The sequence below is a fragment of the Anolis carolinensis genome, chromosome 3 (genome assembly GCF_035594765.1).
Source record: "Anolis carolinensis isolate JA03-04 chromosome 3, rAnoCar3.1.pri, whole genome shotgun sequence".
In the NCBI taxonomy this organism is placed as follows: Eukaryota; Metazoa; Chordata; class Lepidosauria; order Squamata; family Dactyloidae; genus Anolis; species Anolis carolinensis.
The window spans coordinates 98,134,932-98,357,068 of record NC_085843.1 but is presented as its reverse complement, the minus strand read 5'-3'; the positions used below and the strand labels follow the sequence as shown (position 1 = coordinate 98,357,068).

The following is a 222,137-nucleotide window of genomic DNA, read 5'->3' as shown; positions in this document are numbered from 1 at the left end:
CCTGAGTTGGATCCTCAAGCAATGCTAGCCCAGCATACTCCACTCCACTCCACTCAGTAACATCTCAGTTTCTGGCTTTTCGAAATGCACCGTAGGGATGTGCACCACTGAAGTTATTCTATAGAATGTACCTACAAGAGGACATAAAATTAAGTTGGTTATATCCCACTTCTTTCAGTGGTTTATGAGCAATTACCAGAGGAATGTGCCATTCAGGTGCACATCAGGTCAATACTAGGTTAACTTCAATAATAGGTATTCAAGATCCTTCATTAGGGTGATTCCATTTTTTTTCATGACAGTGATGAGAATATAAGCTGAAAATTGCAGTTCTGTACACAACCAAGAGATTTTTAAAGAACTGTATTGCATCTTGTTGAGCAGTGAAAACCAGATCAGTATTCCCAAGAAATTTATTTTCACTTAAGCAGATTGCAGCCTGAAGCCTATCTTCCTGTCCTTAATAGCTGTGTAGATTTAGGGACGTTTTAAGAAGTAGCAGTCTGAGAAGGGTGGGTTCAAATTTATTACTCCCAGTGGATTACAAGGATACTAATTGAGTTTTCTGTACTGAAGCTCATATTGATGTATCTGATGTAGATTTGCACAAAAAGAAACAAAGATGAAACAAAGAAACAAAGGCTTCATAGCAGACGAGTGTGAGTATTATCATTTCAGGGCTTCTTTCCCCTGTGCTGCTGCTCTTCTTCCTCTCTCAGCTTAATTTACAGTATTTCTGCAAAATCTGAGACACAGTGGCAATAATTCTTTTGCCTGATCAATGCATTAAAAAAATAGCTCCTCTATGTAGACAACCAGAGTTGGCAAACAGCCAGAGGACCATTTAGTATCACAGAAACAAGGCACTTCATCAAGAAGCCTCTGGGACAGAGAAGAGAAACAGGTGCTACCATCTTTAGCCTGGATGTAAATTACTCTTTTATTTAGTAAATGGTGTCCAGAGTCTAAAACTAATTCACACAGGAAAACAAAACTAAAGCACTCTTTGGTTGTGTATCTTGTTTCTTTCCTTAGGGATAATGCAGCAGGTTTATATATGGGATATTAGGAAGTAATAAGACCAAGCAGTATCCCAAGTTTTTTTTTGTTTTTTTGTTTTGTTTTGTTTTGTTTTGTTTTGTTTTTTTTGTTTTGTTTTGTTGTTGTTTTTTTGCTATCTGAGGTGGAGATCTGCCCTTGCTCCATCCTTGTGCATTGACATTAAATGTGGGCAAAAAGCAGACCTTAGGAAAAAGGGGACATTTTGTCTGGGGGGTTTGAAGGGATTCTGATCTGAAAAGTAACTTTTCAAAGCATTTCCAAATTGCCAGTTGAAACATCCACACCTCACTTTGAGGAATGTTAAAATTATTCCTAAAATTCATATGAATCAGAATGATGATTATCCCATGAAGGCCCAGATAATCTCAGGGAAGATGTAGTGAGGTAAAGTGCCAGTCAACCCATTCCTAGGACTTTTTCACATGAATCCGTTATTTTACTACAGCCGCATTTTTGTTGATAGTGGATACATACTTCACTGAGTACTCTCAATACAGAATACTCTGCACCTCTCTTTGGACTTCATCAGATGGAGTGGGGAAAAGCAGGGGGAAGCAGAGGGAACCATCTTACCCTTTTTCCTACCATCTTTCCTTATACTCTGGGATGGCCTTTTTAGACCTTTCCCTGTCTTCTTCCCCTCCAGTTTCTCTGAAGACAAGCTTCGGGTTCCATTTCCATGGGCATAGAGAACAGAGTGCCATGGGATCCTTACGTCATAAGCCTCTGTGGGATTCCTGTAGGGCTCCATTTCCAAAGACCATCTGATATAGTCCTTCATTAGAATGATTGAGATGATTCACTAATTTGTGGTCCTGTGATTGTACATGCTCATGTAATCCCATCTTTCTACTACATAATTTTACTCTTAGTAAAATTGTGCAATTACAACCTTTAAAAGAAAAAAAGTAGGGCAAATAGAAACATTTAAAAGGAAAATAGCTATCTTGGGAATATCAAGAGGGAGAGGAAGATAATCCCACTTCTGAAGTCACTTTACTGCCAGCACAGAAGCACAAGGGTCCCATCACTTCAAGGCAGATGACAGGTCTATTTGCTTTGGCAATAGAACCTTTAGCAAATTTTATCAGGAATAATGAAAAAAATTAAAGGCTTCAAAATTGCGAGAGAATTAATCAAAATTAACTTATTTGCAGATGATGCCATGGTTCTAATGGGATCACCAGTGGACCCTATAAAAGAAGTTATTCATACCATAAAAAAAATTGAGAATCTATCAGGGTTGGCCATTACCATTCAAAAATCAGAAATTCTACATAAAAATCTGACTTTGAAAGAGTTAAAAGAAATACAGACCATCTCTGGGATAAAATTAGGTGAAAAGAAGTTAAAATATGTAAGTGTTTATATTCCCAAAAATTTAAACAATATAATTCAATTAAGTTATAACTATTTATGGAAAAAAGTAAACAATCAAATTCGTAATTAGAATAATCGGAACTGGGATATGTCAAACAAAATTAAGATAGTCAAAATGATGGTTCTCCCCAAATTTTTATTCCTGTTCCAAGTCCTTCCATATAGTATCCCCAGCAAAATAATTAAGAAATGGGACAATTCAATAAAAACTTGGATAGCAGGAGGAAATAAAAACAGAATTCCCAATTCAATATTTTACTCCTCAGAACAAAACGGAGGATGGGGGGCACCAAGACTGTTATGAAGCCTGTCAATTAACAAGACTGTTAGAATTAGATTTTGATGACTCAAGAAGATGAGTCAGAAATGAAAAAACAATTAATGGATGGCACAATTGCCTGTGTTTAAAAGAATGGGTGGACAATAAAACTCTAAAAGAAATCGAAGGAAGGCCAATGATCTCATCCATGGAGTGCTGGAAAAAATGGCAAGGAAAATTACCAATAAATAAAGTAGATATACTCCCAATAGGATTTTTAGACAATAAAAAGGAACAAATATTTGGTAAAGTGATAACAAATTTAAAACAAATGGAAATGAAATTGATAAGAGATCTCCCAAACCCAAATGGGACAACTAAAGATTGGGAAATGATAAAAGACATTTGTGGTTGAACTGGCTTCTTTGGAAACAAAGGATTATGAACTGGAAGAAAAAGAAAGGTCCAGAAACCGATTTTGACCAAATTTTAAAGTGGAAATTAGAAAAGGAGAAAGGCCTGATGGGTTTTATATATAAGAAATAAATTGGAAAACAATATAAATTGAAACCAATATTGGCTGAGATATGAAAAGAGGACTTGAATATCAATGATTCAGACATCGAACACTGGATCAATTCAATTTAAAAAATCAAGCAGATAAGCACAAAGGAAAATACTGACTAAATGGTACAGAACCCAATCCAATTAGCTTATATAACTAAAACAACCACAAAATTGTGTTGGCACAGATGCAGAAAAATTGGCTCATATATTCATATGTGGTGGGAATGTGATAAAGTACAAAAATTTATAACAAGGTAAAGAAGGAAATGGAAGACTTAACAGGATATAAATTGGTTTTGAAAAATAAAGAATTCTTCACCCACAAATTACACAAGAATGAAAATACTAAGGACTGGGGGGAAATTATAAAATACATGATAGTTGCCACTCAAGCAACAGTTGCCTTGGGTTGGAAAGAGCAAACAAAGTGGGAAGTTACGTTTCAAGATTACATCCTTGAAAGGAGAACTAAATATTTATCAGGTCGAATTAAAAAAAACTGGGATCTGAAATGGGGAAGATTGATAGATAAAGTCAAAGGACAAAGAAAATATAAAGAATTGAATCATTCTCTATTTACAATTGATCAATTAAAATAATATCTGAATGAAAGAAAGTACTGTTCCCAGAGGGTGGGGGAGGAGTGAAAAACCAATAGACATAAGTGGAAGATAAAGGTGGAATTAGCAAAGATAATGTTACTAAGAATATATAATTTGATACGTATATTGAAATGGTGATGGATTTTGATATTATTCAACCGGTGTTTACAATAAAACATATTTTTAAAAAAGATAATAGAAAAAAAGGCAGATGACAGGGAATGTGGCTGGATAGGGCGCTACTGACAGGTTTTACCCATTAATAGGTAAGGATGTGAGAATCGTGATGAGGGGAGGAGACTGACAGCAAAATACACAGCATTGTGTGATAGGAACATTTATTATTTATTTACTATATTTATACCCCACTCTTCTCACCCCAAAGGAGACTCAGAGCGGAACTGTCACCAAAAATGACATTTCAGCTGCAATTCCAGTTTGCCTGCTTCATGCGATAAAGTCCCTAATCAGTATCATAAACTCAATACGCTTCTGACATGATAAATAAACAAATAAATAATATTATAAAAAGACTATTCTTCTTTTCATATTAATTATAAGTGCATCTCATTAATGTCCATTCAGAAGTAAATCTAGGAATGTGGCTAAAGGACTAAATCCTCATTTATGTGCATCGTTCTCCAAACATAAAGTAACATATTTTAAAAAATAAATAAGGTTCATAAAGTTGCAAGTGTGAATGGAGAAATGATATGGAAGTTGCTGAAAGCTTTCCCTTTCAGCCATTTTACGATTCACAATCCCACTCTTGCTCCCAAGGCAATTTTTCCAATCAGATTCAAGAACTCAAAAGTAAATGCATGACTGCTTTCCGCAGAGAAAATCCCACAATTCTTTTAACATTTCTCAAGCTTACCTGAAATACAAAGTTATTGATGCAATTGATTTTTTAATGAATGGATATGTAAAGGAACTCTTATATATTTACAAAGATCTTATTACAAAAGTAAAAATGAGGAAATATTACATGCCTTGTTAATATCTGGTTTCACAAATTGATATTTGCACTCCCCGCCAATCCAAGGAAAAAAGGGATTATTTAAAAGCAAAGTGGTGTTTTCAAATACATTATTCAACCAGGAGACATAAAGAGCTCTCAAGGTTCCGTAGCTCCTTAAATTAAAAAAAAATGGTTTCCAAAGAATATAAGGTGTTTAAGATTGTAACCACATATCAATTGATTCATCTAAGAGCAAAATGAAAGAGCTGCACTTAACCTCTGGACATTTCCAAGGTTTTTAAAAGGGTCTAGCTTCACTGTTGAACAACAGTATTAAAATGCAGTTTTCCTTATCAAATGAATTTAATTCTGAATATATTTTTTTACCACATGACATCAGTCTCGCTACTGTTAGATTGAGGCTTAAAGGAAGCATTTTTCCTTGTGAACTGCTAGATAATCCTTATCAATGATCAGTAAATGAATAGTGAAAATCAAATAAATTAAATATACAGCATTGCATCCTTTCCTTAAGCTCATGTGTCTGGCAAAGGGTGAATGGCTTTCTTATATTAACTATTGCTTCCATAGTGGCACTGAATAGTTCACAGTTCATAACAGTTCATAATGTAGTTCATAACAGGATGACACAGACATACATTCCTTTCCTTCAATAACAATTTTTCCCCTAAAGAACAATTTCCCCCTAACTCTGATGCATCTATTTTTACATTTATATACTGTGTAATGTATGTCTTAACACCTTAGGCAAAAATAGAAATAGAAAACAAATCAAAATGAATCACACTGAATATTAAAGCTATATCATTAAATTGTTGTAGATGTACATTCAAATCAGACTCTAAACACAATTTTCAAACTGAACAGCAATCAGGAAGATCAATGGGTGAAAAAGTTATATCCTACTAAATACTGTGAAAACAGGATGATTTTCCATTTTTAAAAAACTCTACATCAGTTTTACTCTTGCTAACATTGAGTAATTATGTTTTTGTGGTAACCATAACATCACAAGCATTAGCATTAAAGTTGATTTGAGCCCTACAACTACTTTGTATAAGAGAAGGTTGTTGTGTTTGATGGGTAATTTTGAGTACAGTGGGCCCTTAGTATCCACTTTGGATTTGTTCCAGCCTCTCCCTGGGTACCAAAATCCATTGATGTCTAAGTCCCATTAAATAAATAAAATGGCTAAGTAAATTGTGTTGCTTATATAAAATAGCAAAATTCAAGGTTTGCTTTGGGGTTGGCGGGGCGTATTTTCAAGCTGTAATGGTTGAATCCATGTATACAAAATCTGTGGATATTAAGGAGTATTAAATCTAGCCCTGCCCTACTTTCCTCCACAATTATCTATCTATCATCTATTATTATATCAATATATCATCTTGTGTATATTAAACATCTGCTTGGATCATGTGGAATGACTGGAAACAAAAAAGGACACCAACCCCACCTTAGCCCATTGTTAAGGAATTGCTATGATGTGAGGGCTGTGGAATCCAGTTGGGCAGTATACTACTAGGTGGATCTCAGCGTCCTGGTAGTGAGACTGGTTCAGCAGCTGAGCCTGAGCCTGATCATGCCAAAGCCCCTAAAGAGACCTCCAACATAGAAGAAATTCCAAAGCTAGATTAAGTCCCATCTCACACATCTTTTGAGAATTTATAAATTACCAAAAAATGAACACATATACAATAGCAAAACATTCTTAATAAACAAAGAGTGGCAAAGAAACATGAGCACAAATACATGGGGAGCACTTCGGAAATGACTCTAACTTGCTATGGATAAACCTAAGTAAGCCTGTTTACTCTTTCACACCTAGTTAAGCCTTCCAAGAACTAACATCACTTTTTATCATGTCAGAAGTGACTTGAGAACATACTACAAGTTGCTTCCGGTGTGAGAGAATTGGCCGTGTACAGAGACGTTGTCCAGGGGACGCCTGGATGTGTTAACTGGGAGGCTTCTCTCATGTCTCTGCAAGCTAGAGCTGAGAGACAGGAGCTCACCCCATCTCACGGATTTGAACTGGCAACCTTCAGGTCAGCAACCCAATCTTCAGGTCAGCAGTTCAGCCAGCACAAGGGTCTAACCCATTGTGCCACTGCAGCTCTAACATCACTGAAATGCAAGCGCAGCTACAGCCATTTTTCTGAGTACCATAAAAGTAGTTTTCAAGTGGAATGACTAAAAAAAAAACCTGATTACTGAGATAACCATGCTTATTCCCCTTTCCATCTTAGTAACTCCTCCCTCAACTCTCAGTTTAATCATGAACTCTAGGTAAAGGTAAAGGTTTTCCCCTGACGTTAAGTCCAGTCGTGACCGACTCTGGGCGTTGGTGATCATATTCATTTCTAAGCCGAAGAGCCAGCGTTGTCCGTAGACACCTCCAGGGTCATGAGGCCGGCATGACTGCATGGAGCGTCGTTACCTTCCTGCCGGAGCAGTGCCTATTGATCTACTCACATTTGCATGTTTTCGAACTGCTAGGTTGGCAGGAAGTGGGGCTAACAGCGGGCGCTCATTCTGCTACCGGGATTTGAACCTTGCACCTTTTGGTCCGCAAGTTCAGCAGCTCAGCGTTTTAACGCACTGTGCCACCAGGGGCCCCCTAGCATTCACCATTTTCAGCAGTCTGATGGATGACTCTTATGTCCAGCTGTTTCTTAAAACAATGAATGCATTTTGAAAACAGAACCATGCAAAAGATCATACAAACCACTCTATGTCCTTCTTGTTCAATGTCCTCCTTTAAAGAGACAAGACTTCCATCAGTTTTGATAGAGGAAGTATTGTGATACAATCCCCTTTTCCAAGTTTTAGTATATACTAGTCTTTTTGCTTTTCAATAGAATTACCGTATATATTCATTTAAGTCTAGAATTTTTAGTGGAAAACGTGACACCCCCCCCCCCCCCCAAAAAAAACTTGAGTCAACTTATCCATGGATCAGTGTGTGTACTGTACCTTAATTCAAAAAAAAAAAAAAGCAACGATCTCTGAGTAGTGGCAGAAGGTGAGAGCTTAGCCTTTCCTGAGAGAACCCAAAAGAAGCACTGAATTCATCTATTTTTCTCTATTGCAAGGCTGTTTCTGGACCTTTTGAAGGTCTTCATGGGAAAATGGCCATAGCAGCTAGAAGTGCCTGGCCTCTTGAGGCAGTGCTGAAGAATAGCCCCCAATTTATACACAAATCATATCAAAATCCATAAATTTGTCCCCAAATGCTGCCTTTGACTTAGGCCCCATCTACACTGCCATATAAAATCCAGGGCTCTTCTACACTAATAGAAAATTGTGTGAGGAACTGGGTTATATTAACCCAGTTTTTCCTGAGATTTTGTCCCCACACCCTCTAACAATCCTGGGCTTTCCCTCAGGGGATGGTATCTAATTCCCATTCCACCAAAAATAATTCATAATTATTTTTAATAACTGGTATATTTTTGATGTTATTATTATTCCTAAGTATCAACTTTTCTGTATCAACTGCTAAAAAGGCCATTTCTTTCTGGTTGTGTGTCTCATAAAATTCAATAGTGTCTATAATAGTTCGTACATTATTCCTCATCTGTCTATTCAGGAGAAATCCTGTTTGTTCATCCTGGATCCAATCATTTAGTAATTCTTTTAGTCTTTCAGCCAATATATTTGTAAATAATTTATAATCCACATTTAATAAAGAGATTGGTTTATAGTTCTGGACGTCCCAGAGACCAGAGTTTCCGTTGTGTATCATAGTAATGTTAGCTGATTTCCAAAAGTTTGGTATTTTTCTTGATTTAAAATTAAATTCATCAGTCTTTTAAAATGTTTTATAGTAAACCATGATTTATAGCAAATCAGCAATTTATTGAGAATTACTTATTAATTACCTGCATACAGGTAATGGCAGTCCATGCAGTCATGCCAGCCACATGAACTTGGAGACATCTACGGACAACACCGGCTCTTCGTCTTAGAAATTGAGATGAGCACCACCCCCCAGAGTCAAACACCACTAGACTTAATGTCAAGGGCAAACCTTTACCTGCATATTCCACCTTTTGTCCAGTGAGCCGAAGGATGCATACTTCCTTCCCAATTAATATTCATAATTACTCTGTAAGGCAGGTCAGGCAGAAAGTGTGTAACTATATCAAGGTCAGCCAATATGTTTGGTGCGGAGTACCAGAATCTCCCAAATCCCAGACCAATACTCCAACCACTAACTCTTCACTCAGGCAAAAAGTTCTGATAGGTAGTGTAACTGACACTAAAAGACACTGAACGCTAGTAAATTAGAATGTGGGGAACAAGGGTAGAAATGATTAATCTGGTCCTGTAGTGTAGACCAAATCACAAAGTTAGACAATGTGGGTGACATTCATTCATCACTGATACATATTGTATGTGATCGTATATAAAAGCTCTAAGATTATTGTGAAATTTCTAGTAACCACCTATGTGGTATCAATTCCATAGTTTATAAGAAACTATTCACTATGTGATATGTTCAAGGCAAATTTAATTTCCCTCTGTGGAATAAAATATTGTTAAACTCCTTTTCAAATTGTGTTAATTCTTAAATTATGGCAGTACTAAGAAGATCTCATCGTGGCATTATCTTGGCAAGATTTCTTCAAAGGGGAACGTCTTCCACTGAAGCTGACAGGCCGGGGGGGGGGGGGGGACTTGCCCAGTGTCACGTGGTGGGTTTCTGTGTCCAAGCAGTTTGAAATCCAACATCATAGAGTCCTAATACAATGTTAAACCACTATACTATTCTGGTCTTTCTTAATCATATAGTCTAGCCCTACTATGCAGTGTAAAAATAGTAACTGATATATGGAACATTGATTCACCATTTATCAAAGACTCATTGTGTGTAGGCTTTGACAGGTAAAGTAATACTTCTATGAATGTTGAGCATGGTATTTTGCAAGTCACTGTTTATTCCTGGCAGACAGATCCTAGAATTATTATAGAACGTGATGGGGTTTCTCTGTCTAACATTGATGTATCTCTTTAAAATAATCCATAGCAAATTAGTCCTTGATTTATAAATCCTTCTGTCAGCACAAAACATGTCAACTAAAATTGGTTGTCATGGAAATAGTCATGCCATTACAGGTGTGTAAAGAAACTTAACCAAACTAAGAAAATGCACACATTCTTCTCTTTTTTCATATCTTGGAGAGAATTCCCTAGAAATATATCAGAGATCTAAACAATGCTTCCATCTAAACAGATCAAACCCCATTGCCATCTTGGTTCTTTGGGGTCTAAGAGCATGAAGGAGTAGGATAGCATCCCCCCACCCTCCCCTCCCAGCCCAGTCCCCTATTTTCCCTAATAACTTACCAGAGGGGCCTGGCTGCATGTACAGGCCCCTTGAAGACTGCTTCTGACATGTCCAAATGATGTGTTGGGTGGTTGGGGGTGGGAAGGAGGGACAACATCTGGTTGACCCATGACTGCATGTAACCACCCCCTCCACCCAGAGAAAGCACTGCATTTGGTCCACCTCTGGGGATTCAATCCTGGGAGGAACTGGGATTAAATATCCCAATTTCTCCTTGGATTTGGCCCTATCTGAAAGGGCCCCAGTCTAAGTTTAAAAACCTCCAAAGAAACGGATGCAACCACACTCAAGGCAGTGCATTCCACTCTCAAACAGTTTAAAACAAATGTACTAAATCCAATTGCTAGTTTAGAGCAGATTGACTGAGTGAAAGGGAATATTTAGTTAGTCAATACTTAGGGTTGACTTAAGATCCACTAATGACTGGGAGTTTACTAGTTGGAACTAACCATTTGATTTAGCCTGTTGGAGCTAGATCACCTACTGATTCCTTGGACTGTAGGACTAAATCTGGAACAAACAAACAAACAAAACTATATAACTAAATAAAATTATATAAACTAAAGCTTGATCCTGGGTCTCAATGTGCTATTTATTGGTTGCATTTTTTCTGTAATATTTTAATATTTTATTACATATACATTCAATTATTTTGCTGATTTTGTGGTTCTCTTAGAATAGGCAGAGACACAAGGAAGTGGCTATTCCGGGTTTCTGGGCATTTTCATTGTGTGTAATCAATCTATTAGGAACACCTACAAGTACCTAAACAAGGCTAAACATCTTACTAAAACTGGCATAGATGTCTATGTTACTCTGTTGGATGACTACTTATGATTAATAACCAATGTCCTTCCCTGCAGCTTGTCAGGAAAAGTCTGATTTTATGGAATGCAGGTTTCCTTTAAATTTAGGACGGTTTCATATTTGAAACTGCTGCTGGTAAAACCTTGACCCTATAGAACCATAGCTTTGGCTTCAAAGGCACAGGAGCAAGTAGAATCATTATGCAAGGAAAGTATGTTTGCTTAGCACTGGAGAGATTGAAAATAAATGTTTATTTTTTGAATGGGATCTGATGTGATCTACAGCCCTCTAGTTTTACACATCTGCCTTTATAATACAGGCAATGATTCAAAAGCAACTGGCAATAGTTACGTTGGCAGATTTACCATGCAAACTACAGGTCAAAGATCAATAGGTCAGTTTGCAAATATCCTTTTCAGGTGTCTTGGAAAGCCTATCAAAGTGCACATAAATGTACAGGGAAAAATTCTGAAGAAAGCTCTTTTTTATGACCTGCCTGGCTCAAAGCACAATTTAAAGGCTGATAAACAATCCCCTACCAGGTATAATTTAAACCTTCAATGCAGACACACAGTTAAATATCCTAGCAATTTCTGAAGGTAGAAACAAAGGCTGCATTGGATTATCAATTCTGCCAGCACTCCCAAAACATTAAGTTGGTAGCTTCAATGCAGTGAGGAATGCTGGTGAATGGCTTGTCTAGAGCTATGGCCAGTTCTACGCTGACAAATGCTAATTCTGGTCTGCTTTGTGGCCCAAGAGGGCCTCTCTGAGACATCTAGGCAGTGGGATATCCTCACTGCTGAGTCTCGCCAAACCCTGTTTGACACTCCTGAGCAAGTGCCCAACTATCACTTCTCCCCCATTTTGCTTCTGGCTACAGCAGTGACAGGGCAACCTACCTATTGCTGGAGCTTACGTCGACTTCCTTCCATGTCTTGTGACGCACAAAGAAGGATGGGAGTGTCCTGCATAGGAACCAGCTGTGGATGCCTGGACTGCCATAACTTGGTGGAAAAACCTGAATCTCATGCAAGAGCCAGGTTTCCCCTCAGTTATTTTAACCTGGGGTGCAGCCACACTAAGCAGCTTTTCCCGAGTTAAACTGGATAAACCTTTGTGCATTTTGTGCCCTCTGTGGACTGATCTGTCATCACATTGACCTAAGTGGTAAGTCTAGATGTGCCTCCTTTTCAGCCAATCAGGGGAGGGAGTGGGAAGTCTGAATAGACAGAGGTTGCACAGCTCATTAAAGTCCATCAGCATAGACCAGGCATGGGCAAGCTTTGGCCTCCAGGTGTTTGGGACTTCAACTTCCACAAATTCCTAACAGCCAAATTGTAAGAGTTGAAGTCCAAAATACCTGGAGGGCCAAAGTTTGCCCATGCCTGGCACAGACAGTGTAATGGTTCATAGAACTGAGCTGTCTATGATACCCCTTCCAGTCAACAATACTAGCAGCTGCTAATAATAGATAATCATGTTTTTCAGTATGTAGAAGTTTGCATATATTAGACATATCCAAGTATAAACAATTCTCAGAGGGAAAAATTACATTAGACTTTTGATGTTGGCCTTTTACACTCTTGTAAGCAATCGAATTCTTTTTCACATAAACATTGGGGGAAATCCTAACTTTTGAGAAGCTGAAATTAAGATGATCACTAAAAACAGCCATTAAGGAAATGGGAAACAGATCTGCAATGGGCTGTTTTAGACACTCACAACCAGTCAGCACATTTTCAGTAAGAAATATATGTGTGGAGGGTGAACATGAGGTTTCAACAAGAGATTGAAGTATTACACATGGTTTAAAAATCTTCTCATGACAAATATTTGAAGAAATTGGGATATGGTCTTGCAACTTTTACAAGCAATAAGAAGAAACTCAGAACTGTCATTACATTATCTGGTGTGAATGATCCTATCATAACTAATCAAAGAATGATTCCAGTCAGAAATGTAGTTCTGCTTCTAATTTGATGAAGGAATGAACAAGGCAAAGCAATTTCTTTCAGTAAAAACTAATTTCCACATTACATCTCTCTTACATATTAATTATTAGAATTTAAATTGCTGCTGTATGATTAGGGTTCCCCATAGTTGTGAGGAAGTTCAGTTACACTTTATACATTATACAGGGACAGGGAAGCACCTTCCTTTGTGCTGTAATTACCTTGTAGTTCAACTGTGTGATGGGCTGATTACTTTTCATACCATCCAGCCCGAGGCTGAATGGCCTTAAAAGTTCAAGGTCCTTCAGTTTGTTCCTAAGTAAATCAATGTAACAGAATATAAACAGTCAATGATAGAACCAGAAAAAAGTGATGTTCAATTGGTTAGCAGGAATGATTAAAGGTCTGAGCTTAACTTTGGGGGGGGGGCTCCTGAATCCAAAACATTTGCCAGAAGAACAGCTGGCTTTGGTGGCTTGCACTTTTATCACCTTATGCTGATATTCTAGCTTGGAAACACTTGATCATGCTCTGGAACACACAGCTACTAGGGGTGTGCAATTTTTTAGTTAGTCATCCCAAGTTGTATCAAATTCGTTAAATTCGTCCTTATGACACAATAAGTGATGCGTTGGCGTGGCTCGCACCAAAAACTTAAGAATCAAATTTTATCCAATACTTTTTTGTTTGCATTTTGTAAATTTTGGAAGTCTCCCAAAGTCAGTTTCATTTTTAGAACAAGGGAACAAAGCAAAGCCACAAAGGCTGCAATTCCTCTTTAAATCAATGGCCTCTCACCATTAAGAGAGGAAAGCAACAGGGAGAAAGCAGAGTTTGCTGGGGGGAGCACAGAATTCTTGGAAATGTAGTTTGGGAAGGCGAGGAGCCCTATGCCAGAGAATTCAAATGGCCCTGCCCTAAATTACATTTTCCAAAATTCTGCTCAGCATCAGAAATCCCCAATCAGGACAGGGGAGAGCTATTTTTCCTCTGTAGCAGCAACCAGTCAGAGTTCCTGTAAACTGTTGAATCTGCAAAAAGGAGGACTGATTGATACTTCTAGTAAGTAAATCTCTGTGCTGGGCTAAGAAATCCCCAAATGGAAGTTCTATTGGTTAATATGAAAGACATTAAATGGAATAGCTGATTTGGCTTCTTTTTTTTAAAAAAACTTTTTTGTCAAAACTTAAAAAAAATCCCTAAGATGAGTAGATGTATGAATATATCTGAACCTTGGGGGGAATGATCCCCTGTTATCTTGTGTCATTGTATAGAAAATTTAAGGAGTTTGCTCTTGTAGCTTTTTTCAAAAAAATGTTGTTTATAAAAACCGAAAAGTCCACAAAAACCCGTGGATAAGTGAAACGTTCTGAAACTTAATGGCAAACAGTGGCAAATGTATTATATAAATGTAGCAAGCTTTAATAATAATAAGCTTTATTTATATCCCGCTCCCTCTCCAAAAGGACTCGGGCTGGCTTTATGCCAATAGCTCTAACAATGAGGTAGAAAAGATCCCCTGAAGTTTCCCCACTTGCACAATTACTATAACAAAAAAGTAACAAAATGTCATTACTCTCGTAACAAAAATTTCACTAACTATGCTTTAGAGACACTTTAGAAACGAAACACCAGAACCCCTTAATTTTGTAATGACTTTTGAAACATTTGTTTTATCAATCACACATACCTAATAGCTACATATAACCTAGCTAAACACATCAATACTCTGGTACCCTCTGCTTTGTGTTATCCATGGGATTCCTTTGAAAGCAACCCAGAAGATTTCAGATGATTCACAATGGGGCAACAAGATCAAGGGGGCTGGCTGAAAGGACTTCATCCTCTGCACTAGCTTTCCAGTATAATTAGGAACTTAGTTGAAAGTGGTAACATCAAAAGGGGAATGTGACCACATCACAGTCACCTCCAATTCACCACGGATCGTAGCAAATCAGGCGGGGCCCAGCAGGTGGCGGGAAAAGCCATCACCCCATGCCCTGCATCACCCACTTTGCCACTCACCCCATCTCACTTGGTGGAAGCATCACTATCTGCCCCCCCCCCATTCCCATTCTTTATTATGCCTCCTGTGTTGCTGCCACTGCCTCCTGGACGTCAGTTGAGACATGGAGCCCCGGTGGAAGTTGATTTACATCATGTGATGGGAGCTGGTGGCCTCCGTGCCTCAACCAAAGTCCAAGCATCCTAGGATGGACAATTTGATGAGGTCCATATTGTGCCTTCTTCTTTTTGGGGGGATTGAGCTGACGAATTCCACATTACAATTGTTATTTATCTTCTTAGGGTGTATCTCCACAGAGCAAGTTATCCCAGTGTCAATCCGCCTTTGGGGTAGCCCCAGATTCAACACTTATGTCCATGCAGCCTAGCTTTCAATCAAATTTCAGAATATAACCAACTTCCCAAAAGCCAAATGATAATGGCTACTGATCATGATGATGATGATAATTTTACTATATATATATATATATATATATATATATATTCCAATCATAAATGATTGAATCCATAGCTGCATAATCTATGCATATGGAAGGCCATGCATATGAATGAAAATAAATAAATGTTAGAAATAAGCACATAAGATGTAAAGCTTATTTTTTTGATTCATTTCATTTATTCAATTGATTATTTTTTAAAAGCATAATCAAGGGAATGTCCACCAGAAAACATATTGAATTATGTTATACATAATATGAAAGGAAGAGATGGAGAGAGGGAGGAGAATAAGTACAAGCGGGGGTTCATAAAGAAAGTAAAAAGTTAACAGCTGGGAATGGAATTTGCTATTCACTTTCATTGTGGCTGGCCAATTCATTTCAGAAAGAACAATCCAACTGTGTCCCCTGGTACTTCTCCAAAGTGAAAAATATGGTGTGTTAGAACTAATGCAAGAAAAACAACCCATTTCATCATAATACCCCTTCCCTTCTCCTTCCACACAAAAAGCATGAGAAGTCTGGCCTAAATCACATGCTTTTTGACAGATCGAGGGATGTCATTGTACTTTTGTATTCTGCTTTGGTTAGGCCTCTCCTGGAATACTGTGTCCAATTCTGAGGACTACAGTTCATAAGAGATCTTGACAAGTTGGAAGGTGTCCAGAGGAGAGCGACTAAAATGATCAAAGGTCTGGGGACCATGCCCTATGAGGAATGTTTTAAAGAGCTGGGTATGTTTAGCCTGCAGAAGAGAAGGTTAAGAGAAGACATGATAGCCATGTATAAATATGTGAAAGAGTGTCATAAGGAAGAGGGGAACTGACTTGATTTCTGCTGCCCTTGAAAATAGGACTCAGAGCAATGGGTTCAATTTACAGGAAAGGAGATTCCACCTGAAGATTAGGAAGAACTTCCTGACCGTACGAGCTGTTCAACAGTGGAACTCTCTGCCTAGGAGGGTGGTGGAAGCTCCTTCCTTGGAAACTTTTAAATAAAGGCTATGTGGCCATCTGTCAGGGATACTTTGTGCTTTTCCTGCATGGCAGGGGGTTGGACTAGATGGCCCATGTGGTCTCTTTCAACTCTATTATTCTATGATTCTACGTCCACAGTTTGGTACTACTTTGACTGCCATGGCACAATGCTATGGAAGCGTGAGAGTTGCAGTTTTACAAGGTCTTTAGCCATCTTTTCCAAAGAGTTGCTGGTGCCTCACCAAACTACAAACCCCAGGACTCATAGCACTGAATCATGGCAGTTAAACTGATGTTGAACGATTTTTGTTTCAGTGCCAGGTCAAAACTCTTTCATTCATCAAAATTATCTGACTCTTCATATTCTATTTTTTTCCTGCTTTTCTTTGTCTTGATGTCATATTTGGGCTTTTACTGTTTTATTTTAACTCTTTCTACCCTGATATCATACATGCAGAGCCGGTCCAACAATGAGGCGAATTAAGCGGTTGCTTGGGGCGCAAAACATATGGGGGCCCAATCGAGACTGCTGTTTCTGTTGATTTGTTGTAAAACATGATGTTTTGGTGCTAAATTTGTAAAATTTTAATGTAATTTGATGTTTAATAGGCTTTTCCTTAATCCCTCCTTATTATCCAACATTTTCACTTATCAAACGCTTTTATTTTTCAGTGATTGGTTGGGGGGGGGGGGGCGCCAAAATTCTGTTCGCCTACACTTGAAAAATACCTAGGGCCGGCTCTGCATACATGTAAGATGTAGTTTTGACTGATTTAAATCAATATGCAACAATATCTAAATGACATCTTGATGTTCAGATGAAAAATATTAATTTTGGGTGTGTTTGTTTTTTACTGCTCAGTTCTTTGGCTGACTAGAGGATATGGAGACTTACAATCCAAAAGAGGAACCTTTACCAAGCCCTTATGCGGAAACAAAATGCTACCGATTAATAGCTGCAAGGAAGCAGAGGAAGGAAGGGTTGCTGTCTTTCTTCCCTCTCATGGGTTTCCAAAAAGCATCTTGTTGGCCACAATGAGAAAACAGGATGCGGGACCAGACAGGCTTTTGATCTGATCAGCAGGGCTTTTCTTTTGTTCTTATCAAACATAAATGAAAGAGGCAAATATAAATAGTAATTTAATCATAAGATAAATAAGGTGAGCCTCAGAATTCAAGAAAGGGATCAGCGGCTGAGATATGAAAATAGAAGACCCGGGGGGGGGGGGGGTGAATTGCAATAATAAGGATTAAGGAGTGATTTAAAGCTGAATGAGGGTTCTTCCAATGCAAACAGAAAAGGATGGATTTTTGAGAAGAGTGGGGATAAGATTAGGCAATATAGTTCCAATACGGGGGAAATGAAAATAAATGAATAATGTGAACATTTCGCACAGATGAGCAAAGAAATATTAAATGTATATGAACACACATGTATGTTTATTTCTCTGCTTTAGAATGACAAGTTTCAATTTTTCAGTAACAGTTTACAGCTGCAACATATATGTGTGGATGCCTTAGAAATATTACCTTAACAACCTTGCAATTAATGTCAGTTTTAAGGCACTTATGAAACTGAAATCAAGCCATGCGACTATGGCACCAGCGGCCCCCCACCACCCATTTTGCCTTTAGAGGAAAAATCCCAGTCCAGATCTCACAGGTAGATCATTAATCAAAAACACAGCAGGTATCCTAATGTAGTTCCTGCAGCAGGAAACTGTTAGAATATAATGTACAGTGAGTCTATTATTTTTCTCCATATCCAGTCAAACCAAGTAAGGGCAGAGAGCAGGACTCTTTAAATTACCACCCAGAGTTACTGACTATGTTTACCTGATCTTATATGTTAAATTGTAATTGTTATTTATTTTTCTGTAATGAGTGGGATAAAAATCATTTCTTGCCACATATTGTTTAGGTCATATCTTAATGGGTACACCTTGCTATCCTATTGTACTCTGAAAAGAAAACCCAAGAGAAAAAAGGCAACACAGTTGGGCATAATTTGAGCAAAGAGCTGTGGTACAGAGCCCACTAGAAAGCTCCAGTTGAAATCATACCTTCCCCAAGAGTGGAATATTGACTGGCTGGAAATTATCTAATTCTGTGTGGATGTCGCATAGCACAATTTATGCATAATAATTTTTGGATTACAGCTCCCAAAATTTCCCCACTAGCATGGCTGGTAGTTAGCGTAATTCAAATATTCATAGTCTCAAAGCAAGTTTTCCAAGTGCTTTCCATACGTCAATCCATGGCTTCTTGTACAAACAACTGTTCTCTGGTTATAGACAAAATGTTTTCCTGTTTGGGTGAATTGTTTTCCTGTTCATGGCACAATCTGCCTGTATACCTCTTGGTAAATGCAGAGGTTTTTTCAGAAAAACTTGCTTCCATGAAACATCTGTAAGCGCATCAGAACATCCACAGAATTGTGAATTGCCAACACTGATTTTAACACAATTCACAATCACTGTGCTGGCTGGGACTGTACCTGTTCCCATTATTTAATAATCATTGGACTAAATTATATGTTACAGTTTTGGCATTTTCTTGAAACTGGGTAATAAAAGAAACCATGAAAACAGTTCTTCTTCCTCCCTCCATTCTGCAACCTTTAGCCTCTGATTTTTAATGCTCAGTTCCTGAGCTTTGGATATTACAGAGAGATAAGTGTTCGCTAATAACACAAGAAACTCGGTGGGCTTAAAATCAATTTGAGAATCACTTTCAGCAGATTAATACTAAGGTCCATTTTGTCTTAAACTCTAGCCAGGCCCCCTTTAAAGATGCACTGAAAAGGCTCCCCCCCCCCCCCCCCCCCGCTTCCTCTAAGTAATCTTTTTATTTTAAAAACAGACTTGGAGTGTTATTGTATGATTCACTTTGATCATTTGATATTAATGAATGAACCATTGATTCACTTGACTCATCTGACTGCAGTGAAACACCCACAAGCAGCTTTTCACATAAATTGTGCTGTGACTGTGAATTGCTGTTCCAATGACATTTTTATGTTGACTTCTGCTGTGAAGCTGTTAGATTCTGATATGACAAGGAAAGGGGGAGGAAGGCCCCACATCCGTCTCTCAGTCATTAATTGGTATTCACGATGCCCTTTAATTAGTATGCACAATGAATGCAATCCCAGAAGACTTCCTACTGGGTAATGTCATTTCTGTATTAACCCCATTTACATCCAATGTATTCAATTATATGGCCATTAAGGCTTGCAGTAGTTCACCTACCAATGCCTGTGTGTGTTTATGTGATTTTAAGTCACCTCTCGACTTAAGGAAACCTCATGGATTTCATAAGGTTCTCTTTGGCAAGGAATACTTAAAAGTGGTTTGGCCAATTCCTTCCTTTGAAATATAGCACCACGATTGCAACATCATCATCATCATCATCATCATCATCATCATCGCACCCTAAAACTGTTTTCCCACTCTTTATTGGTCACTCAGCATCCAAATAATCTGGTGTCTCAATATTGAGGTGTTATCAGTAAGTACTGAATTCTAGCTGGTGTTCTATTCAATAGTTGTGAGTCATAACTTTTTTTCACCACCCCTTGGGTCAATCATTTAAATTTTTAGCAGGTTTGTGGCCTGTGTAGAAGGTCCCTCAATGAGGTGTGTTGATATGTTATCAATGTTTTCAAATTCTGTTTGGCATTTTGTTCAGTAGCTGTGAGACCATAATGATGAAATGTGACCCCCTTCAACCCACAAATTTTGCCTTCAATACTCATTTTAAGGAACTCCCATCCGTCATGAAATCTCAACTCTTTTAATATTATTGACAGTGAGATCACCCTCAGTATTTCCTCAAGTTTACTGAAATCGGGTTTCTTACAAGTCTAGAATGTGTGTCTCTTTCCATTAAGTAGGTGCTGAAACAGAATTGCGGTTCTCCTCCTCAAAAGTCCCAACAAAATACTTTTCTGCCTTGTCGCCTGTTTGCTGATCTCGCATTTGCTTGACTCCTATTTGACAAGCTCCTGGGACTGGGGTGGCCTATAGAGAGAACTGTTGGCTGCTAAATACCTTATTTCTCAGTACTATGTTTCACAACTCCCAAGAAAGTATGGTATCCTGCATTTCACACATTTTCACTCAATGAAATGAAAATAACCTCTGGAGAACAAATATAATTTCACTATGTATTAAATACATGGCAATAGCATTGGCAAAAATGTGTCTGCATTATTGATGCAATGCTAGAAAGGCCCCCACCCGTGGAAGATAGAGATAACTATGCTGCCTTCATTATTATTCAATTAATATTTTAACATTCGAGATAGGGAGCTGCAAACTATATCCTGTACTTACTGCTGGTGTACGTAGGCTATGCCAATTTATTATCTTTGCATTTTATAATCAAGGAGCTAAAGCTATAAAAATTATCTATTGGTAATAACCAGCGATGAGTCTCTACAGAGTAGCACATTTGCATTTAGTAATTTACATTCTTTGTGATCTAACCGGAAGAAAGGCCCTGAATCTATTTCCTCACTTGCTGCTTAGTTGTAACAGCAGAGTGTGCGCGCGGGGGGGGGGGGGGGGGTACTGTTGTGTCAAGGCAATATTGCCATTGCTATGGAAACAGAGAGACATGACTCTGCCTTCTCACTTTTATCCCTCCCTCTCCGTTTACATCTCCAAGGCTCCCATTCTATGTCCTGTTGTTGTTACTGCTGAGTTCCTCCAACCTATGGGGAACCCATCATAGGGTTTCCTTGCCAAGATCTGTTCAGAAGGGTTTTACAAAAATAAATTTAAATGCAGTATTCTATTAATGCCGTTTTCACATGCAGCGACTTCTTCTGCCCATGTTTGATTATGATTAAAGCTATTAAAATTATCATCATCATAGACATTATAAGCAAGTTTTTAAGCATGAATTTTAAATGTGTGTCCCTTGTTTAATCTCTATTTGTGTATTTTAATATTATTTTATGGAAATATGTTTTAATATTTAGCTTTTATAGGAATACATTTTAATATCTGTATTTGTAGTGTTTTTTTACAATATTTATATATTTTAATTATTCTGGAACCCACCTCAAACCATGAGGAGAGGCGGGTAAGAAATGAAATTTTTATTTTGTTGTTGAAGGCTTTCATGGCTGGAATCACTGTGTTGCTGTGAGTTTTCCGGGCTGTATGGCCATATTCCAGAAGCAGTCTCTCCTGACATTTCACCCACATCTATGGCAGGCATTCTCAGAGGTTGTGAGGTCTGTTGGAAACTAGGCAAGTTGGTTTATATATCTGTGGAATCCATGGTGGGAGAAACAAATCTTGTCTGTTTGAGGCAAGTATGAATGTTGCAGTTGGCAAGCTTGATTAGCATTTAACGGCCTTGCAGCCTCAAAGCCTGGCTGCTTCCTGCCTGGGAGAATCCTTTGTTGGGAGGTGTTAGCTGCCCTTGATTGTTTAATGTCTGGAATTCCCATTTTCAGAGTGTTGTTCTTTATTTACTTTTAGAGGGTTTTTTTTAAAAAAAAATACTAGTATCCAGATTTTGTCCATTTTAATGGTTTCCCCCTTTCTATTCTTTCTCCCACCCTGGAGATCCCACAGATATATAAATCCCACTTGCCTACTTTCCAACAGACCTCACAACCTCTGAGGATGCTTGCCACAGATGTGGGTGAAACATCAGGAGAGAATGCTTCTGGAACATGGCCATACAGCCTAGAAAGTAATGATGATGATGGTGATGATGATGATGATAATAATAATAATAACACTCATAGAGTTGGAAGAGAACACAAGAGACATCAGTCCAACCTCCTGACATTCAGGAACAAATGTTTTATATCACATTGGACTCCTTATACTGCTTTGACTATTTATACAGATAAATAAGTTATTATTCTTATGTGCCAGATTCTTGCTGGATTCAAATGTACACACTGATGCAGAGGATTTAAAAGTGTATCTTTCAGTTAAGACCGGAAAGTTTTCTTTTGGAAAAGAGTTATGGAAAATTGCTTCAACATATGAACACAATAGCAAAACCACTGAACATACAAAGATGGAAAAATTCAACACACATATTACCAAGGCATGGTTGTTGAAATGAATGGACTTAGCAGAAATGAATAAATCATCTGGTTAGAAAAAGATAACATTTCTGAAGACTGGAAACTTCTTATACACATTTTCCAAAAAGAGAGGAAGTCCTGGTAAATTTTGGTTTTTGATTATTAGAAAGACGATCTTTGAAAGAAGGAGATATGTTGTAGTGTTGAAGACTATCCATATTCATGTATGTACTAAAATTAAGATCAAAAGTCACCTCTCTCTCTCTCTTTCTCTCTCTTCTTACATTTTTGATTGGTACTTTTTATTTTTAACCATATTATAGATTCCTAATTTTTCTTCTTTATTTTTAAAAACAAATATATGCATTTAATTTTTTAAAAATTGTATTGTGAGTTTATCATATGGTGCTCTTGGCATAATTTGTTCTGACGAGGTTTGTCATGGGTTTCCCCTTCTGCTGAGAGATGTGACTTGCTAAGGTTTTCCATTGGGTCCCAATGGCTAAGGAAGGATTCAAAATCTGGAGACCTAACTCAGCAAACAACTACACCACACTGGCCTATAAACATTATAGGATGTATTGTACATTTATATAAACCATGGCTTGAATTTTGGACAGCAGTTGTAGCTTTGTGAATGGTCTTACACGTACAGGAATTAGAACTGTGAAGATATACAACATCTATATCCAATAGAGCAGTGGTTCCCAACACTTTTTTGACCAGGGACCACTTTGGCCAGGGACCACCCTCCAACTATGGTACCAAAACGGCTACGAATCAGTTTTTGGTCAACTTTAGATTCAGTTTGGTTATTTGGGGTGCTGATTTAGAAAATTGCATTGAGTAAACCGCATGAGCTCTAGTTTCTGATACAGAACATAAGCCACCCAGTAGTCACCATCTGTTTAGCCATATTTAATTATCTAGAGCTGATGTGGTCTATCCGATGCAATTTTCTGAATCAGCACTCCAAATAACCCCAGGAACAGGCCTAAAAACAAAGACACCAAGGTGCCCATGCTTTCAGGTGCCACATGGAACAGCTCCACTCAGGGGGAGGGAGGAGGAGGAGAAGCAGCAGTCAGGAGGTTTGTTGTCACGCCTTTCATGGGTAGTCAGCTTCTCCCCTCCCAACATCACCATTGCCTCAGCACTTTAAGACCAGTCGCTCTCGTTGCAGTGGTATAGTAACGGTGAAGCTGTGGACCATATTTTAGTTCTTGGGAACCACTGGTGGTCCATGGTTTGAAACCACTGCAATAGAAGATTCCTGTTATGTATCTACACACACTGTGGGCAATGGGACTTATGCACAATAAGACCAGTGAACATTGGACCAGTCCCAATGTGCATGTGGCACCAGTGCACATCAGGTATTCTTGTTGGTGTCAGGCAACTTATCTTGGCAAGTCACTATTTTATTTATTTATTTTATTTATTTATTTCTCACATTTATATCCTGCCCTTCTCACCTGAAGGGACTTAGGGCGGCTTACAACAGTGGCAACAATTAGATGCCCATACAAACCAATATAAAACAGCACATAAAACAGTTAAAACTATTAAAATACATTATGAATTAAAAATATACATTTCAAACAAAAAATCAGATCAGTTCTTCCTCATGCTTTGTCTATAGTTCAGTCCGTGTCACTAACAGAATTAGTTAAGTGTACATAAATTCACATTGTGTGAAAGCTTACATAGGATTCTTGTATGAATAATCACATATAACAAAATCCAACAATATGAATTGTTTGTATAGAACATTTAAGAGGCAATTACAGATAGGGAGTTCATCTTTTTTTGTTAAGGATATAATGATTTATTAATATTTACAGAAATCTAGTTTCATGCCTCTCTGAAATCCCCGTCCCTGATCTGTATAATGAATGTACTTTACATCAAAAAATAATGGAGGGGGAATATGGCTAGCTGGAATTCCAATCATTAACATTCTTTATACAGGAACTATTAGATAGAACTAATCTTATTTCCGGAATCAATTATTAGTCCAGTACAATTGGTGCAAAGAGAAGCTAATGCAATTAGTTTTGCCAAATTTGTTTTGTTTTAGTTTTCACCCCTTTTGTTCTGCTTTGGATTTTATTGAGTGACACAGGCTCCTAAGGAGTAATGTGTCCTCCAGGGTCGTCTCCAAGTGGGACAGAACGTAATGTTTTTTCCAGGCTGCTCTCTGCCTTTGATTACAAAAGATAGGAAAAGGACTGTCTTATGGGTTTTTCCTGACTGCTTTCAGGATATCTTCTTGTGAGTGACTGGATTTTACTATAAGAATAACATTAATTTTTAAACCCCGAACTGTGAAGTTTGATTGTACTAATAGTCAAACCTATAGTAACAATAAATATCACCTTAGATCCTATTTTAGTTCTACACAATTCAGGGCTCACATTGTCTACACATTAATGAATGGGCACTTTATTATTCCAAACAGACTTGAAGGAGCATTATATCCTTTATAGGAAAAAGTCCATTGGTGTTTAATTCAGTGGTAGGATGCAAATTCAAATTCCCATTAGGGGAAAGATTTTAATGCCATTTAAATTGGCTGTAAATTGCAGATAATACACTTGGGATCCAAACACAGATTGGTGAAGTGCTGGTTTATGATTGTATTCTTTGAACATTACTGTATATTGAACTGTGAATGATAAGAGAATGGAGGTTGCCATAGATCGGGTCTCCAGTACTTCTTTTGTACTTTAATGGGGGATTTTTCACATTTTCCTTGTGGGAAATATAGATGGTAATTCCAGCTTACTATAGTGTTTTCGTAAAACTCATTGGATCTCCAATTTTTTCTGTGTCACTCCATAGGCATAACAAAAAGTAAAAAAAGCAGACCTTCCAATTTCTCGTTGTGCTATTTATCAGTTACACTTACATGCTCTTTCCTACAAAGAGCCGAAAGTGGCATGGCACAGCTCTCTTTCATCCCTCTTTATGCACACAAAAACCTGTGAGGCAGATCAGACAAAGACAGAGTGTTTGGCCAAGGTTGCCTAGTGAGTTTTATACCTCATTGCTCAGTGAATTTCATGGCCAAGTGGAGACTTGAACCTGTATCTCCGGGGTCATAGCAGGCCAAAATATCCTTAAGGAAACAGATCTGGACTGATTTTGAAATTTAAGTAGGATCAGCTCTGGTTAGCACTCCCATGAGAGACTGCCAAGAAGTGCCAGGCAAGCTATACTTCAGAGAAAAAAACTAGCAAAACCACCTCCGAACCACAAGTCTCAGCTGCAACAGCTCTAAACAGAAAACAATGAACTAGACAGAGCAGTTATGTCATTTGTTTGTTTGTTTGTTTGTTCAGATTCCATCCGATATCTAAAACTGTCAGGGCGTTGTACATAAAAAATCAATATAAACTATTTAAAATTATTTACATGCTTTACATTGTAAGAGATATGTAACTACGTAATAAATTAAAACAGTTGGACAGAGAGAAATTAGGCAGAAATGGAATTGGAAATTGAAAATGACACACAGTTCTTCTCTGGACTCAGCTATAACCCTGGCATCAAGTTCTTTCTCCATCCCCAGAAAGTTATACAGTTGGTCCTCCACACTTGTGGTTTTCACTTTTGTAGATTCGACTTGTGCCGTCCGCCGGACAATAAAAAACTATAAAACTGAAACGTGCTGTCCTTTATCCGGGCGAACTGCAAATCCCTATAAGCTGTCCTATAGATATTGAACGACTGAGTCTGGATAACTTCAAAAAGGATGTTTATTCATACAAGGTTGTAAACCTGGCACAGATCTTAAAGTTGCAGAAAATGAAACAAATTTCTATAGGTTTTAGGTACAGAATTATCCCTGGTTCCAGAAAGCAAAGGTGATTATAAAACCACTATACCCTAATCACGCTGCCTATATTAGAAGGAGAAACTCTTTCCTTCCCTATCTTTACAGCAAAGATTAGTTCTAGAAGCGACAGAATAACCCTGCTCCTCCAACTAGATTTCCTATTCCAGATCAATATAATTCAATACTTATCTAATTTGGATAGGCTTAGATTGGCCTGGTTTTGAGGATGATTTGTCCCAGTTAGCCTTGCACAGCTCCAGCACGTTGGAAGACTATAGCCAGAATGAAGCTCCAAAATGGAGACTAGACCCTGGTAAAAAGGGCGGTCCTAAGATGTTGCATTCTTTGACCAATCACTGCAAAGAAAACTGCAGCCAGCTCTTGCAGATTCCAAGCCACTTTTCCTAGGCTTTTGCAGCCAGAGGCTCAAACAAAATGTAAAGGAGGGAAAACAAACAAACGACCAATAGGTAAGGCAAACCATCGTCCTGGGGGACGGAACACTCCCCGCTAAATTCCCAGGATGTGGGAATTTACCAATCAAAAACATACAAACACCTTTGTATACACAACAATACAAACACTAGAACTTTAAACATCTCCAATAAGCAACACGAGGTCACTAATTGGTCTGTCCAAAATGGACACTTTGCCTCTGTTGCAAGTCTTTAATTGAACTTTCCTGACCTTACCGTCCGGGCAAGGAAAGGTCTTTAATACAATGCCCATGGGCCACGCATGGCGGGGCAAGTCTTTGTCCTTTAACAACACAACGTTGTTAACCTCAGTGTTGTCCTGTGGGCTTTGCCAGATTCTTCTAGCTTGAAGCTGGCTTAAGTACTCAGCTTTCCACCTTTTCCAAAAGTGGTTGGCCAAGGACTGCACCTGTTTCCACAGGGCACGGTGAGTTCCGTCCGGAACTGGCAACATGACGTCCTTCCATCCTGGCACCTTTTGTGTCAAAATAAGTGCAGGAGTCAGTGGTTGTAAGTTCTCAGGGTCACTGGTAAGGGGAACCAGCGGCCGGTTGTTGATAATTGCGGTAACTTCCGCCATAAGTGTCACCAAAACATCATGCGTCAATGACCTATGACTCAAAAGCATGGCATTAAGGATTTTGCGACTAATAGCAATCATCCTCTCCCAAACACCACCCATGTGGGAGGCTTGAGGAACATTGAAAGTCCACATAATTTGTTCAGTATTCGTAAAGTTCTGAACCTTTGGGTCTCTCCCAAACCTAGACACACAATTGAGTTCTTTGGTCGCACCTACAAAATTGGTGCCACAGTCCGACCGAATTGACTTAATTGGCCCTCTGAGGGCTATGAACCTTTTCAATGCGTTTAAAAATGATGAAGTGTCCATCCCTTCTATGACTTCTATATGGACAGCTCGTATTACTAAACAAGTAAACAAAACTGCCCACCTCTTGTTATTTACAACACCACCCCTGGTTTTCCTAGTGACAACCTCCCAAGGACCAAACACATCGATTCCCACATGGGAAAAGGGTGGGTCTGTCAAAGTCCTATCCTGAGGTAGTTCTGCCATCAACTGACTTTGACAGTTTCGCCTAAGGCGCCTGCATTTAACACATTTGAAAATACAACTGTTGACCAACCTTTTGGCATTAACTACCCACAGACCTTCATTTCTAAGGGCTGCCTCAGTTAGAGTTCTACCCTGATGATGGATCCTTTCATGGTGATGCCGAACGAGCAGCAATGCAGTGTGACTATTAGGGGGTATGATGATGGGGTTTTTTATGCACGCCTTGAGTTTAGCTTTGGCTAACCTTCCTCCAACTCTCAAAATACCCTCCTTGTCTAGAAATGGGTTTAACTCATTTAGAAGACTTTGATTAGGGATGTTGAGCCCTTGCTCTAGCCTAGCTATTTCCTGCTTGAAAGCAGATCTCTGTACTGACTTGAATATGACGCTCTTAGCCTTTATCATATCCTGGACCTGTAAAGGCTCACTATCTTTGCAAGCTAAACGATGTATAAGCCTAGCAACTGCTCTAAGAAGACTGTGCCACTCCGAAAAACATTCAAAACGGTGTGGTTCCAGGCAAGATCTTTGGCCCATCTTGATTTCTGTGGTTGATTTGCAGGCTTTCACCTCTGCACTTCGTGAGACTTGAGCATTCATAATGTCCGAAAACCTTTGCTCATCTTTCGAGAGCGCTGTGGCTTCGTCTCTCTCAGAGACTTTGAAGATGGAGGAATACTCTGGAGTTATTGCTTGGCAGTAGACTGAGATGTGACTTAGGCAACTGCGCACAAGTGTAGGACGTCCACCTTTAAGCACCTGTGCTTGATTGGAGTCCAACGACGATGGTGGGTGCATCTTGTTTATGCACACTGGGCCTGTAACTGTCCAGCCTAGTGGTAGCAGCTGAGCAATGGGCGCCCCTGGAGGTCCCTTAACTTGGTCGTTCACATAGAACAAGTTCGGACAGTCCGCACCAAGCAGAAGGGCAATGTCCACATCTGGACGGAAAGCAGGTAAGGCGTTCTTCAGCTTTCGCAAGTGAGGATGGGCTTCCACGACTTCTCTGGTGACAATCTGCCTTTTGTTCCGGGGAATAGAGGAACACTCAATGAGGTCTGGTAACTCGAACAGTCTCTTCTGGTCACAAGAGGAGACAACAAAGCCGGATGCTATGCGACCCTGCAACTTCTTCTTCCCTACACAGGTGGACATGGTGTAGTCGACCGTCTGGGTTTTTATGTCAAACAGTTGGAAAAACTCTGGAGTCGCCAGGGAGGCGTCGCTTTGTGAATCCAAAGCCACGTAAAGTCTCTTTTTAAGCCAAGGTCTTCTGGCTGGATATACATCTGCTAGGCAGATGGGATGGCAGACTCTGAACTGGTGCACGTCAGAGCATAGTTCAGTACAGGCGACCGATGGGGCATCCTCCTGCATCCGTGACGCGGTCTGCATGTTGGTGGCTTCAGTAGATGACCCTTCTTTGGAAGACGTGTCCCCTTTGGCGCGGGAGACAGCGTCAGAGTTGTGCATCGCGGTGCAATGCTTAAGGCTGTTACACCTTGCGCATTTGATGTCCTCTTTGCAGTTGGATGCAAAGTGAGGAGTTGCTCCACAGCACCTAAAACATATGCCCAGCTTCTGTACAATCTGTTGTCTTTCTTTATAAGGCTTCTTGCCAAATTCCCGGCAGTTGGCCAAACTGTGAGGCTTTTGGTGAATGGGGCAGAGCACCTCCTTCACCTCTGACTTGGATTCGTTGGCCCTGTGCTGAGTTTCAACAGCCTTAACACTAACCGGTCTTTTGGCCTCTCTGGATGGTTTTTTCTCCACTTTAGGTGCCTTCTCTGGCTGGGTCCCTTGGTATAAGGTGGGGAGGCCCGTCTGCGGATCATTCCTTTCTCTGGCCGCCCTGGTGATGAACTGGACCAAATGAGAAAATGGAGGGTATGCCTGGGAGTGGGCCTCCTTGTAGTTGAAGACCTCCTGTCCCCAGCGTTCTTGCAAAGTGAAGGGCAGCTTGGTCAAGATCTGCCTCTGGGACAGGTGCTGATCGAGGCACTTCAAACCGGGCAGTTCTGGATTCTCCTTGGCCGACTCTAATTCCGTAAGGAGATCGCTGAGGTCCCACAAGAGTTTGAAGTCTTTGAGTTTCAAAGCTGGGAACCTTTGGAGCTTGTCCATAAGAGATGCTTCAATCTCTGTGCTGGCCCCATACCTCTGCTGCAACCTGGCCCAGGCCTTTTCCAGGGCTTTGTCGGGATCGGCTACGTGGGCTGCGTAGATCTTCTTAACTTGTGAGGATGAGGCTGGGCCCAACCATGCAGCCAGAAGAGTCAGTTCTTCCTCAGGCAATAACTTTAAGTCTCTGATTGCTCTCTGGAAGGTGGCCTTCCAGAGAAGAAATTCCTCAGGCTTGTCCGAAAACTTTTCGACACCCTTGTCCTTAAGATCTCTTCTGGGGCTTCTGATGATGGAGACAAGCTGGGACTCTGGCGTCGAAGGGAACAATTGAGGAGTTTGCTGTTGTGGAGTGGACTCCCACCGTGCACCTTGCGTCAACCTTTGGCCTCTTGGAGGGATGACATCGACCACTGACGAATCGGTGGCTCCCTGTGCAGCTGTCTGTAAGGGCCAACTAGCACTTGGCCTTGAGGCCCTGATTGACTGACCTAGGGATTTAGCAGGAGGCACAGGTAGCTCGGGCAAGGGTGAGCTCCCCGCTATGACGCTCTGCTCTGCAGGAAACTCAAAAGTGACTTTGGGGCCCTGCTCTGGGTAAGGAGAGAAGTCTTCCTGTTCCTCATCCGAAAACTGGCTGTTTAAGCTATTAAGATGCACAAGCACCTTGGAAGAAGGGTCCTGCTTCGGCAACTGACTTACATTTTCTTCTGTGAGTGGCTCAATTAGGGCCTTGGCCAAAGTCTCAGCCCTTACCCTTTTGGCTGCGGCATCCATCTTTATTCTAAGCATTTCTATTTCACATTGCCTTTGGGCCTGTTCTATTTGCATTTTGCTTTGCAGTCGTTGCTCTTCTTCTTTAAAGGGAAGGGTGAGATCAGCTGCCTTAGCATCAGCCTCCGCCCCCGCTACCTTGCTCTTTAGCTCCAGACGTGCAGCCTCCTTAATGTGCAAGGCAGCTAGGGAAGAGATGGCACTCCCAGCAGCAGAAGACTTGCTAGAGTGGCTATGTTTAGATGATGCACACTCCCTTAGTTTAGATACCTGGCTAGAGCGGTTGGACTTAAGACTAAGTGCCACAGCAGGTGATTTTAAAAGATTGGTCTCATGGCTGCATAAGGAAGACTGATTTCCTTTTGGCTCAGACCTTAGATTAACAGGTGGAGAACTAAATTCCAAGGCATCTAGAATTGCCCTCACCTTATTTTCTTTCTCATTAGTGTCAGCTAAGACACTCACTATTTCTAACTCTGAATCCTTGGCGTTAATGCGCTCGAGGACCTGGACTATCTTAGACACCAAACCCCTCCAGAGACCGAAGGTCTCTTCAAGGTCGGTCTGTAATATGGATGGCACCCTTGTAATACCCAAGCTCTCAATTCTGTCCATCAATGTTACAATTCGCTCCCATGCCGAACCTAACCTCACATGGAGGAGCTCCTTTTCATCTATTAGATGGGCTAGCATCTTGGCTGAAGGGTGCTTTATCCTTTGGGGCCTTTCATTCCTACTTTCAGCCTCAGAAGGAGGTATACCATCTGTATCATCTTGAAATTGCATAGACATTATGTATTCTTAATAGCAAGTAAATTTACAACAAAAGCAAATACAACATACCAGCAAGTAAATTTACAATAAAAGCAAATGCAATATATAATACAATGCACAACACTTAACCATAGCAATATATATCACTAAGTAACTATACTTTACAAAGATTGTGACCTTTGGCGCCAGATTTTAGTGGGCAAGCTGCAAAATGCCAACTGACAGCAACTTGCCACTTGATACCTCCCTTGCCTGAGTGACGTAAACTGCCAAAATGGCGACTTCGCCAAATTTTCAAGCACCTCGTGCTCTGCGGCTCGAGGCCTGCCGCCGAAGGAGCACCGAGGCTGGCTTTGGAAAGGAGGAGAGAAAAGACGCCTCCTCCCCGCTGTGAAGGGAGGTCACCACCGCAGGACGATGAAGCAGGTCACCACCGCAGGACGATGAGGCAGGTCACCACCGCAGGACGATGAGGCAGGTCACCACCGCCAGGCGATGAGGCAGGTCACCACCGCAGGACGATGAGGCAGGTCACCACCGCCAGGCGATGAGGCAGGTCGAAGCCGGCCGAGTGCTCCGGCCGAACTCGCAGCAGCGTTGCCAGGCCTGTCCAGGTTCTAGCCTGGTTCTGGTGGGCTTCACGCCTCAGAGCCAGCCAAAGAACTGTCGCTGGTGCTCCGCGGCTCGAGGTCTACCGCCGAGGGAGCCCTGGACGTTGCTGGGAACTGCACAGCCTGTGCAAACCCAGAAAGCCACTGGGCCACGTGCGCACACGCGAGCCAAATAGCAAGGAAATAGAGCCCCACTATTTGACTCCTTCAGGTCTGAGAGCGGACTCCACTGCCTCAGACGCTGGTAGAGTCTTTAGGTATGCAGACTGAGCTCAGGCGGAAAAGCCGCGGCCTAAACTAAACTTCCTAAACTATAAAAAACTATAAGCCGTGCAAGCTAGCTCAAGCGGAAAAACCGCTGATCTACCTCAAAACTGTGCCGTCCGCCGGACAATAAAAAACTATAAAACTGAAACGTGCTGTCCTTTATCCGGGCGAACTGCAAATCCCTATAAGCTGTCCTATAGATATTGAACGACTGAGTCTGGATAACTTCAAAAAGGATGTTTATTCATACAAGGTTGTAAACCTGGCACAGATCTTAAAGTTGCAGAAAATGAAACAAATTTCTATAGGTTTTAGGTACAGAATTATCCCTGGTTCCAGAAAGCAAAGGTGATTATAAAACCACTATACCCTAATCACGCTGCCTATATTAGAAGGAGAAACTCTTTCCTTCCCTATCTTTACAGCAAAGATTAGTTCTAGAAGCGACAGAATAACCCTGCTCCTCCAACTAGATTTCCTATTCCAGATCAATATAATTCAATACTTATCTAATTTGGATAGGCTTAGATTGGCCTGGTTTTGAGGATGATTTGTCCCAGTTAGCCTTGCACAGCTCCAGCACGTTGGAAGACTATAGCCAGAATGAAGCTCCAAAATGGAGACTACACCCTGGTAAAAAGGGCGGTCCTAAGATGTTGCATTCTTTGACCAATCACTGCAAAGAAAACTGCAGCCAGCTCTTGCAGATTCCAAGCCACTTTTCCTAGGCTTTTGCAGCCAGAGGCTCAAACAAAATGTAAAGGAGGGAAAACAAACAAACGACCAATAGGTAAGGCAAACCATCGTCCTGGGGGACGGAACACGACTGTACCTAGATTTTATTAGTTTGTTCTCTCTATGAATCTCTAGGTCCTCCAGGGCAACTCTTTTGTCAACATATGCCACTGGTTGACTGTAGAGTTGTATTGAAAGGACTTAGGGATTCCTAAAGTGAACACTTACCTTGGCCCTCGTAAGTCCTCCAATGCGATTCTATAGTCAACATCCAGAAAATGGGATTTCTAGAGACTCTCTAGTTTTTTAAAAAGTGTTTTTATTAGTGGTGTTTTTTTCACATTCATGGAGTTTGTTACGTCTAACAGTGCATGTGGAGGTCTGATTGTTTAGCAGCTAGCTCTTAAAGATATTTATGATATGTAAGAGTTGTAAGTGTGACAGAAGTATCTGTCCTATCTTCTCCACTTTCAATCCATTGATTCTGCTTTCCAGTAGTAATAATTCTTTTTTTTTCTTTGCAAGGATCAATAAGTCAAACTGCATTTTCAAGTATCACCAAAACTGTAAGTGGAAGAAGGACACATGATTACACCAGGAAACTTTTTTTTACTTCAGTATCCAGCATTCACCTGCTGCCAGTGGAAAAGTGAAAATTGTACTCCTAAAAGTATTGAAATTCACTCTAGGCACAATTAAAACTAAACTGGACTCAACTTGGTCAGTATGTGCAAAGGAATAGGGTGTGTGTGACCCATGGAAGCCAACAACAACAACACCACAAATAGAATTGTACCCATCAAGAAAAGGACACCAGAGATGTCTTCACGCTCACCATCTTAATGACACTTATAAAATCACAAAAGGATCTGAAAGTACCTGGTGAGTTAAAGCCTTTGTACTGAGTTATCCAGGCATCACAAGTTAACTATCAGTAGGAAGAGTTGCATCCAGCTTGCCGATTTCCGCAGCATCTTCTTTGCTCTACAAGAAAATGGGGTATATAAGGAAGCAGTTAATGTCAAAAGACTCTGGGCTATATTCACCATCGCTTCAGTGAATTGGAAAAGACACTGTACTTTATTGCTTCAGAACTTTTTCATTTGGACTGCTTCAGGCAAATGGGGGGAAGGGAAGACAATCCAATTTCTTCCTCAAATGCCAGGAATACTGAACATAAGAAACCGCCCACTAAAGAGAAGTAAAACATCAACAACTGCCCTCTTTCCCAGCAACTCTAACATGAGCTAAAAGGGGCTGTAACTGAAAGCACTGTATATTAGTTGGAATTCTTAATACAGGCTACATCCTTTATCTAGAATTATGAAATTTGAAATAATCCAAAGTCTGAAATTCTCTACTTGTGTGGCTGAGATAGCAATAGCTTTGTTTTCTGGTGATTTGATGTATGCAAACATTTTATGCACAGTATTATGACAAAGCTTATCTATAGAATTGCCTACAGGATATGTAATTAAGGGATATATGAACCATCAATAAATTGCATTGTTAGATTGGATCCCATATCCTATATATCTCATGTATGATGCATAAATACAAACATTCCAAAATCCCAAACATTTCTGGTAAGATAAAGGATGTTCAATTTGTACTTGGATTCTACAAATGAATTTCAAATTAGTTTCTTGTATGGGCAGCAGATAAAACATGCTCCTACTGCAGAACGAAGAAACTGGGTCTAAGGATTTCCATATCCCTCCGAATCACAAATTGGGGGACATTATTTGCTCCATCGTAGTCAATAATTCCCCGAGTCTTGAGGAGTACTAGTGATCACTTCACCATTTAAAAATATTTGGGGGTCTGTAGGGCTTTTTTTTTTTAGCACTCAAATGATCTTGAATTACTTTAAGAAATAAGTTGCCCAGGAATCTACTGATTGTTAAGGTGGGTTGGTGCAGAGGATTTGCAATTGTGACCATATAAACTTGGACTTGGTTGTGGGGAAATCAAGATAGTGCCTGGGTAGAGATAGGTCCAAGACCAATTACAACAACAACATTTATTACGGTCCATAGACCCATAAGAAAAGACCAATTAATAAATTGTTACAGTTTCTCTAAAGCAATAGCGTGGACATTGATTCTGTGGGGTTCCTTGCTCAAACAGGAAGGCAAACTAGCATCCCCCAAGCTGATAGAACATTAAGACACGTTAGCACTAAAGACATTTATAGCAGCTTGGGTGCGACAGCACACACACACACACACACATATATATAGATATATATTCCACTCTATCTCCCTGAGGGGACTCAGTGAGGATTACAGGTACATATATGGCAAACATTCAATGCCATTAAACAATTGACAAAGATAGACAGTACATAAACAGAGGCAAGGCTTTCCTCTTTTCATCTCCGGCATCCGGCTGTGCTCAACACGGCCATGGGGAGGTGCTGTTGTTTCATTTTCTATCGTCCATGGACACCTTTCCTGGTCGGATTTTCCCAGCATGTTTTTCAGGGCACCTTTTACTTCCCTGCCAAAATGGTACCTATTTATCTACTTACATTGTTTTTCTCGAACTGCTAGGTGAGCAGAAGCTGGGCTGACGGTGGGAACTCATCCCGATCCAGGTTTGAACTGCCAACCTTCCAATTGACAGGATCTTCTATAGCTGGCGGTTTACTCACTGTACTAGCCTGGCCCACTTAATGCTGCAATAAATAAATGTGTCCATCTACATTTCCATACTATTCTTTGTTGGTTTTACATGTTATTTTGATGGAATTTTAAAACACATTCTCTCTTTTGTATCAAGGCTGGCTGGTTTTTTTCTTGGGAATAACACAAAATTGTGCAAGGAGACTATATATTCCTACCATGTTCCAAGATCTTCCATTAAGCACTCCACTGCCAGGACTAGTCTTACAGAAAAGCTCATTATCTCAGAAGAACTAATGTATTGGCTTGCTGGACTAGACCAACTATACCTAGATGTGCCATTAATGCCAAGTATTTATCATATTTATTAAGCCAACATTCAAATATGGGCAAACTCTTATTTCTACTTCTATAGTGAATAGTAGGAAAATAAGATATTTTTGCTTAAGAAAAGCTGGCTCCCTCCAACCCGTCTTTATTTGCCTGGGGAAAACTTGTTTTAGTCCTGCCTTGTTTATTTCATCATACATAACCGTATGCTGACTGCTTTAATGCCAGCTGGTTTCTACTATAATGTGAGCGGACAGAGATGTCTCTGCAACTATATCTTTATGCAGATTTCAGATTCATTAATAATAGAAGTGTTATTACTATCTATCTATCTATATATATATAATTTTATATATATTTATATAAACGACTAACTTGCTGCTTTTAATGTGCAGTTGTCCTATGGGGTTTTTGCCCATTAAAATAGATTAAGTGACTGTTTCTAATGTACAATAACAGATTTTGCTGCCCTGTGGTTCAGCAGCTGACTGTGACTGACTGATACTCAACCCTGTGAATCCCCACTGAGAATCTAAGCTCTAGGAGCTGTGGTGAATGCATTTAATCTACATAAAAAGAACGCAAATTGCATGTTAGCCTTTTTTGAGCCTTGTAATCAGTGCAGTTTACTTCATACATTTAACTGCACTTTGAAGAGGTTGCAAAGAGGTTCCCTTCAAGCCCACCTCTCTGCCTCCCTCCCTCCCTCCCTCCACTATATCAGACAGAGTCTTTTGCTTTTTGCCTGAGCATTTCTGAAAAGGCCCCTGTAACTTGCCCATTGTTCATATTTAATGCCAACTGGCATCCTGCTGAGCCACTGATAACAATAATATATAATAAGGCACACACTGCTCTATCTTATTCTGGCATTGGATAATAATTTGAAATTAAATTTGTTAATTAAAACAGGAGCTGTTACTAGGCCCCAAAACTGGAAGGTTATCCATAGCCTCTTTGGCTCAATATCAAGATAAAATGGAGTTATTTATATAAGCAGCAATGCACAGACCACTGTTGTCAAAATTAATCATTCATTCCTGTTAAAACATGCATATATATTTGCATATTAAGTATTATATAAATAAATATATAAATGTGCAGGCACATGAAAGAGAACAAAAGGTATTGTGTCAGTTTCTTCAGACATAGCTTTAAAAAAAGAAGTCCACATCCTGATTTTATCTATGTTTATTCTGGAGATGCATAAACAGAATGGAACTTGGAAAGCATCATTTCTTTGATTTTAGCTATGTAGGAGCTCTCCACAACTGCAACTCTTTTTTATTTATGATGATGATACAAAAAAGCTTATTCTTATTAGATTCAATAGTTAGAATGACACATGCATTACTCAGCGGACTGCATCAGTCAGCCTAATTTATTTTTAAAATCCGTACTATTGTGCTTAGTAATTTTTGTTGTTTTTGTATCTTAAATGCAAACATAAGACTTTTGAGAAAAGTCACTGTTGTTATTTCCAAGCATTTTGTCTAGTAAATGTAAAGGTTTTCCCCTGACATAAAGTCTAGTCGTGTCCGACTCTGGGGCTTGGTGCTCATCTCCATTTCTAAGCCAAAGAGCCGGCATTGTCCGTAGACACCTCCAAGTTCATGTGGCTGGCATGAATGCATGGAGAGCCGGTATGTTCCCACTGGAGCAGTACCTATTGATCTACTCACATTTGCATGTTTTCGAACTCCTAGGTTAGCAGAAGCTGGGTCTATCAGCAAGAGCTCACCCCGCTCCACGGATTCGAATCACCAACCTTGGGTCACGAAGTTCAGCAGCTCAGCAGTTTGCCATGCGATTAGGACCATTCTTAACAGCTGCAGTAGCCTCTAAATTTATGATCAGTCATTTATAGGACAACATCATAGCAGCCATTTAACAAAATGGTTTCCTCCCAAATTTCAAACATATATTGTCTACCAAAATTTTTGTATCATTCTTTCACATTCATTGTACATAGTACAGATGATTTCATCACATCAGAACCTTCAATCATTTGCTACCTTTATGGTTTACAATCAGTGCAAAGAATAACTGAGCATTTGTTAATCAGTAACAACAACAAATCTGGTTCTGTAAGAACCTGAATCAATAAGAAGCAGCTGGGCAGAAGATCTTAGGCATGAGCCTTCCAGAAATGGAGGAGAAAGTCAATTGTACAAAGCTCTTACCAATTACATATTTTGCTGAAGATGTGTAATAATGCAATACAATTCCTTCCGTTTAACATTTTCAAACATTCCTTCTTAAGGAAATATTCCATCAGTTTGCCATTTACAGTAGCATACCTTCCAATATTTCGCAGATGAAAAATAAGATATGTGGCCAAGGAATATCACAGTGTAGACAAGATGGCAAAAGTTATTAATGAAGAAAAGCATACACTTGTAGAGGTAGGAGCAGTTTGCATTTGCCTGAGCCTATGGTGAAGAGCAAATTTCTACTCCTCTCCTTTTCTGTCCTCTCCTCTCTTCCATTGAGTTAACTGACGCAAATGAGCTGCAGATAAAGAGGGAAGGTGGGAAGAAGAGGGAGAAACTAGGACACTTTAAAAACAGCTGGGAAAAATGTGTGATGACAGGTTATTAATTAAAGCTGTCTTTAGTTGGAAGGTATACAATAGCTAGTACAATCCCAACTTCTGAGTAATTAAGATGATTTCTCTGGTGAGATCAGGCCTTAGCTTCGAACATTCTGTGAGCAACCAAGGCTACCAAGTGGAACCTGCTTTGCTTCTCCTTTTCATTCTTTGAATTTTAATATTGCATCTTTGCTACACAGCTTTTTTTTTTTTAAAGAAAAGCATAATCCTTAATCAAACTTGGTAATAGCTGTCATTACTGCCATGGGATGACAGTAATGATTCCATTACAGCCATAGGATGACAGTAAAAGCCTGATGGAGGGTGGGGAGTGGATCATGATGCCTTCTGTTACTTTGATTGTTTCTCCCTCCTAGTGAGCCCCTCAATTAAATTATCCAGGATATCTTCATACGTGTCTATCTACTGAACTATTTGATCCAAGTATTACAGGAATGATGGGAATTTCAGCAAATTGGTTCATGTTTGTTCAGCCACTGACTTCATAGTTCTGGCTAAGCATGACACATTTGGGTCACCAAGAAATATGCCAAAATTTAGAGGATTTATATGTCCCGTGAGTAGCCCCGGTGGTGAACTGTGTTAAAGCACTGAGCTGCTGAACTTGCAGACTAAAAGGTCCCAGGTTCAAATCCCGGGAGCGGAGTGAGCGCCCGCTCTTAGCTCCAGCTTCTGCCAACCTAGCAGTTCGAAAACATGCCAATGTGAGTAGATCAATAGGTACCGCTCCGGCGGGAAGGTAACGGCGCTCCATGCAGTCATACCTGCCACATGACCTTGGAGGTGTCTATGGACAACGCTGGCTCTTCGGCTTAGAAATGGAGATGAGCACTAACCCCCAGAGTCAGACATGACTGGACTTAACGTCAGAGGAAACCTTTACCTTTTTATATGTCCTGTGGAAAGCAAGGGATGCTTGGCAAGCTTCGCTAACCACAGATGAGAGTGAATCAGGAATGGAGAGACTCACCAAGATGAAGGCAAACAACACAGGCTTTATTCAATTTGTGCAAAAAAAGACACTCATACAGCACAGATGCTCCAAAGTACAAAGTGTAAAGCATGTTATCAAAACAGACATTTTTATAAACATAGAATCCCATTCATTGCCACGGTCCAATTTCAATTTTTCCCTCCCTCTCTCCTGATTGGTCAGCTGCAACAAGCCAGCTGCTATCCCCTCAGTCTCTGATTGGATGGGAGGCGGGACCAAGCTGACTCCTACACCGATTGGTGTGAGCACGAATGACGCAACCGAGGATCTCCTCCCATCTGGGCAGGGAAGCCCCAAAGCGGCAATGATCTCAGAGGCGGTCCAAGGGAGGGAGGAGGCTCCAGGGGCTGCGCCCGCCCCGGGTGTGCAATGGTGGAATGTGGCAAACAAGGGAATGTCCAGGAGCCTACCTGATAGGATTATACAGATGTTATTGTCCACAATGGGAGTAGTTGTCCCAGAAATCGCCCCATATCAAGAGACAAAGAAAGAGTCCTCAAGATGTATTTTTGGTGATGGGATCACAGTCTTGGACCTTTTTCTAGCGGGGTGGCAGGAAGCGCCAAAGAAGAACTGACAGGTAGATGGTATTGGGAACCTTCTGAGGCCCAGGAAGATCTTTTGTCACAGAGATTATGTCCCATCTCAGGTTCTGAAGCTGGCACTGAAGGTGGAATCTGCAGTGACTCAGAAGAGGTTACTAGAGTTCATGCGTTCATGTACATTTGCCTTTGTTTTAATAAAATTCAGTAAAGCAAGAATAAAATAATGAAATACAATATTAAAAGTAGGAGAAAGACAATCTTGGTATGGTTCTGGGCTTTGGTGAGAGGGAGGGCGCAAGAGAGAGGGGGAGAATGATGGGAGTCTCATCAGGGCTGGGCGGCAGCTGGTGTGGTTATTTGCAGTTTATTATATTTTCGCTGAACCAATGATGTGCATGTTCGCAGAGTGGCTGGAGTTAAACAGAGGTGTTTTGAATACATTGTGGCCATCAGGCCAGCTTGAGTGATCAGCCGGTGAGTCCCCTCCGCAGCAGCGAAGGCTCATATTAGTCTTTTATTGGGGGGGCGAGGCGGGGGGCGGTCTGGGGTCTTCAATAGCGGTAGTACCAGAATGTAATAATATGTAACACAATTTTTGTTCCTGGATTATAAATGTCCAAATTGGTTCTGTCATACAAACACGAAAAAAAGGTTTATTAAATTTCAAAAACCTTGTTTTGTGGTACATCCTGCAGCAGATTTTACTATAGTTGTTCAATGAATATCTCCTCGAGTCTCAACCAACTCAACATAGTTTGTGGCTGCCACAAAAATGAAGTTTCTGAAGTATAACAACTACTTTCAAAGTACATAAAACACATTTAAACAGAAATAACACTTTCAAACCAGGAATAGAAGATTTTTCAAATTTTGTTACTTAGTGCAATCACTGAATTGAACTCTGTTTACATTGGCTTCCATTTAAGGGCCCTTCCTCACAGCCATATAACGCAGAATATCAAGGCAGATAATCCACAATATCTGCTTTGAACTGGAATATCTGAGTCCACACTGCCATATAATCCAGTTCAATGTGGATTTTACACAGCTGTGTGGAAGGGGCCTAAGATGGCCTTTACTGGAACTAAAAAGTCAACAAGGATCCATTGCCAATCATAATGTTCAGGAAGTGGCTGAAGAAGACATTGGTGTAGCATTAAAAGGCTATTTATTCATAGATCCTAGTTATCAAAACTAGAAAACAAAAGAACAAATGACTTTCTCAGGACAATGAAAGAAGAAAACTGAAGAAAACTAGTCCATAGTTTTATTAAGTTCAAATAATATTTACAAGTGTGACAAACGTACTATACTTACATATTTATATCCTTCTATTCTCCCAAAATTAAGCCAGGATTCAGCAGGGTACCACTTACATTCTAATGAGTTTCCACAGGACCTACTACTTTCACAAAAGTTGGTCATTTCATTCCTCAACACCACCACTCTATACATTCTCAAAACCTACTCCAATGCGGTGCATCTGTACACTATAGAATTAAGGCAATCTGGCACCAATTTAACTGCTATCACTCAATGCTGTGAGATCATGAAAACTGTAGTTTGGTGAGGCATCAGAAAAATTTTTGCAGAGGTTTTTTCTTGGTCATTTTGAAACTGCACTGATTTTCTTATTATCAGTATCAATGTCTTGGCTTCAGTGCAAAATCCTGCTGCTGGATTTCATTGAGATATATGCACCAAGTTGTTCATATGATGGTTAAACCTCATGCCTGTATCATTTGGTATGATTAAACTAGATTTGGTATGATTAAACATGATTCATTTGTAAAATATTCACTGCATGTTCTGAATAGATTTGTTGTTAATTTGGACAAATTATGAATAAGTTGTCTACATCCTGTTGTAGTCCTGATCAGTACTGTGAAGGGACCTAGGAACATCCCTGCAGATACCCGTCTGTGATCCTCCATCTGCCCTTTCTTAAATTTCCCAAGATGAGTTGTAGTATGGAGGATTGTGGCTACTGCGTGATATCAGGCATCTGGTCCTACACATTTTTTTTTTTTTGCTACAAGAAGGTCAAGCTTTTTCCAGAAACACTAAAAATCAGGGGTATTGCTTGTTCTTCATTTGGGAGCTGGTGTCCCTGAAATGGGAGGTGCAAGAAACCTTATGGCATCTGAATGCATGCCAGATCATCCCAAACTCCCAGAGAAAGATTCATTCTCTATCAAAACAAAACAGACACTCCAATTTCCAATGTTTCTGCTTCAATCCAATTGCTACATATACAAGTAGGGTGGAAATTGTCTCTCTCTCCCTTTATGTTTATGTGTGTTTCTTTAAAGAAAGAAAAAAGGAAATTGTTCAATAAACTTATCTCAGTTCCTCTCTTCACAATTTCCCAATAACAGAAACTGGCCCTGGCTGTAATTCTAAATATGCTTACCCAGGAGAGTAAGTCCTGTTGGTCACAGTGTAAACATGCATAGGATTGGGCTCTAAATTCTGTTTAGAAGGCAGGATTGCCAAGACAAACTGTGTTAAAAATTACTAAGGTTTGAAAACTAACATTCACATCTTATTATGCAAATGTAATTTCACAGCATCACATATCCATGGGCTGTCTTTCCTCTCTTCCCTCTGGCACAGAATGCATCTGCTGCTTTAATACATTTGAAATATTGCATTTGATGTGTTTTCAAATGATTTTTTTTGTAATTTTTTATAATGCCATTAACTGTCATGAGCTGATCCACTGGTATTTGTTATTATTTTTTGCCATGTACTTTGAAGAACCAGTAGCAGAATTTAATTGCAAAGTAGCCTGGCTGTAACTTCTCCTTTTCCAAACCAGATTTTTTTTCCATCTGACTACTGTTCACTAGGTTTGCTCAATTAATTCGATTTCCCCGTTTGTCGTTAGTAATTCGTTAGTTTTGTAACTTGTGAAGCAATATTCGACCTAGATTGTCCACTCGTGTGGCTCCCGCGGTTTTGAACCGCGATAGGCCCTTTTTCTAATGTCGTCGTTTTTTTTCGTTAGGAAAACAAGCTTTTGCAAATCACCCAAACTTGTTTAATTGCACTGGGGCAACCTAGATATTGTTTCCACCTTGTGGCCAATCAGAGAGCACGTTTAACCCAGGGGAGGGGCTTGTACGTCCTGAATGAAAAGAGCATGCAAGGGAGCCTCGTGGCTCATTTGGCTCGGGATCTGCAGAGAGAGGGTGGTTGGGACTGAGATTCCAGGCAGGCAGGCAAGATTGCTTCCTTCCTTGGCTGAGCTAAAGAAGACCGGGAGAAAGGGTGGGTGGGTGAGGAGGGAAACGGGTGGGTGGGTGTTTGGGTTAGGGTGTTTTTTCAAAGGGTCGGTGGGCTTTTTTTCCCCACCAGCTTGGCATTTGCCATTTGCCCACCAGCCCTGCAATTTTTCTGCTGCGCCATATTGCCTGGTGTGGGGTGGGCTTTCGTTTGATTAGGAAACTTTTCTTTGCATAGGTATTAAAGTGAGTTGCAAATAGAAGAAATCAAATATTCCAATTTTCATTTTGCAAACTCTGGCAAAACTCCCCATAATCCACCGAAAAACAACTTGGGGAAAAGGGAGGGTGTATTGTTTTTCCCTCTTTCCTTTCAGTGCGCTGCAAATCTCTTTCTCCTATCAACGCTAGCAAAGTCTGGCAAAAGGTTGCAAGTCCCATAATCCTCCGCAATACCACTTGGTTTGGGCAAAAGGGAGCGTGTATTTGTTTTCCCCTCTTTCCTTTCTACTCAGAGCTGCTCATAGGGCTGGCAGCAGTGACTCTCTTTCCCTATCAACGCTAGCAAAGTCTGGCAAAAGGTTGCAAGTCCCATAATCCTCCGCAATACCACTTGGTTTGGGCAAAAGGGAGGGTGTATTTGTTTTCCCCTCTTTCCTTTCTTCTCAGAGCTGCTCATAGGGCTGGCAGCAGTGACTCTCTTTCCCTATCAATGCTAGCAAAGTCTGGCAAAATGTTGCAAGTCCCATAATCCTCCGCAATACCACTTGGTTTGGGCAAAAGGGAGGGTGTATTTGTTTTCCCCTCTTTCCTTTCTTCTCAGAGCTGCTCATAGGGCTGGCAGCAGTGACTCTCTTTCCCATAAAAGGGCCCCCCCCTTGGGCTGTTTTGGGCCACTGCGCATGCGCGTCCGCCATTAACAAATTACTTTTGAAACTAACAAATTTTTTGAGGGCAAAATTCGGAAATGACATCAGAAACGAAACGCTACCCCCCCTACTTTTGAAACGAGTTTAGAATCAATTTTTTCGTGGATCGCTCAAGCCTACTGTTCACTATTAGAGGAAGAAGAGGAACTGGAAGAGGAGGAGGAGGAGGTCCTCATTTTAGTCGTATTGTCACCAGACTCTAATGGCATTTTTGCATGTGCGTTTCTAGAAGAAATTATTGAAAAATATGATGATCCCTGCAGGAGGCTCACATCTTCTAGACCAAGTTCATCAGAAAGTTTGGCAATCTAAATGCTTTTTGATCTTTGTGTGTGTGTGTGTAGCCCCATGCAGCTTTCTCCTGGAAGACAGCAGGCACCCTGATATTTCACTAGTGTGTGTGTGTGTGTATGTATCAGCCTTTGGTTCAATGTGGCACAACGGGTTAAATCTTTGTGCCAGCAGGACTGCTAACTGAAAGGTTGGCGATTCAAATCCTGGGAGTGGGGCGAGCTCTTGTCTGTCAGCTCCAGCTTCCCATACATGAAAGAAGCCTCTCACAAGGATGGTAAAACATCAAAACACCCGGGCGCTCCCTGGGCAACATCCTTATAGACAGCCAATTCCCTCACACCAGAAGCAACTTGCAGTTTCTCAAGTTGCTCCTGGCACGGAAAAAGCCTCTTATTCATAGATCCCAGCCCTTTCACACTACAATAATAATAGCGCTATTTACATGCAAAGAATTTTTTAAAAATGCAATAGTATGAAAGTACTACATAAAATAACTGGCTTATAGACCTTATACGGTATATTAAAAATGCCACTTTAAGCACATTGGAGGAAGCGATTTTTTTTTAAAAAAAGAAAGAATATGAAGTCATTCATTTACTCCCAATGAATTCCAGGGGTTAAGTCCCAAACAAGTGTGTAAGAATTGTAAAACACACACACACACACACACATTTATAAAAACTTCCATTTAACCCCACTCAGTTATTTTTAGCGAGATGTTTCAAACACCCTAATACAAGAACTGCATTTCAGCTTTGAAGTGCATGGTGATTTCCTTCCTTACAGCTTGTTTCTTTTGCGCATGCGCACACAGAGACACGCACCAAACAATGCCCAGGGCAAGACAAGCTTTGCAGTATTTCTTTGATCGGAGAGGGCCAATGTACTGTGACCTTGCTCTCTCCTTATTGGCCTGTAGCACACGGGGACCCAGTCCCCGGAAATCAGACAGCAGGTGCAACTTAATTAAATAAAAAGCCCCATGCTGCTTCCTCCTGGAAGACAGCAGGCACCCTGCTCAGCTCCCACTGTTACGTTCACACTTCCTTGTGTAATGTTAAAGTCTCTTACGTGGGAGATGTTGCATTCGTAGGAGAAGGGAGAGGAAGGAGGGGGGAGCCCCCTTGGATCTAAGCCAAGGAATGCTCACTTAGCTAGACAGCCAAATAACTGCAGTGCATGGGTTGTGGACAGGGAGGGAACAGGAGAGAAACTCCAGGCAGCATCTCAAGTTGGTTCTGTGAATCATTATAAAAAAGATTTTTCAAGTCTCAATAAAAACAAGCAAGAATAAAAACAAGCAATTGAGAGAGAATTAAAACCAGTGTCTACGTTCAGGTCTAGTGCAAATTGTATATTCAGGAAAGAAAACTTCAAGAAAAGATTATAATGTATTCCCTTCTCACTCTAAAAACCAGCACAAAATTTAGCAAAATAAAATATTACTTCTGAACAGTCAGCCCTTCACATTTGCAGGTTTAATTTTTGCAGATTTGATTACTCTCAGATTTGATTAATATGTTACCGTTAAGCATCTCTAGGTCCACTATCGTGACTCTGTGGTCAACTTCTACTGAAGCACTTAAAGTTTCCTAAAGAAGACCCTTCTCAAGGGATCTGGAGGTTCTACAGTGTGATTCTGTGGTCATTCTCCAGCAGACATTGGCCACAGAGTTGCACTGGATGACCTAGAAATGTCTAGAGACATGTTCTCTCAGGTAAAAAAGTATTTTTTGAATTTGTTCTGTTCCCACTTTCATGGAAGTCCTGTACCCCTAGCTCCCGAGAAAGGACAGGCCCTAGCAGGCCTGTAGCAAGGGGGGGGGGGGGGTTAGGGGTTCAACCCCCCCCCCCCCGAAATTTTTCAGTTATTAAAAAAAAACCTGGTTTTTTAAATGAATTTTAACTGGTTAACCAAATCCCCATACTAAATCTATGAGACGCAAAACATTAAGAGTCCCTCCAGGCACTATCTCAAGCAGATATTGACAGGTTTGTAGAGGGGGTGGGGGGTGCTAGCGGTTCAACCCCCCCCCCTGAAATTTTCAAACACCCCCCCCCCCCGAAAAAAAAATTCTAGCTACGGCCCTGGGCCCTAGTATAGTAAAGGTAAAGTCTAGTCGGGTCCGACTCTGGGGGTTGACGCTCCTCTCCTCTCCACTTCTAAGGTGAAGAGCTGGCGTTGTCTGTCGATGGCTCCTAGGTCATGTGGCCACCATGACTGCATGGAGTGCCATTACCTTTCCGCCGGAGCAGTACCTATTGATCTACTCATATTTGTATGTTTTCAAACTGCTAGGTTGGCAGAAGCTGGGGCTAGTAGCAGGAGCTCACCCTGCTCCCCAAATTTGAACTACCGACCTTTTGATCACCAAGTTCAGCAGCTCATGTGATGACCCATGGGCCTTGTAGTCCTGCTCAGGACATTGTAATTCCTGATGAAGATGAAAACTTGGGTTTTTTACCTTCCCAGTCTGAACTGGATTCCTCTCAGCCAGATCTTTCCCAGGCAGATCTGGGAACCTTGCACCTGCAAGAAAGTTGTCTCCCAGAAGTATGTCAAACAAGCCCAGAGCCTACTTCTCCCGTATTCTTGCGCCGGGAGTTTTGTAAACAACAGAGAAGTTTGGATTCAGCTTCGCGCAGGAGTGCGAGGATTGCAGCTAAGAATGTGGCCAATTAAGACTGCTTCTCGTGAGAATCTTTGGGGAGTCTCACATCTGGTCTCAGAGTTAGCTTTCGGTTCTGATTCCCAGAGAACTGCTTCGGCGGGAAGCTAGACTCTATTTAGGTGTTTTACCCGCGTAGTAACTTCGCGGAGTCAATTCGTCAGCCTACGGAGCGAGTTGTGTCTGGACAGCGCGCTCCGGTTCAAGCCTCGCTCCTGCTCAAGCCTTGCCTTGCTATCCAGCCTTCGCCTTGCTTCCCAGCCTTTGTTTATCTACAGACTTTGCCTTGTTTCCCAGGATCAATCCTTGCCTTGTTCCACGGATTTATCAAGTTATTCCACGGACCTTGTTCTTGTTCTTAGTTACCTTGTTCCACGTTCAAGCCTTGTTTCAAGTATCAAGTTATTTCCTAGCCTCGCTCAAGTTTCATGGACTAAAGGACCTTGTCATCTCCCCTCACTTTGCTTGGCAAAGTGAGTGTTTCGGTTATTGGATTACAACTTTGGACCTTAATATTTCTTATTGGACATTGCTTTTTTGGACTAATTCTGACCTTTCCTGGAAGGTCTAATTCTGGACTATTTTCTACACTTGTTTTTATTAACTTTATATATTCCTACAATAAAGATATTAGATAGATTCTGGCCTCTGTGTATGGTTATTGGTGCTCTGCAGCCTGGGTCGTGACAGTTTGACTCCGCCTCCCTAAGCACCAATTAACCTCGGCCAGAATGTCTACCGGAACCGTACCTGGGCCGAGCGGCCAGCCGATTACCTACACCATCGACAAGGAAGAGGTGGACCGAATCCGTGATAAGCTCAATGCACAGGATGGAGAAATAAGGGGTTTGAAGGAACGCGGAGTTCGTCTTCCGGCCATGGCGTTGCCAACCAAGTTTACGGGAGAAGCTTCTAAGGTTCATGTCTTCCGTCGCCAATGTCAAGCTTATCTGGAGGCCCGTGCTGCCGAGTTTCCCCAAGAAGACATCAAAGTGGCATGGGTTTACAGTCTTCTAGACGGGCCAGCGGCCAGCTGGGCGACGGCACTGTTCGACCAAGCCTCTCCACACCTAAGATCAGCGCAACACTTCTTGGACCACCTCAAGGAGACTTGGGGAATCGAGGACAATTTGGAGGCAGCCGGTCACAAACTCCGTCGCCTTTTCCAAGGAGACAGACCTATGTCTCAGTATATAGCCGAGTTCCGAGTGCTGGCCCACAACACCGGCTGGAACGATGTAGCCCTCAGGGGACAATTCCGGGAGGGTCTCAACATTGAAATGCTGGAAGAAATCTCCAAGGTGGATCCTCCCCAGACCCTCGAGGCACTCATTGATCAATGTTTACGGGCTGAAGTCATGATTGCCAACAGGAAACAGTGGGTTCGAGGCCAGGGCAGTAGAGCCGGGGCAAAACCCCCCGCTCCCGCCAGCGTTCAGCCACGTCCGGTGTGGAGACCCCCACCGCCAACCCCATACCCCAGAGGAGGCGAGGAGGTGCCGATGCAGTTGGGCAATGTGCGTCCCAGACTAGATGCCGCCGAGAAGGCCCGTCGTCAACGCTTAAACCTCTGCTGGTACTGCGGGAACGGGGGCCACTTCGCCAGAGAGTGCCCAGCCAAAGGGAAGCCTGCCGCCCGTCTTGCGGCGGCGTCCTCCACGGAGACGAAGGCGTCTGAGCCGACTGGCACACAGCCGGCGGGGGAAGCCAACGACCGGGTGTAGAGGGGCTCGCCAACCCGGTCAAAAAATCCATCCAAGAGCCGCCAACCGGGGTCCTGTTCCTTCTCGTGGTCACATTATGGTCAGCAAAAAGGGGACCCGTCATGATCCACGCCATGATAGACTCTGGAGCTACCAACAATTTCATCGATAGAGAGTATGCCGACTCTCTGGGATTACAATATCATGATTTCAAGAATGCCCGTGTGGTGCAAGCCATAGACGGCCGTCCCCTCAAGACGGGCCCCGTAAGTCAGTGGTCGGAACCCACCAGGATGTGGATAAGGGAACATATGGAAGAGATTTCCTTCTTTGTTACCGAGGTCCCCCATTTCCCTGTGATTTTGGGAATTCCATGGCTGACTCTCCACGACCCTAACATCTCCTGGTCCAACAGAGAACTGCAGTTTGCTTCACCGTACTGCCAAAACCATTGCCTCGTAGCCAAGGTATGCCATGCCACAGACACCGAGCCCATCATCACCTTGCCAAAGAAGTACTCCGAGTATTGGGATGTATTCAATGAGAAAGAAGCCGAAAAATTACCCCCACATAGACCTTATGACTGTGCCATTGACTTGGTGGAGGGGGCCCCGATCCCGCGAGGGCATCTCTACTCCCTGACTGAACCAGAGCAAGAAGCTCTCAGGGAATTCCTAGAGACAAACCTTCGCAAGGGATTCATCAGACCCTCTCAATCCCCAGCCGCCTCCCCAGTGATGTTTGTGAAGAAGAAGTCAGGGGAACTACGCTTGGTGGTGGACTACAGAGCATTGAACAATATCACCAAGCGGAACAGCTATCCCCTGCCTTTAATCTCGGATCTACTGGATCGGCTTCGAGGAGCCAAGGTTTACACCAAGCTGGATCTTCGGGGGGCTTACAACTTAGTTCGCATCAGGGAAGGGGACGAGTGGAAGACCGCCTTCCAGACCAAATTCGGATTATTTGAGTCCCGAGTTATGAATTTCGGTTTATGCGGAGCCCCCGCAACGTTCCAGCATTTTGTCAATGACATTTTTCAGGACTATCTAGACAGGTTCTTGATAATCTACCTGGACGATTTTTTGGTGTTTTCCAGATCACAATCAGAACATGAGAACCACGTCAAAATGGTGTTACAACGATTGCGGGATCATGGACTTTATGCCAAGCTGGAAAAATGCGCTTTTGATCTACAAGAGGTAGATTTCCTTGGTTACCGCATCTCGCCTCTAGGGCTTTCCATGGATCCAGCCAAAGTTTCAGCAGTATTGGAATGGCGGGCGCCAACTAACAAGAAAGAGGTGCAGCGTTTCTTGGGGTTCGCGAACTACTACCGCAAGTTCATTCCAGATTTTGCCCGCTGGTCCGACCCCATCACTAGCTGCATCCGTGGAAAGCAGCCTTTCCGCTGGACTGATCAAGCAGAGAAAGGGTTCCAGCAACTAAAGAAACTATTCACCTCCCAGCCAATTCTACAGCACCCAAATCCTGGAACCCCTTTTGTGGTGCAAGCGGACGCCTCTGATGTGGCAATTGGGGCTGTACTCTTACAACCGGTGGGAGATCACCTCCACCCCTGTGCCTTTTATTCTCGTCAACTAACCACACCAGAGAGGAATTACACCATTTGGGAAAAAGAACTACTGGCCATAAAGGCAGCCTTTGAAACTTGGAGACATTGGCTAGAAGGGGCCAAATTTCCCATTGAAGTCCACACTGATCATCGTAATCTAGAACATCTAAGAACTGCCCGCAAACTAAATCAGAGGCAGCAACGTTGGGCTTTATTCTTTGAACGTTTCAACTTCCAGATCCATTATGTGACCCCAGCCCAAACCAAGCAAGCAGACGCCCTGTCACGTAAACCGGAATACGCTGCAGGACGCAAGGAGACCTTTGAATCCCAACTGCTACAACCTGAGAACTTTGCCACGCTCACGGTGGGGAACACCAAATCCATTCCCATTGGTTCAACTTCCCCTACTCCAGGACCCATCTGTGCTCAAGAAATCAGGGCTAGTCAGCAAGCAGATGCCTGGGCGCAGGACCAACTTCGCCAAGGTCTGCATTTCCCCTTTTCGCTTAAAGATGGGCTGCTCTGCTATAGAAATCATGTCTATATCCCACCCGGACCGGGCAGGGAAAAAGCGCTTCGTCTGTGTCATGACTGCAAACCAGCAGGACACTTCGGACTATTTAAAACTATGCATTTGATCCTAAGGGATTTTTGGTGGCCCAAGATCCGCAAGGATGTGGAAAAATATGTCAACACCTGCCCAGTATGCCAGCGCTCCAAGATACGAAGGGAGAAGCCCTCAGGGCTTTTACACCCCCTTCCTACCCCATCTCGCCCATGGGAAATAATTTCCGCGGATTTCATCACTGACCTACCACCTTCCTGTGGATTCACCACGATCTTAGTGGTGGTGGACCTATTCACCAAGTTAGCCCATTTCATTCCCTGCGAAGGCCTCCCCACGGCCAAGGAAACTGCGGATCTATTTCTTCAACATGTCTTCAGACTACATGGATTGCCCAAGAGTTTAGTCACAGACCGTGGATCTCAATTCACCTCTCGTTTTTGGAAGGCACTACAAAAACTATTGGGCATAGACTCTCGCTTATCTTCAGCTCATCATCCCCAAACAGATGGGCAAACGGAGCGCACCAATGCCACTTTGGAGCAGTATCTTCGCTGTTATGTAAACTATCAACAGGACAATTGGGCTTCTCTGTTACCACTGTCTGAGTTTGCCTACAACAATGGAGTTCAAGCTTCTACAAAAGAAACGCCGTTCTTTGCAAACTACGGCTTCCATCCACGTTTCTTTCCCCCTGTCATTGAAACTTCAGAGGTTCCCGCAGCAGAGGATTGGCTGCAGGAACTCACAGCGGTGCAACAACTTTTGCTCCAGCAACTGGACCAAGCCAAGGAGGACTATAAACGCCACGCTGACAAACATCGCCAGCCGGGCCCCGAAATCAAGGTAGGAGATCGGGTTTTCCTGTCCACTCGCTTTCTGCCCTCCCACCGCCCTTGCCGGAAGTTAGATGCCCGTTTCATTGGCCCCTATCCAGTGGTGGCGCAATTAAACCCCGTGACTTTCAAACTCCAACTTCCGCGTTCAATGCGCATTCACCCAGTGTTTCACCGTTCCCTGCTCCTTCCGGCGGATGGTGTGCGTCCTGATACAGACCAACCGGCCCCCCCTCCTGTTTTGATGAATGGGGAGGAGGAGTTCGAGGTTGAGGACATTTTGGATTCTCGCTTTCACCGCCGCCGCCTACAATATCTCATTGACTGGGTGGGTTTTGGCCCTGAGGAACGCTCTTGGGAAGACGCCTCCACAGTCCATGCTCCTGATCTAACCCGTCGCTTTCATCAGACCTATCCCACCAAACCGCGACCTCGCGCCTCGGGGAGAGGGCCCCAGTTTGGGAGGGGCCTTGAGGAGGGGGATAGTGTGATGACCCATGGGCCTTGTAGTCCTGCTCAGGACATTGTAATTCCTGATGAAGATGAAAACTTGGGTTTTTTACCTTCCCAGTCTGAACTGGATTCCTCTCAGCCAGATCTTTCCCAGGCAGATCTGGGAACCTTGCACCTGCAAGAAAGTTGTCTCCCAGAAGTATGTCAAACAAGCCCAGAGCCTACTTCTCCCGTATTCTTGCGCCGGGAGTTTTGTAAACAACAGAGAAGTTTGGATTCAGCTTCGCGCAGGAGTGCGAGGATTGCAGCTAAGAATGTGGCCAATTAAGACTGCTTCTCGTGAGAATCTTTGGGGAGTCTCACATCTGGTCTCAGAGTTAGCTTTCGGTTCTGATTCCCAGAGAACTGCTTCGGCGGGAAGCTAGACTCTATTTAGGTGTTTTACCCGCGTAGTAACTTCGCGGAGTCAATTCGTCAGCCTACGGAGCGAGTTGTGTCTGGACAGCGCGCTCCGGTTCAAGCCTCGCTCCTGCTCAAGCCTTGCCTTGCTATCCAGCCTTCGCCTTGCTTCCCAGCCTTTGTTTATCTACAGACTTTGCCTTGTTTCCCAGGATCAATCCTTGCCTTGTTCCACGGATTTATCAAGTTATTCCACGGACCTTGTTCTTGTTCTTAGTTACCTTGTTCCACGTTCAAGCCTTGTTTCAAGTATCAAGTTATTTCCTAGCCTCGCTCAAGTTTCATGGACTAAAGGACCTTGTCATCTCCCCTCACTTTGCTTGGCAAAGTGAGTGTTTCGGTTATTGGATTACAACTTTGGACCTTAATATTTCTTATTGGACATTGCTTTTTTGGACTAATTCTGACCTTTCCTGGAAGGTCTAATTCTGGACTATTTTCTACACTTGTTTTTATTAACTTTATATATTCCTACAATAAAGATATTAGATAGATTCTGGCCTCTGTGTATGGTTATTGGTGCTCTGCAGCCTGGGTCGTGACAGCTCAATGGTTTAACCCGCTGCACCATCGGGGTTAAATTGGTGGCTTAAATAGCCGAATCATATGTATTGCTTAAATAGCCAAATCATATGCAGAATTAGTTGCATATGTCAATTAAAACTGATGGAGTTGGTTATATATATCTAATTCTATCTAGGTTCAAATTGATTTGAAATGAGATCCATTTGGAGACATTTAACACTATATCATAGCTTTAGTACTGTATGTACAAAGACATTTGACTGTTTCTCACAAACTTATCGATTCCCACTTGGACAAAACACAATACATAGAAACATTGCTAATAAAATGAATGTTTCATAATATACATGTATATATAACTATGTAAGAGATTACATGTGGGTATAAGTAGGTGCATTGATTATGGATATCTTATCAATAATAATAGTAATAGCAACAGCAATAGCATAATAATAATAATAATAATAATAATAATAATAATAATAATAATAATAATAATAGGCATGGGGGAGAAATGCTTCAAATTAAATGAAGGAACAGGAAGAGCTGTTTAATAGTTATAGAAGACACACACAAACCCTAAACTCAAAATACTTTATATTTTAGAATAAATTATTAACCTGATATGTATCTAGGGAAAAAACTACCTACCAATAGGAGTAACTATGGATTCATTAAGAATAAATAATGCCAGCTGACTCACACTCTTTTTTTATAGTTTCTAGTCAGTAGATCAGGGGTCTCCAAACTAAGGCCTGTGGGCCAGATGCGGCCCAGGATCATTTACCCGCCACCTGCCCTAAACTTTAGACTTAGGGTTGCCCTAAGTCTGAAACAATTTGAAGGCACACTACAACAACAACAATCCTAATTGACTATCTCATCGGCCAAAAGCAGGCCCCAAATTTCCCGTTGAAATACTGGTATGTTCATGTTGGTTAACATTGTTCTTCATTTTAAATATTGTATTGTTCTTTCATGTTTTGTTTTGTTTTTGTTTTTTTGCACTACAAATAAGGTATGTGCAGTGTGCATAGAAATTCATCCATTTTTTCCAAACTATAATCCAGCCCTCCAACAGTCTGAGGGCCACCTGCTTAAAAAGTTTGAGGACTCCTGCAGTAGATTTTAGACAGTTGTTGATATATCTTGATTTCAAGGAAGCATCTGACCAATCTTTCATGATGTAATATTTGAGCTGGATCATACCATTCTGTGATGGGTCTACAGCTGGTTGAATAACAGTATGAATGCTTATTAACCTGCAGAGAAATCGCAAATGAAGCGCTGCAGAATTCGGTCATAGTCAAGATTTGTATAATTACTTCAAGGAACATGTAAATTGGATGTTAATTCTAAACAGGCAGATGAGAGATTAGGAAAGAGAACTAAAACTGTGAAATAAAGACAAAATAAAGTTTCGAAATTATCTTGACAGGCTGGACTGAAGCCAGCAGAAGGAGATTCAGCAGGGACAAATGTAAATCCTGTTCAGGTACAAAATATATCTGTGGTATAAATACAGAATGGGGTCAACTTGGCTTGGAAGCAATACATGTGGAAAGGATCTAGGTGTTTTTGTTAATGGAAAGTGGAACATGCGCCAGATGTGTGAGGCAGCTGCTAAAAAATAGACAATGCGATCTCAGAGAAACATGATTGTGTAAATGAATAATTCCATTATTCTCTGTACAGATCAACTAAATGTGAAATACTGTGTCCAGCTGCACAGCATGGCAATACAAGAAGGATTGTACTCCATTGTACAAAATGACATTGGCAAACTGGACTGCGTCCAAAATTTGGGGAGGGAAAGACCACAGCAGTGAGGGGCCTGGAGTATGGAAATTTAAATTGCATGTTCAGCATGGAAAAGAAAAGGTTAAGGGGAGACAAGATGGAAGCATCCAAATATATGGGGTAACATACTGTGGAAGATAGATTGGATTAGTTCTCTTCTACTCTAGAGGGTAGGACTAATATGAATGAATGGAAATTGCAAAGAAGCACATCAAGGCTAAACATTAGAATGTTTTTTCTTACCAAGAGTAGCTTAAAATTGAACAGAGAGTTCTCATGAGTTGGTAGGTTCACCTTCTCTGGAGCTATTCAAGCTCAATGATCTTATGTAAGGGATGCTGTATCTTGCAGTCTGTACTGCAGGTCCCTTTACTGAGCAGGGGTATGATTCAGGTAATATCCAAACTTTCTTTCAGTGTCTGTTTCTGTTTACGCAGAATAAGCCTTATAAAAATAATGCCATGTAGTTACTTCAGCTTTTAAAAATCAGATCAGTTCACATATAATGCCTTGTGATTCCTGTTCTTTTTAGTAAAGTACTAGTTTGGTTACCTGGCAGTGCCTGGGTTATTTGAAAAGGGTCTTGTTTCAGTTTGGTCATATGTTACACGAACCTGTTTGTGGAGTACATGGAATACAGGTGAACTATAACTCCCAGAGTCACCTCCCAAGTCTACCAGTATTCCCAGTTGGCCATGTCAAATTTGTGTGCCAAGTTTGCTACAGACATCATCAAATGGGTTCAGTGTTCTCTGAATACGGGTGAACTATAACTCTTGGATGTCAAGGTCAATCACCCCCAAACCCTGCCAGTATGCAAATTTGGCCATGTTGGGTCTGTGTGCCAAGTTAGTTCCAGGTCCATCATTGGTGCGGTTCAAAGTGCTCTTGGATTGTAGGTAAACTATACATCCCAGTCCCTACAACTCCTATAAATCATGGTGAATTCTCCAGTATGCTCAGTCGCTGATCAATTCCCATTTGCTGTGTGCCCTAGGAAAGGGTTAAGAGAGAGGTAGTGGGCACAGTCATGCAAATGGTGAGAGAAAGGAACACGGGTGTGCTTGCTGTAACCTGCAATGTCCTGGGAGGGAGAGACTTGGTGGCTCCACAGCACTGGGAACTATATAGCCTGTTTGTGAAGGCCGGAGGCTGTCTGTGTGAGAGGACACCTGTGCCACATACACACATACAGATTTTCACTTTTATTATGTGGATAGATGATAGATTATAGATAGATAGATAGATAGATAGATAGATAGATAGATAGATAGATAGATAGATAGATAGCAGGATAACATTTGCTAATTTACAGCCTGGAAAACTACATCAAGATTTGAGAATTTAGGTGGGACTCTGTAGGAGTGGAAGGTAGAACGCATGACCCTCAGTTCTCCTAATTTGACATAGACAGTCTTGATTAATTATCTTTCAGTGCACTTTTTCAGTTACTTTTCAGATGTCCTGGTTTTTCCGGCTTACTAATATTTTTCCCTTTCCCTTTGCTTATTTCAATGGCTACAAATGGGGTTTAAAGTGCAAAAGCAGATTGCTCTCAGTTAAGCATAGCAGGGGCGACTAAGAGCTATAACCTTTCCCTTACCAGTAGACTCGGGGCGGGGGAGGGAGGGGGAAGTAAACTTCTCCATTCATAAGCTGGCTACATGTGTCTTAATTTTCATGTGTCAGATGTTGGCGGCTGTGAGAATGAAGTAAAAAGTGAAAATGAAGACAAAATAAAGATAATTTTGCATATACTGTAGAGTCTCACTTATCCAACATAAACGGGCTGGCAGAACGTTGGATAATAAGGAGAGATTAAGAAAACGCCTATTAAACATCAAAATAGGTTATGATTTTACAAATTAAGCACCAAAACATCATGTTATACAACAAATTTGACAGAAAAAGTAGTTCATTACACATTAATACTATGTAGTAATTACTGTATTTACGAATTTAGCACCAAAATATCACAATGCATTGAAAACATTGACTACAAAAATGCATTGGATAATCCAGAACGTTGGATAAGTGAGCGCTGGATAAGTGAGCTACTGTAGTAGGCGAGTCTTAATGACGTATAATGTTCTCTGAGAAATACTGTACTAGATTCTTTTTTAATGGCGAATAGGACAGGCCCAAAGCTATCTTGTCTCTTTAAATGTAAAGGAACACACAACCATGTTTCATAGAGCAAATTATGAACACTCTAGTCACTTCGCCACATTAACAAGGCAAACATTTGTGCACACCAAGGGGCTTATCGTGACGGAGTATATTCATGAGTATCTAACAATGATTTATTGTAATTATTAAATATGCAGTGGAAAACAAGTCATTACTGCCTAATGATCATGCTGCAGCACCTTATTATCTCTTGTTAATTTCAGTTTCCAGAATGGGGAGGGCCTGTAGCTCAATGGCCGAGCATAGGCTTTGCAAGCGGAGAGCTCCCCATTCAGTCCCTGGCATCTCCTGGATGAGGCTGGGAAAATAGAACACTCAGTGTAGTAGACCAGTCTTCTCCAGTTCAGCACATTTCATAACTGGCCCTACACTACTTGGGGGATGATGGGTGCTGTAGTAGAACATGTTGGCAAAAGCTGGCAGAAACAGTATTGTAGGTCTGAATTTTATGCTTTATGTGATCCAGAGAACCAAAGAGCCATTACTACGCAACACAATACATTAAGAAAAAACTACAAAGATGAGTAGCCATAATGATGATTGAACAACACCTGTCACCATAATAAAATCCACTTCAATACATATCAAGAGCTACCATGCATATAAAACTACATTTATCCAGTGTATTTTGGCACATCTCATCTGTTAAAGAACCTTTTGGTACTAGATTTGACTGTATAACCTTCAATGACTTGGGATCATTGTATCCCATCAGGATATCTTTGTGATGTGGCATTTATTATAACTTCTGTAGTACTTTTTCCAACAAGGACACACACAGTTGAGTGCCCATGGTGGCTATATTACTATTGCACCAGTGTCATAGATTTTGCCCACCCTATTTTTCATGTTAACATTTATTTTGCTTATATGTTTTTATTGCTGAGTTCTTAGAAAACACAAATGTAATGTACTTAATTGTTGTTGTGTTTGTTCTTTTATTTTAAATAGACCATTGGCTATATGATCAGATTTATGCTCCATTTACAACAGAATAAACACACCAGCAATGCAAACAAAAGCTGTGCTGTTTTCCTCTGGCTATTTCAATTGTTTGCCTCCAAAGGATTTGAGTTCCCAGTTGTTGTTGTTGGTAAGCACCAATTCCCCCTTTTAACCACCATATTTCTGATTGGTTTAAGTGATGAACAAAGAGCGTGTGTGTTGCATGGAACATACTATGTCCCTTGTGAAAGGGCTCACATTCAAGAGACTAAAAGCAACTAAAAATGTGCAAGGCTACCCTATACCTTTTGGCAATATACAGTGAGAACCATTATTTTAAAAGGCCTTCCAAATGTCTCTTAGATTTCTAAGATGCATAGTGAAGGCAAATAGGTCACGAAAAAATAACAAGATATGGCTTTTTCTTGTTTTCAAAAGTTCTAGTAATGTCGGACAAAAGCTACATTCTTTAAACTGCAAAGCCACAAAAGAGCAACTCATGCTATTTATTTTACTAACCCAAAGCTGCCACAACCTACTTTGAGAGGTTTGGGGAACTCACATACACCTTATCTATATGTGCAGCACAATCCTATTCATGCTTTCTCAAACATATATTCCATGGTTTTGTTATGTTGATTTCCAAATATGCAGGGCTTCTATTTCCATATTCCCAATCTGGTGACTAGTCTGTTGCATCCTGTGGGGTGAGGATGCCTATGATGTTCCCATATCGTGATTTAACTAGGACTGTGGTTAACAAGTCTGTGCCTGGCCAGGACAGAAAAACCAACTCACCAGGCTGAAGACAAGCCACAGAGGTTTTTTACAATTTGGCCAAAAAAGATGCAAGTGCAGCAATTTGCTTCAAAATGAACAAGCATAAAGACATGGAGAAATGCAAGACATCTTATACAGTTCTGACAGCCATTCAAATCTCCTGCTCCCTTCCCAGATTACCCAGAAAAGAGACTGGTTAGGATCTGTGATGGGACTGACTAAAAGATTTGGTGATGTCATGGCTTCCAGGCAGGGATTCCCTTGGCGGGAAGAATGGTGGCTGCAGATTGGTCAGGGTAAATGACCAATACCTGCAGAGATGCCTGGGCGAGCACAATCTGAGGGGAAACAACACCAATGATATATTGATGAGTTTTTGATTAGCTCAGATTTACAGTTCTGTGCTAAACAAAGATATCGAGCTTGGGAAACAAAGCGTCAAGACTCAAAGGACAAAGGTGCCAATCCTGGGCAATCAAGAGCTTGGCTGTCAATAAAAGACTTAACAAAGCACATACTCTAAGCCGCTTTTTCAATAATTATTATTATTATTATTATTATTATTTCTATCCTACCACATCTCCCCGAAAGGGGGAGCAGTAGGCATTCAGCCTGAGGTGAATTGCACAGACATTTTGAGCTAATCTGGCTGGTGAGGGAGATCACATTTCTTTCCATACACACAATAAATCTGAAGATTATCTGTCTTGGGAAATAGCCAGAGGGATTTGCCCAATTTTTCCATTCTCAGTGGATTATTTCAGCAGGGTCATGGAGGGGTGGCTGCTTGTAAACTACATTTTGATACATTTCTATAAAGCAGTTCATATGCATTTCATACAAGAATAGATACAATACAAAGTTGAAACATTGCTTTCAACTGGATTATATGAATCCACACTGCCAGATAATCTGGGAAAAACAGAAAACCTGTGGTGTGATGCCTCATGGGCCTTGTAGTCCTGTTCCTAGTACTATTGTGGCAGATGAAGATGAAAACATGGGGTTTTCGCCGGTTCAACAAGAGCTGGAGTCTCTTCACCTGCCGGATGTTGATGTTTGCCCTCAAGAATTCAGTAAAACAGGCCTTGGGCAGAACTCCCCTCCGTTTCCCAGGAAGGAATCTTATTCTAGAGACAGAGGAGTTAGAGAGGCCCAACGGAGGAGTTTACGGATCGCTGCCAAACAACAGACTGATTAGGCCTGCTTCCCTTGGGAAATTAAGGAGTCTTGCATCTGGACAGAGTTGGGTTTCGCTTCTTGTTCTCTAGGAAAAGAGACTTGTTGGCGGGAAAACGAGACCCAATATAGGTGTTTGGCGCGGGAGATTCTTTGCGGAGTCAATTGATCAGCTTCAGGAGAGAGATCGTGTGTGGACTTCGTAACCCCAGTTCCTTGCTTCCCGGATCAAGCTTTCAAGCCTTTGCCTTGCCTTGCTGTTTAACCACGGACCCTGCTCCATGCTTCACGTTTTGCCTTGTTTCTAGTCACGGACCTAGCCAAGAACCAAGTTTATTTCCAGCCTTGTTGTCAAGCTTCATTGGACTCTAAGACTCTGACATTTCCCCACACTATTGCTTGGCAAAAGTGTGTGTTTCGGTCAAGTGGATTAAAACTTTGAACTCTAATATCATTTATTGGACAATACATTTTTGGACTATATTTGACCTCATTTGAAAGGTCTGCTCCTGAACTATATTCTTCACTTGTTTTTATTGCTTTTTAATATTTCCTTAATAAAGATATTAGATAGAGATTGGCCTCCGTGTACGGTTATTGGTGCCCAGCAGCCAGGGGTCTGACATGTGGTCAGATCCTGGGATATAGGGCCTGTCTGGAAGGGCCCTTAGAAGCTGTATCTAACTGCTGCAGTCCAATCAGAAACAGGTGGCCAACATTACGTGATTCCGGTTGTTTCCTATCACAGTAACAGTACCAATGGCTAAATGTGCTGTACTGTGTTTGCCTACTGCTATGGAAGCGAGTGAGAAATGGAAACCATAAATTCTGTCTATCAAGTTGCCATCACTAACTTTCCTCCTGCAGCACTCACAGGCTTTTTAACCTACCACTATGCAAACATTTATCCAAGCTGAAAAGATGGTGCTACATCATTTAATGCATATGCATAACCACACAGATTTTACACATTCTAGCCATATTAATTTCCCTCCCCACTTCCTTCCAGATTACCTAGTATTTTGTATCAGCGGAAACTGCAGCAGTAATTATTACAGTATGGATGAAGTTGATAGGTTTTATGATTATCCAGGGAACATTCCATCTGACACGATAAATGATGTGACACTAACATCACTATACCACCCATCATGGTCATATCATTTTCCAAACGCCTTTGTTTTATTGTTAGTGGGACCCCTGTGCTTCCTACTGTGTCTTCTTATGTAAGCAGATGTCAGTAATAAACATGTACTATATAAGTGGAACACAATATAATTTATAAAAGAAAGAGTTCACTTTCAGCCTTTTTCTTGTTTGTTGTCAAAGTCTTCCTTGATTAGATCCAATCCATCATGTTGGTAAATGGCATTTGTAATTACAAAGATTAGAATCCACATATTGATTAATCATGCAGGACTGAATGAGAATTTAGAATAAGTTGTAGGTGGATTGCCATCATAATGTCAATGCAATAAATACTCTTTCTTTTTTTGGGGGGGGGGGGGTTGGCTATGTATTATAATGCAACATTGTAATAAATTCACATATATACAAAATGGTTGGGGAAATTCAGAACACCACTCAAAAGATCGCCATCTTCTAACCTCAGTTTTTCAGGAATCTGACATTTAAATTGTATATCATTTTGGTCATAACAAATTTATTTATATCATGTGCCACTGGGAGGATTTTTACATACATTATGAGTTTGATATATTATAGGCTATTTGGATCACTCTGTATTTGCATCATAATATAATGTCATGTGCCATCACCATGACATTAGCTGCCAGGCGCAAATAATATTACTCATCGGGAGACAGGACTGATTGTGGGAGCTGTCAGATATGTAGACTAGTGCCAGCATACTCTGAGATTTCAAGCATTAGTTTAGAATGATTTATATATATATAGGAATGGAAAAATGATAAACTGACGGGTTAATACAAATATAGAGTGTGAAATGAAACTTACATTAAATTACATGGATAATTTGAATATTTGACTCATTTATTCCAATAAAGCACCAAGTACAAAAACATTGTTAGAAAAAATGATTACCAAGAAATAACTATCCTAAACATAAAGCAGAGACAGTTTCAGTTCTGAGTCTTCTCATGGGCACTTTTCATCACAAGTAAGTCACACTCCGTTCAATAGGCCAGAAGTACTGTTATACTGGAAATTAACATGGGTACAATCCATATCCACCTTTCAATAACAGAATTCTCACTGGATTTAACAATCTGGATAATACCAACTGGATCACGATTTAGGATTTCACAACTGGCCGACAAAAGGGGGATATCCTGCCCCTTTTCCCCATAGCAGCTCCTTCATTTCTCTGAAACGGCTATAAAGAAAGAAGAGGCAATCTCCTGAATAGGGCGAAAGGAGGCTGAGTTGTTTTATATCATGCAGAGGCACTTTTGCTGAGCAAAACACTTCCACCTATGGAAAACAGAACCTGGGTTCAACTCATAGATTTCAATAGCATTCTGTTTCCTTTCTTTCTGAATTTCCATGGCTTTCTTTTAGTCTATGCCCCTGACTAAGGCTGAATTATAATTAGCTTAATCTCTTACATGGCTGTTTGATTTTAGAAGTAGAAAACATTGTAATTAAAGAAATTATTCTAAAGATAGTTATAGGTGCATCTTAATTATTAATACACATTACCCTAAAGTCACAGTTATCTGAAAGCTCAGGAAGAGATCCCAAATGCTAAACAAGGATCAAGAATTCTCTTCATGCAAGATGACACATCCAAGACAGACACCATCAACGTGGATTGCCTAGTTTTTGATGTTGACTGGATTTCAGTTTGTGAAGAATGACATGTATGCTAAAATACCATTCTCAAATACTTTTCTCCAATATACTGCATATTTATATTGAAAGGATACACTCTGGTTCCACTTATCATGTTTTTCTGTTGTTTCAATAAGAAAAAAGGTCAAAGTCCATGTTTTGCTAATTTGACAACACTGTTTTATGTTATTATGTTATGGTTGTCCTCTTTCAGATTTTAAATATGGTTGAATAAACAAGATTTGGATCAAGAAATTAGATGTTGAACTGAAATTCCCAACAAGACTAGCTAGCAAAGCCAGTGGTCAGGAATACTGAAAGTCCAACAACATCTGGAAGGCTGTACAATTTTCACTCCTACTTTAAATACAAATATCCTGCAATTGTATACATTGGTGTTAGAGGCCAAATGCAATCAGACAAAGCAAGAAAAAATATTTTCATGAGAACACCAGAAAGCTTTTTATACTTGTTAGTTGATTTGTGTGAAGTGGAGCCCTTTGTGATACTTATACCTTTTCACCATATAAACATAGCATACTATTGTGCCACACAGCATTTAGTAATTGACATTTACTAGGACTGCATACAGAAAACAGAAAGGGTGTCAGTGGAGAAAAAAAGCTATTAGTGGCTGAAATGTCTGAGAGCTTACAAGCTATCAAGCAACTAAACCATAATTGGGTTGTTGTATGTTTTCCAGGCTGTATGGCCATGTTCTAGAAGTATTCTCTCCTGACGTTTCGCCCACATAATTCTTGAAAAACTGTATAATTAGGAAAGCCTGATCTTAGTATCTTGTAAAATACTAATTCTAATTGTGATGGTGTGCCTAAGATACAAATATTATAGAAGAGTGGTCTCATTTCTAAATTTCTCCCAGCAATTTGTAAGGAGACTTTAAAATCAAGAATCAGAAAATATAAATGTTTAGAAATCAGTGCTGGAAACATATCAGTTATGAGAGGAATGAGAGACTAAAGAGGGCATTGAAAACACGTTGTTGGTACAAGTACCATAGTTCACACATCCCCCCTTCCACAACAGCTGACAATTCTCTGGCCTTTAAACACAGCTTCCTAAACTGCCCAGTTCCATGAGTTACTGCATTTGCAAATAAACTTGCTCTCCCAAGAGACAATTAAATTGCTTTTTATTTCTTATTCTTCACTTCAGTAAACAGTTTAAATAAGTAACAAATTTGCTACAGCATCTCTGTTCACAAAGAACACCTGAGCACACGTTCTCTCATCCATGCAGGGTGGCTTGCAATTGCTGCAGGCAGGCCAGTTGACACATAAATTGGAATCCGAATCCCGTTCCAGAGACTATATTCCTTGCTGGCAAAGAAAGCTTCCATCCTGGCATATGCAGTCTGCTGCTTGAGTACTGCCCACAACAGCCCCCTAAAATGTGTGTGTGTTGCGTGCTATGAATATTAGATAAAGCATCTGAGCTGATGACTCTACTCATTAAAACTACAGCTGGCTTCTCTACTGGCTATTTGACAGCCATCAGCTGCAAATCTGTCTCCTGGACTGCTTATTGATGCGAGCTGTCCAGCTTTCTGATTTTTTCACCCAAGACTGTTTACTTAGCTTCTTTTTTCTATCTAATTTTTTTAGGAGTGTATATTAATATATGTAATTCTAAATGGTGCTCTATTTAAGGATGTCAACATGTAACAAAAGTGTTATTTTTTAGGACTGTCTAGTCATATTATTCTAGATGGTGCTTTATTTAAGGATGTCAACATGTAACAGAAGTGTAATGTCATGTGTGAACAATTTACAGAAACAGCTTGCTTAACACAAAAGGTCATGAGAAAATCAACAACATCTGAAGTGTTAAATATAATCTCTGCATATTATTAATGCATATGAACATCTGCATGATCAGAATAGTTGCTTAAAATATGTTCATAGCTTTGCAGTTGTTAGCAGCATGTAAAACATACAATGAAGACATTCCTGGCCTTTTCACTACAAGTTGCCATATATCATCAACTATTTTATTTCTTTACCAAAAACTGCAACAAGCAAACCCCTCAACAATTTATGAATTTCTGTGCAGCATAATTGTGAAATATCTGAAGCAACATATATTGCTTTCTTCAATATTCAGATATAAGGAAGATTCTTTCTGTTGAATTATGATTATGTAAATCAGATGATGTCATCATAAATCACAGCAGGCCAATCGTTATCTTCCTATACCTCACCTTTTCCAATATACTTCCCCATATTTAAACAACTAATATTTTTGTTGTCACTATGGAGGTTCGAATTTTGTTACAACTGTACAACAAACCCCTCACCAACCCATCTTATGAGCAGCACAGATCTCCCATAGCAATTTTCATGCTGTTGGAAAGCGGGGAAGATTCATGGGGACAGGGTGTCTGACTCTGGGGGATGGTGCTCATCTCCATTTCTAAGCTGAAGAGCCACACTTACATGTTTTCAAACTGATAGGTTGGCAGAAACTGGGGCTAACAGTGGGAGCTCACCCTGCTCCCCAGATTTGAACCGCCAACCTTTCGGTTAGCAAGTTCAGTAGCTCAGTGGTTTAACCTGCTGCGCCACCGAGGGGTACTTCCTGGGAATTCCTGGCAACCATAGTATGAAATGCTATAGGAAAATAGCTGGGGATATTTCTGCTGGTGCTCCCTCTCTCCAATAACATAGAAAATGTGTGTGCGTGCGTGCGTGCTACTTACAAGGTAAGTTAATGGGGAAACTTGGGGAGACTTGGTTCTGTGACACATAAGGCCATAGACTAATAAATAGGAGACTTAGGGCTCCTACCACACAGCCAAATAACCCAGAATATCAAGGCAGATAATCCACAGTATTTGCTTTGGATTATCTGAGACCATACTACAATATAATCCAGTTCAATGTGGATTTTATACAGTTGTGTGGAAGGGGTCTAAGATCTATGTAGGTGTATCTGAAATTTGTCCCTCCAAGTAATCCAAAAAATTCTGTTCAGTCTCATGAAAAAGGAAAGGACACATCTCCTGGTCTTTCAAGAGGTCTTTTCCTTTACCACAGTGTCTATTAAAGCTGTGCTGGTATTGGAAACACTTAATTGCATTATGGGGAAATTATGAAAACCAGGACAATGTGTGAACTTTGGTTATAAATGGTCTTCCCTGATCTAGATGTTATTATAACAACACTCCAAAAAGGATGAAAGATATGTTTATAGGCACATATGGAATAATATATGTAAATATTTAGGACCAAATCTTGAAACTTAGGAAACAGCGAAGTGACTCTTCAAACAGCATTTCAACAGCATAGAGAACAACCCATTTTTCAGACTACCAGAAGTGGAAATTGACAACAGAGTTGTGCTGAAAGTCCTAGAAAATCCCAGATAGGAATTTCAGCCAAATTCTCAGGTAAAAATATAGCTATTGCTTACTTCATGGTTTTTCACGGGGAGGGGGTCTTGTGTCCCTAATCCCAGAGAATTTGGAGGGCTGACTGTAGTTCAAAACACGGCTGATGAACCTATGGTCCTATAATTCCCAGCCTGGCCAACAGTAACGAATAATCACAGCAGTTCATTAATATGGGGGGGGGGGTCACATTCCTTAGTGCGAAATGCTTTTAAAATGTCATATTCTTTACAGACATCCCCACTGTTAATGCCAAGGAGACTAAAGACTAGTTTGACATCCTACAGATGTCTCAAGGGAACAGCTTCCACATATCCCATAAAATGTGTTCACTGATCACACAATGGAATTATGCCAATTGCAGTTCAATTATGTGGAGGCTGCCAGTTGGGGAAGGCTATGGTAGGCCATCTAAAATTACAGGAATTTGGTAAAGATTAATTGGGTATTGTTTAAGTGTGACTAAGCTTGGATCCTAACACATATATAAAATGCATGTATAGAATTAGACAGATATGCATGTGTAGAATTAGACAGGAGGATCTTTTAAACAGTATCCCGAAATGCCAGTCAAGAACAGATGGGACTGTTATGTCTGTCGTGGGTTGTTTTTAGAAATATGTGGCTAACTTTGCATGTGTTTACCCAACAAAAGGATAAATTTATTTGATAATGAGTGTAACTTGTAGTAAGAGAGCTTATTTTATGTGATTCTAAAAAATCTAATCTACAATTAGTGTAATACAAATACTCAGAATTCCTAGGTAAACTAATAAATACTTAAGGACAAAGGATAGAAGCTGTCAGCTTGGTGTGGTGGCCTGAGCTTTGGACTATGACTTTGGACACCAGAGATCAAATCCCCACTCAGCCCATGAAACCCAATGGATGACCTTGGGCAAGTCATGCTCTCTCAGCCTTAGAAGATGCCAAACCTCTTCTGAACAAAGCTTGCCAAGAAAACCCTGTGATAGGTTTGCTGTTGGGTCACCACAGGTAATAAATGCAGCTAGAACATCAGTAAGATAAAATAGAAAAATAGCTTCAAATCTTCCATACCGAATTTACTTTTTAAAAACACAAAAAATGTTATTCATTTTTGAAATCAAATCAGAATAGTGATAATATATTTTGGAAGATGCCTTTTGAGAACAATGTGGAGTATAAATACACTGATTAAATACAATATAATAACACACACATCAGGCTACTCATTGTATTCTTACAACCCTGTACAATACAATACAAAACAAAACACATAGACAAAAATCTGCCATTGCTTTTTTTAAAACTATCATTATAAGTAACATTATTTGTAACCAGCTATTTCCAAGCTCTGATAGATCACTATGTACCAGTGGTTTAGTAGTAGTCATACTCACTGTGGCAGTAATACGACTCTTCACCACATAGCCAAAGCAGGAGACCATATCTTACTTTACCCAAGAGATGTAAACTGACATACAAGCTTTCCACCCAACTTTTTAATGAAATTGTGAGAACATCACTGTTAGACATGTGAGCAGGGCAACCAGCTGCCGTCAATGAAAGGCTTTTTGATTGATTTTAAATTAAGGTCACAGTCCCCCAGGCCACAGCTAGATTTGATTATTTCTGGCATAATTCAAGTGTGTGTTAGGTTTACTTTCTTTATGGGCAGCGGTTTAAGGTATTTAGTGGAGCAGTGACCCTGTAACTTACCACATGCTTAGAAAACTGAAGTCGCAGTTCTTATATGGTAATTTGTTGCAGCTCATTGTAATAATAAGAATAAGGGCTCACATATTCTTACAAGAGCAACAGACAATTACTCCCCTCCCTTAAAGGTCAAGGTGTTCAGACCACTGCTTGGATTTCCTGTACTAAACAACATTCAGACCAATGTGTGCATAGCAGATGCAGTACTCATACATTCCTGAAAGAACACAGTCAAATCTATATATCATTCCTGATACTGCTGTGTTATGTGTATTCTTGGAACCCTCTTACCCCAATCTTTTTTCTGTTCTACTTCTATGACTTCATTAAAAGAGTAGAATTCTGGGAAAGCTGGAAGAAATCTCTTATCTCTTCAGCTATGCTGACTTGGCCTAAAGCCTTAAAATATTATGAAATCAGCCAGGAACATAGCGGCTCAAATCAGAAATTGCATCAAATCATTTGCACAAGCCCTGGCTTAGATTCAACTGTGGTTTAAGTTTCCATAGAGTCAAGCAAACAATAATGTATAACGCTATTTGCCTGCTTTAGTTTTCTATATGCTCATTCATTTGCTGTACTGACTTCCAGAGGTTTGTCTATGCAGATATAACTCAAACTCACAATTTAAGTACAAACTATTGTTTGAAGTTCCATTTTTTGGAGTCATCCATGGCAGCTGCTGGCCACCATCTCAGTGGGGCAGTGAGTCCTCTCAGAGTTTTAATCTAAACTTTTAAAACTGCCCAGGGTTGAACCCTATCCCCAAAATAACACCTTAGATGGTTCTTTTAAAGTCTGGACTAATAACTAATAACCTGAGCAGTTTCATTGCCCCAAACAGCTGGAAACTGACAGCTGAGAGTCACATAGTTAGTGCTATGAGCATCACATCAAATGTCATACAACCTGAAATCTAACTGTTGAACATGAAATCCAGAATACTCCAAAATCTGAGTATTGTCCACACAGGCGGCCAAGATAGTGGAAATTTTGTTCTCTGCTGGCTGAGTAAACATAAACTTTTGTTTCATGCACTAAATTATTAGGAATATTGTATAAAATTATCTTCAGCCTAAGTGTATAATGTGTATGTGAAGCAAATGAATTTCATGGTTAGACTTGCATCTAATTTTGGAATATCTGTTTGCAGATACAGGTAGAATCATAGAATCATAGAATAGTAGAGTTGGAAGAGACCTCATGGGCCATCCAGTCCAACCCCCTGCCAAGAAGCAGGAAATCGCTTCTTGTTCAAAAATAATACAAATCCCAAATCTAACATACTCCTGGTCCGAAGCATTTTGGATAAGTGGTGCTCAGCATTTATACCAGATCTTTCAAAATTGTGTATTGCGACGTATTAATATGTTGGCTGTAGTGTGTGTGTGTGTGTGTGTGTTGCATGAACTTAATGAAAAATTTCTGACTCTATTTAAAATAATCAACAATTATATATTTAAAAATATAAATGAAAGGTTTTCATGAGATATGTTGTGGCCTCATAGATTTTGTTATTACAATTTATGTATGTGTCCGGATCTCTTATAAAGGGTTGGCTTACTCTCTGGTTTGCTAGTAAAATTGAATGAGTTTGTCACAAAATGATGCATGTCTAAAAGGTGTGTCACCAACATGAAATGTTTGGAAAGGTCTGATTTAAAGACACATTTTCATATGGTGATTTCTTGAACTAGCAATCTAGGAACCTCCACACACTGCGGAGTTTGCTGACAATGTCTTCTCTACTGAGACTTCCACAGAATTATCCCCAAATATAGGAAACTGGCACATAACCAATTCCCAATATTTGGTATATTTGGTATTCAGTATACAGGCAGTCCCTGAGTTACAAACGATACTGTAGGTTTGTTCTTAAGTTGAATTAGTTTGTAAGTTGGAACAAGGTACATTTTGAAGTGTAATTTCAGAAATATGTGTTTTGCTGCCTTTGCCTCTGTTCAGAAGATTTCACCTCACTGTTCCTTTGACAATTGGATTTTGAAAAATTTGGCTTGTTGTGTAAACAAGGAGGGGTGCTAAAGCTTCAGTAGAGACCCCTTTTCCCCATGATAATAACTATTTCATGAGCGAATTTCCCTTTAGAGGGATAGATTTCTTTCACTTCCTGTTTTCTCATCCCCATTCTTAACTATGAGTTGGAGTCCCAGTGGTGCAATGGGTTAAACTCTTGTGCTGGCTGGACTGCTGACCTGAAGATTGCTGGTTGGAATCTGCAAGATGGGGTGAGCACCCATCTGTCAGCTCTAGCTTGTGTGGACATGAGAGAAGACTCCCAGCAGGATGGTAACACATTTGGGTGTCCCCTGGGCAACATCTCTGTAGACGGCCAATTCTCTCACAGTTGAAGGTTGTAGAAATAAATAAATAGAAGCTTTACCACAGTTTCTGAATCAAGATAAACCCTGCAGTATAATAAAATGCCACTCAGGCTTGTGTAACAAGTAACAGTATCTTTACTTCAGTTCAAAAGATCAAGCAGGCCAACAATATATACATCAGTCTTTCTGAAGTCACACAGAGAATATAGGGAATAAACAGTCCCTTTAAACAGCCTTTAAATATGCCTCATTTTCCTCATAAATAGTCAGGCTTTAAAGTGTATGGCAGCCATTTCCTTCCTGACCAATTTCTAGTCAGCTGCTCTCCTCCCTCTCTGAGATTAAAGTGGCAGTTAAAACCTCTGAGGATGCCTGCCATAGATGTGGGCGAAACGTCAGGAGAGAATGCTTCTGGAACATGGCCACACAGCCCGAAAGACATACAACAACCCGCAGTTAAAACCGTTTGCCTCAGCACCAAGCTAGAGACAGCAGCCAATCGGCATTTACAAACCCTCACAGTGAGCACCTGTCTGTCAGCTCTAGCTTGTGAGGTCATGAGATAAGCCTCCCAGCAGGATGGTAACATATCTGGGCGTCCCCTGGGCAACATCTCTGTAGACGGCCAATTCTCTTACAGTAGAAGTGACTTGCAGTATATTCTCAAGTTGCTTCAGACATGATAAAAAGACTATGAGTCGTTGATAAGTCAGGTGTCTGTAGCTTGGAGACTTCCTGTATTTGGTAATTCTCTATACACACACAAATGGCAAACCCTATAAATAAATGGCTAGGTAAAGGTGAAAGTAAAGGTTTAGTCTAGTTGTGTCCCTGGGCAACATCTCTGTAGATGGCCAATTCTCTCACACTAGAAGCGACTTGCAGTATATTCTCAAGTTGCTTCAGACATGATAAAAAGACTATGAGTCGTTGATAAGTCAGGTGTCTGTAGCTTGGAGACTTCCTGTATTTGATAATTCTCTATACCCACACAAATGGCAAATACTATAAATAAATGGCTAGGTAAAGGTGAAGGTAAAGGTTTAGTCTAGTCGTGTCCGACTCTGGGGGTTAGTGCTCATCTCCATTTCTAAGCTGAAGAGCCGGTGTTGTCCGTAGACACCTTCAAGGTCATGTGGCCAGCATAACTACATGGCGCGTGATTACCTTTCCGCCGGAGCGGTACCTACTGATCTACTCACATCTGCATGTTTTTGAACTGCTAGGTTGGCAGAAGCTGGGGCTAACAGCGGGAGCTCACTCCACTCCCCGAATTTGAACCGGTGACCTTTCGGTCAGCAAGTTCAGCAGCTCAACGATTTAATCTGCTGCACCACCGAGGGTTACACACACACATATAGCAAACCCTATAAATACATTCTTTATATTTCAGTCTTTAGGATCATTTCCAGCTACAGATTTTCCTTGTGGGCTATTGCAAACCCGCTTGACACCTTGCCATTGTCCTAGGAGCCCGGCCTTCCTACAGTACAATGCCAAACAGCTCCCTAATCCTGGGAGGAGAAACCCCTGCGACGTGCTCCCTTTCCCCCTCTAGGCCACTCCATCCTGGCTGAGGACGCCCTTTTCCCTCCAACCCCATCTACGCCTGGGGAGGGAGGGAGGGAGGACGGAGAAGAGGACTTGCTATTTGCGCCGCCGCGCGCCGGAGGAGCCGGTGGCGCGTGCCAGGTCCGTCTCCCTGCCAGTGGCTGCCTGGCGGGCATGCGCTTTCGCCGCTCCAAATCGGGGGGCGGGTTCTCTCCAGGGCCCCGCCCCCAGCCCTCAGCGCCCCCCCCCCCTTTTTGGGTTTTCACGAGAGAGAGAGAGAGACAGTCAGTCAGTCCAGGTCTAACCGAGGCGCTAGACGTCAAGAGGCGGATTAAGGGCAGGGCATTGCGCCTTATCCCTTGGAGAGCCTGGCAGGGATACGGACGCGGGGCGCTGGGGGGAAAGGAAGGCCAGAGGAAGAGGAGGAAGAAGAGGAAGAATAAGCGGCTGGGCTATTGCTGTTGGTTTCCATGAAGCGCAGCTAAAGCAACGCCGGGCGCCCGAAAAAGGGGGACGGAGGTAAAAAGGAGCGGGGAAGCGCGCTCTGGGGTGGGGAGGCGAGGGCTGTGCGGGGTTTGGTGGCCAGGGGAGATGCACAGGAGCAGCAGGGTGTCCCCGCCCTCCCTCCGTCCCTCCGTCCCTGGCCCCGTCGCCTGCCTTTGGAGGGAGGAGGAGAGCGGGAGGAGGAGGGAAGCGGGGGCTTGGTGGCCTCCTCTGGGACTCAGGCGGGGCTGGACCTGGAGGGAGGCAGGTTGCTCCAGGCCTTGGAAGGAGAGCAGCTCAGGTGCTGGCCCTCGGATCACTGCTCCTCCTCCTCCTCCTCCTCCCGAGGCCTGGAGCAACCTGCTGTCCCTGGCCTCGCCTCCATCTCTGCCTCCTCTGCCTCTCTCCAAGGATGCTTCGTCAGGAATATGGGGAAGGGAAGGAGAGAGAGAGACACAGGGAAGCAGCCACGCAGTATTTTTGATGGGAGACGGAATCCCACCAGGCACAAAGCAGTGTCACTCCTGTACGATCACTGCATGATGAAACCGGAGCCCCTTCCACACAGTTGAATAAAATCCCACATTATCTGCTTTGAACTGGGATACATGGCTGTGTAGAAGGGCCCCCATGATGAAGAGGGAAAAGGACAGAAGGTGGGTTCTCCCCCTCTAAGGTTTGTCTGCTCCCCCGTTTGTCCCCATGATGAGGCTCTGTGTGTGCCTAGCATCCATTTTGCCAGCTGATGGGTTTGGCTGCACTCAGGAGGAGGAGGAGGAGGAGGAGGAGGAGGAGGAGGCAGGGATGGAGGCTTTCCAGGGATGCTTGAGCCATGCGGAGGGGAGCATTGCGCTCTGAAGGGTCCAAGTCACTTTCCAGGGCTGGCCCCAAAGTTGCCTCAATCACTGGAGGCGAAGAACTGGGCAAGAGCTCATGCCATGGGGGTCTTCGACATGACTTGTGACTTTAGGTTGCAGTCCTGAAATTTATTTATTTATTGTATTTATATACCGCTTTTCTCACCCCTTGCCCCCCCCCCATGGCACAGCAGGTTAAACCGTTGAGCTGCTGAACTTGCTGACCGAAAGGTTGGCGGATTGAATCCAGGGGGCAGGGTGAGCTCCCGCTGTTAGCCCTAACTTCTGCCAACCTAGCAGTTAAAAACATGTAATTGTGAGTAGATCAATAAGTACCACTACGCCAGGAAGGTAATAGTGCCCCATGCAGTCATGTCATCCACATAACCTTGGAGGTGTCTATAGACAACATCAGCTCTTCAGCTTAGAAATGGAGATGAGCACCACTCCCCAGAGTTGGACATGGCTAGACTTAATGTCAGGGAAAAATCTTTACCTTTCTCACCCCGGGGGGCGAGGGGGTGGGGATTCAAAGTGGCTTACAACATAATAATGGCAAAATTCAATACCCAACATACATATAAAACTGAAGCATAAATCTAAACGAAAACATAGAACTATGCATTACAATCAGTAAGACCACTAAACATAAAATATAAACAGCATTTAGATATGAAAGCATAGAATTAAAACACCTAATATAAACATTAAAGTCACATTATCCAAATTTGAAACATCTGTGTGTGTTGCTGGGCCTTGCAAGCATCATTCTCTCCTTCTGGGAAAACCATTGATGGGAGGAAATATCAGAGAAAATAAAGAGGGAGCACCAAGAACTGTGTGGCCTTGGAGGAGGAGGGCAGGAGAACAGGCCTTGTATAGTCAAGATTATATTTGGGTTGCCGTAAGTTTTCCGGGCTGTATGGCCATGTTCCAGAAGCATTCTCGCCTGATGTTTCACCCACATCTGTGGCAGGCATCCTCAGAGGTTGTGGAGTTGTGAGATTATATTTATTTACTTTATTTTTATCCTACCTTTCTCTCTATCATCAGATCTCAAGGTGTGCCTTCAAGTCACCGGTCAGTTTATAGCAATGCCATTAATTTTTTCAGTCCCTTTATATCTATATCTATCTGCAACATGCAAGCTTATTCCAGCATCTGTTTATCATAGTCTTGTAGACTTGTTTGAGTTTTAACAAAAGCATTTGTCTTCATGTCCATTTTGCCCCTAAAATGAGCCCCCCCCCCCCAATAATAGAGAGGCCATTGTTTCACTCTGCACTGGAGGAGGTCTATGTGTTTAGTGAAATGAAATCTCATTGCATTTGCTGTTTAGGGTTAGAACTGTTGCCAAACAGCTGCTACTTTGTGCTTCAATTGCAGAGGTCCCAGGAGTGGGTTTTGGACAGGGGTGACGTGGTGTGTAAACGATGAAGGACGACAGGGACAAGGGTCAAGTGCAGATTTATGGGTGCATAGACCTTCCTCTGCTAAACTTCTTACAGAGCTTAATTTGGGGAAGTAGTTGCAGGTCAGAGGCCTGGGGATTTAGACAAAATCTAACCATAAGCAAAATTTTGCTTGTAACGTTAGGTGGAATGCTGCCTCATCCAGATAAATGACTACTATCTAGAATATTTCTGTTTTTGTTTTTCTGTTGGTATCTCTTATTTTGAAGATGTGCTATCATCTTGATTGTTGGACTATGCATAAATATTTCATTGAAGATTTCTTACTGATTATTATGCTACTTTGTTAACTGTTCATTGTAGAAATATAAACATGGATCTGACCATGTTTTATTAACCTACAACTTGTTCATTCATGTGCTGTTATTTTACATTACTTTATATTACTTTCTTTTTTCGGCTAAATAAATAAATACTCTTTTAAGAAGGGAGACTATTTTTGGACATTCTTCCAATTGACCTTTGGTTTTCCTTCCTTTCTCTCTATGAAACCATCTACTGCTGATGAATGGTATGGTCCTATTTTCAATGCTTTCTTCAGGCATTTTTTTTAAAAAAGAAAGATGCTTGTTTTGAGTTGGGATTGTCAGATGTGTAGATAGGGGCTTCCTCTTTTCCCATGAAATGAAAAAAATTGTGGCTTCTAACAGGGGAGGGATTGGCAGTCATATTGGATCCAGAAAGGTATAAGATATGTATATATATATATATATCCCAATTTGCTCTTGTTTAATCCTTGTTCTGTTTATAGATTATGTTCTATTATGCCACTTTTATCATTTTACTATTACTGTGTATGATTGTGTTTTTATTTTGATTTGATTTTTACTTGTTGATGATGTGTGTTATGTATGTATTTTATTTTGTTTATTGTAATTACCTGGGCTTGGCCCCATGTTAGCCGCCCCGAGTTCCTTCAGGGAGATGGAGGCAGGGTACAAAAATAAAGTTTATTATTGTTGTTGTTATTATTATTATTTAGAGATGAGAGAAAAAGCTTTTTACTGGATTAATTTGGGAGGAAAAGCCACTTTCTGTTTTTTCCCTCTAATGTCCTTGATATTTTGTTCATATTGCCTCTGTTTTATAGTACTGTCTGTGATAAGTACAGGTCTCCACTAGGGGCTTCGCTGAGATAGCCATAGCTAGGTATTATGGCCAGTTAAAAATAAATATGGAAAAACATTTGCCAAGCAACAAAAGGGTTTTTTTCATGTCAGGAGCAAGTCGCTTCTGGTGTAAGAGAACTGGCCGTCTGCAAGGATGTTGCCCAGGGGACGCCCGGATGTTTGATGCTTTACCATCCTGTGGGAGGCTTCTCTCATGTTCCCACATGGGGAGCTAGAACTGACAGACAGGAGCTCATCCCACTCCCCGGATTCAAACTGCCGACCTTTCAGTCAGCAGTACTGCCGGCACAAGGGTTTAACCCATTGCGCCACTGGGGGCTCTGCAACAAAAGGTAAAGCTTTATGATTTAATAAAATAGTTAAAAGTCTATTTCATAAGTGTGAACTTTGAGAGGCATAGTGGTTCATAAAGTATATTTTAAAATGATAATTTTTTGGATTAGAAGATTATATAAATGGATTAAAACAGTAGATCTGCAATATGTGTTTTTTAGATAGAAATGAAATATAAATTTAGCATGAATAAAAGTTAATCAAATGAGTTAAGGAGATGCAGTATTATGCTTTTTTCAGACATGATTGAGTTAAATATTAGACCAATCTGCTCAAGATTAGCCATCAGAGAATCTCTCTCTCTTTTTTTTTTTTGCCCTCCCCTTTCTCAGTAAGGGCATCCCGATGCTCTTAGAGCACTCGACAGTGATGATAATGAGGATTCCCCACTGTTATCTCTGATCAGAGATTGGAGATAATGGAATCTTCCTTTCCTGCTCTCAGCTGCTAGAAGTAACAGTTCAAAGTTGTTGCTTTCTCGCCTTGCTTGCAACCAACATTTGCTGGATTGTGCTTTACACGAACAAACCACAATAAACCTCTGCTCACATGATCTTTGTCCTTTATTATCCACCGTTGTTTTGCGCATGTTATATCCACTATACTTTGACCCTATTTCTCAGCTAAGGGAACATGTTTTAGATATGGTTAGTTCAAAGGAACTGGGTTTAAACCTTAGCTAGAAGAAGTCAGAAATTACTTGAAGGCACACAACAACAGCAGCAGCAACAACAACAGCAACAATAAACTACAGTTTCCTAAGCTGAGATGTAATGGTGTGCTGTATTTCATTGACTACTTTCTGCCATGCATAAAAGGGTTTAGGGTAGAATTGTAGAAACATAGACATGGAAGAGACCACAAGAGCCATCCATCCAACTCCCTGCTATGCAGGAATACACAACCAAAGCACCCCCAACTGATAGCCATTCAGCCTCTGTTTAGAAATCCCCAGAGAAGGAGACTCATCACACTCCCAGACAGCAAATTCCATTCTCAAACAGCTCTTATTGTTAGGATGTTCTTAAGTGGAATCTTTTTTCCTGAAGTTCAAACCCACTCTGAGTCTTAATCTCTGGAGCAGCAGAAAACAAGCTGGTTCTCTCCTCAGTATGGCATTCTTTCAGATATTAAAATATGATTATCATATCTCCTCTTGTCCTCTCCGGGCTAAACATGCCCTAAGCTGCTCTTCCATTGTGGATGTATGTATAATCCTTAAGCTGCAGTTCATTCATGTATGGTCTAGCATTGTGTCTGAACTGGACATTTAGTATTTAAAAAGTCAGATTTGTAACATGTCACTTTCTTTTGCTTTGAAAGAACACGAAGGATAAATTAAATGTACCACATTGTCTCTCCCTTCAAGAAAAAAGTACCCGCAACACAGACCATGTTGCTAGTCAATAGGTTGCTGATGTCATAAAAATGGCAGGGCATTTATCCTAGATGAAAGGCCCAGGGATAGTGGACTGAAATTTCTCCTCATGAATATAAAAATGACCCTAATTAGGCCCAGCTGGCAAAGTGTTGTTAAGTGACATATGGCTTTGTTTGCTTCAAGTCATTTCTAGGTTGCAAAGTTGGAATCAGATGTAAAGATTTATAGGTAGCAAGTAATTTAACCTCAATTACTTTTGCATAAATCATGTGAGTGACTTGTCAGGGGCAGGTACATGCACACATGGGGAGGTGTTGATGCATGCTCTTTTTTTAAAAGAAAAAAGGCTAGGTGCTGACAGTCAGACATTCCAGCTGATTATTTCAAAACGTATGGGGATTTGAACATCTTTCTCCTGCGGCTGCTCAGCTCCACCACACCTTGATCCTGCCTTCCTTTCTTCCCTGTCATAGTTCAACCAATTTTACTCACAAATCAATCTGTCTTCAAAGAACTATACTCCTAAGTAAGTGCAACATCATGGGAGGTGTAGTTTAACAAAGTATTTAGTCTTTTCTACCAAAGACTGCTGGTGCCCTACCAAACTACAATTCCTAGGATTCCATAGCATTGAGCCATAACTGTAGTGTGTCAAACTGCATTAATTCTACTATGCAGATGCGCTCAGAGTTTATTTTCTATGTGAGTCTTCTGTGACATTAGTCCTCTCTGATTTCATAGGATTTAGTAGCATTATTGCAAGCACACAACCCCATTACTTAGTACATCAATTATTATAGATATTTTCCCTGTCTAAAAAATATAGTAGCGATGCTTTTAGAAATATGCTAAGAGAGACTCCAAGACATGGAAGATTCTTCAGGCTTCGTCAATTCTAGGAAGTCATAATAAAACATTATATTCCTCTAGTGCCAAATCCTCTATCTCAATAAGGGTGCACAAGGATAGGAATAGGAAGAAGGAAAGGGCTTGCCTTAATTGTTTCTTGAAAGAAATGTGAAAGGATATTGGAGGAATCTACCTCAGCAAATGGTTTCATTAAGTATGATTGAGATGGGGCAGTAATAGGGTTGGAGATCATGTGTATTGCCTTCATTGTGATCAAATAATTTTCTGCCCAGAATAAATGGCAATTGTGCAATGGTTGCTACTCAGAAACTGAAATCTTTGAACAAAGGCATGTTTTGATATTTACCAAATTTTGAATATTATTTCAGAAAACTTGCAGTGATAACATTTATGAAATAGAGAGGCAAATGAGAATCACGTCCTATGGAATTCAGTGGGGCTTGCTTCTTACTCGACCTGTTTTTATTTGAACTTGTAAGTAGAAGCCGGGAGGATTTGGATGTGGACAAGCACTTAAGATAAAAGTATTTCAGCTTTATGCTTTTTGCAAGTTCTACACAATTATAGCTAAAATGGTTTTCCAGAACAATGACTAAACAAGAAAAAAGAGAAGTAAAGTGTGAGTGGGTAAATCATCTTGTAGAAGCTATGGAATTAACAAATGACTTGTGTATTGATTTTTATGTTGAGTAGATATAAGAAATTGGCTTGTTTAGCTATGCATCGTGTTGGTTCTTGACTAAGCTACGTTGTGCCACCATTAACAACATTTTGGAGCTCATAAAAACAGCTCTTTTGGAATATGTAAAGGATTAGGGGAAAGACAGCAGATAGCTATGTTAGTCTACTACAGAAATAAAGGGTTTTATTGCACCATAAAGACTTAAAAGTTTTACTTATTTATATAATCCATGTGCCTAGTGAGATGTGCTAGAATAATTCTTTCTGTTCTTCAAGTTGCTACAAAATTCTTCTCTGCTTTATCTTGAAGTCTGGATTAAAAACTTTTTTTTAGCAACTTTCCTTCTGTTTAATGATTGATAACTCTTTTTCTTAATACAATGATTTATTTGTTTATTGCTATGGTATGAGTCTGTGTGCAGCTTCAGGCTGAATTTCAGTATCTTCTGAGGAATACAAGATGTACATTCCTAGAGTAATTGCTTAGGTTGCATATTCCAATACCTCATGAAGTTAGGAAGGACTTTCTCTGCAGCAGCATCCCTTCTATGGAACTCGCAATCCAAGGAAATTAAGCTGGCTCCATTTCTTTTGAGCTTCTGATAGGCAGCCAAAACAGTATTGATCTGCTTGGTATTTAATGTTTGAGATTGTTCTGCTTGAACCCTTTCAAAATTGTATTTTATATCCCTTAGTCTGCTTTTAATTTTTAAGATACTTTTGTAATCTGTTTTTTAAATGTTTGTATATTTCTAACATTTTGATTGTTTTTATTTTGGTCTTATTTTTTTCACCTCCTCAGGAGCTCCTATGGGTTATGAGTCAATTTAGAAATATCTTAAATAAATTAAATAAATTACATTGGCCAAGAATTCTGAGAAAATCAGGGCCCTTCCCACCCATCCTGTCCCTTACCAAATGCGTAAGTTTGCTACATGCAATTTACAGTTTCAACAATATCGAAAGAATAAGAGGGGAAAATATGCCAAATTAGGATTACACTACACAGTTATAGGACTTTGCTACCAGTTTAGTTTCATCTTGTGAGATCTTGAGATTTGTAGTTTCATGACGTCCTGAGTATTCTCTGATGAGGAGCTCTAGTGATGCTGGTTGAGGGAACCACTAGGAGAGGCTTTTGGCTCCTTCCCAAAGTGAGATGACATGATTCCATGAGAATGAACTATAAACAAACATTAGTGCAATCAAACTGCAGTAAGTATGCAGTGTGAATACACTGTTATTTCAGATGATCATATTTTCATAATTTAATTAAGCAAATACTTAGCTGCACGTAGATAAATCCTGTTTATTTGCTGAATCATGTTTGAATTATTAGTTATATTATTCTTTCTGGAATCTAATTGAGGTTTCTATGCCAATATTTTTCATTGCAACAATCTTGCTTGGTTTTGCTCCTGGAAACTTGGGCAAAACATTAACCATTTAAAGGAACGTAAGTGCTAATCTTAGGGTTGGAGTCTTCTCCAACTGTGAAGGATTTGAAACAAGAGTAAGGGGTGTTATGGCAGCAAATCAATGCATATAGTAACACTGTAATGTGCTTGAAATGGCAAAGCTCCACAGATGTCATCAGGAGAAGAGTCACTCTGTTTTCCAGAGGTTATAGCAAGGTCAAAGTGCTGAGAAGGAATATGGATTTAAAAAACAGAAGGGGTGAACACATCAGGCAGATAGGTTTTTCATCTAATGACAAACAGTATTTATTGCATACTATTATGTACCATAAACCTTTGATTTGCATTAGGTTGAGATCATGGCTTGGCATTTTATATGGTTTTAATCTGTTAAATGATTTATATGTGTTTTAATTGCTTATATATTTAGATGGTTTATATTTTGTTGAGATGTTTTTTATTGCTTACCTGTGTGGCATTGAATTTTTGCCAGATCTGCAAGCCATCTTGAGTCCCCCTCTGGGGTTGAGAAAGGCAGGGTAAAAATGAAGTAAATAAATCATAAAATGGGTTACTTTATGTCAAATATGTTTTCATATTGGTTGGGAACTATTAATATTGTATCTTGAAATTCTCAATACAGTACCCTTATTCCAATGTATTTGACTTGTTCTCTTGATTAGAGATGTGTTTTGGGGGAAGGAAGATTAGTAGAAACAGTCTTTAAGATTCTCCATGGTCTGCTTTCATGGATGGACTTCCATTATCATGCTGAGCCCCCGATGGCATAGTGGACTAAGTGACTTGAAGGTTGGGTTGCTGACCTGAAAGCTGCCAGGTTCGAATCCCACCCGGGGAGAGTGCGGATGAGCTCCCTCTATCAGCTCCATGCGGGGACATGAGAGAAGCCTCCCACAAGGATGGTAAAAATATCAAAAACATCTGGGTGTCCCCTGGGGAACGTCCTTGCAGACAGCCAATTCTCTCACTCCAGAAGTGACTCAAGTTGCTCCTGACACGGAAAAAAAATATTATCATGCTTAAGCTTGGACTGTCGTATTGGGTGATAATTAAATAATTTTCTTCCCAAACGGAATTGGCTATCATTCCCATGGGCTGTTTAATAAAATTCTCCATATGGCTCAGAGGAGTGGATCATTGTCAGGAGCAGTAGGCAAGACATCTGAATTATGCAAACATCTCTGCCGTGGGCATTGGCTATATATTGCAGCACCAATCTCCAGCCCGGCATGTGGCTAATGCTTTAGGGCATATAGAATTAAGCATGAGGGGTCAAATTAAAGTGCAAAACTCATACATCTTTTTAGAAGAAGTTTGCCATTTTAATGAAAGATTTGCAGAATGAAAATTAAAAATATATAAGTGGAGGCTGCATTTAATACCTCCCTAACTGGTGACTGCCCTAACGCCGTGGAATGTTCTGATAGTTTAACTCCTGAAGAATTGATACCTAGGCCTTAAAGACAAAAGATTACGTGCTGTTAGCCAGAAAGTATCACAGTAGAACTGAAGGAGATTACTATCCCTGCTTGGATAGCTTCTCTTTAATCTAATGGCTGCTCTTCATGACTTGAAAAGACTTTATTTATCACCTATGACATTTGGCCTTATGATATTTGACCTGCATGGATTTTTAAAGCGCATAGTAGTAAAAATCCAAATACAGAACAGATTTATTTGGTAGCTCACAAATGAATAGGGCATGTGTCTTCCCACTTCTTGATCTTTGAACAGCTTGCTTATTCCCGTCATTGGTGTGACATTGCTACACACAGTTGTTGTTTTTTAATAGCTGTCAAGGGAGCTACTACATGTCTTAATTAAATGTACAGCTGAGGATTTCTGAGGGACATTACAGAGCTAGATCTGGTAAAGACATGACATGCCCTTCTTGCAACCACAGCATGCACATTGCATCCTGTCTCAGGAACTCATGGCCTTCATCTTCCATCATAAAGGTATTGTGATGACCCATGGGCAATGTAGTCCCATTCCTGGCACTGTGGTGCCAGATGAGGAGGAAAACTTGGGTTTTTCACCGTTCCCGCCAGAATTGGAACTTTCCCAGCCAGATTTGGAAACCTTGCACCTGCAAGAGATTTGTCTTCCAGAAGTCTGTCAAACAAGCCCCGAGCCAAAATCTCCTACGTTTTCTCGCCATGCTTTTTGTAAACAACAGAGGGGAGTTCAACAGGCGTCTCGCAGGAGTGCTAGGATAGCTGCTAAGCATTCAGCTGATTAAGCCTGCTTTCCATGGGAAACTTTAAGGAGTCATGCATCTGGACTCAGAGAATAGCTTTCGTTTCTGGTTCTCCAGGGAACTGCTCTCTGGTGGGAAAACTAGACCCTATTTAGGTGTTTTGCCCACGGAGGGATCTTGCGGAGTCAATTCGTCAGCAACTGGAGTAGGTTGTGTGTGGACAGCGCTACTCCGCTTCTAAGCCTTCGTCCCTGTTTCCAAGCCTACGTTCCCGTTCCAGCCTTGTTTACCTCCACGGACCTTGCCTTGCTTCCTAGGACTCAGCCTTGTTTTCCAGGACTCTGCCTTGCCTTGTTTTCCGGATTTTGCCAAGTATTCCACGGATCTTGTTCTTGCTCCTCGTTCCTCGTTGCCTTGTATCAAGCCCTGTTTCAAGTTACTCCCTAGCCTCGCTCAAGTTCCATGGACTAAAGGACCTTGTCATCTCCCCTCACTTTGCCTGGCAAAGTGAGTGTTTCGGTTATTGGATTACAACTTTGGACCTTAATATTTCATATTGGACATTGTTTCTTTGGACTAATTTTGACCTTTCCTGAAAGGTCTATTTCTGGACTATTTCATACACTTGCTTTTATTAACTTTATATATTCCTTCAATAAAGATATTAGATAGAATCTGGCCTCGGTGTATGGTTATTGGTGCCCTGCAGCCTGGGTCGTGACAGGTATTTTCTTCCTTCTCTTTACCTTTGTACTGGAACTGCTGCTGTGATATGTAATGTTGAGTTGATATCCTTTAACTAGGCTTTTCAGACCTACATCAAACCCTGATTCACACACTATCCATTATGCATGGCTTAGATCCAGTTATTAGTTCTAACTAGAGAAAACCCATTGCAATCGAAACTGGGTAATCAACATTTATGTAGATTCTATTGATTCAATAGGTCTACTGTAGTGACAGCTAATACTTGAATTTAGGTCTAGATGTTCAAATAGATTAAGTCACTACCATCCTTATAGGTAAAGGTAAAGGTTTTCCCCTGATATTAAGTCCAGTCATGTCCGACTCTGGAGGTTGGTGCTCATCTCCATTTCTAAGCCAAAGAGCCAGCGTTGTCTGTAAATACCTCCAAGGTCATGTGGCCGGCATGACTGCATGAAGCGCCATTACCTTCCCGCCAAAGTGGTACCTTTTGATCTACTCACATTTGTATGTTTTTGAACTGCTAAGTTGACGGAAGCTAAAGCTAACAGCGGGAGCTCACCCCGCTCCCTGGATTCGAACCGCTGACCTTTCAGTCAGCAAGTTCAGCAGCTTAGCTGTTTAATCCACTGAGCCACCAGGGGCTCCATCCTTATACCCTTCTTTTTTCAGTTAGTTTTCCTCTTCATACAGCAGTTTATAACCAGCTTTCCTCACTGCCATCAGCTCCCTTCTTGTAAACTGTGACTTCCATTCAAGGGAAGATTGAGTAATCCATAGGAATCATATAGCCTTCCAGATGTTTTTGGATTGCAACTCTCAGCATTCCTCAGTGTTATCTATGCTGGTTAGAACTGCTAGGACTTGCAATCTGAAAACTTCTGTTTTTGTATGGGTTCCACCACTAGAATAGACAAGTCTCATAATAAATACTGATGTTTGGAACATAAAATGATGATTGTCTTTCATGGTCTTATTAGTCATTCTCACACAGTATAGACTGGCCGTCAGCTGCAGAGGTCTTGCAATCTGAGATTTTTAGATGCCAGAGATTAAATCTGGCTTCTGAAATATGCAAAGCGTGTGCTATAGCAATGAACAATGGCTCTTTTCCTCATTCTCGCCTTGGCAGAGTTAGCTCATGCCATTCAGAGAGCTGTCTGTTCAGGCAGTATCCTGGTGCCAAACAGACTGAGTCTTGAAAACTGCTGGTGGCTCACAACATGTTTATGGGCCAGAAAAGAACACCTTAAAGAGACTGGCAGTTTTTTGGGAACTTGCATTTATGCATGCACACTCTGTCTTTTCATTGCATTTCTTGGGATGGGGAGGCTGTCTTTCTCTGGGTGGAAATAATCAATCCTGAATCTGCATAGCAGTTTAATATGAATTATTCATTGCTGTGGACATACTAATTCAGCAGCTTGCATGTTTATGATCCTCCATCCCTTTGGTGTTCTCCCCATGGTAGAACTGTTCTTAATGCCAACAGAAATTGGCCCTAGTAAACAAGGACAGCTTTTTGGTTTACGTCCAGAAATCTGATTCAGATGCATCCATGTAGAAGCAAAATATGCCAGCAACAGTCATTAAAATGCCCAATAATTTTTATCCATCATTTCATGTGATAATGTTTGAAGATAATAAGTAAACCTATCTTCAACAGAGAAATATTCAGGAACTGGGCTTTTTTAAAAAAATGATAAAATTGATATTAAGGTTTACACAGCTCAATCAGTGCTGATATTTAAAAAGAAGGAAGAGCTTTAGAAGCTGGGGAAAAGGAATGAGTTGAGAGTTGCAGGAGAGAGAGAGAGACACACACACAAAATGGTTGCAACACTGGGAACATAAAAGCGGGACTGAAAAGGAAAAATGGCAACAATGAACATGAACAATCTATGTTTGAATGTGGGAATGCTATAAATGTTTTATTGGCACTTGATTGTTCTTTCATTAGTAATGTCCTCCCACAATGTAATGCCATTCCACATCTTTGGCAATAAATGTTATTTTAGTACCAAAGGTCATTTTAAGCTTTCTTTTTGTTCCTCTTGTGAAATCAATGTATGAACATTGTTGATAAGCTGTAGTTTTTAGCAGGCAAAAAGGTCCCCTGCTTTAATCCTATGTGCAAAATTAGTTTTATTTCAATTTTAAAAAATATTGTTCACATTACTTAAGTGAATTAAAATGGCTTGTGTAGAATGTGTTCTACGTGCTTTTTCTGGATCTCTATTAAGAAAGACTCCTTTTATATATTATTTTAATCCTTTTGAGACGTGTTCATTTTCAAATGATGCACTGGATATTTCTAATTCTGCTCGCTGCTACTATATATAACTATATTGATCCAGAAACCCATTGCAGCTCTGATGAACTATCACCAAAAACGTCTTGCCCCAATCTATCCATTCAAGGCCATATTCTGTGTTTGTGGAAAGACAGTTCTTAAAACCCTGTTAAAGAAGCATAAGCAGGAAAGCTAAAATCTCAAGGAGTAATCTGCAGAATAAAAAGGGAAGAAGTTCAGACCTGTCAGAAAGAAGATTAATTAAAACATCTCTTTGAAGGGAGCGGTTTTGCTAGACCCATTTCTATATTTCCACAAATAATTATGGAATTGCCTTATAAGTGTGTTTTGAAAGATCTCACTAATTGACTTCATATATTAAGATTTTGTCTTCAAAACACACCACAACTGAAGAAAGCTTGAGAATCTATGTCTTTAAATTGATTCAAATGTTTTTGTTGTTGCTAATTATGTGAAGGTAATCAATTTGCTACTAGTACAAAACAGGCTTTCAGAGGAAAACAAAAAACTGCCATATGGAGTTGGCCCATTTGGCAGGAGACTTTCCAACCTGATAAAATGTCTTTGGAAATGCCATGAGCTCTAGAATTGAGTTGTACCCCAGCCCTTTTAATTTGTCACCTGGTTCTTCATCCATATATTTTTTAAACGATTGCACAATGGGTACTTTCTCTCCAAACTCCAAAAAGCAAAACTGAAATTTGCCATTTTGTGTAACACATTTTAGCATGCCATTTTATATAATGTTACCTGAGCATCCATGGATTTTTTATATCTACTGGATATTTTGGAACAGAACCATAGTGAATATCAAGGGACCACTGTATGTCACAATGCTTCAGATTAGATAAGTACAGGCCATAATGATCCAAAACAGTGAAGCCCAAAGGTAACTAGTATGAAATTGAAACTTCAGAACCATTATAGTAGGGGATAAACAATCTTCCAGATATTTTGGATTGCAATACTCAATCAGTCCCAGCAGCAAGCTTAGCATCATGTCCAAGTAGGATGGCCTTCTAAGCATAGGATCTGGGCGGTGGGTCCGTAGAGGACTGTGGAGACCTATTCTTGACCCGCATGTTCTTCGACAGTGAGGACATCAGTTTCCAGATGGAAGGTGGTCCCCAGTCATGGTTGGCTTGACATGCCTTTTTTCCCTTTTGCCATCCATTTGTGCCTCTTCCGAATTCCACAGCACTGTTGGTAATAGCTGACCTTCTGTTATAGTGGTCAAGGTCCAGAGCTTCCCAAATCTCAATCTCTATGCCACAGTTTTTAAGGTTGGCTTTAAGCCCATCTTTAAATCTCTTTTCCTGTCCAGCAACCTTCTGTTTTTCATTTGGGAGTAGAGTAACTGCTTTGGGAGATGGTGGTCGGGCATTTAAACAACGTGGCCACTCCAGTGGAGTTGATGGCAGAGGATCATCGCTTCAGTGCTGGTGGTCTTTGCTTCTTTCAGAATGCTGATGTTTGTCTGCCTGTCTTCCCAAGAGATTTTCAGGATTTTTCAGAGACAATACTGATTAAATCATTCCAGGAGTTGAATGTGATGTGTCCAGGTTTCACAGGCATATAACAGGGTTGGGAGGACAATAGCTTTATAAACAAGCTTTTGGTCTCCCTGAGAAAGTCCCAATCCTCACTCTCTGCTTCATTCAGAAGAATGCTGTACTTACAGTGCTCAGATGGTGTTGTATTTCAGTGTCAACGTTGATTTTTGTGGAGAGGTGGTTGCCAAGGTAGTGGAAATCATCAATATTTTTAACGTTACACCATTAATCTGTATTTCTAGCATTGCAGAGGGATTGACTGGTGCCTGTTGAAAGAGCACTTTGATTTTCTCATGGAACACCCTCCCAAATGAAATTAGACAGGCTCCTTCCCTCCTGTCTTTCCAAAAAAGAATGAAAACATGGTTATGGGGCCAGGCCTTTGAGCAAGAGTAGCAGTAGAAATGAGCTACGATAATTATACGACTCATTGATTGCCCCCACTTGGACTTGGAACGCGCCTGAATTTATATTTATATGTATAACTATGTAGGTTTTTTAATGTAAGCTCTCAATTTTAATATAATTTTTAATCTAAATGGATTTTTAAATGTGATATAAATTGTTTTAATGTATATGTTCATGTTGTAAGCCGCCCTGAGTCCCCTGAGGAGAAGGGCGGGGTAGAAATGATGTAATAAATACATAAAAATAAATGTTCAGTGAGAGGCCAAGCTTTTCGTATGCTTCTGCAAAGGCTTTAGAGTGTCTTGTGGGTCTTCTTCTGAATGAGCACAGATGACATTATCATCAGCATATTGGGGCTCTGTAACAGATGTTGTTGTGACCTTTGTTTTGGTTTACAGTCTGCTGAGATTAAATAGCTTAGCAGTATCACCAGTGGAGGTAACTTACAGGAGTTATTATCTAAATATCTAAATATCTGGAGAGCATCAGGCTGCTTCATAGTGTTGCCTTTTCATTGTCCCTAACTTTGTACTTTGTACAAGAAATATGGTAGAAGATAAATTAAAATTTAAACCTCACAGTAGTGGCAAAAAATGGTAACTGGATAAGGCTTCAATAATATGTTAATGAATGTTTGGGGGGGAGAATTGTACATGAATTTCTTGGAGGAATATCTGAAATTGATGTGTCAAAGTCAAAATCACATGTGTCATTGCTGGTTTGGAAGTGGCATGGTGTTGTTAGTAGTAAAAGGTATTCAGAGACTTGCTATGAGATGAGGAAATATGAAACAAGGAGGCACTTTAACATTTTTAGATTGGAGGCCAAGGGAGGTATTAAGAAATGATAGCCAAAGGCTTAAAACTGTAATTATGTATTTGAAATAAAAAGCCTTTCTGGGCATCAGGAAGGCGATTGAGAAAGAGAGGCACTTGTAACTCATGTAGATATATATACAAAGAACCTCTTCAGATAACAAGAGTGAACCACTTAAAAACACAACAGGAACTAAAGAACTCTTGTATGTTACATTTTTATACTCCAATGTTGGAATAATTTGATACATTAAGTACCTATTATTTGTTAGGGCCAGATAGCATTGGCATGAATTTTAAACACAGTTGGATACAATACAGTATCAGGTCTTCAGTGTAACAGTTTCTATATGCTTTCCTGTATAAAGAAGAAAGTAAATAAACAATATCACTCTTTCAAGCAGTTTTTGAAAGATGAGTACATGCAAAGCAAATAGCCAATATGTTTCTAAGTACCAGTGACTTTAAAGCATATATTGTAGAAATATTCTGGCTGAGTTAGAAAGAGACCAAATGGGGCATAATAATAAATTATAATAACAAAAATACATATAGATCAAAGATTAAAACTCCTATACTAATAAAATGTAAATTTTAAATTCATCATTTAAAATTGTCTGAGACTACTAAGCATCCTTTCGTAGAAGTTAATATAGATGATGTACAAGGTATACTCTGTGTTGTTGAAGGCTTTCAGGGTATACTCTCTCATTAATTGATGATAGTATTAATTGATGAACAAGGTATACTGTGCCATTAATTGCGAGCCAAGTATTTATACTTGGGCATGTTTTAGCATAGCTGTTGATGTTGACTTAAAACAAAGGAAAGGAAATCACATCTTTCATTTCCATACAACATGTATAACACTTAGATAGTTCATGTTGGAATAGTATATGAATGACTTCAATCTAGCTATATAAAAGTCAAAAGTATATTTGTTTGTTTTTCTGTCTGCTTGTACCACAAATAATATAATAATGAATAAAACTTTATTTCTATCCTGCCCTATTTCCGAAAAGGACTCAGGGTGGTTTACAACAAAAATTGGCATACATTCAATGCCAAGAAAAACATAACAAAACACATCCAATCATAGACAGTCAAATAAACAATACCAAGGTATACTTATAAAACATCTCAAGAATAGCAAATGAAAAAAATTAAATAAACCAATAGAACAATTGGGATACATTTCTCTAATAACTCCAATAATAATAAGTGATTAAAACAATTAAAACGTTTAATACAATTTGTGGCAGGCCACCCAAACTGAAATAATCCTCCATTACTTGAGTCAGTTTAATAAGATGCTAATCTTGCTCTTGCTTTTGCTTTTGCTTTTGCTTTTGCTTTTGCTTTTGCTTTTGCTCCTCCTCCTCCTCCTCCTCCTCCTCCTCCTCCTCCTCCTCCTCCTCCTCCTCCTCGTATGCTTGAGTATGCAGGTGAGTTTTTAACAACTTAAAGAAGAGGAGGGAAGGGGCAGTTTTCAATTCTTTTGGGAGGGAATTCCAGAGGTGGGCGCAATCATGGAGAAAGCCCTCTCTCTCATTCCCACCAGCCACGCTTGAGAAGGGAGTGGGACAGAGAGAAGGGCCTCTTCCATGGATCACAGTGCTCATGTTGGTTTATAAGCAGAGAGGCAGTTTTTCAAATAGTCTGGGCCCAAACCATTTACGGCTTTATAAGTAATAACCAGCATTTTGTATTTATCCCAGAAGCAAATCAGCAGCCCGTGGAGCTGCCGCAACATGGGAGTCATCTTCTCATGATATGGCACTCCAGTTAGTAACCTGACTGCTGATCTCTGAACTAATTGCAGCTTCTGAACTACCTTCAAACTACTCTACTCATGTACAGTTTGTTGCAGTAGTCCAAACGGGAAGTAACCAAGGCGTGGACTACTGCGCCCAGATCTGGTGTGTCAAGGTATAGGCGCAGCTAACACACAAGTTTTAGTTGTACAAAGGCACTCCTGGACACCGCTGATACCTGAGGTTCCAGGGTCAGCAATGAGTCTAGGATCATCCCCATACTGTGCACCTGTATCTTCAGGGCCATGTGACCCCGTCAAGCACAGGCTGTAATCCCACACCCTGATCCGCCTTCCGACTGATCAGGAGTAGCTCTGTTTTGTCTGGATTTTCCCTCAACTCATTAGTCCTCATCCAGGCCATCACTGATAACAGGCACCGGTTTAAGCTGTTGCTAGGTAAAGTGGCCCTCTGTGATGTCACTGAGAAAGAATGGTGGCATGTGTAAGAGGGGGGAGGGAGAGGTGGAGGGAGGAGCCACAAAGAGAGCCATGTTGCCATTGAGACATTGTGAGGTAGGCCCTCTCAGAGCTGGAGAAGGAAGAAAGAAGAGGGGAAGGGGGTAAGGAAAAAAAGAAAGAGAAAAAAGGAAAGAAAAGAAAGAAGCAGGAGGGAAGGGAAGGGAAGGGAAGGGAAGGGAAGGGAAGGGAAGGGGAAAAGGTGTGAGGAAAGGAAAGGAATGAAAGAGAAAGAAGGGATGAAAGAGAGGTACAGCAGCCCCCCGACAACCGACCAGTAGTTCAGACATGAGCAAACTTCGGCCCTCCAAGTGTTTTGAACTTCAACTCCCACAATTCCTAACAGCCTACCAGCTGTTTTCATTTCACTATGAGATACTTCCAAAAAAGAGGCCAGAACCCTAGTGTTAATACTTAAACTCACAAATGTAGTAAGCAGCTGTACAGATCACAGCCTGTTCTGCAAAATAATTGAGAAGGAAACATTTTAATTTAAACTGTGAGGAAACATAAAACAGAGAACAGCAAGTCTTGCCCAGTGCAAAAAAGCTTATGTCAATGCTATCAAAGCATGTATCTGATAAACTGAAGGGGACTTTCTTCTAAGCTGTCCAGAGAAAGTGCAAGGAACAGAGGAAGAATTCAGTTTGTTAAAATTGTTCATTCAAACAGGCTTAAATCTGTCTTTGATAAGAGCTAGTTAGTGCTTCTGATAACAATCAAGTGAGACAAGGTAAAAAGATTGTTTGGTTCATGTTTTCTCCTATCTGATCTGTCCTTGTGTCCATAGCAAGGCAAATTTTGTGCTACATGTAACGTCTTATCAATAATTCTGAATATCTGCCATCAAGAAAACTATGATACATTTTGTTCAACTCAAAGCAACCGTCATGATTATAAAACAATTTAAAAAGCAACCATTAAAGCCCTATATAACAAGCAGTTTTTTCTTATGAAATCTAATACCAGGAAACGAAGGCCCCATGTACACTGCCATATAATGCAGTTTCCTATTACAGTTCAATTCAGTTAAACTGCATTATATGAGTCTATGCATTATATGAGTCTATGTTTGAAACTGCATTATATGACAGTGAGATGGGGCCTAAAATTACAAATTTTGGAATAAGCAAAAATATTAGATATGGGTTCGAAGTTGGTTAAGTATCCAACTCATAAGTGCTATTTCCTAGTTGAGACAAATTGGAAACTATAATGAATTAAAACTTGCTGGATTGTTGATTCTCACAGTGGCGGAAGGTGTGAAGACATAGTCTGCATGGGCTGAAGATAGAAACAATGAGAAAATAGAAATGAGGCTGTTACAATTAACCAATATTTCCTGTATAAATCCAACACAGGTTCTGCAGCCAGTTGAGTATGTTCTGTCGACATATTAATCTCCTGCCTGTATTTTGAAATAATAGATCATCAAATTTTTGCAAATATTGCTTTTTGCTATGAATGTTTTCTTTATTTGTTGGATTTATTCCTCACTTTTCGTCCAGATATATACTCCACCTTTCTCCTCTGCTTTCTTCTGTTTAGGGAGTATTGTTATCTGTGAAGCAATCATTGTTCATAGTGATTCTTGCTTAGAGGGAACAGATTCATGTTGCTTAGGTAACTTGGCCAATGTTCCCTGCCTCCCTCCATGGTGTTTCTGGTGTTCTTGTTGCCTGGCTAGACTTGTATCCTGAGCCAACTCCAGTTATAAATAGTTACACACAATTATATGTATCAAGGCATAGGACTAGATGTGCATCCAGAAGAACAACCTGTTAAAAGTGACATAGGTCATCATTCGCATCTGGTGGAGATTTAGCAATGTCATCCATCCACACTTGCATTTAATAGGAAGCAAATCCAAATTTGCTATGCATCCCAATCTGGCCCCAGCTTATCAATGAAAAATCAAGTTAAATGAAATAGATGTAGTCCCTCAGCGCTGGAAGATTGTGAGATTGATTTTTAATTTCATTTTCTGGTTTTCCTAATCTAAATTATCCCCTTTTCAAAATAATTATTATATAGTAGAGAAGACCTAGAAGTATCTGCTTTGTTCCCCTGACAGGACAAATAACTAATAGGAAGTTTTTACAAGTACTAGGAATTTTACCCCTTTCCCATGTTCCCAGTACTCCCATTGACTGAGAGTAGTTGGTTTTTGTTTTTAAACAAAGCGTTACAAAATCTAATAATTGACATGTTAGCCTTAAATGCCATAGAATTGTCAAATAGGCTTGTTGGCTCAGAATCCTTTTTTTCATAAAATTTTTTAGTTTTTCACAAACAGGGTGTAAACCATGGTTGCTTTTGTTGTTGTTGCAGTCTTGATGCCAGAAGAGGCTGCAGTTCACTGGACCCTCAAAAAACTTGGTGGCTTGCTTGATCCCAGGACATTTGCAATTGAAATAAATTAGTGAGTTGAATGTGAGGATTATAGGAAAGTAACTTGCAGGACAGTCATCCTGTGGTGAGATAAGAATAAAAATGGTATGTAAGGTTGGAAGAGTCTGCAATAGAGATTAAACACAGACCTAGATACCAGGGGCACTTTATTTTCCAGGAGCTGAAAGTGGTGGAGGCAACAGTAGTCATTCCTGAGTAGATAAGCTTGAGTGCAATTACTAGTGGGAGGCAAAATGAGGGCATTACCACTCAATGCTGCTTACCCCATGAAATCTTCCTTCGTTTCCCACATTTATAGAATTGCAGTAATGCAGAATTTCACTACAGCACTTACAAGCAGTTTGTTATACAAAATATAGTGGCAGACAAAATTCCTAAGGAAATGTGTGGACACAGAAATGCTTCAATTCCAGGGATGATTATTTTTAATGTCTGGCTGCTAAAAAATTGGGAATAATTGTATTTGGGAATAGCAGAATTGTTATTTGGAGATAGGCACTGCCCTTGTTTTGCTGGCATTGTGTAGCTCTACCCCTTAGCTGATCTTAGCAGTAAGGGACAAGAATAAGATTTCTATGTTGGATTGACTGCTTCACTTTACAAAATAACTATTTTATAGATTAAAAGAAATGGCAGGGAAGTGTGGTCAGCTTCTTTTTTAAATGTATCACGCACAGCATGCACTACAAAAACAGCCTTGAGAGGCAGGGCTGCATGTTACCCAGTTTGTAATGAATATATGTTTTTGTAAACATAAAGAATTAGGAATATGCTGGACACCTCCCAGTGTAAGAAATCTTGCCAAGCAATTCCTCAGTGTTGAACTTTTTGTTGATCTAGGTCATGGGCTCTGTGTTCTCTTATGCCCCATTTTGTGGTCACCACTGAATGCAGTTGCAGGTCAGCAGTTAAAAATAAAAGCTCTGTTGTTTGTTTTGTTTTTTTTGGGTTGTTTTTTTTTTTTTTGTAAAACAGAGCAAGTAGAGAACATACTTTTTGTTTTAAAGGAGAGTTGTGTTCCTGGAAACCTCCCAGAAGCGCAACTGTCCTTTAAAACAAGCCACATGTTCCCCATATGCCACGTGTTAAAGCATAAGTAGGTTTGTGTTTTCGTTTTCACTTCCAGCAACAGTGTGTGTGCGTGGGAGTGGAGGACAGCAGGTTCTTAGAAGAGTAAAACTGGGCCCCAGAGCTGCAGCCATTGCTACACTTAACATAGATCTTGAATATAATCTGTGTTTGGTTTCTAGATTGGTGGCACTGAATAAAGAGATCTGTAATCTTGCCCATCTCCGTGTCATGTGTGTTGGAATTATACTAGATAATACCATATTTACTCAATTCTAATGCTTAAGGTTTTCACTAAATTACCTTCCCAAAATTAGGGTGCACATTAGATTCATGTAATATGGTAAATACTTTTTTGTGTTTCAGGATTTTGAAAATTTAGGTTTGCATTAGAATCAATGGCACATTAGACTCTAGTAAATACGGGTATTTATTTCATATGTGGGCCACTTTGAATTCCAGGGCAGGAGAGGGAGTGGAGAGAGAAAGATGGAAATATTTTGTGTTGCAACATTTGTATAGAATGCAATATAAATTAGATCATTGTACATTATATGCATGTGATGGTTGCACAGATTTTTTTCCATGCACAGGTGTGAGATAGTTCCAACTGTATCAACATTTGCCATCCATATATATAAAGCAATGTACACATGCTGTTGGTGTAACTATCTTATGCAAGTCATAACATTGTGCATGGAAGAACTGTCAATATAGGAAATAATTTATATGAGATGTGCTTGAAATGTTCGATATTAAAGAACTGTTGCCAGCACCTTTCGTATCCATGGATTCGTCATCCACGGATTCTGCTGTGCATCCACATCTAGAATATATATTTTTAAAATTCCAAAAAGCAAACCTTTATTTTGCCATTTAATATAAGGGACACCACTTTATTACACCATTGTATATAATGGCACTTGAGCATCAATGGGTTTTCATATCCTGGAACCAAACTCCAGCAGATACTAAGGGCCAATTCTCTTTCAATAATTGCTATCTTTCCTTCTACCTTTTTTCTTTTTGTACTTGTGTGGCAGAAATCTACTGTTTGTGCTTGTGTTCTGGTACTGCAACTGTGTGCTACGGGAAATCCAGCTACGGATGTTAAAACTGATAAAGATATAGGGCTTTTCAAGAAGCACAGCAGTCCTAAATCTGCCATATCAAAGGTTTCTGGTGAATTTGTTTTCATTGTAATTGAATTTAATTTTGTAGAAGAGAAACAGAACAGATGGACAAAACACATATTGTGTAATTGATCAAGTGGTACTTATTTCTAAAATAACTAAAGGCAATATTTTTCCCAAAAAAGAAAGTGTCATGTCTGGGGACTGTGACAAGTCGATATCTGCCCTTGTTTCTTTCTATGTTGGAGTTAGTATTTATAACAGCTGGTGTCGTTTACATAATCTTCACTTACTAGCTTTTAAAAACCCCCACTGTCACACTCTTATTCCTTTCTGGTTTATTCAGCTGGTACTTAAAGCCAGGAAGTAATTATCTCCAGATCAAAGTAATATGATTTCTGTAACCTGGTGTTCTTTTGACAAGAACGTCCCAGTAATTGCAGGGCAGTTGCTAGATTTCTGTTGCAGCAGTGGCAGGCCCAACCCTGTGAAACGCTGAGTGCTTGCTATTCCAACCAAAATTGAGGATCGTGGGCTTTCAGCGATTTGCAGGCTGAGTTTACCAATGGAAAATTATTATTGTTTCATTCCTTACTGGCTATAAACAACAGGAAAGCAATGATGAAAGATCAAGATGAGAGAAAAAAGTGACTCCTTTCTGCCTTTCTTCTTTAGATGCAGGGATTTCTGTAGCTGATTTCTCACTACTACCCCTGAGTTGTTGTGGAACAAATATAAAATGCCGGTGACCAACAGGATTCATAGATATTTCTTATTCAGAAAATTGCTAATCTGCCTGATGATGTGGTTTTCGCAAGGGAACAAATAATTGCATTTCTGTCAAGTATTGGGTACAGAATTGCAGTGGAGCATAACCATTGAATTTGGCCTTGAAACTTCCTTCTGGTTTGGAAACAATTTTTAATAAGAAACCTCTTTGACACTTACAAACCAGAGTAATTTGCTGTATCGGTGGAAGTAAACTGACAGCAGCTGAAAAGGGTGTTTAATCTGCCCTAGTTTCCCTTTTCAGCAGGCCATAATTACTGACAGGGATGGGGGTGGGAGAGAAAGATCTTGAAGGAATAGCGCCATTGAAAGAGGCTGAGTCCCCTCAAGCTTCATAACAAGCGTTACATAGAAAAATGTGACCTTTCCCATGTCATTTCTCAGAGTACATATTTTTTTATTCTCTGATGATATCTTAGTAAGCAGTGCTATCTCAAATAAATGGATTGGTAAAATGCTGGGAGTTTGAATTATGGCACATTTTTCTTTCTACTTCACTTGCTCTTGTATTGCTTTTCTTTGTAAAGATTGAAACAAATTAATGGAAAAGATGGTCTTTTTAAAAAGGAGCCAGTGGATCATGCTTCTAAATTTTAATGAAATCACTTGTCAGCATAATATTTATCAGTGTGAATGTAGTCCTGAAACAGTGGAGTCCGTATGAATAATGACGCCCAACTGCTCATGCTGTGGTGAAATACACTGTAGGACTGACATGCATTCTGGCAAAAAACTTCTTTGGCTTTTTAAATTTTAACTGTGAGAGGAATGGGTCTCAGCCACAGCTCAAATTGTTGGCATGTGAGTTCAACATGGAACATACTCCCTTTTACTAATGTCAGATTAGTTCAGATAAATCTAAATTAAAGCTCAATTTTTAATGCATCTCCCCCACTACAATTAATCCCTTTCAGATGATGTGATGGCTATCTGTGGGATGGATTCCTATGCCAGTACAAAATTTCTACATTGGCATGTGAACTCTACAATCCTATAATTTTATTCTATAATATCAATAATATTAATATGTTCATTGATATTATTGATATTAATATGTTGGGATTGTAAATTAGAATTTCAAATTAACAGTGCAGTCTTATCTGTATCTAATACATTATACTACTGAGTTCAATAGAATTTAAATCTCAAATAAATCTGTTCAAGAATAATTGAAATGATGGATGAAACAAATTGGATGAGGGTTGTTTTATGGAATGCCATATATACTCATGTATAAGTCAACCTCATGTATAAATCAAGAGGAGATTTTGGAACCAAAATTATGGATTTTGTTATAATGCATGAATAAGTTGAGGGTAATTTCACCTAGAGGGTGAAGCACCAATGCCACTTCGGTGAGGGGGCAGTTCACCTTGGCCACCACTGCCATTTCTCCACCCAGACATTCAAAAAGACTAAAATATTGACTTTCACCTCTCTACTCAGAAAAGAGGATAGTTCTTTTTAAAATAATACGATATTTAGTACAATACTTTCAGTGATAAGTCAGTATGGGTTTCAGTGGTTTCATTATTGAATAAAATGTCTAGATTTATATCTCAGTATGTAATAGGTATGGGCATATTTCGGCCTTCCACAAATTTTGGACTTCAACACCCACAATTCCTAACAGCCAGTAAGTTGGCAGGGATTTCTGGGAGTTGAAATCCAAAACACTTTGAGGGCCAAAGATCATTCATGCCTGGTATGTAAGATTCCTGTATGATGTTCTGAAGACCTCTGGGGAACCATGAAGATATTGTTTTCATGCCATGACTAACAATTTTGCTACCATTTTAACTGTCAAGATGATGTGGATCTGCAGCTCCAGTATCATCCACTTTTGGATGTACTAACTAGGGATCATTAAGTGAAAGATTGAAGGGGCTGGACAAGTTCAGCTTGGTAAAGGGAAGATTGAAGGGTGACATGGTTAAATTTCTTAAATACCCCAATGGCTTCCACAAAGATGAAAGGACAGGCTCTTCTCTTCTGCCCTAGAGGATACAAACAGATCGAATGATTTTAAGTTATGCAGGAGTAGATTTCAACTGAATGTTAAAAAGAACATGTTGACAGTAACAATGGTTTGTGAATTTCCTAGAAAGGTGGTGGGATCTCCTCTGAACATCTTCAAAAAGAGGTTGGGGAGCTACCTGCTGGAAATATTTTAGTTGGAAATCCTGTATTAGGTAGGAGGATTAGACTCGATGGTCCATGAGATCCTCTTCAGCTTTATGGAAGTTGAAGAATATTCATCTTAAATTACAGTTAAATTCCAGAATAGTGCCATGAGGTAGCTGTAAGCTCTGAAGGAAGAAATCAATTCAGATTTCCTCAATGCAGAGATTTTGCCTTGGGATGACTTCACTGTTTTATAGGGACTGAAGGAAATGGATCATGGTGAAATGCATGAGTCATCTGAGCATGACAGCCCCTTTAAAACTATCAATAGCTATCAGCACTGCTTTTTGGCTTTCATTTATTGATCTTACTGCATTCATTTGCCCGAGTAACAGTTTTCAACATAATATGAAGGAACACAACTTGTTCCCAGAACTAATCCTTTAAAAAACAAACTGAAGATAGGAAATGGCAGAATCCCACTAGTGGTCACATACATTTCCCAGATGAGACCACTCAGATGTGCCATGAATGAACTACAACTTATTCTGGATTATATTCTCTCAAAAGCTCTTGATGGCAGGTCTTTATTTGCCTCCAGTCTCCAGAATTCAGTTGCCTACAAAAAGACACACAACACAGATGGGGAGGCAGCTACAGAACTTAGCCCCAACCCCAGACGCCAAATCTGCCCACACATTTACTCAGAATATGTCATCATAGGCCTTAAATGTATCACCCACAAAATTAGAGGTATTGTTTATCCTGTAATGTGATAAACAGTATGACCCTTATATCTGTGAGGTTTCATTTATCCATCTATATCTATCTATATATATAATAAAAGTGAATGTTTGTATCGGAGTATGTATCAGCGTTTTGATTGGCCTGGCGGAATATGTGCTCGCGTTTTGATTGGCCTGGCAGAATATGGATCAGCTTTCTAATTGGCTGGCCGGAATATGGGCCAGCTCTGATTGGCCGCCACTTTCACAGGCCACTGGGATTGCTGAGGGAAAAACTACTACCAACTGGCTTCGTTCGGCCTACTTATCTCCTCAGAACGATGCTAGCTTTGGGACAGTTAACAGCTTTCGGCCTACACTTTGGTAATAAAAAACACCACTGCCACCACCAGGAAGGACCAAACTTGACACACATCACCCCTACCATCCATGAACCCACTGACAACAGATGGCCCCCTTTGGCCCCTCTGCTGACATGTTTAAGGCCTTCCAGGCTGGCCCCACGCCGCTAGGCCCAAAAGGGGACGCCATCTTTCCTCAGCTTTCAACTTCTTTGTAAGGCCCTACTTTCCTCAAAAGACAGCAGAGAACATTGTTATTATAGGGTTGTTGTTTGGGTTTTGTTATTATCTTTTTAATGATATGCTTATGAACACTTCTAGCCCCCAAAGCCCCAATCCAAGCCGCCTTTGATCATTTTGCTAACACGTTTCAGGCCTTGCAGCCTGGCTCCATTGTGCTAGGCCGCAAAAGAGGCGGCCATTTTCTCTGTTCCAAACAGAGCAGCTTTTGCCTGTGTCTTTTGGATACAGCACTCTCCTTCAACAAGGTCAGGCGGCAGTACGTAAATAGGTTGATCCACTGTGACGGCACTTCCTCATTCCCAGGCCACTGGGATCGCTGAGGGAAAAACTACTACCAACGGGCTTCGTTCGTCCTACTTCTCTCCTCAGAACGATGCTAGCTTTGGGACAGTTAACAGCCTCGGCCTACACTTTGGTAATCCAAAACACCACTGCCACCACCAGGAAGGCCGGACCTGGACCAAACTTGACACACATCACCCCATGAACCCACTGACAACGGATGGCCCCCTTTGGCCCCTCTGCTGACATGTTTAAGGCCTTCCAGGCTGGCCCCTCGCTGCTAGGCTGAAAAGGAGGACGCCATCTTGCCTCAGCTTTCAACTTCTTTGTAAGGCCCTACTTTCCTCAAAAGACAGCAGAGAACATTGTTATTATCTTTTTAACGATATGCTTATGAACACTTCTAGCCCCCAAAGCCCCAATCCAAGCCTCCTTTGATCATTTTGCTAACACGTTTCAGGCCTTGCAGCCTGGCTCCATTGTGCTAGGCCGCAAAAGAGGCAGCCATCTTCCCTGTTCCCCATGGTTCCAAACAGAGCAGCTTTTGCCTGTGTCTTTTAGATACAGCACTCTCCTTCAACAAGGTAAGGCGGCAGTACGTAAATACTATTCACAGCAGACTAAAGAGAAAATAATGACTATCTTTTTATTCTTTCCTTTTAAGGATCGTTTACTCCCCCCCCCCCCCTAGTTTTTACTGAGGCAAAAAACTACCACAGAGCAGGCTTTGGCCTGACACATACAGTCCCCATGGCCTACTATACACCCGGGCACTGTTTGGGGTGGGATGGACCATGGATGATGGACTTGCATATGGGAGTTGTAGTTCACCTGCCCCCATTGAACCCAGCTATGTCTTATTTATACTACTATTGCTTGACGTTACTTTTATGTTTTATTTATATGGTGGATGTTAGCACGTGGCTTAATGACCTTGCAAGCCACTTTGGGTCCATTGCAGAAAGGCGGGGGAGAAATATCAGAATTAAATAAATACATAAATAAATAAATGTCTCAATGGTATGTATGGTTGGAATGACCTTCTGTCGGGAGGGCTTGAATGGTCTCTTCCTTTGTGGCAGATGGGGCTGGACTGGATGACCTTCAGAGACCCCTTTAAAATCTAGGACTCTATCTATCTCCCAATCATATTTGTGACTGGATGGCCATCTGTCAGGAGGGTTTGGATGGTGTCTTCCTCTATGGCAGAAGGGGGTTCAACTAGATGGGCACCCCTTCTAACTCTAGGATTGTATGGAAGCCTTTAAACCAGGCACGGGCCAACTTGGGCCCTCCAGGTGTTTTGGACTCCAACTCCCACAATTCCAGAGAGCCTACCCCATGATGCGCTTTATGTCCTGGTGCCGTTTGCAGGATGATGGACCATGGGTGATGGGATATGTAGTACTTTCAATCACTACGATTCCCACAGACCACTGCGATGCCCACCAGTGATGGAACTGGACCAAACTTGGCACACAGATGGGACATGCAGTACCTTCACTCGCTTCTTGAGACCACAGCAACTGCTACATATGACAGAACTGAACCAAATCTGGTACATATATCCCAAATGACACACTTTATATGTTGCAGCAGTTTGGGGGAGGATGGACCAAGGACGATGGGATTTGCAGTACCTTCATCCAATTCACCTCCCACAGGCCACTGTGATTCCCATGAATGATGAAACTGTACCAAACTTGATACAAAGGTGCAATGTGGCCCCCTTTATGTCCTGATCTGGTTTGGTGCAGGATGGACCTTGGATGATGGGATTTGCAGTACCCTTATCCGATTCACCTCCCACGGACCACTGTGATACCCATGAAAGACGAAACTGTACCTTACTTGGCATACAGGTGCAATGTCACACAATTTATGTCCTGGTGTGGTTTGCAGGAGAATGCACCAAGGATGATGGGATTTCCAGTACCTTCATCCAATTCAACTCCCACAGACCACTGTGATGCCCATGAATGATGAAACTGTACCAAACTTGACATATAGGTGCAATATGGCCCACTTTACATTCTCCTGTCATTTGAGGGAGCAACAGACCATGGATGATGGGATTGACAGTACCTTCACTCACTTCCCCAGACCACTGCAACCCTCACCAATGTCTGATCAAGACCAAACTTGACACATCGAGTCCCCATGACCTGCTTTACATCCTGAAGCTGTTTGGAGGGGATCGACCATGGACTTGCATATGGGAGTTGTAGTTCACCCGTACCAACTAAAGCCAACTGACACTGGACCGAGACTAAACTTGGAACAAAGGCAAACAATTCAGTTCTCAAATAACCCGGGCACCGCCGGGTCCCCAAGCTAGTATCTGATAAAATAAAGTGCTTCATTTCAATAGGTTTTGCTATTATCTGTAGTGTTGTATATTCATGTAAAGTCTGGGACTGTTTTAATGTATGCCATCCTCTATTAACATTGCTCTGAACATTCCATGTCGGACTTCAGAAGAAAAGTCCCCGAACAAAAAAAAACTACAAAGAAAGATTAGAATCAGAAACAGCAGAATTGGAATATATTTATTTATTTATTTATTTTACAGCATTTATATTCCGCCCTTCTCACCCCGAAGGGGACTCAGGGCGGATCACATTACACATATAGGCAAACATTCAATGCCTTTTAACATAGAACAAAGACAAACAAACATAGGCTCCGAGGGGCCTCGAACTCATGACCTCCTGGTCAGAGTGATTCATTGCAGTTAATTGCAGCTGGCTTGCTCTCCCGCCTGCGCAACAGTGGAGACCATGGATTCCTGACAAACTACATATATTATGGCATTAGTTAACACCCCAGCCTCATGAGGGACCACTTACCCAGTTTATCCCATCTCCTTTCTGCTTTCAAGCCAGTATTACATTACATTGCAATAACTCTTTTCACCATTGATAGAGTTATATACTGACCTTGGCTTTAGGCAACACCTTTCATCCTACATTAAAAACTTTTCACCTCATCACCACGCTCAAAAGTTTTGAATTTCATTGCTATTCACACATATACCTTCTCATAAAGACATGCTTCTATGTATTTCATTTCATGAAATAGGTTTAAGACTACAAAAGCTTGTGCTACCAATATCTTTCTCTCAGTCTCAAAGGTGCTACAAAATTAATTTGCTAAATACCTCAATGGCTTCCACACTACACTAGTTAGCCTTTTGGATATTGTTTCTAAACTGTATAGTTATTTTCAGATTTCAAAACAAATGTCAGAATATTATACATTTAGTAAAAATAAGTGGATTTTAGAAGATTTTACTACTGTCAATTGGAGGCTGTGGTTCTGTATCAATTTTTGGGGTGGAAAGCTCAGCCAGTCATTGTTCTGTTCCACTCCCTTTCCATTAATGTGCCAGGCAGCACATTAAGGGCGAAACTTCAGGAAAGAATACTTCTGGAACATGGCCATACAGCCTGGAAAACATACAACAACCCTGTAATCCTGGCCATGAAAGCCTTTGACAACACATTAGACAAAACTGTTTAAATATTGATTCCAACTTAAGGCAATCTTATCACTGGATTTTCTTGATAAGATTTCTTCAGAAGAGCCTTTTTCTGAGGCTGAAGACAGTATGAGATGTACAAAATTATCCAGTGAGGATTCAAACCCTGGTTTCCTAGAGTCCTAAATAAAACTATCCCATAATATTGAAAGACTGTATCCCATAATATTGAAAGAACATGCTGACATATTCACAGAACCAACTCCCATCATTTTAGAGAAATCTTGGAGAATGGGTGGGGTGCAAGATGAGTGGAGATTAGCAAACATTGTCCCTTTCTTTTAAAAAGGCAGAAAAAAAAGAAAACTGGAAAACTACAGGCCAGTCAGCCTCACTCCAATACTAGGAAAAAACATTATGATGGATTATACAAGAGTCTATCTGCAACTATCTTGATGCCAGTGTAGTAATCTATAGGAGCCAGCATGAGTTTGTCAAGAACAATTCTGCCAAACTATTTTATTAGGTCTCTCATTTAATAAAATGTGGAAAGACTGTGGATATAGTTTATCAGAATTTCAACAAAGCTTTTGAGGCTCTCTTTAACAATTTGATTAGTAAACTGATTAAATCTAGAATAAACAGAAATACTATTAGATAGCTTGACAATTCATTGGAAAACCATTGTCAAAGATTCATTGTCAATGTCTGCATTTCAAACTGGAAGGAGATCTCAAGCAGAGTATACATGGCAGGGATATGGGTATGTTTAGCTAGGGCAAGAATACTGAATGGTAATATGATAGCCATCTTTAAATACGAAGAAAAGTTTAATTAAATAGAAGATGAGATGGTTTAGTAACCAGAACATGAACCAATTAATTCAAATTAAAAGAAAGGGGATTCCATCTAAATATTAAGAAATAATTGTAAGAGCTGTTTGGCAGTGGAATGGGCGGTCTTAGAGGATGGTTGGATTCTCTTTCTTTGGAGGTCTTCAGACAGAGATTGATGGCCTTCTCTTTGTATTTTACTGCCTTGGACTAAATGGCTTTTGCAATCCCTTTTAACTAAGAGATTCTAGACTTCAGTCCAGCTGTATCTAGGAATCCGTTGGATAAGTAGAATATTTTGAATGATGTGTAAGCAAAGAAAAAAAAGGGGGGGGATCAGGAATCCCGGACCTGATTCTAAACTACAGTGGGGAGTTGGTCACTGGGATCAAAGTACAGGCAGTTCCCGAGTTACAAACATCTGACTTACAAATGACTCATAGTTAAGAACAGGGGTGAGACAACAGGAAGTGAAAGGAATCTACCCCTAGGAAGGGAAATTCACTCCTGAAAGAGTTATCATGGGGAAAAGGTGTCTCCACTGAAGCTTTATCAACAATCCTTGTTTCCACAAGCCATTTTTTTTTCAAAATCCAGTTCTCAAAGGGACAGGAAGTGAGGCGAAATCTTCTGAACAGGGGCACAGACAGAAAAACACCACAGGGGTGTTAAGCCTTCCTGTTGCTATCCAAAGCTTATTTGCCTGGTGTTACACTTACATATATTTGTTGAGAGAGAGAGAGAGAGAGCGCTAGCTAGCTAGCTAGCTAGCTAGCTGGTGTTACACTTAAAAAGTACCTGTTCTGATTTACAAACAAATTTAATGTAAGATCAAACCCACAGAACTGCCTGTAGTTGGTACTTTAGCAGGAATGCATAAGTGTATGCAAACATAATATGATCCTTTAGGATTAACACATGTATTACTGGTTGTCCAAACCTTTGGAGAAAGATAGAAAAAACCCCCAAGGGCATCCTGCCCCACCAGAACATATCATGCATGCATTGTGACATGCAGAATTAATTATTAATTAGGGATTGAAATATTTTGCAAAGTTAAGGGTGTTAAACATCAGTGAGTGTAAAATTTCATTCTGCTGTGTTGGAGAAAAGTGGGACATGGCTTTCTGATCTCATCTCATCATATCAAACCTGACATGCCACACATTCGCTGTCTTAATATCTTGGGTTTAATCAGAGGACTGGAGTTCTGTACCATGAGGAAAGATTGTTTCCACTGAAGCTCTATCACCAATCCTTGTTTCCACAGCAAGCCAATTTTTTCAAATTCCAATTATTGCAGGGACGGAAAGTGAGGTGAAATCTAATAGTGACACAGACAGCAAAATAAACACCACAGAGGTGTCAACCCTTCCCTATGCGATCCAAAGATAGATAGATAGATAGATAGATAGATAGATAGATAGATAGATAGATAGATAGATAGATAGGCTGGGGTTACACTTAAAAATGTACCTGTTCAAGCTTACATACAAACCTATAGAACCGATCTTGTTCATAACTTGTGGACTGCCTGTAATATGCTTATTGTACAGAAAAGTGTATACAAGGATGACATGCAAAGCATCAAAACATTGTGTTCTTGACTAATTCATTTTTAAGAGCCATTGCTTGAGAAGTTACTTATTTGATGCACACTTTGCAGTATTGTGTAATTTTTCCAGGATCTTCTCAGAATTCTGTGTCTACTTTGCAAAGTAATTTATGTTATACCACGCTTTGATGTGTTCGGTAGGCTGGACAGTCTGCCCGGCAGAGACACCCTACGTTTTGCAACCTCTGCTGAGCCTGCAGGCATCAAGAATGCACACGGTTACTTCTGTGACAGTATTTTAATCCCAAACTGGTATTTCCCTTTGAGGCAGAATCCTATAAACTTGTCAGATGATTTTAGATGTGTGGGTGTACTGAGGCATAGCAGGCTGAATTGTTGCATTTTTGCTTTTTTTGTTGTTGTTGTAAGTTTTTATTTAATAAACATTATCTGAAATTCTAAAGAGGGCAACCTTTTAACCATGACTTGTTGCTGACCTGGAGTGAATGAAAAGCAAATATCTGATAGGGAAGTTCTGTTACTTTTCCTTTTGAAATTTAAATTGCATCCTTTAACTCTTTGTTGAGATATCAGTTACTAAGGGAACAAGATCTGAGTGCTGTTTATATTTTTTTCTGAGGAAGCACAGTTGTTTGTTTTTAGTGGCTGGATTTTTAGTGGCTTTCTTTGTTTTGCTGGTGACTATAATATCAATGAAAAATGATACTAAATATGCAGCCAAAGGGAGACTCTAATTACAGTCACTATAATTTGTTTAAACTCTATTTTCCCATAGGAGTATAATGCAATTTCCCATAATAAAAAGACCTATGATACCAGCAAGTTCCAATTCACTTCCACAAATCTTATTTTCAAGTTAATCATCAAAGCAGATTTATTGAGCATCTTTTCAGAAAAGTTTGAGCAATGGGGCAGAACTAAGCGAAGCACAGGACAGGAAACTGTATGGATTTGAAAAATGTGGGCGTAGCCCTGTTAATTTTGCCTTCAGCTGAACTAAATACTCTGTGGAATCATCTTTGATATTTCATAACCCATCTTATATTTCCAAAAGTCAATTCATATAAATCCAACCACCACCAGGAAAAGAAAACATTACTTTTTTAAAGGTGAGGTGCTTTTATTTATGACAAATTTATTTATTTATTTATTTATTTACAGTATTTATATTCCGCCCTTCTCACCCCAAAGGGGACTCAGGGCGGATCACAATGTACACATACATGGCAAACATTCAATGCCATATGAACACAGAGACAGAGACACAGAGGCAATTTAACCTTCTCCAGCTTCCAGCTTCCTGAGGGTATGATCGATTCACGGCACAGGGGGAGCAGCTGCTTCATCATCCACTGTGACGCTGACTTCCTCATTCCAAACGCTGCTGGACAATTTTTATGGTGTTGTAAATTAGTTAAATTAGCCTCCCCACATAAGTGGTACCTAAATTTCCTACTTGATAGATGCAACTATCTTTCGGGTTGCTTAGGTCAACAACGAGCAGGGCTATTTTTTATTTTAATGGTCGGGTGCTCACTCCAATACGGGCTGGTCTCGAACTCATGACCTCTTGGTCATAGTGATTTATTGCAGCTGGCTACTAACCAGCCTGCACCAAATGAGCTTGTTTAGTACAAATTATTTATTGTGCCTTGGAGATAGATAGATAGATGGATATTGCAGCACTTATTTGTGATCAATACAGTGCCTTCTTGAAGTGGGGAAAATTTGTGGGAAAGGGCAGCTTTTTATATCATGTCAGAAGCGACTTGAGAACATACTGCAAGTTGCTTCTGGTGTGTGAGAATTGGCCATCTACAGAGACATTGCCCAGGGAACACCTGGATGTGTTACCATCCTGTTAGGAGGCATCTTGCGGATTCAAACCAGCAACCTTCAGATCAGCAACCCAAACTTCAGGTCAGCAGTCCAGCCAGCACATGGGTTTAACCCATTGTGCCACCACGACTCCGAAAAGATAGCTTATACTTGATGATGCCATCCAGATGTTAGGGTTGCCAGTAAAATGTCAAACAAGTCACCTAATTATGAAATTGATGTCAAGTTCTTATTTGGACTTCAACTCAATTATCACTAAAAAAAAATGAGATGTAATTAGCTCCTATTTCAAATCCCAAACCAAACCATTTTGAGAAAGTTGCTTTGGACCGCTGATATCTGTTAGCTTTGAACTGCTTTAAACTCAGATAGAACTGATGAGCCAGCTGTTCTTTCTTCATGTGCTAAGAAAGCTTTTGACAAAAAGATAGGTAATTAGTAAATTACCTTTACTAATTTGTGATTTTCTAAAATATTTCTGAAATGGATAAAAAAAATTATACACAGTACCACAGGCATGGGTTATGGCCAATAGTTCTTTCTCATCCTTGTTTAAAATTATATTGAAATGATAATCCAAGGCAAGGGTGTCCATTATCTTCTTTAATATTCAATTTGTGTTTGGAACCCTTTGAGATGTCAGTTTCCACAGATGATCTTCCATCCAAAGACTAGCAGTTGATCTCTATTTTATTGGAGTTGATTAATAATTTTGGTAAAATATGTGGCTATTCAATTAACTGGTCCAAGCCAGAAATACTGTCAGTGAAAGACAAAATGGACTCAACATGGCAGTTTCAATATTGCACAAATTCTGTTAATTGGTTGAGTATATTTATCCCTGCTGACATATCTCAGATAATTAATCTCAATATTATTAAGATAATAAAGGATATTACACAAGATTGATAGAGATGGGCAGGCTTAAAGATCAGTCTGTAAGATAAACATGATTAGAATGAATGCTGTATCTAGAATTCCTCTACTTACGCTTTCAAATATTTTCAAAAACTAAATGCCTTGTTCAGGAGATTTATAGAAGAAGTGACTCATTTCCTTTTAGAATTTCAATTAAAAGGATTCAAGTTTCAATCAAAGAGGGAAGGTTTGGCCTTCTGGATATTACCTTATTATCTTGTATTAATTTTTGGACATATCCACTTAACATAAGCAATCCACCATGATCAGACATCATAGCACCAGGAGGACTTCTCTTAGTAACAGAATATGCAATGTAGGTATATATGTCGGTATGTGTACGTGAAGCTGATGGTCCTTGGTTGTTAATGACTGGTAAAGCATCGTGCTTATGAACTGAGATACAGATGGTGTTTGGCTTGATATAGCCAAAAGATGTTTAATTGCAAGCTCAATGGACTTGGACATTTCCTTTTTCCATGGTAATAGAAGGTGAGATTACTCCTGCAAATACACCATTCTTGATGCATTCAAACAAGAGTGTAGAAACAAGGTGGAGGAAACCAAACCGTTCATAACATTTTCTTTTTTTCTTAAAAAAAAAAACCTTTTGTCCAGTGTTACTATTATAAATCTTCCTCTGTTGTTTATAGCCCAAAATGTAAGCTGTACCAGAAGTCCTTTTGGAATTTCTTTACAAAAGAGAGATGGGGAAAGAATAATAACGGAAAACAATGTTCATTGAATGGATTTCAAAGTGGAAAATAATCCAGAAGCTGTCCTGAATTAAGATGTCTGTTCATGATACAACTTCTTATCTCTATCTAGTTTTCTGTCTCTAGGATGCTCAACCATTAAGTGAACCATGGTGTTGTGTCCTTTTTATATTTTATACTTTGATCTTGCTTGGTGATCTGTTTCTTCCCTCTTCTGGCCAGCATACTGATATCCTTAGCCTACCTACAAGTCTCTTGTGTAGTATCAAGTTCTCTGTAATTTCTCTATTTTAAATTGTTAAATGGATTTGACAGGGGAATGGAAGCTCTCTTAAGGCCTTACAAGATCATTAGTTTCTTGTGCAAACAAAGATAACTACTGTATTAATTAAGCAGAAATATATAAAATTACTAAAGCTTGCACATAATAGTGCTTTAATGTAATCAAAGAAACTGTGCATATTTCATGACATGGTCAACAAGTCAGTATATTTCCACCATAGGATTCTGTGCATCAGTTTAGGAAGTTGTGTATTTATTAGTATTTGACCTTAACATTTCTCACTGCTTATAGAATAAGAATAAATTTAGAGCTGCTTTTGCCATTAATTCCTTATGAGAAGACTAGACCATGATTGCGATTGATGTAATATACAGGGTGTTTGAAAAAGAACTCCCTATTCACCATTTAAATTAAATGGTGAATAGGGAGTTCTTTTTCAAACACCCTGTATACATTTATACATACACATACATGGTAAGGCATAAAGCTCTCCCACACTTTGAAGGGGTATAAACATTAACAAAGTTATGTAGAAAAAAAGTATATATTTCTGAAAAGTAGATAAAACTAGTTTTGTTTTAATGGGTTTTCAAAATCATATCACCCAAATGGCGACCATTGTTGGCAATACATTGGTGAAGACATTCCTAGAATTTCTCCATCACTCTCCAGGTCATCTTAGTTAGAACATTTTCTGCATCATTATTAAAGAAGAGTTGTTCTCATAATACACTTGAACAACAAAGCCCCAATGTTCACCGGTCCAACCCATGATGGGTACTGATAATGACAGAGTCTAATCTACCAAATTGGACATGCCCCCCACAACAGCCCACATGGCGCCCCCTCAAAATACCTTTATGTCCCACAGTGTGTATATATATACATCTACTAAAAACTGTAATATTGCTTCCACAGTAGAGTTGAAGATTTGTAGACAAAAATGAAAATGTACGAAACAAGCCTCTTCTTAATAGAAATGAAGGGAAGTTAAAAATCCATTGTCAAGAATAAGGTATAAGAAATCATAACGCTTACCATTCAAAACACTGGAAATGAACAGACTGACACAGACTTTCATATGTCATGATTTACATTAATTAATATTATGAATCATAATATAAACTTTGCACTGCTTACTTTGTTGGACATTTATCACGGTGTCCTAAACAGATAACATTTGGATTTTTTTTACAGTTTTTCAGGCTTGGTTGTGTTGTTAACTTTCCCTTCAAAGTTATTTCCCACTTATAAAGTGAACCTATTTTGAATTTTTCCAAGATTTGTATATTTGTCTATGGTTATGCATAAACCTTATTTATTATAGAAATCCATTTGTTGTAGACTAATTAACTGGAGAAAAATTGTTTTCTTCTGCCTGTGCAGCAATGACATCAACATGGATGTACTACTTCTAATCCTGGTACTAATTTGTTGTGTTTTACCCATTTTGCTTTATTCACAAGTATTTATGTTGTGAATATTACTACAGTTTCTTGTATGTTGGGCCTTGTACTCTTCTCCTTCTGAAGAGTAGTGCTCCAGAATGTGTTTTATTTCATAGGTTTCTGCCTTGTTGTTCCCTGAGGGTTTAGAGTCGATTAACAGTGTCTTAACGTAACTGTAGCCATATGTTTCAACCCCAAAGATCCTAAAATCTAAAGGGCAGGTGGAGATAGAATAAAAATGCTATGTTGGTAGGAAGTAAACATCTGGATTATAACATCGTCTCCTAGGTTCTGCATCTCAAAAAAAAATCCCTTTAAAAAAGATCAAGAGCTATGGGAATGTGGGAGGTTTCGTGGCAGGAATGATTTGTGCTTTACTGCCTTGGAGCAGGCAAAATGCTTGCAGTGTTGGGCTAAAACCCTCTCATGGTTTACAACAGAACAGTACATTTTCCCCTGACAACTGCACAATGCAGATTAGTCTGTCAGGGAAAAGGGAAAGCAGCTCTGATTTTAATTCTTTACATGTTCATAATAAAAGTTTTATGCTCCTATTTCTGCTATTGCATTTAGCCCTGAAAAGCAAGCTCCTTTTTCAATATGGATGGGGAAAAATCTTTAAAAATAGAAAATGAACATGTGTGTCGATTAATTACTTGGTTACTGTGATGCTCCCAGAATTTTGAAAATTACTTTTTTGGACTGTAATTCCCACAACATGCACAAACCCTAATAATGTCAGCAAGGAGGTTGTGAGAGACAAAGATTAAAAAGTTACTTTTCTGAGTTTTCTGATGAATGCAGATTTTAAATAATATCTAAAACACTATGCTTGTAATTCTAGCATGTCTTAGGAGTTTGGAAAGCAGAAGGCATATGTTTCTTCTAATGCTAAGAAAAGCTTTGCAAACCCAGAATACATCATTTTATCATGGGTTATTTTTAGTGCTTCTCAGTTTTTGCACTCATATTGAATGTAAACAGTACAGCTGCTTCCCAGTATTACAGAATACCATTGTATGAAGCTTTGTTTAAAGATATCAAATGAACAGCCTGGATTCTTATTCTGGTTGCTTGTGTCTGTAGCTGCTTCAGTCTTTAAATTTATCTTTGTTTATGCTTAACTTTTAAATCCCCCTGGTCTCTTCCTATAACACTCCAGAAATGTATGTTCTGTATATGGATGTATACTATATCTAGTTCACAGTATGATAGTACTTCTCTTCTAAAAAGTGTGCAAACGTTTAAGGCTCTGTTTTGGTGATAGGTTTTTGAAAAAGTCAGTTGCAAATATTATTTTAAGAAGGAGATTTATGCAGTGTTTAAAACATGTCTCTGTTTTGCAGGTCAGATAGTGTTGATATGGATGCTTTGGGCAGCCTAGAGACAAAGTGGATGCCAGTGATGGCTATGTAAACAACAACTCTGCAAAGCCTCTGAATCCCTTAAAATGGAGGAACTGTATAAGGACACACAAAACCTACCCATGGATGTTACAAACTCTCCTTCAACTATGGCTAACAACAAGCTGGAAAATGGAGTTGCCCAGCTGATAACTGCAGAAGCATGGAATATAAACTCGTCTGACTTGATGAAGAAAGCACTTTCGCCTTTGGTATCAGTCCCTACTCCATCAATATTAACCCCGCCAGCTGAATCCCAAAGTGGGGTAGCTCTCAAAGTAGCTGCCACTGTACTCCAGCCCATTTGCTTAGGGGACAGTCCAGTAGTTCTGCCAATACATCTGCAAGTAGCTGGGAGTACTTCTCCTCAGATTGCTCCTAACAGTAACACTCCATATGTCATGACCACTCAAGGCCCAGTCCCACTGCCTCTCCTCCTAGAGCAACATGTCTTTCAACATTTAAATTCTCCCCTAGTTTTATCTCAGAGCTCTCCCTGTGCTACCAATGCTATGCACAACAATATCTTCCAGGGCTCCTCTTCCCCAATGGGACAGCCACAACTCTTGGATCAGAAACCATCCAATCCAGCTCAGGAGTCTGTCTTGCCTCCTGTGTTTCAGACACCAGGGTTTGCTGCCGTTCTGCAGGATCTCTTTCCCTCACAAGGTGTCTTGGGCGCTTCACCCTATCAGCCATCCCCAGACTGCTCTTCTGTCCCACCACAACCCTTCAGCTCCCCTTTGTCTCCACTGGTTCCTCCAGCCACGCTCTTGGTACCATACCCTGTGATTGTTCCTCTGCCGGTCCCAGTCCCTGTGCCCATCCCCATCCCCATCCCAGTTCCCCACAGTGCTGAATCTAAAGTCAACCTGGACTGCTCCAAACTGGCAAGTTCTTTTGTTTTGCATTCCTGTAAAGGCACCCAAACCCCCTTGGAGAAGGAAGAAAGTAAGCCATTTGACTTCATCCACCATCGGGGGCTCTCCCAGCTGAGTCGCCACACTGTCATTAAGATGGGTAATGAGAACGAGGTTCTTGACTTGTCCATGAAACCAGCCCCTTTGGTTAAGGAAAGTGAGGAGAGTTCCCAGCCTTCACCTGAAGAAGGTGTTTTGGATTTATCCATTCCCTCATGTCGGAAAACGGGCAACACTGAAACAAGTACCAGTCACTTTGGGCCTATCTTGGAGGGTCCTGCTCATTCCACAACAAACAAACTTCCTACTGCTGTTTCTCCCTTCGTTCCTTCAAAACCTCATGAGGGTCCACCCAAGGTTGCTGAGAACAGAGTGATCAGCAGCGGTTCATCTGAACACCTGAGACAGCCGCCAAAGTGGCTGGTGGATCAGACTAATATTGCAACATGTGAGCCCTCTGCTGCCAATAACATTGAAATCGTAAGCACCTCACAGACTGCCAAAGTGATAGTCTCTGTCAAAGATGCAGTGCCTACTATTTTCTGTGGCAAGATTAAAGGCCTCTCGGGGGTCTCAACAAAAAACTTCTCCTTCAAAAGGGACATGCCTCAGGACTCAGTTCTTCAGTGTTATGATGTGAAGAACCAGCCAGAAGCCCGGGATACTGCAGAAGCTCTTCGGAAACCTATAAAAAACAGAAACGTCAAGTTAAAGAAAATGAACTCCCAGGAAATACACATTCTTCCAATCAAAAAGCAGCGACTGGCAGCCTTTTTTCCAAGAAAATAATTTATTAAGTTTTAGAACATTTTGCAGTATAATTATTATGAATAAAGAGATGTACTTCATTTTAAATTACATTTAAATCTTTAAGCTATCTCTTCTAAGTTATTTGGTGGTGGGAGACTCTGGGGTGGGCTGGGCTAAAGAGAAGAAGACAACAGGGGAGACCAGGATATATCTTCTCATTGCAATGACTCTCCCTATATTTCGTTCAAATTTTCATTACAAGTAAATGAAAGGCAACATATTTTTCAAGTGGTAGCACGTTTTGCAGCTTTAATGGGATATAATGGATGAGTGATTCAGAGGGATAAGAGCTATTTTCACTGCCATAAAGTGCTTTGATTATGTAATGCTGAGAAATGGTGAGTAGAATGGACTTTTCAGAATAAATGTTTGTTATGTGCTAATTTGGTTTCAGTATTTTGTACCCTTTTAATTTGCACTTTTTGTCTGGAAAGGTTTGATACCTGTCTGAAAACTCTATTTATGCTGGTATTTATATTAGGGAGCCCCCGGTGGCGCAGTGTGTTAAAGCGCTGAGCTACTGAACTTGCAGACTGAAAGGTCGCAGGTTCGAATCCGGGGAGTGGAATGAGCACCTGCTGTTAGCTCCAGCTTCTGCCAACCTAGCAATTCGAAAACATGCAAATGTGAGTAGATCAATAGGTAGCGCTCCGGCGGGAAGGTAACGGCGCTCCATGCAGTCATGCCGGCCACATGACCTTGGAGGTGTCTACGGGCAACGCCAGCTCTTCGGCTTAAAAATGGAGATGAGCACCAACCCCCAGAGTCAGACACGACTGGACTTAACATCAGGGGAAACCTTTACTTTTACCTTATTTATATTAGGTCTGTTAGGTTTTAAAATAATCCAAAATAATTTGGATTATTTGGTTGTTTTCTAATTTTCAGAATATTTTCACTTTTGATTTTTTTTTTTTCAAATTTTCATTTTTAGAATTCCTCACAATGCACTTGAAGTAAAAAGAATTCTATAATACAGTGTTGCCTCACTACTTCGAGGTTTACTTTTCGCACCCTCGCTGTTTCGCTGGTTTTTAATAAACACGAAAATAATAATATTATAAATCCCTTATAAATATCTCTTTTTCCTTCCTAAGGAGAAGCCTAAGGAAGGGAGAGAAAAGGGGGCTGAAGCAGCTTTGTTTTCGCCTCACAAGGCAGCGGCAGCAGCAGGAGCGCACATATGCGTGCTTGAGAGACGAGGAGGGGACAGAGACGCTACTTGAAAACAACACATAGTGTCCCTACTTTGCGGATTTTCACTTATTGCGGGTGGTCCTGGAACGTAACCCCCACCATAAGTGAGGGAACACTGTATTGTAATGCCAATCTCCTTCATTCAGTCCATCAAGCCATGGGCCTTGTTTTGATAAGCTCTCAAAAAGGAAACTAAGATCATTTTCAAAAGATTAATAAAATCATAATTATCAATTAAATAATAAACTAGAATTTCATTTCCTAGAGAATATGGCACATAATGTCCCCACTGCTAAATATGTCATAAAAATATTCATTTTGATGTTTCTTACATTTCTTATGTCCATTAAATAGTAAGATTTATGGCCAAGATATTGCATTAGTAGGTATACATTGTAGTTGCATTACTATAGCTGTCTCAGAATGTTACCCCAATAAACTCACCTTGTAAGCAGAACAGCCTCCAACACAGCCATTTACCCGTTTTTAGAGAGTGAGAGAATGATTGTGGATGCATCCATCTACTGTATTTCTTTGATGAGCTTTTTCACCCCATATAAATTACTCTAAAAATAGAATGTGTCTTAGGATCACAGGTGCTTATATATATCAATGGTGTATTAAAATCAAAGATATATGGACACATGGGAAAGAGAACCAAGAACTCACAAGGACCTCATAGCATATCCAGCAATAGGATGTGTCCCTTGCCAGTCTCCCCATTCTTTGAAAATGGGATGCTGTGCTAGGGAGATAGTTCCATAGTTGTGATGAACGTCTGATCTCTGAGCTACACAATATCCATAAAAGGGAATTGTATGCCTTAAGTCTGACCTACGCCATCCTAATTCACTAACAGGACACCAGCTATGTATTTCATTATAGCAAGAGTGAGCAGCTATGAAAAGCTAAAGGGCCACATTGTTCCTACAGGTGGCACACCCACCCCACACTCAACTCTGCAAAAAATAATAATCAAATGTTTTCCCACCAAATGTCCTTTAGGGGACAGTTTCATCATGTTTTTTTTTTTGGGGGGGGGGGGATTCCTGTACTAACCTACCAATCATACTATCTGGGTTTTCATGCTGGGATGATGGATTGGAAGTACTGTTCTATGGGTTTTTGGAAGTTGATGCTTATGGCTGGATCTACACTGCCATATCATCGAGTTTCAGAATGCAGATTAACTGGATTAACTGCATTGAACTGGATATGATGGTGTAGATGCTTTTCACCCTCTTACTCTCCAAGTAGTTGCCCAGCCCCCCTAATCCTGATTTACTAGGCAGCAAGACTTTGCTTTTCTGTCTGCAAGCAACAGGAGCCTGCTTTCCTGTCAGTAGGGATTCAGAAGACTGATATTTCCATCTGTCTCCTTTGAGTGATCATCACCAGTGTGACAGAAAGAAGAGAATCCAGTCATAATTCCTTGAACTAGAGCAAATGTCAGCCTGTGGCATCCAAATCATCAGAAGAGCAGACCCTTGTTGCTTGCAGTCTCCTGTCTTTGAGTAGAAGAGAACACCTCTGCAGATGGTCTAACTGCCACTGCCAGTTTTGCCCTACATGACTGAACAACCTAGTGGGAGTTACTGAGAGGTTTAACTTGTACTTCTTCCATTTCTGACTCTGGAGACTTTCCCTCCCTCTCCTCTAGGAGAGGAGAATCCTGTATACATATGTGTGTCGTTAGCTCATATGGATTATGTATACATATGTGTATAAACACTGAGCAAAGGAAAATGAAGAGTGTGTAAACGAAATCTTTAAAGGAAAGCTTTTGTTCTAAGCAAGCAAAATTGTATTAGGAAAAGATACCTTGTACATCTTCCTTCAGGTGTTACTTAAGAGTTACAAAAACAATTTAAGTGACATTCACCCTAGGTAAAAAGAAATGTCAGCCCTAATGTGACTAGCTGGACATTCCCATTCTACTCATGAGACAGAGGGTGATCTGGGTCTTGGAGGTTCATGGGAAGTTGGGGGTCAGGACCCTTTTCTCCAGCCTATGACTGACCAGACCTCTCTAAGGAAAGTGAGGCAGGCTGCACCCCACCACTTTCTCCAATAATCCCAAAGGTTCTGTGGGCGAGTCTCCTTTTCTATTTCCATACATTTTGGCACCCCAGGTTTTAATAACTTCACTTGGAAACATTTTCACACTTTCCCCCAAGATGGTTATCCTCTCTGGGCAGTTTTTTTTCATAATTTCCATAATGTTGACCACCCCCAATAAATAACTTAAAACCATCACATCTACCTTTTTTTAAACTTGGAAGAGTGACTAAACTCCTCAGCAGTATCATCTAGAAAATCAGAGTCCATTATCGTAATGAGATAAAGCAATATTTAGACTTTCAGTGATTCAGCTTTCAGTTCTTGTGCAGTATTCAGCAATTGTCCATTAACACCATTAAGATTTTCCTCTTCCTTTCTAGAAAATTGAAAATATGTTAGAGGGTGGATTTCTTCTGTGGATAATACTTGGTGATGGATTTGGCCACAGATATATATAGTTTGAAGTGTCAAAGCTAGTTTGGTAAAATAATAGTTCAATAATATAAATATGTGTTCATTTAATTTAGATAGGCAAAATGAAGCTCTCAAAGGTTGTCAGACTGCAATTGCCATGGGTATTTATCCAGTTTGTTAAGAATGCAGGGAATTTCAGTTCAGCCTTTGAAATGCTACATTTTATCTACCCTGATCTAAATGAAGCATTAATAGCAAATGTGGGAGGGGGGAAGAATGACTGGGTATGTGTAAATATTGCAAGTGTGAGAATCATGCAAGTTGTCTATGATCTCAACACTTTCTCTCTTCCCCCCACCCCTGGCCTTGGAAAAACAGCAGCAAATAATGAGAGGATTGCTGAAATTGGAAATAGACTTTGGGATTTCTGTAGCCAACAGTGGGGTCTGTGAAAACTGGTGCTCTCTTTCTTGAATTCTGCCCATCACAAATTACAATTTTATACAAAACAGGTATACAAATGTCTAACACTGAATAAGTTTTATTTGCAGCTTAGAAGAGAACATAAGTTGAAAATGAATTAAAAATATATTCTGTTACAAACACTGAAATAATTTGCTATCATGCTATAATACAAGGGTTGTGTTTCTGTATGACATTCTTGGTTCTTGTGTTGTTGGATGTATATGAAGCAATACATATTCTTTCAGTACTAACAAATAAACCACACTGGCAAAATGCATCAAGGGCTAAATTCTTATTTTATAAAGGTTTTGTATGAAACAGTTTCCAAACATTTATAGCTTATATAAAATTAAGGGAACTATGTCAGTGATATCTCTTGTCTGCGAACTGGCACAGAAATTATCCTCCTGCTTCTAAACCACAAAATATTTGATGATGTGTGTCTTCATTTCATTTCTGACCCTAAGGTGAACTTATATAACTTTATTGGCAAGATGTGTTCAGAAGCCTTCCTCTGAGGCTGAGAGAGTGTGACTTGCCCAAATTCATCCACCGATCATAGGTTTACATTAGCTATACATTAGGTTTTACAGCAGTGGTTCTCAATCTGTGGGTCCCCAGTTCTTTTGACTTGCAACTCCCAGAAATCCCAGCAAGTTTACCAGCTGTTAGGATTTCTGGGAGTTGAAGGCCAAAATATCTGGGGACACACAGGGTCTTTCTTCCACTTTCTAGCTTGTAAATGTTATTAATGGACTAAGTTTTGTTATTCATGCTTGATATTTTTCTCAAGTTTAACAATTGGGCAAGTCCTTGAATGTCTTTAACTATCTAAGGCTGGTTAATCTAAAAATGCAAGGGATTTTTTTTTTGCCATGTTATAGTATTATGGTGGCATAGTTTTGGCTTGTGCTGGTGGCTGTCCTTATTACAGTAACATGCCTGCATAAGGAGATTTCCAGAAATAGCAATTCCCCACTTGACTGCCGTAAGCACATGGGCACAACTTCATGCCACTTGGGACGTTGCTACTATGCAAGTATGCCATATGAGTTCTGATCCCTCATGGTCTTGAATAGGGTTTCACTCTTTCTTTCTTTAGCTACATCTCAGCTGGTGAAATAGTTTGTATGTTGTTATGAGAAGCCATAACTTAGCTGGTGTAATGTATGTTAATACTACAAAACTACCAGAGGGTCTCAAAATGCAGAGCACCTGTGCTTAGTTGTTGTTCTGTCTAATGAATATTAATACTCATTTAAATCATATTGCAGTCACAATAATGAAATACTGATGTCTGGTGAGTTTGCTGTATTTTTGCTAAACCTGAGTATTTAAATACCAGTAAGCAAGGCATTTTCAAATGAATAATGTGTCAAAAATACTTTTTCTTCATTAACTAGAAGCTTCTGATACAAAAAGGCAGGAAGAAATATAAAATCTACTTTCCCTTTAGGACTACATTATCTCTATCTTGATTTATACTATTACATACAATACATTCAATTCTCTAAATAGCAAATGTACATAATTGTCCCTGATATTATGTTGGCAGTGACAGTAAAATCTTTTACCATCAGCACTTATTGTAGCTTATAGAAAGAGCATAAAGGTTTAGGTAAAACACACATCCATGTGCAGTTCAACCCTTTGATAAAATTATCATTTCAAAGAAGGTGGGGGAAGAAGATTGAAATGATGAAAGTCATCATCCCTCACACTTTTCCAGAAACCTTCCCAAAACTAAATGGCTCAGTACATTATGAAAATTCAGGAATATTGCATAGTCCAGGGAGTTCCCCTGTGTAAATCCACCTGTCCACTGACTGATTGTTTCATTTTTTCTCCAATAAAGGAAAGCAAAGTAGACAGGCATTTAGTGAATCATGAGGATGACACATTTTGCTTTAATGTAGGATAGACCAACTACATGCAGAAAAAAAAGGTGCTTTGGGGTAATAAACCCTTGCACCTAGTTTTTAGAGTTGCATATGCAGAAATCTTTGCTGGATTATCCATGACCTATCACACTTCCTCATAGTCTGTCCTGGCAGCTGGAAATAGTCTGTTTTGGAGTGGAAAAAAAAGAACCAATCCATTCGCCACTGCAGTTAGAGCTTCTATCTGACCGTGTGCTAAGCTTTTATTTAAAAAATGTGAAGGTTGTTGTACACAACATGCTCCACAGCTTGAAAAACTACACATAACAACATGTAAACTGGGTCAAAATGTGCTGTGCACATTTTTGATTTTCCCAATGTTTAAAAATGGATCTACAGTTTATCATCTGTCACAGTGCAAAAGTACCTTTAAAAAGACTTTTAAAAAATGAACACTATATACAATATATTTATATTTATATATCTATATATGTATATGCATGTACCCCCACACATAAATATACAAGTGCATGAACATACTCATGCTGAGCTCCAAAGAGATGGAATGCTTAAAAACAATGGGTAGTGTATTCCAGTAAAGCAAACTGGGATTTGTTCGTGATTCTGGAAGCTGCTCAAATCAGCTGTGAAAACATCTCAAGAAAAACTATTGCCAACTTACACAGTTAATATATTGTAAAGTTTCTTCTCATAATTTAAAACTACACCAGTATAAAAACCTTTGTCTTTAAACATATAGAACTATTCAAATGGCTATTCCCTTTATGGAGATCTATATAATAATATCTGATATTTATCTCTTGGAATACCAGATATAAAATCTTAACTGAGTAATGAAATAATTGCCAACATTGATGTTCCTTTTGCTTTACAAATGAATTCAGTCACTATTTCAAAAACTTTCACATCCTGAATTTTTTTTAAAGACTCCTTTGGAATTCAGCTGTTTTGGTTTCAAATGAAAATGCACCAGCTGAAGTTGAATAGCCAAGAAATATATTTTAGTGCTTCCCATATAAATAATTTGGACATTATCTTTTTCCCCTGTACCTTCTAAATCATTTAAATACAAAGATGTAAAACTTTCTCCTTGACAAAGAGATTTCATATTTTGAGAAATGTCTACAAACCAATTACGGTTTTGGACAATGGTTTTAAAACCGAACACTGGACACAATCTGATAGAAACTTGTTTTTCTGAAGTGAACGGGGTCCTCTTCCATTCCTCCATTCCTAGATCAGGTGAAGTTCCTGCTTTATTGTGCTTCCTGCATCTTCATGAACCTGAGAGGTTTTGCCACCATCACACTCAGAGCGCCATCGCTGGCTCTGGTCCACTGCCTAGTACTTCCCTTGCTTAAGTCTCTCGATGTGGTAGCACAGCTTTAATGCTGGCCCCAATTTGAGCCCCATATATTTCATTATCATATCACTTCTCAATAGCAAGAGCGCTCTCCCATCAATTTCCTGTGGCCGGGAAGAAAAGATAATCAATAAGAAATTCGTAAGAACTTATTTAATCAGCCTGGAACAAAACCTCAATGTTAGAACAGGCAGAAAAAAATGTACATCTCCATACAAAAGGACAAACGCGGGACAGCGAGTCACAGTGAAGCGATAGGTCTGATTTGAAATGATCATAAAGCAGTGGTTCTCAACCTGTGCGTCTACAGGTGTTTTGGCCTACAACTCTCAGAAATCCCAGCTAGTTTACCAGCTGTTAGGTAAACTGGGTGTTGAAAGCCAAAACATCTGGAGACCCAAAGGTTGAGAACCACTGTCATAGACTTAGAACTTCAAATCTAAATTGTCGCATTTACATCTTTTCCTTGTCTCATAGTCTGATAATAAATACACATGAAGATGTGTGCCACACAGAAATGTACTTCCAATTAAGTAAAATTGAAAAGGGGCCTCAGAGGCATTTTTCCTTTGACAAAGTTAAGGATACACTTTCCTCTCCCGCTCCAAGCAGTATCTTGCATCTCAGTGATAAGGACATCGTTGTATCGCATTATGCACCCAAGTCAGCATTCCAACTTTTATCCAAACAATAGAACCTGTACTGCAAAGTGCCCATGTCTAGCATGATATCTGCAACCATCTAATTTTTTGAAGCTGAAATTTATGTTATTGGGTTAACCAACTAATTGGCAGTGACCTGTATGGTGTAAAATTATACTCCTCTTTAAATATTTTCTTACACAGAAAGAGACAGGACTGTTTCAAAAGCACGTTGCACACATTACAGAGTTGGGAAAGAATGCAAATTGTTAAAATAGACCTTTATTATACATTAAGTGGGGTAAATGATCCCAACTATTTGTACTTTGACTGAACAATCACTCGCAAATAAACCTTAGCATATGTTTGAATTTTTTACAGCTTTTATTAAATCCACAACAGGTAGGATGTAAATGATCAGATGCTATTCCTCGTTTCATCATTTTTTTTTTACTAAGGATCAAGATATCTTGCAACAAAAAAGTCATATTTACAATCAAACATTTGTCAGCAAATGTAAAATAACTGGTACTGACTTTGAATAATATATTATTCTGAAAAGTAGTTAACTAACTCCTACTGCTTTTACATATGTGTGCATAAAAGTAACATACAGTGAAAGTTGTTGCTAGTATTAAATATGAAGAAATCGCCAACATTTATTCTGTGCATTTTCACGGTCTATTTTGTATCTTTTCCATTATACACTCACAAATTATTTGAAAGCACTCTGGCTATCATGGAATATTTTTTAAATTTTTTGTCCATTAAAAGTGAATGCGATGAGTCTCAAATTCTTACATTGTGGGTCCTCTGCAGGTGTAGATACCAAAAAACCTTGGATGGTCAAGTACCTTATATAAAGCGAAAGGAAAAGATCTTGGGCTTTTTAATTGTTCTTAATTTAAAAAAATATTTGAGTACTGTATTCTTAAATTATTTTGAATCTTCAGTTTGTTGAATCAGCAAATCCCAAGGCCACATAGACAAAGGACAAACTGTGCAACTTCTTGTTTATAGAGATCTTTCTGTATGTCCTATCCTCCCTCCGACCCAAAATTCCAAGGTTTTGCAGGATATAACCATACTAGTAAAAGTGATCCAAACAGTGAAATCTGAAAGAGACCCTAAATGCTTGAACACAAGCAAACATAAAAACAAAACATATGTGTATGCAAGACTTCTTACATGTCTTCTGAAGAGTTCTGCATGGGGTGCTAATGCCTGAGGATCGGCTTCTTTCACAAATCGCATTACTTCTTCTATTGACCACACAGAAGGATCCTTGTTGAGCGGGCGGGAAGGCTCCCGTTTCAGTGCACTGAGGTCTGGTCCTGTTGTAGAGCTAGCAGCTTAAATATACAAAATAATGAAAATTAAGATACCTCTGATAGCAGCAGTACATTTGGGGATGGACACACACAGCTCTTAGGCTTTTTTGTCCACTTATGGATATTGGCAGTCCCTGAGTTACAAACAGCTGACTTATATCTGACTCCTAGTTACAAACGGGGGTGAGACAATAGGATGTGAGAGGAAATCTACCCTTGGAAGGGAAATGCACTCCTGCTTATCCTAGAAAAAAAGGCCTCTCCACTGAAGCTTTATCACCAAGACAGAAAGATCACATAGCATCTATACTGAATGAAATACAGATAGTCGCTGAGTTACAAACCCAGAGACTACATGTAATAGGAAAAAAATATGGCTTTTCCCTATCTTTTCCCATACAATGCCTTTCTGCAGAAATCTTAGTTATAATTATTCACCATCTGTAAATGTTAAGGGCTTTCTACAGTTGTTTTCATTTCAGATTAAATATAATTACAACCAGATTAGATGCATCTAAAGGTCTAAGTCTAACTGTTAGTCCCAACTAAAGTAGGCTCACTGAATGAAATGAATTTAAAAGTGTTGATTTACCAAGTTTCTATTCATTCAGTGAGTCTTCTTTACACCTGATGTTCTGTCTTCAGTGATGAAAAATACATACATATAGACTGGCATTTATGAAATGCAGCAGTTTTAGCACAAACTTATGGACTGACGAAGTTTGAATACAACAACTGAGACTGACAAAACAAGATGCAGAGCATTTTTTAAAACACAGAGCATAACAGAAACAACAGAACACGAATACCTGAGATATCAAGAACACTGGCTCTTTTAAAAACAGATATTATTATTAATTAGATTCCTCGTATTTATTTGATCACTTTAGCAGTGGATTGTTTTTTTTTTCCTTTCCAAAAGCTTAAGTATCTAAATACTGGTTGACCATCCCTTATCCAAAATTCTAAAATGTGAAATGGTCTACAAGGGTCATGACAACTTTGCCTTCTGATGGTTCAATGTGCACAAACTTTATTCATTAAATTTGTATAAAATCGCATTTATGTGTATAAGGTGTTTAGGAAACATAAATGAATTTCTGAGATACATCATTATGTACATATATCTAGGTGGATAAATCTGAAATCTAAAACACTTCTGGTCCCAAGCATTTTGTATAGAACTTCTATAGTCTAGTTAATTAATTTTCACTTCATTAGGCAACAGATGAGCCAAACATGCACTTTTAAAAGATACAAGGAATACCTTCAATCCTCCTCTGGAGTCTATTCCTACTGACTTCATAATAGCTGGTGTTCCCAGCAGAACCCGATGATAGTCTCCGCAGGATTGGTGCTGCTTTTGAGGTAGCGGTGGCCGGTGGGAGAGAATTCCTGTAACAGGCTGCATTCCCTGAGGTACGATATTCAATGGAATTCCGACAGTTTGGTTTAGAGGAATTGACTGAATTAAGTGCAGAATCCATTGAGTCCTCAGAAAACCTGTGTTCTTTAGGGGTGCCATTTTCTTCACTCGGCAGAGTTTCAGCTGTAAAAAATTGGATAGAACGCAAACAGTTCATTAATATTAGTAACCCAGGGGGGGCATTCTTATAGAACTTGAGATGAGATTTAAAGCTAGGTCTGCAAAGTCTTTGCTGAAAATACGGTTTTCTTAGCTTCATTTCCCATTCTGTAAATAATCATCTCTTACCTAAAAAGGGTTGTTACAGAAAACAAATGAACATTCCATGTGCTATAAGAGGTGCTAAAGTATTAAACATAAAAGCCACAACTGTCCTCTGTGGAGTCTGTAAAGTCCCACTCATTTCCCCCACTGATCAGCCATCAGCAGACAGTGGAACCAGATTCATGTTCCAATGTCACTATATACAGCAGAGATACAGGAAACTTAATCATGTTCACTGAACTTAGGGTAGCATAACCCCACTCCCACCCCTGCCCTCAAACTGAACACTTTTACCTATAGGCAAGATCAGTGTTTAATGGCAATGGTCAAATGGCTGTGGGGAGAGTCAGAAAACTTGTTGAAGACTGCAGCTGAGGTTTAGCCTACTGATCTGATCATGACCATTAGGAAAGGAAGCTGTATGTGGGTCAGCTTGGATCCATCTACCGCAGCCCCAAATATCAGAAAATAAAGGCATTGAGCTGCTGTTTGCAGTGCCTAGAATTGTTGTGAACACGACATACATTATTTTGTTATTTTTGTTAGTGAATTACAGGCAGTCCTTGGGTTCCATACAAGACAGGTTCTGTAGGTTTGTTCTTAAGTTGAATTTTTGTGTTAGTCAGAACAGGCCCAGCACATACTGCTAGCTGGTGAACAAGGGGAACACTGCAGCAGCAAAAAGTGTACTTTTTGTAATTTGGCCAAAAAGGCGCACATCACAGTTGCTGCATGCTTAGAATCCCTTCTTTAAAAATAAAAGTGTTAGAACACCAAAGCTTCAGCAATGGAAAAGAAAACCAGAGAAATAGGAAAGCCTTCCCTCAAGTAGCCCCTCCAGTTTATCCTGCCTCAGCTTCCTCAGGGTGCATCTATGCTGTAGAATGAATGCAGCTTAACACCACTTTAAATGCATTGGCTCAATGCTATGGAATCCTGAGGGCTGTAGTTTTACAAGGTCTTGAGCTGTTTCTGCCAAATCTAGGATTGCATAGCATTGAGCGATAGCAATTAAAGTGGTGTCAGACATGAAGGAAGGAGATATCAATAGGAGGGGGGAAGGGAAAGGGGGTGGAGATATATTAATAGAAAGAAACAGGTTTGAGAGATATGCATAGGAAGACAAAGTAAAGTAGGTTGAAGAGATATCAATACAGACATATTTTGGCTGAGTACTAAGATTTCATGGCAAGGAGGGAAGGAAGAGGCCTGTTCATACCTAGGAGTCATACGTAGGTTGTATGTTCGTTAACTCAGGGACTGTCTGTAATTATAGTATACTTTACCTTCTGATGGTTGGGCTTCAGTTCTTGGGAGTTTAGGAGATAATGGGGCAGTGTAGGGTGGTGAATCCTGAGGATACCGTTTTGAATTTCTATTGTCTGACATTTCTTCTTTTGCTGCCAAAAAGTAAAAGAGAAATTCAAGTACTGTAAAACCAACATATATAGTTGCTGCATTTCACATGCATAAACAACCAACATCTGAACAACTAAATTTTGAATGTTATGGGATCTCTCCATGTTTTTGTGCAAATATTTCCCTCCAGGGAATTGTTTAGTAATATATTCCACCAATGGAATCTACCAAAAAAAAGTGAGCGATATTCTGTATTGACCAACTAGTGCCATCTTCTAAGTAGAGCTTTCCATGAAAAATCCATGAGGGCTTATCATTCTGGTATAACGTTTTGTTCTCACAGGTATTCCCTTCATAGAACTCTTTACAAAATTTCTCCTACTGGATTAAAATTTCAAGAAAATAGATTCCTCTTCAACATTGGTAAGAACTTTATGAGCAGACACTGCAATAAACCACTTTGAGGGGGAATAAACTCTCCTTCTTGAGAGTTCTTTAAATAGAATTGATGAATTTAGCTGTGCATTTCTGCATATTGGGGGTTATACTAAATGATTCTTGCAGTTACTTCCAATTCTCTGGCAAAGATACTAGATCTGTCATGACTCCCTCCCTCCAGGATCTGAGGTGTGACAACCAAAAGCGGCATCCCTCTCACAGTATGTTTTCTCACCAGAGACTGCTTTGGGGGGGGGGGGGGGCACCATGCTGTTCCTGATAGAAAGGAGAACATATCTTCATTGCTCACAGAAGTTGCTGCCCAGTAGACCAAAGTTGGAAGATTTTTATGATCATGACAATAGTGTCACAATTATGAATATTTAGGGACTGTGAATATGCATTCATAACTGCAATAGTGAGTTCCAGCCTATGATTCTATTGAAGAAAATTGTTATACTGGAACATAATTCAAGTACAGGATTTTTTTCGCAGTATATGGTGAATCAGAAATGAATTGTAGGTGGGGTTTCAGATAATTTGCCTATTTTACCAGCAGCAACTGACATAAAAGGCATAAAAATTACAATGTCCATACTTAATTGCAACATCTATGTATCATTTTTGTGACCTTTCAGATGTCACACCACAATACTGAAACAATGGAATGCAAATGCAGTAATAATGAGTGATACATAAACAGGGTTCTAAGTACCAGGATGCAGTATACAAATGCTAAGTTATTTTTGAAAAAATAACATTGCTTTTTTGAGCTTGGTATGGGACAGAACTGAGTGGAGAAAATTCTATTTCTGAAAGTATATTGTTTCACAAAATGAATTACAATGATAACGGATACATAGTAGAACTGTAAAACTGGTAAGTTTCAAAGTTCATATTAACAGTATTTTATCAAAGTATTCTAGAAGAAGTAATATTTACTAATTGTTGTTAACTGCCATCAAGTTGGCTATGACATGTGGTGATCCTATGAATGAGAGATCTAAAGGACACCCTGTTATTTAACAGCTTTTAGGATCTTGCCAACTGAGGGCTGTGGCTTCCTTGATTGAGTCAGTCTGCCTACAAGGTGGTCTTTCTCATTTCTTACTGTCTTCTAAATGTTGTCAGTCATTATCTTCTCTCATCAAACAATCCACTCACATTATTCCCGAAGTTCAACAGGCTCAATTATTTTGGTATCTAGGGATATTTATAGGCAGCCCTCTCAAGATGCCAGGTGCTTGTTGACTTAGCATCTCCTATATGACAGTTGCTGTCATATAATTTCTCCTTGTCCCTTTGACACTCTACAAATGATGTGAACACGTCTTCAGCATCTGCAACTTCCTGCTAGGAAGTATGGCATCCCTCCTCCTCAGACTGCTGTCATCAGGAGTTATAGCTTCCTGGAAATCTCTCCTTTTTCTGAATCTTCAGTTATGACACCCGTTCGCATTAGTTAACAACAACAGAAGTGGACTCATGGGCCTTAACAGCTACCAGACAGCAGGAGACAGATTCCAAAGAGAACAGAACTTTGTACCACTTCCCAAAAGGGATTTATGTATGTATAAGCTGCACTTAACACATGTGTACATTACTAATAAGGTGTTGGCCCAAATGAGCAAAATGCATATTTAGGTAAATGCAATTGGAGTGGTGGAAACAAACTTCCCTACTTCCCATGACAACCACTCCTAAAACTCTTATACAGAATACCGAGGAAACATTTTGAGTTGGGAGTGCTGTGATACGGGGTAGTAGGGAGCACCCTTGAAATACAGGAAAAGGCATCTCTCTTGAACATTCAAAATGGCAAAAATTGTGCAAAATGGCAGGAAATGGGCAAGTTGCAACAAAAACAACTATGGTTTGTGGTATCACATACACATGTGTAACATTTTATTTGGTGCAAGCTTTCATGGACAGCAGCCCTCTTCATTAGACACATTATCATGCATCTGTTAAAACAGACTGCTGTCCACAAAAGCTTATGTAAAATAAAACTTAATATTTTTAAGGTGATACAATTTATTATTTGTTGTTTAATCTATTTAGGATTTAATATATAATACTCCAGAGAAATGTTGTTCAAGTGAGTACAAGTTGAAATAAGAAAAGGATATAATAATAGTATATTACCTGGCTTGTTTCTATCATATTCGGTGGGACTATGTGCACTTCCCATGTAAGGACTAAAGGGCTGGCTACTAAAAAGATTATCACATTGTAGGCTGTGGCAGAGTTTCTCCAAAAAGCGGAGGACAAATGATGCACTGTTTACAGAAGGAAGACTGATGGCATGCTTTTCTCCATCAAAGGAAGCTGTTGATAAATAATATCAAACATCACTCTAATAATATGATATAATATGAGTGCCTAAAACAGAATGTATGATCACCCTTTGGCTGAAACACAGGAATCAACAAAAACAGCCTGTTCCTTGAATTCGCTTTCCCAGCCTCAACAACAAATCAGATTACTAGTTAGAACAACTGAGCTTCAACCAACTTTTTTTTTAGTCCAAAGCATATTTTGCTTAGGGGTGTACATTTCACATCAGGGTCTTTGGTCATCTTTGACATGCCTCCCAAAATGTTTTGCACTTGTTATAATCAGAATATAGAAACCCTTTTGTAGACTTACCACTACCTTTCCTGCTCTCTTTTCTCATAATTTTTTTAGGGGTGATAGAAGGCAACTATAATTCCAAAATGCTACTCGACTATAGCAAACACCTTTCAGCCCCAGCTAAAACCATTAGTAGTGAGGGATACTAGGAACTGGAGGCCAAGAACATTTCTGTTTTCCATAACTGCATCAATAAAAGTACATAGTGAATGCCATGTTTTTTCATGTGTAACTGGTAATTACTGGACAATGAATGACTTGTAATTAAAGTGTTCGAGACATCAGATTTAATGCTTCATCTCTTAATATCACACTCCTACAATTTTATTCTAAAACATTTTAAACCACGTTATATATTGATATAACACATACATACATACATACATACATACATGATTATTGAAACAGGACACACTCATTTCTATCAATGACTAAAGAAAATACACTGTAACATATTGTGTTCCACCCAGATATAGAAGGCAGAATTTCTGGTTTATATCTCCCTTATTTCATAGTGCCATGAATATCTTATACCAAATGAAGCACTATTCGTAGTTAACTTTTTGTTCTCAGACTCATACCTCCTGTTCTGTGTGCAAATGCATGCAGAAGATAAAAACAAAGATTAGTGGTTTTTCATAGCATGCAAGTCACTGCTTTAGATGTTAATATCAAGATACAAGGATGGCTGTGAGATCTGATTAAATTCACACACTACACAGACCTTACCCCATCTGGTACTAATATAAGGATTCTAAATTACAGCAACCAATTTTATGTGCTACCTTGAGTCCTGAAGATAGCAGAACAGAGACAAGTATAGTATCTGCAAAAATAATTTACCTACACAGTTGCTACAAAGCTAGATAGGAAATAAAAGTAACACTGATGTTTGTAGTGCTGACATTTGAAGGAGAAGAGGACATAGGAAAAGAGAACTAGAGATAGTTCAGTTTATGGATCTATTCAGCAGGAATCAAAACAGATTAGCTGGGGGATTTCACCTAAGAGATTATCCAGTCTGACCAAATATATTAGGAAAAAAGGATTTTTATTCCCGCAGTTGCCACTTTTGTTTCCAGGATCCAGACAAAGCATTGAGGGAGGAGAAGCACATTTCAGGCTTCTTCTCCCTGAATTTTTAAGCCCTTTTGTTTCCTATGAAAGTCTTCTTTTCATTCCCTTTACCCTTCCTCTACTGCATGGTCTAAGTTGAATCTGCTGTGTGCATGTGCATGTCTACACATCCATATATGCCTGCACAAGGAGGAAAAGAGAATATAGAAAAAAGCCATCCCTTTCTGACTATTTTTGTAAAACTGCTCTGTGTATGTGGGTGCGGGAAGCAGCAGAAAGAAGAAAGGGGCTAGAAAAAAGAAACTGTCAATATTTCCTCTTCAGTTAAAGGTGCCAGAAGATTCTCTTGTGTGTGGGGTGATCTCATTTAGCACTATAATTAATAAGACATGTCTTTTTTGTTGTTTGGTTTAAAAGGGGTGTATGGATATAGAAACAGTAAGAAATAGTCCCAGGTGAAGTTAAATCAACCTGATTGTATTATTAGTAGTTGCCAGTTTGAATTAGCCCTGAATAAACAAAATTATAAGGTATGGAAAGATTTTTCATAGTTTTCTATTGACTTTTTGGCAAGTATAATTTTACATAAAAAATACCATCTTCTGTCCTATTTATTATTGGATCAATGCAAAGAAATTAACTATCTATTGCACATTACCCCCAGTCTTGATTTTCCCTCAAAATTGAAAAAATGCCATGTTTAATCCAAATTACTGCTCTTGCTTATTCATCTCCTTGACTCCTTGTTCAGTGTTTGCTATCAAATATGCTAATAATTGGCTCCAAATATGTTTCATTGATTTTACTACTTGCTTCTATTTTTATTATGCTGTTTCAGCATATTCATTTTGTGATGTCATTTGATTGCATTTAACCATTACTAATCTTTGAATGCTTTCTGTGCTTACATAGCACAATAGGCCAGAATTACTGGTGTGTCTTGATCTACTGGAGGGATGGGAATGATATGACCTATAGGCCACTTGTGTGTTCCCAAGGCCATTTTTATGACCCTAAGATTCAAAAACTCTTTTGTCGATTTAAAAAAAGGAACTGCACTTGGGGGTGTTCTCCTGAGAAATGGACATGGTTTCAGTTGTATATATGCATTTTTGACCTAATGACTATTTATTTCATAGAAAATGTGTGTTTCCAACTTCACATGGAAAGTTTGGCGCAACTCTGTAAGAGGACCCCAGGAATGGAAAAATAGTACCTAGACCCCTGAATTGTGCCACCACCTTTTGTTTATTGTGAATGAACAGTGCACATATTTTATTTGTTCTCCATTATTGTTGAATAAATCACAAGAAGTTAGAAATGGAAAGCTTCCTGGAACATTCAAGCATGAGCTCCAGGTGTGTTGTACCCAAATAGGCCTGAAGGAAGACTGATGCAGCATCATACAGTTCATAAGCAAAGAAATCTGGCCTAGCTATATGTGAATACATCCTTTGTAAAAAAAAGAAAAAGAAGACAGAATACAGATCCATAAGTAAATAAAATAAAACAAAATACCAGTGATCATCTCTCCTGCATGATGTCCTGACTTGAGGAATCCAAAAACATTTTTTGATTGATAAGCACAGTCTACGCAGGCTTGCACAGCTTGCTGAAGTACTACATTCACGGGACCTGGTCCAAAGTGATCCGGCAGCTGCTGAACCTTCTTTTTGTCCAGGTGAGGACCAGAGTTTCCATGCTTGTTAACATAGACACAAACTGAAAGAAAGAAAGAAAGAAAGAAAGAGAGAAAAGAGAGAAAGAGAGAGAATTGTCTGTTTTAATTACTTAGAAATATTGTACCCTATAGCCACAAGAAATATATTTTTGCTTTACAAGGTTCTCACTCAAGAAACAACAACCAGGTTTGTCCAGCCATTCTGCATTTGGACATCTCTTACACAAGTACTATTGTTGTTGTGTGCCTTCAAGTAATTTCTAACCACTGGTGATTCTAAGATGAACATATCACAGGATTTATTTGACAAGATTTGTTCAGAACAGGTTTGCCATTGCCTCCATCTGAGTTTGGTTTCATGGCAGAGCAGGGATGCAAACCCTGTACTCCAAAGTCGTAATCCAACTCAACAAAAACTACTGCACCATGATGGTTTATTACACAAGTACATCTATCTCAAAAACTTTATAGTGAGATTCAAACTTTAGGCTGTGCCTGAGAAATGAAGGGGCTCAACAAATTATAAAATCCACTGCTGCCCAAAGAAGCTGGTCTTGCTAGCCTTATGTTCAAATCCTCATTGGAGGATTCTCAGATTTTCATATTCCTGAACATTATCTAGACAAGTCTCATTGTACTTGTTGAATTACATATTCATGTCCCTTGAACCTCTAAACCCATCTCCTTGTTTCATCCTGTCTTTCACAGAATTAAAAAACTTTCAGAACAATCATGTTTGTATTCATAATATTCCTAAGAAGCAGATTAAGACCCTTTTTCCCATATGTGAGTGAGGCACATTGGTGGAGGAATCTTGACCATGTCAACATATGCTGCGTGAGTTTAACCATTAAAAGCAATGTCTTACAACCCTTCCAGTGAGGAATGAAAAAGTTGGCTTAGGAAAGACGCTAGAGTGATAAATCACTGTTTGAGATGGAGCTGAAACTCTTGCTTTAAATATTGAGTTTGACTATTGCTGTGGCTTTATATCCATGATGAATGCCCATACTCCGGGGGGGGGGGTCCATTAATATAATGCCAATGAATTAATGTATATATAAGATAAATGAGAGAATGGGCTAGGATATAGCCAGGAGAAAGGAAGAAAGAATGAGAAAAGGCTGTAACTAAGCAAAAAAAGGAGTATCAGAGAATGGGGACATATGCTAAAATGTATAGTGAAAAAAGAGTAACAAAGAAATATAATTGGACAGTGGATATGCAGAATAGTGAAACAACAGGAATTATGGCCAGATACCAACCACATAAAAATCAAGAAAATAATAAAAGAGAGTAGTGGGAAAGTGTAATGATTCTTAAAAGAGCCAACAGGGGCAAAACGTTACAACAATGGAAAGGAGAGAATACTATGCCATACAAATACTCCCAAGAGCAGACTGGAAAAAAACCACCTCTATTTTTGATGGTGCTGGAGGATTCTGCTCTAGTCCAGGCGAAAAAACAAAAGACAAATTGCTCAGTCAACCATCAATATCAAAGAAGACATCACAATCCTTTGACTAATTCAGAGCTCTTCCGTGTGGGATCAAGGGGCTCCTAGCCTATTTTCCAATAACAAAGCAACTCCTCAACACACATCTTTAGATATAAATAACCCTACATAACCAGCTTCATTTCTAAGAGCTAAGCACATAACACATATGTTAGTGCGATGGATATTCAGTACAGGAAATAAAAGGGCTACTTCATGTTATCTTATTTTCAAAGGTATCTGGGATCATAATGCACTTTCCTCCAATTCGTTTCAAAATAATACTTAAAACAGGATGGTATGTAGTGTCAAAGTCTCTTAGTTATCTTTGTACTCCAGCTTTGTTTAAATATTGCCTTCCATTTGGAAATCCCAAATACAGTAGAGTCTCACTTATCCAACACTCGCTTATCCAACATTCTGGATTATCCAACGCATTTTTGTAGTCAATGTTTTCAATATAACGTGATATTTTGGCGCTAATTTTGTAAATACAGTAATTACAACATAACATTACTGCGTATTGAACTACTTTTTCTGTCAAATTTGTTGTATAACATGATGTTTTGGTGCTTAATTTGTAAAATCATAACCTATTTTGATGTTTAATAGGCTTTTTCTTAATCTCTCCTTATTATCCAACATATTTGCTTATCCAACATTCTGCCGGCCCGTTTATGTTGGATAAGTGAGACTCTACTGTAACTTTAAAATAGTAACTCTGGGATCATCAGGCAATGCCCCTAGGCAAATCTTTTCTTACCGTAAAATCTTACCTGTAGAAATGACTGCAGCCATTGCACCAGTGATGCCAGGCCCATCTTTATGTAGCTGAGGGGTGCTGTTGTCCACCTTTGCAGAAGCAAGGGTAGGAGAAAACACTGGAGTTTGCACTGCTAAGATTTTTTTCTGTTTGAAACAAAGAAATAGCTTTTTCTTAATTTGTTTTTAAAATAGTAACTAACTTTTCTACAAGACCAGGTTGAAACTGTGATCTGCTGGGAAGCTAAACTCTCTCTGTCTCTCTCTCTCATATGTAGAATGCATCAGAAGAATGTCAAAATTTTCAGAGGTTCTCCAGAAAAAGAGACAGTCATACTCTCACCACATGAGAGCATTCATATGACCCACTATCACAAGATGGCTTTATCACATCAGTGCTCTATTATAGTGGTTACCTCAAAAGCCTTACTTGCAGCCAACCACATCAACACTGCCACACTTCCCCAATATATGACAAGTTGCTAAGACAAGCATGAACAGCAATGGCAAGTGTCAATTTTAGGCTTCATTATCATTCTCTTTGTGAGAGCCCTTGGGCACACACACTTGCCAAATTATAACCCTATATACATTTCAATGAGAATAAATCTCATTATATTAAGTGGACCTTACTTTTAAGTACGCAGAAAACATAGGATTGTGCTTTCTATTAATAATGTTAATTAGTGAAGCTAGCTTGAACCAAGGACACTTTTTCTAAACAGATATAGTAAAGCAGACATTGGAATCATTTGCTAGCCCTGGTATTCTTGAACCACAACCCCCAGCGCCAAAGCCAATAGCCCATGCTGAAGAATACTGAGATATATACTGTAGTATGAAGACAACTAGTGGGGATCCATGATCCCCATTCCTGTAGTAAAGTGATATTTCTTTGGGTAACCACTTTTAGATCAGCACCAAGATAGAGAAAAATCAGAATGTCTTAAAAAATAATAATCTAAAAACAAGTGCACTTGCCTTTATTTCAAGCACATTGCAAAACAAAACACACCCAGTGAACACCATGAGACTTAATTCTTACCAGGCTGTATAAGATTATATGGTTAGTAAACAGTTTCCACAAAATACATGTTAAGAATAGAAAGAAATTGATACAAAGCAGTTTAAAAACTACATTATCTAGACAGACATTTAAAACTTCTGCCACTGAACGTGAAGGTAAACATCTCCACTAACCTTCCTTCCGGGTTTTAAGCCTTGTTTCCTTTTTTTGAAGTTTTCCTTATGAGATGCATTTTTTATCACAGGAATATTTTTAGGAGATCTGCCTTTCCTAAGGACGGTAGATGGAGGGGTTGGTTTTCCACGACTAGGTTTTCTGCCTCTTGGTGCAACAACAGGAGCCGGAGGAGTTGATTTCTGTGGAGACTGCATTGAGCGGCGGTTCACTTTTGAAGGAGACGTTTGAGCTTTTGAATTATTCTTAGAGCTAGAAACTTAGGACAAAATTAAAAGTAAAATGTGTAAGTCAGAAACTGAAAGCAAACATCTAAATACTAGCATTTCAAAAATTATCATTTACAGACAATGAATTATCTCCAAGATTTTCACCAAGTTTCAATCATGTTAAAAATGACGCTTTTATTAGCATCTTAATCTTCAGATGATCATGTTTATCAAGATGAGACACAAGGAGATTGTTTTCAAAACCTTCTAATTAAATGAGGTTCAATCAATTTCTTGCAAGTGTTCTTATTTTATTTATTTATTTATTTATTTTTCAAACTTATATGCCGCCACTCCCCTAGGGCTCGGAGCGGCTTACAAGAACCGGCTAAAATCAACAATTTAAAAAACATTTTAAAAACATCTTTAAAAAAAATAAATCTTAAAAACATCCTAAAAGCACCTTTTAAAACATCAGCAACAGAACTCAAAAGCCTGCCGAAACAGGTGTGTCTTACATGCCCTGCGGAAGGCCAACAAGTCCCGCAAGGCACGGACTTCAGGTGGCAAGGTGTTCCACAGAGATGGCGCCACTACTGAAAAGGCTCTGCGTCTAGTTGCAGTTAGACGCAAGGTCTTAAAACTGGGGACTTCCAGCAGGTCTTGGTCCTCAGAACGGAGGGATCTCTGGGGTTTGTAGGGGGTGAGGCGGTCCCTCGGGTACATCGGCCCTGGACCATGTAAGGCCTTGAAGGTAAGCACCATCACTTTGAAAGTGATCCGGTGCTCAATTGGTAACCAGTGCAGCTGCCGTAAGATTGGTGTTATGTGGCATCTTATCAGGACTCCCGCAAGGAGCCGGGCAGCTGCATTTTGCACCAATTTGAGCTTCCGGATCACCGACACAGGAAGGCCAATGACTGTAGCCTGGATCACTGTAGCTGTCACGACCCAGGCTGCAGAGCACCAATAACCATACACAGAGGCCAGAATCTATCTAATATCTTTATTGTAGGAATATATAAAGTTAATAAAAACAAGTGTAGAAAATAGTCCAGAATTAGACCTTCCAGGAAAGGTCAGAATTAGTCCAAAAAAGCAATGTCCAATAAGAAATATTAAGGTCCAAAGTTGTAATCCAATAACCGAAACACTCACTTTGCCAAGCAAAGTGAGGGGAGATGACAAGGTCCTTTAGTCCATGAAACTTGAGCGAGGCTAGGAAATAACTTGATACTTGAAACAAGGCTTGAACGTGGAACAAGGTAACTAAGAACAAGAACAAGGTCCGTGGAATAACTTGATAAATCCGTGGAACAAGGCAAGGATTGATCCTGGGAAACAAGGCAAAGTCCGTAGATAAACAAAGGCTGGGAAGCAAGGCGAAGGCTGGATAGCAAGGCAAGGTTTGAGCAGGAGCGAGGCTTGAACCGGAGCGCGCTGTCCAGACACAACTCGCTCCGTAGGCTGACGAATTGACTCCGCGAAGTTACTACGCGGGTAAAACACCTAAATAGAGTCTAGCTTCCCGCCGAAGCAGTTCTCTGGGAATCAGAACCGAAAGCTAACTCTGAGACCAGATGTGAGACTCCCCAAAGATTCTCACGAGAAGCAGTCTTAATTGGCCACATTCTTAGCTGCAATCCTCGCACTCCTGCGCGAAGCTGAATCCAAACTTCTCTGTTGTTTACAAAACTCCCGGCGCAAGAATACGGGAGAAGTAGGCTCTGGGCTTGTTTGACATACTTCTGGGAGACAACTTTCTTGCAGGTGCAAGGTTCCCAGATCTGCCTGGGAAAGATCTGGCAGAGAGGAATCCAGTTCAGACTGGGAAGGTAAAAAACCCAAGTTTTCATCTTCATCAGGAATTACAATGTCCTGAGCAGGACTACAAGGCCCATGGGTCATCACACTATCCCCCTCCTCAAGGCCCCTCCCAAACTGGGGCCCTCTCCCCGAGGCGCGAGGTCGCGGTTTGGTGGGATAGGTCTGATGAAAGCGACGGGTTAGATCAGGAGCATGGACTGTGGAGGCGTCTTCCCAGGAGCGTTCCTCAGGGCCAAAACCCACCCAGTCAATGAGATATTGTAGGCGGCGGCGGTGAAAGCGAGAATCCAAAATGTCCTCAACCTCGAACTCCTCCTCCCCATTCATCAAAACAGGAGGGGGGGCCGGTTGGTCTGTATCAGGACGCACACCATCCGCCGGAAGGAGCAGGGAACGGTGAAACACTGGGTGAATGCGCATTGAACGCGGAAGTTGGAGTTTGAAAGTCACGGGGTTTAATTGCGCCACCACTGGATAGGGGCCAATGAAACGGGCATCTAACTTCCGGCAAGGGCGGTGGGAGGGCAGAAAGCGAGTGGACAGGAAAACCCGATCTCCTACCTTGATTTCGGGGCCCGGCTGGCGATGTTTGTCAGCGTGGCGTTTATAGTCCTCCTTGGCTTGGTCCAGTTGCTGGAGCAAAAGTTGTTGCACCGCTGTGAGTTCCTGCAGCCAATCCTCTGCTGCGGGAACCTCTGAAGTTTCAATGACAGGGGGAAAGAAACGTGGATGGAAGCCGTAGTTTGCAAAGAACGGCGTTTCTTTTGTAGAAGCTTGAACTCCATTGTTGTAGGCAAACTCAGACAGTGGTAACAGAGAAGCCCAATTGTCCTGTTGATAGTTTACATAACAGCGAAGATACTGCTCCAAAGTGGCATTGGTGCGCTCCGTTTGCCCATCTGTTTGGGGATGATGAGCTGAAGATAAGCGAGAGTCTATGCCCAATAGTTTTTGTAGTGCTTTCCAAAAACGAGAGGTGAATTGAGATCCACGGTCTGTGACTAAACTCTTGGGCAATCCATGTAGTCTGAAGACATGTTGAAGAAATAGATCCGCAGTTTCCTTGGCCGTGGGGAGGCCTTCGCAGGGAATGAAATGGGCTAACTTGGTGAATAGGTCCACCACCACTAAGATCGTGGTGAATCCACAGGAAGGTGGTAGGTCAGTGATGAAATCCGCGGAAATTATTTCCCATGGGCGAGATGGGGTAGGAAGGGGGTGTAAAAGCCCTGAGGGCTTCTCCCTTCGTATCTTGGAGCGCTGGCATACTGGGCAGGTGTTGACATATTTTTCCACATCCTTGCGGATCTTGGGCCACCAAAAATCCCTTAGGATCAAATGCATAGTTTTAAATAGTCCGAAGTGTCCTGCTGGTTTGCAGTCATGACACAGACGAAGCGCTTTTTCCCTGCCCGGTCCGGGTGGGATATAAACATGATTTCTATAGCAGAGCAGCCCATCTTTAAGCGAAAAGGGGAAATGCAGACCTTGGCGAAGTTGGTCCTGCGCCCAGGCATCTGCTTGCTGACTAGCCCTGATTTCTTGAGCACAGATGGGTCCTGGAGTAGGGGAAGTTGAACCAATGGGAATGGATTTGGTGTTCCCCACCGTGAGCGTGGCAAAGTTCTCAGGTTGTAGCAGTTGGGATTCAAAGGTCTCCTTGCGTCCTGCAGCGTATTCCGGTTTACGTGACAGGGCGTCTGCTTGCTTGGTTTGGGCTGGGGTCACATAATGGATCTGGAAGTTGAAACGTTCAAAGAATAAAGCCCAACGTTGCTGCCTCTGATTTAGTTTGCGGGCAGTTCTTAGATGTTCTAGATTACGATGATCAGTGTGGACTTCAATGGGAAATTTGGCCCCTTCTAGCCAATGTCTCCAAGTTTCAAAGGCTGCCTTTATGGCCAGTAGTTCTTTTTCCCAAATGGTGTAATTCCTCTCTGGTGTGGTTAGTTGACGAGAATAAAAGGCACAGGGGTGGAGGTGATCTCCCACCGGTTGCAAGAGTACAGCCCCAATTGCCACATCAGAGGCGTCCGCTTGCACCACAAAAGGGGTTCCAGGATTTGGGTGCTGTAGAATTGGCTGGGAGGTGAATAGTTTCTTTAGTTGCTGGAACCCTTTCTCTGCTTGATCAGTCCAGCGGAAAGGCTGCTTTCCACGGATGCAGCTAGTGATGGGGTCGGACCAGCGGGCAAAATCTGGAATGAACTTGCGGTAGTAGTTCGCGAACCCCAAGAAACGCTGCACCTCTTTCTTGTTAGTTGGCGCCCGCCATTCCAATACTGCTGAAACTTTGGCTGGATCCATGGAAAGCCCTAGAGGCGAGATGCGGTAACCAAGGAAATCTACCTCTTGTAGATCAAAAGCGCATTTTTCCAGCTTGGCATAAAGTCCATGATCCCGCAATCGTTGTAACACCATTTTGACGTGGTTCTCATGTTCTGATTGTGATCTGGAAAACACCAAAAAATCGTCCAGGTAGATTATCAAGAACCTGTCTAGATAGTCCTGAAAAATGTCATTGACAAAATGCTGGAACGTTGCGGGGGCTCCGCATAAACCGAAATTCATAACTCGGGACTCAAATAATCCGAATTTGGTCTGGAAGGCGGTCTTCCACTCGTCCCCTTCCCTGATGCGAACTAAGTTGTAAGCCCCCCGAAGATCCAGCTTGGTGTAAACCTTGGCTCCTCGAAGCCGATCCAGTAGATCCGAGATTAAAGGCAGGGGATAGCTGTTCCGCTTGGTGATATTGTTCAATGCTCTGTAGTCCACCACCAAGCGTAGTTCCCCTGACTTCTTCTTCACAAACATCACTGGGGAGGCGGCTGGGGATTGAGAGGGTCTGATGAATCCCTTGCGAAGGTTTGTCTCTAGGAATTCCCTGAGAGCTTCTTGCTCTGGTTCAGTCAGGGAGTAGAGATGCCCTCGCGGGATCGGGGCCCCCTCCACCAAGTCAATGGCACAGTCATAAGGTCTATGTGGGGGTAATTTTTCGGCTTCTTTCTCATTGAATACATCCCAATACTCGGAGTACTTCTTTGGCAAGGTGATGATGGGTTCGGTGTCTGTGGCATGGCATACCTTGGCTACGAGGCAATGGTTTTGGCAGTACGGTGAAGCAAACTGCAGTTCTCTGTTGGACCAGGAGATGTTAGGGTCGTGGAGAGTCAGCCATGGAATTCCCAAAATCACAGGGAAATGGGGGACCTCGGTAACAAAGAAGGAAATCTCTTCCATATGTTCCCTTATCCACATCCTGGTGGGTTCCGACCACTGACTTACGGGGCCCGTCTTGAGGGGACGGCCGTCTATGGCTTGCACCACACGGGCATTCTTGAAATCATGATATTGTAATCCCAGAGAGTCGGCATACTCTCTATCGATGAAATTGTTGGTAGCTCCAGAGTCTATCATGGCGTGGATCATGACGGGTCCCCTTTTTGCTGACCATAATGTGACCACGAGAAGGAACAGGACCCCGGTTGGCGGCTCTTGGATGGATTTTTTGACCGGGTTGGCGAGCCCCTCTACACCCGGTCGTTGGCTTCCCCCGCCGGCTGTGTGCCAGTCGGCTCAGACGCCTTCGTCTCCGTGGAGGACGCCGCCGCAAGACGGGCGGCAGGCTTCCCTTTGGCTGGGCACTCTCTGGCGAAGTGGCCCCCGTTCCCGCAGTACCAGCAGAGGTTTAAGCGTTGACGACGGGCCTTCTCGGCGGCATCTAGTCTGGGACGCACATTGCCCAACTGCATCGGCACCTCCTCGCCTCCTCTGGGGTATGGGGTTGGCGGTGGGGGTCTCCACACCGGACGTGGCTGAACGCTGGCGGGAGCGGGGGGTTTTGCCCCGGCTCTACTGCCCTGGCCTCGAACCCACTGTTTCCTGTTGGCAATCATGACTTCAGCCCGTAAACATTGATCAATGAGTGCCTCGAGGGTCTGGGGAGGATCCACCTTGGAGATTTCTTCCAGCATTTCAATGTTGAGACCCTCCCGGAATTGTCCCCTGAGGGCTACATCGTTCCAGCCGGTGTTGTGGGCCAGCACTCGGAACTCGGCTATATACTGAGACATAGGTCTGTCTCCTTGGAAAAGGCGACGAAGTTTGTGACCGGCTGCCTCCAAATTGTCCTCGATTCCCCAAGTCTCCTTGAGGTGGTCCAAGAAGTGTTGCGCTGATCTTAGGTGTGGAGAGGCTTGGTCGAACAGTGCCGTCGCCCAGCTGGCCGCTGGCCCGTCTAGAAGACTGTAAACCCATGCCACTTTGATGTCTTCTTGGGGAAACTCGGCAGCACGGGCCTCCAGATAAGCTTGACATTGGCGACGGAAGACATGAACCTTAGAAGCTTCTCCAGTAAACTTGGTTGGCAACGCCATGGCCGGAAGACGAACTCCGCGTTCCTTCAAACCCCTTATTTCTCCATCCTGTGCATTGAGCTTATCACGGATTCGGTCCACCTCTTCCTTGTCGATGGTGTAGGTAATCGGCTGGCCGCTCGGCCCAGGTACGGTTCCGGTAGACATTCTGGCCGAGGTTAATTGGTGCTTAGGGTGGCGGAGTCAAACTGTCACGACCCAGGCTGCAGAGCACCAATAACCATACACAGAGGCCAGAATCTATCTAATATCTTTATTGTAGGAATATATAAAGTTAATAAAAACAAGTGTAGAAAATAGTCCAGAATTAGACCTTCCAGGAAAGGTCAGAATTAGTCCAAAAAAGCAATGTCCAATAAGAAATATTAAGGTCCAAAGTTGTAATCCAATAACCGAAACACTCACTTTGCCAAGCAAAGTGAGGGGAGATGACAAGGTCCTTTAGTCCATGAAACTTGAGCGAGGCTAGGAAATAACTTGATACTTGAAACAAGGCTTGAACGTGGAACAAGGTAACTAAGAACAAGAACAAGGTCCGTGGAATAACTTGATAAATCCGTGGAACAAGGCAAGGATTGATCCTGGGAAACAAGGCAAAGTCCGTAGATAAACAAAGGCTGGGAAGCAAGGCGAAGGCTGGATAGCAAGGCAAGGTTTGAGCAGGAGCGAGGCTTGAACCGGAGCGCGCTGTCCAGACACAACTCGCTCCGTAGGCTGACGAATTGACTCCGCGAAGTTACTACGCGGGTAAAACACCTAAATAGAGTCTAGCTTCCCGCCGAAGCAGTTCTCTGGGAATCAGAACCGAAAGCTAACTCTGAGACCAGATGTGAGACTCCCCAAAGATTCTCACGAGAAGCAGTCTTAATTGGCCACATTCTTAGCTGCAATCCTCGCACTCCTGCGCGAAGCTGAATCCAAACTTCTCTGTTGTTTACAAAACTCCCGGCGCAAGAATACGGGAGAAGTAGGCTCTGGGCTTGTTTGACATACTTCTGGGAGACAACTTTCTTGCAGGTGCAAGGTTCCCAGATCTGCCTGGGAAAGATCTGGCAGAGAGGAATCCAGTTCAGACTGGGAAGGTAAAAAACCCAAGTTTTCATCTTCATCAGGAATTACAATGTCCTGAGCAGGACTACAAGGCCCATGGGTCATCACAGTAGCCAGGTTGTCCCTAGATAGAGGGCTAGCCGTCTAGCCTGCCGAAGATGAAAAAAGGCAGTTTTGGTAACGGCGGAGACCTGGGCCTCCATCGTCAATGAAGGGTCCAAGAGGACTCCCAGACTCTTTACTAGTGAAGACGGGCGTAGCACTTCGCCATCCAGGGTTGGCAACTGGATATCCCCACTGCCCGGTCGGCCCAGCCATAGGATCTCCATCTTTGCTGGATTCACCCTCAACCTACTGGAACGCAACCATCCAATAATGGCCTCGAGGCACTGGTGAAAACTGTCGGGTACAGACTCCGGTTGGCCTTCCATCTTTAACACAAGCTGAGTGTCGTCAGCATATTGATAACACTCGAGCCCGAAATCTCGGACCAGCTGAGCAAGTGGTTGCATATAGATGTTAAACAACAGAAGGGAGAGAATGGCCCCCTGAGGAACCCCACAATGTAGAGGGGACCTCTCAGAGACCAGGCCTCCCCTCTCCACTCGCTGTCCACGGTTGTGAAGAAAGGAGGCCAGCCAATTTAAAGCTGTCCCCCTAACTCCAGCAACGGCAAGGCGGTGGGTCAGAAGATTGTGATCAACTGTGTCAAATGCTGCCGTGAGATCCAATAACACAAGCAACACCGACCCGCCCCGGTCAAGCTGGCATCGGAGATGATCTGTGATGGAAACCAATACAGTCTCTGTCCCATGCCCCGCACGGAAGCCAGACTGGAAAGGATCTCTTGAGAGGATCTCTTATAGGGCCATGTCAAAATCAATGGAACATATATGTGAATATTCACTAAAAAAACTCTTTGCAAACTTGAAATCTGATTAGTTTGTTACTTATTAGTTTGTGGTCCTTGATCATTCTCTGTAACCTCCTGCCCTCAAGTGGACTGCTATGGCTTATTTCATTTTGTAAAGAAAATGTAACTCTCTTATGTATCTAGAAAAAGGGGAATATTTCTTTCAAATGAAGACAGTTTTGATGTTTCTGTTGAATCTATTTTTTTAGTATTCACGAAGAATCCTGAAGTGGCATGTTAGGTCTTGCAGTACATTGGCCCACTGAAATATAGATGTTTCAATCTGAAAGGTTGTTCGCTTCCTAAAAATCATGACAAATTGAACTCAAAGCCTTCAAAAGTGCAACACACTGCAACCACTCCTCTAAAACACATTTACTCAACACAAAGCAAATACAATTGGCACTGGAAGAAGATACCTCATTATATGAAAATACTAGTTTTGGTGTTGGAAGTAACTGTCCCACTCCCTAGGAACAATTCACATTGTTTGACTACATCATATTGTAAAATAAAATAAGATATAGATTATGCATACTTGTCTTTTTCATCGACCACTACATATACAGGGGCCACTCGCAGTAATACACATTTTTTGTAACCAGACAGTATTTCATGGTATAAACAAAAACTTGTACTTTAAGCAATTCAGAAATTTATTAGAATCTGCAATAAAATTTTGGTGTATGGTACATTTATACAAGATACATTCCATCTGTTCTAATCTACAGCAAATTTTACAAGGGAGTCATTAAAATGTATGGATTTCGTTATACATAAACATCGACAAAAAGTTACTTAAACATATATAATGCTTTAAAATGTACTCAAATGTAAAGAAGTCATCTTTAAAACCCTATAGTTGACTGTAGTTATCACAAGTCATTTTTTAAAAAGTGAATGTTTGAACATACACTAAACATACAATTTTAGGAACAGATTGTATCTGATTGAAACAAATGAGACTTGTTTCTATTTAAACACACATGATATTATGCCGTAAAATAGGAATTCCTCATAATTTATGTAAGAATATGTTTGGGATACTATCTATACCTACCTACACTGAAATTTCAAAGGACTAATATGAAAGAAAAATCTGAGACCACTCTGGAGTTCACAAATGGAACAACAAATGGAAAACAAATCAAGTTTCAGTGCCACATGACATAGAAAAACTACTACAAAATTTCAACTATTTGGAAGAAAAGACGGACAGAATGTGTTAACAAAGGCTGCAAAGGCTGCATGGAATCCTACCTGGAATGCCTTCTAATACTTTTCCTACCTTTTCATGCAGAAAATTGGGTGTCTTTTTGTGTCAGCCACAGAGAAGATCCAAGCCCTATCTGTATGCTTTTTAGTTTTCCTGGGTCTGGGGTTGAAAAAACAAATCTGCAACAAATCCCATGCCACTTGGGCACTAAGTGCTGCAATGTGCTAGCAAATCCACATGAGGCAATTTGCATGTGTTGGTTTAGGAAGAAAAGAAAGGGAGAGGAAACAAGAGTGGACTGGAGACTGCTAAAGCAATTCACATATTGTCTGAGGGCTCTATTGACAGTGACCCATCAGTCCTTTGGTTCACATTTCTTTCTGCCCTGCCTTTAAGAGGAGATCAAAGGTTACCTGGGGTCAGAGGATCTAGAAAAAAGTGAAATGGTAGGCAAAGAAATCTAGCAAGCAGCCCACTACATCTATAAACAGCATTAATTTCAATGGAGCCACAGGAGCCAAAAGGCTTAAAACAATTTGATATTCTCTTTACTTGAAAAGTCATGATATTAAAAAGGAAAAAAATGACAATGTATATTTGTAATTAATACAGAGTGCTTCAGTGAAAAGGCATGGAAAGCACATTTGCTCTTTTTCTGGTCAGTGCTTTGCATCACAACAGCCCCTTCAATTCCACAAATAAAACAAAGCATTTTGCCTCTTGCTGCACTAGCAAAACAATTAAGATGTCAACCACTCAGGTCTCTCGCAGTGCAGTATGTTTTTGCGGCAGCCCCTCTTATCTATCCACTTGTAAGAAACAACTTTATTAAAACAAAAAAATAATAATTCCAGCTTCTTTGCTACCCTCCAGAAATGCAAAGTCTGTTAACATGCCGCATTCAGAATGTTGATAGTTTACAAAGCTTTTTAGGAACTCAGCTAATTTGTTAACGTATGTATTATAAAAATTGCTTATACACACAGCACTGATGTATCCTTTTTTCAGATAATTTCAAAAGACTGGTTTGAGAGCAATTTTGCACACATCCATTAAAAACATGTTCAAAGTAATAAGAGTGACCAATTTGTGGTTACTTGCACCATCACATTTCTGGTATGTTCAAGAGATTGCTGAGGGTTTTTTCACATCTAGGGACAAGACTTGAACTGGTACGACAGTAGATTTTAGGTTTTCCATTCACAACACTGCAGCTATCTATTTGGAATTTGAGCAATGAGCAGAAAACACAATTAAGCATCCTAAGGACTAGTAACTATAAAGTGTGCATCTTTAAAGAAATATGTAAAACCCAATCATTTGCTACTATGCCAAGATTGGCCTTTGGTTTTGGTTTGGAACTTCTTGAGATAGTTGCTAGTATACTTCACTATAAAAATGGAAAGATGGTGGAAAAAGGAATCTATTGGCAGCAATTATGTATTTTAACACAAGCTTTCATGGATTTCTATCAATTTCTTCAGATGCACAGAAGAAACCAGTTCTCCATCTTTTTTGAACTCACTGAAATGTCATGTTTAAATTATGGTGAATTAATCAAATTAGGTTCTGAAACCGGTTTTCATGGATTTATATCCATTTCTTCAGATGCACTGAATAAACTAGTTCTCCATGTTTTCTGAACTCAATGAAATATCATGTTTAAACGATGGCTAATGGATCAAATTAGGTTCTGAAAACAGTTTTAACCTTATCAGGGGAGTTATGAAATTTGTTTTCATAAGTCCTAAAAAGGAAGACAGAGTCAAGGAGCATGTAAGTGTCATATGATTAATTCATAAAGCAAGAAACTATGGTTTCCCGCTACATGTAAACTAGTGGCACACTTTACAGGAAAACTATCATAATATTTGTTAGTGGCACACCAATGAGCAACATTGAATGAAATGTGGGAGATCAGGTTTCTAACCCTAACGCCACAAAACTTCACTGCATAACTTCAGGCTGGCCAGTTTCTCTCAACCAGACCTACTTTGCAAGATTGTTATGAGGATAAGGTGGGAGTGACGCATCCATTTATACTGCCTTGACCTCATTGGAGCAAAGGTAGAATATGAATATAAGAAACAAATGTGTAATATTGTACTGTCTTAGACTGCAATCCTAGAGGAAGAACTACTGAATGACCGACTTCTGAGTAGATAAATACAAGTTCACAGTATTCCAGTAATGTACATTCTAGAGCAGATTTAATTCAACCCATACAGGGAACTTAAGTTCTTGAATATTTCAGTGTATTGAGATTTTTAGTGCACCATTATGTGAACACTGTCAAAATAAACACATTTTTCCTCACATGTTTATTTGCCAATTTAATTAAGCTGTTACGGTAACGGCATTCGATCCAGACTTACTCAGAGAAAACACGTTCCAGTGGGATGTATGTTACTCACAATTCATCTACATCAGGCATCTTCAAACTGTGGCCCTCCAGCTGTTTGGGCCCCCAACTCCCAGACTTCCAAGCTGGCTAGGGCTTCTGGGAAATGGATTCCCAAACAGCTGGAGGGCTGCAGTTTGAGGGTGCCTGGTTTAGCTTTAATTGATAAAAGTTGGTATTCTCCAAGTATGACTAAATCTGGATCAGATCAGATCTGTTCTGAATTCAATCCACAGCCCCACAGCCTTAAAATCTAAAAAAGAACTTTAGCATTTTAACAAATAAAAATTTCTTACCACTATTCCCTGGTGGTTGCAGAGCATCTCCTGTTAAGTTGCACCATCCAACTGGAAAGATATCTCGAGAATCATATTTACACCAGTAGTCAAATGCTCCTCGCCAGCCATCAAAAGTAATAAAAACGTCATCTCCTTTAACATCCCCAATGGTTGCTGGGCATATTAAATATGGGTTTTTTCTGTCTATTGCTTCCAACTTCATTCCAACTTTAAAACAGTTTGGAGTTGGCTTGGGAGGTTCCTACCAAAGTAAGAAGAATCAAACATAAATGTACACATGAACTCAAGAAAATGGGTTTCACATAATCTTGTTGCCCACTAATAATGCTCATGCTTCAAAACACAACAATAGATTGGAAATAATGTCAACATGTTTCTTTTCTTCTCTTGCAGCCCAAATCTTCACATTGAAACAAAAATATTTTCAAAATAAATTACAATTTTTAGGGAAGTCTAGAGGAATATAGGGAAGAAATGCAAGAAATGAAAGTATTATATTCTGAGAAAATATGTATTCTTCCCTTAGATGCTAGGGAAAGAAAAGATTTAAAATCTTTCTAATTTCTTGTTAATGATTAAAGAGTAGAATTTCCAGTTTTCCTAAATAGACCAAACAGCTTTCAGTATTATACTTGTCAATATCCAAAAAAGCCATAAACAGATCATTTAGAAACTTCAAGATGATACCTAAAAGTGTATTTGTAAACTAGCAGGAGAGTCTTTTATAGAGCTATTCAAATGTGCATAATGTGACTTCAATGGATGTGAAAATGATGAATTACTACCATAGTGGAGTTTTGTTTTGCCCTCCTCCCTGAGTTTTTTTGCTTTGTTTTGTTTATTAGGTTAGCCTGCAAATTTAGTGGGAAAGTGCTAATATTGTTATGTAAAACTATTTCGTGTCATCCCCGGATGAGGGAGCAGAAAAGGAAGGGGATCGTCATCCAGGCATGGCGAGGGAAGGGAAGGCGAGCTGAGGAAAGGGAGAGAGAGCCGCCACCGGCCTCCCAGGCTGGGCTGGGACAAAGGGAAGCCGTTGCTGTGGATCTGAGGAGGGTTTTTGTTCAGTCACATCAAGCGGCGCAGGCAGTGCAGGCCATGGAGGGCACCAGGTAAGCTTAGCCTGGGCTTGAGGGGAGCACCCACTTGCCTGATGCCAGTCAGAGGTGGCTTTGGTGCACCAGTTGAGCTCCCTCATCCAAGTACGGCTTGCTCCAAATCCCTGGGGTGGTGGAGGGGATAGCACCGTGCGGAGGGACACCATCCCAACTGGGGCCCTCAGGGATCCAGCCGGGGCGGGGGAGGACAAAGGCCCGCTGCTCAGCTGGTGCGGGCCCTCGGAGCCAGGCCCTCCTTTGCGGTGGTGGGTCTGGGAGGGCCTGGCTCTAAGGGGACATGGCTTGGCCATGGCCACTCTTCTCCCTGTCGCCATGGCAACCCCTCCCTGACCCTCTTTCTCTTCCCTGCAGGTCTTCGCCTTTTATCAATTCCTTTGTGGTGGTGGGCCTGGGAGGGCCTGGCTCCGAGGGCCTGCACCAGCTGAGCGGCAGGCCTCCTTCCTCCCTCACCCCGGCTGGATCCCTGAGGGCCCCAGTTGGGATGGCGTCCCTGCGCATGGCGCTATCCCCACCACCGCCCCAGGGATTTAGATGAGGGAGCTCAACTGGCGCACCAAAGCCACCTTTAGCTGGCATCAGGCAAGTGGGTGCTCCCCTCAAGCCCAGGCCAAGCTTACCTGGCGCCCTCCATGCCTGCACTGCTTGCGCCGCTTGATGTGACAACAAAAACCCTCCTCAGAGCCACAGTAGTGGCTTCTCTTTGTGCCGGCCCAGCCTCAGAGGCTGGTGGCGGCTCTCAGTCCCTTTCTTCAGCTCCCCTTCCCTCCCCTCGCTATGAATGGATGACGCTCCCCCTACTTTTCCACTCCCTCATTCTGGGCTTTGGCCACTCACCCCGAACTGAGGCAGCAGCCCAGCCTGGTGGAGCAACTTTTGCCGCACTAGCGACAACCACCATATTCTGTGATGTGACAGGAGGGATTGGTACATTAAAAGAGGTAGGAAGAGAGTAACCCACACGATAAGTGAGGGAACACGATATTAAATAAAGTTACAATTATACATTTTTGCTAAACTATAAATATCATGAAAATATGGGGTTTTTCTCAAAGTGACACACCACATGAGTTATGCTTGGTTTTTTGGCGAATTTTGACACACCAAGCTCAAAAGGTTGCCCATCTCTGGTGTAGACTGTCAAAGTACAAACAGGATCACTGCACATTATCAGAAACCTTTCACAAATTACTATCAGGTTTCTGTTCCTAACTGTTGGAAAAGAGCTTTCTGCTTTTTCCTTGCTGCATGGATGGTTTCTTACCTTCTTAAAAAACGACGCTGGTGCCATTTCAGCTCCATTTAGCGTTCTTAGCAGAAACATTGGCCAAGATGAAGCATTCATCTGGAACCCTACATTGATAAAAATGGAGTAGCTAGACACAACAGATTTTCAAAATACATATTTTATGAAGCAGAGAACTTCCTTTAGCAGTATTATCTCCATAGGATACATTTTAATCTAAAATAGACAATAAGCCTACATGGATACTTCTGAAACCCCTTCCACCATGAAGCTAGAAACCATAATTGAATACTGCTAAGTACCCGGCACTATGCTAGGGAATGTTATACAGTACATTTCAACTTAGGTGGAAAATGGCATTTTGTTTCCTATTACATAACAAGAGGAATAGCAGTTGGTTCCATACCACTTGGGAAAAACCCGTTTTATATAAAGCAAGCAGGAGGCAATTATACACTCAATTAGCTCCTGGCTTAGCCTACTGAACAACATGTTGTAAGTTTGCCAATAGAAATGTTTCAAAAATATATTCTGCATATTTTCAGAAAACACAAAACTGAAATATAGCCTATTTTTTCAAAAGCATATCTTCAAAAGATTCTTCCATACACATAATTTTATTGTGAAACTGAAGAGTATTTAACAGTTGTAGGAGAAAATGCTTGCCTCTAATACTGGTTCAGTAAAAGGGTAGAGATAGTACAAGAAATGAAATTTATTGAATAACATATGGAAAATGTTATTGCAAGGATAATCAGAAAATTAAATTAACGGGCAATGTTAACAAAACTTAAATTCAAGCAGTCTTGTCTCTAAACTATAGCTTGTTCTATCACTAAAAAACCCCACAAAATAACTAACATTGATTGTATTTTATTTAAGCTTACTAAATTAATTACGAGTTCATAATTGGCTTTACTTTTATTTTATTTTATTAGCTTTCTGTTTCTATGACAATAACAATGACTGTCAATAAGGTTTTTCTTCTTCCTCTTTGTATTAGTTCTGCCATACAAGGGGGAGGATTTGGGTATTTCTAAATTATTTTGCGTTATGGAACTACTCTTCATGATTTGCTAAAAAAAAGTTTCAATTCCCCCCCCCCCCCCCAAAAAAAAAATTCTGGCTAGGGCCCTGGTGGTAACAAGTTATTAATTTCTTTACTTGCAAACTCTGTCCAGAAACCTTACAATCCAGATTTCAACACTTAAATCAGCAGAGGAAAGCTGGGAAGAGGGGGAGAATAAGGTGAAGTAAACAAAGAAACAATTAAACCAGATTTAATGTCAAAAGACCAAGGAGTCATGCAGCGATGCCAAAGGCCCCTTAGGAAAAACAAGGGATTGAGGTAGTATTTTCTTAAAAACAAGTTTGAATTTTGCTTTGAATTGTTTTAACTGATTTTAATTGTGTTACTTTTGCATATTTCCACCACAGTTTTTACCAGACACACATATACATTGTTTAGGATCCCTATATCTTTTTTATAGAGCTCCATCCTTAGTCCTGCATCCAGGGATTCATTCATATTATACCATTATAGTACTATACTCCACTTTGATTGCCTTGGCAACATTCCATGGAATTCTGGGATTTGTAGTTTAGAGAGGGGCATTTAGAATTCTCAGCCACAGAACTGAGTAGCTAATTAAACTACAAAGTCCACAATTCCACAGAATATTGTAATGACAACTAAAAGTGGAATATAGCACTGTATTTGTGCAACATGAATGGACCTCAGATCAACTTCACAGTTCCAACTCTTGGACTCCTATCACTATCTTTGCTCTTTTACTGTTATAATTCCCCTGGGCTTTGGATCTTTGGGCCTCAGAGTGACTAGTGACCATTATGCTGGACAAGTGAGTGTGTTTATTATTGGATTCAATTTGGTAAACCATGACCAATTCCCCCCATTATTTCTTCAATGAAGATATATGCAGAAAATAAAACAGTAAAGATTAATTGTAAAACAAATAAGCTGAATGTACAACATTGGTGTATATTTAAAAAGAAAAGCATTCCCCAGATAGTATGGTATAAAGTTGTCATTTGATACAATCTGTAACATTTAATCCTGTTTTCATTCTCTTGAAGTCTAGCTGTAGTTATTTTGTGGTATCTTTGAGCAACAATGGCTTTAAACCAGACTATAACATCATGCCTGTTAAGATCCGTCTGTTCTTACCTAGTGGAGGCTGAAGCATCCCGCCTTTCTTCTCACAGGTTCCAATTTGCTGTATGTCAGAAGAATCTACTAGTCTCCAGAAGTCATTTTTGTTGTCGCTTCCATCAAGCCGCAACCTTAACCTAGCACCCGTGATTCCAATAACTGTGGCTATACATACTGAGGTAATATTGCGAGGATCATGAGCTTCCAGTTTCATTCCTACTTTGAAATCATTGCTAGGTGGAATCCTAGACTACATGAAAGGGAAGATGAAGCAAATGATTGGTCAAATTTTCCAAAAATGAACCATCAGCACTTCACTGATTGTTCAGAATCCTGTCTGGAAGCTTTCTGGCTACCATATGTTTTAGATTTTCAGGATAATAGTTTAATCTATCCCTTCAATTAAACATATAAAATAGTTCCTAGTCCATAAGTATTTCTGACATCTAGGGATTTTCCTATGGTTAGGTAATGAAACAAGCATCAAATGCAATTTAAGTTCACTATAAATTGTTTCATTTCATGACTGACAATGACTTTTAAAAATTGATATATTTTCTGTTTATAAATGTTTGTTTTAAATATATATATATATCACACACTTTAAGAAGCTCATGTATACTGTATTACATATATGCAATATCAAACAGCTATAATAGAATGTATTTCTCTATGTATTATATTCTAAAAGGCATTTGAAACAAACATAATGCATGCATATTTCATATCTTTACAATTCCTACCTGTCGGAAACAATGTAAAGGAGCAGCTACAGATCCAGTTTCTTTCAAGTAATCGTCCCAGTTAAAATATTCTAGAATAAAAAAAAATAACAAGATTTTTCACTTGTACTGGATTAACCTCTCTTATCAAATATACACATTTACTTTCAGTTAATCGGGTTTTAATTTATGTGCCACTATTTCATAAACATTTCTAGTAAAATGAGCAGCAGTAATTTCATTGATTTGTAGGTTGTTGTCCAAGAACCAAAACAGACTCATAGAATTACAGAGCTGGAAGAGGCCACACAGGCTATCCAGTCCAACCCCCTGAAATGCAGGAAATAAAAAAGATTTCTCAAACTACTACTAAATAAAGTTCAACTAATCTTCAAGAGAAGGACTGAGATTGCCAGCATTAATGTCTGATTATTATTGTTATTTTGTAATAATAAACAAGCCTCCAAAATGATACTGTGCTGCCATCTAGTGGCTATGTTAGTTATCTTGCAATAACTCACTAAAAGTTCATAAAAGGACATTCCTACAGTGACTTCTCTCTGAAACTGATGAAAATGAAAGGATTACATGAACCTCTAAATCTACTATCATATTCCAAATATGGCTTTTTGTTTTGTTAAACAACACAATTATCAGATAGCATTACCCTATCTTCTACTCATGTAACACATATATATGATCCATTATATCTCAAGATTCTGAAGGAGAGGATCTAGGAGTTGCTTGTGGGAACAGGAGTTCGAATGAAAACCTATTCTTTGTCCTAGTTATCACCACCAAGGTCACTGTTTCTTCACTGTTTTTTTGTGCCCATAGGTTATGTATTCTAATTTTGGAAATCCAGCAAAATCAGAACATGAAGAACTGTTCACCTTGAGAGGAACTGAAAGACAGCCTGCTTGAGTTGGAATATACTTGCTACCTCATTCCTCTCCATTAAACCTGACTGAGGGAACTTTTACAATTTCTTTCTTCTTCATTTTGATATCTGCATGAGTTATCCAGAATTATACACATCATTTTTCTATATTGATATGTCTGTACTATCTGTATGAAAAAGCAAGTTTATATTTTCTTCCATATATGTTAAAAGCTGACACTTTGATACTAACTAGGAAAAAAATCTATACAATAAACTAAGATACCTTATGTTGAAAACTTCTTTCTCCCTGTTAGTTTCAAGGGTGCAATTTGAACACATGTTTAACACCTTGATACCATTTGAATTGCCATGGCAAGTGTATGGAAACATGAGATTTGAAGTTTGGTGAGGCACTAGAACTTTCTTGCAAAGAAGTCTAAATAACATGTACAAGAATGAGTTGCTTACCTGTAACTATGTTTCTTCGAGTGGTGATCTGTGAAATTCACACATATGGGTCTTCTGAGCATGTGTGCAGCTGTTTGGAACCTTCGAGATCCTTTAAGTTGAAACATTTTGGTGATAGCACCACCCACTCTCCACATATAGTATAAATGCCCATGGGCAGAGACAGAGCCTCAGTTCCCTAGCCCCTAAGACAGCAGCCAGGAAGAAAAGGCATGACCAAGCAGGGAGGATGGGCAGGGAAGTGCGAATTTCACAGATCACCACTTGGAGAAATACAGTTACAGGTAAGCAACTCATTCTCCTTTGTGGTGTTTGTGAAATTGCACATATGGGTGACTAGCAAGCTACTGACCTGTGGAGGTGGGTCATCCCACGCAGGAAAATAACATGACTCGGACAAATGCAACATCTTTCCATGCCAAGGCACCCAGCTTATAGTCGAAGACAAATGTCATTGATGGGAACCCTGTGTAGGAAGGTCTTCAAGGTAACCATGACTCTCGCAGAATGGGCTTTCACCTGCTGTGGGGAATCTTGGTATGCAAGGCAGATTGTTGAGATAATTCAGAATGCCATTCTTTGTGAAGACACCAGGAGGCCTTTAGAAATAGCCTTGGAGACCTCCTATGGGTAGCTGCCCTGTATACACAAAAGGCCAGGGCCCTCTTGACATCCAAAGAATGGAGAGCCACTTCTAGGGGTTAGGCTGGGTTTTGGAAGAAGCCAGAAAGATAATGTCTTGACACATGTAGAAGTGCAACACTACTTTTGGAAGGAAGGTAATGTCTGTGCAGAGTACCACCTTATCTCTATGAAAATGCAGGTAAGGGGCGTCGCCCAAGGAACACAGAGTTTGCTGGCACATCTGGCCGAGGTGATCACCACAAAAAATGAAGTCTTCCAAGAGGGATGGGCAAGATCATTGGAAGCCATAGGCTCGAAAGGTGGTCTAGAAAGTCACCTAGGGGATTCAGGCTGGAGGCAGTGGAGAGGCTGGAGGGTGCACGTTTTTGTAACCCTTGAGAAAAAGGTAAATTAGAATATCCGAAACAGGAAGAACTTCCCATCTTCCTCCTACTCCAAGATATTGCTGCTAAGAAGCACTTGAGAGATGAGAGAGAGAGACCCATCTTTGATAAGTACACTAGAAAGTCTAGGATGAACGGTAAATTTTGAAAAATGGCATTTGTAACCTTTTGGGGGAAAAACACCTTTTGGAGATCATAACCTTTTAGAAAAGCATGACCTTTCAGAGAAGAGCCAAAATCCCTTTAGAGTAGAATTTTCTCTTGTGGTATATAACCAGATATAATTATGCAAGGCAATGATTTCAGTTGTTACACTGAATAACCTGTTTATCTCTGATCTGTTAGGAAAACAGATCTAAATGTATATCTATATGGATGTTTTTAACTAATGCTAATTGTTTTAGTTGTAACGTATTTTATATACTATATTTTTATACTATGTCGTTCAGCATCTAATGATTGCTACTCATAAGGCCGCCCTGAGTCCCCCTCGGGGGTGAGAAGGACAAGATATAAATGCTTGAAACAAATAAATAAATAAATGTTGCCAGTGCATAAAAGCAGAAGAGCTTTAGAAGTGTTTTTCAGTGCCCAAAAATATATACTCTCCCAAAAAACAATTTGTTTTATGTCATGCACTTAAGAGGCAAAAACGAAGTAGACTTTGACAAAAAAAATAACATATTTGGTTTACTCACAACCTTCATGTGTTCAGCATACACAGGTACAAAACTTATCAGTCCAGTTTCAGATATGTTTGAGATAATTCTCTGTGCCATCTGGCCAGGACAGCTCTCTTATAGCAAAACAGCTATCAACAGGTCACATAGTCAAAAAGGAGAGAGAGGATGAGAACATGTGGTCTGCAGTCCCTTTTGTAACTTCTCAGGAACCATAGAGTAAAGGAAGCTGCATACCAGAACATACATACAAGAAACAGTAAGGATCATAGATAAGCAAGATTAATAGAGAAGGCTTGAAGAAGGTTGTAATTTCCAACAGTTAATGGGTCAAGTCCGGTCTGCTGAAGAAATGTCAAGAAGCAGGACCATTTATACACACAGGCCCACTTGATGGAGGCTTTCTGTGCAGCCTCAATTATCAGTTGCGCCACACTGGAGAGGCAGAACATGGATGGATCTTCCAAGCCATCAGGTGCAGTCTCCCCCCCCCCCCCCCCAGGCTGATGGCATGGTTGGTGGCTCAGAGGCAAGGCGCTTTGTTGGGCAAGAGGCGAGCAGACAAGGCCTGCTTGTAGAGCAAGGCTTTGAGGCAGGACTCCCTATTCTGGTATACTTTGGAAGTAAAGGCCTAGCAGATCTGGCAGGAATGTGGAATATGGCCTTCTTCTCGGCACAGCAGGCACATGGTGTGGCCATTAAAATCTGGGAGTTTTTCTCTGCAAGCACCACACTCTTTAAAAAGGGCGTGGAGGACATCTTAGCGGGTTAAATACTGGCCTGAGGGTAATCCGGTAGCATAGTCAGAGAGGGGTAGACAGTGGGTAGTGTAGCCAGAAAGCAGTCCAAGTCAAGCTGAGAGGGTAGCAGGAGAGGCAAGAGCAATAGTCAAAAACAATATGAGTCAAGCCATTAAAACTGTTAGAAGTGCATGAAAGAGATAGAAGAAAAGTTCTGAAAAAGGAACGGAGATTCTGTCTCTGCCCATGGGCATTTATATTGTATGGAGAGGGTGGGCAGGGTTACCATCAAAATGTTTCAACTTGAGATTTAGAAAGTTCTGATCAGCTGCGCACATGCACAGAGACACTACAAAGAAGAACTACAAATACCAGGCTTCCATAGTTTGTCTTCCCTAATTCTTCTAATACAGTATTAGATAGCTTTAGCATACTCAGGAATTGAAGTTTTGTCTCTTTTGTAGTAAGTCTATACTTTTTTGTGTATTCTCTTATTTCAATTTTTTGCATTCTCTTATTTCAACTGCCATGACAGTTAAAGTGGTAACCAAGCACTATAGTTATGTAATGTGAATCAGATCTCAGAATGAAAGATGAGTATCAATATGCTTGGGACAACACCAAGGTTTTCAAAAGTGAAAAAAAAGTTTAGAAGTCCTCAAAGAGTATCTTCTCAAACATACCTAACTTCAAGTATCTTTAGCTATTTAAAATCCTGAACAGCAGCATTCCTTTCTGAGACTAAAGACAGACATATGGCAACATTTTGTAGTCTAGTTAGTGGAGAGCTTTGCCTAGTTAAATGCATGTGAAATGCTTCTCTTTATAAAAACAATCTTGCTCTTTTATATTTATTTCTTCATCTATATAATCTCAGCTTTTCTCCAATTACTTGGAAACAAAAGCTGATGACATAATGCTTACCTTTAAAAAAATGATCTTCAATTTCTTTTCATTTTACACTACCTTAATATTCTAATATAACAAGAGACCCCCAAAAAACAAATATTTGATTTCTAAAATAGCCAAAAACAGATTGTTGCAATAGTAAAATACAATGTGTTAAAAAACCCACCACCAAATGAAAATCATTCAAAAGCATATCAGAGGTAGGGGAAGAACATCATGCCCCATATACTGCTTGATATTCTTACACCAAATGAAACGTGTTAGTCTATAAGTTGCCACTGGACTTTTATGATGGGCCTGTTCACACTTTAACACAATTGTCACACTATGATTCCACTTTAATTGCAATGATATTCTATGCTGTTGAAGTGAAATCATTGCACTAAAACTGCACAGTGTAAAAAGGCCCTGTGTTTGTGCTCTTCATAAAACTGTCAGCCAGCAATGAGGAACTCTGAGTTATACTCTAGTGACATAACAAAATCTGGAGGTCCACAAAATTCTAACCCCAGTTTTTATGTTCCATTATTAATGTATCAGCTTTCCTATTTCTCCCATCCACCCACAACACATTACTTAAAATGTCCTGATTTCTATGGCCTGACTCATCTGTCCTCTTCCAACATACACTATGGCTTCATGAAATAGGGGGAAAACCCAGCTTAGTCAAATTGCTGATCACTAACCAACATGTAATTGTGTTCACAAGTCAATGTTTTTTGTTTAAGCACATCTATTACAACTGTCTGCCTAACTACTGTATGTGTCTTTTCTGAATTCTAAATATTCAAAGTCACCTCAAGGTGGCAAAAATCAACTTTAAACATAAGGCTACAGTAATATATTAAATGTTAAAAATGGCAACTGCTGTAGCAATATATCTTTAACAACATGGAATTACAAAAGAAAATGAAATGTTAAATGTTTAATTCCTCAATCAGCAGAAAAATGCAAAAACAAACTAAATGTCATAGACAAGCAGCAAAGGAACATACCAAAAATTGAATAGACAGTATGAAATGTTTGCTAGTTATAACCATATACCATGCTGAAATAAGTGAAAATAATCTACATGAGCCAAAATTGAAATATTTTATATGTTTTTTTTAAAAAGCCAAATGAGTTAGCATTCAACTGCTGTAACTTTATTATATATGAGCAAGGAAATTTGATATCTCCCTTTTCTTCCTACTGTCTTCTACACCCATTGAAAAGATCTCCATATGGCTTGTGAATGTCATGTGCATAATTTGAGGGTGAGAAAGAATAATTGCCAAAAAAAAAGAAGAGGCACAAAAGAGCTGCAAAAAGCAAAAGGGTATCTCAAAAATTCTTCTGCAGGGAGGATCTATACAAACTTCTTTTCAAAAGGCAATTTATTATCTTTATAATACATACCATTATGAAACAACTGGTTGCTTGACACATTATTATTCCCATGTTTTTCTTTTTTAACAGTCTTAGAATCTAAAAAACAACAACCGAACAACTCACATTTAACATATTTCAGTATACTGTGCAGAATATTTAAAGCATTATGAGCAATAATAACTAGTTTTCAATGTTTAGGAACATGCTTACTTTAAATTATAGGAACTACAAATATTATCTTAGCTGTCTCCACAGATTTCCTATTCAAATGAATCCAAACTGTTGCTATGTGCCTTCAAGTAATTTCTTACTTAAAAGGTTTCCTTGGGAAAAATTAGTTCAGAGGAGGTTTGCCGTTGCCTTCCCCTCCGGCTGAGAAAGTGTGACTTGCCACCCAAAATGAATTGAACAATTTTCTGAGATGCAATTTCATTTCACATTACATTTAATAAGTAAAAAAGTACAGTCATCCCTTTCACACTTTCAAATTTGATTTTTCACAAGCTTATACAGCCCTCAGGAGGTGGGAGAAGGTGAGGAATGCCTTTGCTGCATCCGTCTCCTGAAGATGGGAATTCCCATACTCAGAGGTGAGAGCGGACAGGGCTGTTTAGGAGGCAGGTATGCCACATGTTTCTGTTTCAACTAGTACCTGTCTTCCTTTCTCCAAGAGAAGCAGACACTAGTGACATACAAGAATAGGAAGATTGTGCCACTTCACTTACTCTTTTCCTGCTGTCTTCTACACCCCTTAAAAAGGGCTCCATACAGCTTGTGAATGTCATGTGTATCATTTGAGGTTGAGAAGTAATAATTGTCCAAAAACAAGAGGAGAACCCAGCTCCTCTTTCCTAGCATACTATCCTTTCCATTGGGTATTTCATACCTATTCAATTTCAGATCTCTTCATTGAAGGATATGGAGTGCCACATGAAACATGACACACCTGAAACGCTATGCCTAATTTCCTTTATTTATTTCCCACCTTTCTCCAAAAATGGGATCCAAAGCACAGTGCAACATTTTAAAAGAATAATACCATTAAGAAACAGGTAATTGAAAAAGACAAGCTATATTTCAATTCAAAAAGCATCAGTAAAAAACCAGTTAAAAACCTCCTTTTAAAAAAGAGGTCTGGAGGAAAGATGGGGGGAGGACAACTAGACCTCCCAGGAAAGCAAGTCCCATAACTTGGGAGCAGTTATCGGGAAGATTTTTTTTCTTGCCCTCACCAGACATGCCTGGGATGATGGTGGGCCATCTTCTGCAAATCGTATAACACAGGAAGACACATATAGGAATATACACTTTTTCTAACAAGCTATGGAGAGCTTTATAGGTCATAGCCAGGACTTTGAATTCTACCCAGAAATGGATTGCAGCCAGTGTAGTTCTTTGAACTATATAATTATATGATTGATCTATAACCTGCACTAGTCATGTCAGAAACATGTGGCTGCCTGGCTCCAGCACTTTGGATATGCTGGAGTTTCTAAAAAATCTCCAAAGGCACTCCACATGGAGTGTGTTACATTATTCCAAATGGGGAGTAGTCAAGGGAGGTGTCATTGTAGCCAAATATAACATCTCAGGAAATGGAAGTACCTGGCACATTAAAAGCACACCAATTTTAGTTGCCATGAATGCACTCCTGGCCACTACTGAAGCCTGGGCATCATATCTGAAACTAGAAGCATGCCTAAGATGCAAACCTGATATTTCTGGCAGGGGTGGCTATGGTGTAACCATATCAAACATATGCTAAATTCTGATTCCCTAATCTAGAGCACATGTATATTGTTTGGATTAAGTTACAATTTGATTGCTTTCATTCATTTTGGTATGGACAACAGAAACTGGTTTAGTAGAGATACATTTTTCATAGAAATGGATGAAAAGAAATATAAAAGTTAGGATGTCATCAGTATACTTCAAACTTCCAGAGATCCTCTCCCAGCAAATGTATGTAGAAATTAAATAGCATGGGAGACAAAATTAAACCCTGAGAAACCCAGTGACCCAACAGTGGAGTTGAATAGGAATCCCCTGATACTGCATTCTGAATTTGCCCCTCTAAGGAGGATGAGAACCACAACAGAATACCATGACAGATCCCAAGTCCCCAAGGCAGCACAGATGGCTACCATGATTACTGATATCAAAAGCCACTGAAAGGTTCAGCAGCACACACACAACATTTTCCCTGTCTAGTTCAAACAACTTTGCAGATAAAGTGTCATTCTCCTGTGGGTCAGAAAGTAAAAGACCTTTCACCATTTGAAAGAGCTCCACTCCGCTTTTAAATAGGCTTTCCACTGTGCTCTGCCTGACATACCATCAGACGTACTCTGAGATTTAAGCCATTAAGGCTATAGTCCCTATCACACTCATTTCATCACCACCACAATGGGGATCACTTGGGTCCGCTCCATTGGAAAGAACATATAGGAGCAATTGCATTTACCACCTTACAGTATCCCCCCACTTTTTTTTCTTTCTTTCTTTTTTTTGCTTCCACAACTTTACCTTTAGCTGTTGTTTTCCCCATGGTCAGATGTGTGGCTCTTCTTCTCACCAAAAAAAGAAAGAAAGAAAGAAAGAAAGAAAGAAAGAAAGAAAGAAAGAAAGAAAGAAAGAAAGAGAAAGAAAAGTTCCAAGAATAGGTCTCACTCTTCTTTTTCAATTCAAATGTTTCCTGTAGAGAAGTAATGCAACAGATTAGGCAAAATGTATAAGAAACATTATAGAGGCATTGACACAAATTTCAAATAATGTGAAAGCAGAATCAAAATTGTTATGACTTTTTAACATTCTCAATAAGGAAAAGGTTAACAGCTTTACACATTCACTCTACTTGGAAAAAATGTTGTAGAATTTTCACTGAAATTCAGGTACAGTAGAGTTTCACTTATGCAACATAAACGGGCCGGCAGAACATTGGATAAGCGAATATGTTGGATAATAAGGAGGGATTAAGGAAAAGCCTATTAAACATCAAATTAGGTTATGCTTTTACAAATTAAGCACCAAAACATCATACTATACCACAAATTTGACAGAAAAAGTAGTTAAATACACAGTAATGCTATGTACAAATTACTGTATTTACGAACTTGGCACCAAAATATCACGATGTATTGAAAACATTGACTACAAAAAAGTGTTGGATAATCCAGAACGTTGGATAAGCGAGTGTTGGATAAGTGAGACCCTACTGTATTTGAATCTTTGATACCCCCCCCCCCATTTTATTTAAATCATCTACTGAAATGGGCAAAGTGGATTAATCCAAGTTATTTCCTATGGCTTCTATCAATACTATAGTAATTAGTGCATGAAATATAACAGTATCAATTACTTTTTTTCTTTAAAATGTAGGTATGATTTTTTTTAAAAGATCATCTATCCAAACAACCTTACATTGTAAACTGAAAGTAACATTGTTTAGAGTTAGATGGGTAAGCAATTTGCATCCCTGCCTTTCTCAACTGGCTTCTGCACATTTGTAAGGAACTGTGAGGAACGTAATTATCTGATAAAATACCTACACAGAAAAAGGTCTGTAAAGGGCTTTTTGATACCTAGATAAACAACACATGTCTACACATAGGTAAATCCCATTGTATTCAATGGTACTTGCTTTCAATAGCGGGTATAGAATTTCAATTTAACTTTATTAGATCAGTAATACAAAAGCACAAGTTATCCTCAAAGAGTTTTTAACAACCTGAAACAATTGTTAATACTAAGGAAAAATAATACAAATGACACACTCAAACTAAAACTTATACTCTAATGAGTTAACAATCACTTAGATTTACTCCTATAAAATATATATAGTACAGTACAATTGCAAGATAAGATGGATTGGGTCAAGATGCGGAAATCTGTATTTTGAAACAAATGTTATTCTTCAGAATAAAAAACACCAACTTCTGACTGAGAATGATCTAATTTAAACTGGCCACAAAAAATGCAAAGTATACACCAAAGTAATAACCCTAGAATTGAGTATCATTTGGTTATATTCTTAGCATTTCTAACAGAATTTCCTATTCACTATTTCAAATGTCATATGCAAAATCCATCACATTAAAAATCCATACCATCACATGAAAAATCTATACTTATCTCTCTCTCCTACACCACACTGTACTATATACACTTTATTCTACATTGTATTTTATATATTGTATTTTATGACTGAATTTAATCATTTTAAAGTTATATTTAAATACTGCTACACAAATAGATATTTGAGAAACTGTGTGTGCACAAGCTAATTATATTGACACATCTCTTCACAAATCTCATTGAGTACATAACTTAAGATAGATAACATAAATTATTTAAATTAAATTTTATAGCTATTAATCCTCATTAAATATTTATGTAATGTTCAAAGATGTTAAAAACTTAAAGTTTGGCATCAAAGCATTTGTTTAATTTTTTAGATTTCACAGAACTGCAGTGTACCAGTATGTGCTAATTTTATCAGAATTTTCACAATAATTCTAACATAAAACTTTTATACTTCTGAATTTTAAGAAAATAAGTATTTAAAATGAAAACCGCTTGAAGAACTGTTTACAAATATCACACAGGTTTAGCATCCCATTTCTGGAAAACTGAGATAATATTTTTTCCACATGGCTGGCTATTAACACCTTTGCTGTCAGTTCAGTGTACACAAACCTGCTTTCATGCATCAAATAATTTAAAAATATTGTATAAAATTACTTTCAGGTGATACGTGCAAGGTGAAAATGAAACAGAAATAACTATTGTGTTTAGACTGGGTTTCCTCGCATAGTTTGCATATGCAAATACAGATATTACAAAATTTTAAAATATCTAAAATTCAAAACATTTTTTGGTCCCAATCATTTGTATTAGGGCCATTCAACCAGTACTAAAGTAAGTTTTTTAAAAAAAGAAATAGAGTGGGGCCAAACTTCTAAAAACTGTTGTGTGCTATTTTATACAGCACAGAAAAGGCGATAAATGTTCTCACATATACCTTAAACTTGTAAATTATTACAAACATTAGAGAAGAGTTTCTCAAACTGTGCTCCTCCAGATATTTTGGACTTCAGATCCCACAATTCCTAACAGCTGGTGAACTGGCTAGGATTTCTGGGAGCTGAAGTCCAGAATACCTGGGGGAGCACAGTTTCAGAAACACTGCATTAGAGTAGTACCAAGAGCATGATAAAATGCAAAGAGAAAAAATATATAACATATGCCACATGGTACTGAACATGTTTCTTGCATAGCCTATCTATCTATCTATCTATCTATCTATCTATCTATCTATCTATCTATCTATCTATCAGGACCGGCCCGAGGAAATTCGAAGGGGTACGCAACTTTTTTTTTGCGCCCCCTCCCCTGCGCCGCAGGAGGCGTGGCCAGGACTGGCCCCGCCCCCCGCGCCCTAACCCCGCCTCCAACGCCGGGCGGCCACGCCTCCCGCGGCGCGGGCGGCATGGGAGGCGGGGCCAGGGTGCGCGGCGCGGGAGGCGGGGCCAAACGTGGCCCCGCCTCCCGCGGGGCGCGCCCTGGCACAGCCAAGCTGCGGCAGGAGTTCTTTCAGGCCGCAGCCTGAAAGGACTCCTGCTGCAGTGGGCGCGCGCCGTGGGAGGCATGGCTGGTCCTGCCTCCCGCGGGGTGCGCCCTGGCGCAGCCAAGCTGCAGCAGGATTTCTTCCAGGCCGCAGCCTGAAAGGACTCCCGCTGCAGCGGGCGCGCGCCATGGGAGGCGTGGCCGGTCCCGCCTCCCGCGGGGTGCGCCCTGGCCTGGCTGCACCAGGGCGCGCCCCGCGGGAGGCGGGGCCAGAGCTGGCCATGCCTCCATGTCACATGGCCCCGCCTCCGCCAGGTGTGGCCCCGCCTCCCAGGGGTTCAATAGCGCCCCTGGGAAGGTGGCGCCCAACGCGGGGGCGTGGCCAGCGTGCCGTGTTGGGCCGGGCCTGCTATCTATCTATGTAATGTGCCGTTTTACTATGGAGTAAACAAAACCACTGAACCAAATCACACCCAATTTGGCCACAAAAGTCATAGTCATCCAGTCTATGTCTTTCAAACAAAAAAACCCTAGAAAAATAAAACCCAAATTAGAGGATGAGAAAGAGCCATTTTCCCCCTTTAGAGAGGGCCCCGCCCCCTTCGTATCTTAGCAATTCCCTCAGCCAAAATGGCTCCCAGGACACAGACAGAGTGCACTTAGGCCTCATCTACACTGCCTGTAAAATACAGATTATCAGATTTGAATTGGATTATATGGCAGGGTAGACTCAAGTCCCTTCCACACAGCTATATAACCCAGAATGCCAAGGCACATAATCCACAGTATCTGCACAATATAATCTCTAAAATCAGGACAGTAAATAAAGAACAACACTCTGAAAACAGGGAAATTCCAGACAGGAAAAAACCAGGGCCAGCTAACATCTCCCAACAAAGGATTCCCCCAGGCAGGAAGCTGCAAGGCCATTAAATGCTCATCAAGTTGACTAATTGCAGCATTCATACTTGCCGCACCAAGACTATTAATTGCCATTCAACCTGGGCAACCAAGGATTCTACAAGGTAGAAAGCAGCCAGGCTTGCAAGCAGCAAGACTATTCAGTGCAATTCAAGCTGGCCAAACAATGATTCCCCCACAAAGCAGGTAGCCAGGCTTCAAAGTGGCTCTTTGACTGAGGGTGCTACTCCACCTGGCCAAACAAGAATTCCCCTAACTATAACACAGCCAGGCACTGAAGCTGCAAAGCTATTCAGTGCAATTCAACCAGACCAACAAAAGATTAACCTTAGTAGAAGGTGGCCAGGCTTTGAAGCAGCGATACTACTCTGTACTATTGAAACTGACCAACCAAAGATTCCCCTAGGTAGCAAGCAGCCAGGCTTTGAAGTAGTGAGGCTATTCATTGCAATTCTAGCAGCCCAAAAAACAATTCCCCTAGAATGCAAGTACCCATCCTTCCAAGCAGCAAGCCTATTCCGTTGCATTCCAGCTCACCAAACAAAGATTCCCAAAAGAAAAAAACAGCCACGCTTTGAGGCTGCAAGGCTATTCACTGCTATTCCACCTGGCCAACAAATGATTCCCATAAGTTGCAGCAACACATGGCCGGGCACAGCTAGTAAAGAATATAAAACAGGTAAATGAAAAAAATTGAGCAACATTATAATAGCTGGTACATTGCAAAGCTATCAGAAATAAACTATGAAAAAGTGATGCTGAGCCTGAATGATCTGTCTTTACACAGACTGCATTAAATAGTGTTTGGTTTTTTAATCTATTTGTTGTTTTCCCTTTTTAAACCCCCAGATTGCACTTGCTCTGGTAATAAATAATATTCTAAAAATGTGGATTAATCTCTACATGGAAAATAATCAGGGGGTACATCTTTGGAATCAGTTCAAAAATATAGTTTAGTCTGTTATCATTTTTAATACATAACAATTACAAGTCTAAACCAGAGTTTCTCAAACTGTGCTCCTCCAGGTGTTTTGGACTTCAGATCCCATAATTCCTAACAGCTGGTAAGCTGGCTAGGATTTCTGGGAGCTGAAGTCCAAAACACCTGGAGGGGCACAGTCCGAGAAACAGTAGTCTAAACTATATCAATACAATGTGCAGATTTAAATTACTGTTAATGTTGAAATTTCTCAGATCATTTAATTTATATTTTGTACATGAAATCTATCTCAAAATGCATTTGCTTGGATTTCCTAATGAATTGGAACATATTCACACTATCTGAGACACAATGTTATTACCCAGGTGAAAAAGGATGAAATTGTGTAATCCTGACAAAATTATTTTAAAGAAAAAAAAGTATACATGATGCAAAATTTTTGAATTTTTTATACATAAATTCAAAATCGCTTTTCATATACTTTAAAAACTTAATTGTTGGAGTAGAGAGGCTGTTTGAGACCAGTTTTTTTAATTGCTCCCAATTTAATAAATGTCTAAATGCTTGTATTTAGCTGACTGAAGTGACTTTAAATTTTAAAGGGCAGAATTAATTTTTCCTTATTCTGCTTTAAAAAACTGAATAAAGAAATGACTACATTTCACCAATCTACATAAAGCAGACCAAAATGAGGTTGGCTTTATAACCCTTTACCCTGCATATTAACACATAAACCTTCACGTAGCACTGATTTTTACCCATTTACAGGTAAGAGCTAAAAGGTTTTTGGTAAAGATTATAATGCTACTGAAGGATATCACACCAAAGGTGTAAATGTGTCCTTTGAAATGTACATTTTCAACCTTTATATTGATGGCATTTGATCCGTCAAAACATTAGCTCTTCTGGTAAGTGTACATGACTAGTTATCCACTGAGCATAAAACAAACAGTTCATTTCAGAGTCATTTTAAAGACTAACATATTTTTAGGCTTCAGTTATAAAGCATATCCCTGATAATTAGAGGGAGGTGAGCCTAAGCAAAATAAGGCTGCAGTGATTCACTCAATTTTGCATTTACAAAAATTCTATTCTAATAGAATAAATAAAATGCAGAATTACAGGCAGTACAACAAAAAAAGCAAGTAATAATTACTATATTTCAGTACAGGGTCTGCTATGTAACAAAGTTAAAAACTTCACCAACCGTTTACGAAGCATTTTACATTAACATTATGAATCCTTCTGATTTTTCCAAAGGTTCCAAACAACACTGATTGAGAGCTCTATTAACTAATGAATAAAGAAGTAGTTTTTACCCAAAACTTGACAACCAAGTTGTACCACTTCAATTATGACATTCCTGATTCTAAATTATAACTAACATTGTGTAGTGAATACTGTGATTTTCTTTGACAAAGATGCTTATTAAAATCCCTACTATGGCAAAAAAGTGTTAGAATGGGTAAATGAGATTGTTCCTTGTAAATTATCCTGATCTCTATGAAAGAAGGGTATTGTATCATCCAAAATACATCTGTGTCAAACAACTGACCTGGTTAAAACATGGATGTATTGAAGAGGAAGAAATGGGCAAAACCATTCTTGAGTATGCTTTACCTTTAAAAACCCTATGAAATCAATGGGTTGGCATGAGTCAAAAGCTGACCTGAAGGCACATACACAGATAAAAATACTTAATCTAAATTAAAAATGCCTGTTGCCATCAAATGTTTTAATTAAATTTCTCCTTCTTTTGTTCAAAGTTCTCCTTTAGAGAACATTCTTAAAGAGCAAAAGCTTCCCAAATTCTGAATGTCATTTGATATATACCCAAACATCCCATAATTTGCCTATGTGATGCTATGCTCTATCTGTGATTTAATCAGCAATCAACATCACAATGTGATACAGGAACATTTTCTATTGCCTGAAGATTGTGGAAATGCTTTTCAGAAAAAAAATATACAAAATACTTTGAAGCATGTTGGACTAGATCAGGGGTCCTCAAACTTTTTAAGTGGAGGGCCGATTCACAGTCCCTCAGACTGTTGAGGGGGCGGACTATGATGAAATAGTAAAAAATTAGGATTGTTGTTGTTGTGTGCCTTCAAGTCATTTCAGACTTAGGTCAACCCTAAGTCTAAAGTTTAGGACAGAGGCCAGGTAAATGACATTTGAGGGACGCATCCAGCCCATGGGCCTTAGTTTGGGGATCTCTGATCTACGTAGATGATCTCATAAGACCATAGGTAAGCAAAGACACCTCCAAAGACCATCCATATGGTTTCATAAGACCATAGTAAGGAAAGGGGCCCCCAAAGGCCATCTAGATGATCTCATCAGGCCATCAGAAGACTATAGGTAAGGAAAGGGACCCTCAAAGACCATCTAGATGGTTTCGTAAGACCATAGGTAAGGAAAGGGGGCCCCAAAGGGCATCTAGACAATCTCATAAAACCATAGGTAAGGAAAGGGACCCTCAAAGGCCATCTAGACAGTCTCATAGGACCATAGGTAAGGAAAGTGACCTCCAAAAGCCATCTAGATGGTCTCATAAGGCTGTAGCTAAGCAAAGAGACCTTCAAAGACCATCTAGACGATCTCATAAGGCCATAAGTAAGCAAAGAGACCTCCAAAGACCAGGTAGTCTTAGGTCAGCCCTAAGTCTAAAGTTTAGGACAGGGGCCAGGTAAATGACCTTGGAGGGCCACATCTGGCCCACGGGCCTTAGTTTGGGGACCCCTGGACTAGATGGTCCTTGCAATCTCTTTCAATCATGATAAATCCTAGTTATATGTATTATGGAATTATTGGATGCTGCATAGAATATTGCTTAATATTTCTACATAACATAGCTGAAATAGAACTTGGAAAACAATAATAATTTTTGTTTTCTTGTAAAGGGATGAGGTGTAACCAATCCATCTTATGCATGTTTAAGGTGTATAATACTGTAGTCAATAGGAAGTGTTGCCTTGACACTTCAAACAAAATAATAGGAACTAGAAATTAAATATACAGTAGAGTCTCACTTATCTAAGCTAAACGGGCTGGCAGAAGCTTGGATAAGTGAATATCTTGGATAATAAGGAGATATTAAGGAAAAGCCTATTAAACATCAAATTAGATTATGATTTTACAAATTAAGCACCAAAACATCATGTTTTACAACAAATTTGACAGAAAAAGCAGTTCAATACGCAGTAATGTTATGTTGTAATTACTGTATTTACTAATTTAGCACCAAAATATCATGATATATTGAAAACATTGAGTACAAAAATGGCTTGGATAATCCAGAACATTGGATAAGCGAAGCTTGGATTAGTAAGACTCTACTGTATTTTCAAATGAAATTTGAAAATTAAACTATGCAAAAATAACTTCTCTGTGTATTCATGAAAAGTAAATATAATAATTAAACTATGAAACATCCAAACCTTGCAAAACTAAAGAAGGCCCTTGGAATCTGCTGAAGTTTGGTTCCAAGTCTTCCCATGAATACCAAAATCCATGGATGCTCAAGTCCCATTATATATAATGGTATAGTAAAATGGTGTTCCATATAAACCAGCAAAATCATGAAAAGATACACAGATGCTTAGAATTTCAAAGTATTATGGAATACATCTATAAAAAAATAATTACAAATAACCACAAACTGAATACAAAGCTTTGAATCACACTTGATTTGATTTGCTCATGTATGCAAAGCAAATCTCACTGATGTCTATCCTTGTTGATTCAATTTATATTTTGTAATGAACCTGAAACAGAGTATTGATTCCTGAGCCTAGTAAGTGGTCTGTAAGCTGTAGATATTGTTATAGCTAAGTAGGTACAGTATTCTGAATGCAAAACAACTGACTCTCATGAGATAGCAGAACATATTTAGTATTAATTCCATTTTATTTTTTTAAGAACTCCTTATATTCCAATTTGAGCTTAACATTTCCATTGACACTGACATCACTGTGAATAAATGTTAACTGGATTATGTACAGAAGAATAGGTAAAATAATCTCAGAATTTATTCATACAATTTCTTGATTCTGTGTATGTTGTCACTGAGGGGCTCAATTTAAACACCCAACTCAAGCTAATTATTCTCCCAAAATAAAATCTCTACATTTTACCTAAATTGTCAGACTTTAGTACCATTATAACAAATATTTTACACCGTACATCATAATACAGATATTATATAACTTTATTACACTATATTACATTCTGTGAAAACAAACATACTTTATTTTATGTTATTCTAAACAAATGTGTCATTTGGAAATATAGCCTATATCTGAGGAATTTTACAATTACAGTAGAATCTCACTTATCCAACATAAATGGGCCGGCAGAATGTTGGATAAGCGAATATGTTGGATAATAAGGAGGGATTAAGGAAAAGCTTATTAAACATCAAGTTAGATTATAATTTTACAAATGAAGCACCAAAACATCATGTTAGACAACAAATTTGACAGAAAAAGTAGTTCAATATGCAGTAATGCTATGTAGGAATTACTGTATTTATGAATTTAGCACCAAAATATCAAAATGTATTGAAAACATTGACTACAAAAATGCATTGGATAATCCAGAATGTTGGATAAATGAATGTTGGATAAGTGAGACTCTACTGTATTTTAATTTTTTAATCAGTGTTACAACAAAGACTGCTGAAGTTTTTGCAACATAATATCCAAAACAATTTATAGCCATGGATAAGTGAAAATATCAAAGTAATTGGTAACTTGTGTGTCTGGGAAAAACTTTCTAGTCATACCATTCAAATTTTATCTTAATTGTAGTGAACAATACATCAGAAGATTTATGAATTTTAAATGCTCAAATATATAATTTAATGAAAATTTCCATCTCCCATAGCTTACTTGCTCATGAGTTCAGAGAAAAAGAGCAAAGAATATGTATCTCACTGCAATTTATACACTGAAGAAATAAGAATTAGAAAAAACATTATGTGCTTTATACTTAAAGATGTAAGATTCCTTCCCCAAATATTACTCAAGTCGCACTGAAATGAGTTAAATGGAGCTAGGAAAATTCCTATTTGCTTCATTACTATGTTCACAAGAAAATCTCCAGAGCTTCTTTTTTCCAGCTTGGATAAAACATTTCAAGAATCGGAAACATCAACAAGACACTCTTTCAATTCTTTCAAATTGGAGAAAAATCCACTGTCCCTGTTTAATGCATTCTTAGAATGAGTTAAACAAGTAAAATGTAGCCCTCTCCTGCTACATTTTTCTCAAAAGGTGTAAAACTGTTCAAACATAACTCCTACTAAAGACACTCCAGTAAGGATTGCCAGAATGAAAACAGTCGAGGGCTTCTGTACCCTAATTTAACTGATGTATAGAATTATTTTCAGCAAGTACTGCTTGTTAACTAGCTGTGTGACAAACAACAATGACCTCTTCTATACAACCATTAAAGTTTTTACCAATTTTCACCTAGCAATCCTAGCCTCAGTGTCTCTATTAAAATAATCCACCTTCTCCAGCTTCCCTGGCATTGTATTGTAAACCGGTTGCCTTTTTCACATTCGAACACTTTGAGACTTTAATCACCTGGACTAACAGGTTTACGAAACCTTCCATTTGGGTCATTTTTTGTATACGCATTACATTTGAGATATCAACATCAACTTTTTATGAATATCAATATAAAAAATACATTTCTTCTGTCCCATATATTCCTGTTGCAATACTGTCATTTTCTAGCCTAGGTTATACTGAATCAGTGATGAGAAGGGAGCGATATTAACAGTATTTATGAATCTGTATTGACTGACTACAAACATCCAATTTGGTTGAGAGATTTGCCCTGAAGAAAATAGTTTGTCTGAAGCATGTAGGCAATATATATATATATATATATATATATATATATATATATATATATATATGCTTGATATGATTTAGATGTAAAAAGAAATGTAGACATAAAATAGTTTGGCAGAGGTGGTTTACAATCTAGTGAACAAGGTATTAAATTTTGTCTCCATATAATCTACAGTGCAATACATCATCTTCTACTCCATTTACTCCGACCTACCGTTTCACACTATACAATTATAATACTACTGTATATTCCACTTTAACTGCCATGGCTCCAATGGGGTTCTGAAATTTATAGTCTGACGAGGCATTAGAGCTTTCTGCATAAGAACTCAAAACACTCCTCCCTAAAATTGCAAATCTCAAGATTTCAAGTTAGAGAACCACAGTAGTTAAAGTGGAATCCTGTTGCTATAATTATGTAGTGTGAAAGGGCCCCTAAAGTTTCACTCAAGGAACTTCTGAATATCTCTAATGCTGCAAGCTATTAAATGTGTATAGCATTATCTTTAATGGTTTAACAAATGAGGATGGACAACTGATTGCAACTCCCTTTTGTATAATGGTACAGCACAGGTATGGATGGATCTTTTAGCTGAAATAACTTGCCACATTGTAGCTTTTGTAGACCACTGCATCCACCAATTCTAGATTTATTGTCTTTTACCCCAGCCCTTGTCCATAAAGGTTCCTGGAGTGTTACCTTGTAAACCACTTCACCTTCCTAGCTACTGAAGTCACAAATGCAATTATCATTTAGCTCAGTCATCTCTTACAATTCATTCAAATAAAACTGAAAGAAAGATAATGCAGTAACAGACTCAAGTAATATTTGTTAAACAAGAAAACAGACCATTTCAATCATGTGAATATTATTACTGATAGTGTAGTTTGGGTTTTTTACACTTTCAGTATTAAATACTTGGAACTGGGCAATATATACTGTATTCAATTAGAAAGCTAAAAGTAGAACTGCTAGCTACCACTGCAAATTCTAGCATGCTATTTTAACTTTAGATAGCAGAGACATAGATGTTAGCACAAATAATATCTACAAAATTTACATTTTCCTTTATAGAAATCTGTTCTCCTGTCATATATTTTAAACAAATTACCATATAACATTTATTTACTTATTTATTTATTTACTATTTTTCTACTCCACTCTTCTCACCCCAAAGGGGACTCAGAGTAGCTTACAATTTGGCCACTGTAATTGCCATATTGCAAATACACAGTGTATAAATATAATACAAAACAAATCAAAGCACATATAACATAAAATACAAGACAAAAAATCACACAAAGCATAATAACATCCAGAAATAAGATACAATAGAATCTCACTTATCCAAAATTCTGGATTATCCAATGCATTTTTGTAGTCAATGTTTTCAATACCTCGTGATATTTTGGTGCTAAATTCGTAAATACAGTAATTACTAAATAGCATTACTGTGTATTGAATTACGTTTTCTGTCAAATTTGTTGTATAACATGATGTTTTGGTGCTTAATTTGTAAAATCATAACCTAATTTGATATTTAATAGGCTTTTCCTTAATCCCTCATTATCCAACATATTCGCTTATCCAACGTTCTGCCGGCCCGTTTATGTTGGATAAATGAAACTCTACTGTATTAAATATTAAGCATTAAAAACATTTAAAACCAATTATAATTATTGTGGAGGCCTATCAATTAAAAAGTATATTTCACTAAGCTCAGTCATCAGTGATAAACATGAGACATCGAGAAAATTAAGAGACGTCTCCATAAAATAAATAAATGAAATTAATGATTAATGAAGTTAATTATTATTTTCTACTGTGGATAAATGAAGCTAAAACAACTACTGAAGGATTATTTTGTGGATAACTGTGTATCTAAGGATATGTGATGGCAGGAAGAAGACAGATACTAACATGTTTTAAGCTACAATAAGTAACTACTGAAAACACACACCTGAAAGTTCATTTTATTACTGAAGTTTAACCAAGCATGAAATGTAGCTATATAAACTGAGGCTCCCCTTAATTACTACCATGTGGCAATCTGGGTTGATACTGGTTGAGCCATGCAGAAGCTAATACATAAAATATTTTCACAGCAAAAATGAAGTTTAATTTCTGATTGGAGCTAAAACGTATTCAGCATCTTTCTGCAAACCCTAATCCCTACACAGTCATCTTAACCACAATACTTTCATGTCAATCCCATAATGCTTATTTCCACTTTGGGTACAAGCCACAGAAAATTAAGTCCCTGTAATCCAAATGAAATCAGTGGTGCTTAAGCACTTACAATTTTCTACACTGTGCTCTTATGTAAAGGATAATGGTTTTACAGTATATAATTACAGCAGTGTGTGAATTTACATTTGAGTTATCAATAAGTTTCCCCAGATCTCAAAGGGAAGCACTAAGGATTATCAGAATAAAAACAATCACAGTGAACCTATCTTCAAGGATACTTTTCAATTTGTGATTTATTTTATTCTGAAGTTACAAATACTCCCTCCACTCCACAGTAATTTCAAGAAATCATTTTTGTTTGTACCTTAATAAATCTATTAGTCTGTAAGTTTCCAAATGAGTTCAATGAGGCTTGTGCATCTGTATGTGCCTTCAAAATGATTTATGGTGAACCTCCACTAATTTCATAGGGTTTTATTAGGTAAGGAATACTTGGAGGTTGTTTGGCATGAAAATGCATAAGATCAAAAGTGTCTTGAAATATGGAATTTCCCAACCCTTGGATTTTGGAATACCTTTATTTGCATATACTGTACATACAAAATCAAGATGTCTGGGAGATGGGATCCAGTCTAAAGATGGAATTCATTTATGATTCAACAGCATTGTATACAAACGGCCTGAAAATTCTAGAATTTTTACCGGTAAATAATTTTGTGTATGACACAAAGTTTGTGTAAATTGTACAATAAAAAAATTAAGATTTTACTATCTCAGCCACCCATGTGAACTATATCACATTTTGGAATATTTTTGATTTTGGAATTCTGAATAAGGGTTGCTCAATTAAAAAACAACAACATGAAGTGTTGCAAACTTATACTATCACTTTAAGCTAGGCATGGGCAAACTTGGGCCCTCCAGGCATTTTGGACTTCACCTCCCACAATGCCTAACAACCTAATTGTGGGAGTTGTAGTCCAAAACACCGGAAGGGCGAGGTTTGCCCATGCCTGCACTAAGCATACATGCAGAGATCTGGGAGTTAGGCATATTTTAGCCTGAATTTAGGTGTGCCCTGGTCAGCAAGATAGTCTTCAGGTCACAAAAAAGTTGCAAACAGTAGCATCTGGTCTTGAATGAAATGAATGGGAGTTGGCTTTACAGGAAAAGCATATTTATGAGGGGTGGCACAAAACATTTTAGATATTTCCTGATACCAGAATTGTTCCTGCACAACATACTATTTTGAGGCAGCTTGGGGATAGGGGTAGCCTTTACAAACCTGGATCTCAAGACACTTTAGGCCTAGCCCTAACCATATCAATAGTCATCTGCACTGTAGAATGAATGCAGTTTGACACCACCTTAACTATCATAGCTTAATGCTATGAAAGCCTGAGACTTGTAATCTGGTGAGGCACTGGTACTCCTTTTAGAGAAGACTAAGGACCTTGCCAAACTACAACTGTCAGAATCCCACAAGATTGGACCATGGCAGTTGAAGTGTTATCAAACTGCATTAATTCTACAATGTAGGACAGGCATGGGCAAACTTCAGCCCTCCAGGTGTTTTGGATTTCAACTTCCACAATTCCTAACAGCATCCTGGCTGTTAGGAATTGTTGAAGTCCAAAACACTTGGAGGGCTGAAGTTTGTCCATGCTTGGTGTAGGGGGAAACTAGGTGTGTCTTCTCTCAGCCTCCTGTCAAAAAGCCTCCTGTCAAAGACAAAAGTGTGACTGACCACAGCCCTTTGCCGAAAATGGGAGGGGAAACTCAAACATTTCAACATCTTTCTGTGAGGAAGCCAAAACAAAAATACCCCTCTTCCCCCCCCCCCACACACACACACCCCAACATCTGCCCTGCGATTACTCTTGCCCTTCTTCCCACAAGTTTTAAAAAAGTCAAAGTGGGACCCCGAAAGGAGAGGGGGCAAGGCAGGCAGGTCCCTTGAATACCACTGCAGAATGTCTGACTCCACTTTACCACCATGGCTCAATGCTTTGGAATCATGGGAGCTGTCATTTCGTGAGGCACAACTACAACTCCCATGACAAAACTACAACTTCCACTATTCCCTACACCTCAGCAGTGGCTAAGAGGTTGCCATCGCTCCCTTCCTACTTCTCCCCCTCATATTTGACAAATAAAGCAGTCTGGGTCCTATCGGCTGTTAGGAATTGTGAGAATTGGAAGTCCAAAACACCTGGAAGGATGAAGTTTGCCCATGCCGATCAATACTATAGAACAGTGGTTCCCAACCTTTGGGCTTCCAAATGTTTTGGACTTCAGCTCCCACAGTTCCTAACAGCTGGTGAGCTAGCTGGGATTTCTGGGAATTGAAGTCTAAAACACCTGGAGGCTCAAAGGCTGGGAATCACTGCAATGTGGTCCGACTTTTATCTGCCATGGATCAATGCTAGGGAATCCTGGGAGTTGTAGTTGAAGGGCCAAGGTTTGCCCATGCCTGTCTTATACTGTAGAAGTGGTTTTCACCCTGTGGGTCCCCAGATGTTTGGCCTTCAACTCCCAGAAATCCTAACAGCTGGCAAACTGGGTGGGATTTCTGGGCCCAAACACCTGGGAACCCACAGGTTGAGAACCACTGCTGTAGAATGAATGCAGTTTGATCACACTTCAACTGCCATGGCCCAATGCTATGGGATCCTGGCAGTTGTAGTTTGGCAAGGTCCTTAGTCTTCTCAGCTAAAGAGTAGTCCCACAAAAAACTATAACTCCCAGACTTCCAGTCAAAGCCGTGTCAAATGGAATCCAGGGAGCTGTCCTGAGTTCGGTGAGGCACCAGCGCTCTTTGAGTCCTTGTACAACTACAACTCCCAAAATCCTTGCGCCAGGGCGGTTAAATAGCATTAATTATAATAATTATTCAGTGTAGATCAGGCCTGGGCAAACTTCGGCCCTCCGGGTGTTTTGGACTACAACTCCCACAATTCCTAACGTAGTCCAAAACACCCGGAGGGCCGAAGTTTGCCCATGCCTGGTGTAGATACACACGCGCGCCTTCAGAAAGGGGTCCAACCGCCCTGACCCTGGAGCCGGGGCCTCCTGGAGAAGGAGAAGAAGGCGCGCAAGAGAAAGAAGAGAGGGGTTTTTTAGAGGAAGGAAAGAGAAAGCCCCCCGGCGAGCAGCAGCCTCTCCCCGAAGAGGAATGCGATCCCCTTCCTCTCCCTTTTGATGGCAGGAAAGGTGGGCACGGAGGAGGGGAGGAGGACAAGGCAGGAGGGGGAAGGAACGGCGGCACCGCTTCTTCCCTCATGGAGAGCGAGAGAGAGAGAGACCCAGAGAGAGAGAGAGAAACAGCCGCCTGCCCTCCTTCCTTCCTGCCTGCCTTCCCTACCGCACTGCTTCCCCTTCCACTGCCCGCGCTTTCCCCAAGAAAGGGGAAGAGGAGGAGGAGGAGGAGGAAGCCTCCTCGCCTGGCTCTCCTGCTTCTCCCTCTCCCCAGCGGGAAGGACGAGGCCCCGCTCCTTGGCGCCGAGCCCTTCCTCCTGCGCTCACCTCACGGCGTGAAGGCTGCGGCGGCGGCGGCGGGGCGGCAACTGCGCCGGGATTCAAGCCGCCTCTGCCTCCTCCGCCATGTTCCTGGGGTGCCGCGCATGCCCGGCAGCGGCCCCGGGGGCTTCCCTCCGCCTTCTTGCGCCCTCCTTCCCTGACAAGGGGGCGGGGGTGCGAGAGGGGGCGCCGCCATTCCCGCCTCCTCCGCCCCGGCAGGCGCCCGGCCCCTCGCTTCCGAGGCGCGCTTGGCGAGAGAGAGAGAGAGGGAGGGAGAGGGGAAACACCCGCCAAAGGGGTCCTGTCAGGCAGACCCAGCAGGGCCCACAAAGCTCCCCCCTCCTTAAAGTCTCCTCATGTTTCTGAGGGAACACCACTCCCACAGCCTTGCTTTGATCCTAACACATCCTATGAGTGTTAGGATCAGCACCCATAGCCACCTTAAAATTACCTCATGTTTCTGAGGCATCATATTGTCGTTTGATCATCCTATGAGCCAGACTCAGCATCCATAGAGCACTCCTCAAAAAGTCACCTTAACATTACCTCATGTTTCCGAGGGAACACAATTCAAATCGCATTGGTTTGATCATCCTATGGGTGTATATCAGCCAGACTCGGCATCCAGAAAGCACCCTTCACAAAAGCACTTTAGAACTACTCATGTTTATGAGGGAACACAATTCAAATACAGTAGAGTCTCACTTATCCAACATAAACGGGCCGGCAGAACATTGGATAAGCGAATATGTTGGATAATAAGGAGGGATTAAGGAAAAGCCTATTAAACATCAAATTAGGTTATGATTTTACAAATTAAGCACCAAAACATCATGTTGTACAACAAGTTTGACAGAAAAAGTAGTTCAATACGCAGTAATTCTATGTAGCAATTACTGTATTTATGAATTTAGCACCAAAATATCACGATGTATTGAAAACATTGACTACAAAAATGTGTTGGATAATCCAGAACGTTGGATAAGCGAGTGTTGGATGAGTGAGACTCTACTGTAGTATTGGTTTGATACTAACACAGTGAGTGTATGTCAGAAAACAAACCCCTCCAAAACCACCCAAAAATTACCTCATGTTCAAAGCAGCCCTCCCAAAGACACTTTAAAATAAAGCATGCCACTCTAAAGACACATTAAAGTCACCTCACGTTTCACGTTGCAATTGATCACCTTGATTAGCATTGAATAGCCTTGTAGCTTCAAAGCTTGGCTGCTTCCATCCTGGGGGAATACCATGTCAAACTACACTGAGAAGTCATTGAAATCTACAAGCATGTGGACAATTTCAACAGAAAGGGAGAAACCATGAAAATGAACAAAATCTGGCTACCAGTATTAAAAAAAACTCTAAAATCAGGACAGTAAATAAAGAACAACACTCTGAAAACAGGGGGATTTTAGACAGGAAACTATCAGGACCATTTAACACCTCCCAACAAAGGATTCCCCAGAGAAGAAGCAACCAAGCTTTGAAGCTGCAAGGCTATTCAATGCTAATCAAGGTGATCAATTGCAACATTCACACTTGCCTCAAACAGACAAGAGTTCTTTCTCCCACCTTGGACCTTCCACAGATATATAAACCTCACTGGCCTAGTTTCCAATATACCTCACAACCTTTGAAGGTGCCTGCCATAGTTGTGGGTGAAACATCAGGAGAGAATGCTTCTGGAGAATTGCCATACACCCCGAAACACTCACAGCAATCCTATGAGTGTTTATCAGCCAGGCTCAGCATCCAGAAAGCACCCCTCTCAAAGACAGACACATTAAAGTCACCTCATGTTTCTGAGGGAACACAATTCAAATAGCATAGGTTTGATACTAACACATCCTATGAATGTATGTCAACCAGACTCTTTTGGAAAATGGAAATCTCCATTACTTTTTTGAGATTTTATGATCTTTCGACAGGTATGGTCTTGTTAGAAGTCACAACCTTTTTGAAGATGATGCCATAATCTCTTGGGAAAATGTCATTCATACAAGGCAATCAGGTTTCTCAGCTATTAGACTGAAAACTTAAATATCTCTTTGTTCTGTTAGGAACAAAGATATGCCAATGCACAAAAGCATGTATGTGTGTGTGTGTACAGCAAAGTTTCAAAAGTGTTCTTTTAGTTGCCTAAAAGCATCTACTCTCCCTTAAAATATATTTGCCTTTAATTTAAATCATGCTCTCAAGAGAGAAAAATAAGCAGACTTCTTTAAAAGTGACAGAGTTGGTTTACTCACAAACTTCATGTATTCGGCATACAGGTACATTGCTTTTCAGTTCAATTAAAAGTAGATTTGCAGTAGTTTTTCTATGTAGGTAACACAGGGGGGCATCATTCTTAGAATCAATAGTCCATAGTCAAAAGCATCACTCTGTTCTGAGAGTCGAATAGAGTCTCTGTAGTCTGAAAGTCCAATGGAGTCTGGACAATCTGAGAGTCTGAAAGCATACATCTGTTCCTACTTAAGTCTCTAAGCACACAGTTCTTACTGAAGTCTAAACTGAACTGTTTCTAAAATGGAGTCTGAGCCCTGAACAAGCCCAGACCTGATCCCATGGTCTGCAGCCCCTCCCACAACAAAGAGTTAATGTACAATTGCATACCAATACACACATATACAATACAGTAAGCAATATTTATATATATAACAAGTAACTAGTGGAGGCTTGAGAACAGTTGCTATTTCCAATATGTCAGCATCCATAAAGCACCCCTGACAAAGACATGCCAAAATTACCTCATGTTTCTGAGAGAACACAATTCCAATAATATTGGTTTGATCATCCTATGGGTGTATATCAGCCAAACTCAGCATCCAGAAAGCACCCCCCACAAATACACTTTAAAACTACTCATGTTTCTGAGGGAACACAATTCAAATAGCATTCGTTTGATACTAACACATCCTATGAGTATATATTTGCCAAACTCAGAAGTATCAGCTCTCATAAAGTCAGGATATAAAACTACCACATATCTCTGAGGCAATACAATTCCAATAATTTTGGCTTGATACTACCTCATCCTATGGGTGTATATCTGCCAGACTCAGAAGTATCTATAAAGCACCCCTCACAAGGTCACAATATAAAACTACCTCATGTTTCTGAGGCATCACATTTCAAATCATACTGTTTTGATCCTATGGTGAGCACATGTGAGCCAAACTGAGTAGTGCCTATAAAGCACCTCTCCTTCCAAAGACATGTTGTTATTGCCTCATGTCACTGAGGCAACACAATTCAAATAACGTTGGTTTGATATTAACATATCCTGTGAGTGTATTATGTCAGCCGGGCTCCGCAGTATCTATAAAGTGCCCCGCACTAAGACACATTAAAATTAAACCATGTTTCTGAGGCAACTCAATTCATATAACATTGGTTTGATATCAACACATCCCATGAGTGGATGACCAAGGCCTCATCTACACTGAGCATTTAAGACGGTTGACACTTCGGCCATCCAGGTGTTTTGGACTTCAATTCCCACAATTCTGAACAGGCTCAGGCCTGTTCCTATTCCCCCTCAGCCGTTTAAACAGCTGAGGGGGGAAAAAGAAAGAGCCTGAGGCTGTTAGGAATTGTGGGAGTTGAAGTCCAAAACACCTGGATGGCCGAAGTTTGCTCATGCCTATTTTACAGTGAAGATGCATCCTAAGTCAATATTCTCCCATGAAAATCCCCAAAAGCAGCCCACACACACACTCTGTCATGCTTTTTTCAAATGTTTCCGTTCACCAAACGCTTTTCAGTCATAAATCACATTAAAAGCTGTGGAGGGAATTTCAGGAAATTACTCCAAAGGCCCAGTTTCCAGCGCTATCAAAGGGGGCTTTCCTGAAGAGAGGTGTAGAGCAGTCTTTTGGTCTGAACCGAACAAGGTCTCACAGTGGCTGTAAAACAGTATGCTCCGTGTTTCAAACAGAAGCATGTGTTCACAATAAAAGCAAAGTATTTATGTTACTCAACAGAAGACATCTGTTCCCAAGTGCACGTGCATTATCTATTATCAACATTTTCATTCTATTTCCTAAGGCATGAAGGAGGACATCGCTGTCCTGAGATCCTAATACACGTGTTAATTTAACATCCCAAGCAAACATCATTGTGTTAGTGACAATTATTTCTACTGCTCTAAATGATCATTGTGTTTGGGTTGCTGTGAGTCTTTCGGGCTATATGGCCATGTTCCAGAAGCTTTCTCTCCTGACGTTTTGCACACATCTGTAGCAGTTTCACCCACATCTGTGGTTGTGAGGATGTTTCGCCCACTGTGGTTGTGAGGTAGCTCACAACCTCTGAGGATACCTCACAACCTCTGAGGATGCCTGCCACAGATGTGGGCGAAATGTCAGGAGAGAAAGCTTCTGGAACATGGCCATACAGCCCAAAAGACTCACAGCAGCCCAGTGAATCCGGCCATGAAAGTTTTCAACAATACATCAGCATGTTTGTTCTCTATACCTTTCTACTATGAAAAAATGGTACAGATGGCCCTCATTTATGGTCATTCAGCCCCTCTGTTAATATTTTTTTATACTCACCAATGAGAACAGGGGAAAAATATTAACAGATCTGCACATACACATCCTGAGGACATTTAATTAATATGATAATCCCACAAAACATTATGCCACAAATCACAGATAAGACTCTTTGAGACAGGCAAACATAATTATATTTCTGTACATTGTTGCAGCATCTATTTTTTTCTAATACTCATTATTAAATGCATTTAACACAGGGCACACCCATATACATTCAGCCGCCCCCTCCACAAATCCTATATCCATAGAATCAACCAACAATGACTTGAATGCCATTTTCCTGCTTCTTAGCAGGGGGTTGGAGGTCTCATCCCATTCTATGATTCTATGAAAATGTTTCAAAAGAAATTCCCAGAGGCAAATCTTGATTTTTGCCATTTGATACAAAAGATACCATTTTACTATGCCATTGTTTATAATGGGACTTGAATATTCATAGATTTTTGTAATTATGGGATCCTGAAATCAAACGTTAGCCCAGTAATAGTGGAAGAGTCTTCTTTATGTCAAACCACCACATTTCTATTCCATTCTTTCCACTACTATCATCCCTCTCCACTTTCTCAATAATTTGCCTTGCTTCTTTGCTATCCTTTACCAGGTTATATCTTCTTCAGCCTTTTCTGTGTCTTTTAATTATAATGCAACCTGAAACAAGTGGACATTCATTCTGAAATCAACGTTACACTGGGACAACATGTGTAAAACGGCTACTTTGTGGAAATTGGTTTAATTAGAGTGGAACATGTTCATCGTATCAACGTTCAAAACAAGCATTATCCCATTTGTGTCCTGCACATTTTGCCAATGATACCAGGATTGCATGTTTCCCTGACCGCACAAAACCCTAAAACACAAATACACACACACACACACACACACACAGATGCATTTAAATACTTTTTTCTCACAATTCTCTTTATTATTTCTATTTATTTATTTATTTATTTATCATTTCAGAAGCAAATTGAGAATACAGTTATAATAGCTAGAAAAACCACGAACAAAGTTAAAAACTTGGCATTATACTACATTTCCTTTGACCAGAAGCTGGCCACTTTGAGTGCCCCTGGTATCACTGTAAGAAGGTCCTTCATTGTGTATGTGGCAGGGCTCAGACTACTTTGTAGTAAGTAATCTGTGGTTTGCTCTTCTCCACACTCACATATCGTGGACTCCACTTTGTGACCCCATTTCTGAATATTGGCTCTGCACCTCGTGCTGTCAGAGTGCAGTCTGTTCAGCGCCTTCCAAGTCACCCAGTCTGTGTGCCCAGAGAGGAGTTTCTCATCAGCCACTCTCTCAGCCACTGATTGAGGTTCCGTGTTTTTACCCACCACTTTTGGACTCTCACTTGCTGAGGTGTTCCTGCAAGTGTCTCTGTAGATCTTAGGAAGCTGTTTCTTGATTTAAGTCATGGGCATGCTGGTGGATATCTGAACACAGAGTGGGCCAGAGATGTCAATGCCTTTGTCCTTTCATTACAGGCTGCTACTTCCCGATGGATGTCAGGTATTGCAATGCTGGCTCAACAGTATAATTTCTCAGTGGTATAGGATGTAGGCATCCTGTGATAATGCAGCATGTCTCATTAAGAGCCACATCCACTGTTGAAATGTATTCCACACTGGGCATGCGTATTCAGCAGCAGAGTGCCAGTCAGCTTTTATGTAATATTATTTCTACCACCCATTTTTTGCTTTCTATTAAAATATAACACTTAGTGCTTGCAGGACTAGCCCAAACATTTTTTACTTTAACCTTCTTTGGCAGAAAAATTATAAATCTGCTTCTTCCAGATTTGGCTATTTTTAAATAGTTCTAACAGAAAAGCTGTTTTTTTAGATTGTTATTTTTTTTTACAAGTGAACATTGTATTTCTTGTCAGCTTCCTTGTAGATACATTGGGGAGGTAAAATGTTGGTGTAAAAATAATTCCAAAAGCGACACTGAAAAAGAATTGTAGATCCTCCTTGTTTTATTTTTTGAAGTTGTGAATTTTATACACTGTTGTCAAAATTATGAAACCTCAGGTCAAGAGGAAAGGCGGGTCCTCCACACATATCAAGTTCTCCTTTGTCTTATATCATAGAATTATGAAAAAGATGACACATTTCTCATAGACATGTGAAGCCCAGCAGCATCTGACTCGGAAAGTAGTTTAGTGGGTGACAAATGTACTGGAATAGTATCAACAAAAGCTGAAAACAATAATGGTTAGAAATACCACATTTCCAAATGCAAGCCTTTCAATCCAATAAAATCTGCTTTTGACTGAGGATCTTAAATTTATTCTAAAATCCTAAGCATGGGAGGGGACAAGTCTACTGAACACAATGGGATTTACTTCTGAGTAGACATGTATAAGATAGTACCATGTTTCTCCCTTGTCCAGGATGGGATGGAATGATGATTACAACTGGAGGATATTTCCCTCCAATCTAAGGACTCTTAGCTACATTAGCAGAAGCCTTCAAAGTTTATGGCATCCCTAGAGAGGAGCCATTCAGACAGAAGAATACATGTCTTAACTCCTTCTTCCAGAATGCCATAAACTGCTGAGAAGCTCAATCAAACCCCAGTACTCTGCCTTTTCTTCCTCCCATGTCATTAATTTGACATCCTCAACTCTTGGTGAGACTTTAGAATGCTTAGTCATCAAGTTGTTGTGCAAGGAATTCCCCCTCTAATTTACAAACTAGTAGTTTTTTGCATGCCTAGCAAGTCTCCTAAATAACCTTGTCTGGAGAGGCCTGTTTGCTTGCCAACAAATGACAGTCACAGCCACCAAATTCAGTAATCAAAATGAACAGGTGGCAAACTTGTAATGACTTGTTGCTGTGCTCCTACTCAGCACTTTGAGCTTAGTACGCCAGGCGATCTGGGAAAAGGTGCCCTGTAGTGCTGTTTGAGGTTCAGGTTGGATGCCAGGCCATTCCTGTCCCTTTAGTTGTTGCATAAAGGGAGTTTCAGTAAGTGCTACCTGTTGCCTGGTTGTATGACAAGGAACACCCCCTTAAAGTTACAAGAGCACAATTCTAGCGGCTTCCCATGCCTGAACAGACATTTGAAACCTTTGGTACAACATTCAAACCCTTGTACCACATTGGCTGTCTCCTCTTTCTCATAGTTAGTATAACCCAGAGCTTTCCAAACATTTCATGTTGGTGACAGTTTTTAGACCTGCATCATTTCGTGACATTGTCATTCAGTTTTACTACCAAACTGGAAGTTAAACCAACCCCTTATAAGAGATACAAATACATACATAAATTATAATAACGAAATGTACGGGGTGACAATATATCTCATAAAAACCTTTCATGTATATTTTAATGTATGATTCAAAATATAATAACATATATTTCCAAGATTTTTGTCATTTATGAGCAACAATATGTTATTAATACTAATATTAATAATGTTACCAATACTAATGGGCACATTTGCTGTGTAAAAATATGTGCAGATTAGTATTGCTTATTTCACCTAGACTGGAGTTTCTCATTGTGTTTGCAGGACACAGTAACATGTTGCAACACACAGTTTGGAAAGCTCTGGTGTAACTGGTCAGGGAATAGATAAACCAATATTATCCTTTATCCCTTTCTTTCTTTCTTTCTTTCTTTCTTTCTTTCTTTCTTTCTTTCTCTTTCTTTTATTCTATTTAATACTGAGAAAACTCCATGATTTAGTTGGATTTCTGTATATTATATTACCTTTGCAGTGCTATGTCTTCTAGCTAAATCTATAAAGAACAGATAAGTAATTGTTATTATTTATGAATTTTAAAGATGTCATGATGTCACTGCTTGTTGTTTGAGATTCCTCTTTGTAAACGCTGTAAAAATTCTGAAATTATATATAGAAATACTGTCAAAGTGCAGACAGATTTGTACTTCACATAGCACGCAACTATGATAAAATCCACATCCCAATGAAAATGATGACAAAACACACAATTAATTTCAATAGTCAGGGTTATTCTGTGAATTCTGTTGCTGGCAATAAGAGTCCGCTTGTGTCCATTAAAAGGAGAAAACCTATACTTCTATATAAAGAGAGGTACAGAACAGGAGTTTAATGTTTAGCCATTGCATAACTTGAGTTACAGATATCTTTTAAAACAGGAATGTATGACAATGAGTTATGGTTTTAATATATTTTTCTCTACATTTTCATATTATGCTTGTAACAGGAGAAATTCCATCTCCTACTTCCTGGAATAAAAGTATGCAGCTTCAAAAGAGAAGTCTGGAATCGTTTTTACAGCTGGCAAATATAAGCAACCCTATATTGTGTTACTATTATGGATACTGCAACCCTATGCTAAAAAAGGCCCCAATGCCTCAATGCAAAGTGAATGTGCATAGGATTACATCCCTAGTTCCCAAGCACAAATACAGCTTGATGCTGATCATACTGATTATTTGCATATATGAATAAATAAGATGTTGCTTAGGAAAAAAGTAACCAGACTTGTTCTCAGGACAGTCATAAATTACAATAACAGGGTTCCTTGTGAATGAACTTGCTTGCTACTGCATCACTACCATTTAGCATCCACATTGTTTGAAGGAAACCTGAGACACATAAAAACCCAGAAGAACAATGACAAAAGGGGAACATGCAAGGGGAACATCTTCAATGTGGGTTTACTTATTGATTGATTGATTGTATATACTTTCTCCCAAACTGGGATTCAAGATAGTTCATGATAGTTTGTTTAAAAATGCTGGTACAAAAATATTTTATAAAAGTTAAAAAAGAATTAAATATTTCTATTAGAGCATGTTTAAAAATAATTTAAAACAATTAAAAATTTAAGAACAATAGATTAAAGAACGAAACATTTTAAAACCACACGATTTACATGCTAAATATATGAATATGTATACATAATCACAATCATATACACAATATTTATACACAGAAACACACTAGAGCTCCATAATTAAAAATTCAAAGGCCTACATACATAAAAATGTCTTCACCTGCTAGTAGAAAGAGAGCAGGGAGGAGGCCAACCCATGAAGCAACCACAGAAGGCTCTCTTGAGTCCTCACTCACCGTGACTGAAAAAGTATTGGGACAGAGAGAAAGCCCACACCTGTAACTCTTAATGCTCATGCTGGCTTATATAAGGTGACATGTTATTTCATAGTTGTATAGAAAATGGAATTTCAGTGCGTATTGTTTGGTGCCCGCTTGTGTGACAAGGAAAGAAAAATGAAAGTGGGAAACAAATGCCAATTTTGGGGTGCAGGGGCGGGCTAAAAGCAAATCTGGATCTACTGAATGATTTACACCAAAGGTACAGGAAAGAGTCTCTGATTTTCTATTCCCTAACAATGTCAAAACAATGAAATTTCACTGCTGGAGAAGAACACTGAAAAACATCCAGGAGACAATGTTTGTGTGAAAAGACGGGTATATTTGGTTGTCATGTTTTGGTATACCAGTCTTCCTAAGTCAATGTTTTATAAATAGCTTCTGTGGGTTTCAGGATTCGGGTTCTGATTTAAAAAGCCAAAGTGGATAATGCATATCTTGCAAGCCTGGAGTCTGTCTTCCCTGCTGTAAGGCATGCAGCTATGCGTTTGTTAAACATCTTGTAAGTGTTGCTATTATACTGAAAGGAATGAAGTCTTGTGAAACCAAAAAGAGAATTTAAAATAGGTTGCATTGATTTCAAGGTATATTTGATGAAACACAGTTGTATTTCTGTCTCATCACTATATGTATGATTATTTCAGTGCATTTGAAAACAAATTGTTTATGAATTTAATAGACTAGTTTTTTGAACTGTTCTATTATTGAGTGTTATTCAGAGAGTGTCTGAATAAGTGTTCTCAAGTGTAAAACAAAAGCCATGTTGTCAAACAGCAGTACCAAAGGAAAGACATTATCTACCGTGACAGTATATATTTTCAGTGATATCAATAAAATAATATGACTGATTTCTATGCTCTATAAGAAGTGTCTATACTTTTTTGCTGACTTTATTAGGTAATCTTATTTATTATTTACTTTTTATTCTAATTTTTGCTAATTAAGCTGACTTTGAAACTAAAGAAAACTAGTACATAAAATCAATTTTTTTTACATTGGGAACACAATACACATATGAACTAGCCTCCAGACATGGCCTATAAAGCAAAAACTTGTCACAAATGAATCACAGTTCATAATACTAATCATTAAAAAACCCAAACACACAAAGGAGATTCAGATTATTGATGATCTAAAACCAATTTCCACCAAACTTTACACAGGGTATTTCTCCCAACCTCATTTACTATGAAGTTGGATGAAATTTTAGGATGTTCACCAGTTGAAGGGTTGAACATTGTAATGTGAAGTCCAGCACCACTGAATTTTTATTTTTTTTCGTATCAGGAGCAACCAGAGTTACTTCTGGTGTGAGAGAATTGGCCGTCTGCAAGAACGTTGCCCAGGGGACGCCCGGATGTTTTGATGTTTTACCATCCTTGTGGGAGGCTTCTCTCATGTCCCCGCATGGAGCTGGAGCTGATAGAGGGAGCTCATCCACGCTCTCCCCGGGTGGGATTCGAACCTGGCAGCTTTCAGGTCAGCAACCCAACCTTCAAATCACAAGGCTTTTCTCCCCTAGGCCACCGGAGGCTCGTAGCACCACTGAATGAGAATTATCAGGACAACTCTTGTTTTTCCTCAAGCTAGCAATTGTTTTTAATTGATCGAAAACAGCAAAATGATTGTTCAAAAGAGCTGAAAAGGGATCAATAATATATTTACACAGGTATGTATAATCGAGTTTTACCATCCTCATAGATTTAATCACAATTCCTAGCATTCCTCATCATGGTCTATGCTGGCTGGAAGTGATGGAAACAGAAATTCAGAACATTTGGAACATTAAAAATTGTTGTCATTTTTTCCATTTAAATGTTATGACTGGAGATCATGAAAAGTAGAACAGCATAGAATAGGAAAAAACCAGACATTTTAAAAATAATAAAATTAGAAAATGGAGTAGTGAGAATAAATCCATAGACATCAGCAAAAGTCAACTAAATGCCAATAGCAATATCCACATGAAGCATTTGTCTATAGACCATGAATGTAATGATTGAAAGATTTGTAAGGTCCCCAGTTCATCTAATCATAAATGGTAGCCTAAATTCTGATCATTTCAGAGACTTACAATTTGTATGATCTGGTTAACAGAATTTTGATATGAATGACATATGTGCTCAGTTTGTAAAAGATAACCTTCTGAACCTTTACAGATTGTTTTTTTATTGTTGTTGTTGTTCCATTAGCAAAACACTTAAAATTAAAGAAGCACGTCTCAAAAATTGAAAATGAATATTCCTTTTCACAATCTTAAGTGTCAGTGAGACACAAAAGGAGGGAAAGATAGAAGGAAAGATTATAATATGCAAACATTATATATAATTGATAAAGCACAGTGGTTTCATAAAGAAGGCAAAAAGTGTTTCATATCAGTGGTTCTTTTATGTTTCTTCTTTTATGTTTGTATTTTGTTTTGTTCTGTTTTTGTAACAAGTGAAGCACATAAATCCTAGAAGAGGAAAATACAAGGAAAAGAGTGAATATGTTTTATTTTTAAAGGAGAAACTATTGGTGTATAGACAACAGCAGGGGAAGGAGAATTCCAGACACAAAGAGAAGTCAGCAGAGCCAAGGAAAACCAACAAAGTGATAAAAGTCAAACAAAGAAAACAGGTGAACTGAACAGCACGGGGAAAGGTCCAGACTGAGACAGATAATCTCTCAGGGTGAAATTGCCCTTTTTTCTGTTTTACTTGCAGGCAAACATGTGGGATGCCAATCTGGATCAAACTCTCATGTGCAAGCAGAGGTTTAAACAAATCAGAAGTTTGATGTTTAACAATTAAACAATTTTTTTAAAAAGAAAACTTAATAACAAAAATCTGTATACAAGGTACTCCAAAAGAAACAAGCTAGTTTAAATTACCATATGTTCCAGGTTATTTTTAAACATGTGGAATTTGTAAGAAAAAAGTGGAATGGTCCAGTTTTGGACTCCAGCCAGTCAGCTAAGCCTTTCAGTATAGACTGCCCTGTATCTCCACACCACAACAGACACTCAGCAGACATGTTTTGACAACATAGTTGTTGTATCTCATCCTGTCATATGTGGATTTGCTAGAGGTATATGTGATGAACAGTGCTATATTTAGACTGCAATCCTAAATATGAATGCACTAGAACTTATTTTTAAGTAGGCATGCACTGTTTAAAGCATGTTGAGAGGAAGGGGGAGAAATCGGCAGAAAGACTGTGCACGTACATTATTTTGAGAGCTCTAGTGAAGCCTGATTTAGAGAAATAAGATGAAAAATGAATGGGAGAGGAGAAAAATCAACTGAATGGATGGTAGAGCAAATCAGATTTCAATGAACACTAGAAGCCAAGATAAGTAAACTGAGGTTGTTGTACTTTGGACATGTTGTAAGAGAACATAACTCATTGACAAATGCAATAATGCATGGTAAAGAAGAAAGCAGTAAGAAAAGAAAAAGATTACACAGTGGCTGAGTGGATTCAGTCAAAGAAATCACAGCCATGGATCAGCAAGACCTTAACAGGGTAGCTGAAGATTTGAAAGGTATCTCATTCATGTGACCTGAGGATGATGGTTATCATATGTAGAAGATGACCTTACAGCAAACAACAACAATGAAAGGAAAGGAATGAAGGCAGGAAAGATGATGAGGTAAATAGACCAATTTATTTTACTTGCTCTTCACTAATGACCATAAATCTTCAAAGGAGGTATTATATTTTAGGGATGAAAGGTTTGTGGCTGTTCCCTACAGGCTATGGTAACGGGTTGATCGAGAGGGCAATCCAAAAACATCTGGGGGCAACAATTTCCTGATCCTTATGTTCAATGTACCTAGAACACAATGAAGTCTACTAACTTGAATGTTTCAAAGTAAGATGCACGTTTTAAAATGGCCAGGAAACGTACACCTGCCAAATATCCTGGGAAGTCCAAGAGTCTCTTATTATGCTGAGTAGGACTGATGGAAGCTGCAAGTCAAATAATCTGTAATATGGCAGATCTTGAGGCCAATTTTCTGCCTTGAGACTACCACTGTTATAAGTATTATATCAATGTAGGCATGTTAGATCTGTGAGTGGCTACTAACAGTGCACTTCTAATTAGAATTGTGTTATTATTGTTGTGCCTTCAAATTGATTCCAATTTATGAATTTCCCTGGCCAAATATATTCAGATTAGGTTTGCCACTGCCTTCCTCAAAAGCTGAGAGAACCTGTCCTAAGAAAGGATTAAGATCCCGATTTCCCATAGTCCTAGTCCAACACGTGGTTTCGCATTACAGCACCCTAGGCTTTGAAACCACCACAATGCTTAACAGATACAGACAAAATGCAAGAAGTTATATTTCTGTATTGCTTTGTTTGGAATGTTCTGAATCACTAAAGGGGATAAAAAGCTCAACCAGGTAGATGTTGCTCAGATTTTAGCAATACAATTTTAATGTTTAATGCATTGGCAATCTTTGTCTCTGGGAAGTCTTTTGCTTGGATTTACTCTGTGCACACAAATATTTTAGGATTACTAGAACTAGTCCTACCATTACACAGAGTGATGTGGCTGCTTCTAACAACAGATACTGGATGCCATGTGTTTTCCCTCTGGCTTTTTTTGTTGTATGCGCCATTGTGATTTAACAGAACCTGGGGTACTATGGCCCTTGAGATGAATAAGTGGGTGGGCTGGGTTTTCTTGCTCTGTCTTGGGCAGCCAAATGTTTGAGGTGGGCCCTGAAAAATACACTTCTTTATCAGAAGACAGTTTTTATTCAATGTCCCACTTAATTTACATCTCAAGATATTTTCTGTTTTACAGTGCTAGACTGCTGTAAACTGCTTGCATCATGCCACCTCCTCAGAACTAATTTAAGAAGTGTTATTCTCAGCTCATACTAACTGTGAGAACATTAACATTCTGCCTGTATTTCTGCCAGAACAAAGATATAGAATATTCCTTGGATAATTACTTGCTTAAAGAATTCAGATGTAGAAACCAAAATAGTCAATATAAGAGGTCTGATTTAACAGTAGCTGCTGAAGACATTTTCCCTACATAAGTGCTCAAGGAGCTGACCAGATGAAATGTGGAAAGGACTCTGGCTCCTCTAATAAAAGGCATTTCAGCAGTTTTTCATGATAGTGAGAGAAATATTAAAAAGTATAAAAGTATAAAAGTTAAGCAAGAAATGTTGCTCTCACCTTGCAGAGTGGAAGTGTGTTGACTAGCAAGGGTTTGCCAGCCTGTGGGGTAACAGTCAGAGGCATCGATGCTCAGAGAGAGCCTTGCCATCAGTTGTGAGGAATTTCACCTTTGATAAACTAAAGGACACACTGAAGCTTTTATCAGTCATACACAAAACTCCTAGCTGTAGGGCAGTGGTTCCCAACCTTTGGGCCTCCAGGTGTTTTGGACTTCAGCTTCCACAGTTCCTAACAACTGGTAAACTGTCTGCGATTTCTGGAAGGTGAAGTCCAAAACACCCCGAGGCCCAAAGGTTGGGAGCCACTGCTGTAGGGGAAAGGTGGATTGGAAATAAAGATCACCATGATTAACAGCATCAGCAACCATGTTATCAGCCATATATTATGAACACATTATATTTTATTTTCTTACACAAATGGCTTACTTTCATTTTGGTAATCTCAGAATTTGATTTTATTGGAATTGGAGTGCACAAGGACCTCAGAGGTGCCGGAAAGCATTCAATAGCTGCTTTGAGACAGCTTCCAGCAATTTTTGATGCTCTGATTTAGAAAATAGGAGCCTGGGAATCATCACAATCAGACCTTTCTGATATTGCAAACTGCCTTACTATCTGATAGAAATGAACCTGTGATGATGGAACTACAAAACACAGTAATATTTAGCACATAACTAAATATTGATGCTACTGTCAAGAAATATTTTTCTGACAAAAATCATTAAGCTACTTCTGTGATTTCAAGGTATAGACATGAATTTGGAATATTCAGGCTAGAGGAAGCAACAGGGGATTACAATTTAATTCAAATAAAATAAGCTTGAAAATGTGTTCTGTGCAAGTAAAGAATAATAGGCTTGACAGACTGTCATTATGAAATTTTAATTTGCAGCTGTCTCTTTTAATCACAGGCTCTACACAGAGCGTTCTGGGAGATTTGTACTTAAATTGCATTAGCAAAACTTTATAAAACATTTTATCAGTAACTTGAATTCTTTTATGCTGAAGAATGGTGCTGCAGTCATGCCAGTAGACATGGCAAGGCAGCTGCATCAGACGGCAAGTGGTGAGGGGCAGCGGCAGTAGCAGCATCCCTTTTTCAATTCCCCCTGATTAACCTGTCATTCTCATCTGTTGAGAAATGGAGCCGTATATCTTACATGACTTGTCCTAGGCCCCAAATGTTATTGCTGCTGTGGGTGTGATGGAGGATTTTTTTTTTGTTTGCTGCTGGTCCACTCAGCTATGAAAAGGTGGCATGCTTTTCTTGTCAGACAGAAAAATGTTTTTGTCCCTGTCTGTAGTGGTCATATTTCCCCTACTCCTGCTGTACTGGGTAATTTCATTTCATCAGAGCTAAACAATGTCATGAACATTAAGAATTTGTTTGATAAGACAAGAAAAATCAGACATTGTTTTAATTTTGGTTGCATGTACATTGCAGCTTCCCTGTGAGTTTTACCTACAGTATTAATTTATTTACATTTCTAGATTGCTTTTCCTCCATGGAGATCATGATCTAATGGGGCTCATTTACAGTGGCTGCTTCTTCTGGGGTGGAGTCCAGATGGTCCAACGGGGCTGAGATAGTTTTGGACCATCTGGATTGTCACCTTACAGTCCCTGTTGCCACTGCTATCAACAGAGGTGCCCAATCACTCCCTCCTCTTCCCTAGTTGTATGGTCCCATGTTTTGTTGTCTGTTCAGAGTGCCCACATCTGTCAGGAGCTCTGCAATGGCAACATGGCCCTAATCCATTCTTGTTTTTCTGAGAAGTACAAGGAAAATGGTGAAGCGGCCCATGTGACCAGTGAACCCAGATCTGCTATCCACACAATGCTGAAGCCACAGGATAAACTAGAGTTCTGGCCAAACTCCAAAGTATTTCCCAGTTTATAAATAACAACAACAACAACAACAACAGCAACAACTTTATTCCTAACTTGCCCTCTCTCCCTGAAGGGACTCAGGGCAGTTTCCATAAACAAAAACAGCAAACATTCAATGCTGTGTACAGTATAATGTGGAAACATTTAAAATATACATTTAGAATGGAATTAAATGTGGAGCTAAATTGGGCTAACCCAGTTTATTTGTGATTAGATTGAAAAATGAAACAACATGGAGATAGCCAGGAGTGACTACAAGATGAGTGTGGGCTATTAAGCCTGTGTAGACAAGTGCACACACAGTTCTCCCTTCATATGATCATTTTCAAAAACTGTTGAAATAGGTTAAACTCATGGATTGCATTTGCTTTGAATTCTTAAATAGATCTGTGACCTCTGACTAGTACAACGGAACAGTCGCTTGTGGAGTGGCTGAAAGATTACTGGTTTTGGAAACATAATATAACTAGAACCAATTTTGCAATTCAGCTCAGAGGAAGAGAAACAGTTTGAAATTGCAATGCAGAAGTTCTCTTTTTATTATTATTGTGTTTAAACATTGTTTTGGCAGGAATGTACTCACCAGATGCATACTTTAACAAATAATACAACATTTGGCATGCTGTCCTTTATAGCTGTGTGTGTGTGTGTGTGTGTGTATGTATGTATGTGTATATATGTGTATATATATATATATATATATATATATATTCATAGTACAATAAAACAGTGTAGAAAGCAATGTTTTGCAAACACCATTTTGGGCTCCAAGAAAACACACCTATTAACAGGCATAATTTCTGATTTTTGAAAGATTTAATACAGAGATGTGTGAAAAATTCAGAAATTCTACCATTCAAGAAGATGACTAAAATAGAATGTGAAATATTCACCTCATTGCAAGGTCCAAAACCAATTCCCTAGAACAGCAGGATCTTGAAATCCTTAACCGCATGTACTAGGACAGAACATTTCTGATCCACTCAGGCCCTTTCTACACTGCCATATAATCAAGATTATCATGGCAGATAATCCACATTATCTGCTTTGAACTGGATTATACGAGTCTACACTGTCATATAATGCAGTTCACCATGGATAATCTGGATTTTATATGGCAATGTAGAAAGGGCCCCAGAAAGCCATGGCAATGTTAAAGAGTGTCTACACTAAAAATACAGTGTCACAGCCTACATAGCTATAAGCAGCATTCCCCATTTCATCCACTTGCCATGTAGACATTTTCCTCCTATACAAACAGAAACAAATAACTGGGGAAATATCTCAAGAAATTGATGGTGTTCTTGTTGTTTTCATCTCATGCTTTTTTAGGGGTGGGGGGATGGGGGTAGGGGGTGGAGCGGAGTGGGGTTTTTTTGCAAAACTATCATGTGGCAAACCAGAAGGGATATGGCCTGGATGGGAGTAGATTGCACTCTTTTTTGGGGGGTGGGGGCAAGAATGGCAACTTCTTTTAGTGCGGAAATTTCACTGGGATCAGGAAATGCCCTAGCAATACAACAACTGTATATTTTCTTTTTTTTTTTTACTCATCTTTTTTCCCCATTCTTTGCTTTCTTGTTTGAGGAATCAGGGTGGAATATGCCTGATTCTGCACACATTATTCTCAACTTATTTTGTATTTTGACAAGCTGTTTGTCAAGTTTCATTTTGTTTATGTTTACTTAGTCTTTGTGGCATAAAATACTTTGGACTTTCACAGTGCTGGGTTCCATGTGTACATCAAGAAATAGCAATGCCAATTAAATTCATTTCGTTGTGTTGTTGAAGGCTTTCATGGCTGGAATCACAGGGTTGTTGTGTGTTTTCCAGGCTGTATGGCCATGTTCCAGAAGTATTCTCTCCTGACGTTTTGCCCACATCTATGGCAGGCATCCCCATTTCATTTCTAGCTGACCATAGAACTTCACTGAAGGATCTAGCTATTCCTAGAGATATTTTCTCCAGAAATCTCTAGATGTTCCAATATGATATAGGAGCCTTTTGCACAACTCAGTTATAGCACTGTGATTCCACATTTAAAGTGTTGGTTGTATTCTGTGGGATCGTGTGGGTTTTATTTTGGTGAAGCATAAGAGGACCTCAAGAGAAGAAGGCTAGAGGACTTCTTAGGATCAAAACATGGCAATTAGAGTGGAAACATAGTGCTATAACTTCTAAGTACAAAAGGATCCTAGAACTATATACCACATGCCACATTTAGCACCACCACAGACTTTGTACATATTGGTAGCATTATCTTCAATAAACTCTAGTATAGAGTTCACCTTTTTTTTGACACTTGCCACATACTGGTCAGCTAACATCTTTGCTTTTCTGTCCAACTTGACTCTAACATTTTTGGTATTCCATTGCCACTTCCAATTCCATCAGTATATGTGCAATGTATCCAAAGCTTCTAAGTTTTCTTCCAGTGTGTGCTACTTTGTACTTTCTCATGCTGAATCAGCTTTGCCATTTTGTTGCCTATTCTCCAAGTCTACAGAATACTTCTCAATCTGTATTGGCTTGCTTTACTCTGAACAATGTGATACCATCTACAATATTGCCATGTTTGCCACTTTATTGTTTCTCTCCCATAAAAATAATTTCTGACTTTTTAAATTAGAACATCTTCTGTTTGCATCCCACATGAATGGTTTTCTTAGTAAACAAAATCCAGCTTCTCTGATTATTTATTTATTTATTTATTTCCAGAATTTATACCCCGCCCTTCTCACCCGGGGGGACTCAGGGCGGCTTACACAGTTGGCAACATTCAATGCCAAGAACACAACAATAAAACAAAAACAGTACACACAATCAATTAAAACTATAAAAATACATCATTAAAATACATTATAAAAATTAAAACATATGTAAATTAGCTCCATTTGTCTAAAAACCTCATGCTTCAGCCTTCAATCGGACCATGTTGACGTTATCATATTACTCGTTAAAAGCTTGTGCACACAGCCATGTTTTCACAGCCTTTCTGAAACCCAGAAGAGTTGGGGCTTGTCGGATATTTGTGGGGAGGGTGTTCCACAGCCAGGGAGCCACCACCGAGAAGGCCCTGTCCCTCGTTCCCACCAGCCGCACCTGCGAGGCAGGTGGGACCGAGAGCAGGGCCTCTCCAGATGATTTTAGGGATCTAGCTGGCTCATATGAGGAGATACGTTCGGATAAGTAAATTGATTAAAGATATATTTTAAAAATTCTCCACAGATATTACAAAATGCAAAAAACCTACCCCAACCCATGTTCTTTTTGTTATTTTATTAGCCTGTGTGTATGTGCCTTCAAGCTATCTCTTGGCTTATCACAACCCTATAAATTTCATAGGGTTTTCTTAGGCAAAGAATCCTCAGAGGTGGTTTGACCAGCCGCTCCCTCTGAAATACAGCCTATAGAATCTGGTATTTCTTGGTGTCTCCCATCCAAATACTAAGCACAGCTATTAATAGTAGCTGACCTTTGTAACTTTCAAGATCAGGTAGGTTCTGGCGCCCTCAGGGTATCTGGGCCATCTTTTTCTATCTTATTATTATTAAGCCTCATTTTCGTTCCATCAGTGTAAAATGCATCTTCTATTTTCATTCAGCAGATGTCACTGCAACACAGGCCAAATTTGGAAAATTGTTTGGAGAGGAATAAGCAGATATGCATACTTAGAAAAGCTTTTCCATTTTTATTTCTGAATGGCTGTTTTTTCTATACAAAGACATTTCATTAACTCACAATGAACAATGTACTGTATTATTTATTCAAGTATCTACTGCCTGGCAGTTATGTGAATTTAATACAGGAACATATTGTAAAAGAGGCCAAAGCAAAGTGTGCTAAGCACCTGTCAACATTTAATAGATAGCATAGAGTGGCTTTTAAAAACAAAGCAATTGACCATCTATCAGCATGTGGAACATTGTCTTAAAAATTCAAAATATACTAGATTTCAAGAAGTGAATAATTTTGAATATTTTATAAGTTTATGTAGCCCACAGGTTTGCCACAAATTTCCATTCTCAAATATGATTAGGTCTTAATCTAACATAAACATTCTAAATAAAGAACAATAGATCATCTGGTGAAACAAATTATACAGAATATGCATTTTCAACATTTATTTATCTACAACTGATGTGAATATCCATGTATGAACAAGTTTGTGAATTTTTATATTCAGTACCTGTTACGAGTCAGACACCAGCCAATATAAATAACTGTTTATTGCAAAACAACACAAAAGAGACTAGAAAACAACCAAAAAAGGGCTCAAAACACTTTCTCTTCAGTGTGAAGTAACAATGTCCAAAAAGAACTCAAAAAACCCAAACTCAGGATATAATCTGGATTATCCTGGGAAATAATCCGGATTAAAACAAACTATGCCGAAATGGCTGGAAACTCACTCCACCTACTTGATGGAGCTTAGCAAACACAGGAAAGCAACCAGCAATAACCCACAGTGACCAGAGGCCACACTGGTCCTCAAAACTTCATTGTGAAGCTAAACTGCGTAGTAAAGGAGAAGTCACAGCTGCCACATCCTGTCCGCATCATTAGGGAGAAGTCACAGGCATCGAGTTCCAATCCGCGTCATTAGAGAGTAGTCACAATAACCGAGTTCCAGTCCACGTTGCTAGGGAGAAGTCAAAGGCATCGAGTTCCAATCCGCATCGTTAGGGAGAAGTCACAAGCTCCGAATCCCAGTCCAAGGTCAACACAAACAGCCAAAGCGACGGAGGCAAGCCGGCAGCTAATGCATAAAACCAACACAGGACAATCCAGCGCAAACCCACACAATGCCAGCCCCCATTGCCACTGAAAACCCGGGTTAACACTTACATCCCAAAGCAGTCTTCCAAACACGTCTCCTGAAACAGAGATCCTGAAAGCGCCCAACAAACACCTTGCCGATTGCAATGTTACATTAGCAACAAACTTACTTTTATTTACAAGTCCTCCTCCGAACTTGAGCCAGCTAACGCCCTATCCACAGCTGAACCTTGTTGCTGCAAATCCTCATCGGATCTGGAGTCGCCCAACGCCCCACCAAACCCACCTCCAGCTGCTGCCCTTCTACGATCTCTCCAGCCAGTCCACCTTCTATCCAAACCCATAACTCCCCAGGATCCAGCTGTATCTTCGCTGTGCCATCCCTCAAATGTACCACTGCTTGTGAGTTCCTCAAAAATATCCCAGATCTCTTGAACCCTAGTCCAATCCATCTCTTCACTCCCAGAGTCCGATATCCCATCCTCCTGACTCCCAGCCCCACAATCCCCTTCAAAACCCTCAAAGGAATCATCATCAGCGGATTCTCTTCTTTTGTTGCTCCTCATCAGAGTCTTGCAGTTTTCCTGCCTCTTCTAACACAACTAGTAGTATGTATCTCTACTCGAAGACCCCATCACAACAGTACCTGTTGGCAGTCCTTTGAGTATAAAAGGCCTCAGAGAAAGATCTCTAATTCCTTCTTAGGGTCTGCACCAGGCATGGGCAAACTTCGGCCCTCCAGATGTTTTGAATGTGAGCTTCCAGAAATTTCAGCCAATTTACCAGCTGTTAGGAATTGTTGGAGTTGAAATCCAAAACAACTGGAGAATTGAATTTTGCCCATGCCTGATCTGCACTGTAGAATTAATGAGATTGATTCCACTACTTGTTCAATGGTATAAAATTATGGGAGTTTTAATTTTACATGGCATTTAGCCTTCTCTTTCAAATAGTGCTAGTGACCCGCCAAACTATAGCTCCCAGGTTCCTGTCATATTGATTCCTGGCAGTTAAAGTGTTGTCAAACTACATTCATTCTATAGTGTAGATGTGCACTTTGAGAACTGACTCAATGATATTTGAGGCTTTCTTATGAGGTCTTGCTTCATCATATTGATATGATTTAGATCTGTATGTCTACTGGGTCATTGTATAACTTTGCATTTCTTTTTCTGCAGCTTTTTTTCATCATCTACTGGTATGTTTATGATCACTGTCATGTTACATAACCTTCTTTCAGTTCAGCTTGTGAGCTGAATCTTCTCCATATATTTCAGAATCCAAGATTGCATCAATGGTGGCAAGAACACCAGGTCCAGAGGCAACAAAGCAGGCCAAAACCATAACATTAGTATCACTTTGTTTGACATTGGGATGACATTCTTCTGTTTGAACTCACTGCTTGTTTTTCACTAAAGGCCAGATTTTTTCTCTTTGAATCATCTGTCCAGAGAACATTGTTTCAGAAGTCTTGTAGATCCTCTATGTGATTGCTAATAAACTTCAGATGGGACACACTGTTCTTTTTAGAGAGCTGCGATTTCCTTCTGGCTATTCTTCCATGAAAAGCATTTTCTGATTATTGAGTTCCATGATAACGGAGTCATGAACTCTTATATTAACCAAGGGGAAAATGGTCTGTAGATATTAGATGTTATCCTGAGGAGCTTTCTGGTAGGATGGCTTATCCTGAGTAGAGTAATTCCTATTTTGAAACTTTTACATGTATAGACTGCCTGACAATGCATTGCTGTAGCCAAGTATTCAGAAATTCTTTTGAAAAGCTTTCTAGATTGATGAGCAGCAATAACTGCTTTTCTGTGGGATGGCACAATCATATGGCAAAGACCAATCTCATAAGCTTCCTATAATGTTGGGACTCCCAAACCCAGCTTTGCAGGCATACTTACCGTAATTATTTGAGAATTTCCCGTCTTATTGTTACCATCAATTGAGCTAATGTAGCCACCTACTTTTGCACCAATCCTGACTCTTTTGTTCACATTATTTGATTACTTTATGCACAATTTATAGTGCAACAAGATGAAATTGGTTTTGATGATTGGAAATTTAGAAAAAGATTGGTTTTGATTTTAAAAGTAATCAAAATAAAACAATAGAATTTCCATAATTATAATTCAGGTCCTTGCAACCACTGCACTTGTTTGAGTTTTTGCATAGTTGTACTGGTCCTTTTGTAAGCAGAACCTCTTAAGGGACAGGGTTCACCACATGGAGAACCAACGTACAATTCAAAGTAGCAGTAGTAAGAGTGGCTATAAAAGAAAAGTTATCATTTGTGGCTCTCTACATCTTGTTGAATTGCACGTCCAGAAACCCTGGCTGGCATAGCCAATAAGACATTTACGGATTTGTAGTCCAACAACCTCTAGGGCTGCATGATTCCTACCTCTGTTACACATTCATCAAATCAAATACGGTACAAGACAACATAAAACAAAGCAAAATTCTATATGAAAGAAGTATTTAGCCGGCTCAAAGAAAAAGAGTCTGTAGTTCATCAAAGACAAGTGAACCAAACAATGAGCAGCACATAAAAACTTTTATCTTTTTGAATAAATATGTAATTTATTCACACTTTATATCTTGTCTACAGTAAAGCTTTGCCAAGGTTTAAGAATAATCTTCATCTTTACGGCATGCCATATATGGAGTACATATATAAATTGTATATAAATTGCGCTCTCTTTAAAAGTTTCTTTTTTATATAACAGCAATTGGCAAAGTTATAATCCTAGAAAATGAAGCACACTTGCTTTGTAGAAAATAAAAGCTGCACAGTTGTTTTTTGTTTTATTCTGAAATGGCGAAAAGAAAAATAAACCCCTATCAATATTTTTGCTCTCTTTGTATAAAATGAAATCCCACAGCAAGAACAAATAATGAATAGTTTGGAACAGTTCCTGTGCCAAGTCATGCTGTTTTTATTCAGATATAACTCCCATTGATTTCATGCATTTAGAAATGATTGTGTAAGAAGCAATAGCTGTGATCCTCAACATGCTGCATTTTATGCAATAATTTCACACTCTGGCAAAAGAGACGTCTAAACAGAGTTCTTTGATTGCTATGCTGTTCCCAGCTCTCTCCTCTAAAGTGTACAACATAGGAAAAAATAAGATCCAGCTACTTCATTGAGTATAGATTAATCATTATATCATAAATCAAAAGTAAGAATAATGCAACCCTCCATATGTTATTGGATCTGCAGTACAACAGTCCAGCTACACAATTCCCATTGTTACCACATATGCTATGTGATGGTAGCGTTCCAACTTAGATAATGTCACAGACATGGTGTAAATGTACATCTGAATACCTCTCTTAATTGACTTCCTATCAAAAGAAGCCACCAATAGTCTTAATAGTCCCCATTCTCAGAGCAGCAACTCTCAGCTGCAAATACCCACCACCCACTCCCATCATTTTCTTGCCCTGCATTTGGGCGAGAAGAGAGCTGCCATTCACTCCTCCTCATGGCAGGAAAGTGCCTGGCAGCGCTTGGCTAGAAAAAACAAAGACATCAGCCAGAGATAAAAGTTCTGTTGTTCTTTCCAGCAGAAAACAGAAAGAGATTGTGTATCACTAATGGGTGTGGCAAGCAGAGATAGCATCCTTTTTTCAGTGAGATCTGATGATACACCAACCACCTCTGCTGCTATTATAGATACCAAGGTCACAGGAGGCAATTAATGCCTTGTTTCCATGTAGTGCTTTTGACCACAGGCAAATGACCTACTCTTTACCCAGGATCGACTGTTTATGACAGGGGTCCCCAAACTAAGGCCTGGGGGCCGGATGCGGCCCTCCAAGGTCATTTACCTGGCCGCCGCCCTCATTTATAATATAATATTTTTATATCAGTTTTAATAATATAATATATTGTATATACATATGATATTGATAATAATATTATCATTTTATACAATATAATACTAATAATAATACCATATAATAATATTAATTATATGTTATATATTACATATAATGTTACAGTATAGTGGTATAGTTCAATATAGTAATATATAATGCTAATATTCTGCTATGCTAATAATATAATATATTGTATGTACATACAGCTGCTCTGAGTTCCCTTCGGGGTGAGAAGGGTGGGATATAAATGTAGTAAATGAATAAATAAATAATTTTGGACTTAGGCTCGCCCAAAGTCTGAAATGACTTGAAGACACACAACAACAACAATCCTAATTAACCTGACAATCTCATTGGCCAGAAGCAAGCCCACACTTCCTATTGAAATCCTGATAGGTTTATGTTGGTTAAAATTATTTTCATTTTTAAAATTGTATTGGTCTTTCATTGTTATTGTTGTTGTTTTGCACTACAAATAAGATATGTGCAGTGTACATAGGAATTTGTTCAGGTTTTTTTTTTTCAAGTGATAATTCGGCCCCTTAACAGTCTGAAGGATTGTGGACCGGCCCTCTGCTTTAAAAGTTTGAGGACCCCTGGTTTACGAGGTTTGTTAATATCAGTCTAACCCAGGATTGGGAATCATATGGCCCACCAGTTGTTTTTGGACTGCAGACCCCAGTATTCCACATCCTTGGCTGTGCTGGCTAGGGCTGAAGGGAGTTGTAGTCCAATACTATCTGGAGGACCACATAATTCCCCTCCCTGGCATATGTGGTGGTAGCTGTTTCCTCATCATGTGGAAGGGAAATGAGCAATGGTTGTTTTTCCACCTGTACTACAAAGACGCTTGGAACCATCATAGCTTGTCCTGTGAAACAGCCAGAATATCTATATTCATATTATAGCACACCAGATCCTAGGTGTGAAATTGTATAGAAACAACACATTTTTCTTCTTGCTCCAAAGAGCAACAGCCCTTGATCTGAATGTCTAATCATTCATTTATATTTTTAAAATTTAATTTTTATGTTTGATATAAGAACTCAAGCCAGCTTATAATAAAAGCATTAAAATTATCCTTGATTTTATTGGACTGGGTCCAGTTTTAGTCTTACTTTGAGTAGAACCAGGGATACCATTGTTTGAGTGGAAAGCCATGGTATAAATAAGTGTTTCTCAAACTCTGCCCACGTCTAAAGCATGGGGACTTATACTCGCTTTGGAGTGGGTTTCTTTTACATGCTTTGAATTAGATTTAAGCCCTTTTTTGGAAGTTTATCTCCAGGCTACCTACAGCATAGTAATTCTTAATGTAGACTTTGTGAAATAGATTTATGGGTATGTTAAGGAGGTATATTTTGAACTAGTAATGATATACCTTAAACTTTGGACTTAGCACTGAAAGATATGGAAAATAGAAAGAGGCCCTGAAAATGTTTGGCATTTTTTTCACTCATTATTGACTACACACAAAGTGGTGCACATATCACTGATTAAATATGTTCTACCTCAAATGGCATGTCATCCAGGCAGTGCTTAGAAATAATGAATCATAAGTAATGTGGTTCTGCGAGACAAATTCCTTTCTTTAAGACATATCAACATTACATTTCAAAGATAACATAATGAATGGAATAAATATGTTGTATTAATATAACAAATACTTTAAAAATTATGACAAAGGACATTTTGACCTTTTTTTCAAGTTTCATGCATTTCCTAAGAGTTGATGAGGTTTTTGTTGTTGTTGCTAATTTTTAAAAGTAACAAAAGGCAGTATCTACTGTAACTTGAAATATTTTAAGCATGATAGCCAGTACTGACAATTGATTACTTTTCAAGCATTATCTTATAATCAGGAATGAGGGGACACTAGTTATAAAGAAGTAAAATCCCAAGCTCTGTACTGAAGTGACTTGGGTCTCTTTCACACTGCAGAATTATTGGGTTTTTATATCACTTAACTGTCATAGCTCCATTTTATGGCATCCTTGAATGTGAAGCTTAGGGAGGGCATTTAGAATTTTATCCAAAGGAGATCGTTGTAGTTGTTGTAACTGTAGTTTTTGCTGTTGTGTGCTTTCAAGTCATTTCTGATTTATGGTGATCCTAAGGTGACCCACATCAAAGGGATTTCTTAACAAGATTTCTTCAGATTATGTATACTCTTACCTTTCTCTAATACCCCTTCTACACTGCCATATAAAATCCAGATTATCTGCTTTGAACTGGATTATATGGCAGTGTAGACTCATATAGTTCAATTCAAAGCCGATAACGTGGGTTATCTGCTTTGATAATCTGAATTATGTGGCAGTGTAGAAGGGACCTAAGGCTTGCCCAAGGTCACCCAGTGGGTTTCCATGAATGAACAGAATTTGAATCCTGCTGTCCAGAATTAGAGTTCAATACTCAAGCCTCAACATGATGCTGGCTTAGGGATCATTGTACTTATCAACTACAAATCACAGAATTTCATAGGATGCAGCCATAATGTTATTTTTAAAATTATTGTTCATTTCAATTTCAAGAACAAACACAAATAATAGAAAGAAAAATAAGAAATAATGTATAAATATCAGAATGTAGAAAGGCACTGGTGACACTTAACAGAATGTCCCATTAGTATAATTATCAAGTTTCTGTTGGGTATCATTGAACAAGAAGAGTACATATTTCTCCAAGAATTGTCAGGTTCATCAAAGACATTGTTCCATAAATCAGCATGTGGTTGCAGTCACTATGATCCAGAGTTAACATAGTCACTGAGGGAATCTGGGTTCTTGCTTCTATAACAGAAGATAATGTTGTACAAGAGCCTTTCAAGCAGCCATGTATTCCAGACTTCACCTTTCAATAGTGAAGTCACCTGTCCTCCAAGAGGCAGTCATTTCAGCCTTTGTGGCAGCCAGAATAAGATTTCTGTGTTTTAAATGCTGTTTTCTTTGGTGTAAAGCAGGCATGTAGCCGAGGGGGGGGGGGGGGGCTTGAGGGGCTTCAGCCCCCACCCCCCGAAATTCTCAGGGTGGTCCACGAAAAAGCCTTACATTTATTATTTAAACTGATAAGTTTATTCATATCATGATCTGATCACCATGCTCAATATATCCCATATGCATGGGGGTATTGGGATAACGATACAAAAGGTTTGCTAGGGTAGATCCCCCCTCACCCAGACTCAGCCCTCCCTCCCTGAACCAAAAATCCCAGCCCCTCCCAAATCAAAATCCTAGCTACGGGCCTGGTGCAAAGGTAAAGTATCAGAAAAGCAGGACAAAAATGGGTGGTTTGTTTAATGACAAGTGACATTTTATTTATAACCACCAACCGGAAGGCTTTGACGTTAAAGCAATCTATCCACATGTGGAGATAGGTGGCAACATATTTGCAACTTTAGTAACTGAAATTCAAACCCCAAATCAATCCACACAAGAGAGAGGAAAGGTGCATTATTTGTATCTTTCATGAAAGCATAAACTATTATTGAAATTAAAATTGATTGCACATTCAATATTCAATTAAATGAAAATGTACATCTGATCCTGTAATCCCATCAAGTCAGGAATCATAATGCCATATTCTATACACATGTGGAATCTGCATTGAAATCACGGACTGTATTTTGTGGGTCTCCCTAGAAGTGATACACCCATTGTGTATTGAGTTTAGCTGTGATCTTGTATTCACTTATGAGTAAGGACTATTAAACAAAGTGAAATTTATAACTGATACCTGAGACTGAACCTGGAAGCTTCTGTATAATTATGTAGATTACCTCATTGCTTGAAACATGGTTGATATCCATGCTAGTGGTCAGATCCGTGAACATCAAAGAAAGAAAGTTGCCCTAGGTGAGATCAGATAATGTCTATGTTTTGTTTGCTTGGTAATATAAAAAGAGATGAAGGATAAGGGAGGGGGGAATGAATGTGGCATTTTCTTTAAGACTGACTGGTTTTTATTTTGGCATGAGCTTTCCTGAATATAAACTGACTTCTTCAGATGCAATATGGAATGATATCCAGAACTCAGGATATAAAGCATATTTACATAGTTGTAGCGGATGAAACATAATAAGATCCAAAAAGATGCAATTCATGTCTCTTACCCTAAATTTACAAAGTGCTGCATAAGTTAATGCAGGTCTTTCAGATCTTTATGGTTATTATTGATCTGGAAAAGCAATGAATCTACTTATTAAAATTTAGATTTCTTTGGTTCAAAACTTTCTTTGAGAAAGAGGGTTTTGAACTTTTGTTAAATGTGTAGTATGGATTAATACGTGTAGTATGCCATGAAACAAGGTCCTAGTTTATTCATCTGATTGGAATTTGTGAATATAATTTGATTCTGCTTTCTTTTTCTAGTTTTTCTTTTTTCAATTACCTTTAAATCCTGGTCTGTATGTCCAGGGAGGCTGAAATATTTTGCAGCTGGTTTATGGTGTTGCCACTTCTAATGTTCAATTTATGTCTATTTATCCTCTTGCAGGGAGCCACCGGTAGCTTAGTGGGTTAGACCCTTGTGCCGGCAGGACTGATGACTTGAAGGTTGGGTTGCTCCCACAAGGGTGGTAAAAACATCAACTCATCCGGGCGTCCCCTGGGCAACATCCTTGCAGACAGCCAATTCTCTCACACCAGAAGCGACTTGGAGTTTCTCAAGTCGTTCCTGACACACATACACACAAATCCTCTTGCAAAGAGACTGCCCTGTGCATCTAATGTACAATGCTGGAATAAAATGGCATGTTTCACATTAGAGGAAGAACAAATGAATAGGGGTGATATTCATGGCCCCTGTAGTACTTCTGCCAGACTAGAAATGTGGAAAAATGTGGTATCTGGGTTTTTGAGAGGCCTTGTTCCTGTATTACTGCTGTAGGTAATCGTTTAGGATTTGGAGGCTGTCCATAGACTAACAAAGGCCTACCTTCTACAGCTTGTGAAAGCGCTGAATTATTATTCAAAATAGGTTACAGCTCATTGATGATATCAATGACCACAACTGTTCTGTCATTTTGCGTGCTTGGTCTGTTTCTGTACGGGCCCTTCAAGACAGGCCCTATATCCCAGGATCTGATCCCAGGTTTACTGTTTATCCCAGATTATCTGGCAGTGCAGACTGATATAATCCAGTTTAAATCAGAAAACCTGGGATCAGATCCTGAGATATAGAGCCTATCTGGAAGGGCCCTAGATTGTTTCTGGAAACTAAATTTGCCTTGTTAATTTGTTTCATCATCTACTTAAGTGGATATTGTAGTTACAAAAATGCCTGTTGTTAATCCAAGGGTTGTAAGACACTGTGCGCATCTATCTATTGATTTTAAATATTGATGTGTTGCATTTTATGTGTTGTATGGCATCTTCGTGTGCTATTTTGTAAGCCACCCTGAGTTCCTATGGGAGATGGTGTCTGGGTACAAATAAAGTTTATTATTATTATTATCTTCATTTGACACTACTTGAATTGCCAGGCCTCAATGCCATGGTATCATACAAGTTGTAGTTTACAAAGCCTTTAGCCTTCTATGCTAAAGAGTGCTGGTGCTTTACCTGACTAGAAGTCCCAGGATTGCATAGTAATAAGTTAAAGTGGTGTCAAGCCGCATTAATTCTGCAGTATAGATCCACCTTTTGTCTTTTGGGTATGAGCAGATGTGGTTACAGTATATCAGATAGTCTGGCTATGAAAATTGGTAGTGTTTTCTTGGTAGAAACTGGGGCATGTAAGTATGTGTAGTGATCAGTATGGTTTTGAAAGAGCATATTGCTTAGAAGTCCAATGTGAAGTTGTTCAGTGATGTCAACAAAGTCAATTTGTTGTATGGATTGCACAGGTTGATGGCAAGGTTGGAGTAGCTGAGATTTTGAAGTGATTGCTTTTCATGTGTCCAAATAAAAAAAGATGTCATCAAGATTTAGGTAGGTGGAATCTTTTGAGAGATTTCTGTAAAATGTAATGTTGGACAGTTTGTGATGTTTGCTTGGATTATCTTAGTGGTTGGAAATCAATAAATGTTATCGCTTATACTGCGCCAACCATGTACATGTTATCTTTCAGTTATTTCAGTGATTTGGAATAATTACAGTGTATCAAAAGTAAGGATAGTGTTTCTATCAGGTTGCCCAGCTCTCTGCAACCTCAACTACAAAGTCCACAGGAGACTGCAGTTGTACAACATTAGAACCAAGACATTTATAGAGTTACAGTTTCCCTGTTGTGCTCTGCATGCTCAGTCCTAAGCATGCTTATTCAGGCCCATGGATTTTAGTGGAACTTCCTAATAAGTATTGTTAAGGCAGGATTTGTGATCTGCTTTTATCTGTGACTTACAAGTCACTGGCATTAGCCTTGTTGCACTGGGAAAGACGTAAAAGTCAATCCACCCTGACCCTGATGAAGAAATTCACTACTAAAGCATTTTTAACAGATAGCCATCCAATCTTTGCTTAAAACTAAAATAATCCAGCCTCACAGCTTTTACAATGAAGAAGTACATCCTCCTGTCTAGGTAGAGTTTTTTTCTCTGTAATTGAAATGCACTGAATCAGGTCTTACACTCAGGAATAGCAGTAGACAAACTTGCTCTAGCTGCTATGTGACATTCCTTTATATATTTGTATATATAAAGATGGCTATCATATCACCTCTTGGTCTTTTCTTATCCATACTAAATATACCCAGCTTGTTCAACAGTTCCTCATAGGGCTCTGCTTCCATTTTTTTTTTTGCCATCTTTGTTCCCGTCCTCTCAGCACATTCCTTCTTGGTAGATATTTCTATGTTACAACATAACTGGACTTTCTGCTTCTACTTCCATAATTGCATGCATTGCACAGGAACATGGACAAATATCTTGTATTCACAAACTTGAAAAAGAAGTGTACTTTGGGATGGATCTAGTTCCTATAAAGTTTAGCATGGAAACAAATGAAGCAATCTATACCTTTAAAAAGTATGTTCACCACTACATTCATAAATTCCAGCATAAATTCCTTACTGTAATAATATAGGAATTCTAAAAGTGTTCATGTCTAACCAATTTTGAAAAGACATACTACATCTAGACACTGAGTTTTTAATTATAAAATTAATATATACCTCAGTCATCTTTTAGCAACTGCATTTCAATAGATGAAACCAGAATGATTTTGAATACAAATCAAATACTAACCTCAAAGCAGCTAATGTTTTCTTGGCCAGTGATTTTAATGTTATAACTGAGTTCTGTAATGATGCCTATATCAAATGTAAATTCTTCTTTCTTGTTTTTTTTCTTTCTGTAACTAACTTACATTTTAGTAAATGAACTACTGCAACAAGAAATCACAAAATGAAATTTCATCCTCCATCCTACATATACAAATGCATAGGAGAATTTTCTTAATCAAGTAAAGTCAAAAGTTAATATGACCAGACAGTGCTTTTAGCCATAAATTTGAGCTTCCTTCCTGGAGAGATTTGAACCATTGGATCTAGAAGATATTGCCACTTATCTTAAGTACTTAAGTTATTGTGTTGACTATATATGCCCAGATGGACTTTCATCTTTATTATTACTGCTGTGAACTGGGCTTATGAGCATTTAACCCTGCCAATTTGTAATATTACACATGTTATGATTATTGTTATTTTGTATTTCAGACTTGAGAGGTAGAATTTGTTCCTACAGCTGATCTCTGGTTCATATATGGTAATCTTTTCTCTACTACATTCCAGTTGTACAGAATTAACTACCCAGGTTTGTTGGCTAGTCAAACTCTAGTGTTATCTACATGGATCGGATTGATCCTCTGACAAATCATATATAGTTTAAAACAGACTTAAGAAAATATCTGGGGTTATTTTCTTACAGTGTCAATTGAATATACTTCTAAGGGGTGTGGGGAGAAGTCTCATCTGATGGAGTGTCTCCCATCATTAACCAATTAGCAAAAAGAGGAGTTAAGCTACTCCACACATTTAAAAGAACAACAAAATTTCAGTTTATTGAAATGTTAGTGAAATTTATAAAAGTACCTTCCCAGAGGCAATTGGTAAATTATTTATGGCATGTTCTCTATGCTATTTTCCCTCTCACAGTAGTAAGTCCCAATACCTTGTAGTTTCTATATAGTCACGCTATGAGCATTTAGTTAGTCACTGTACAAAACAGGATTCTGGGCTATAGACTTCTTTGGTTCAGTCCAGTAGACTCTCTTGTTCTTCTATAAATTGTATATAGCAATGGTCTATAACTATAATATTGAAGTTTGTGAGGGCTTGAAATGCAATGTTATATATTACGTGGATCATCTAAATATGAACCTGCTCATGATTTTGTTTTATTAGTAAATGTCTTGTTAAATAATCTATTAAGGAACTGTAATTTACTCATGAAATGCCTGCTTTGAACATGGAAGGGCCTACATCCGATCCCTGGTAGGAGGGAATTCTCACCTGTACAATTAAGTGATCAAATTTTTGCCAAGAAAACCCTGTAATAGGTTCATCTTGGGAGCATTGTTCATTGGAAACTACTTGAAGGCAGACAATAACAACAATCTCCATTTAAAAGGAGAATGTGGGATGTTTTTGTTGTAAAGAGCTTCTGCTAATCACAAAAAGATAATACTGGGCTAGATAGATGAAAACAGTTTCCATGATCCTAATAAATACAGGTATATTGGTGGGTTTTTTTTTTGGTTTTTCATCATACTTCTAGAGCACATTTTCACCTTTTTTCCAGGTGTGTGATTTGTCAAATCTGTTAGAAATCTAGCATGTGGCCTTATAATTTAAATTACGTCAAATTGAGATTGTCTGAACATTTTGAGCCTCCAACCCACAGACTATTGGACAAAAGAGATGCTAATGCTGGACAAAAAAGATGCTAATTATCCCTAGATGCTAATGTTGACTCAGAGTTAACTCCCACTGGTTTCACGGAATGTTTTTTCCAAGTAAGAGCGCTCTGAAGGTTTAATCCTGTTAGTGGGCTGCATAGCATTGAAGTCATCTGGCCTCAAACTTCCAAAGGACGTACAGTAGGAATGGCTGACGTGAACAAGGATGTTAGGGCTGCTTGCCAGCAATGGGCTGGACCACTGAAAGTACGCAATCCCCCCGTGCCCTGGCTTTCCGAGCACATATTTAAGATCAGCTTTATTTCTCAGTTTAGAATGGCAAGGGACAAAATAGGCAGAACACTCCTTCAGACACATTTTGTTGAAGTTCAGTTGGCAGCTGCTCTTCCGCCTGTTTTCCTTCTCTGAGGGCAAACACCTTTTATGGAAAGATCGGGCCACCCAAGGCTCTTTCCCATTACGTAGTCATAGCACTTTAACTGCCATGGCTCCATCCTAACAAATATTTGAAATTTAGTGAGGCACTACATCTCTCTGGTTATGAATTCCACCTGCAGTACAATCTTGATATCCACAGGACCCATTTCTACAGTTTCATTTATCCACTTTTGACAAAATATGTCCCCTTACACAAAATATGTGTAAGGAGCATATGAAATTTAAATAAATTTTGTGTTTAAACAGCTCCAAGACATCTTTATGTACATGCAAGGATTCCAAATCTGAAATATAGAACACTTCTTGTCCCAAGCGTTTTGGATAAGGAAGGCTCAACCTGTATACAACGTTTCATCTATCCATGCAAAATCTGGTAATATATCCCTCGCACATATTGTGATCACTGATCATACTCTACTCCTTTCCAAACTACACATCCTAGCATTTATAGGATGTTGGCATGGCAGTTGAAGTGAAATCATAGTGCTACAAATGTGTAGTGAGAATGGCCCAGTGGGCTGAATCCAGCGAGCGAACTAGAGATCTATTCCTGTTATGCAAGATTACACCACCTAGATTCGGGGTATATCCTAGACTGTAGAACTAATGCAGTTTGATAGCACTTTAATTTGCCACCGCTCAATTAAGATGGTCTGCCCCAGGAGGCTTATGGATCCAAATGGATTCCTGATGGCTCTTGGGGATGTTCCCTCCTCCTCGGTAGGTGATTCTGTTGATGCTCTGGTCACTCTCTACAATGGGGAGATGGCCAGGGCAATAGACACGATCGCTCCAGAGCGGCCCCTCTCAATGCACAGAGCTAAACTAGCGCCCTGGTTCTCCAGGGAGCTGGCAGCGATGAAGCACGAGACGAGGCGCCTAGAGCGCGTGTGGCGAAAGCAACAGAGCGAATCTAATTTAGAACGGGTTAAAGCCCAAAGGAAAACATATTGCAAAGCAATGGCTGCTGTAAAAAAAAAAAACCTATTATAGTTCTAGAATTGAGGCAGCCAAAAATCGTCCTGCCGAGCTTTTTAGAACTGTCAGAGGGCTGCTTAACAACACCCCTCAAAATGCGCCCACAGACGACTCGGCAGAGAAATGTGAAGCTTTTTCCCAGTTCTTTTCAAAGAAAATCGCTTTGATTCTTTCCAAGCTTGATGCCGCGGTTGATGCAATCTCCGAAGATGTAGCGAGAGCACCTGCTTGTCCTATTTTGATGGATTCATTTTAATCTGTGTATCCCAAGGATGTGGACAAGGTCCTTGGAGAAGCGAGAGCGACCACATGCATCCTAGACCCCTGCCCATCCTGGCTGGTTAAAGAAGCCAGAGGAGGTTTGGTTGAGTGGGTAAGAGTGGTGGTGAACGCCTCCCTCCGGGAAGGCAGACTTCCAGCCGGCCTCAAACAAGCCGTAATAAAACCACTGTTGAAGAAGCCATCACTTGACCCCACTAATTGGAATAACTTTCGGCCTGTTTCCAATCTTCCCTTTTTGGGCAAGGTCGTGGAATGCATGGTTGCCTCGCAACTCCAGGGATTCTTGGAAGAAACTGATTATCTGGATCCAGCACAGTCTGGCTTCAGACCAGGGCATAGAACTGAGACGGCCTTGGTCTCCTTGGTGGAAGATCTCCGCAGAGAGCTGGACAAGGGGAGCATGTCCCTGCTGGTTCTCCTGGATCTCTCAGCATTCTTCGATACTGTAGACCACGGTATCCTTCTGGTTCGCCTCGTGGGAATGGGCCTTGGGGGTACTGCATTGCAGTGGCTCCAGTCCTTGAAGACCGTACCCAGGTGTTGATAGGGGACAGCTGTTCGACCCCACAAGCATTTTCTTGTGGAGTCCCACAGGGTTCAGTACTGTCCCCTTTGTTGTTTAACATCTACATGAAGCCGCTGGGTGAGATCATCCGGAGTTTTGGAGTTTGGTGTCATCTGTACGCAGATGATGTCCAACTCTATCACTCCTTTTCTCCAGCTTCCAAGGAGGCCATCCAGATCCTGAACCGGTGCCTGGCTGCTGTGTTGGACTGGATGAGGGTGAACAAATTGAAGTTGAATCCAGACAAGGTCCTCCTGGTAAGTTGTAAGCCCGAACAGGGTATAGGGTTACAGCCTGTGCTGGATGGGGTCGCACTCCCCCTGAAGGCGCAGGTTCGCAGTTTGGGTGTCCTCCTGGACTCATCGCTGAGCCTGGAACCCCAGCAGTGGGGTTTCAGCAGTGGCCAGGGGGGCCTTCGCACAACTCAAACATGTGCGCCAACTGCACCCGTACCTTGGGAAGCCTGACATGGCTACGGTGGTCCACGCTCTGGTTACATCTCGTTTGGACTATTGCAATGCACTCTAAGTGGGGTTGCTTTCAAAGACTGTTCAGAAGCTGGAACTAGTCCAACGTTCCGCAGCCAGGTTACTAACTGGAGCACTATTCAGGGAGCTTATATGTGCCGTCGCGCCTGGGGCTGTAAACTCTTAGTGAAAGAGGCATGGACGTGACATCTTTCCCCAGGGGATTGCTTCTTGCCCTCCTTTAGGGAAACTGGAACTCCCAAGGACCAAAACACTGTAGTTAACTCAAAAACTGGGTTTATTCTTCACAAAGGGGGTAAAAGAAAATATACATTACAGTCTTTGATTGTTTAAGTCCATGAAGCTTGTCCAGATCCCTCTTTCTCTGGCTGTGAATGCCGGAGCAAACTCAGCCTCAGTCCAATGACCTATATCTGAAGACAAGAGTCTTCCTCTGTTGCCAAAGGACTGATGTGAAGGCGCTTGAGACTCCTCAACGTTGTTCAGGTTGGCCCTGAACATGAAGTGTGAGTCCCAAGGGTAAGAACCTCAGAATTGGTGCTGAGAGGTAACTTTTGAAGGGCTTTTAGTGCCAAGCCTCTCTTTCACGTCCATCCGATAGAGAACTTGCTGATGGAATGAAAAGGAGGAAACACAGTCCTACTCCAGGAAGAGGTGGAGCCAAACAGTTTTGCTGAGCAAGCAATATAACAGGTACACACAACATTGATTGACAGATATAAATAACCAATCCAACTACATTTACAGGGTAAGGGCAAAATCAGGCATGATACAACAATTCAAATCTTGCAACTTATAGTTCCAACACATAGATGGCACCACTCGCGCCGTCACACTCCCGGCCTAGATTTCCGGACTTTCGGAAATCTAAACAAAATGGAGTTAAATACCTTTAACTCTAATAACTTTAAGACTGTATGTCTTGTGAAAATAATACGACCATGTCGCTAATAGGCCTGTCAAATAAAGAAACCTTTTCGTTAGAGACGACCTTAACCTGGGCCTTGCACACTCTATTGTCAGAGCTAGGATACAATTTTGACACAATACCCTTAGCCCATTGGTTTCTAGGAGCATCCTTTGTTTAAGTAACATCAAATCCCCAACCTTTAAGTTGGCACTTAACAATCCAAAACCCATAGTTTCTTAGGGCAGACTCTGTAAATGACCTTCCTTGGTGTTTGACCTTTGCGTGGAAATGCTGTGGAAATTGCGTGGAAATAGCTATGTGGCTATGGTGTGGCAAAATAACAGAATTTTTAACACAGGATCTAATCTTTGCTCTTTTTAGTCTACCTCCAACCCTAAGGAGACCCTCATTGTCCAGGAAGAGGTTCAAGTCCTTTAAACAACTATTTTTGGGCAAGGATGCTTTTCTTTCTAGACAAGCTATTTCTTCTAAAAAACACTGTCTTTGAGTGGATCTCAGGATGACTGTTGAGGCTTTTGAAAGATCTTGGGGCTGAATTGCACCACTGTTTTTTGTAGTGATGTAATGTATGAGCCTGGCAATGGCTGCCTGAAGTCTAGTCCGTTTTGAAAATCTTTCAAACTTGGCTGGATTTAAACCTTGCCTTGATAAGTCTTGGCCATCGATGGTAGATTTGCAGGACTGAATTTCTGGCAACTCAGTGTCTTTGAGCACGGAAATGCTTTCTGGAAAGGAAGGATTTTGAAGACATTTGGGTCCAGTGATCCAGGATGACTTGGACAACTTTGCGGCTGATGTTCCTCGGGATGTCACATCTGCCGGATTTTCTGAAGTGGATATGTAATGCCACTGCTCTTCTCCCTCTGCACACACGCTGGCTGGTTCAGCGTAGTTGCTTCTGAAGAGGTCTTCCACAAACTGGGTGATCTGGGTCTTTACCTTCGGATCTTTTAGCATCCTTCTTCTTAAGGACAGGAGACGATGAAGGGCAACATCTCTGTTGTTGGGTAGAGATGGTCTTTCCGGCTTGAAAGGTAAAGGTGCTATCCAATTACCTTCAGAGACTTGAGTGACTTGGCTGTTCATCATCTCAAGGAACTTCTGTTCATTTTTAGAGAAGGCTGTTTGCTCATCTCTCTCTGTGACTTCGATGATGGAAGAGTAATCGGGCATTACTCCCTGGCAGCAAACTGAGATGTGGCTGGCACATCCTTGCATTAGTGAAGGCCTTTTAGTGACAGGCTGGAACATCTTGTTCAGGCAGACTGGGCCTAACACCGTCCATCCTAAAGGCAACTGCTGGGCCATGGGTGATCCCTTAGGACCTTCAATCTGGTTGCTAACACGGAACAGTGTGGGACAATCTGCACCGATAAGCATGACGATGTCTGTTTCCAAGTCCAAAGCTGGAATTAGATCTTGAATACCTTTGAGATGAGGATGGGCTTGTACCACCTCTTTCGTGGCTATCTGTTCTTTGTTCCTGGGAATCAGCCTGCATTCTATAAGGTCAGGAAGATCGTATCTGACCTTTTGTCCGACAGGCGAGATTTTGAACTTTGTTGCAACTCTGCCATTCATCTTATTCTTTCCAGAACAAGTGGATATGGTGTAATCTATTGTCTCGGTATGAAGGTTGAACATGTTGAAGAACTCTGGGGTTGCAAGAGATGCGTCACTTTGGGCATCCAAAGCGACGTAGACCCTTTTCTTATTCCACGGCTGCTTGTCTGGATACACCTCTGCCAGGCAGATTGGGTGGCAAATCCTGGGCTTGTGGCTATTTTGACAAAGCTTGGTGCAGGCAACCGCAGGAGCCTTGAGGGCTACCTGAGGTTCTGTAGGCCTTTGGTCTTCTTTGGTTTCTTCTTTGGCAGGAGAATTTGACTTTGCTTTGAATTGAGGGGAATCGAAGTTGTGCATTGCAGAGCAATGCTTGATGCTGTTGCAGTGTTGGCATTTAACCTTTTCTTTGCAGTCTTTGGAGAAGTGAATAGTGGCGCCGCAGCATCTAAAGCACACCTTGGCCTTTTGAACTATTTGGAGTCGTTCTTTGTAAGGCTTCTTTGAGAACTCTCTGCATTCAGCTAGGCTGTGTGGCCTTTGATGAATGGGACAGGATATGCTGTTGTTGCTGACTGGTTGAGCAGAAGTTGCAGGAGTTGCATCTGTCATCTTGACACTCAGGTTCCTTCTAAGATCTTTGCCCTGGGCTTTGTCTTCTTTGGAGGTCTTTTCAGGCTTTAGGTCTTGGTACAAAGCGAGAAGACCTGTTTGAGGGTCATTCCTCTCACGGGCTGCTCTAGTGACGAAATCCACCAAAAAGGTGAAGGGCGGGTATACATTTGCATTCTCCTCTTTGTACTTGAACACCTGTTTCCCCCAAGCTTCTCGAAGAGGAAAAGGAAGTTTGCAGAGAATGGCACTCTGTGACGTGTGCTGGTCCAGACATGCTAAACCTGGCAGCTCTGGATTTCCTTTGGCTGAAGCTAGCTCTAGTAAAAGATCACTAAAGTCCCAAAGCTGTTTGCAATCTTTCATCTTCAGTGATGGGAACCTGTTGAGTCGATCCATGAGGGATGCTTCTATCTCAGTGCTCGCACCGAAGCGCTGGTCCAAGCGAGACCACGCTGTGGACAAAGCTCTTTGGGGGTCTGCTACATGAGCAGCATAAAGTCTTTTTACTTGCTCAGCTGAGCTGGGTCCAAGCCACGCCATAAGAAGGGACAGTTCTTCATCCGCTTCTAGCTTGAAATCTCGAATGGCCCTCATGAAGGTGATTTTCCACAGAAGGTAGTCATCCGGTCGGTCAGTGAATTTCTGGACGCCTTTGTCTCTGATGTCTCTTCTTGGATTTCTCAAGAGGGAACCCAATTGAGACTCCAGTGTGTAAGGGTACATCTGAGGAGTGTGATGTGGCCTGACGAAGTCAATGTTCTTCGGTTGAACACATCTTGTCTCGATGGTAGGCGATGCTGGGTTCAGCAGATTGCTGGCAGGCAGCACCTCTGAAGCCTTCATCTTCAGCGATGGGAGAATTGACTTGGTATGCAGGGATGAATGTGGTGGTTCACTCCCGGCCATGCCTTGCCAATCTGAATGGACATCTGGATGTTGTTGAAAGACGTCATCCTTTCGTTCCCAAGTAGACAGGTGGTATCTCTGAGGCCTAAGTAGAGGGATGGACTCTGACAGAGATGATGGCACTCTCCCGGCCGTGCTTTGCTGTACTTCTGAGGAATGGGCAGGCCTTGAAGTTGCGAACACTGGAACAGGTGAGCAGTCTTCAAGGTGGCGAAAGGAGATATGACTCTGCACTACAGGTGATTCCAGTTGCAGATGTGCTGAAACCTTTGCTGTAGGCTCTTGTGTTGGCAGGAAACTAAGGTTTTCTTGGGTTAGTTCCTGTGATAGGGCTTTGGCTAGAACGTTAGCTCTGACTATCTTTTGTGCTGTGTCTCTTTTTACTTGAAGCAGATCTAGATCCCGTTGCAGCTCATCTTGCTTGGCTTCAGCCATTGCAAGCTCTATTTCTCTCTGGGCCCTGGCCTGTGCTAGGCCAGCTTCTTTTTGGGCCCTAGCCTGCGCTAGGTCAGCTTCTTGTTGGGCCCTAGCCTGCGCTAGGTCAGCTTCTTGTTGGGCCCTAGCCTGCGCTAGATCAGCTTCTTGCTGGGCCCTAGCCTGCGCTAGAAGCAGTTTCTGCTTGGCTTTAGCCTGTTGAAGGAGGAGTTCCTCTTCATTGAAGGAAAGGTCTTGCTTAGCCATTTCTGCAGACGCCTGTGCTTCTAAAACCTCTTTTCTAATTTTCAAACGGACAGCCTCTCTGTTGTAGTGGGCTGCTTTGGAAGAAGTACTGATGAATGAGTGTGTGGATTGGGAGGAACTGCTACGCCTAGATGAATGCTTGGATTTAAGGCTAGCATCGTTAGATGGAATCTTGAGCAGACTGGATCTAAGGCTTACACATGGGGAGCCTTGAACCCTTTCTTCTGCACCTTTGAATAAGGAACTGGGCTCTGGTTCAGATAGAACCGCGCTGTAACGCCTCCTCTCTTCTTGTAGGCTAAAAGAAATTTCCTTAGCCCTATCTAAAGACTCTGGAGTGTTAATTTTGTTCAGTACATAGATTATTTCTTCTGCAATAGCACTCCCATTATTGAAGGCCTTTACAAATTCTTGCCTAAGAATTTCCTTTTCCTTTGGGCAAAAGGATGCCTTTATTGCATCAGCTATGGTTGGCAGGTTTTGCCAAGCTCTGTTAAACCTCTGCCTAAGCTGGCCTTCCTGCTGCAAAAGGCAGAGCATTGTTTTCTCTGTGGGGTGCCTTTCTCTGACTGGGCGGGGAGATTTGACCCTTGTTTGCAAAATCTCATTGCTATGACTTGACATTCTGTAATTCAAAAGGAAACTTATCCCAAGTTTCAAACAGTACAAAATGCAATACTATATAACTATACAATTAAAGGCACACAAAAGGGCAATGCAATACTTTAAACAAGACAATTAAAACAGCTGCTTAACTGAGAAGTTAAGCCTGGGCTTTCATAAACTTGCAGCAGGCTCTGAAGAAATGGCAGGAACTGCAGAAGGTTGGAAATTTATTGCTTTGCAAACAGAGTTCTGGAAGAGGCTTGGTTGAGCTGCAAAGGCTGGCTTCTGGAGATATGTATCTACTTTGCAAAAAGCTTGATCGTGTGCAGTTGAAGAGCTGAATGTAGCAATTAGCTGGCTAGCTTGGGAAACAGAAAAGGTGGGAGCTTAGCAAATGTTTCAATTTTGCAAAGGCTAGGCTTCTAGCAAAATGTATCTACTTTGCAGAAGGCTTGAACTTGCTGCAGCTACAAGAGCTGGATGTATCAATTTGCTGCTTGAGATGCAAAAAAAAGGGCGGGAAACCTAGCAAATGTCTCGATTTTGCAAAGGCTAGGCTTCTAGCAAATGTATCCACTTTGCAGAAGGCTTGAACTTGCTGCAGCTGCAAGAGCTGGATGTAGGGATTTGCTGGTGGCTTGAGATGCAAAAGAGCGGGAAAGCTTGTAAATGTCTCAACTTTTTGAAGGCTGGGCTTCCTTTGACTTCTTTATCTTTAGGAGACTATGGGCTTGGCAAATTTAAGGCCCTTTCACTCCTTCTTTTCCCTTGGCACTTCTGGAAGGCTTCTTTCAGCAGTTCTGGAAAAGAAGGCTTCTCTCTCAGTACTTCTGGAAAAGAAGGCTTCTCTCAGCACTGTGCCGTCGCGCCTGGGGCTGTAAACTCTTAGTGAAAGAGGCATGGACGTGACATCTTTCCCCAGGGGATTGCTTCTTGCCCTCCTTTAGGGAAACTGGAACTCCCAAGGACCAAAACACTGTAGTTAACTCAA

At 40.0% G+C, this 222,137-nt stretch overlaps 2 protein-coding genes and 3 long non-coding RNA genes across 7 annotated transcripts; 3 read left to right on the top strand and 2 right to left on the bottom strand.

Moving 5' to 3' along the window:
- Nucleotides 1-33,287: 33,287 nt before the first annotated feature.
- On the bottom strand, nucleotides 33,288-72,263 carry LOC103278338 (uncharacterized). The gene is made up of 3 exons (XR_505968.3): nucleotides 67,990-72,263; nucleotides 34,021-34,125; nucleotides 33,288-33,705 (listed from the first exon to the last, which is right to left on the bottom strand). It is a non-coding gene; the product is annotated as an uncharacterized LOC103278338 (long non-coding RNA).
- A 189-nt stretch (nucleotides 72,264-72,452) lies between these two features.
- rai2 (retinoic acid induced 2) lies at nucleotides 72,453-118,890 on the top strand. Its single transcript, XM_003218900.3, has 2 exons — nucleotides 72,453-72,717; nucleotides 112,690-118,890. The coding sequence occupies exon 2, from the start codon at nucleotides 112,794-112,796 to the stop codon at nucleotides 114,453-114,455; it is 1,662 nt and encodes a 553-aa protein (XP_003218948.2). The 5' UTR covers nucleotides 72,453-72,717; nucleotides 112,690-112,793; the 3' UTR covers nucleotides 114,456-118,890.
- scml2 (Scm polycomb group protein like 2) lies at nucleotides 118,674-179,071 on the bottom strand. 3 transcript variants are annotated; one of them, XM_008107285.3, is made up of 15 exons: nucleotides 178,822-179,065; nucleotides 162,339-162,507; nucleotides 159,840-159,908; nucleotides 153,755-153,825; nucleotides 153,027-153,261; nucleotides 150,857-150,945; nucleotides 148,475-148,718; nucleotides 136,186-136,445; nucleotides 135,000-135,132; nucleotides 132,566-132,769; nucleotides 129,482-129,664; nucleotides 126,826-126,939; nucleotides 125,117-125,398; nucleotides 123,707-123,870; nucleotides 118,674-121,981 (listed from the first exon to the last, which is right to left on the bottom strand). In XM_008107285.3, exons 2-15 carry the CDS (start codon nucleotides 162,358-162,360, stop codon nucleotides 121,856-121,858), a joined length of 2,196 nt encoding a protein of 731 aa, XP_008105492.1. In that variant the 5' UTR covers nucleotides 162,361-162,507; nucleotides 178,822-179,065; the 3' UTR covers nucleotides 118,674-121,855. The 3 variants fall into 3 exon arrangements, with proteins under 3 accessions (XP_008105492.1, XP_016847876.1, XP_016847877.1); XM_016992387.2 differs by lacking the exon at nucleotides 118,674-121,981 and having other exon boundaries at nucleotides 122,785-123,870; nucleotides 178,822-179,071; XM_016992388.2 differs by lacking the exons at nucleotides 118,674-121,981; nucleotides 162,339-162,507; nucleotides 178,822-179,065 and having other exon boundaries at nucleotides 122,785-123,870; nucleotides 153,027-153,256; nucleotides 159,840-159,880.
- LOC134297507 (uncharacterized) lies at nucleotides 153,065-154,912 on the top strand. The gene is made up of 2 exons (XR_010004273.1): nucleotides 153,065-153,190; nucleotides 154,571-154,912. It is a non-coding gene; the product is annotated as an uncharacterized LOC134297507 (long non-coding RNA).
- A 20,004-nt stretch (nucleotides 179,072-199,075) lies between the features above and the next one.
- On the top strand, nucleotides 199,076-201,864 carry LOC134297506 (uncharacterized). The gene is made up of 2 exons (XR_010004272.1): nucleotides 199,076-200,952; nucleotides 201,622-201,864. It is a non-coding gene; the product is annotated as an uncharacterized LOC134297506 (long non-coding RNA).
- The last annotated feature ends 20,273 nt before the right edge of the window (nucleotides 201,865-222,137 follow it).

Excerpts from the sequence above, each read along its gene's own strand:
- rai2 (XM_003218900.3), top strand. The coding sequence starts at position 112,794 with ATGGAGGAACTGTATAAGGACACACAAAACCTACCCATGGATGTTACA.
- scml2 (XM_016992387.2), bottom strand. The coding sequence starts at position 162,360 with ATGGGGAAAACAACAGCTAAAG. Across the intron at positions 135,133-136,185 it reads GCTTAAAACCCGGAAGGAAG|AAAAAAATCTTAGCAGTGCA; the intron begins GTTAGTGGAGAT and ends TGTTTCAAACAG. Across the intron at positions 129,665-132,565 it reads TGCAGGAGAGATGATCACTG|CTTCCTTTGATGGAGAAAAG; the intron begins GTATTTTGTTTT and ends ATTTATCAACAG.